Source organism: Maniola jurtina, chromosome 11, assembly GCF_905333055.1.
Source record: "Maniola jurtina chromosome 11, ilManJurt1.1, whole genome shotgun sequence".
Lineage (NCBI taxonomy): Eukaryota > Metazoa > Arthropoda > Insecta > Lepidoptera > Nymphalidae > Maniola > Maniola jurtina.
Window position 1 is genome coordinate 8,369,343 of NC_060039.1, and position 219,092 is coordinate 8,588,434.

Consider the following 219,092-nt stretch of genomic DNA (forward strand, 5'->3'; position numbering starts at 1 on the left):
ATAAGTTAGGTACCTACCATACGTGGGAGTTTCCTACTCAATAATGAAATATGTAGTGCTATTTTAGAATAGTAGTTAATATGTAGGTAATTTAAATTGCTAAATGAGTTAAACTGGCTAAAATATTTTGTCAACTTGCTCCTATGAGAATTCACTGCCTTATATTAATTTTTAGAAGTTATATTTATGCTGCACTTAACCTTCTTGAATGTTTTAGTTTTGATTTTGCTTTAGCTCCAATTCGCCCTTCAAAAAACAAGAATCTTCTTTGCTTCAGTCTGTTTCGTTTCCGGTTACGGGACTCCAAAACACCGTTATGGCAACATAACGTCAGGATTACCAACTGTCATTTGTAATTTGAGAATTGAGTTGACATGACAACACTATCGGTCAAGTGCGAGTTGAACTCGTACACGAAGGGCTCCGTACCATCGTACAGGATATTAACTTCAATTTGCATAGTGGCCATTTTAAAGTTCGCTATCTTGATTTATTATTATTTGTTGAGCGGCAATAGAAAATAGAAATACACACTCTCTATCTATTACGCTTCATGAGATACAGGCCGTTGACAGACAGACGGACGCACAGGGAAAGCTTAGTAATGTACAAAATACACCCTTCTTATTTTGTGGAACCCTAAAAATCAAAAATAAAGGTACATTTACAAGTTACAGCACTTTACAGTGACCAGAATGTGATCGTGAAGCGCTTGATAGATCAAAAAAACTAAAATCTTGAGTTCCTGACTACCAGTGGATTTTGCGTGTATCAGTCAGTCAGTCAGCGATCAGTCGTAGTCATGTAGTCAGTGTGATTATTTCATGATCATAATTAATTGATTGAGTGAACTGCGTACCTACTGTTAAAATACATAATATATTGATATTTAGGTGTCCGAACCACAAAAGTGAAGTAAATGATCAAAAATCTACTTAAATTATTCAGAATAATGGTGTTATGGTGTACTATGTGAATAGAACAGTGACAAAATGGTATTTATTTCAAACTCATCAAATGTTAGCTCGCTAATCCTACTTCGATCTTTTTAATATTAGGAGCCATTTACACATGGCGAAAAGTCACGTAGGCATTATAAATTTTTTTGGCGTGGACTAAATCGCGTGTGATTTTCTTTTGTTGTGGTGACGAATAGAAGATCTAACAAACATGGATAGCAAAAATATTCAAAAAAATGCTATGCAGAAAAGCGCTGAATTTACTTTCACTCCGCCGCCCGAAGCCCCTGTATTCGAGCCTACTCCTGAAGAATTCATGGACCCTCTGGGATATATCGCGAGAATTCGTCCCGTAGCGGAAAAGACAGGCATTTGCAAAATAAAACCACCAGCTAGCTGGCAGCCACCCTTTTCTCTCGATGTCGATAAATTAAAATTTGTTCCACGAATTCAAAAAGTTAATGAGTTGGAAGCCATAACACGCTTGAAACTGTTGTTTCTTGAAAAAATATTGAAGTTTTGGGAATTACAAGGTTCACCATTAAAGATGCCTATGATTGAAAACAAAACCCTAGATTTGTACTGCTTAAAATTTTGGGTAGATGAAGAAGGTGGGTTTGAAAATTGCAACAGTCCCAAAAAATGGCGTAAGATTGCTACCACAATGGGGTATAGCCAGAGCGCAATTACCATGAATTTTCTTAGGAGTAATTATGAAAAGATTCTTCTTCCATATGAAATATTTGAAAAAAGCAAAGCAGACATTTTAAAAACTGTGAAGAAGGCTGAAACTAAATCAGACATTAAAGATGATGGTGAAAATGCGAAGGAAATGTTTAAGGAAATATGCATAGAATCAATAAAAAATGAAAATGAAAAACCACATACAAGTATCAAAAAAATGAAAACAGGTTCTGATATTAAAGTAGACCTTGACTGCCCTAAAGTAGATTCTGAAGAAGTGAGGCGTACAAGAGAGCTGAGAAGACTTGCCTGCTATGGCCCCGGCCCAAAAATGCCTGGACTGAATGATGAAGAGTTTGATATAACAAAGTCTCGAAAGCGACCTAGATATGACTTGGATCCTTTGGCCATTTACGTTTGTGCCATCTGCCAGAAAGATCATAGAGATGATTTACTTTTGATATGTAATGGATGTTCAGATACTTACCACACATTTTGTCTGAAACCTCCGTTGAGTGTGGTTCCTGATGGAGACTGGCGTTGTCCATGTTGTATTGCTGAAGTAGTCCATAAACCCGCTGAAGCATTTGGCTTTGCTCAGGCAGAAAGGGAATATACTCTACAACAATTTGGTGATATGGCAGATAAATTTAAATCTGACTATTTCGGAATGTCTGGGCATTTAGTGCCAACAAACGTTGCAGAAAAAGAATTTTGGAGGATAATATCTTCTGTTGAAGAGGATGTAACGGTGGAATATGGGGCAGATTTGCACTCTATGGACCATGGTTCAGGATTTCCTACAAAGTCATCATTAAATTTGTACCCTGGAGATCAAGAATATGTGGATTCAGGTTGGAATTTAAATAACCTGCCAGTTTTAGAGGGATCTGTGTTAAGATTTATAAATGCAGACATATCAGGTATGACAGTACCATGGATGTATGTAGGTATGTGTTTTTCTGCATTTTGTTGGCACAATGAAGATCATTGGAGCTATTCAATCAATTACTTGCACTGGGGTGAAGCTAAAACGTGGTATGGTGTACCAGGTAGTGGTGCTGAGCTCCTAGAAACTGCTATGAAAGCAGCAGCTCCTGATCTTTTCAAAACACAACCTGATTTGTTGCATCAATTAGTAACAATAATGAACCCCAACATATTGATGGCAGCAGGAGTGCCAATATACAGAACAGACCAACATGCTGGGGAATTTGTCGTAACATTTCCTAGGGCTTATCATGCTGGCTTTAATCAGGGCTACAATTTTGCAGAAGCGGTTAACTTTGCACCTCCTGATTGGCTCAAAATCGGACGTGATTGCATAATACATTACAAAAACTTAAAAAGATTCTGTGTTTTTTCACATGATGAACTTATTTGCAAAATGGCATTAGAAGGTGATCGTCTGGATTTAGAGACTGCCTTAGAAACACAAAAGGAACTGGTTCACGCGACAGAAGAAGAAGGGCGATTGAGGGCTCTAATTGTAAGCAATGGCTTAACAAATGTTCGAAGAACAGCATTTGAGTTGCTCGGTGATGATGAACGACTCTGTGAAGTTTGTAAAACAACATGCTTTTTGTCATCTGTGTCATGTGCAGAGTGTAAGCACATGGCCTGCTTACAACACACTCACTCTGAACAGTTTTGTTCGTGTGCTTTAGCCAAGAAAACTTTATTTTATCGTTATGACATGGATGAATTGCACATTATGTTGCAGACAATTGATTTCAGAGTAAACAGTTTTGACAAATGGATGACTGAAACCAAAAATATTCTATTGCCAACTGCACCGGATATTGGCAGACTTCATAAATTAAAAATGTTAATAGATGAAGCAGAAGAACTCAAAATACCAAAGTGTACTCTATTGACTCAATTAAAGGAAGAATACACAAAAGCGTCTCTTAATGCTGAAACAATTGTAATAGAATTGGATGATGATTGAAATAATGCTTAATTCAAATGACTGAGCATTACTTAGTACAAAGTATAAATTGAATTATTTTGATATTACTTAATGTATGGATTTAAAGCACTAGGCTAGGTTAAATAAACAACAACTTATTACCCAATGCAAATGTTAATGACATGCCACACCCTTTTCTGAAAAGAATTTACAGTATTGCTAATTCAATATCATGATTTATAAATTGGGCATACAACAAATAAAACTGATATGTGTATATTTGAATTTTTTTTTTAAATGAATAATGAATGAATATTTTTTCACATGGAAAATTCTACAAACTCTTGAATGGGGTATGGCTTGTTGTAAGCATTTGCCTGGAGTTGCAATACAGTAACTGCTGTTATATATCTAAAAAGCTGTTAAATGCAAAAAACAGTTACCTATTAAGCTATGCCCTAAACCATGGGAATTTTCAAAAATTTTAAAACTAAATGCTACATATGACCAAGATTTTTAGTTTGTTTTTGTTTTTGGAAACTTCAGTTTTTCTAATATGCTATATTTTGTGGTGATAACTCTTAAAATATTTTGTGCCTTTAATACCTACCTTTTTAGATATAACAAGACAGGTGTAGTTTTTATGTCATCACAATTTCATGGCAGCTTTATTTAAGTAATAAACTATTACTGATTACTTAATATTTCATCATTTAATATATGATGTACCTACCTACCTAATAATATGTAACTAAGTATATTGAGAATATTTCAAATAAATTCTTCATACTTGTTAAATTGCTGTCTGAATTTATAGGTAGGTAATTTTTTCATCAAAAACATTCTTGAGTTGCTATATTTTAATACTAACACCTTTTTGGAAAAATATCCCACCGTTTGTTCTATGTTTTCGCCTTGTAGTTAGAAGTTATTGTTAAATTTTTTATTATGTATACTACCTAATATTATCGAAAAATATAGTGACTTATAAATCTGATCTCAAAAAACAATAATGCTTGAAGGTAAAGTTCATGAAGGTAAAGTCACTTTCAGCTATTTTAAGATACCTACCTATGTCTTAGCTGGAAATATTAATTACATAGGTGCCTATCTACAAAGTACAGATATCTAGAGATCATTGGATTTCCTGTTCTCTCTTTGAACAGATTATACCTACTTATCCAGATATACTGACTCTTGCATTACCACAATTTATTTTAGGTACGTGCGTGCTTAGAATAAGATGCACTAACGGCCGACTAGTCGCCCGGCGACTCAGTCGACGGCGACGTTATAATCTAATTTATTAACCGACTTCAAAAAAAGGAGGAGGTTCTCAGTTCGTCGGAATATTTTTTTTTTAAATGTATGTTCCCCGATTACACAAAGACCCCTGGGCCGATGTGGATTTTTTTTGTTTGAAAGGGTATACTATGCAGGTAGTCCCATATAAGTTTGGTGAAGATCTGATGAATATCTTCAGATATGGAGAACAGAACTCCTCAATGGATAAGAGCAAATTGCTCGCGATTAGTGTAATAGCCTAGTAAACTAGAGTTTTAACTGGGCATAACATATTATAGTACAGTAGGGTCACTGAAAATTGTGAAATATAAAATTTTCAAAAGAAAAATAAAACTGACTTCAAAAACCACAAGTTGAAGTCGGTTTTATTTTTCTTTTGAAAATTTTACCTATATGGAAGTAGTCGTGTGTATGCGCACCAAGTCGCCGCGACTGTGCACATAAGAACTACGACTTGTATATAAATTAACATATTATAGAATCCTTCGCTTCGCTCTGAATTCAAAATAACGTCCTCGAGGAACAAACCATCACTTTAACACACAAATAACTAACTATTCCTTTATACTGTGAAATTGTTAAAATTGAGATAGTAGCTGTACCAGTTGCCAGTTCAGTTGATATCCAAAATAGCTTGGTTAAACAATTAGGTACCTACTGAATTAAATGTGTTGTTCTATAATATAAGTACTGTAAATGACTGTAAAGCACATTTTGGTGCACTGGTCAAGTGAAAAGTATTATAATGTTGGTAAGAAACTAGAAAGTATCTTAGAATAGGAAATTCTATTGCCTAACTTGGCTCAGTTTAGTAAATAATTATAATTAAAGATTAAAAGTTAATCATTAATAATATTTAGCGAAAACAAAAAAAAATACCGAAGTATCTTAGTTATGATAATTATCTCATAGTATCTTTTGTATATATATTTTATTATATGTCTTAGTACCTAACAATACCAGTTTAGAAATCATACAGTTGGTATTATGACAGCTGCCGTCTGCGATTTATTTTTGTTGGTCGTAGGCTGCCGCCATCCACTGCATAAATATCTAAGTCTATCGTGAGAGATATTCATTAAAAATAAATATAAAATGTATGACGACTTAATTCACGTGTTTGTCGGAGATGCCTGACTGGTTCCGCATGCCTGTACTACGGCGATAATGCCTGTGACGAAGATCTGCAGGAACACCGGGAGATGATCTGGAGTCACCTCCTCTCAACCTCAACCACTCCTCATAGCGTACCTACCCTGGTTGCCGCGTCGTGGGCATAAGCCCGTTGAATAAGTATCCCGTACGGGTTCGAAACGTCGGGCATACTCCGACCAACACCTGAGTCAAGACATTGAGCTATTATTATATTTTGAGATCTATTGTAAAATAATAGGCTATTCTTGAGTTTGTATAATTTTTTATAATAGGCAAGCGACACTCAAATTAGCACCATAAGACATTTGCATATAAGTTAGTGATGTAATCGTTTTAAATCTAGGTATTGTAGAATATACTAGGCACTTGTAATTTATACAAGAAGGCTATGAGATGTATATATATTTTGGGAATATATCTGTTAGCAACTTAGCCAGTACCTATTTCTATATAATTGTGAAACATCACAACTTCTACAATAATGAAGAATTACAAATATTAGTATTCTTAAGATTACATCTACACTAAAGAACTTGATGTGAAATAGTGTAGATGTAACCTCAGAAATAATTAAGATTATAAATATGCCATTATGTGACTGATTTAGTTTGGTTGTAAGCATGTCTGTGTAGGGTTATTTGAATACTGATTTGATTTTAACAGAGGATTATTTTAGTTCCATAGTGTTTAACATAAGCACTGTAAGCTGTGATTTTTATTTTAATAATGAATATTTTTGCTTTTATTTAATTGAAAAATTGATTAACATCACATTATTTTACCCTGCACATTGAAAGTTAAAATTAATTGTTTTACTTATAAAAATCACGTAGATGGAAAATTAAGCACTTTTAGGCATTTATAGATTAGACACTACATTGTAGTAAAATAATTTGTGTTCATGTTGTGTATGAGTGACAGGTGTAATGAGTTTTTGTGTGAACACGTTTGATGAAAAATTTAATGTTAAAATTCTTAATAAATAATGATCCAATAGAATGGAACTTTGTTTTATTTAGGCACCATTCATTACAGCATCTGACTGAAACGTCGGTAGATAAGAAAAAGACCGGCCAAGTGCGAGTCAGACTCGCACTGAGGGTTCCGTACGCGAGTATTTTTTCCAACATTTTGCACGATAAGTCAGAAACTATTATACATAAAAATAAATAAAAACCTGTTTTAGGATGTACAGGTAAAGCCCTTTCATATGATACCCCACTTGGTACAGTCAACTTATTTTGAAAATTGAAACACATTTTAATTTTTTTTTAAATAGTGTAACCTCAATTCGCGATTTTTAGATTTGTTCCTGTACTTGTGCTATAAGACCTAACTACCTACCTTTCATGATTCTAGGTCAACGGGAAGTACCCTATATAGGTTTCTTGACAGACAGACAACAAAGTGATCCTATAAGGGTTCCGTTTTTCCTTTTGAGGTACGGAACCCTAAAAAGCTTCGTGAGCGAGTTCCGTACCATCGTACCTACAAGAAATATTTTCAAGGTGGCCACTTTGAAATTTTTACTATTTGTTAAGCTGCAATACAAATAATTTTAACTCTGCATTACGGTTCACGAGATATGGGCTTATATAAAATCTTAATCTATGTGGACAAATTCGCAGGCATCTAGTTCTAAATAAATAAAAAACCAAGTAAAAAGCTGTGCATTTTTATTAAAAAAAAGTGTATATTCTTACATAATATAAATGTGCAATAAACTAGCACGTTCTTGTAAAATATAATATTTGGTATTAAGTTCTTACAATGTGACAAAATAATATAAAATTACAATAAATACTTACCTATCTATATAATATTATTATAAACAGCTTATTTAATAGGTACATTAATAGCTACAGAATGGACGCAATAGAGAGATTGCCATGTCATTGATTTATTAATTTTTATTTATTTAATAAATTATGTAGGTAACCAAAGAGTAAAATGCTTATAGGTATGTTTTGTATTCGAGAAGTCAAATATTATTAAGGCTGCAGACACATCCCTTGGTCGAGGGGTGCTGTTAGCGGCAATCGGTCGTTTCTGTAATAAGTATATGAAACAATCATAAATACATACATTTTTTTCTATGAAAAAACGAGAACTAATTGCTTTTATCATAGCAGAAATAAAACGTTTTCAAATATATTATCATTACATTACGCCTAACAGTAGTATAGTCCGCGACAGGTCGAGATGGCAATCGGGATATGAGGCGGGTGTTTGGGGCGTCCCCACCCTGATTGTTATCTTGACCTATCGCGTACTATATACCTACTAGTATGTCTAGTACAAAACCCGAATTTCGAAAGAAAAACCGAATATGTACATAAAATATAATTTGATCAAAATCGTACCAGTAGACCCGAAGTTAGTAGAATAAATAACGTATAAGTAAAAAGGTCAGTAAAAACAAAAAAATCTCAACCTATCAGCGATTAAGTACAATTTTATCACAACCTACGAATTTAAGCTATTAATACTGATAAAAATATTAATTATCAATTTATCAGGTAAGAGATTCGCTTAACGTATCAATCAATTCAATAGATTAGCTCACTTTAACAACAATATAAAAAATAAAAGCTGAAGTATAAAAATACCTACTAACTAAAATAGCTTAACATAAGTACTTATTAGGTATGTTCGTATAATAATAAAATTGAGTATTGCATTTTAATTAGATATGGTTTAGTAATTATTTCCAATTTCGATATGGGTAAATACTTATAAGGATAATTGGAATTGTCTAGATTACCCTCAAGCAGTTGTTTGATAATAACTTAAACATTCTTTACAAAAAACCGACTTCCAAAGCCATCTAGACAGTTCCAAAATTATTACGTAAAGGCATTAAAGCTTATTTCGCTTGCGTAAAATATGTAGTCATGTTATAAATGCGAAGCGTGTTTTTCAAACCTATAGTTTGCCTCAGATTAACAAATCGAGGTGATTTGCAAATGGTTACAGTTTACAAGATCTGGATAGTGTCATGGGTTAATTTTTATCCCGGAAAGTCAAAGAGTTGCCACAGGATTTTAAAAACCTAAATCCACACGGACGAAGTCGCGGGCAACAGCTAGTTATTTTTATAATCCAGTAGCTGTAACCGTTTCCTTCATCTCTCTGCCTTTGGTTTCTATCGGCAAGGCGACGCATGCGGCCGCTGCTATCAAAGCGGCCACAGAGTATACAGCTGTCGCTATCGTTATAGAGTTTTTTAGCAGCACCTGGAATCAGAGAATGCAATGCTCGGTCAGTGTTTACCTATCTGGCAGTATGGTCGATGGTATTTCGGGCACACAGCTACATCTTAGGAACCGTCTGACTTTTCAAAAAGCTTAAGATCTTAACGTGGCACAGAACAGTGGTAATGGGTTAATGATGATGAAGTCGCAGGCAATAGCTAGTCATAAATAAATATCAACTCACTTGAGCTACATAAGGCGTTATCATGGCGCCAAGTCTCGCGACTCCACTGCACGCGCCGACCGCGGTTGACCTTAAAGCTGTAGGATATACCTACAACAAGAAACACATGTAGACTTTGAAAAATTATTTGGGTTTGAAAAATTTATAGAGCATTTCAGGTAAGCGATCGCCACACTTTATTTACAATCGCGCGATAGTTAGACTAAGATCTTAAGAGCGCACTTTGAATTTGCTCTGACTGTTAAAACGAGACAGCGCTATACTGCTGTCATAAATCTGTCTAGTTTTAACTGGAGCTTAAGTCTTGAAGCCCACACAGCGGTATTTGTCCCCGCGATTTTTCGCCGCACGCAATCAGGAAAAAAAAACGCGCAAACGGTTTCATACAATTTCTGTGGCACACAATTTTACGGGAAAATTCGCATGGTGAAATATCGCAGTGGGGGCTTACCCTAACCATAAGAAACAAATTGTCGGACTTATGGGTATCTGGATATTAAAATGTATATAACACTGCAAACCATCGGACGTAAGAAGTGGACGCAACCTTGGGCTATCCTTGAGCGTTCGGACGTCTGATAAAATTCTAGTCCGCTGAACGTTTGTGGGGTCAGCAAGCCGCCTCCTAAAGGTCTGTGCACACCTGTCTGTCGCGGCTGTCAGCTGCGGCTTACGGACACGTCCGATAGTGTTTAGTGTCGCTATCACGTACCGCTCAATCTACCTTAGGATATCATAATTAATTACCTCTGGTGTATAAACATAAGCTGCTTGGAATAGTCCGGCGATGATACCACGCGCCAAAAACAAAATGCAGGTTAGGAATGTACGACTGAAAGAAACGAAGTTTTTAATAAATATCTATCAATAATACAAGATATCGCCAAAATTACGTGTTTTATTTTTCTTTTAGAATTCTGCTTTCCGCGCGATTTGGATATTTTCTTGGATAAAAAGTTTGATCCCACGCACGCACTTCATGCCTGAGTTTTCAGGCAAGGTTCAGAGAAGGTTTCAGACTTGGGCAGCGTGGTGGATTGTGCCCAAACCCCTTTACATTCTAAAAGGAGAGCTTCTGCTCAGTGATGGGCCAGCAATAGGTTGAAATGATGATGATTAACCTAGTCCTAATGCATGCATTTACTGTATGAATATTGATTTGGAAATCTTAAAACTTTACTTAAAACGAGCAATTACGATTTGGATGATAGATCATCCCTGAGAAAATTCGTTTATACTCAAATAAAACTCGAAAGATGCCGAGCAAAGGTCACCCTGTACTCTGAAGGCCGCAATTACACCTGTAAGTTTTACTCACGTAAGTAGCTTATATTATTTTACGATTTACTGATGTAAACACTCTTATGAGTGTCATTTATCTCAGTAAATTTGTTTTCAATTACTTACGTTAGCTACTTACTTACGTGAGTAAAACTTACAGGTGGGGCATTTCACGTCAAGCGGACAACCAAAAAAAAGTGAGGTCGTGAATTTTGTTTATACTCTGGTCAGTTATACTTCTAGTAGACGTGGATATATACACACAATGTTTTTTTCGTATGATGCTTTATTGCTGAGTTATGAGCTTTTAAAAATTTACTAAGAATGAAGTCCGTTATTTTTGGATGCTTATTATTTGTAACAATTCATTTGTAAATAAAACTAAAAAGCATTGTTTATTATAGTTAAAAAGTTGAAATTTTTATTTTTTTATCGAATTCTAAATTTAAATTTTTTAACGTATAGTAAACCGGAAGTGAACATTTCAAATCGATATTTGAGTAACTTGGCCAAAATAAAAATAATTTTTTTTTACCGTGAATTAAAGCTTACATGTACTTATTCTTCACCAAAAAAAATTGTAACGTGATGTCTAATAGTTTAGGACTTAGTAGCCCAGTAATTTGGTCGTCAAAAAGGGACTTATCTGGAAAGTTTTCAGAAAGTTATGCAAATTGGTGGTTTTATAGATTTCGATCTGCTCTTTCCGAATTTTTATTTTGCCACCTCGTACCTTTGCCGCTCGCGCCGCCATCTTGGAAAAATGGCGCGCAAAAACAGTTTTTTCGCGATAACTTCTTTCCCATTCATTTTACTACAAAAATTGCTATGTAACAATTAAACTAGAGACAATTTCCTACAATTTGAGTAGTCACCTTTTTTTGTAGACTCAATAGTTTCAGTGTACGAGCGCCACAAAGCCCACTCCAACACTCGTTTTGGCTAAATAACTCATTTCCACACCACCATGTGGTAGAGTGAGTGGCGTGATTTTTTTTACGGTATCTCCAGGAGACGGTAGTCACCTTCAATTTAAGACATCACTTCGTTCAGAGAATACTAACATTCTTCAGAATTCCGCTCGAGATAAGAGTAAATATACTGCATCGCAGTTTCGATCTCATGTGAATATGGACCTTTTTTTGGGTTTCGAACCCAAAGGATGCCAACGGGACCTTATTACTAAGTCTCCGCTGTTATCCGTCCGTTTGTCTGTCAGCGGGCTGTATCTCGTGAACCGTAATAGATAGAGAGTTGAAATTTTCACAAAATGTGTATTTCTATTGCCGTTATAACAACAAATAATAAAAACTTCAAAATGGCTGACATGAAAAAAAACAAAAAAGTAATGTTATTTCTTGTTTGATGGTACGGAACTCTTCGTGTGCGAGTTGGGCTTGCACTTGACCCATTTTTTTATTTTTTTAGTTTGTAGTGCGAGGTAAAATTTTTAATGCACGAATTGCGATATTGTGTATTGACTGCGACCACATTATAAACATGCTCGAGATGCCAAAAAATCGGTCAAGTGCGAGTCCAACTCACATAGGAAGGGCTCCGTACCATAATACAAGAAATGATGCTCTTTTTTATTTCTTTTTCATGACGGCCATTTTGAAATTTTTATTATTTGTTATTATAACGGCAATAAAAATACACATTCTGTGAAAATTTCAACTTTCTACCTATTACGGTTCATGAGATACAGCACGCTGACAGACAGACGGACAGACGGATAGGCAAACGGATGACAGCGGAGGCTTAGTAATAAGGTCCCATGGGCATCTTTTGGGTTTAAAACCCAAAATAAAGGCTCATATGCACGTGAGATCGAAACTGCGATGCAGTATATTTACTCTTATCTCGAGCAGAATTCTGAAGAATGTTAGTATTCTCTGGTCGAACTGATAGCTTAAATTGAAGGTGACTACCGGCTCCTGGAGATACCATAAAAAAAATCACGTCACTCACTCTACCACATGGTGGGGTGGAAATGAGTTATTTAGCCAAAACGAGTGTTGGAGTGGGCTTTGTGGCGCTCGTACGCTGAAACTATTGAGTCTACAAAAAAAGGTGACTACACAAATTATAGGAAATTGTCTCTAGTTTAATTGTTACATAGCCATTTTTATCGTAAAATGAGTGGGAAAGAAGTTATCGTGAAAAAACTGTTTTTGGGCGCCATTTTTCCAAGATGGCGGCGCGAGCGGCAAAGGTACGAGGTGGCAAAATAAAAATTCGGAAAGAGCACATCGAAATCTATAAAACCACCAATTTGCATAACTTTCTGAAAACTTTCCAGATAAGCCCCTTTTTGACGACCAAATTACTGGGCTACTAAGTCCTAAACTATTAGACATCACGTTACAAATTTTTTTGGTGAAGAATAAGTACATGTAAGCTTTAATTCACGGTAAAAAAAAATTATTTTTATTTTGGCCAAGTTACTCAAATATCGATTTGAAATGTTCACTTCCGGTTTACTATACGTTAAAAAATTTAAATTTAGAATTCGATAAAAAAAATAAAAATTTCAACTTTTTAACTATAATAAACAATGCTTTTTAGTTTTATTTACAAATGAATTGTTACAAATAATAAGCATCCAAAAATAACGGACTTCATTCGTAGTAAATTTTTAAAAGCTCATAACTCAGCAATAAAGCATCATACGAAAAAAACATTGTGTGTATATATCCACGTCTACTAGAAGTATAACTGACCAGAGTATAAACAAAATTCACGACCTCACTTTTTTTTGGTTGTCCGCTTGACGTGAAATGCCCCAGGTGCAATCACAGCCTAATAGGACAAGTAACTAAAACTCTAGTATGATATAGAAATATGGTACATAAATAAAATAACGTTAACACTTACTTCGTATTGTAAATTAAAGCGCATACACAGATAGCAAAAATGACGAACTGAGATGCCATCGTTTTCTTACGTCCAAATTTCTCTATTATAAATATGGTGGCGAAAATACCTGAAAAAACAATGGAGCTTGAAAAATGACGACTGGTATACACACGGAATTCCGCTCGTATATGTTGTGTGGAAATGTTAGGTGAGTGCCATATCTGCGGGGACAAGACACTCACTTGTCTTAGAATAGAAACGGACATAGAATAGGAAAGGAATTTCCGCTCAGATATTTAAATACAGATAACATTGATAAACAATTTACAGCTCAGTATGGCTAAGACTGAAATAACTAAAACCCAGAGCGGTAATTTAAAGCCAGGTCGAACTGTACTATAATTTGACGGCCTACCTGGCATAGTGGTAAGCGCTGTTGTCTTATTAGTGGGAGATCACGGGTTTGATTCCCAGCAGGGTTTGGAATTTTATGATTTGTAAATTTCTGGTCTGGTCTGGCGGGAGCCTTCGGCCGTGGCTAGTTACCATCCTACTGCCAGAGCCGTACCGCCAAGCGATTTAGCGTTCCGGTACGATGCCATGTAGAAACCGAAGGAGTATGGGTTTAATGAAAATTGCTATACCCCTTCCAGATTAGCCCGCTTCCATCTTAGACTTATCATCACTTACCATCAGGTGAGATTGCAGTCAAGGGCTAACTTGTTTTTAAAAAAAAATGGGAAAAAATTGTATTAAAAGTAAAGATACCAGGAAATTCGGCGAGCGTAGTCCACAATAAGTCCATGTAGTCGGTAGTTTGCAGCGGGCGGCAGTCGGCCGCGCACGCCTCGCCGCCGCCCGCGTCCGTCTCGAACAGCTCCGTCGTCATCAGCACCAGCCCGTAGTAACAGAACGCGCAGGACATCCTGCATCATAGTGTCTGATTGAGCTTCGCGACCGCCACGGCGGCGACAGAGACACGCGACCACGACGACAGACATGCGCAACCGCCACGGCAGCGACAGAGACACGCAACCGCGACGGCGGCGACCGAGACACGCGACCGCGACGACAGACATGCGCGACCGGGACGGCAGCGACAGAGACACGCAACCGCGACGGCGGCGACCGAGACACGCGACAGCGACGGCGACAGACGCACGATCGTGACCTTCAATTGACTTATGGCTCAAAAACCTTTCTTTTCAGTCACCAAAGGTTGCCTGGTGGAGATTGCTTTAAATAATAATGCCGCCTTTGCGTACAATTGTTTTTAGTTTATATTTTCTGTTTTTTTTTTTTGTATGCAATAAAGTTTTTTATCTATCTATCCTTTGTGTGGTCTTGTATCCGCTTTTATAACATAAAGTTTATGCTCTACAGTCTATACCTTCAATATTATTTTGCCATCAACAGTTCCTCAACTCCTATCGTTTAGGGGTTTCTGTACCCTGCATCATCAGGGTTAATGACTTGGGACTTGGATTTCAATCATGAAGTCGTTCTTGGTACCTATAATTTATTATCTGGTTTCATAATCGGTGGTAGGGCACATATCATAAGCGACAGAAGTTGTCTCACATGAAATAAATACATATTTCATTTCATTGACTACTGTATCCCGACGCTAACGTCGTAACAATTCGTAACAGATTGTTCAATGTATCTACGCACCATATAACCCAGAGAAGAAGGCTAGTGTTCCTCAGCTGCGGTATGAGGAGATGTTTCAGGCGTCCGCGCTGACCGATGCCGACTGAGTCGTCGCACACCAAGCGACCCAGCAACATTGGCCGACCGTTGTCTTGCGCTATCTTGAACATTGGTAAACAAATCCATACTAATTCTTTACTAATGTTATAAATACGAAAGTAGGTCTATTTGTTAACTTTTCTCAATCCATGTGTTAACCAATTTTTGAAGAATTTTGGTACAGAGATAGCTTGCATCCCGGAAATATTGTAGATATTGGCTACATATCAAAAATCATATCAATTGACTACATATCAAAGAATTTCCACGAAATTTTCAAAGAGCCATCTGTAAAACCGATTCTGGTGTTTGGTACAGTGATTTATTGCATCCTGGGGACAGACATTGGTTATTTTTTATCCTGAAAAGTCAGAGATTTTTAATAGACCTAAATCCGGGTGGACTAAGCAGCAGGCAACATGTCAGGTAACGTCAAAAGTTATGGTTAGTCTCTTTTTTTTTTTTATAAAGCAGAAGATCAAGTAAAAATTGGTTGGCATAATATCAATTATAGGTATCTTAAGTCATAAATTAACAAGTGAATTAAAATTTAGATTCTTCTAAAATTTCACTTTACAATCTCAATGTTTTCTGGCAGCAGTATTAATGTTAAGCAATAAAATAAAACATGAACAATGCAAATACCTTCTCAAGCGTTTCTAAGGCTTTATCTGGCTGTCCGCTTGCAACATGGAATCTGGCTGACTCTGGTAACCACTAAAAGAATAGTAAAATTTCACTTTTTTTTAAATGCATTACAAGTTGGTCCGACTGCAATCTCAATTATATAATAACTGATTGCAGTCTTAGGTGGAAATGGGCTTACTTACTTGCAAAGGGTATGGCAGATTTTATTAAACCCATAACCCCAGTTTCTATACGGCATCGTTCCAGAACGCTAATTTGACGGCGCGGCGCGGCTTTGCTTTGGATTGCACTATGAGCATCTTTTGTATGGAAGAAAAACTGATGCTGAGATTTTTTTTTACACTCTCTATCTTCTTGTCTGCGTTTCATCTTCTAATATGTTTCATTCTCTCTGTGGTCTTATAAGTGGGAGAATCGGGTTCGATCGCTGGTCTGGCCTGGTGGGAGGCTTCTGCTGTGGCTAGTTACCATCCTACCGGCAAAGCTGTCTCACCAAACGATTTAGCGCTCCAGTACCTTGCCGCGTAGAAACCGATGAGGGGTAAGAATGAATAAAACTGCCATATCCCTTCCAAGTCATCCTGCTTCCATCTTAGGCTGCATCATAATTTACTACCAGGTGAAAAGGGCTACCATTTAATGGAATAAAAATCTATGGCTGCATATTGTCAATAAATACTTAATTCAGTAACAGGCGTTAAGGTTAACATACCTTAACGAAATCCATATGCATGGCTGTTAAACATTTAAATGGATGAAAGTACATACATTTTTCAACATAAACTTAAAAGTACATAATATAATAAAGAATGAAGATCATTATAACACAGTTCAATCATGCGTTGTTTATCGTAAAATTATTTTAGTAGTTCAATCCCGGACACAAACTTCAAACTTTTCGGAATTATGTGTGTTTTAACCAATTAAATATTACTTGCTTTAACGGTGATCGAAAACATCGTGAAGAAACCTTTATGCCTTGCCTATGTTCCACATAATATTCTCAAAGGTGGCTGACGTCTGAGAATGTGCACTTGACCAGTGTGGTTGACTATGGCCAAACCTTTCTCATTCTGAGAGGAGGTCCGTGCTTAGTAGTAAGCCGGCGAAGGCTAGATGATGATGATGACGATGATCCATAGTCAACGCTTCTGGCAAAAAATTCTCATTATCTTTCATTTAACCATGGGACTAATCGATACATGGTATCATGAACTGGGATTTTGCTGTTCTGGTTGACATAACTTGTAACAATGAATACTTACAGGGCATATGATAGCAAATATCAGCAAAGGTATAGTAGACAGGGCTAACAGCCAGTGTACTCCGAGAGTCGGCATCACGACCAACGCCAACGCGACCTCTAAACAAGCACCGAGCGCCCAAAAACACTGAAAAAATATATATTATGTTAACTGTCATTAAAAATGGCTAATATTCTTTTTTAAAAAAAAACTAGATGTTGCCCGCGATTCCGTCCGCGTGGACTCTTAAAGAGCACCAACCATAAACAAAAACTTTAACAACCCAAGAAGTAGCAGACTAAAACTGATTATGCACTTGTGTTAAATCAAAATGAGAAGACAAAAGAAAAAAAAGGTCTGGTCTGATCCAAGTTCCTTTCCTGATCCAACCCCTTATGTTTCATGAATAGAGATTGAAATACTTACATCCAAAAGAACAACACATTTAGCTCTTTGTTTTGTTGGCAAAAATTCTGCATACAGCGTAACCCTGAAAAAAATGAAGTCTTTTTAATGCGGTTGAAGTCACCCTCCTTTTCTGGGGTTCCGGGGTTCAAAAATAAAATCAGTAAATTGCGAGTTTGTCAAGAAAACCTATAGGATACTTCCCATTGACCTATAATCATGAAATTTGGCAGGTAGGTAGGTCTTATAGCACAAGTAAAGGAATAAATCCGAAAACCGTAAATTTCTGGTTACATTACCAAAAAAAAACTAAAATGTGTTTAAATTTTCCAAGTAAGATAACTATACCAAGTGTGGTATCATATAAAAGAGCTTTATCTGTATATTCTAAAACAGATTTTCGTTTATTTTTATGCACAATAGTTTTTGATTTATCGTTTGTATTTTGATCGTGCAAAATGTCGGAAAAAATACCCGAGTAGGGAACCCTCAGTGCGCGAGTCTGATATCTGTCTCTAAGATGCAAACTGTCCGCCAAAATCAGTTAAGCAGATAAGTGAAAAGTTACTTCTTAAAGTTACAGATAAGGACTTCGGCGGGGAGGGGCAACGCACGCACAACAGACGGAAACGTTTAAGTGCGGAAACCAGCCCAGAGAGAAGAAGAAGAAGTGAAAAGTTAGTAGACATACACACTTTCGCATGTATAATAGTAGAACGGACTAGTATGTAGTATAGTATGGACTTACTAGTAGGAAATTTTAAACTTACGATTGTGGCACACATCCTATTGCAAATCCAACAAGTCCTCTCAAAAATAGCAGCCAAAGGAAGTTGGGAGCAATGGCGCTTAGTAACCCATAGTAAAATAGTAACACTCCACACATGCTCAGAGCCTGAAAGTTTTGTAAAATATTAAAATGTATATGCTGTTTTAGAATTATGAGGGACTGACAAACATAAATCCTATAGTGTTCAAGTGCTCACACTCACTTTATATTATACTGCGCTCACTTGGTCACGTGACCCGAGATATAGTTAAAAACGGTGCATGCTGCCGGGTGGCGCTCCATCCCCTTTGATCTCATAAGACAGAAAGAAAGAGAGAGAGATATATAACAGTTATAAGAGTTTACTCAATAGAAAGAGAGGTGTTAGTTGTGACTGTGCTGATGTACAAGATGAATTGCACTTTATTGCATCCTAACAAGAGTCGCTATTTATTTTAATTGTCATGCAGATTAAGTCTTCTGTACTGTTAAACTGTGCTTACTTATTATTCTGTGCTAGACTAACTCTTCTGTACTGTTAAGGTACTTATTATTCTGTGCTATTACTTACAGTTTTCCTTCCATATCTATCACTGATATTGCCCCAAAATGTAGAGCTTAACATCATTCCCATAAAAACAACTGTAGTGGTAAGGGCTTGTTGGTACCTGAAAAAAATAATAAATTCACAAAATAAAACTTTATTTACAGTTAAGTATTACTGCTCTTAAAAAGCTCATAAAAATAACATATTATGTAACAGTTGATTTGCACATAAAAGCATTCTATGTACAAGATTATGCACAGTTTTTTTTTAAATTACATGGTGTTAATTTGAATTTCTTTATTATTTGTTATACATACATACTATGAAAAATAGTTTTTAGGGTCCAATTGGCTCCATTTGGGTATTGAACCATAAAAACTACTTCAATCTGGCCTAGATCTAGTTTATCAGGTGAGAAAAGTTACATCTATTAACAACATTATGGTAGTGGTTAAAGATTCCTATCCTCAAAACACAGAACTTAGTTTTTGTAAGTTGGTTAAAGAAATTGTACTTTAGTTGGTTAATGGAAGGAAATCAGAGCAGTTATACTAACTATAAAAAAAACTTGTTAAAGCAAATATTGGTACCAACCAACTAGTATGGTTGGTATCAACAGAACAAAATTGCAAGCAACAGCTGAGAATGTCAATAATCTTACTTGCTGATATTCCATTCACAGTGTAGTGCTGGCGACAATATGCTCAGTATGGTCATTTCCATTGAGTCAGCCATCCAACACAAGCCAGTATACAGTGATAGCTTAACTTGAAACCAGCCAAAACCCAGCGCATTGACAGCTTGAGTCACAGTGAATGTATCTGAAAAAACCACCACAGTAACTATCATATTTAAAAAAATATATAATTACTGTTCATAATTTTTTGGCAACACTTAAATAAACAGTTTTTTTCTTTATTTTGTACTAATGACCCACCCCAGCATTGCAAGGGAGAGGAACTATTGCACTATACATGGTTTTTGTGCAACTTATATTATTTACAGTACCTATAATAATATATAATAATATTAATGTTTTAAGAGCTGTGATAGATAGCCTTATGGTTAAAAATGGTTGATTGATGAAGCATAGCTGTATGGCTAAAATGCATAAATTGCACTATAGAATGGAATTCATAAGCGAGCTACCTAATAAGAAAGTACTTAATTTTATAAACTTTCTCTAAGTTTAACACTTGTGTTCTTGTGTTGCTAAATCTTTATCACTTATAATAATATTAAGTAGGTATTTATATTACTTATGTAGATGGAGTAGGTCTACTGGAAGATTTTGGTGTAAAAGTATTGCTTTATGTATGAATGTATGATGAGTGTGAGATTAATTTCATGACATACCATCAGGGACTACGGAAACAGAGGCCATTTCGATTTCTTGCGGTAATGGCATTGGGGGTGCCGGTGGACGGGAGTCGCCTGCATTCTCGTCTAGATCCTGGTATCCTTTAGCCCTACGCATCACTAAATTTGTCCAAACTACAACCGAAACAATTTATTCTGACGTGGAACGTATTCGAGTAACGGGAATCTGAACTTAATTGCGTACTCTTGTACTTTAATACACATCAATACAAATAAGCAACGGTTATTACTTGAACTTATAAGTCATGCATTTTATATAAAAAGAACGCGTACACATTCAATTTTTTTAAACTGTTTTTATGTTTTTATTTTGAAACTTTGAAAATTGAAACTCCTGCCTACTCGCCTCGTCAACTATGTCCATACGTCCATGTCAATGTCAACTGTCAAGTGTCAATAATTGTCAAAGCAACAGTGTGATAAGGATCTTTTGGGACTTCGTCTGTGTTGGTGTTAGCTGGCGGGCGTGCTCTGTCTTTTTGGAGCCCCCCGGAACACGGAAAGAGAGGGAGTTGCAACCCTCGATTTTTTCCCCTTGTCGCATGATTTTTGTACGGCGTTGTGGAATAATGGACTAGAGGCTGTTTTGAAACAGTATGAAACTAATGCCGTACAGAATGAAATGACCAAATTCACCTTGGAAATTGTCAGAAAATCAAAAAAATTACCGACTTTGTGGCGCACCATTTTTTTACGGCACTGCGCGCATTCTTATGGATCTATCGATGGTAAAAATGCCGTATAAAAATATATGACCAAAATGTACTCACTCTACCTGCACTTTTGAATTCTCACCAGCACTCAGTTGGACAGCTTACAAGTGACGGCATAGTGCTGAATCGTATTATTTTATGCTCTTATATCGTCCTATATACGTCACCTGGTGGTTCATATGACCCATCCATTTTTGAACATGGGCCTGTAGTATAACAAAGATATGTAAAGTCTGCTACTCTACACTAGCCTAACGTGGCGGACTATGGCCAAACCCTTCTCATTCTGAGTAGAGATACGTGCTCAGTAGTGGGCTTGCGATGATAGTTACAAAAGTTTTGCATTTCTAGTCCTTTACCTCCTACTGAATTTAGATTTTTCTTTTACCTAGGCAATAAAGACAAAAAAAAACGGTCAAGTGCGTGTCTGGCCACGAAACATATATGGTTCCGTAGTTGCCCGTCACAATATGCTATGTGCTTGTAGCTATTTTACACAATTAGGTAACAGCTTCATCTAATAAAATTTTCAATGAAGATTCTAAGTTCATTTTATAAGTTACGTGTTCACTTGTAAAGCCTAACTATGACAGTTTTTCTTTTAATTTCGTTATGATAAAATTATCTAAAATAACAATATTTAGCTAGCAGCAACCATAGCTGTCCGGAGGGGACACTAATTGCTGTGATAATTTACTCTAAAAACACTAATTTCAGTTTGGTATTTCACACAAATTCACGGTTTTCGGATTTTTCCTTTACTTTGTGCTACGAGTATAAGATCTACATGATATTTATATTATTCGGATGCAAAATTAGGTAATAAGAGTCTTCAAATACTAAGAGACTGACGAACATGGCGAAACTATTAGGGTTCCTCGTTTATGGAACCCTAAAAAGGACGCTATGACGACGAGCGCGTGGGTAGTTCACTGTGTGGGTGTTCTATTACCTACATAAAGTTGCCTTTCTGCTGAAAGGTTAAAGGTAACGTAGGTGTTTGCTTTAGTTTGGCGTAATATTTTTTCGAGACTATGTATTTTCATTCAACGTAAAATAAATCCATACAGACAGTAAAGAACCTCGAACTGCGTTTGAGAATTGAACTCGAATTGAGATCAAACGCAATAAAAATATTGTGTACCTACCTACTCGAATACAAACTCCTCAACCCTGATGCTGTAAGGAATATCATCCCTAAATCCTGGTGATCCCACGGGATTTTTAAAGGATCGAATATTTTTACGAAAGGTACAGAGACACCTTCCATCCCGGGAACGGGCTATTGCGGATATGCTACTTTTGTCCTGGAAAATCAAAAGTTCCCACGGGATTTCTATTCTTCGCAAAATTCTATAATCCACAAAACCAAACAAATCTGTATGGTGCAACATGCAGCATGCGACATGCACCGCCCGCTTTCTCACTGATAAACATGCAGGAAAAGCCAGCCATACGCGCCATCACCACGCCGCACCACACAAATCCCAAAACCACTCGACGCACGTTTCGTTTCGCCCTGACACCGGAGCATCCTCAGGACTGTAGACCTTACAATGCCTAATTGCAAAGATTTGTTTGGTTTAGCGGATTATAGCAAATTAAGTTTTTGGTTCCTTGTATATCATGGACTTTCGCAAAATAACGCCTGCTTCGATACTACAACTTTGTGTCTTTTATTCTTTATTTGATAAGTTATTTTTATCTAGGCTTGTGTTTGCAACATAATTTGTGATTAATTGATGTAAGGTGGAGCATGGATGCCTAGAAAATGTCTATTCCGTTTTCAGTTTTCCTTTCGGAGCTAATATTTAGATGCGGTGGGGAAAATTGCAGACAGAAGGACTTTTTAGGTAGGTATTCTTGTAGTTAGTAACTTATATTTCCGCTGAACTTGAACTAATGAAAATATCATAATAATTTATAATACATATTAGTAGGGTTATCTACCTAATACTCATCCGACCGAGTGGTACGAAAACTGTGTAGAGAAAGTGGCCACCAAGTGCTAGCAGGTAAGTATAGGAATGAAAAACATGTATTGTAATTAATATAATATTTAATTATTTTTCGATTTTTCAGGACACTATGTCGTTACGGTCCTCTGATAGTTCAATTGTATTGATTTTGGTAGGTATGTCTTATTTTAAGTTAACTCGAAATAATAACAAAAAGGTACGCTAATACAATCTCTATAAAATATATATAGGGATAGTCGTGTATGTAAAGTGATATTTTGAGCCTACAAAAATTCCCCGCAAAAATCTTCTAAACATTAAGTAGGCCGGTATATATTACATTCACACGCGAAGTTTTGATATCCACTATCTATCTAAAGGCATTATTACCTCTATTACCGAACATAAAAAGAAAAGTAGGTATTTACACACAAACTTGTACTAACAACTAAACATCAATGCGAAAACAAAAGGGAAATTCTCACATTCAAGATAAAGAATTATTATCATGATCTAGTAATACTTTATAGGTCACATTAACATTGTATTTTATAATTTACTTAAGAACTAATTTTAGGAATTGGATCGAATTTTATCTAAACGTGGAAACTTAATTTGTTACTATTATGAACAGATATGTACTTTAGAAAGATAATTATTTTTAATTACTTTAAGGTGAATAAAAGTATTATAAAAGGACTATAATATTATTAATATAAATATGACATTATACTCAATGCGCATTAGGGAGATATGAAATGGAATACAATAAGGGAATTGGAAAGTAAGAGATTATTATAAGTAGGTATGATTTATACAATTCATAAAATAGATTTGGAATTCATACAAATTCAATTTTAACAAAGGTCTCAGAGACCTGCTGTCTTACAAACATTAGTTACGAAGCTGTAAAGCTAAAATATCACCTAATCCTCTGCTCCTCGAGAGAATCATTTCATTCTTACAGTTAACAAAGTAAGTATACTTTACTCAATAATTTTTGCTTTGCAAAAAGATTAACTGTATATTGTCTGCTTAGACCGTAGAAGAAAAATAGAAAACAAATAATAATTAATTAGCACCCGATAATAATATTACATTAGAAAATGGTGGATACAAAATTGCTTAGTTTCAGTACAGTTTAAGAAAAGTTAAGAAGATGTTCTGTATGACGGCTAGTTGTGAAAGTAATGGTCATCAATAAATTCTATCGTGCTTTAGTAATGATTTTATCATAAATGTATTATTATCTACCGATTTCATTTACCCAAACGTCTACCCTAGATCCGTATACTTATAATATAAATGCATCTTTTAATGGGGTCGTATCGAAATGGACGTGATTTTCTCTGTTCCATTTACAAAAGTAGAGTCCTTATTAGTTAAAATAGGTTCCAGTTTTGCGCAGAAAATATTAAGTCTTTGCCCAGTAAACACAAAACTATATACTTTAGCAAAAAGTACCTACTATACAAAAATTATTTTGTTTACAAAAAATAACAATTTCATGTTATATTTTCTATCTAAGTCTTAGAAGAATACATTATATATCTAATATATTATTTACAAATGCACAATCAGTGGTGCGAGACATTAGCTGCCAAATGAAGGGAACAAATCGTTCGAAGAACATATATTTTACATCTCCCTATGTTAATATACACTCAACAACCTTTTCAGAAATCGTGATTATAGTCACATTTTGTACGTTCAGACATCCGTAACTGCTACGATATTTATCAAAACTAGTAAAGAATCGAAAAGGATCCGAAATTGTTATTTATTATGTACATAGTCAATCGATTACTTTGTTGAGATATATCTGTACTGAATTTATTTCTACCGAGCGAGATAGATACCAATCGTAAATCGAGATGGATGTTTTTTACATTGCATTTGAATTGAGCGGCAAGAATATAATTCAGAAATTGTAAATAAATGTAATATGATGAATGCGGATAAAAATTTAGAAAATAACCTATCCTACTTTTTTTGGTTTTTGATTGCCTGCGCGTTCAGTTTGTCAGGTCTCTGCTTTTAGTATTTACTATTCTAAAATAATATTCAGTCTCATGTAAGTTGGCGGTAATCAAGCTGCATTCGTTTAGGTTGCGATGCGATGTTTCAATCCTCGAAGTTCGACGACAAGATCGGAGTCACCGGCGACGAAACGTTTATCGATTCTTCGTCCTTTCGAAGTTTCCTGTTGACAAAAAAATTGCTATTAATAACTGTGTGTTAATTTGGGTTCCGTTCCGATGCTTTACTAAAAAAAAAAAACATTTAAATCTATTTTAAAACTCATATCAAAACTCATTCAGTATAGTAAGTAGGTTAGTCGGAAAGGCAATTTTAGCTGCTATCGGGTCTCCGCATCCCACCCTACCGCGATTGACCCGGCCTCAGAGCGCGTGTCACCCACCACCCCCCTACCCGGGCAAGTTATTTTTAGACTTCGGGTTCCCACAATCTATATGCATAAGCACCCTTATTCTATAGAGTTGATTGCGTTTAAATATAAAAATACGTTCACACTTACATGCCCTTGTTTTTCTAGCAACTGCGTGATGGTGTTGTAAAATGGTGAGTTCTTATCTTGATTGGGTTGATGGTTTTTAAAAATGTGCGAAATCTGTGCCGGCCGTGGCATGACGACTTCTTTTTGACCATTCTTTGGTTGTTGCGTGCTGGGTTCGGGTGCTGCGGTGGTGACACTTCTTTTATTCCCGTTCCAGTTAATAAAGCTATCAGCATCGTCATCAGCATAATCGTCTTCTTCAATTCTAGGAACAGTTTTCGGAACATGGTAGAATGGCTTCCCCGCTAAAGCCTTCAGTTCTCTGACGTCTTCGTCTTCGTTGTCTTTTTCTTCATAATCCATGTTTGAAAACGCCGCTCGAGCATTTTCTCGTCGTCTTTGTGCATCTTGAGCCATTTGCGTTAGTATCAAATTATCAAGGAAAGCTGCATTGACGTCATCGATATTGTTAGACCTCCAGCGGGGTGCCGACTCGCTTTCGAACCATGTCTCTTGTCCGATCGGCAGCGCGGCTAGCCTTTCTTCTTGTCTCTTTGGCGCTTCGTTAGCAAAGTGACCATAAGGGTCATAAAAATATGTGTAAGGAACTTGACCGTAAACTTCAGGTACGTTTATGGCTGGCGCATCATAATAATATTGAACTTTTGGAGCGTAATAGTAGTCATCTTCGGGGTATTCCCGTGGTGCTTGCGAGTATACAGGCCATTCTTGTAACGGGTAAGTCTTAGCTTGTGCTAATAAATAGCAGAATAAAATCACCCACATCCTATAAAAAAAAAAATTGCTGTAGTTTATTTTAATACATTGAAACGTTAAATAGTAATTAATTATATTCAAAATATATACCTATTTTTCGAGAAAAAATAATGATACGAATTTTAAAGTTAAAACATTCAAAAATTAGTGAAATTTAAATGTTTTTGAAACAATTAATTTAATAAACAATATGACAATTTAGTACACAGTAGAAATTAAATATGCCTTACCTGAGTCCAGAAAGCATGATGCACATTTCACACAACGACTTTCGCATAGAGGGTTCAGAACACGACTATGACGGCAGGGCGGGCCGCGCTGCTTTATAAGCTAGTCGCCCACGCGCCGCCTACACGTTCTCAATGAACGTCTCCCTGCGTACACCCTTCGGGGTGGCTTCCCTCCACTCGTCCCCATCGCTCAACTCCCTCAGATATTGATCGCGTCCACAGATTATTCATCTTACTAAATCGTCCCACTATTATTTTGGATACTACTAGGCTCTAAACATATAGATAAGAGCCGGCATGATGACCTGTCTGACGCAGTGGTGACTACTTCCAAGTTAGCCCGCTTCTATCTTAGACTGCATCATCACATACCACCAGGGGAGATCAGGCGCGGATCCACCGTTGTGGGCACGATGGCCATGCTCCCAACCGTAAAAGGTTTGTGACGTCATACTTTCACGGTCGGCTTTAAAGTTGTAAAGAGTTCACCAAAATCGGTTTAGTAGTTAGGAGTCTTATGTGATGTGCAAACAAAGACACATTTACTTTTGTAATTTTTGACAGTGAAAAAAACTAACATTTTACAGGTTTAATAAAATTTTACTAGTGTTCTCTCCATGGCTTTGCCCACGAGGAACTATAACTCTGTACTAAATCTTGATCAAGGTGACATATATTTTGGAAACATCTTCTTTGTAGGAATGAACTATGTCGATCATGAGCGAGTTCCTACTCCAACTCGCATTTGGCCGATTTTCGGGTGACTGTGCCCACAATTTTTTTTGAGGTCTGGATCTACGCCTGGGTGAGATTGCAGTCAAGGGCTAGCTTACTTGTAATGGAATAAAGAAACAGACGCATAGATAGTATAGAGAGCTTAGTATTCAATTTACACCGCTAGGATATTGAAAGAAGGCAAGCGCGCTCCACCAGGCTGCATTATCACTTGCCTGCAAGTGTGATTGTATCAATACACCGACGTATAAATTAAAACAAAAGTTATCTTTGAGATCACATCAACAAAAAATAATATTGAAACAAAAACAATTAAGTAAACAATAACATGCTTGTTGATTGTTACGTAAGTTTAAAATTATAGAAGTCGAGTAACTTATTGTGACGATTGGAAATAAGTTACTTACTTAAAGATCTAAGTACTATTGAAAGTTAAGTACCTAGGTATATAAAAAAAACTAAACTAATTAAAGTGAAATTAAAAACTTATTTTATAGAGGTGATGATCGTAAAATTTAACCGAGAGAAATTTGTTAATTTCGAAATAGATAATAATCACAGAATTCAGAATAGCATAGAATAACCCTGGTAACGGGCAGCTATTTTTTGAAGCTTGTAGATGTCAAAAGCATTAACCCTGTGCCAATATCTGATGCAGTCGGTGTCGTTACGCGTATGTGTCCCACGCACGCAAGCGTACGAATTTGTCTTTATTTTTGAAATGCGATTGTATGAGCTTTGCCTTTCCGGAGTTTTATAATATCTTTGCCACACAAGTGTAAGAAAACACGAGTTTGTCACTGCTCAAATGCGCTGTGAATCATCATAAAAACAGATGTGTTTGTACGATGATATTATTGTTTAATTTACATTTTATTTTATTTTATTTACTTTACTTGGAATGCTTAAGATTAATGTTCTTTTGAATTATTAACCGACTTCCAAAAAAGGAGGAGGTTCTCAATTCGTCGGAATCTTTTTTATTTTTATTTTTTATGTATGTTCCCCGATTACTCAAAGACCCCTGGACCGATTTGGAAAATTTTTTTTTTGTTTGAAAGAGTATACTGTGCAGTTGGTCCCATATAAATTTGGTGAAGATCTGATGAATATCTTCGGAGATGGAGAACAGAACTCCTCAATAGATAGGAGCAAATTGCTCGCGATCAGTGTAATAGCTTAGTAAACAGTAGGGTTTTAACTGCGCATAGCATATTATAGTACAGTGGGCCACTAAAAATTGTGAAATAAAAAAATTTCAAAAGAAAAATAAAACCGACTTCAAAAACCACAAACACTAAAAAGTAAAAAATAACTTTTATTTAGCTACACGTGTAATGTACCTAGGTATGAAGTCGGGCGAGCTTCACTCTTGGATTTCTAATTTTGTTTTAATGTGCTCGCTCGACTTCATACCTAGGTACATTACACGTGTAGCTAAATAAAAGTTATTTTTTACTTTTTAGTGTTTGTGGTTTTTGAAGTCGGTTTTATTTTTCTTTTGAAAATTTTTTTTTTGTAAGAGTTAGTTGCTCATATTCACGTGACACGTTTTAAAAGAAAGCAAATTCTAAATAAAAAATTTGCTATTTCTATTACTTTACATTTTAAAGTTTCTGTGGTAATTACTTAGGTAGGTAATAGGTATTCACTTATTGAGCAACGTTGTTTCAAGAGCTTGTTCACTAAAAGTAAAAGCCTTGGAAAGTTTCAAGATAACTTAATAAATTACAACTGGTTTCTACCTTAAATTAAACAATAGTTAGGTAGGTACATAGGATAATTAATAAAAAACCATATTCAAATTTCTGAGAACTGAAGCCATGGTAGAAGATACCAGTGGGTGTGTGACACTGAAGTATAATGTACACACGTATGCGATTTGTAATACAAGGAACTGTACATAAAGCGACAACGACGGCTGGAGCGCGCTTTTAACGTATGGTTCGCCTCTTTTACGAGGTGTATAAATTATTCATTGAAGCGGAGCGAAGCGGAGACGTGTTCATAGACCAATCACGTTATAACATTATCACGTGATCGCGCGTTTTCTTTTTCAGGATCTAGGAGCCTCTGCGTCAAGATAACATTGAGAAAACATTGTTATACCGACATACATCGGCAATTAGAAAGTTACCACCAGTACTTACCACATTTTTTAAATCGATTTTTCTTTTATAAACTAACTAGATAATGTCTGCGACTTCAGCCGTGTGTGTACCTATAGATTTTTTAGGGATCCGCGGGAACTCTGTTCCAGGATATTTTAGGGGATTCCCTATAGGTATGTTGAATCAAAGTATAAGCTAGGTATCTCTATTCCAGTTCCAAAGTCCTAACAGCCAAATCGGCTAAGTCATTGAAGCGTTAATTTCCTCACCAATTAAGAAATATCCAAACATTCAAACTTTCATATTTACAATATTATTATTAGGATTTCGATTTATTATTTAGGATTAGTATTATGTTAATTAGCTTAGCCGCCTCGAGTTCATTTGGCAATTTTTAAATTATTTATTTGGGGGAGAGAAAAGGAAATTGGAACTACGATTGTATGAAACGAGTGACGGAGAGAGCCCTCTTCAAGAGAGAATCTGCCTACACGCAAAATGTCATGTTTCTAGATCAAGCGGTTTGAGCTGAACATTGATAATATTATGTCAGTCAGTCAGTCAGTCAGTTTCACCTTTATAGTAAGATAGATGTATACATAACTTCCTTTTTCCCAGGATTTCATCTCTGTGTTGAAATAGGCTTTTCAAAGATCCCGGAACGGTTTTTTTTTAAATTATATTCAAGCGAAAGCCGAAAAAGTAATCGGTATCTCTTGTTATCAAATCGATTATTTTGCCATATATCCCCCGTTAGATAACAACTAGGTACATAAATTAAAATGAGATATTGTCCATCACTTGATAAAACTTATCATGCTATGACGATATTACATCAACCTAAAAACAAATAAAACAGTGCAATATGTTATGGTAGATCACACTAATATTATAAAGGCGAAAGTTTGTATGTGTGTGTGTGTGTGTGTGTGTGTGTATGTTTGTTACTCCTTCACGCAAAAACTACTGGACGGATTTGGCTGAAATTCAGAATGGAGATAGATAATATCCTGGATTAGCACATAGGCTACTTTTTATCCCGGAAAACCAAAGAGTTCCCACGGGATTTCGAAAAAAACCTAAATCCACGCGGACGAAGTCGCGGGCGTCAGCTAGTACTAGATAATATAATCATTGTGATCATGATCAACAGTGATCAACCCAATGCCGGCTTATACTACGGCGCAACACTCTGCTTTCATAGTGAGCAGTTGGCTATAAGTAGTCTACCACACTAGCCAAGGGCAGATTTGCAGACTTTACACACTTTTGAGAACATTATCCATATTATTCATACTAATATTATAAATGCGAAAGTGTGTCTGTGTGTCCATCTGTCTGTCTGCACGTCTGTCTGTCTGTCTGCTACCTTTTCACGGCCCAACAGTTTAACCGATTCTGACGAAATTTGGTACAGAGTTAGCTTATATCCCGGGGACGGACATACTACTTTTTATCCCGGAAAATCAAAGAGTTCCCTCGGGAGTCCTAAAGACCCATCCGCTCAACCGATTTGTATGAAATTTGGTACCGAGGTAGCTTGCGTCCATGTTATTGACATAAACAACTTTTTATCCCGGAAAACCAAACAGTTCTTTCAGTTCAGGAAACTTTTTCAGGATAGTAGAATTGCTCCAGCGAATTCCATATCCAATTCCACACGTTCTGGACAGCCTCCTGAAAATAACAAAAAAAAAGTATGAAATAAAAAAAAAATTCGGTGGCCGTCGTTTTTACCGGTTCACCAAAATGATTAACAGCCCATTCCCACTTATCGTCTGTCGGGCCCGGATTTTAACCGGATGTTCCAATGGCAGAACATTTTGTATGAAGCTATTCACACTTGCCTGAAACCGATTTTGTGTCATAATGTTTTCATCACCCAATCGTTTAATCGATCACTACTTTTTGTCACGCAAAATCAAATAGTTTCCGCGAGATTTTCAATAACCCAACTCCATGTTTACAAAGTTGCGGGCATCATCTTATATGGATATGAAATAATAATATAGATATTATAGATTACTAGGGGATGCCGACGGCTTCGCCCGCGTCGATTTCAGATGAACTCTTTGATTTTCCGCGATAAAAAGTAGCCTATGTCCTTCCCCGGGATGTAGCCCATATCTGTACCTTTCATTAAAATCGGTTCAGCGGTTGGGCCGTGAAAACGTAGCAGACAGACAGATAGACAGACAGACACACTTTCGCATTTATAATATTAAGTATGGATAAAGATTTTTCGTATGACTAAACTACAGCTAAGAACTTTAGGAAATAATAGCGCCTCGCAGACTCAACCGCATTGGGTAGGTCGGGGAGGGTGAAATCGGTATTTCGGTGCAGTCGAATTGCATCGTCAGTTTCGGTACCTACCTAGCGGAAGTCACAAATACTAGGTCATTGACCGACTGGCGCCTCTATGTCGCCGTTTTACATTAATACTGATACCTAGAACCTTACCTATATACCTAGTATTATTGTGTTCTTCCAGTGATGCTGATAATATGATATATTATGAACAGATACCCTAACTGAAGGTAAATTGACGTGACATGTTACTACAGTAGTAAATGTTCTAAAATTCGCATATCCGAATGATCCATAAATATTTTTGTCGCGAATATAAATCTTTTTCCACGCAAACGTTTAATGTTTTCCAGATACGAAACAATGTTTTCTAAATACGAAATAATTCTTTACTCTAAGCACGACGGACAATATCTACAGAAATATTTACTGATGGTAATAGTAGTACAAAGCTGTAAAATAAAAATTCTAACGCAATTTTCATCGCAAGAATGTCCTTTGCAAGGATGCTCGATTTAAAAATAGAAAATTAACTTTGCACAATGTTATTGTTGCAGCAGATGCAAAGTAATTGCCTTTTCCAAGGGCTTTTTCTATTGCGCGTATTCGAGGCACGTCTGCCTGTTATACAAAGGCGATAGAAGCTACCAGAGGCCTTTGTTTTTCTCTCCACCGGCGGCGGGAGTCATGTATAGCCGTAGATATACTAGCTGAGCTTTCAGTAGCGTGGGTGGGAGAGCTTCTATAAATAGAAATGGCATTCAGACTCCCAATGTCGATTTTCAGAAGACCGCAATAAATTACAACTGAAAGCAACCCGTTCTCCTGAAATTTTCATTCAACAAAGGTTTTGTTCTGGATCAAAAATAAATGACCTTATATAAAACTACAAATTTAGTTATACCTACATATTTAAAATCTTTTTTGATACAAAAAGGAACTTTTAAATTTACAAAAATTCCCGGGATAGGTAACATCCCGGGAATGGACATAAGCTACTTTTACCCAAGAAAATTGAGAAGCTGACGTGGGATTTTGAAAAAACCTAAATACACGCGGACTAAGTCGCAGACACCATCTAGTAAATTAAAAAAATCGCTAATTAATAATAATCACCTGTTAATTCAACGGGAAAAAGTTGAATTAACAGATTTTATCCCCTCAAAGTATTTGAACGTAGGCGTGTACTTACGTAGGCAACTGGCAAACATACTTTATTAATTATTCTACTTGCTGTTTTGCTTTAAGGTAAATTACGTATATATTTAATTTACTAGATGGTGTCTGTGTCTTTGTCCGCATGTATTTAGGTTTTATAAAAATCCCAAGTTAGCTCCTCAATTTTCCGGGATAAAAGTAGCTTATGTCCATTCCCGGGATGTTAGCTATCCCGTGATGTAAATCCATATCCAAATTGTTTGGCACAGACCAAGCGTCAAAATCGGTTGAATGGATGGGCCGTGAAAAGCTCGCAGACAGACCAACACTCTCGCATAATATTATAGGATGGATAATATGAATATGGATTTGTCAAAATTATCTTTTCAAAAATATTTTTTCAACAAAAATCGAAAAATATATCCAAATAATATAGGTAGGTACTTATTTTTTTGTAGTGATAGAGCAAATAAAAAATACTGTCTACGGTGACAAAGATATGCTAGTCGAAATGACGTAATCCGTGATATTATGCTGTGTGGGTATGAGAAGTAAGGCAGCCAAGTTTAGGATTCTTTCCATTCATGAGTATAGGTCCTTACGTCAGCACTTCCCGCTGGGAGGCGCGGCCCCCCCTGGGCAAAGCCGCCTCGGCGCTAGTAGGGGGAGTGACGTCAAGCCGTTTAAGCAACAAGTGCTTCAATAGAAAATATAGTATATGAAAGTACTGGGTTATTTTTAACCAACCAAAAGGGGCTCGTATATATTATTCAGGCTATTTTGGTGATGGTTTCGTAAAAGCAATCAATACTTATATACTACTACTTACTCAAGTATTGGCAGAATGACTGAATAATTAATCGTCATCATCATCATCATCAACCACCGACGTCCACAGCTGGACATAAGTATCTTGTAGGGACTTCCACACACCACGGTCTTGCGCCGCCTGAATCCAGCGGCTCCCTGCGAATCGCCTGATGTCGTCCGTCCACCTAGTGGAGAGTCTTCCAAGAATATTTAATGCAACGAGATTATCCTAAAAATTCCACCACTGACTGATGTAGGTGACACGCCTCACTAATATAATAAAATGTGAAAGTTTGCAGGGTTTCCGTATCTGAAGGGTGCCAACGAGATTTTATTACTAAGCCTGCACTGTCCGTCCGTCCGTCTCCCCGTAGGTATATCTATCAGCGGGCTGTATCTCATGAACCGTAGGATAGAAAGCTCAAATTTTCTAAATTAAAAAAATTAAAAGTAGGTTGGTATAAGTTTAGTTTATGTTTTGTGTCATATTTTAGTTTGGTTATCGGCCACATTGGATTTGTCATGACACATCATATTATAGAGTACGACATAATATGAAACAGCAGAGGAAAAGTTAATCACACGAACCGCACCTTATTTATCTAAACTGAATGAGCCTAATTTTTTGTATCATAGCAGACTGCAGAACCGATGAATCGATAAAGAAAAATGCATAATGTACATAACTGTATCTATTATATTATACTAGCTAATGCCCGCGACACCGTCCGCATGGACTTCTCAAATTTCAAGCCCCTGTTTCATCCCTAGGGATTGAATCATTGAGTCTACGTCATAATAGCTACCTGCATGCCAAATTTCAGTCCGATCAGTTCAGTAGTTTGCGCTGTGTATTGATAGATCAGTCAGTCAGCTTTTGATTTCCTTCCGTTTGGATAGAATTCAAATGATTTCATAAAAAAAATATAATATTACATTACTTATAAACTTCTACCTACGTATAAAAGCTTCTAAAGCATAATGTCGTCGTATTGGTTTTGAAAATTTACATTGTTACACATAGCCATAGCGTTGTTTTTTTTTAAATTTAAGTACCATTTTTTAACTCTTTATTTTTTAGATAATTTGAGGTCATTTTGGGGCTATAATTTGAATCCAGAATGAACATTAAAAATTCACCAATTTGGATTTGTTTACCAGCGCCATCTATCAAAGGATAGCTGGATTAGGCAAAAGTTCAGGTTGGTGTTTACGAGAAGTTTTGACTTGAAAGCTGCAACGTGTCTGCAACGTCTACAAAATAATGTCCAATAAAGCTTTGCCTTAGTTGAAAAGTATCCATGACATAGATGGAGTTCAAGGACGACTTTTTCTTACTTTGGGGTTTCAGTCCTAATGGTCCTAATTATTATACTAGGTGTTGCCGGAAATGTATACCTATGTAACCCATTGTTATATTGTAGGGTTCCTAGATAGACAATGTAGAGTTAGGTGTTAATCCTAAAATCAACAAGAAATGTGGGAAATAAATTATATACTTATTAAAATTAATTATAAAATATAAATATTTCTATACTTTCCTAGGAAATGAACGTTTTCGAAACATCATCATCATCCTCATCAACAATGGATCTAGGCGTCCACAGCTGGACATAAGTTTCTTGTAGGGACTTCCACACGCCACGCTGGCCAAGTGTGGATTGGCAGAATTCACACATCTTTGAGGTATTATGGATAGCTCTCAGACTTGCAGGTTTTCTCATAATATTTTCTTTCACCGTTATAACAAATCATATTTGATCGATTCTATGCGATATCATATAGTATGTACATTACAATAATTGCATTCAATTCAATTCATTTCCGACTCTTTTATTTCTAATACATATAGACTTCCCTTGCATGGATGCAGTTCGTAGAAATCTATTTACCAAATAGCAACTACCGAAGTAGAATAGCAACTATGTATGGATGTATGACAGTGATAGGAGGTGTAGTATGACCAGATGGTGCCCGCGGCTTCGCTGGCGTGGATTTAGGGTTTTTAATATTCCATGAAACTCTTCAAATTTCTGGGATACGATCTATCTCCGTCCCCGGAATGGAAGCTATTTCTGTACCAAATTTTGTCAAAATCGGTTAAACGGATGGGCCGTGAAAAGCTAGCAGACAGATAAACAGAGAGGCACACTTTCGCATTTATAAATATTAAAGAGTATGGACGTTTGGATTAATGAAATATGCAATAATTTTGCGTTAATTTGCTTCAGTTCGAGAGATTCAGTTCCGGCTACTATACTAATAGGCGTTTCAATTCTTCTGTTCCAGATATGTATAGTGTAATTTCGTTTAGAAGCATAGTGTGTTTAAATAAATTATCACAAACTGGATAACAGCTCAAATTTTTGTTAAATATAATATTTATATATCACTATATATTTTAATACATTGTAATTTGTAATGTAACCAATAACAAATTCTAAGTCAAAATCATTTATTCAAAGTAGGTAGGCACACCTTTTGTTTGTTGGATTTGTTGAAAGATGATAATAGTGGTGATAATAATTAATTACGTAAACTTAAAACTAAAGCTACGAGGGTTTCAAACACACCCAAGTCTGAGAAGAGCCCACAACAAACTCAGCTGGGTAAAACCTAGAACCGCTATAATATTGCTGATACATACAATGAATCGATTTGCGTACAAAAGACATCAACGCGCTAAAGGTATTACCTAATAGCAAAATGAGAGTTTTTAATAATATAATTAATTTTCCAATAGTATGGTTTAACTAGGTGTTTCAATTTCTATGATAGGCTTTATTTTTTAGACGTACACCCAGCTTTAAAATTTAAAAAAAAGACAGAAGTCAAAATTTAGAATATTATTATCATTAATAGGTGTATAATAATTTATTGTTTTTGGAGTCTTAGCTATAAAACTATCTTATTACTTTGAAGATTTTGTAAAATAGCTTATATAAAAGTATATAATATGTAGAAACATTTTATTTACATGACAAAGAAAGTAATTACCATACGTGGCCTACAGTAGTTTATTTAAAAATATTTTACTGCATCAGTGATAATAATAAGTGTCCCTTGAACAATAAATAGTAGAATCCTTGGGCGGCCATTATCTCTGCATCATCATCCCGCAGCTACGGTCTGAGCTTTGAAAGCTGCGGGGAGGGCCAAGGCGCAAGGAGGGTCGCGGGGCGGCGAGAAAGCCTCCGCCCGCTGCGCCAGTACCGTGCCGAGCGCGTCGCAACCTGCATGCCCGTCCCGTTGCGTAAACTACACCACAAAGTGACAAAAACTTGACTGAATAGTGTTATTAAACTGTGATATCTTTGCTTACTCTAAGTTTTAACGTTATATGTACGAAGTGTATGGAGTTTTAGTTAAATAAACCGACATTGCGACCTGTAACTGGTGTAAATAGTGAGTGTCACGTGTGTTTACGAATGAATGTGACGGCGTAGGCGCAACGGCGGGTCGCACTTTCTGTGAGATATTCGTGCTCGCGCAGGTCGTCGCGGCCATGTTGCATACCTGAGCAGAGCGAGCGCGCGGCACTGCGCGAACGGGACACAGTAAGAGTTTCAGTTGCGGGTAAATTTCGCTGAAGGAGAGCATCTGTGCGATGTTATTGTCAGTGTCATGACAAGGATGGGGCGGTGGCACGTGGTGCTGGCCGTGCTGGCGCTGCTCTCCGGCGCGGGCGCTGGCGCCGCCGCCGAACAGATGCAGTCTCGCGCCGTGGATACCGGCGTCGACCTTCGCGTGCCAGAGGCTCAACCTATAGGAACGTTTGTTGGAAAGATACCAATCAAACCTGGTTTCACCTATCGTTTTAATGAGCCTCCGAAAGAGTTCATTCTGGATCCGGTAACCGGTGAGATAAAAACTAATGTGATTCTTGATCGTGAAAAAGTGGATCGTTATGCGTTTGTAGTTCTATCGAGTCAGCCTACTTATCCTATTGAAGTTCGGCTTCGGGTTACGGATGTCAATGACAACTTTCCCGAGTTTCCTGAACCAGTAATAGCTGTAGCATTTTCAGAAAGTGCGGCTCCAGGAACAAAGTTGTTATTAGATGCAGCCACGGATATGGATTTGGGAGAAAATGGAATAGCAAATGATTACAGGATTATAGATGGTGACAATGAAGGGAAATTTCGTTTGAATGTTACTGTAAATCCGAGCGGACAAACATCCTACCTACACTTGGAAACAACGGGCAAGTTAGATAGAGAAACAAATGATTTTTATATCTTAAATATATCAGCACGGGATGGTGGAAGTCCACCAAAGTACGGGTACTTACAAGTAAATGTTACTATTTTAGATGTAAATGATAACCCGCCAATATTTGATCAGAGTGATTTTTCTGTATCTCTCAACGAAAGTGTACCACCTGGAACTACGGTTCTAAAAGTTACTGCGACAGATAGTGATTTGGGTGATAATAGTAAAATTACCTATGAAGTTACTGATACGGAAAAACAGTTTGCAGTGGATCCAGAATCAGGTGTAATAACAACTATGAAAAAATTAAGCTGTCCAAAGTATTGCAGCAATACGACGTGTAATATGACCTGTGTTTTGACTGTTATAGCTAAGGATCACGGGGTACCGCGACAAGATGCACGAACGTATGTAACTGTAAATCTTATTGATGCAAATGACCATGACCCAGTTATTACCTTTACTTATGTACCACCGACAGCAAACTTTGCTACAGTCGATGAAAATGCCAAAAATGGATCACTTGTTGCTGCAATAACTGTAACTGATTTAGATGCAGGATTAAATGGTATTACGAGTGTTAAAATTGTATCCGGAAATGAACTGAATCATTTCCGTCTAGAAAACTCGAGTAGTGTTTATATCGTTCATGTAAATGGAATTTTAGACAGGGAAGAAATAAGTAAATACAATTTGAGTGTGGTTGCTACTGATCAGGGTGTACCTTCACGCACTACCACTGCATTCCTTGTAATTCACGTTAACGATGTAAACGACCATGAACCTGTATTTGAAAAGTCTGAGTATTCAACAGTGTTAAGTGAACTAGCGCCATCTGGTACATATGTGGCTGGTATTACAGCGTCTGATGAAGATTCAGGTGTTAATGCTGAAATTTTTTACGATTTTAATGATGGAAATCAACAACAATGGTTTTCCATTGATCATCTCACGGGTTTAGTAACAACAAGGTCAGTTTTAGATAGAGAAATTCAAGGTACTGTGGAATTAAATGTGTCAGCTAGGGATGGTGGACCTAATCCCAAATGGGCTTATACAAGACTTAAAATAACAATATTAGATGAGAATGATGAAGCGCCTACTTTTCCACAATCTCAGATCAATGCATCTCTTCCTGAAAACGTGAAACCTATTAAAGAAATTCTTATACTAACTGCATCCGATTATGATCAGGGAACAAATGGATCTGTGTCTTATTATTTATCGTCTAATATTGAAAGGAAATATCCTAATACTTTTATTTTAGATGCTATAACTGGGCAATTAAGTGCGGCTATAGAATTGGACAGAGAAAGAATTCCCTTATGTGAAATTCAAGTTGTTGCTAAGGATCAAGGATATCCTCCTCAGTCATCAACAGCTACAGTATTTCTTAAAGTTCTTGACGTTAATGACAATGACCCAGTCTTTTATCCAAAAAGATATTTTGAAAGTATAAGAGAAGACATGAATCCTGGATCAACGATCCTTCAAGTAAAAGCTATGGACTTAGATGAAGGAGAAAATGCTAAAATTATGTATAAAATTGAAAGTGGAGGGGATGGTTATTTTGATATTGATCCAAATACTGGCAAAATTATTTTACAAAAAGATTTCCGCAAAGCACCTAAAGCAATGTATTCTCTAAGAATATCATGTAAAGATAAAGGTAATAGAAGAGCTATTGAAGATGCTATTGTTGAAATAATTAAAGCTTCACAACGTAAAAACTTAGAGTTTGAGGGTTATAATGGTTATAATTTTAAAATAGTGGAAGATGAAGGAACAATGAAAACTCAGCTTGGTAGGTTTGTAGGTAAAGTGAATACTAGAACTTCAAGTGATACAATTTTATATTATTTAATAGATGGTGATAACAAACATGTATTTAAAATAGATGAAAAAAGTGGAATAATTACAACCGTATCAAATGTTGACCGCGAAGATAAAATGACATACAACCTAAAAATTATGGCTAAAAGTGGTCAAACGTTTGGATTCACAACGGTGAATATTTCTATATTAGATGTTAATGACAATTATCCGATTTTTATAGAAGGAAAAGATGAAATATTTATACCGGAAAATATGGCGGTTGGACAAGAAGTTTATTTCGCTAGAGCCACAGACCGTGATTCAGGATCAAACAGAACAGTTTCATATAGTTTAAGTTATAACGCAGATAACAGTTTTCGAATATCAGAAACAACTGGCGTTATATATTTGAACAAAGCTATCACAAGTGAGCCAGGATCAATTTTACCAATCGAAGTAACCGCTACTGATAATGGGAAACCTGTACTTGCAACTAAACATACAATATCGGCAATAGTAAAAGATGTTAATGATCACACTCCTGTGTTTGATCATACTTCTTACGAAACTTCACTATTAGAGTCAACTGTTGTGAATACAAGATTTTTTGCCATATCGGCATCAGATGCTGACTTAGGGCTTAATGGTAGAATATCCTATGAAATTATTGAAGGTAATACGGACGGAAAGTTTGGTGTGTTTCCTGATGGTTTTCTGTATGTGAGAAGTTCACTTGATAGAGAAGAGAGAGATTACTATTCCTTGACAATAATAGCATCTGATCATGGCAAGCCTCCAAGATCATCACAAGTTCCAGTTGTAATACACGTTTTAGACGAAAATGACAACAGTCCACAGTTTACCAATACAACTTTCATATTTAAAATTAAAGAAAATGAACCAGCCGATACTTTTGTGGGAAAATTAACAGCAACAGATAAAGACATAGGACGAAATGCTGAACTGACTTTCAGTTTACCTATTGTTCAAAATGATTTTAGAATCGATTCAAGAAATGGGTTCATTAGAACTCTGAAAACTTTTGACAGAGAAAGTTTATCACAAAACACTGGACAAAATTACATTACATTGACTGTTACAGTAAGTGACAACGGAAAAATAAAGTTGTCTGACTCAGTTAGAGTTACCATATATATTACCGACGTAAATGACAATGCTCCAATTTTTACTAGGACACCATATTCAGTAGAAGTTTCAGAAGGAGCTGCTGTAGGTGCTTCCATAATGAGAGTATATTCTTTAGATGCTGATGAAGGTCTTAACGGAGATATTTACTATAAGCTTATTGGAGGCGACGAGCTTGGAAAATTTATGCTTGATGAAGCGACTGGTCAACTATCTATTAATAAGCCTCTAGATCGAGAAACAGTAGATCGTTATACACTCACCATAATGGCCCATGATTCAGGACTAGCAATACGTCTTTCTTCTACAACAACAATAACGGTCAACGTATTGGACGAGAACGACAATGCACCCATTTTCACTCAAACTCAAATGAAAGTTGCAGTTTTAGAAACAGAACCAGTGAATAAAAAAATTATTCAGTTCCATGCCAATGATGCAGATTTGGGTATAAATAATGAGCTACAATTTGCTATTACATCAGGCAATAGAAAAGAAACATTTTTCATAGACAGCTATTCTGGAGAATTGTTTCTTCATAAGCATTTAGATTACGAAGATTTAACTTCCTATGTTTTGAATATAACAGCAACGGATAACGGAAGCCCGAGTCTTTCTTCAAGTATTTCATTTACAGTTAACGTAATCGATGCGAATGATAACGCACCCATTTTTACTAACACTGCTATTGTCCGACAAATAAGAGAAGGTATTCCAACGCATACTCCAATAGTTACAGTTACAGCGGAAGATCCAGATTCAGGTTTGAATGGAAAGGTTTATTACTCAATCACGCATCAAGATCCCAATGATGGCAGACGAAATTTTGCAATAAATAATGTCACAGGCGTCATTCACACTTTACTGCCTATTGATAGAGAAAGCACTGACACATTTAGGATAACTGTAGTTGCATATGACAGAGCCGAACCTGCATCTTTGAGACTTTCCGCAGAGAAACTGGTAACAGTCATTGTTGAAGATATTAATGATAACGCACCAGTTTTCGTCTCCATGAACGCCGCTGTCATAAATTCTGAAAGATTAGGACGAAGTTTAAATCGTGGAATTTTCATAATGAATGTTTTGGCTCGTGATATGGATTCTGGGACAAACGGACTTGTTACATATAAGCTAATTCATGGTGGTAATGATATTTTTGATTTGCATAGAAGCAATGGTGCATTGACATTGCGCTATCCTCCCGCTATGCCCGACGCTAGATGGAATCTTGTTATTAAAGCTACAGATGAAGCAGTGTTGAGTGAACAAAGAAGCACGGAAACATATTTGACTGTTATAATGGGTGGGACAGAGTTAGAGGGTATTACGTGGACAAACGTCGGGTCTATTTCGGTGGCTGAGAATGAACCAGCTGGAACTCCTGTGTTAAATATGACTAATAACTATAAAGGTGGCTTGGAATATTATATAGTAAATGTGACTGGTGATAACAAGCAAGTGGACAGGTTGTTTGATATAGATTCCTCTCTAGGTATCTTATCCACAGCTGTAACTCTAGACAGAGAAGCAGGTGTTGATCGATATGAAGTAGAAGTCTGTGCCGTTTCTTCGGGGACTCCACTGCAATCTACTACTACAAAGGTAATATTTCAAGATCTTATTTAAATAAATCAAATTATAAAATAAGTGTTGTAAGAGGCACCGACTGGTGTGACAGATGTCGCGATTAAAGCATATTCGAATGAATATGGGTAAGTTTTGTTTATTTTAATGCGGACAATCCAATTAACTTCGTACAATCGTCGGTAGAAGACAAAACATCGGCACCATACTGTTGTCGAAATAAAAATAAATTTAAAAACGAATGCTCGTTAGCGTACGTCGGATGGCGGAGTCTAATCGGAGACTCTAAATTAACGATAAGCCGCGTCTCGCAACGATATCTCAACGTTCGTTCTGAAACATTCGAAAGATTAAATGAAACATGAATTTTGTTTGTAATTTGTTTGCTTCATGTTACTCTGTGCAATTAATAGGACTTTTAGTGAAATTACATTAATTAGGCATTTATTTGTTTTAAACAATTTCAGTGGCATAAGATTATTTGTTATATAGGTACTATTCAATGATATTGTATCATACACATATTTATGTAAAGTACTATCACAATAATATACAAAATATGTTTGGACTTATTGAAGCTGCATAAAAACGTAATTGAAGGAAGGAATTTACGCTACAAGGTAAATGTACAATTTTAAGTTTGAAGAAATGTTATAAAAAGCAAAATCGTATAAAGAATGCTCGTAAACCTCTCGTTGGATTATGGTTACGATAATGCCTTTACTCTTTGTCACATAAAAGTTGAACTTGAGACTTTGGTCTTAAAAACATTTATTGCACTGTGGTTGAACATTTTTATAATTTCAAAACATTATTTTTCTGTAGAGGTCATGCCAGGTAGAGCTGTTACATTTATGTTTTATTTTATCACTAGATGATGCCCCTGACTTCATCCGCGTGAATGTATATTTTTAATAATCCCCTAGGAACTCCTTGATTTTCGGAACCTTATGTGTTCATTGAGGGTATAAGCTATCTCAGGTAAAATTTGACTAACAGAAGCTATTTGTGTAAATAAATAATTAATAAGCTTTTTAATGAATGAAAATAATATGCACACAGATTGGATGATAAATAATAATTAATATTTTATTAGTAGCTACTCATACCACTTAGCTTATTTTTTACAAGTTCGCTTAAGTCGCTTGTATAAAAATATTAGTAGTCGAATAGAGTAGGCATCACAGCAAATACAAAAATACTTTTGAAGCTATAAAAATAATACAAACTAGTATAGTTGTGAAAAATATTCAATTTTATTTTTAAAATCTTAAAATCAGACTTTTTTTAACGATACGATAACCCAAGAAAGGGCAAAGCATTTAATTTATAAAATATCAGAAAAATAATAAGGCGTTCAAAACTCGAGATCGAGTTCGTACGCTAATACGTTCCAAATATCTTATTTAATCGAACGAAGGCTATTGACCGTAAAGTGCTTGAGTGTCACTCTTAACACACAGTATTTGTAGGGTTCCGTACCTCAGAATGGAACATATTATATAGGACCACTAGATTGTGCCTGTGACTTAATTCGCGTACGTTTCGGTTTTTTAAAAATCCCTTCGGTACTTACTCTATAATTTTCCGAGACAAAAGCAGTCGATGTTCTTCCCGAAATGAAAGCTATCTCTGTACTAAATTTTGTCAAAACCAGTTAAACGAATGGGCCATGACAATCTAGCAGGCCGACAGATAGACAGAAACACTTTCGCATTTATAATTTTAAGTAAGTATGGATTTTGTTGCCTGTTTCTGTTCGTGAGTCAAAGCTTTTTTTTCGAAAACGGCTTTTGTTCATCAAACAGTAGGATTCTTTCTGGTGATATATAATAATTTTAAACGTAGGTCTAGTGGATAAGGAAAAAACGGGCCAAGTGCAAGTCGGACTCACGCACCGAGGGACCGTACTCGGGTATTTTTTCGACATTTTGCACTACAAATCTAAAACTATTATGCATAAAAATAAATAAAAACCTGAAAAAAAATCATTAATTTTAAATCCAATGTTGGCATAAGTAATACAATGTGTAAAACAAGTAGGTACAGAACCATCTCAGAGCACGAATCTTACTCGCACTTCTTGACAGTCTTTTTATGATATAGTGGTATTTTTTAGCACGTTGCACACAAAAGTTTTATAAGAAATCTTTATGTTTGTCGATTCTGATTTTGTGTTAGGAGGAAAAGAGTTTTTAACAATAAATTGTTCAAGGATATTACACTTTTTACCAGTTTAGAAAAAGAATATTAAATGAAACCAACTTTATCGTACAACCTTTGTAAAAAAAGGAAATGTAATAATAATGATCGGTTCAGATTTAACGGACTTTGGAGTAACATCGCCAAAATTTTAATTTCCTATCCCGAAAGAACCCTTTTCGGGATGAAAACTACCTAAACTTTTGAACCAAGTATTAGCTATAAATATGCTAAATTGCATTCAAAGCCATTCATTCAGTAGTTTTAGCAGTTTAGTGAATGTAACTATAAAATCAACATATTGCAAAGGTCTGTTAAACAATGTTTGGATTTACCAGACAGAGCGGGGGTGATTCGCTAACTCAGTGATCAACACTGGAAGATAGCCACCGACCTCATTTGACATTGGTTGGTTCTACATTGCTGCTTCACTGAAAAATATTTAAATATTTTCGTACAAAACCTTCAATGGATTAAATATAAATGTCAAATGAGCTTAGTGGTACCTATATAATGAGGGTAACCTGTTGAGCCAAAATATTTGTTTGTTTTTATGGGGTAATCTCTGGACCTATCGAACCAATTTTAATTCCAGTGATCCAAGTTGGTGAGTGGATTGGTAACCGACTTTGCAGTTCCAAATTTTCCCTTTTACTTCCTCCGTGTCTCGGCGGGCAGTTCCCGGTTATTATTACTGACATGAGATAATAAATCGTTAAACCATACCGACGGAGTCGAGTTAAATCTTTTTGATAATAACTTAAACCCAGCTGAGCATAAGATTTGCTTGCCGATCTAGAATTTTATGATATCTATGTTTTTAATACATTAATAAAAACACAATGGTAGTTACGTACTAGTACTTTACCATACTTTATACACACTAACGGGGGTTTAAAAGTGAATTTGCAATATTATTTGTGTTATGATTATATGAGAGGAGATCGATTTAAGGTAGACCGGGGAGAGGGGTGACTATCAACTGACATCGAAAGCGCATTAGGGCGCCAGCCTGCATTCTCCAGTCTGATTTATTCAACGCGCTCCCGGCGCGGGCATCGACACTCGCCTTAATGAACGTACAGGTTACGTTATACTGTGAAATAGCTTTCATTATTTCACGCCAATACTAATAGTCTTGTGTCTACGCATTGCGTATAAGAGCTTGTCCACATGTGAATGTATAATTGAGGAGATGGTTAACAAAACTTGGACTTCAGATCCAATTTTACCTGATATTTTAGACATTATTATTTTAGATTACCTGATATTTTTGATATTTTAGTCATTGGTTGCCTGTGTTGCTCTAATTTGGTATATATTATAAAGTTTACACGATCGATAAATTCATAATAATAATTAATTCCATTACCCTCAGTCAAGTATAAGCCTATAAAAACTTAAATATATTAAGTTCTTGTAATTACTATATTTAAGTTTTTAACTAAGTTTTTCAACAGCAAATTTTCCATTAAGTATACAATTTTGATTACCATTAAAAACACCTGCTCTACCTCTGTACATGCCTAAAGCTTCATTTACACCAGAACAACATACTGCGGTGCGACATTACGGCATGCCACACTTGACACAGCTGCATAGTCATCGATAAATAATTTAAAAAGTAGTAAACAATAATATTTAAAAATTAGCAAAACTCGTTTATAGGGTGCCATACCGTATTTATGCTGCATAGAGGTTTCCAACTGTAGCATGCCGCATTGTCGCATGTTGTCGCTTCGGCGTAAAACAGCCGTAATACACATTTAAGCAATAAACAAAGTCGTCGACGTTGCTGATTTAGCATTGGGATTTTTAACGTATTAGTATTTTTGGTTTTATCTACAAATTTATTGATTGGGAAGAGTGTGCTCGTTGGAAGAGAACTTTTATTTCAACCTGTTCCGTTGTCTAATGCTTTTTGAGGCACAATTGATAACGAGTTTGGGTGGCGTGTCCCCTAAAAGCCTTATCGCGAGAAAAAAGTCACTTATGTACCTTATACTTTCCGTCTCCAATGGATAAGAGCACGCATTGGTGACGGAGTTATTTTAAGGCTTGATTTGTGGACTTTATTGCCTTTAAGGTTAACGTTAGATATGTTGTCGTCATTGAACATTTGTTATCAAATGAAAAGTTGAAAAATACTTTACTAGATGATGTCCACAACTCCGTCTGTGTGGATTTAAGTTTTTTAATCAAAGAGATATTTGTTCCCCGGGTTTTTATTAACCTAACACGTGAATTAAGTCGCGAGGGTCATATATTTGATACAGAGATAGTTCCTATTCTTCAGATGGACATATTAAGGTAGGTACTTTGTATCCTGGTAAATTGAAGAGATCCCTTTGATGGGAGTGTTAAAAGACGAAATCCACTCAGATGAAGTCGCGGGCATCATCTGTACTCCTAGTATAGTAAAGTAAATATAATTTGGTCCTGATTTAGAATATAAAACAAGACTTCATTCATTATGTCACAGTTATACGATTTCTAAATTTCATGTTCTACCTAAGTACGTGTCACAAAATACTCGAAACTAAACTCAAACTCAAAATCATTTATTCAGAGAAGGTACTATTGTGCACCTTTTGATGGTCAGAATTGTTAAATTTGTAAAATAATATAGTGGTGATAATAATTAATTACGTAAACTGAAAAGTAAAGCTACGAGGGTTCCAAACGCGCCCAAATCTGAGAGAGAATCTTCATTCCTTCTTGTAGTAAAGATAGTAAGGTGAAGGTTTTCAAATTAGCTTTGTTCCTTCAGCTCAGTCGTGCGATCAAATTAGAAAATAGTCGGTCTCGCTCTCGGAGAGAGTTGATCGTCTCGATATGACTAGATACAGCGTGCTCCAATTTAGTCTTTAATCGTATTCTACAAGTAGTGAGGTCAAGGAAAGTTACAAAGCTACCCTGAATCAGTTAATTATAAGTAAATAACAGGTTTAACTGTTATCCATACTAATAGTATACAAGTGTAAATTAAATATTTATAACACCCCTGACAAGTGAAGGTTATTATAACTAGAAAAGAGCTTTCAAACTATCGACCGTCTGAACACTCTCGATCAAGCCACCTTTCAAACAAAAAAAAACTAAATTAAAATCGGTTCATTAGTTTAGGAGCTACGATGCCACAGACAGATACACAGATACACACGTCAAACTTATAACACGCCTCTTTTTGGGTCGATGGTTAAAAAAATGCTAAAGTGTCTGTCACTCTGTTACGTTTTCGCCCATTCGCCTATAACGATTTTGACGACAAAGATAGCTTTCATCCCAAAGAAGATCATAGGTTACTTTTTATCCGAAAAGTCAAAAAGTTATACCTTCTTACTTACTCATGATATTTTACTTCAATTACCTAAAAAAATATGCAAATTAGGTAAGGTACTACAAATACTTAAACCTTACTTTTAACAACCCAATCGTAGAAGGCTCATTAGTCACTTGTCTTGAGATACCTACCTAGGTTTATAATTTTCCAATATCGAAAGCAATCACAACATTTTAACAACAGATTGTTCCCTGACAGTCTACTGTGGCCGCTTTCTTATCACTCGAGAGTGGTGACCAGTTCAACGCGACCTGCCTCGCCTCCAGACGCCCTTCACCAAGTTTCGAGCGGGGACTGGTATCGCTGACTGTCACAGATCAAGTTTAATTGGACACTTGTATGTGTGCATTCATGTGGAGCTAAACCGGTTTGTAGTAAGCTTGATGCTTTCTACGTCATAGGTACATTGGTGTTATGTATGACTAGTTATGAGCGAAGAGTGCAGTTCATAAAGTTTGAACGTCTTGTAGGTACGAAGTTTATTATGATTTGTGTATCATTTGCAAAGGCGTGATGGGAGTTTAGTTGGAACGGTCTTGTACCTGTCGTTTTTATTATCTGGTTCTCGTAGATTAGAAACGGATTTGTTTAGGATATAGGCTGCAGCTTGATTAGGTAACTACCTATATGCTAACGCAAAAATATACAGTTCTGATACCTTCTCGGTGTTCTGTTTGCGTCGATATTAATGGCGTTGTTAAATAGTGCGGGCTTTAGAATTAGATTAAGGATCTATGAATTGCGTGAGAGAGGACGTCGCTGCTAGTATATCAGACCCGTTAATTTACTGAGCTTGCGATTCAAGGTAGCAGACGACAGTAGAAGTTTTATCAAGGCTTTGATAAAGCGTGCAGTTTTAAGAATAGGTAGTTTCTCGCTACCCAACATTCTAATGTTTATCTTAATTAGATATTTTCTATTAAAATTACATAATTATGAACAACTAGATGATATCTACCCGCGACTTCGTCTATGCGGGTTTCAGTTTTTAAATATTTTGTGGGAGCTTTTTGATTTTCCGGGCCAGAAAGTAGGTAGACTGTCTTTTCCCGGGGTATACGTAACGTAACGTCATGTAAGCTATGTCAAAATCGGTTAATCAGATGGTCTGTAAAAAGGTAGCAGACAGATAGATATGAACCTTCCTACATTTTCGTATTAATAATAATAATAGGCACCTACTATAGGTTATATGGATAGCAAAAAAGAAAGATTATACTTACTCGTAAACATGTGAGATTTTAATATCTTGCATAAAGAAGTTAGGGTCTAAGATGTATTAAAAAATTGTCGTGGCAGTCGTAGGGTCTGAATTTTTCTGAAGTGTAGTCATACACTTAAGTAGGTAGGTACTCTGTTGACTTGACGTAATCCGCAAGCGTGCTGTGGTCAAAAGATTGCAAACTTAATAATAATTGTACACTTGAACTTTTTTCATATACCTACCTACCTGCTTCTATCAATCAAGAAAAGCACTTATTGGCTGAATATGTGAAGTGTGAACGAACGGTCGTCGAGTAATTTATGAATAGTAGTTGTCTCGTCAACTCTAAACTGACTGTCGGTGTAGATGTTGAGCTATATCCTATCCTCATTCCTCATATATATATAACCTACCTGACTTGATCACCAAGAGATACTTAAAAGCAGAGCTTTCTGAATGTACTGATCTAATCTACTGATACTCTAGTGTAACTACGTTCACATAATCGTGAACTTACAAACTAAAGGATATGCGTTTATAATACCGGCAGCATGCGCGCGTTATTTTCGGTTGCCGATAGCTATTAAATGGACATTACTGCCACCTGTAAGTTAGGGCTCGCAAACCTTACGCCTCCGCGACGTTTCACCGCAAAATTGATTCCCTGATGCTATCTAACCTCCCGGGGGAATGGATAAATAAATACTTTACGATAATCTCAAGAGATCTGAGACAGGCCAGAATTACAGCTCGCTGGATATATTATTGCATTTTAATTCCGTGCCTGGCACTCCTCCGTCGCATTATGATTGTATGATTTACAGTACCTACCTATTATTATATCGCACGCCTTTAATATTAAAGTGACCGAATTCAAAATTAATCCTTAATTTTAAATCAATGCTTAAATAAAACACAAGCCCAGCTGAGATCTCGACTTACCCCAATATTATATGTTTATGGTTATTATAGGTATATTAATATTATTAAGCGTGCGATAAGTTAAATATGAGTAGGTAAGTATGGCTAGCATATCCGTGTCGAACGAAAGTCCTATAAAAATTTAGATGTTTAAAAATATCATCTTTAAGAGATAAATCGTTCTAAAAAAATCAGCGTGGCGATCTTCACGCCTTAAAATGCCTACTAAAATTAAATTACGGAGCAATAAAAAATGTATTAGTTATTTAGTATTTTTTTAATAACTGGCTCTATTTCCACGCTGGACAGCCAGGCTGATCCGTTGCGCAAAAAATGAGCTAGCCCAACAAAATAAATTTATTAATGGTAACATACAAAATGCCAACATCCCTAAATTTCGTAGGCACAAACTTATATATAATTATATAGAACAAACATCTTGCATTTAGGCACGATATACTAAATACTGACTAAGTACTGAATTAATTCTACTAAACTTAGCAGTTTTATGCTCGAAATCTAAATCACTACTGAACATAGGTAACCGGTAAACTGAATTCGTAGGATTATTGGCCCAAGGATATTTTATTTTAAAATGGTAGTAGTCAAGGCGTGGTATGTTGGCATTTCCTGGGAAGGCGTGCATACCATAGAATAGTAGATTGTGGCCCGGAACATATTATTATCTACTAGCTGATGCCCGCAGCTTCGCCCGCGTGGATTGGTCAGATCCCCTGCAGCATCAGGATTGAGGAGTTGGACTCCAAATTTTTTATGAAACAATGTCGCAAAGTTCCTCTATCGATTAAAAAAAATTACGCAAATCGGTTCAGAAATCTCGGAGATTTCGATGTACATAGGTAGAAAAACACAACTCCCTTTTTGAAAGTCGGTTAAAAAAGTAGCCTATGTTACTCCCTGGTCAATTCTCTACTTGTCTGTGAAAATCCCGCCAAAATCGGTTCAGCCGTTCCCAAGATTAGCTTTTTCAAACAGACAGACAGACAGACAGACAGACAAAAATTTTAAAAACGTGTGATTCAGTTATAGTATCGTTCAAATAACCATATGACCTTAATATGCGGTAGTTATTTCGAAATTACAGACAGACACTCCAATTTTATTTATTAGTATAGATTGTAACACCTATTTTGAATTGCAATCAAGAAGATCACACTAATATTATAAAGGAGAAAGTTTGTATGTGTGTGTGTGTGTGTGTGTGTGTGTGTGTGTGTGTGTGTGTATGTTTGTTACTCTTTCACGCAAAAACTACTGGACGGATTGGGCTGAAATTTAGAATGGAGATAGTGTACCCTGGATTAGCACATAGGCTACTTTTTATCCCGGAAAATCAAAGAGTTCCCACAGGAATTTAGAAAAACCTACATCCACGCGAACGAAGTCGCGGGTATCAGCTAGTATCAATATATCTAAAAAAATAAAAGGAAAAGGTGAGTGACTTGCTGACTGATTGATCTATCAACGCACAGCTAAAGTTACTGAATGAATCGGGCTGGGCATGTTATAATTGTGACGTAGACGTCCGCTAACAAAGGATTTTTGAAGATTCAACCCCGGCCTAAGGGGATAAAATAGGGGTTTAAATTTGTGTAGTCCACTCGGATGACGCTGCGGGTCTAAGCTAGTAAATATAAATATGTTCTTAAACTTTACGGGTATCTACCTTTAAAATTTAAGATATTATCCTTATTACATAGAGATTTGGCATTTTGCGTACACGTCATGATGTCTAGAAATGATTAAAGGCTTATCAAAATCTGGACATCTTTGGGTTCCTATTGTATTTGGCAATTAGAATAGACGTATTAAATGATAATTAGATATTTTGAAAAGGTAACGGCAAGTTCTATATGTGGGCGGAAGATTCTTACCATTTCACTAGTGACTAGGCCATTTGCATTTTACAACTTTTATCGATGTACGTAAACGAGATTTTGCCGGGAAAGGCGAGAATCGACTCGTCGCCATATTGCTTATACATTTTATATTTAAATTTAGGTGTTAAAACGCTAATTAGGGGACCTCTTTTAGGTAGAGTCACGGTGATGTTATAGAATGTATTTAAAATGTGTTTCTTATGACGATCATAAAATTATTTAATTTAGGTATATTGTGTATTCGTGTTGGTTGTATCTTTCTCGCATAACTTAATTATACAAAGTAGGTAGGTATTTATTTATTTAAATGCGGTTTTATTAAAAATATGTTAATTGGTAGGCACCTCAATGGTAAACAGCTCAGTAAAAAAGAAAAGCAAAATTTGATGACATACTTTAATTCCTATTCTGTATACCATACTATTCAACAAGACGCGGATGTATCAAGTCTAAGTTCTGATCACACAATGAGTGGTCATAGTAAAACCATGGTACAGGTTTTCCTTATTTTTCCCACTAAAAATTTTATCAACAAGGTACACTGTCCAAGTGATCATTAATGGCCGTAGGCCGTAGCGTCCAATACACGGGCGCTATTGCCTCTCTGGATGGCCAGGATTAGCCGCTACGCTAAATAATGCTCAGCTCTTGGGTCACTTGGCGCGTGGGTCAATTTTTGGGGCACAATATTAATAAAAAAATTAGCTAGAGTCACAATCGCTAGCGCCGCAAAAACGTAATGAGTATTTACGGCGCTTGAGTAGAATCATCAGTTGCAACCGCCTTTAGGCACGTGCCTGGTAAGTGAGATCTGCTAATGTATCCACGTAGGTTGCATTACACCCCATAGGACACCGTATTACTGTTCATGGCTATAGCCGTCCCGACCTGCCACTTGCCATCATCCCTGAACAAACTGGAGGGTTCCAGTTGTGCAGGGATGGAGGCAGTGGTCACTGGTCAACGCGCGACGGGCTATCCTATACCTATATATATACCTATTATTATTGACGACCCTATGACAATACGCAATTGATTCCAAGTATCACAAACAAAGTGAATACCTACTTTAAAAAGCGTATACTTATAGAGTTAGACGCACTACGCCAAAAACAGAAATACATATATTTATTTATGTAATAATACAATCAGTCAATGAAATAAAATAAAATGAAGTATTAATTATATCACTAAAACTTAGTTACATACTAAATTATTATATTATTTTCATACTTACCTAACTGTGAAACAGTTTCCAAAAAAGAATAGGACCAATTTATTTTTCACATCAATTCAATTTTGATTTTAGGCTTATGAAACGGTTTTATCTAAGTGGGTATAATTTCACGGGTATCAAATTTAGCCGATAAATTTTGGACCAACATTGTAATCAAAGGGTTTATACATATTTATGAGCACTTAGTCATTCATTTTGTCCCTGAATTATCGATGCGCCTTAATTCTATAAAAGTAGATATGCCAACATAACTGTAACTTATTTATAAGACAATTCTCCTGATTTTTGGGTTCTGTATCTCTAGAGAAAAAAGAACCCTTATAGGGCCATTTCGTTGTCTGTCGAGACCCGTCATGACCTAAGATCCGGTATTAGAAATATATACCTTCATCTGTTATTTAATGATGATAGAAAGCAGGTAAATATGCTTGAAATAACGCAAATAAGTTGCCTAGCTAAATAACGTGCCGATGATTTAAAAAAATAAAAATTTCAATTCAATTGTTTCGATCAATTTCCTTGAATAGTATTTATGCAAGTCGAGCAACAGCTAAGAGAAATACGCCAAGGTGTTTAAAAATAAAGGTTGCCACTTTCCCCTCTGCACAACTATGGGCTTATCAGGTATAAACAGTATACCTGGTAAACCTCATCTGATATTATTTAATCAAATTTTATATCGAATCAAAGATTTGTTATTCCCAATCCAAACATGTTAGGTTGCCTTACCAGAAAAAGAAAAATTAACATCTTAAATCTAGGCAACCAATGGATTCAAAAATTATTTGATAAGGCAATACTTAAGCCGGTTAAAATGCGCGTTATCAAAACCCAAAAAGTACAGGGTTTTAATTTTTGTGTATCTGGATTTATGCCAAAAATGGCTGAATCGATCTTGATGATACTTTTATAGGCAGGTAGAGAGAGGGCTTTGCAAGTGATGAACTAGGTTTCTTTATAATCCGAAAGCTCAATCTTACACGAAAGCAGTACACAAGTAAAACTCTGGTTATACCTCGTGAACAAAGTCGCGGGCACTAAGGATCAATTCACACGTACCACAACCACACCACAGCCACAACCACACCACAACGACGCCATGTGGTCGGGCGTATATTTTGTATTGAAAATTAATATTACAATTCACACGTACCACATTTTGCCGTTGTTATCGACCACCTGTGTAATACGACCACATCGCAACCACATCGCGACGGCAACGCTACCACCGGCGGCGGCACCGCGGCCACATCGCCACGACATGACGTCATCAACAGCGCGCGCCTAGCTGGCGCCTGCGCTCCCCCCTTTCATTCTGCGTTGTACTGTGTTGCCGCGTGGTTGTGCGAAAAATTAAAATGTCCGACTCGGAGACTTTTGACACGGATATGTTTATTGAGGAGATTCGCAATTTGCCATGCATTTGGGATCAAAGGACAGAGGAGTATTCCAATCGCATATTAAAAAACAAAGCATGGGAAACCCTTTGCATGAAGTTTTATGAAGATTTTGATAATAAGGAAACAAAAGAAAAAAACCAGTGCGGTAAGTTTATTAATTACTATTTATTAAACCGAGTATACCTAACAACACCATTCACGCTTTATTGTACTGCCACGATAATTCACCTTCAGGGCTCACAAAATAGTCGGCAAATTCATTTCTAACAGAATCTGCTCGAATCCCGTCATGACTTTGTTCAAAGGAATGCATTCGTAACAAATTTGAAGTTATCGATAAAGTGTCTTCGAATTTATAACCATCTCGCTTGCGTACTATATTATGTAATACGACACATGCTTTCACTATGTCTGTTGCAAATTCAACTGACACATTAATTGGTCTATGCAATATTCGCCATTTGTTAGTCAAAATTCCAAAGGAACATTCCACATATCTTCGTGCTCGTGATAATCTATAGTTAAAAACACGTTTTTTCATTGTTAATTGCTTGCCGCTGTATGGTCGCAGCAAATGTTTGTGTAATCCAAAGGCTTCATCGCCAATGAATACCATAGGCAAGGGCCTACCTACAGGGGTAATTGCTTGCGGTCCAGGTAGATCTAAATCATTTCTTTCCATTGCATCATATAAACTGCAGTCCCTCCAAATAGTTGAATCGGAAGTTTTACCGTAGGCTCCTACATCAACATACACGAATAAATAATCGGCGTCACATACGGCCATTAAAACAATAGAAAAGAAATGTTTATAATTAAAGAATAATGAACCACTGCGTGGTGGATGAATAATCCTAATATGTTTCCCATCTACAGCCCCTAAGCAGTTTGGAAAATTTGCTTTCTTTTTAAATTTGTTCGCAATATCAAGCCACATTGTTTTATTACATGTTGGTAAATGAATAGGCTGTAATTTATCCCAAATCAGGCGGCACACGTCGTGGACAATTTTGCTAGCAGTTGAAGTACCACATTTAAAAAAATCGGCGAGATCTTCAAACGAACACCCCGTTGCCAAATATCTATAACAAAAAAATTATATTAAAAACAAATAATACTGAAATGGAATTATACAGGGTGTTACAAAAGGTTGAAATAAATAACACTGGGGTCATTGTACTGTACTCAAGAATATGAACAACTTTTACTATGGGGACACACATACGAAATCGTAAAAAATCAGCTGTTTCATACATTTAGGTCATGTAGGTATATGTGTCCCCATAGTAAAAGTAGCTCGTGTTGAAGGGTACAACGACCCCTTAAAGTATTAGGTATTTCAACCTTTTTAACACCATTCAATAGGCTGATGACATTTTGGGAAATGATCGATCTTACATTATACTGGACTAATGTAAAATAAATCCAGTTAATTTTAATATGGTAAAATTTCAAAATATGTTAAATATTAAATACTACTTATTTATATATTACATAACGTGTAGTAGTGTAGTAGTAATACATTAAATAATTATATTAAGAAAAGCGCTTATGCCACCGGGTATAAGAAAAACTAATCATTTATCAAACTATATAAAGATGCTTGGCTGTCATAGATTTAAGAATAACTTGAAACTATTAACATGGATATTTAAATATACAGAAATTATCTTCAATACTGAGTTCATTATATGATCTGATCACTGTAATTTCGATATTGTAAAATATTATTATTATTATTTTATATGTTATTTTCAAATTTAACTACCAACTTACTTTTCTACAAATTTCAATTTAACAATTAATTTTTCAGCTGCCAACTTACAAAGAAAATGGAAAAGCTTAAGAGACTCTTTCAACAGAGACCTTAAAAAACAAAATTCACAGAGAAGCGGTTCAGCAGGTAGTTCAAAGAGATACTACTACTTTAGTCAATTATTATTTTTAAAGCCATTGTCTGAAAATCGAAATACAACATCGTCTCTACCAGTACAAAACAAAGACGATGACATCGAACAAATCGATAATGAAGACGATAATACTACTGAAACGAGTGACTCTGAAGTTTGGAAGAGACCAAAAAATATCCAAAGAAAAAAAGATGATGCAGAATATGGGTTAATAAAAAAAATAACAAGTCATTTGAGCGATCAAGTAACTGCACATACAAGTAACTACACTACACAGGAACGTGACAAGTCCTGTGACAGTGATATGCATTTTTTGCTATCTTTATACGATAGATTTAAGACCATTCGTGATGATTGGAAACTGAATGCTCAGATAGAAATATTGAATGTAATTCAAAAATATCATACACCTACAACTACACGTAATGATAATTACAGTGAATATGGACAGGGGTATACGACACAAGCGTACCAACCGTACGAACGACCATCAACGTCTAGGTATCGGCCGGATATGGAAACAGGCTCTCCACAGCTTCGCAATTTGCGTACTGCATCCACACCAAGAGATATTTCAGTACCAGAATCTCCACTCAGCGTCTCTTCTCAGGCTTCAAACTATAATGATCCGATTATAACGGATATTTTCGGAGATTAACTGATTAATTACCTACTCTGTTGATTTTTGAATGACACAATAAATCAAAATATATAAGTACGCTCTTTGTTTTCGCCTTCCTATCCTCCCTACCACAGTTGCAAAGTAACTCATTTGCAAATTAACACATCAAATAATAAAGGCCTGAGCAGACCGAATGCGTGGCGTGTGCGTAACGTACAGTCAGCGCACATCGACCTACGAAAATCTGTGAAAAAAACCACAACTGATGTTGATCTCTATGCGTTTGAAATTAGGTTGAAATTCAGTTGCAGAAATTTGACAGCTAAGGGTAGGTCGATATGGCGCTGACTGTACATGCATACTGTTGTAATAATAGGAAACTATATGAAACGTGCCCACAATCATAATCTTACTTTTTATTGTTAATGAATTAAGAGGCCGTACTGGTTTTGCTCGCAACACTAGCGCCACTTTCATTAAAATATTAATATCTTTTTATTTTAGGCATAGATAAAAAATCAGCCACTTTTCAGCAATTTGTTTTTTTGCTAAATTTAAAAATTGGCTGAGACAGATTTTTTATCTATGCCTTAAATAAAAAGATATAATTTTTTAATGAAAGTGGCGCTAGTGCCGCGAGCAAAACCAGGTAGGTACGGCCTCTTAATTTGCACCTGTATTTTATATTTTATAAATTAGCTTCATCTGCCCGGTGAGCCTGTCCCGGTAGATGGAACTAATTATATTTTCTAAGTCCTTAAAAATAATTAACTATAAAAAAAATTTACTCACCTCAATGTCATTGCCAGACGTTCAACAGATGGTATGCTTTTTCTCATGGCCGTGTCTTTTTTTTGCAACTCACTATTCAGTTCATTTAACAAGTAGTCAAATGTATGCTTGTTCATTCTAAATTTTTTATAAAATTTCTTCTTGAACCTTCGAAGTTTAGGATAATCAGTACGAAATTGGCTTTGACTTTTGTTTTCCAATAAAGGATGTACCCAATAAATTCTATTTCGACGAATACGCTGATGTCGTCGTCTTCTTCTTATTAATAAAAGCCATAACAAGGATAGCAACAACAATCTTTCCTCCATGACTACGTTCAGTCAAGCCGTGTTTTCTCTACGAAAGCCGGAGTATAACTGTACATGACCACGCGGTTACCACATTGCAACGACAGCGACAACGCGCAGCCACATCACATTTTGTCGGTACCACAACGCAACTGCAAAATGCCGCTGCGACACTATTCACACGTAACCACAGCTTGACCACATTTTGTCGCTGCGACGTGGTGTGGTTGTGGTACATGTGAATACACACTAATATTTTCGTTTTTCATAAATAAAAATAGACCTTTTCATATAAAAGAAAAATAACTTTCAAAAATTCACTAGTCATTGGAAGAATTTCTTTTGTTGTACTTTGGTAGTTTAAAATAGAAACGTGTTTCGGACAATACCCGCTCACGTTGAGATATTTTTCAAAGTGAACCATTTTTTATTTCCCTGGAAAGATTCGATTGTATTAACCTGTTAGCTGGTGCAGGTAGAAATGCCAATACAGGTAGGAGTCTTTATATTACAAATATGTTTCGCATCCGTGACGTCACTTTTTTATCGCTCTATGTAACAGGATATTTTTGTTTCTCAAACAGAGTAATTGCAGCTTACAAATGAGAGAAAGTAACCGAATCCAATTCTTACTAGCAACCGGATAGTCTGCTTGTTAAGTTCGTGACATTAGCAGAATGTGGTATTGGAACTCATAATACACGTTTAAATGTATAGATAGTAAAAGAGTTTATATGAAATTATTATAATTAACTAAAATAAAGGTACTTATCTTTCTTTCTCTATGTTTTATTCCTCACTGATGAGAGTCGTGAACCCTATCAATACTTAGGCTGAAACCTATGTATTAGCTGGAGTAGTTCCAGGTCTGGCATCCGCAATCTTGTGATATACAATGTCACACAGGGCTCACTCAAGCATAAGAGGGGTCTCTCCGTCACTCGCTCCATAGAAACGTAGTTCCAATTTCATTTGAATATTAAGCAACCAAAGTCCATAAAATTTTGCAGACATATTCTAGAAACTAATATCTATGCCTGTGGTTTTCCTGATTTTTACGCGGTCTTAAAATTTCACATACAAATATTTGAACCCCTGTAATTTTAAAGCTACAAATTTTTAGAAAAATGAAAGAAAAAAAATGAAAAAGAATGTTAATATTCAAATGAAATTGGAGCTACGATTGTATGGAGTAAGTGACGGAGAGAGCCCTGTTAAGTATCGTAAGGTTAGGTTAGGAATCTCTACACATATTATCATCCATTAATCCCACAGCTTGTTCTGTGACTAAATCCCTAGGCATCTCGTGGCAAAATTGGACGGAACTCGTAAGCAATGTAAAAGAGACGGATATAAGCAATATATAATTAAGTATACGTAAATAAACGACATAATGACGACATCACGACAGTCGATTGTCGCGAAAGTGAAAGAAATTATTAGAGATTTATATTGAATTAATATAGTTAGGATACCGGTTATTAATCTGCTGATACGAAATCTGGCTTAATTTGTACAATTAAATACCGCTGGTTGGCGGGTTACACGTAATAAATTACGAATATATTTCGAAAGAGAATTATGATGGCGGTTTATGCGACGAACTATTTTTTGTAAAATATTAAGTTGGTACCACCTACCTACCTCTCTTATTTTGTTTCTAATTGAAATGGCTTGCGAACTGTTAAGACATTCTCATTGGTGTATAATTACTTGTTATGCAGAAACAAGAGTAGGTATTTTACTTATTTTGTCTAAAGATATTTTTATACATTTCATCCTGACTGACTAATTATATTGATCAGTTTTAAGGCGGTTAAATTTTTACAGTACATTTTTTTTTGTGACGTTCTTCAGGCACTCACTAAGAAAGGATTACTCAAGGGGTTAGGCAGAGGATAAGAATTTGCACGAAAATAACACGAAAATACTTCATTTTTCAAGTTATATAAACAGAAGATTAGAATTTGTACGAAAGTACGTCATTTTTCAAGTTTAGTTTTTCAAGTAATTAGTCTACGAAAATTAGTATTTGGGATTTTGCTTATAAATGCAAAAACATGTTTTCCACAATTTTTCGAAATTCTACCCACAAGGGAGTTAAATAAAGTTTGTATGAAACCTATCATTTTTAACCCCCGACCCAAAAAGAGGGGTGTTATAAGTTTGACGTGTGTATCTGTGTATCTGTGTATCTGTCTGTGGCACTGTAGCGCCTAAACGAATGAACCGATTTTAATTTAGTTTTTTTTTTGTTTGAAAGGTGGCTTAATCGAGAGTGTTCTTAGGTATAATCCAAGAAAATCGGTTTAGCCGTTTGAAAGTTATCAGCTATTTTCTAGTTAATGTAACCTTTACTTGTCGGGGGTGTTATAAATTTTTAATTTACACTTGTTGAAGTTTTACCTATCCATGAAAATTGGTATTTAAATACCCACGTGTTTCAGGATTTTTGAAAATTCCTTTTAGGTGAATTTTCAAAAGTCCACGTGTCGTATTTGGAAAATAGCTATATTAAAGTCAAAAAAAGGGTCAAGTGCGAGTCGCACTCGCACACGAAGTACCACCCTACAAAAAATTACAATTTTATTTTAATCACAAATTCAGGGTTTTCAGATTTTCCTTCTTACTTGTGCTATAAGACCTACCTAGTACCTACGTGCCAAATATGATTCTTGGTCCACGGCAAGTTGTAACAGTATAGGTTTCTTTACAGACCCGACAGACAGGCAGACAGACTGACTACAAAGTGATCCTATATAAGGGCTCCTTTTTCCTTTTTAATTAAAAAATATTGTTGAATCGAGTCTCGTGTAAACTCTCTCTTTCATATTTGTTTTATAAATTCAAATTATATTTTTAGTGCATTTTACGATAATGGGATAGCAGCCTTAAATTAGGGTAATAAAATATAGAAGCCTCAGGATTTCGGCTGCTTTACTAGCTGCCTATATAAATCACAACGGACGTTTACGATACAACTTCATTTAGAGTTTAGACTATAAATAATTATGAGTCCAAGCACTGCTTCGACCCTAAATCAAAGCAATTTATGCAAGGAAATATCTTTGATATTACACCGGTAAAACAATACTCTTTTATTAGAATTTTAAATTACTGCTGTCAATTGTTGAGTATTATACATATGTATACTAGTACTTACTATAGGTTTGATATCTGCATCCGCCCTTTTATGTAATAAGGAGTAGAGACTAGTATATTCTATGGCTATGAAATTGTTTGGATGGCAGAATTTTTTTACTCGTCAATTTTCGTCAATCCAACGAGTATTTCAAACTCGATAGGCTGAGTTTCTGTAACCATTTTCCTGGTCCATTTTATCAGACCCTAGTTACTGTTTGTAAGCCAACTAGATAATAACTCATCGATATTTAAAAACTTGGCAAAATATCTTACTTAAAAAGTAATTAGATACTAATTAGGTATGTAGCGAGAGTAACGTTAGAAACCCTGTTTGATAATAAAATTTGCAATTTCGGGTTAAACTATTCACTTTCCCAAAGAATTATGTATCTACCTATCAGTATATGTATATTCACTTACAGTGAAAACAATAATTTTTATAATAATAATTTAAATAACGTAAATTTTATAGTTTTCAATTTAAATATATGTAGGTAGTATATCATGTTTGGCAGTTTGTTTGATATTACCGACAAATACGTAAGTAGATACTTAGGTACAAAATATCTTTCTGAATGCTCAAGGTTAAGCTTATAAAATATCCAGCTGTCTTACTAAATAATAATTTTCCATAATTAGTAAGTTTATTTCAAGCAACACAAATTACAGAAATAAGTTTACGAAACAAAACAAAATGTTTAGTACATGAATAATGTACTACTAAAAAATAATACTTATCTACAAAAAATATACATTCCAAGTAAATTAAATAGCCTAGGTAGGTGCCTACGAGTACCAACTCGTTACCAAAGTAAGTAGATTCGGACTCTGTCGAAACATTGAACAATAGAAAGGTATGACCGTAATATGTCATGATATACATAGCTGATAAATTAAATTTACCATGTACCAGTAGGTATAGAAATCAAATTCTTTAGCTGGTCGAACGAGAGTAGACCGGTTAGGAATAGTGATGTGCTTCGTCGAGGCCAACTGAGACGTGGCAATCGCCGACCATCCTTACGCACCCTGCGGCTATAAAGGTGTGCCATAAAACGGGTCTCGTTTTACGACCATTTGACTTTATATTCGTTTTCGAAGTCATTTCTTAGATGAACCGACCATTGTAGTTGTACGGACAGTTCTGTTGCGTTTACGCTGCCCATAATATAAAAATACTGCACAAAAAATGAACGAGCTTAAGCTTTTTATAAATGTGCCTGCATCGTTATTGCTAGTGCTTAACGAGAAACATGTATGCAAATACAAACGCTTTATTGTCTTTTATGTCGATGGTCGCTACCCTTTTATTGTTCATAAGATCTAATGCTATCGTCGGATAATCGGTTTGGGATAATTCGTTTCCGAATCGTGCTCATAGAAAGTAGGAGCTCAGGCTATCGGCGGGGAAATCTGCAATCTCGACAATGCTGTATCAATATTCATGCTTACGGTCGCGACCCCTACCATTTGCATAACTGCACATTGCATTCTCTCGGTTGCGGCTGTTCTATTGTTTTATGATCTAAATGACCACGCGATATAGGGATAGTCACGATAAGGATGTAAACATACATCTGAGATCCCTTCCGATTTCGTGTACGATATTCGTGGTTCGTATAGATTATGGCATCGGTGCTTCGGTTCAATTTATCATGATAATCGAGCATAGTCTCTTCAAGTTACCGATGCTCCCTTTAAATCTAAGCTCGCGGCCGCCAACGGATAGGACAGGACGGCGGTGAGTCCGTGAGATAAGATCGGCTCCTATAGTGAACTGTACGTCAAACTCTTCCTTGCTAGTTCGGTCGTTTTCAATATCAGATTAGTACAATGTTGAGTTATGCATAGGAGTCAGAATAGAGATCACGATTTTATGTGTGTAATAAATAAGAACCGGTCGAATGAGTGCTGCACTCAGATCTGCTTTAAGCAAATAACGAAAAAGCCGGCCAAGTGCGAGTCAGAGTCGTAAACCTAACTACCTACCAAGTTTCATGATTCTAGGACGGACGGACGGACGGACGGACAGACAGACAGCCAGACAACAAAGTGATCCTATAAGGGTTCCGTTTTTCCTTTTGAGGTACGGAACCCTAAAAAATCAGCTTGGGAAATACATAGCTAATAGTTTTGATGGAGTGGTCTTGAGTCCTCGAATTAGTTTAATAAACCGATCATCTATATTTTAGACTTCGCACATTTTCCAATAAGCAAAGGCTACTTGAAGAAACAAGAAACTAAATGAGTAAACTAGGATAGGTACACGCAAACAACAAATAGGAGATCGTAGAAATAACATCCATTAAGCCTATGGAGAAGGTGTATGCACATCGCAATAAATTAATCTTAATGACTACTAAAACTTAAATATATGAAAATTTACAACGCTGAATAGGAATAAAACATTGCCTCTTATTTAAATGTGTGTATTATTAATGCGGTAAAGATATGAGAACGTTGCCTTATAAATTAACCATACAATAATTTATACTAGATGATGGCCGCGACTTTGTCCGCGTGGATTTAGGTTTTTAAAAATCCCGTTGGAATTCTTCGATCTTCCGGGATAAAAAGTTGCCCATGTCAGTTTCAGGGATGTAAGCTAACTCTGCACCAAATTGTACTATGAAAAGCTAGCAGAAAGACGGACAGGCAGACAGACAGACACACTTTCGCATTTATAAGTATGAAATATAGTGTAGATACTGGATAGGTACCTTATCAAATCTAGGACTAACTATATTCAGCGTTCCGTCGAAGGGCGCCAACGGGACACTATTACTAAGTCTCCGCTGTCCGTTAGTCTGTCTGTCTGTTAGCAAGTTGTACCTCATGTAAGTCATGAACCGTAATAGGTAGTGTTGAATTTTTCACAGAGTGTGTAAATCTATTACTATAACGACAAATAATTAAAAAAATCAAAAAAAAGTCGCCACGCAAATTAAAAATTAATAAAAAGTGTTATTTTATTACGATGGTCCGGAACCTTTCGTGTGAGAGTCCAACTCACACTTGACCGGATTTTTACACATAATATTACGTTAAAATATGTAAGCTTATGCAGGTACGTATACCTATACAATTATACATATACTGTAAATACGTGAATATATGCGAAGTGTGTCTGTCGAAATCTGTCAGTTTTCTTTTCACGGCTGTCACTGAACCGATTTTGACGACACAAAGATAACTTGAATCCTGTAAAAAAGCAAGCCTTTTTCCGGAAAATTAAGGATTCCTGCAAGGACTGCAAGATTTAAAAAACTTATTCTACAAGCACGAAGTCGTGTACAAAAGTGTGTGTTGGGAAACATAAAGCAATGTTTATCAAGCTAATAAAATATTTCCCAACATTTTCAATTATTCCCAGTAGCTAATTCAAAGACGAATAAGTCTATCTCATTAAATAGGAGTGGGCAAGCTAAAGGCATTTTTGGTCAATCACGGATCTTCCCTCGTTGTAGTCTTCCGGAATGCTTGTATTATAATTACGTAAGCTGCGTTTGTTTGGTCCTTGGCACTAAGCAATCTTGGCTACGCCATTTTAGTACATCGGCACTTATGAAGCCTGACAACGATCTCCGGTACTTCGAGATGACCCGGCGACCTCTCTGGCACTCGCAATAAAGCTGTACGCTCGTTTACGACAAAGGTTATGTTAGGCGTTATGTTATTTTTTAACCCCCGACTCAAAAAGAGGGGTGTTATAAGTTTGACGTTCGTATCTGTGTATCTGTCTGTGGCAGCGTAGCTCCTAAACTAATGAATCGATTTTAATTTTGTTTTTTTGTTTGAAAGGTGGCTTGATCGAGAGTGATCTTAGCTATAATCCAAGAAAATCGGTTCAGCCGTTTGAAGATTATCAGCTTTTTTCTAGTTTTCTTACTAGACCGGGTATTACGATCCGACCAAAAGGTACATATTGGTATCCAGCCAAATTCTAATAAAGACAAATTCTAATAAGGCGTCTTAGTTACTGTAACCTTCACTTGTCGGGGGTGTTATAAATTTTTAATTTACACTTGTCATACCTCAGAGTTTTTTATTGCTCGACTACGGATTTTTTTTTGTGTAGCATTCTCTGTGTGTTTCGTTCGTTCGTCGCTTCCTAGATAATTTCCAAATTACTTATTTTAATGTATTGAATACCAACTAGCCGATTCATAGATTTTTAAATATTATACTTACATATTTATGTGTAAATTTATGTACACCACTCATTTTAAATTAGCATGAAAAAAGTTCTGCTTAGTTAAAAATTGATACCAAATTTAATTGAAATCAAGTGTTCCAAAAAAATCTAAAATTATCAAAAATAGCAATAATAATAATTAATATATATTTTCGTCAATTATGTCGTTTCGTTTGTAACGTAGGTATAGTGTGGCCACACATTTATTCGAATTTTTAAAATAACTTTAAAATCTTTGTTAAAATTAAAGTAAAAAAATTACAGTTCATTATTTTACATATACACAGAAAATTTATGTGATTGATTTATGTGGCTAAGCTTATTTATAAACCTTTCGTCCATGTAATTGAGTTTTAGATTTTGCACTTTATCTCTTTTTACTCTGAATATTTGCTATGAGCAATATAATAGATATATAACATGGGTGGCCTGGTACAGTCGGCCACAGTAAACGCTGTTGTCGGGCTATAAATTTTATGTTCTATTTATCATATGTGTTCGAATATGTACATAGAATATAGTCATGGATGTTTTAATAACATTGTCGCTGTAAATCACGGCAAGATATCGACCGTAAATATAGTTGCGATTGGTTTCATACGACTAATGAAAATATTGATAGAATTGGCTTTGATATTATATTATATCGGCTCAGCACCTAACGCCGCAACGCCTTGCTATTTTAAAATAGGTATTTCATGATAATATTTGGTTTTTGCATTTGTTTGATATGTCTTTCTATCATGTGTACCAAATTCGAACCACTAACTTCATCGGTCCAAAATATAATAATGATAAGAGATATAATAATAAGAGTTTTGTTTTTAACACCCGACCCAAAAAGAGGGGTGTTATAAGTGTGACGTGTGTATCTGTGTATCTGTCTGTGGCATCGTAGCGCCTAAACGAATGAACCGATTTTAATTTAGTTTTTTTTGTTTGAAAGGTGGTTTCATTCTGACGTACGGAATGGATACCCCAAACAATATTAAAATATAGCTTACGAAACAGAGAAAATTCAGTCAAATCGTGGATGTTATCACTAGGATAAATAAAACGACTGCAATTCATACTAGAAAAGGGTCATTCATAAAATGGGGTAGAGGTTTCGTTGTTTTTGTATTGCGTTACTGAAACCACACACATACATACATACGGTCGAGCCTTGAGGCAAAAGCTAGTAATGTAATAAAGGCATCCTATAGAGACGAGAATCCTTAATACTCATTTTAATTGATATGTTGCATGTTGAGTAATTGCATCTGATCCAGAGCCAGGCGTGTAAGATGCACCTAGGGGGATTCTATTGGGCAATTTATTTATATTGAATCTCTTACCATTTCCTATCTTTGCAGACAACGCCCGACTACTTTATGCACTGCAGTAAACGCGAAATGATATCATAAAGAAATAAAATTGAACTGACCAATATTAATATAATATCTCCTTCATTAACCTAACGTCGAGGTTTTATTATGCCTTGTTTTGATTAAGGCGTTATTATCAAAACTAAATGAGGATATCATCGGATATAGGTACATATATGTATTTTAATAAATAACGCCTCTCTTTTATGCTATGATTAAGTATTTAAATAAGTGGTCCAAGATCTTAGGAGCACCAGACGTAACTTATTTTCTCAGAAACGAAATGTGTGGGATAGAGTAAGTGTTAGTGTCTAATTTTTACGTACCCACGCATATTTATATAATAATATATATCAGTTGCTAAAACGTTAAAACATTACTCACTTTTCTGAAAGTTTGAGTGCTGATTTTTATGTTTCCTAAGTACATCATAATATCAAAATTACGACTCAGACTACAAGTAAGATTAAATATGTAATTATTTTGCGTGGTTTAAAGCGTGCGTCTGGTGGAAATTACCGCTGATGGGAACTCTATCTCACATATTTTGTTTCTCAGAAATTTAGTAATGTCTGGCGGTTCTGGGACCGTGTTCTTATTGAAATAGGCATTTTACCAGTAGCTGGATTTTAATAACTTCTAATTTGGTTGGTTATTAGGCCCGCACTGAAATTAATAATCATTCTTTCACCATGAAGTAATATAGGCTTTATATTTTGTATATTATAAGTATATCAACTTTCATCCAATCAGCTAGCATTATTTAATAATGCATTTCATTTTTTTTTAAAAGTTTGACACTTAAGAGGGGTCTCTCCGTCACTCGCTCCATACAAACGTAGTTCCAATTTTATTTGAATATTAAGCAACTAAAGTCCATGAAATTTTGCAGACAATATTCTAGAAACTAATATTCCTGTGGTTTTCCAGATTTCTGTCAAAATATTCGGTTTCAAAGTTACGCGGTCTTAAAAAGCCCCTGTAATTTCAAAACTACATATTTTTAGAAAAATCTAAAACACCTCAGGCACAGATATTAGTTTCTAGAATATTATGTCTGCAAGGACTTATTCAAATGAAATTGGGACTACGATTGTATGGAGTAGGTAAGTGACGGAGAGAGCCCTGTTAATCATTTAAAATTCACGTCGGATAATATTGATGTGTAGGAGTCGGTAAATAACCGGCGAGTACTGGCACGTTATGACCACGTTGTACTTATGACGCCGGTAAGTAAGACAATTTATTGTTTTTGTTTTTATGTTCGCGAGCCTTGAGCAGTTCCATTCCATCGTTTACGTCTAATGACGTTAAATGCCCTTTACCTATTATACACCTACGTCCTACGTGTAGCAAGTGAAATTATTATTTGAAAGCATTTATTTGTAAACTAGCGTTTGCCTGCGGCTTTGCTCGGTGAAAATAACATCATCATTGTCAATTGATGGAGGTCCACAGTGGACAAAGGTCTCTTGTAGGGCCATTCATACGCCACGATCTTGCGCCACCTGAATCCAGCGGCTCCCTGCGAATCGTTTGGCCGGGTTCCCACTATGCCGGACCGGCAGATCTGCCGGAAACCGGACACCGGACAGAGTGTTCACATTTAAAGCACCTCAGTTGAATTTGGACCTGTGCCCACAATGGACGACGAAATTGTTGTGTTGTGGTGGTGGTGGTACAGAAGGCAAAATAAAAGAAGAAAGTATTGGGTACATCCTATTTTACGGGAAAGATTTACACTAGGGACATTTGAAACATTGATGGGTGAACTTAGAAGTGACGGATCAAAGTTCTTCAATTATTTTCGAATGACAACAACCACTTTTGACGATTTACTGGGACGACTTTCACCAGGCATAAGAGTACGAAATACAAGTTTTAGAGAATGTATTTGCCCAGAACAAAGATTGGCCATTTGTTTAAGGTAAAGTGTGTGTGTGTGTTCTTTTGACAATAAATAATTATTAATTAAAAATGCAAATTAGTCACTTAAGTATTTATTTGTACTCAAATTTAAAACCCTTCAAAATCTAAATATTCTGACTCTTGGGAGTATATGGAATGAGTAGATGCTGTTGGCGAAACTGGATTCACTGGAATTTGGGAAGAAGTTGATGGTATAGGTGTTGTAGAGTATCCAGAGTGTTGATCTTGCGTAGGTGTCGCCTGTTGATTAGGATGTGTGTAGTATCCAGAGCGAGTATACTGATCTGGTCCGGTCATCTGATTATAATGACGCCAATGTCCGTAATTCTCTCTCTCATAATTCCTACTTTTAATTTTTTGCAACATTGTCAGGACGCTGGCTTGAAATTCTAAAGTCTCTTCGATAGTTAAAGTGTTCAAGACTGGTATAATGCCTTTGAAAAAAGAAAGATGATGGTTTTCTTTTTCTGGGTTCATTCTGGAATCCAAAAACTTTGACATCTTCTCATTTACTTCTTTATTATCAATTGTTCTTTTATCTTTAATTAAAGATGAACGAAAATCTGATTCCATGCCTACTTCAGTCTCGGTTCTTGCTTTTTTTGAACCCGACTCATGAGGCGGTCGAGGTTCGGAGACCTTTTTCAAAAACATTAATTGCTCGTGATATAAATAATTTCGTGTCTTTTTGGCCGAAGATCCAGATTTAGACTCATCTTTTTGTTTTTTCACCGTCTTAAGCCATGAATCTCGTATATTATTCCATTTAGTTGAAACCAGTTTTCCTGAAATAAATAAAAAAATATCAGAATTGAATTTATTTATTGGTGACATATAATGTAATATGTAGTAACAAAATATACTTTTTTCAGATATTTAGCTTCAGGATGTTCATTCAAAGAAATACATTACTCATACAGAGTAGGCGTTTCGACAATAAGTAAAATAATAAAAGAAATGAGCAACGTCATTTGGGAAAGCCTACAGACAGATTTTCTTAAGCTGCCTGATACTGAGAGAGAATGGGAGGACATCGCTTTAAGATTCGAAAGAAAAGCCAACTTTCCTCACTGTATTGGAGCAGTAGATGGCAAACATATTAGAATTTTGAAGCCAGCCAAGAGTGGTTCTATGTTCTTTAATTACAAGGAATATTATTCTTTTGTATTAATGGCAATTGTCGATTCAGAGTACCGATTTATTTTTATCAGTGTGGGCTCGTATGGCAAGGAATGCGATTCCACTATATTAAAGGATAGTATATTTTGGAAAAAAATCAATGATGGTACTTTAAATGTACCAAAGCCTCGACCACTTCATACAAACATGCACGAGGAATTACCGTTTATACTAGTTGGCGATGAAGGCTTTGCTTTAACACCTAATCTCCTACGTCCATATGACACACACACACACACACACACACACACATTTGAATAATGATAAAAAGATTTTTAACTATAGATTAAGTCGAGCACGAAGGTACGTTGAGTGCGCTTTTGGTATTCTAGCAAATAAGTGGCGAATACTCCATCGGCCTATAGATCTGAACGTAGACACAGCAATTAAAGTAATTAAAGCTTGTACAGTCTTACATAATTTTGTTAGAGAAAAAGACGGTATAAATTTTGAAAGTTACCAAAATATAGAAAATGGACAAGAACAAGAAACGAGACCCGTGGATCGAAATGGGTCGACTCGAGGTGGCCCTAATGCCAATGCTATACGGACAGCATTTACTAATTATTTTGTTTCGGATATTGGTTCCGTTCCGTGGCAGGCAGCAGCTATAAATTAAAATTTGTGAATGCATTTTTATCAATAAAAATATTTAAAAAACTCACCGTACTGTTTTCTTTCTTTTTTTTTCCAGTTCATCGAAGTTTGGTTTCAGTATTAAACATACTTCACGCCATGCTGCTAACTTTAAGTTTTTGTCTTTATAGACATCTTCGGTCTTGTCCCACAGAACAGGTCTCTCTTGGACAAGCGTAATTAAAGTTTCTATTTGTATGTCGCTCATGCTACACGTCTACTTTACTCAGAAAATGCGAGCCGAATGAAGTGCGGGGAGAACGGGCGGGGCGGGGAACACGGGCGGGGCGGGGAACGCGGGTCGAACTGGTTCACATTATTCCGGTCCGGTGATTTTGCCGGCATTTTGTAGTGACAAAACGCTCGGTAAAAATGCCGGGCTCGGCGAAAAAGCCAGACTCGGGATCATGTGAATAGCTTCATACAATTTGTACCGCCACTAGGCCTTCCGGCAATTTTACCGGACCGGGAGATCTGCCGGTCCGGCATAGTGGGAACCCGGCCTTTGATGTAGACTGTCCGGTTAGTGAGGGCACTTCCAACGCTGCATTTTTTGGTGCGAGATTGCTATTCTAGCATTTTGGGATGTCCTAAATTACCTAGACCTAGAGTAAGTATCTCCTTGGATAAAGTCTCTTTGTTGCCTATCCCGTGGGAATTTCAGAAAATCAGCATGATTGTCATTATAATGTTATATTGATAAAAATCACATTGAATGTTTATATCCATTTATATAAATTGACATGCATTTTGAATATTTTACTATATACATTATACATCCTGTGATATTCTAGAGCCGAGACTGATGCTTTGTTTAGTTATAATATAAAGTCGGTATACCTACATTATAATAATATGTTATACAGATAAAAATATTCACACAGGTTTTATTCTGAACTGAGACTCGGTAATACTCGTAAATTGAAAGTCAAGTCCAAAAACAAATAAGGAACCAATCAAGGCATGGCGTATTTTGTTGTTATTACGTTTCAATTTAAATCGCCATTGGCCATTGATTACACGGTTCATTTGTTATTGACGTGCGCGTTTATCATTACTTTCTACGACAGTATAAAGAATTTTATGTGATTATGCAAAGTTTAATTTCTTCATCGGGCTCCTTTACAAATTGTTTGCGAAAGTGTGTAGAGAAGAGTTGCATTGCATTTGTTTTGCTTTTTAAATTTTAAATCTGGAAGATAAATTCAGCGTTAAAAAAGCGTTGCGTTAAAACCTGGCGTTGCGCTGATAAAACAAAGTGCGCGTTAAAAAAGCGTTGACTTCTTAACAGATACTTGGGAATGCATTTGTTCTATTTGAACGCTTTTTTAACGGACGTTAAAAAAACGTATTTGGTCGTTAATAAGTTTCAATTTAAATTGACATTGGCCATTGATTACACAGTCCATTTGTTCCGAGGTGCGCGTCCATCATTACTTTCTACTACAGACAGTGTAAGAATTTTATGTGATTATGCAAAATTCAATTTCTTTATTATGTTAATGTATGAAATTGGCCGCGATTCGCGAAATTACATTTTAACAATGAATATTTACGAAATTAGTTTTCAGAAATTGTTAAGAAAAATTTGAAAAAAGTTTAAAACCGCAATATCTTTTTGTGTTTAGTTTGGTCTTTTTATATTACACTAGTTTTTGCGATACATAAGTATATAATTGATGGCACTTGAGGATGATAATACGTATAATTATCTCTATAGGTTTTAGACAGGCTCTATCAGTGAAATACTTTTTGGATTCGGATGAGTAAGAAGTTTCGGAGATTACCACCTAATCCAAACTTACACAACTTAATTTTTTACATATTACTAAAGATATAATCGAGTAGGTACGTACCACGATTAATATTGATGGTTGCGAATTAACGATTTATTTCGAACTAGAGGATGCCCGCGACTTCGTCCGCGTGGATTTAGATTTTTATATTATCCCGTGGAAACTGTTTGATTATCCGGGATAAAAGTTTCCTATTTCGATTACAGGGACGCAAGCTACTTCGGTACCAAACATATAAATCAGTTAAGTGGATGAGTCTTTAGGAATCGCGCGGGAACTCTTTGATATTCTGGGATAAAAAGTAACCTATGTCCTTCCCCGGGATATAACCAAACGTCAGAATCGGTTACACTGTTGGGCCGTGAAAAGGTAGCAGACAGATAGACAAACACACAGACAGAAAGCAGACAGATAGACAGACAGACACACTTTCGCATTTATAATATTAGTATGGATAACGATATTTTGACACAGTTGCATCAGTCGTCGTCACGACAGGACTGCGGTAGGTACCTACTGCGAGAGGTAAAGTTGAAACTTGAAACTCTCACGGACGGTTTTGAACTAGCCGCTTCCTTGTTCTTTTCTCGTTCTTTCTGGAGTTTGATCCAATCTTTTGTTTCTGTTTGTTGAATATGCTCCGCGCTCTCAATCTGAGGAGGAGGAGTAACTTGCCTGTACTTACTTATTCTACAAAAGTAATCTACTCCGTTAGCTTCTTGGCAACGTATAAGGATAAGAATCACTATTATGACCATTATAAACTTGTCTATATTCTTTACAGCTGGATATCGTATCGTAAAAGACATTTTTATAACTGCAAGTACGAATGCGTGCGAAGCAAGTGTTTCCATGTATTGCCGGCTGTTTTGCTAACTAGTCACGCATCAAGGACGTGGATCGGACGTATTTAGAATAATTTTGAAGTGGTCAGTGGCAGTTCTCACGCCATTGGCATTCTTAGTTACAGATAATAATGTATGCTTACATTCAATATATGAGCATCTTTTACGCTATTCAACACGATTTTAGTATAAAATATTTTTATTTTAAATCGAGAACTTCTATTTCTTCCCCTTTTTTCAGGGTTTGAATCGTCTGTAGGCACTTTCCTATAATTTTCACTGTAATACGTACTTACTAGTAGAATAAAACTATTATGTGAAGATTACAAAACATACACGCGCATACGTACTGGCAGCCGATTGGTTAAAAACTAATAGAGAATTTATCCATGACAAATTGCCCGCTTAACCGGCGCTCGGTGCACTGAATAAATTAGCTACAAGCCACGAAAAAACTTGTTCGTTCGTCTGTTGTGACAGAACGTTAAGATTAAGGTGCACGTCGTTACCAAATGAACCGTATAATCAACGTCCAATCACGACAGAAATTGAAACGTTTTATAACTGAAATAGCATTAAAATTGTTTTGATTAACAATTGATTGGAACTTCTGATTAGTAAAATTATATTAAGTTTTTCTTAAATCGGATCTTCGATCATTGATGTGCACATTAATAATAGAAGAATCAAATATGAGTGGTACAATAAACAATTAATTAAAGGCTATTTTGAACTACATAGTAGGTAAATATTGTCCTTTTATTATTATTATTAAACCAGTGACTCCTCTGTACTGATATTTATTTGTTTTCGGTAATCACAATATGATTTCATTCGCAACCTAAATAATGAAATGCAAAGAATCGAATTTAATTTTATTAGAAGCAAAGGCTGGTATACGTACCTAAGGTTAGAAAGTTTTGCTTAGATAGGAATACTCTGCTATTTGTTGTAAACACTTTCCTCCACTTTGCTATACAAATGTTTTTCTTACAAGATAGGTACCTACCCTACATACCTCCATACTCTTAAGCTACAGGTAAAATGTTGTGGTATGCCTTGTCTACCATCAGAGTGTTTTGTTAAGTTAAAGGCCTTACTAAGGTATAGGTATGCTCACAATGATTACATGTATGTTCACTTGAGACTGGCCCATTTCAACTAAGATAAATTGTTTTTATCAGGGTTCCGTAATCGAATGACGAATTCTTGGGTATAGTCTTGCCATCTGCCGGTTTTCATACTTGTCTATCTATAACTGATATCAGATGTAGGAAACTTTTATTCGGGGTGATCATAAGTAAGTATGGACAATTTAATTCACAAAAACCAGTTTAACTATCGTTACTCACTTGATGTACAACAAAGAGTATTTGCATTTGATTTAATTTATCAAACCATTAATACAAATCCCGTTTAACATAATTAAATAAAGATCGAGATACCTTTATTGAGATGTCATTATAGTATGCGCGGCAGTATCAAATATTATGCAGTTCAAAGGCTGATTCAAACCGCCGATGAGAGAAATCTACCTCTTAAGATTTGGCAAGGGCGATATAATATAGGCACATAATTAGCAGGACGGAAGCCGGGTAGTTAGTGAGGGGCGGGTTGTCGTCTTAACGATAAATCATAAGTGTGCTACACTCGCTGGGCGTACAGTGGGCGGAGCGAGTGATTTTTAAACGGTTTTTTGAGTTTCACGACGGCCAATGCCCGAATACATTCAGGCATCCTTTTCTGGTGCCCCGTCAACGTGGCGACACTTTTTCGTTAATTAGGAGAGCCATCATTAACGACAATTTTCCGGACATTCGCACTCAACTGCGATTCCATAAAACGTCACATTCTCGCATCCACATTTAACTCTGTGGCATTAAAAATGTTTTACTCTTAGAATAGTTATGTAAGCTCTGAGTTTGTGTGTGCTTTTGGGGTTGTTGTGTTCAAAAGTTGGTTGTTAGTTAATTAAAGATGAATTTTCCACGTTTTTAGACTAGGTTGTCACCCTACAATTACTAATTAATAACCCCCGGACCGAAGCACAGGTATGTTTCGGGTTTCGGCCTGTATTTGTGATTGCGTGCTTGTTTTTGTGCGGTACCTTTCTATTGTTCTCAGTCGCATCACAACATGTTGCCCTTAATTCGTTCTCACTGGCTCATGAGTTTGGAATACAGATCGCTATCAAACTTAGGGCTTAGTAGGGTTTATCTTAATTTTATGTCGGTTGTAATTTTATTGCATAATTTTTGGATTAATTACACAAGGATTCCGATGAATTAAATAGACAAGGTGAGACGTAACCTTTAGTTGTGAATGTATAAATTAATTATTATTATCAGTTTTTGCTCTGACTGTCGTATTTATTGATTTGTTACATAAGTCCATGTGAAAAAGATTTTTACGCCTAACTTGAATGTGATTATTTATTGTGTTCCATACTCAAAAGTAAAAAAAACGAGCACTGATGAAATCGTCTCGTAGTCGATTGTTCAAGCAAGGATCACCTAAGCACCTACATATAAGGTTTTAGGCGGATCGGTTATGATAATTTTGAATCATTACATCCGTTGTACCTACCTAATTTGTAACATTTTGAAGCCTCATAACAGCGAACTTAAGAAAAGTTTCCCTAGCGCGCCAACGCTCTGCATACCGACAAACGTAGTGTAAGTTCTCAATTGAATATTAACCAATCAAACTGAATAAAATTTTCTCAATAAATACTTAAATCTTACCTATGTGGTTTCGGTCTAAAGTTTAAACTACTACTTACATATTTTATAGAAATCTGGAAAACCATAAATATTACTTACTAAAAATGTGTCCGGAACGAGAAAATTCGCAGGAGAACAAAAGCGACCGACATAGCTCAAAGGATTAGCAAGCTGAAGTGGCAATGGGCAGGCCATGTCTGTCGCAGAACCGACGGCCGTTGGGGCAGACGTGTTCTGGAGTGGAGACCGCGTACCGGTAAGCGCAGTGTGGGACGACCTCCAGCCCGCTGGACCGATGACCTGAAGAAGGTGGCGGGGAGCGGGTGGATGAGGAAGGCGGAGGACCGTGTTTGGTGGCGCGCTCTTGGAAAGGCCTATGTCCAGCAGTGGACGCTTACAGGCTGATGGATGGAAAAATGTGTCTGCAAAAATTTCAATGAATTTGATAATAATAATAGAAAAATGGGGCTTACCCCATACCAACCAACCAACCATAGGTACCAACATAAGATTTTTATCTATAATATTAAAAAGCTTGTATACTAAAAGTGAGCAGTAATAAACAAATTTATGAAATTCAAGATGCAATAATTTACAAGAGTAATGAAACAAACAGACCATAACTTGATACAGATACAAAATATCTCATCTTCCGATATACGGCAACTGAGCATACTCGGGGGCGTTACTATCTACATATTATATGAGATAAAAATTCAAAACCGGTTTCTTCACACCAGCCGTTTCTAACAAGAATTTTCGACTCACACAAAAATAAATACTGTTTACGAAACATGAGAAAGGTAACGTCCAATTCTCCACATAATGAAACTTGCCAACCATAATTTGATCTGAAAATTTACTCAAATAAGGCATGTTTTCCGATAACCGCCTACCGGTAGTTAATTCTGAATCGGGATGGAAATGAAAAGCCGTATAACAGTATTTATTATGACATTCAATAGTAAAGTACAAAATTGATACTATCCAGGCTTTCGGTTGGACATAGTTTAAATTTTACAGTTTACACAGCAGCAATTATCATAATATCATGTTTGTATTACGAAAATTTAATTAATTTGTGTTCATCTTGAAGATTTTTGATTTTCAAAGTGTTTTACACGAGTCTATCTATTTAATTTAACATATGATACGACCACGTGCTATGATGGGAACTGATCAATCATACTTAACCAAACAATCGTTGCATAAAGGGTCACTTTAGTTTTTGAAAACTTAAAAGAAACTGAAAGGTAAGATTCACCGATCTCAATATTTCAAATAAAAGGTTAATCCACATTGAACTTGGGTTTACCTAATTAGCAATTGCACAATCTCTTGTTTCTCTCAAATATTTTACTAAATGTATGGATCTTAATTCCATAATGATACCTATACAATTTTTTAAGGTAGAGAAACGTACCATCAACTTATCTTGTTATCAAAACGAGATAGTTTGAATTTTATAGCTCGTAAAAATTATAATCCAGATGTGAGAACATCCCATAAAGTGGGCACTTTGTTCTCGGCTTTAAACAACCAGGCGAACGATAAGGGCGCGCTTTAGCCTGCCTGTACACTTGCCGGTCCTGTTAGACCGGGCACATCAGGAAGTCGTATGTTGGGTGTCCTGCAACTTTACAGAGCGATTAATAAACTAAACACGATCGACTAATCCAAATATGTTTTTATTATCCCTTTAATTATTTAGAGTTTGCTAAGTACACGACGATACAGAAAATTGCCCCATATTGTCGGATCAATGTAATTTTTTGCATGGATAGATTTAAACACCTGGGGCTAATTTTTATTCCGGAAAATTAATAAGTTTCCTCACGATTTCCAAAACCTAAATCTACGCAAATAAAGTTACAGGCTTATTTTTAAGTTATAGTGCTTATTCTTAATTTTAATGGTTTGCCGTTTTGGTCGGATTTTCTAACTGACCCAGTCGTAATGGCTTGGAATGTATGCACACAGGCTTATAGGTACTCGTAAATGCCTCTGAATAATCGTTCAGATAGTCGCTATCTCACTTTGTGCACTCGAGGTGATTTTTATAGCCGGCACAGGGCATTTGCAAGCGCTAGGTATCTCCGATGTAGGGGAATAAACTGCGACAGTGTATACTCAATTTAGATATCAAGAAACTTTGTCAAGGTTTATTATAATGACGCGCATTATTGTCCCTTTGTTCGCGGGGAAATATTGAAGATTTTGTTTTCTTACTTATTAAGGGATTACACAAAAAGAAAAGATTAGATTTTACAGTTTAACAATTAAAGTGTATCCACACCACAGTTACTTATTTGGTAAATGTAACATTTCCAAATGAAACACACTTCAAAAATAATAAAATTCCACAGTCAAGTTCAGACTTGCCTTTACAATGCTCCTGAAAAAAGCATATTATACAATCGTATACAAATCGTAGATTATGTAAATGACAAAAAAGCATGGATTTGACTCGCTCCAGCAATGCGCGGGGTTGCAATTACTTGTACCTACTTATCATACAAGCAATTGCAGCCATATGCCATATATATGATATGATACCATACAAGTTGTATGGTATAGTATGGCATATTATTGTAAATTGTAAATTGAACACTTGAAAAAAGCAACCGCCGAGTTTCTTGCTGGTTCTTCTCGGTAGGGACCCGAACCAGTGATAGATTATTTTGACGATTCAAAAGCACTCGTAAAAGTTTATTTGAATAAAAATCTATTCTATTCTATAATAATATATTCCTAAAGTATGGAGTTTATTTCAGTTCATAAAATTGATACATAACAAGATCCAACCAAGTCCATCTGCAGTAATGAGATCCTCATAGTTACACATCCTAATAAAATATATAAAACTAATTAAACTGGCCCTATTCAGTCAATCATGTAAAGGAAATATACCACCAATAAATCATTTAGGTCTTGCTTGTATGCTTTAACTTTGAGGCTTGGTCAAACTCTAAACTCTAGCGACACGCGAAAGCCTTCATACAGAGGCCTTAATATGACTTTTATAGCTTCTATCGTTTGCGTGGTAGGACAAAAATTGTGATTTGACATCTCCATATTGGAAGATTAACGTAACTGGCGCTACAAAGTACCAGCTTGATGCATTGGCTGTGGTGGTTTGTCGCGTTAAGACTCCTTGGTGACAAAGCGTTGGTCAATTCTAAGCTTCAAACTTTAGAACTTACGCGTAAAGTTGCCAGTCTATCGGTATTCTACAGGATATATTTCGCAGAGTGTGCCCAAGAACTTTTTGACCTGGTTACTCCCACACCTTTCAACTCTTGTACCGTAAAAGATCGCCAAGGTCTCCATCCGCATGCAATCAAAATTCCGACTAAGCAATTTGCTAACTCGTTTCTAATTCAAACAGCTCGGAACTGCTAGGACAAGAAATATTCTTCCGGCTTCAGTTTTCCCTTCCACTTTTTATATACCAACCAAAGTACCTACAAGTCAAGAGTGAATAGGCATTTTCTAGGCAATCCCGCTTTGGTCTCTATCTTAGGCTCCATCTCCTCCAAGTAGGTTTGATTGTAGCTTAATCTATAGATTCCAAAAAAAAAAAATGGATTGTAACAAATTTTAACTTGAAAACTATAATTAATTTAAGTGCTTTCTTTATCTATAATTATAGATAGAGCTATTATCTATAATTATAAATATAATTATAATAATTCTTTAAATTAAGATTTCTGGAAGCCGTCGCGCGTTCTATCTGTCTAAACCTTTAAAGTAACTTTATGTGTATATTTCGCAGAGAACTTAAATGCGGGTTACTTTATGCGTGGACAATGAGGACGCAGGCGAGCCTGAGAGGAACGAAGCGAGGGACGGAAGGGGGTGCGCGTGCGCAGAAAAAAGACTCAATAGTCCTCCACTGCCCACACGCCAACCTATGGCCACTCAATCGTTCGTATTCACCTAGCAACGCACAAAAAGATGTAGAGTCGATGATAACAATGTTGTTATCGGCTTGATCATTTTAATACTTTCGCGGAAAAGGCCAAATGAAAGAATTATATAAATTAATTGTAATTGTATATTGAACTGCATGGCGACTCCCCGTCTTACAGTTCTGTAGGTTCGTAATGGATTACCTGGGAGAGATCACTCTAGTGATAAGGTCACCCTTTGTTTAATTGTCTCATAAATTCTGTCTTTGTAATTTTGTTACAATAAAGTTGTTTAAATAAATAAAATAAATAAATAAATAATAATTACTTAAGTACCTACACATAAGAAATTGCTACAGCCTATACAAAAATAAGTATATTTGTTATTGAAAACTGCGCTTACCAATTATATTATTATAACTTTTATATTATCCCAAGAAATTCGAAATATTATAAAATAAAAAAACACTACATAATAATATGGTAAGGAGAAAAATGAACTTAAGTGTAATTCTTTTATTTGTATAATATTTTTCAAATCACTATTATGCAACAGGTATATTATAATTTAACGAGCTGATGCCCGCAACTTTGTCCGCGTGGAGTTAGGTTTTTACAAATGCCGTGCCTTTGATTTTCCGGAATAAAAATATTATTTTACAGGTCTTTAATTATATCCATGAAAAAATCACTTCAATCCGTTGCTCTTTTTCAAACCAATAAACTAACAAACAAACACACTTTCGCATTTGTAATATGGATATTTGCCGTCATACATACTTTGGTAAGCGGAGCACTGAGACAAAGCAAACGACACACCTCAATTATCAAAATCTAATTTAGTGATACTGATATCATAATCCTTCCGTAGTCGGATAAAAAACTAAAAGATGCGACTCCACAGTCATCATTGTTCCTGTGCAATGACACAGCGTTAATACTGAAGAGATACTTCAATTCTTTGGACTAACTCCAACGTCTCCAGCCCTCGCTAACGAGGAACAATTGAGTCGAGTATTTTTAGAAATATCAATCGAGATGCCACCTCAATTATGAAGTTTATTGAAATAAATTAATTGAAAGCATTAAGTGGTACGCTGTAGTACTTTCAAGCAATAAGTGTTGCTTAAATAAATTTTAGAATTAAATATGCGTTTTGGACTGTCTATGAACAAAAATTATGTGTAAACTAGACTATTAGATATGTGACAGTATAAAAACTGAAGAATCTTGTAGAGTCATCTCTTCTTTCTTTGCCTATTTTCACTCCTTACCGATTTTAAGTATTCATGATTTTAGCTTTTTTAATTAGTTTAAAAATATTAATGGATCGTTTGTTTTAATGTTTGAACTTTAATTGTGTGAGTATCCATAACAATAAAGTAACGCCCACTAGTAGCATTGTTTATATTCAATTCAAATAAAGGGCAAAGGGGTGGCAATGATTTTCGAATATGTACAAAATTGTAGCCTCATGATGACAAATATTTTTATTTTTGACTGCGTTTGAAGAAGAATGATAAAAAATGTTATATATGTAAATCTTTGAAATAATAATGTTAATTTTTGTTTTGATGCCAGTTGTGGGTATACTATTTGGGTAAATGAATTATTGTATTATTTATTTAAATACGTTTGCATATGAATATGATACGGAAAAAAGCTTACAAATTTCACCAAATGACTCCTAAGTCCTAACAGTACCTATATTACTATCGAAATCAACTCTGATTAGCTCTGGAGTGTCAACTCTATAATCATAATAATTATTATTATTGGGCTAAAATGAAATGCACAGATAGGCTTTTGATATTTTTAAAAAATAAATAACATTAGATAAACCAAGAAAATTTTGCACAGTAAACAAATCCTTATAGTAAGTATACAGAAAAGGTAACGAAAATAAATGTTGAAATCCAATATAGTGCTTTGACACCTGTACCTACTAGAAAAGCAATGTTACGGGCGCCGCAAAATTCAGAGGATTAGGTATAACGATTGCGATTGTTTCATTGTATCACAACTTCCATGCTAGTTATCTTGTGTAACTATTAGATTTAAAAAAGGCACTTTGTCAATGTAATGGAAGATATCTGTAAGTGGGTACAATCATTAGAAACCCTAAAGTATAATGTACAGATAAGGCGCGTTGACTATTCCATTTGCTATCAGAACAATACTTTGCCCACGACGACATGCGACTCAATGCTTTCAAGTCAGATTAAGTTAGAAAAGGCTTGTTATTAATAACGGCCAATAACTTAGCTACGGTTTGAAATATCGAATCTACTTTTGCTTAAGCGACAGCAATATATTATCTGACCTAAGAATGTTTTTCCGGATCGAGAGGGTTTTGTCATTGGCCCATGTGGGATTTATTTTCAAAGCGTAGGTATTTGAATGTGTGTATAAAATGCGCTTGCTTAGAGACCATGATAAATGTTTCACAAATGAATGACTTATTTGTTATTATCTAATAAATAAAGTTAGTTAGGTACTTTATTTATTACGTTTTGGTAAAGAGGAGCTAGCGAGCAAAAGTAGAGTTGTCTTCGACAAATGTTATGTTTGTTTTGGGTTATCAAGTTATACTTGTCGAGTATTACTTTGTCGTACCTACCTATCGAGCCTCAAATTTTTGCCTCAAGGCTGATTATAAAACTGAAAAAAGCTGCTTCTATATCCTTCAGCCTATCAACTACTCTTCGAGACAAATCCAACAAGCACAAACTCCGTGGAATAAATAGGCTGAGTTCCCACCTTACTACTACATCGTTAAACCCTGGTTATTGTATATCTAAGCTAATTCTAGTATGTTCTGTTACTCTACTGTACCTGTAATAAGTAAGTGGTCATACCACTCTACGCATCAGAGGTTAAAATAATTCGTGATCGGGTTAAAAATTAGTATAAGTACATTTTATTATATTTCTCAGTTTCTCACTTGTATTGAGCAACTATTCAGGATCAGGATTTTGTCCGTACAGAATTTTGTGTGTTCTTTTTTTTTAATATTTTCTGTCACATTTAGTTCAAAAATAGTTAGTTATATCCTCTTTGAAAAGATGTTTTCATAACGTTATACTTCTTTCAGATGCCTACGACTTCAACCGCGAGGTATAGATAGATAGATAGATAGAGGGATTTAAAAATCCCGTGAGAATTGGTTGATTTTCAGGGATAAAAGTCCTATCCTATGTCTGTCGTTAGGCTGAAAGCTATCTGCGTTAAATTTTGTCAAAATCGGTTCTAGACAGACAGAAACATTCCCACATCTATAATATTATTATAAGTTTGGTACAAGGTATGGATATTTTCTTACCTTAGCTGCAGCCGACGGTATAATTAATTATCATGACACGGGTCTTGGGTTTCAAATATTTTGTAAAATATCACAAAAACATGCATTCAAATTACGCGCCGTGGGTGGAAGGCATCAAGATACAGGCGAAGGAAACAGCCCTTTTTTAAACACATCAATAAATTAAATTAAACAAGACACATCGTACAAGTATTATCATAATATATTTTAGTTATTATTTATCAGGTCTCAATAGCAATTGCCCTCAACTTTAGCTGTTTGACAGGTTTTGTAGGTAAGTTTTTCCTACAGGTATTTACGATATATTTCTGTGTGGCTTCGTAAAATAAATGGTCCGATATGAGATAAGTAACTACTCAAATAGACGAAGACAACGGAGTAAGGTCAAAAAATGAACAGATAATAGAGAATGATTGCAACTAAGAGTTTAATGAAATTCAAACAAAAAATACCTAGCCAATAACCTGAACTTATTTTTCGGATTCGCTTCTATTTTGCAAGCTTTTATTTAACTTGTCCTTTAACGTCTTAGTATGTATTTACTTACATCAGTTTCCGCCAACCAATTGTGGTAAACTTCGATGACATCGATAATATGGTACCATGGAGGTGGCCAAAGGATCTCCTCGACATCTCAACGCCAACGAACTTTAACTCGTTAGATTTACATATCTTCACAAGTACCTACTATAGACCAAGATGACCACGCTCTTCGCATGGAGCTGGGAGTTGGTCATAGGAACTCGTCAAGTAGGTACCCATTATAACTTCGTCGTATAGTTATTTAGGCTCGCTAGATGTGTCTTGACATAGTTGTTTTGATACATTGCGTGAATAAAAGCTTGTTTTAAAAAGGTTATTTAATTGAGGATATTATTAGTAATCTTCTTTCCTAAATTATGAGGAAACTTGATTTAGTCCAAGCACGTGATTTATCAGTGTAACAAAGGCGAGAAACTGAACATATTTATGGCGGTAATGTCGTCATCTATGGTACCCGTTTTATCTCCACTCCGGCTTAATGCCCTGCACTGAAGAAAGCTTTTAAAAGCCCCACTTCCTAAGCCTGGCGCACATAAGTTTTTGAAGCACTGCGAAAACTTTTAGTGAAATTAACCATCACAATTCTATAGGATGCGACAGAAATGTCTATTGTAACACTTTATTTGCTTTCACGCATCCGGTGGGAAAATTGTGATTGTGAAAAGTTATTGTTGTTTTGAGTGTCTAGTTTATCACTTTTTCAATAAGGAGATCAGTTTTACAGTAATATAATAATAAGAATAAAAGGCGCGCATAATGTTTATAACTTTCATGATTAGGTAAGTCTTTGTGATCGCTTGGAAGTGCTTGTTTGAACACGACGAGGTTTTCACCTTAATAATATTAAGTTAATATGCTATCTTTAAATATCTTCTTCTTATCTAATTTAATCTTTAAATTACGATTACACAATTAACGATTTGTGCACTTTTGAGAAGAATTGATTATTGAGTATTTCAATGAAGCAATTACGCGTTTCAACACTTAGGTAGTACCTACCCATCTAGTTAAAATGTCTTTTTACTAAACTTTCCCTCATCATACTTGAAATAACCCTTCTGTAATGGGATATTTTAAGTGAAGATAAATAAATGCTTTCGCCAATAAGTGCGTTTGAAGAAGCAAGTACGTGATGGGCTTATTTTTCACACAATCCATAGGTACATATCAGAATAATATGCCTTTGGTGCATAATCACATTTTTTTTTGTATAAGTATTACATTTTGTACCTATTTGACTTTGCCCTAAGCACGAATATTTTGAATCTCAAGTGAATAGTTTGGGTAGCCAATTGCCCTAAGTTGTATGGGATTTTCAAACTCTACATGGGATGCTTGTTTTAATGTTAAGCCTATTTTAATCAGTCTGTTAGTTGGTGTGCAAGTTGGTCGTGGAATCCTATATTTTTTTTTTTATTTACATAATTCTTACAACTATTTACATTGTATTCTTAGCGCCCTGAAGTCTTGGCGACTTGTCTGGGCGCTGCACATTCCTCTAAAAATTAATTATATGAAATACGGGTGAGACTACACAGTACACTCAATACAATGTTATGTCGGTATAAGATATGGGGCACTGGAGCATTCCACTTCTACTGCGCCCCACTGTACGAGAATTGGTTCAACAAAATAGAGTTAGGTTCTAGGGTCCACGACATTCGATACGATTTCTTTACTTCAGATGCAAAAAGTTCGTGGTCACCCTACTGTCTTAAAAGTTAAAACCCGTTTAAAAAACACTCATTACCGCTCTCTAACCAGTAATGGTAACAGATACATTAAACTTTAAATTATCTTATTGCTTTTGCTTATAAAGCTAGCGAGCATCTTATTATTTTCATATAGGTAATTAAGTAGGTAGATAGGTACAACTTACGTATAAATAGAAAACTATATCAGAATCCGTTAGGCCAGCAATTATTGCCAATTTGAAGTATACCCCTACTTACTATTAAAAAACTAAAAAAATATTTCTTCAAAAATTGCAGTCAATGAAAACTGATTGTTGAGTGTCGCTGTCAGACATGTGCTGGTATGGATTTTCCAAAGATTTTTTTTAAATAAATTCTAGTATAATAGTGCACAAATCTTAAGCCAGTTTTACATCAAAAATCCTACTGCACATTTTTGATGTAAAAGATTTTCGTACTATCTGAGTAGATAGATTTTATAAAATCACGTAGGTACCTATGATTTAATTAATGCTATAGTGTGTCTTTCTCTCTTGCTAACTTTTCACGGCCCATCCGTTCAATTGATTTTGACGTTTGATACAGAGATAACTTGCATACCGGGGACGGACATATGCTACTTTTATGCCGGGAAATCAAATAGTTCCCACGGAATTTTTAAAAAAATAAATTCACGCGGATGAAGTCGGTGGCATTATTTAGTAGTTATCACATAGGTATATTTTAGATTATATTCTGCTGTAAAGAAATAAAACATGTACCTACCAAATATGGGACTTATAGAGGATTTGTTAACTATTAATTTTTCTTGGTAATAAAACGATAGGTGCATATAATGATTGAAAATTTTATGATGCTTTACGCCTCAGTGTTAGACTTAACGATTTGGCGTGGAAGGCTTTGTCGGATTTTAATGGTTGCATAAAGATTCTTTTATATTGCAAAATTCTCTGCGATTATCTTGCCATATGGCAGGTATATCATCTTAAAATTGCCTATATTCAATCTGCATATAATTAGTTGTACTTATAATATAATTACAAACGCATTTTGAGAAATGATGAAAATGAAAGTAAGTGAAGACTGATCTAGATTCTATATCGATGCTGAAATCAATTGACGAAGGCTTTGATCCTGGGGACGGATATTTGATTTTAAAAAGGCTAAATCTACATGAAAAAAGTTGCAGCCGTCATTTGTATGGTACAGACTACAAATATAGCTTGCATCCCAGGATGCACGTAGTTTACTTTTTAACCCCCGACCCAAAAAGAGGGGTTTTTTTTGTTTGAAAGGTGGCATGATCGAAAGTGTTCTTAGCTATAATCCAAGAAATACGGTTCAGCCGTTCGAAAGTTATCAGCTCTTTTCTAGTTACTGTAACCTTCACTTGTCGGGGGTGTTATAAATTTTTAATTTACACTTGTTACGCCAGTAGGAAAATCAAAGAGTTCCCACGGAATATTTAAAAAACCTAAATCTAAAATCAGCATCATCTAGTCGCTATAAAGTTTAATTTCATGAATAACATTGTTCGTTTCACTTATACTATAGATTTTGCATACGCAATAGTGATTGAACAATTTAGAAGCATCACATATTGACCGTATAAAAATGCCAGTCGAGCGGCCAAATCAATTTATACGCAAGACAAGCCGACAGCTGAAACTAGTTTTTAGAATTATGTTGCTAGTTATAAATGCGCATAATTGCTGTGTAGTTACATGGTGTAGAATATTTAGTAAATTATGTATATTTTACTGCTGTTGCTTCAAGTCTAATGAAAAGATGTTTTATCATTTTAGGGTTCCTTACCTCAAAAGGAAAAATGGGACCCTTATAAGATCACTTCGCTGTCTGTCTGTCTGCATGTCTGTCATGACTGTGTGTCTATCAAAAAACCCTTAAGGGTACTTCCCGTTGATCTAGAATCACGAAAGGCAGATGATTCTAGATTAATTAAAGAGTCACTGGATTCAGGCGGTACAAGACCGTGGCGCATGGAATTCCCTATAAGAGACCTATGCGCAGCTGTGAACTTCTATCGGTTGACGATGATCATGATATCCTTTAAGCAAATATAATACAATAGTACCTACATAATAATTCAATGATGAAATCTTATTTTTTAATAGATCCATTCCAGGTTAAGGTACGTCATTCTTATTCAAGGTTACTTAGCATGCCCCGTCACTTACCCATTCGCAGTCAAATAAAGAGCAGAATTGCCTAATACCTAGGCAGCCTACAATTCTAATTTTATTATCTTCATAGTCATAGATGAAGTGGCGCCGCGCAAAATTTGAATGGCGGTTTATGATTGGCGGGCGCCGGGTGCGCAGGCGCTGGCGTATTTAGGTCACCGTGTAGGCTGAATTTAGCAAATCTAGCTAAGCCATACCGGTCTCGGTATCGAGTTACGTGGATTTCGGAATGTATTGTAGATTTGTTAAGTAACATGTTTAGTTTAATGTCACGACACAATAAAATGGTGTCAGTTTATAGGTTATACTGCAGATATTTGCATTTTGAAGGTGTGAAGTATAATACGCTATACCTACCTAATTGCAACAAACGTGGATTTGCTTTTAGAGTTCCGTACATCCGAATGAAAAAACGGGACCCATAGAGGATCACTCGTTTTCTTTTTACCTGTCCTCCTGGCAAAGCCAATTTGCTTCAAATCTACTGGACCTGGTACTTTACTGGTGCATTTTTGTAATGTTATTAGTGTCACAACTAAAAGGAAAACGCGGAAAACTTTAATCATCAGTAATATGGAATGTAGTATCTTTGTAATGTTACATACATTTAGCTTTATAGCTTTTCAATTCTTCAACCTTTCAATCAATAACAATACACTTTAATGGTAAAGTTTTCATTTAAAATCCTAAGGAAACTCGTAAATTAGGTTGATGTGATCATAAAAAGGGTCCTTTGGTAGAAAAATGCATGCGGCTGAAATAATCATAGGAGGTCTGAGTACAATAGAGCTGGCTCGTCTCAGGTCTGAGGGCACGTATGCTCGTAAATACGACGTTCCTTATTATTAGCAGCCATTGTTCGGGATTGCACTTGTACGGTCAGCATTGACGGACGCGATGGCCGCCAATTACTAGAGTAAACGGTGATAGTAAACTATTTGATGCAGCGTTATAACTATAATTGAAAAATAATTATAGTTATAAATCAAAAATTAATAAAATTATATTAAATTAATATTTAAATTATATTTATCAAGAAAAGGTGCGTTTAATACTGTGTCAATAAATTAAGAGGGCTTTATTCGTAGTGCACTCCAAACAAGCGTAGTTTAGCCCTCTTTTGAATAACTCTAATTGAATGAAGGTAGACTAACCAGCCAAAGTCAGTAAAATTTTTTGATTCATTATGTTCTAGGAATTTATCCATGTCTGTGGATTCCCGAATTTCTGTTAAAAGTATTCAGTTTTGAAGTTACATAATCTCAAGAATTTACATACAATCTTTTAACCTAGTTACTTTTACGGAAATTTAGCAAACCACACACATGAATTATTTCTTAAACGTTCGACTGTGTTGGTTAACATTCAAATGAGAATAAAACTACCTTTGTATGGAACGAGTGACGGAGAGACTGCCCGGATTGAATATGCACAATAGCGAAAATTTTTTCTGTAGTCTATACCTACTAAGTTTAACGTCGGATATCCGATACTCTCGGTTTTAATATGCAGCCCTGGTACCTACGTCTGGGCGCACAATTCAATTCTAAATAAGCGCGATCTCGCCATAATTAGCTATGGCATTGATGAATTTACTATCCAACATTTTATACTTGTGTACATGGCTTGATTAAAAAAATTTTTTAGGGTTCCATAGTCAACAAAGAACCCGTATAGTTTCGCCATGTAAGTTTTTCCATCTATCCGTCCGTCTGCGGCTTAGCTCAGAGACTGAAAGATGTAATTTTGCATGGGCATACCTACTTATTAATCACGGCGACAAAGTGGTAAAATAAGATCGTGAAAAAAAAAGTTTCTAAGCCTACCTACCCCTACATATAAAGTGGGTCCGATATCATAGTGTGAGGTGTTGTTGGTGGTCTATAAAAAATATTGAGAGTTTGGGAAAACCATTTTTTGATTTAGGGATCCATTTGCGAAATATTAAGCTTTAAAGTGCTATTTTTTTTTTGTTAGATCCAAGTGTCCCTTCCTTGCCATGTTGCTACGAGCTAAAATAATTGTTAGTAGTATATGATAACGTAGGTTAAAGGAAGACTATAACAGCTAAGTTTAGTAGGCTTTACAGTTTAACGAGTAATAATAATCGAACAACTTATAACTAACTGTACTTGGAGTCGTATAAACAGTGAATGTAGTCCGCTTATTGTGATGAGTAACTACGGAACCCTTCACTAGCGAGGCCCAGTACGCACTTGACTGGTTTTATAAACTTTCCTTAGCGAGTTCTTTGAAACTTTACCTTGTTCATTTATAGGTATTGAATTCGAGTCTGTATTTTGTGTATTCATACAGATTTAATGTGCGGCGTAGCGGGCGGAACGCAGAAATTAAAATCATTCATCTTATAATCTGACATGTTCTATTGTGGCCTGGCCGTTGTGTAGGTTTGGTTGGGGCCTTCAGGTTTTTGTAACTCCGCTATTTGTTACCTGTTCTGATAGATACCATCTCGTGCCTCTCAATAAGAGGCAGGTATGTGCATATGCCACTACTTTTTGCTTCCATCAGGTTTCCTAGACTGTCAACTTAGAAGCTACCTACCTATTGGATTAAAATTTAAATTAGCATTTCATTAAATTAAGCGAATGATTTAGTTCTTATAATAGGTATACTAAGGTATAACGTCATATGTTATTTTTCTGTTCGCGTGATAGTTATTGCAATAAATATTCAAATCTAGATTTATCGATGTCTCAATTTATTTGACTTGGATATTATATAAAATATTTTAGACATGGAAAAAGTAAAAAGCTAAGATAGCTATACCTTCAATTATTAATACCTAATATGCAGAAAGAAATAGCTTATGATGCTCCACAGTATTAAAAAACATCTACACAAATAAAGGCACAATTTTTCAATTTATAATTTGATATTAATTTTACTTAGGTACTTATGATATTAGGTACCTACCTACTTATAAATGTGAAAGTTTGGATGTTTCTTATACCTTCACGCCATAATGGCAGAATCGATTTAGCTTGAATTATTTTGAATGGGGATAGCTTATAGCTACCCTGAATTAATGCAGAGCCTATATTTTACATCAGAACATCACAAAGTTCTCACTGTACATATTTTAAAAACTGAAATTCACGTGGATGAAATTGCCGGAATCATCCGTTTAATCGATTTATATGAAATTTGGTACAGAGGAAGCTTGTAATATCCCGGAAATTTACATAGGCAACTTTTTATTCCGGAAAATATAAGAGCTCTTACGGGATTTAAAAAAAACTTAAATCCCCGAGGACGAAATCACGGGCATGATCTAGTCTAGGATATTTTACAGTAAACACAGAAATAAGGAGAATGATTTGATACATGGCGGCGGACATAAAGGGCGATAGCTTCGGGAATGGTCAAATGGACAAGTTAAGCAATGGGAGTAACTGTATATAACATCGATCCATCAGCCGCCGGTGTAGATAACGCACGTTTGACATACTGATAAGTAAAAAGACGGACGTAATAAAACATTGTAATGACCCAGGCTTGAAACTATGCAAATCATTCAACGATCCTTTTATTTGTTTATGAGTCCACCATGCTTTCATTTGATTCGTTATAATATTAAACTGATATAGATGTTTGAAATTAGCTTAGTTACCTAAGTAAAATTGAACGTTTAAAAATACTTCATAGATAAATACATTTAGAGAAAATTAATTACTGAGCCGTGAAAGCCTAGTGGTTAAAACGTCCACCTCCTAGTCGTGAGGTCGTTCCCGGGCACTTATCTCTAACTTTTTGGTGTTACGTGCGTTTTAAGCAATTAAATATCACTTGTGAAGGAAAATATCGAGAAGAAACATGCATGCCTGAGAATGCTCCATAACGTTCTCAAAGTTATGTATAGTCTGCCAATTCCTGCTCATTTTGAGAAGATACCCGTGCTCTAATAAGTCGGTGATGGCTTGATCATGATGATGATGAAGAAAATTAAAATGAGTAGGTACCTATCGAAATACTCAGGTATTGCAAATTCAATTCTGTCGCTACGAAATAGAAGATATTCTAAAATTTACCCTCCAATTTATTCATCGAGTCACGTAGTAGGTATTCCACTGAATAACTTTATTTGCAGATCGTGACTTGCTTTTCTATAATTCAAAATAGACAATCAACTGCCAACCAGCTCTATGCTCTTTTTTAATTTTTAACAGACACGTGTATCGGTTGTCATTGCTACTTCAACCGTGTATGGTTCATGTGTTAAAATGTTTTTAGATCCGCAAAAAATGTGAAGATATAGCTAACAATATAAAAAACCCGGTCAAGTGCAACTCGGACACGAAAGGTTCCTACCATCGTAAAAAAAACGCGATTGTACTTTTAATTTTTTTTAAATTCGCATGGCAGCCATTTTGAATTTTTTTTTCTTATAGCTGCTATAGAAATACACACTCTGTGAAAATTTCAACTCTGTACTTATCACGAGACAAAGCCCGCTGACGGACCGACAGACGAACGGACAGTGGAGTTTTTGTAATAGAGTCCCGTTGGCATTTTTCGGGTACGAAACCCTGGAAATGTTTCGTTTTTAACCGACTTCCAAAAAAGGAGGAGGTTCTCAATTCGTCGGATCTTTTTTTTCAAGTGCCAGATCAATTTGTGGAGCTACTTTATTTTAAAGTTCCAAGAACGCCTGTACAAACTTTTTGTAAAAATATTACAAGACGTTTACAAAGCTTTTATGAAGAATGATAAATTTTATGCCACTAAGAAAATCAGGGACACTTTATTTTATTTTAAAACATAACTAAAACGTGCATTCTCAGATGTATATCTTAAGTGAGTCTGAGTAACGGCCACTAATATGAAAGATCTCATTAAAGGTGCAGTTTCGTAGTACAGACCAATATCTTCTATAATCACCATGCAGTAAAGTCAGATATTTTGTTGAAAATCATTTCTGAATGAGACTAGAATAGAATAGGATAGAATAGATTTTTATTCAAATAAACTTTTTACAAGTGCTTATGAATCGTCAAAATAATCTACCACTGGATTTAAAAAACGCCCGTATTTTTTTATCCCTATAAATTATTTCAGACATCGTTCGAACATAGTTACGAGGCAAATATCAATTCAATTAAAGCTATTTAAATACTGTGTATTTTAAGCAATTAAATATCACTTGCTTTAACGGTGAAGGAAAACATCGTGAGGAAACCTGCATGCCTGAGAGCTCTCCATGTTCTCAAAGGTGTGTGAAGTCTGCCAATCCGCATTGGGCCAGCGTGGCAGACTATGGCCTAAACCCTTCTCATTCTGAGAGGAGACCCGTACTCAGTAGTGGGGCGGCAATGGGTTGATCATGATGAAATACTAATAATCTTAAATCTTTTCTGAAAATTCTAATTAGTTTTTAACAAGAATCTGGCACTAACAAAGTAGGTACAAAAGTGCTGATTGAAATTTCTAATAGTCAAAAGGCAAATGGGGAAATCTGCTGCTGTTTGACTGTCTTAGAAACACGATGCTTAAACGTACCTTAATCATATGGGTAAATCAGATAAAAATGTTAAGAGTGATAAGTAGGGGCACTTACCTGTCGTAAGAGAAATAATCTGTTTGACATATTACATACATACATAAGTCTTCCACAATTATTAATAGGTATTAATTGATATTTATCCGGATTTTATTAAGGTTTGTATTTAGTTAAAAGCTCCTCATTTATAGATAAACACGATTCAAGTTTTAATCCTAAGTGCGTTAAATGTTTTATGTTTTATATGTATCCTAATCTTGAACTACGTTGTTTAACGTTTCGCTATATTTTATTCCGCAGCTTATATTTTAATCCCATATACCTACTTATGTGGCTTAAAATTTTAAAAAAATCCCGTTAGAACTCTTTTATTTTTCGGGATTAAAGATGCCTATATTCGTACGAGGGATACAAGCTATCACTGTACCAAATATATTATGCCGTGACCCTATCCAAGTGTGTGGACTATATCCAAGAGTTATGATTAAAAAAAAATCACACGGACGAAGTCACGGGCATCACGCAGTTATTTTATAGTAAGTTACTAGAGGAAGCCCGCGACTTCGTCCATGTGGATTTAGGTTTTTAAAGATCCCGTGGGAACTCTTTGATTGTCCGGGATAAAAAGTAGCCTATGTCCGTCCCCAGGATATAAGCTAACCGTGTACATTTCGTCAGAATCAGTTAAACTGTTGGGCCGTGAAAAGGTAGCAGATAGACAGACAGACAAACAGACACACTTTCACATCTATAATATTAGTATGGATTAGTATGGATAAAGTATAAGTACTATAGACAATAAGTACGAAATCAGCTTCAGCGAGTCGTATGTCGGTGCCATCGGCGTTATTGTAATATGTATCTGTGTAATGGACGTAGAGATGAACTCACATCTCTGGCAAGGAATGTATTGACTGTATTATGACTTTCATTATTGTATGTTAATCATCGATTGCTGGCATCAACCTAGTAATGCATTCACCGGTGGCCGATTTAATGCCGCGGTAGGCCTGCATTGAAATTAGGCTGTTGCTTGGTCTTTAGTATGAAATGTTATTACTAATAAATTACATAAAATGAACGGAATAAATCATCAACCCTGCATGTAAAATACTTGTTCTAATAAAATGATTACATGACTGTCCAAAAAAGGAGTATACATATATGTATAATATGTATATAATATATGTATTTATGTATATAATATGTATGGGAGCTTCTTTACATATATTCCACCATAACTTCTAAATCCCTGAATAGATTTGAATGTATCCTTTCACCATTCCGTGTGGCATTAGCTATAAATTTAAAAAAAATATGGTAGCTGGTATACACATTCAAATGTGAAATTTTTACTTTTTAATTAGTTTTTATAGGACAGTAGTTTTTGTAAATTCAGTAATTAAGACTTGTGTTTAATAAATAATTACATGAATTGTATTATTCGACATCAAACGAAGTGTAGAGTCGCTGAATTCAGAAGACGCATGATTGACGATGATGATGATCAAATGGGTATTTTTCTTGTAATTTATTATAATCATGGAAATGTCTTGTTACTGTGCACAATTTAAGCAACTTTTAAAAGTACCTATGGTAAAATCTCTATATTTTATAGAAAGTTTATAATTTTCATGCCGTACAAATCTAGGACGAATCAGCTAGTGTCTCCTATTTTGAATTCGTATGTTTTCTTTGTTCATTTTTCGTGTAGAAAAAGGCATGATCTGGCTGGTTGTTTTAGTAGTAATTACATACAGTGCACATTAAGGTTTGCTGGAGCGCGCATATAAATCGGTTGTTTCATGAAATATTGAGTCGCAGCCGTGGGCTACGCGGCACGAACGCGTCGCCGCCCTTATCTTTGCAGATACGATTTTATACGATACTCGATTTTTCTTTTTCTGACTTTTATGGATCGGTTGTTCGCGGTGTATCGATAATTCGAGATTGCTCTTCAATTTTATATTTCTAAACTCAGTTTTAAACTGACGCTTACGAACGGTTTGTAAAAATCAAAATTTTTATTGATGATTCATGCTGTGCTACCTCGTAAAGTAAATCTGGCTTAAGTTTGGGAAATTTATTTTTTCTGTTTAACGACGGATGACTTTTTCTACAAAAAGCGTTAAGCTACGAACCGGTCGCAGAGCAAGTTCTCACAGCGTATGGCTGCTTCATAACTGGCTACTTTATGCTATTGTAATGATCTAAGAGAGCTGCTACTGAGTATAAAAACGTTCGCATTGTCTCTAGCCTTGCTGCCGTTTACAGAGCCATATTTTACCACTTCGCGCGTCGACTTTGACAATTCATATAAAAAGTGAGTGCTGTCTTTTAGAAGGAAGTTTATAGCGAGGAATTTCTGGCGTGTTAAGTGCCCTCCTATGAGCCCGTTCATGGCTTAATGCCGACACACTTGCGACAGTACTGTTTTTGCTCGCGCCATGTTGTGTGGTAATGATAATAATTTGTTGTGCTTACAATAATTACAGATTGTTATATGTAATGAGAAATATCGCAAATTCCTTATAAATTGACTTAAATAGTCAATTAAAAATACAAATCATTAAAAATAAATAGGTAACTTTGCAAAAGTATTTTTATATTTTTGGCAATATATACTTACTACTTAGTTATTACCATTGTCATATTTTTGTATCATTGTTGATTAGAGAATAAATGAGCCATATCTTGATATTATGTATGAACTTCAATGTAATATTTACAATTTTTTCCTCAAAATATCTACTATAGTAATAATATCAATGTCTGCTCATTATACTAACCCGCAATTATGTATTGATTAGCTAATAACGTTTATTACCTATGCTCCAAATTCATGGAGACGAAGTCGCGAGTATCAATCAGTCCTCTAAATAAAAGAACATTTTAAAAACTTAAATACCAACTTTCCATATAATTACTGTTTAATATTTATCTATTATTATTATTCAATGGTAAATATTAAATTCAGTTTAATATATACCATTGAATAAGATCACATTCTGAAATACCTATGTCTTGTATTTCTATCAAAACTTGCACATTTCGATATTATGTATTTATATTCGATAAAAGTGTGAAACACGTACGAAATCAATGTTAAAGTTACTAAAAACCTTGAACTATATAGGTATAGTTTTTGAACGAAATCTATTACATAAAACTAGATAAGTAGATACCTATGTCTACCTTTTGAAATGAAGGGTGGCGATTTATTTAGTGCCTTTTGTTATTTATAAATCGTGATAGCCTTGCGGTTGTGACATGCGAAACCGTTCACCAAAGATTAGTTTTCACATATAAGCAAACATTACCACGTAGATAATATTGTAGACTTAAAAAAATGAATAAAGTGGGAAAGAGGGACCATTGTATGGCTTCATAAAAAATACGATATTATAGCGACTTGATATCGTCAGTGGTTTCTTCGCTTTTCACAATGATACAAAATTTTTGCTGCCTTCCCTGGTACAGGGGTGAGCACTGTGGTCTAATAAGTGGAAGATTCCGGGTTCGATTCCCAACAGGCACAATTTAGGAATTTATAATTTTCTAAATTGTCTTTGGTCTTATCTGGTTGGAGGCTTCGGCCGTAGCTAGATAAAAACTGCCATAATTACCTCATCCGAGTTAAGCCGACTCCATATTAGACGCATCATCATCACATAAACTCCAGATGAAAGGACTAACATGTAATAGAATTTAAAAAAATCAGCGATTAGACGTGTAAAGTAGATCTCCAATGTAAAAAAATGCTAGATTACTGAATTGATTCAAAAATAAAGACAACATACATAAAAACAGCATTGGCAATGTTTACTATTAACTCCTTTTCTTTGTCCAAAGAAAAGACATCAACGCGTTACCTGCATAGCGCGTTGATGTCTTTTCCTCGGTCTCGCAGTTGGACAATAAATATGAGATATTTTCTTTAGTAGGTGTAGGTTTACTAATTACTATTACTTTTGTATTTTAGTTACATGAACTGTAAAAACAGTTTCTTAATTTTTTATACTAGTTTTGGATTTCAACAAATTAGGCTGTTGTCTTTTAGATACCTATAGGTCTTTTCGATATAGGTCTTTTAGATATATGTAGTTTACGTAATTAATTATCACCACTATATCATCTTACAAATCTAACAATTCTGACTATCAAAAGGTGTATAATTAGTTTTGATTTTGAACAATTTCAATATAAGTATTACTAAGTTATCTCGCCAACAATCGTTTCAGGCTAACAGGAATAAGTAGGTAGATATCAATAATAAAGAAAGCCTTTATCACGTGTGTCGGCGTTTGTTGTCGTGTCATAACTTGTCGTGGCGAGGTTCGTTTCACCTCAGTAACGTTACACGACAAGCAATCGGACACCTCGATGCATGCGTGTGGGGGCCCACTGCTGTTTCGGGCTACGCAACAGATAAATTCACGATGGAAAAAACCGACCAAGTACGAGTCAGACTCGCGCACCGAGGGTTCCGTACTCGGGTATTTATTCCAACATCTTGCACGATAAATCATAAACGATTATGCACAAAAAAAAAGAAAAATCTGTTTTAGAATGTAGGTACAGATCTTTACCTGTACCCCTTTCATATGATATTCCATTTGGTATAGTAATCTCACTTTGAACATTGAAAATACTAATTATTATTTGTTCATGAACAACCTGACCTAACCACAAATTCACGGTTTTCGGATTATTTCCTTTACTTGTGCTATAAGATCTGCGTACCTGCCTCACGATTCTAAAAACGGAAAGGTTTTCTTGACAAACACGGCAGATGGACAGATGGACGTACGGACAGACAGGCAGACAACAAAGTAATCCTATAAGGGTTCCGTTTTTCTTTTTGAGGTACGGAACCCTAAATATGTAGGTAGGTATATCTTTATAAAGCCTGAAATTTAAAGACATTGAGTTGTAGGTCCGTTTGTTGAGACAGATTTCTTCCCTCTGTTTCCTAATTTCTGTCAGACTTCCTAAGCTAAGAAAGAAGTGTTCCTAAGAGACACTGATCTCTATTAACCCACGCTGGACCTGCGATTGCCAACCTGTTTTTGAAACAACTTGATTTTCATCATTTTGGCGCTGATAACGGTAGTGAACGTTATGTGAGCGTACTTGGGAATAAATGTTAGTATTAGTAATGATACATCTGTCCACTTGAACACCATTTGACAAAATTTTGTCAAATGGTGCAGCTCTTCGAATTAACACAAAAATAGCTGTCGTTTTAGGGTTCAAGAGATAATTCAACGTAGTAGCTAGAAGTACCAGTGGTTGTAACTCTAAGATCTAACTAAGCGTACAGTGTGTGTTTCAGAATGACCTTCAAGAATGCCAAGAAAGTTGCAAGGTTCTTTATTCTGTTTCTCTTTACTCTACGAAGGATTTTCAATGGTAACCTTATTTTGATTGCATGTAATAGGCACCTATTGATACTGGTTTCATATATGAAATGTAATAAAAATAGGGCTGGACAATATAAAGTTACACGTTTTTACGTAAACAAAACTTTAAAAAAATTAAATTACAAGCATTAATCAAACATAAATACTAAAATTACGGCGAATCATGAGCCCTTCACATAAAGTCTTTAGGCCTCGGGACAAAATATAAACGACGCATTTATAACAAAGTAGTCAACAATTTTCTCGATCTTTTATTAAAAATAACGAAGATAACAACTCATGCATTGTTAGAATATCAGTTGTCTTAATAATACAGCAGGTTTATAAAAGCGTAGAATAACAATTTTACATTATAAGTAACAAAATTGGTGGAAAGTATTTTTATAGACTTTCCTTTTTAACCATTACTGGTGTCAAAAATGTCTTAATTAATAAAGCAATACGCGTGTAGTAGCAGAAAATCATCTTCCACTATAAAAATCACATCTCAAAAGTTTAAAAATAACAAGGCATAACCGCCTAATCGTATCGCGTTGCCCCCGTTCCTAAATCCACCATGCGGCGGAATGCTGGCGAACGAGTTTTCTATCCGTCCTTCTCTTTTCTACGTTATATTTTTGCCCGTCCTTGTCACTCGCTTGTCATTTTCTATAAGTTTTTCTAACATTCTCTGGACGCACCGCCTCGCCGCTCGGTCGGATTCGACCTAACGCCTGAGACTCGAACGATAACTTTTGTTTGTTCAACAGTTAGGGCTATTGTTTGAGACACTTACGTTGTTACGCCTGGTTACGGTTGGCTGGCTGTTTATTTACTAAATTGTAATAAAGCTCCATTACCACATTTACGCATCGATCTTTATTCATTACTTAGTTTATTGTTTGTTCAGCCCAACGTTCAATACAAACTCATTTACTGAATGCTGGTTTTCTTAGATAATTTTATGCAATAAGTAATTAAAAAAAGCTATTGGTGATAAAACAGTCATTCATCAATTAAATTTTATGCTGCCGTATAATGAACGAGGCTATAAAAATTTACAATTTTGTCTAATTAAATAACGAACGTACTTTATAATATTAAAAGTCTTATAGACAGGTATATTTAGGAATAGGTAGGTACCTACATATTTTAATCCTTTTCTGCTCCACACTATTAAAATGACAAAATAAATAATTGGCTTTGTACCTACCTATAAATAACTTATTACCTACATTATATTTTGTACTTAATCACTGAAAATATTCAAACTACACATCTAAAATATACTTACCTACCACTGACTAAAGGGGATTTACATTTTAGCAGAGCGAGGCAACGGGCGGTCGCTGGTTAAAAATAATGAAAATGGTGAAATATTTTTCTTTTACGAAATTTCGGCCTTCACTTAATCAGTGTAATGTTTGTGGTCAATAAAGTAAAGACAATTTTGAAATTACTCATTGAAACTGGTAAAATCTTAATCTCAACGCTGCCAGCGCCCGTTCAATACTAACGACTTACAAATTAAAGAGACCGAGACGTGTGCCATTGGTTACTTTATGGGCTTTGCATGTCTTATATCAATAAATTATTAACTACGCGCCTTGTTTCATTTTATACTGCTGAGCGCTATTTGACAAATCAAATTGAACTTTGTCTCGTTGGTTTATAGTTTAAATTTGTTTATTTTAATTTGAGGGCTCGTTATTGAAATTTGGTCTCTAAATCTAAGGCCGAATGCTTAATTTGTATTGATGTGAGTAAACGTGAGCAGCTACAAATGGTAGCGAGCAAGTCCGTACTGAGTGTAAGTGGGGAGAGGCGAGAATCTTTAATTTTAATTAATACGCTAAATCTAGGGACTCTACTTGCTATTTTCAATTAGAGCCCGGCGCCAGTAGCGTGTTTTGAGTTATGTGATTTAATGGAATCCTGTACGCGTTTCTAGCTCAGTTAATATTGTATACAAATTTGAGTTGAACCGGGGTCAGTCCATGACAGCGGCGAATAACTTATTGCTTCCACTAATAACTTATAGGGCTTACTGTTTACGGGTATCCAATTATTTTGCATCGTTAAGACTGGCAGCCTTTTTTTTTAATTTACTGTTTAGAAAAACATAAGCTAAACAGGTACCTGCTTAATGCGTTTATTATTATAAGTAAATGGCAAATTGTTTCATCCTAATTTGCTACTTTCCTTCTAACTTAATGTGATAATCTTATGCGATAAGAAGAAAGTCCCGACTCACTCAATGACTGCCTCATCTACGCCCAGCCCAGCACATAATTAAGCTTGTCTATCACTACCTTACTACCCATATTATAAATGTGAAAGTGTGTTTATTTGTTGGTTTATTCGTTTTTTAGGTTTAGTTTGTCCTTCAATCACGCTGCAATGGAGCAATGGAACAACGTGATTTTTTGCAAGGATATGTTCAAAAATCTGGAAAATGACATGGCTACTTTTTTCTGAAAAAAAAGTTTCATCGGGATTTTTAAAAACGTTAATTCACGCGACTGAAGCCAAGAGCATTAGCTAAGTAGTACAAAACAATAGTAGGTAATTACTACAAATCATTCTATAATAATAATCTCAAAAGAAGGTATTGGATCTTTAGGCAAATGTTATGTTAGAAGTTAGATCTTGTAAAAATAGATGCCTATTATAATATTGGTATGGCATAGATACTCGAGTGTTGTGTATGGGTACATGTTATGTATTTAATATCCAAGAGATTTCCTTTAAAGAACTTGCTGCATATTTTTGCATCGACTTGAAAGTTTCAGAATAAGACGCATATAGTTATAAAGAGGCCTCATCTTACCTCGTTTTAAAATTCAACGAGTGGGCATATTATAACAAAACAAACCAAAGGAGTGTCATTCAAAGCCTGAATATTTTGTCATTTTCGACAACTGTGACATATAAACATTGATTTGTATTGATTAATTTTATTAATGGTAATCAGATGTACATATTTAGTTGAATTAAAAATTCAAACCGAAATATATGAGGTCCACGACCTCTGATCAAGTGGAAGAAAAGCAATAAACTTTTTATGGCCCAGCTAGCTTTTTCCTGTGCTTTTGGTTCGTATTATATTTTATTTTATTTTATAATCTTATTCCAATCTGGTGTCGTGGCCCTATGGGAGACATTATGATAATATTATAAATTGTAGGCAATCCCATTTGATTATTTGTGGATTTACGCAATAAGACCCACTACGGGGCGGAGTGATCTGTACTTTATGAGGTCTGTCATTAAATTCTAGGTTAACTCTATTTATGAACCTCACTAATTTGCTAAGGTCTGTTTTTAATTAGAAACTAGATGATGCTCGCAACTTCATACAGGTACAGTAGATACAGGGTTTTTTTTAAATCCCGCAGAAACTTTGATTTTCTGGGATAAAAAGGAGCCTTTTGAGTTAATTTAGAACTAGAAAGATTTTATATTTAAATTAACTTTTAAATCGTTGAATAGGTACATGTATTTAAATTCAGGGTATTTTCAATCCAAATTTCAACCAAATCGGGTCAGTTATTGTGGTATGAAGCCGTAACTAGCCTCCAAACATACTTACATCCAAGCTTTCACATTTAAGTATAATGTTAATAATTAAGATCAGGATATACACAAAGTTGTGAAACCTTATTACAAATCGAAAGAGATGGTAATGTATCTAATCATTACTACATACTACCATACTTGTATGTAAGAAGTAAATCGTTAACTCGCGATTTGGTAAAATGTAGTCCTTAGCACAGGAAAACTGGCAAATAAACATAGCTTATTAAGCAAACTAATGTAGGCTGGCTAGAGCAACGAGTACAGGCTTCCGGCGCGGAACGCTTTCACTTGACAACCTACGATAAATGTGTTTCATTGAGAAGGAACATACATTTCGACTCTTATTCTAATCCGTGCTTATGTAAAAATGCAAAATTGTATATGTCCACCTTTTCACTGCTCGACTAATCCACGCTGAACCAATCTAGACGTTTACTCCAGGGATAAATTGCGTCCTGAAGATGGGCGAAGGATAATTTTTATCCCAGAAAATCAAAAATTTCCGACGAGAATTTTTATAAGATCTTAATTTACGCGGACTAATTCACGGGCATCATTAATCACACTTAATATTATAAAGGCGAAAGTTTGTATGTGTCTGTGTGTGTATGTATGTTTGTTACTCCTTCACGCAAAAACCACTGGATGGATTTGGCTGAAATTCAGAATGGAGATAGATAATATCCTGGATTAGCACATAGGCTACTTTTTATCCCGGAAAATCAAAGAGTTCCCACGGGATTTCAAAAAACCTAACTCCACGCGGACGAAGTCGCGGGCGTCAGCTAGTTTTAGAATAAATTCTAAATCTTTCCACCACAACCAATCTTGACGAAATTTGCCACGGGGATAAGTTGCATCCTGAAGACGGACAAAGGTCAATTTTTATCCCTGAAAATTACCACGAGTTACAAAAAAAATCTAAATCGCGCGGCCGGAGTCATTGCATCATGGGCGTTTATAGCTAGTAACAATTAAAGGCTTATTTTTATTTAAAGAAAAATCAAACAGAGTATAAAAACAAAACCTGTTTCCAACGGCTCGACTAAAATATCACGTAGATATTAGGTAGATTGTGTAAAAGTTTCCTGCGGAGCCCTGTATTTATAAAACCCAAAGGTATCTGTCAGTTTAAGGTTATATTAGTATTTCACAACTAACCAAAGTTTTCTAATGACTATATTACGGTATCTAATATACATTATATTTCTTATTGTATCCTTGCGATATTCCGTACCTCATCATAGTTGTTCATCTGCTAAAACAATCTACATCAACAAGCTAAAAATGTACATATTATTATCTATATATGAGGAAAAGCTGACTGACTGACTTATCTCTCAGATCGCAGCTCAAACTACTGAATGGATCGGGCTGAAGATGCAGATAACTATTATGAAATTTGTGTAGTCCACGCGAACAAAGTTGCGAGCATAAGCATGTTAAAAATAATAATTATAAGATAAATTGTGGCTTATTCTGTTTTACACAATCTCATAACTAAATGACAGGTCTAATCAAGGGATTTTCTGGTTTAAAAATTGTATTGTTATGTGCATTTCATAAAGATCTCTGCGGTAAATGTTAGCAATAGTTTTAGACCTGTCAATTTAGTTTAGTTTAAAACAAGTGTAAATTAAAAATTTATAACACCCCCGACAAGTGAAGGTGAAGGGACTAGAAAAGAGCTGATAACTTTCAAACGGCTGAACCGATTTTCTTGGATTATAGCTAAGAACACTCTCGATCGGCCACCTTTCAAACAAAATAAAAACTAAATTAAAATTGGTTCATTAGTTTAGGAGCCACAGACAGATACACAGAAACACAGATACACACGTCAAACTTATAACACCCCTCTTTTTGGATCGGCGGTTAAAAATTGTATTATCTAAAAACTAGTTGGTGACAATGTACACGTTTATTTGCTGTGTATATAATGAACTATTTGTGAAAATTTACACCCTAATAAAAAGATGTCTAGGCAAGTTCTTATCTAGACGTTGAACGCTCTTGACATTTAAATAAAAAGGCGTTAAACAAAGATTATGTTAAATTCAATAATATGGAATCGGATACACAAAGAGCATAACGTAAAGAAAGACACTTTAAGTCGGACACCTAAATTGGTTTTATAATCAGAAGGTAGGGTCATTTCTGAAATTTATAGCCTCGTCAATACTTTAGTGTTTGTTTCCTCGATCAGGCGGCAGGTAACATATTTCTCGTGGCAGCGGGGGGTGTCTGGGGCAAAGTTAGAGATGCGCATGCTTGGTTCGGACATGCTTCGTAATCATGGTTGTTATTAGCCTGGGAGAGTAATGTTATGTCGCATTTAATTTAATGATTATTACAAATTAAGGAATTATTTGTTTTGATTAAAATCTGAGCTTCTCAGACCAGGGCGCATTTGGAACCCTCATAGTCTTAGTTTTAAGTTCATTTAATTAATTATCACCTTTATATTTCTTACAAATACCGCAACTGACAATCAAAAAGTGTAAAATGGTACCCAATTTTAATAAATAGTTTGAGTTGAGTCTGAATTCGAGTTTTGAATAATTGTGAGAGATAAACGATACTTTACAGGAAACGCGAAAGTTCATTTGCCTGTTATGTTATTTAAACACCTTGCAGATGAAGAACAAAAATAATTTTTGTTTGTACAATTTTACAAATGTATCAAAATCCTAAAAAAATGAATGATTTCTTCTTCCCTTGAATTACTAAAGAACTTATTGTAATTATTAAAAGTTAAATTAAATTATTCGATTGTCACAATACTTTTTATTGAAATTTATTATTTCCTGCGTTTTATATGACCTATAAACACTACTTATTGCTTTTGCTATCCTGTGTGAAATCCTAAATAACCAGTCAAGTATTAATATTATTTATTTATTTTGGAATATTTACAATTGTCAGCAAATTTTTGTATTTGTTGAATAAAATTAACATTAAATATGTATAATTCTGTTTGCAAAACATGATCTAAACGAGTTTTTCACCGTAGGGTACATATAGTTAATGGTCTTGTGGTAGTCATAGGGCTATGTAGCGTATTTTAAGTTTATATTTTCTGCCTGCACTCCCGATGCACCAAGTTTTTATAGAGCACCGTAAATTATGTTAAGGCCGTTACCTGTGGCCTCGCTTGAATCGATTAGTGCGTTTCAAAGATATTCGTTGAGTTCCTCCAGATGACGTCTCAAGTTTTGTCGCTTGATTGCTTTTTGATGCGCGATGAATGTGACTTATGTGGTTTTGGGTTAACGGCGTACATTTGTGTAATGATGGGTTTTGGCAATTTAGGCGGGCACCGTTTAATGTGAGAACGTTATTATTATGTTTTTTTGGCGTTCTACCGATGTACCGGTTAAGAGTTAATCCGGTCGAAAAATTTAATAATATTCCGATAAGGTTTTGCATAGTCTTTTTATTTTAAAACGGGTTTGTTTTAACAACGATCTCACGTGGTGATAAGTGACGATGTAATGTAAGATGGGCATTGGAATTTGTAGATAATAATGTAATGTACTTAATTAACTTACAGATAATAAAGTGCCACAGGGTGTGAGTATGAGTAGAGTATATGTCTTTGATATGCTTCTTCGACTGTTAATAGTAGTAATGAGTTACTAATAATATATTCTTCTTTATTTCCAGGTAAGATTTGATGCAAATACTTCTTTAGGAGTAATCATTTGCAGTATATAAAGTGAGTATTTTTATTTCCACCATAAAAGGATTATATTGGTCATAGAATATAAAGTTGGACTATTCGACATTTATGAGATAGGTTCATCGTTGAGCTAAAGTTAATTCTAAGTAGGTATAGTTTTATGTTTCGACGTTGGCGATAAGGGTCCATTATTATTGATTTATCTATAATATTTTAGCAGATGCTTGCAACATCGGTAGCATGAAACTAAGAAACAAAATTATCAGATTCTTCAAAAAGTAGTTAAGTAGGCACAATTTAAGTAAGTCATTATTATTATACCTAAGCATAAGTGTAAGACTTATGCTTAGGTATAATAATAATGACATGTAAAAAGAGCAATAATCTAACTTAAACTAAAATATTCGTGAACATTTTGAAATTTTTGCGAGTAAGTATGAATAATAACAGAAAATATTATTAACGTCAGTATTACAGCTTAATCTATAGAAAACAAACATTTTCTACCTTTTCTTATACAAATCTTAGAATCTATTTTAATATTGATGTTCAAGATAGTGTAATGTAGTATATAGATTAAAGCATAGTCTACAAATTCAAGCATGCCCATCAAATATTTATAAGAAATCAATACGTTCAGATCCAACGTATTCGTTTATACATTCCAATACAATAAAATTTTGCTTTTAAATGAAACGTCCATCGTATTTAAAGTTAGTACAGATAATCGCAAAACACTTATCAAATAAAAAGAATTTTAATTTACCGAGGGCAAAACTTCATTCCGTGGCAGGCCGGTCGAGATAGATAGCCCCAGCCTAGATCGCCCTTGGCGAAGTATTCAGCTACCAGTCAATCTTGGGCAGGCATGCGGCAGCCATCTTGGCCGCGCACGGACAGACGGATGGGAAGACGGTTTTGCTATAATTGCAACGCTATTCCCCTTTAGCTGTTTTTCTAAAAAAGACGGATCCCGCTTACACGTATTTATTCTTGAACTCGTTATTTATTCTACCGTCATTTAGAATATGTGACGTTTTTAGGGTTCCGTACCTCAAAAGGAAAAACGGAACCCTTATAGGTTTACTTTATTGTCTGTCTGTCTGTCCGTCCGTCGTGTCTGTTAAGAAAACCTATAAGGTACTTCCCGTTTACCTAGAATCATGAAATTTGGCAGGTAGGTAGGTTTTATTTTTATTTATAGTAATTTATAGGTTTAGGCACAAGTAAAGGAATAAATCCGAAAAACGCGAATTTGTGGTTACATCATTTAAAAAAAAATTAAAATGTGTTTAGATTTTCAAAGTAAGACGAAGTGGGGCTTCATATGAAAGGGCTTTACCTGTGCATTTTAAAACAGATTTTTATTTATTTTTATGCATAACAGTTTTTGATTTATCGTGCAAAAAAATTACCCGAGTACGGAACCCTCGGTGCGCGAGTTTGACTCGCACTTGGCCGGTTTTTATTGTACAATGCGTAAATTTTGAGAAAGGACTCGTCATCTTTGCATTGTGCTAAATTGTACTTTTGACATGACAGTTGACACATAGAGCAGATAATATGTCATAGAGATGCCGAGTCCTTTGTCAAAATTTACGTACTATTATGGTACTTACAAACATTGATTTTAGGGCCACGCTTATAAAATATCTAGTATCTTAGCTGTGGTCGACGCGCAATTTTTAGATTTTTTCTACCTGTATTAAACCTTGTGCTTCACTAAGTGCTCTCAAAATAACGTAAGTTAATAATTGTTTTATAATAAATTACTAGATGATTCCTCAAGTTCAGTACGAATCATTTAGGAAATCGATTTTCCAAGAATGAGTAAAATTGGGTAAACAGGTGGTCCTTTAGAAATAACTTTGGAATTCTTTTAAGTAGCTTATGCCCTTCTCGGGATACAAGGTGCCTCTGTAGCAGTCAAAATTGGATAAACGTATGTGCTGTGAAAATGTAACAAACAGACAGACACACTTTCGTGTTTATATTATTAGTATTGATTTACAAAAAAAGGTTACTATAATTCAACCTCAAAAAAAATTTAATACTAGTGTTACTTTTTTGTGTAGAATGTTAAATTAACCTACTTGTTTAACTTTAATTATTAACTTTAGTAGCACTACACAAAAAATTATACAAAGGTGAACTGAACGATATTGCGTTCTCTACAATTTCTCTACCAATTAGATTAATAATAATAATTGTTGTTTATTTTAGGTGAGTAAACTTTATAGGACAGTATTAGATAGTATCGGGCAGCTACGCCTGGCACGTAGGCTCTCCGTAGATGGTCGGTAATTGGAGGGGCATGTGACGCTTTTTGCGCCCGTGATTACTGTCACGAACATTTGACACCGCTTTTTACTATTTCCTATTGATGCATGGGTAAGTCTTTGAAAGCAGACGGGTAATTTATCAAGTTGTCAATGCGTTAAATTATGTATCATTTTTCTACTAGGTACCTACCTACACTTTTTTACTAAGCACAGCAATTTGCTAATTCTTGAACAAGATGGCTTGGGTATTGAGTCGAAGCATTTATCTAAATAAAGTAGGTACCATTAATAAAGGCAGAAAATAAAACTACTATTTCTTCTATTACTATAGGTTTGATTTTTTTAATTTTCTACGATATTAATTAACAAGAATAGCAATTAAAAATTAATTAAAAACACGACCCATATTGGTTTTTTTTTAATCAAAAAAATTGCACTGTCAGTCGGGATAATGTAAATTATCTACGATACTCCAAACCTACATCCAAATCTGTTGGGCAGGCATTTAGAAGTTATCGTAGTACAAAGAAACTCACATAGGCATGTACGAGTACATGAACCCTGTAAACTAACACTCCTTTTTTGCTCGTTATGTAAAAAGGGTTATTGTTAGCATCGTCTTTGTAAATTATGTTTTAAATAATAATAAAAAAAGAAAATAGAAAGATTTTTATTCCATTAAACATTTACTTAAATGCTTTGTATCGGCACTGAAAGTACCACTGCTGTTTCGGAATGCCCTTCCTACGGAGAGGCTGCCTAAGGCACTGGTTAGAAAAAATAATATGGCAAAAAAGCCTTTACATAAAAGGTAGCGTTCGTCGCGGCCTAACGCCTAGCTGAGACGCCTAGATTCCAATTTGAAACTAGTTTGGTATCAGATAGCCTTATTAATCAATGCTTTGCAAATATTTTGTTTTACCTAAATAGATTTACTCCGCGTTTGCGTCTTTAGTATATTAAGTAATCATGAAAAATTACGTGATAGCCTGAAGGTTAGGTAAGACGTCCGCCTTCTGTTCGGGAGCTCGGGGGACGGGGGTTCGATCTCGGGCGCGCACGTCTAACTTTTCGGTGTTAGATATGCGCGTTTCAAGCAATTAAATATCACTAGCTGCATTAAATATTACCTGAATGCTTGAGACTCCTGAAAGTTCGCATAATGTTCTCAAAGGTTTGTGAAGTCTACCAATCCGCACTTAGCCAGCGTGGCGGACTAAGTGCGGATGAGAAGACCTAAAGTCTTCTCATTCTGAGAAGAGACCTGTGCTCAGTAGTGGACCGGTGATAAGTTGATCGTGATGATTATGATTAATCAAGTAGAGTTAGCTAATGTTATAAAAATCATAACTATTTTGACTATCAACTATGAAAATACAACCCAAAACTACATTTTGAGACAAAACCACTCTAAATATTTGTAGGTAAGTAGGTAGATTTATTCTATAGTATGTATCTAGATATTTTGTATACTACAAACATTTTTCGAATGCATCAAAATGTATTGTCAACTTTTACTGGAGAGGTCATACATTTATCATGAACCTTTCAAGCGATGAAATTGGTTATTTATATGGCTCTATTCTAGCCCACACAAGACAGAGCGTTACAGTATTTATACTATCTACACTTTATATGTATGACATTCGCTTATTTTATGATCTAAACATTAAGTATCTATCACATACAATTTAACAGCAGGACAAAATGTGAGATTTTTTTTTAGGAAAATCTAAATAACGTTTATTATGTAATCACGGATGTATTTTAGTTTTTTGTAAATGCAGGGTTTAACAAAATATAAGGGAGCAAAATTTCTCAAAAATGCCTCAGGGGGTATAAATCCTCTTGACTCATGAATGTTTTATGCGTCAATTTTCAAGTTAAATGTATCCATGTAAAGTAGTATTTCAGATTTCGGTTAGAAAGTAGAAATACATATTTCAAGACTTTTGGCAATATCACCCCCACCGATTTTTAAAAATTCAGCTGGTGCAAATCCAGGGCAGGTCAGCTAGTCATTTTATATTAGACTAGAGGATGCCCGCGGCTTCGCCCGCGTGGATTTCGGTTTTTTTAATCCTGTTGGAACTCCCCCTGTCCTTCCCCGGGATGTATCCCATGTCTGCACCAAACATTAAAATCGGTTCAGCGGTTGGGCCGTGAAAACGTAGCAGACAGACACACTTTCGCATTTATAATATTCGTGTGGAATGGATTAAGGATTGGTCTCCGGTCGGAACGCAGCGGAGACCAATCTTCTACACAAGCATTTTATATTCGTAATCCAGTTCCAATCATAAAATGGTCTTGTAGCAAAACACACATTCATTTCCATTCTACGGAGAAACTGGTATGAGCTAATGAGTCAGTGTAGTTTATTTTAGACTTAAAAGAAATATTTGACGTGGTAACCTGAGACTGTTTTGTATATTTTACGTAGGGCTTGCGGGCGATAATTTCGATACGAGCCAGCCGTCCGGCGAGGCTAACGTGGCATTTATGATTTATAATCTGGCCTCCGACGGGTCCCCTCTTCTGAGAGACAGCGGACTTAAAAATAATTTTGATTTTAAATTGGAAGCAACTTATTAAGCTGGATTTTATGTTATGGGACACGGTAAATGACTGCAACTTCGAATACCTTTTTAGGGAATCTCGAGAATTTAAACTAGCTTTTTACACTCTTGTGAAATTCGCATGCTGATCAGATATATAATATAGTGAGTTGTGGTTGAATTTAAATGTAGGAAAATAAGCTGGCGCTATGAATAAAGAAGACTTGAAATACCGTTGTATGATACCTATAGTACGCGACAGGTTGAGATGGCAATCGGGGTATGAGATGTCCCGCACGCCCGCACGTTACCCGCGCTCATCCGCAGCGGCTAACACGGGGGCTGTGCGGGTGTGTGGGGCGTCCCTACCGTGGTTGCCATCTTAACCTGTCGTGCACTATACAATTACATTTGTTATTTTACGTTTTTGAAAATTGCTATAAAAAAGATAGGTATGTATGCAAATCTTTACCAATAGGTATCATCTACAAACCTCATACTTTAACCACGCTTGGTAAAAAAATAACAGATTTTTTTCCTACTAGGTAACTAGCCCTATATTTTAACGTTATTCAGTAGAAGCATAAACGCGATCATTGTTTTATATTTTAACTTTTAATTACAGTTTTCTTTTTAATTTTTGACTTAAGAACTTAGAAAATGTTAACTCTACAAAGAGAGCTCCTTTTTATCCTGGAAAATAAAAACGGGATTTTAAAAACCTCAACCAACGCAACCGATAGCACGGCCAAAAATTTTTAAATACATAATTATTTTAGATAACCGCGTGGGTTTAGATTTTTAAAGATCCCGTGGGAACTGTCTGATTTTCCGGGATAAAAAGCTACCTATTTCAATTACTGGGACACAAGCTACCTCGATGCCTTTCATACAAATCGGTTAAGCGGATGGGTCTTTAGGAATCCCGTGGGAACTTTTTGATTTGCCGGGATGAAAAGTAGCCTATGCCCGTCCCCGGGATATAAGCTAACCCTGTACCAAATTTCATCAGAATCAGTTTAACAGTTGGGCCGTGAAAAGGTAGCAGACAGACAGACAGACACACTTTCGCATTTTATAATATTAGTATGGATGATAATTTCGTAGTCAATAATTGGGAAAAGCATTATAGTACATAATTCGAAGCTTATCTATGCACTTCGATACCAAACACTTCGTCAACACGATCGCTTTCTCGCCACTTAATTACGACAGTCACGCTTCGCCTAAGAAAAACCTTTTGTACTCTTTTTCCGTTAAGAAATGTAACAAAACGGGCTGGGGATTTTTTTCTTTGAAATGACTTTATTGTCACGGCTCCGAACGTTGACGGTTTAATGAGAAAGCTTTGTGATCGCGGAGCAGTCGGCTCTGTGTCGAATTGTCGCTCCGGTGCTCTTTACAATTTTATTTAACAAGGATAACGTGAAGGGTCAAGACGTCCTGTAAATATGTATTGCTTTAATAAACTGCTGCATACTGTTAGTGTTAAGATTCATGGAAAAACTAGGTGCTGCCCGCAACTTCGTCCGCGACTTAGTTTATTTTTAAATCCCATGGTAATCCTTTAATTTTCCGGGATAAAAGTACCTTTCCCCGTCTTTGGGATGTAAGCTTTTTTATTCCAATACAAGTTAGCCCTTGACTGTAAGAGATGATGCAGTCTAAGATGGAAGCGGGCTAATTTGAAAGGGGTGTGGAAGTTTCATTAAGCTCGTAGGTATTTCTGATAAGTTTTTCCGCGATAAAAAGTAGTTTACGGACATAAACTACTTTTTATGGGGATGCGAGCTATCACTGCATTAAATAGATGATATCATAAATTCATATGTGTTTTAACTTAATCGGTCCAGCAGATTCAGAAAAAATGACTGTGAGAGACGGACAGGCAGACAGACACATGAAAGAGCCGTATTTCGGGTTTTCTTTTGGATGTAGGTACGGAACTATATAAATAATAACAATTCAAATTGAACATGGTTCATTTCGTATTTATTGATCAGTAATTATCTTAATCTATAATCAATACACGTTGTAATGATTACGAAGGTATAATATAAATAGCTCGAGACACAGTTGCGGTTCTGTATCAACTATCAGATAACCTTACTCTCCGATCTAACCTCACCTAATTACAGTTTCTTAGCAAGACAAGTATTTATGAATAACTTCAAGTGTTAATTCCCATTGAAATGCGTTCATTTCATAGAGACACCGTAAAGTAAGTAAAGTAATGGCCCATCAGCTCTATGGCGGGGCAAAGGCCTCGCCCAGCGCTTGTAGAACAATTTTATTGTGCTTAGTTATTGTGCATTTAGATTAGGGTTGCCATGTTGATATTGTAGGATACTAGGATTTCGAAGTTAACTAGTAAGACGAAGTAGAAATCCATACTAATATTATAAATGCGAAAGTGTCTCCGTCTATTTGGTTGTTCATCTCTCTATTATCTTTGCACCGCTCAAATGCTTAATCGATTTTGACGAAATTAGGTGCACAGATTTGACGAATTTATAATTTCTAATCGTCTTTGATCTGGTTTAGTGGGAGGCTACGGCCGTTGCTAGTTACCCCTCTACCAGCTAGATGCCAAGCGATTTAGAGTTCCGGTACGATGCCGTAAAAAACTGGGGGTATGGATTTAATAAAACTGCCATACCCCTTCCAAGTTAGCCCACTTCCATCTTAGACTGCATCATCTCACCACCAGGTGAGATTGCAGTCAAGGGCTAACTTGTAATGGAATAAAAAAATATCCCGGAAAGTTAAGGGATTACCAGAGGATTCAAAAATAAACTAAATCCTCGTGGTTGAAGCTGGGAGCATCATAAATTTTAACGTACCTACGATTCATGACAATCAAAATCATGTAAAGTTTACCTAACTGACTATGAAAAACTAAATTAGTGGTAAAACCACGACTTGAAGCATTGGGGGCTATTTTATAACATCACTAAATTATTTATACCATGCTAAGAATGATCCCTATTTTTTATTGACTAAGCACATACCATGCTGTGTTATTTGAACTGATTCTGGTCACCCTACGTTATATAATTATTATAAAACCAGGGCATGCACTCAGAAAACTGCACAGTTAGCAACCCTATTGTAGATAGATTTATTGTGGACTAAGTACACAGACGCACATTGTTCTTGTTCAAGAGACAATTAAAGGTTAAAGACTAACATGAAGGTAGGCTTGGGTCAAACACGGGACGCCGTGTCGTCGGATTCAATGGGATGATGAATATGGAGAAGTGTAGAAACGGCGATACTTTATATGTAAGGAAGCTATCTCCATATAATTTGTTTAACTACTGTATTCATTGACTGATAAACTGGCAAGAGCTTACTTGTAACTTAACATGTGGACATGGCTGATATATGAACACAACTGTTTTAGGAATTAGTCACTATTATCGCATAGTATGGTATTTGTAACTGTATTTCACATTTTGTACCTAATATACAATTTTCAAATGCAGTTGTCTACGAAAAAGTGATCTTTTTTTTTTTTTTTTTTATTCACTATAGGCAAGCGCTTGACCACAATCACACCTGATGGAAAGTGATGATGTGGTCTAAGATGTGACGCGTTTACCTAGAAGGTGCCTATTCACTCTTGTTTTAAAGATCATTAAAGATTTTACCATTCTAAAAGTTTTTATTATTCTATTCAATATAAATATTCCATTATTTTCAATATAACTAACTAGCTGATCTGCCTGGCTTCGCTCGGGAGAAATTTGATATATTTATCTTTATAACTTATACATAATATTATGCCTACGTTATTTCAGGTTAAAGTAGCAATACAATGGTGAAAGAATTATTAAAATCGGTTCATTAGTTTCACAATAACAAATAAAACTTTCCTCTTATAATATGAGTATACGAGTAGATTTTGTGCCATTGAGGAGATGATCGAGAAAAACAAAATTCTTAGTATATTTTACAACTTTTGTAAAACTTATTAGGTATGTTTAGAAGACCCATAATACCTCATTAAGTAGGTAAATAACTAGAACACAATTGTTGCTAATTGCAAAATGTTCTGCACCACAGAAATGTATGAAGGGTTATTATTTAAGAGCTCAGTTACGGTAAAATCCATCAAGAAATTGGCCATTGTATCGGGTGAATTCACAACTATCAGCCAGTGCTCTTTAACCCCGTTCGCTTCGTGATGTCGCCTCGACCCCTGGCGAATCTGTTCTGCCCATCATAACAGTTTCAATTTGAAGCTGTTCTATGATACATAGCAGCGCAGGGTTTCATATCGCTTAACCCGTTACTGTAGGTGCCTTGCTTGATTTATTGATTCCACTTTGTATGAATATCTCAAAGCCAAGTATCATTCTGTTATGGTCTCTATAAAACTGATTTCAGTGGCATTTGGATGCTGAGATAATATTTTGTTTATAATAATAACTGTGTTAAATAATTCTAATGGAAATTTTATGATTTCTAAAATTATTTTCTTGTTTTTTTATTAATATTACATGAGCTGATTTTAGTTTAATTGTATCAGGTCACATAGTAAATTAACAAATCCTAACTAAATACATATTTTATTTCGCTTACCTCTCTATTGAACGTATTCATACCTTCCTACGACTATTTGACTTAAAATGCACCTAGATAAAATTGGTTATCCTAAAATAATGGTGTGATAAATATTGTTATATATGTTAAATAGAATAGAATAGATTTTCATTCAAATAGACTTTTACAAGTGCTTTTGAATCGTCAAATAATTTACCACTGGTTCAATATACAACCTTTAGCACATAACAGTTTTTAGAGTAACTGTATTCTAGATAGGTAGGTACGTAGTTTCTTTGATTTGGAAGAAGCTAAGGTTTGGAATACTCTTCCGCGATCTGTGTTTCCTACCAATTACAATCCGGGTATCTTTAAAACAAGAGTGAATAGGCACCTTCTAGGCAAACGCGTCCCATCTTAGACCACATCATCACTTTCCATCGGGTGTGATTGTGGTCAAGCGCTTACCTATAGTGAATAAAAAAAAAATAAGATAATATGTAGGCACCAACCTATTTAGCCGCAATATAATCTCATATCGTTTGCCCTGATGCGGTGCATGTGCTGAATTATGGATTCTACTTTGTATAAATTACTTAACATCACGGATCTTTGTAAGACCAATTTCTGGACAGATTTCATTTTCAGATTTTTTATTTTTTAAATAATTTAAGTACTTAATCTTTAAGGAACCACCCGCCTGCTCTAGCTCTCAATTAGCATAATGGTGTTTACTTTATATTTCATTGCTGTCATCACAATAATCTTTTGAATATAATAGGTTTAAATAACCTTTATAGGTACTTAATAATATAATTATGTAGGTAATCGTAAATAAATATTCTATAGTTTTACTTACGAGTATTTACCGCTTAAACCGAAATAGGAACGGTCTATAAAATTATATTGGCAGTACTAACAAGACATAAATTACCTATTGTTTCTATAAATTAACTGTCTGAGGATTTTACATCAAGTTACTAAGTTTGACTAAGAATCCATCATTAATAGTAATTATCACGCCTTAATTTATTATCTGTTGTTATTACGTATCTGATAAATTATATTTCTTACTTACTTACTTAAGAGGGCTCTCTCCTTCACTCGTTTCATACAATCGTAGTTCCAATTTCATTTTAATATTAAGCAACCGAAGTCCATGAAATTTTGCAGACATATTCTAGAAACTAATATCTATGTCTGTGGTTTTCCAGATTTCTGTTAAAATATTCGGTTTCAAAGTTACGCGGTCTTAAAAAAATTCATACAAATTTTTGAGCCCCTGTAATTTTAAAACTACATATTTTAAAAAAATCTAAAACACCACAAACACAGATATTAGTTTCTAGAATATGTCTGCAAAATTTCATGGACTTTGGTTGCTTAATATTCAAATGAAATTGGAACTACGATTGTATGAAACGCGTGACGGAGAGAGCCCAGCTGTTAACTCATAAGATAAACTCACATCACAAGGATATTAAGTAAGTACCTACTTACTTATATCATTATTATTATTAAGTAAATAAATTCAATAAAACAAAACGCTGGTAACAGACACCAATTCAAGCGTATTAAATATAATAATAAATATAAGTTGTTTTCATATAACATACGATTGTTATACGCGTGCGTTGTTATAAATTTCCCTTCGAGATATCCCCGTACCTCCATATAAATTACATTAAATAAACTCAGAAGCATTCCAGCATACACGGGAAGTATGGAAACCTTATCAATAAGCCAACGGGGCGTCTGATGGTATCGCGGACACAGAATATCTTCGACGGAGTTACGAATAGTATCGAACATGACATTGTTAGGTTATCGTGACTTAAAATGAATCAGATTTATCCAGATTGAGATAATATTTCGAATTATCGTCTATTTAATTTCCTTGTTTATTTTTGTGCTTGTTAGTTCAGTGACTTTAATATAGGTAGCCTAATATTTTTTACCCGACTGCACCAGATGGAGGATGTTTTTCACTTTATCATTCTACTTGCATGCAGACTTGCGTCAGTTTTCCCTTCCACCTATAATATGGGTGCCTTCAAGATGCTTCAAGTCAAGAGTGAATAGGCAACTTCTAGGCAAGCGCGCTCCATCTTAGGCTGCATCATCACTTGCTAGCAGGTCTGATTGCAGCCAAGCGCTAGTCTATATAATTAAAAAAAAAAAGACCTCTAATACTCTATTTACCTACTCGTATGTGCTTACCTATTTATTATTATACTATGTTTTAAATTATATTTTATATCAATGCCATATGCTTCACCATTACTGAAGGTCTACTGACAGTTTTCTAAACTTCTCCTTGTCCATGGCTAGGCTATCCGTCTGTTTTTATTCCATTCTCTCTCTCTCTTCTCTCTGTTTGTTGTTGTCTGTTCTCTTATGTCTCATACCCTATGACTTCTTTCTTCTTTCCAGCCTCTTTTTCCTGCAATTTTGCCCATCATTCCACAGTAGGCTCTACCACTCAAGTCATAAAACATGACCTAGGTACGAGAAAGGTATCGTAAGAACGCTGCTTGGTAGTTCTTTTCAACCCGTGTTATCAAAATATGATTCTTAGAGGACAAACCGTGGGTTGCTTGATAGGCCGATGCAAAAATTATGTTAATCGGTTAAAGTGATTTCCAATTACTTATTTATGTTAGTTATTGAATTAAAACCTGTAGATTTTATGCAAAGAATGTCTTAGGTTAAATTGTACTATTTAGAAGTTTTAGATTAAGCATGTTGAGTTAGCCTGTAAGTGAGTATACATTGATAGTCCTAAGTTTATATAAGTCGTCATAATCACTTTTCTTTGTATACCGTTGGCTTCCTATTAAATAAAATAAAAATATACTTATATAGCGAATATTATTTCAAGCAAAGTCTGCAGTAAGTAACGGTAAAATCATTAACATAAACTTAGGGATATCAGATTTTCAATAAAACTTTATGAACGAAGATGTCCGGCAACGTCCGTTTTTATCACAAGTACCTATCACAACATAAACAACCTTTTATTAGAACAAACAAAGTTACTGTTACTGCAAATCTGCAATTAGCTGTCTGATTGAAAGTGGAAGTCGAAACATTTTCGGTACCAAAACCATGTAGGTATATTTATTAATTAATTATCTTGGTGGCTAAGTTAATATTTAAAAATTCAAACAAACGAATTCAATATGGTAGCCCAAGAATTTACATATAAAAATAGTCAATCAATTAGGGAAAATAGAACAAATTGCTTTATTGATAAAAAAAAAATAGAAATGAGAAATACGCAAAAATTTCACACTTATTTACCTACATCCAAAATGAATGATATAATATCTACTAGTAGGTAGAGTTAAAACATTTTCTTTTCATTAATAAATAGCCTCAAATCGGCTTTATCATTCCCTGGTCTGAATCGTGAACAAAGATGGCGGCCGGGAAATTGTTATTGGTAATGGTTGTACCCTTAGCCGTGAGCGAGTTTGTTGTTTGTTTTCTAAATTGTGATTCATCCGCACTTTATACGTAGTGCGATATTGTTAACGTCAAGCTTTCACATTCAATTTCAAACAATTGGCTCTAAATTAAATTTTTAGAATATTTTAAACTAAAGCCTTAAAAATAAGTAAGTAGGTACGTATAACAATTTTTAAATATATACGTCTTTCACCTCCAGTAATGAAACAAATGCTCAGGAAGTATACTAATTTATTGCGGGAAAAAATCGCTATTACGTGACTATTACAATACTTAGCTACAATAGAGAAACGTATTTAAAATACAATCCTTCCTTAAATAGTAGTGTTTTTATAATAAACTAGAGGATGCCCGCGACTTCGTCGGCGTGGATTTAGGTTTTGAAGATCCCGTGAGTACTGTTTGGTTTTCCGGGTTAAAAAGTTGTCTATACCAATAACATGGACGCAAGCTATTTCGGTACCAAATTTCATACAAATAGGTTAAGCGGAGGGGTCTTTAGGAATCCCATGGAAGCTCTCTGATTTTCCGGGATATAAAGTACCTAGCCTATGTCCATCCGCGGGATATAAGCTAACTCTGTACCTTTCGTCAGAATCGGTTAAACTGTTGGGCCGTGAAAAGGTAGCAGACAGACAGACAGACACACTTTCGCATTTATAATATTAGTATGGATGGATATCGCTCAAGATAGTTTAAACGCTAAAAAGTAGGTAGGTACTTAAATGTAAGAAACCAGATTAGGTCCAAAAGCTTATTTGCACAAGAACATTGCAAGTTTGCAGTACCGATATGGTCATATCAAACGTTCAACACACCGGTTATTTAATCAATACCTTGATAGTGGTTTGTTCGCTTTTATCAATCTAGTGCTTTCTAATCTGAAGCTAGACTGACTACCAACAAGTTTCGGCCGCCTGCAGGCTGACCGTAACAGGCTGTCTATACTATCAGACCTCCTGCTAAACTTGCAAATTAATCACGCTGTTTCAGCTTGGCTTCCTTTATTATTAGTTAATTTTAATATCCTGTTGAGCTTTGATGTTCTAGTAGACAAGGTATGCAATACGTCTAGCAGTTTATATAACAATGCAGATCATCTTAATCCATCTTCCGGTACACTAATGCGAAGTGGTAAAGCCCTAGTCCACCACGCTGGCCAAGTGAGGACTTCACACATCTTTGAGAACATTATGGAGAACTCCTAGGCAAGTAAGTTTCCTCACACACCACATATTTTTGAAAACATTATGCAGAATACCTAGGCATGAAGTTTTCTCTCAACGTTTAAGCATATTTAATAAGGCAGGACTTAAAACACACATAATTCTGAAAGTTAGAGGTGCGTGTCCAGTATTGAACCCCGACCCCACCTGAAGTCATAAATAATTTTTGACCAGAAATACCAAAAATTATAGTAAAATATGATTGAAATTTCCGATTCTATGATAAATTAAACCAAATGAATCTGTTATTGAATTAATTAAATTATTATCTGTTGTTGCTGGATCGTCACATTCTAACTTAGGTTGAAAATAACCAACAACATATCATAATGCAGCTGACCCACTACTTCAATCGTCAATACAGTTTCAAAAACTGCCTGTAGTAACTGGCTAAATAAGTATATCCTTTTTTGAAAACATTTTCCCAATAAAAATAATGAACTACTAAAGAAAATGTTACCATGTACAGGTCTACGCTCATAGATATGTATACGCTAGATACACATACTAACCGCAAATATTTTTTCTTTCAATACCGGCATTGCGTGTGTAATGTGTAGGTATACATGCGTTGAACGAAGCGATAAATCCCGACACGTCGTAAAAAAACACGATTAAAATAATAATTCGAGATTCCACGACAAACATCGATCAGTCTTTTAATTGACTTTTAAAACTGAGAACAGGCTGACTCGGATAGAACATTTCCTTTATTTGTAACGTTATACCGTTTTTAAAGATACTAATTAATCATTTATTAAATGACCATTTTACGCCTCTTTTTACGTTCTATATAAAACTTTGATATTTTTGAGGTATCGAATTATACACTATGGAAACAATTTATACATCCTAGGTACATGATGCCCGCGAGCGTCTTTATCCGCGCGGATAGGTATAGGTTTTTAAAAATCCTCGGGATTTCTTTTCCGGAATAAAAGTAACCTATATGTTAATTCAGGGTATAAGCTATCCCCATTCCAAATAGCCAAATCAGTTCGCTCACTGTGGCCTGAAGGAGTAAGAAACATCCAGACATCCAGACTATTAATTAATAATATTATCAGAATTATTTTGTATGACATGGTATAAACAAATAAAAATATTTTTTATTCAATTAAACTTTTACAAGTAATTTTGAATAGTCAACAAGTGTAAATTAAAAATTTATAACACCCCCGACGATCCAAAGTATCTGAATTTTCCAAAACATCATTTTCAAATAAATAATTATGTATCTAGGCAACGTCCATCTTGACAGCTTGACATTTGTCAATTGACATAATATTATGAACCTAACAGTTAGTTAACCTTCTTTTCTACAAGAAAACTAGAAAAGAGCAGATAACTTTTAAACGGCTGAACCAATTTTTTTAGATTATAGCTAAGAACACTCTCGATCAAGCTACCTTTCAAACAAAAAAAACTAAATTAAAATCGGTTCATTCGTTTAGGCGCTACGATGCCACATACAGATACACAGATGCACAGAAACACAGATACATAGATACACACGTCAAACTTATAACACCCCTCTTTTTGGGTCGGGGGTTAAAAACATCTACCACGAGTCCGGAATGCCTATTAATAGTATTAGGATCACTCATCACACTATGATATTTTTTCACTCATATCACTGAAAAAGTGTAATAGAATGGTAGCGCAAAGCGTAGTTTTCCTTTCGCCAAAGACAAGAGCTGTTATGGGAACAGTGTTTAACTTCAATTACTAACTTCGTGAGTCTGAAACGTGGCCTCATCGACCCAAACTTTATTAATTACTTACTATGTATTTAGATGTAGGGTTTAAAGTAATTTTGAACTAATAAGTACAGCTCACCCGGTTCTAATAGTACATTTCCTATATTTGTAATGGTAAACTGTTTAATGTTGGTGAAGATAAGATAACGAATAGGATAATTGACCGCTTAGATATCATGTGATTCGTGATAACATGTCTCCAATTATACGAGTACGTATACATCTTATGGGCTTGTCTGGAATACATTACACGCTGATGGGGTTACAGTGAAAATCGTGTTTTACTTGATATCATTATAAGCCTTTTACACTACTATAATCTTCATCTACATGTTTAGAATGTCTCCTACAATTTCAATGATCGTTAAAATATATCGTGTCTTCTGTGCTTACAACTGAAGCTGCTTTTAAATCAAAAATCAACTAAACATTGTATTGCTACTTGAAGTACAGAATTTGTTTGCGTGGGTGCAAGGTGTGCCTACATCAGACCTTATTAGTTGTAAAAGGTTATTATGTATAAAACGGGTACCGTTCTTAGCTAAATAAAGATAAATAATAACAGTATGCTAGGAGCATTAAAATGGATCATATTGCAAAAGTCACGATCGCGTTTGCTAACGAGGAGATTTCGGTTCGGCCGCTTTGGTAGTCTGAGGATTCGATATAGCTAAGTTTTATGAGATGACGACATTTATCTAATAATGATTAAGTTAAGTTATAACTGAGTGGTTAGTTGTTTAAACTACAGATTTGTTGAGAGAGTTGCTATAATCCTTATTATAATATTATAAATGCTAAAGTGTGCCTGTTTCCTGTCTTCTATCTGTATAATCAATTTTGATGAAAGGTACAGAAATATCTTGTATCCCGGGGAACGACATAGGCTACTTTTGATCTGGGAACAGAGAGTTCCCACAAGATTTTTAAAAATCTTAATCCACGCGGATGAAGTTGCGGGCATCATCTAGTTAAAAATATATTCTTCTATCAATAAATAAAATAGATATTTACACTTTATCGCGACACTTATTTTAATTTGCTTTCGAGAAGAATAATCTGCGGAAGTTAAGAGACAGTAAATTATGTTTCAGATTTAAATGGAATCAGTAGAACTACTTTTTTAACTTCTTTAAACAAGTAACATCCGTTCTTTAACTAGTTTGTAAACTTGAACGTTACTTGACCTGATTAGAAAGTTATGATCTATGATGTAGATTAAGATATCAGGCGACTTTTTCAACACTGCGATGAAGACAGATTTATGTGGACATTTTAATAAGTAGGCATAAAATAGGATATTTATGATAATATCAGCTGGTAACGATTGAGCAGTAAAGACGTTAAGATACTCTGAGTTATGACAGGAATTATGAAGATTTATTTGATATCTGGCACTTTTTAAAGTAGACATTCATTCTAATCTTCTCATACAAAAAGGTTGAAATGTATTAAATCGAGGTTTGAGTACCTAGTTGCAATAATTATTTTTTGTCGACTCGAATTGCAATCTTAATTTAAGGGATTTTAATTTTTTTTAGCCGCCATTGTTCATAGATATGAAAGTAGTTAAAAACTGAACAGAGACATTCTTTTAATAACTAATAATTTCTGCTAAAAACAACAGATTCATATTTTCACATTATAAATTGGTCGTAGTTACGCAAAAAGGATCCAACAAATGATGTCTATTTCATCCGCGTGGATTTGGTTTCTAAAAATCCCGTGGAAACCCTTTGATTTGCTACGATAAAAATTAACCTAAGTATGCCACTCTCCAGCTCTTTGACTATATTCATACAAAATAATCACGTGGATCCGTGGCTCCATTTTGGCGTGATTCAAGGACAAACAACAAACAAACACACTTTCGCATTCTGAATATTAGTAGGGATTTGGACCTGCTATAATATAATATTCTCTAAACATCTCCATAGGTCAAATGTTAATACAATCAGTACGCAGATGATATCTAGTCAATTTCCAGACTGAAACTGAATACAAAACGGATACACACAGGTCTGACTGCGGACTCCATATCTTTTATGTCTATCAATCTTTGACCTGATATGTAGCATGTAACGCATTGATGTTCTATTGATGTAACTACAATATATTATTATTTAAACTAAAATGTAAAATAACAACATTTTTATTATTGTTTATTGCGTATAACGTTGGTTATGTAGAATCAAACAATCAACATCTACAGAATTATCTTATTGCACACGTCACATTACTTGAAAATTCAAATACACTATGGCCTTAAGAGCTAAAATTACCTACTTACCTGTTTTCAACACTATGGAGAGTTAAATTTGACCGTTAATCATTGACCATTATTGACCATAATATTATTTGATCATTAGTTTCATTTGACCATTAATTGAATTATATTCGACCATTTGACCTATACTCGCATTCATAAATACTTAAGACCGGTATTTAGGTAAGTATTTCGCAGAATCTAAGTGAAGTTTTTTAATAAGTCTTAAAGATTTCTCTTGATTCCCCAGCGGTTAAACTATGAACGGATACAATTTGATTTGTTAATAATTATAATGAGATAGTAAATCTGATCAAAATGCATTCAATAGGTTTTTTGTTAATAATGAACTGAGTCAACCTGACAAGCAGAAAAAATCTAAACACTGTTCTGAGAACCGTCATGGCGAACACATCTCTGCGAACAATTTTATCTTATCTGGCAAACTTTTTCCTGGGGCTCTGTGTCGTAAAAAATAGTTATATTTAAAAACTAGCTGTTGTCTATGACTTCGTTGATATTTTTTTTTAATTCCTCGGGAACTGTTTGATTTTCCGGAATATAATGTATCCTATGCCCGTCTCCGGGTATCTCTTTTGTCACTTTCAATTCAGGGACTGCAATCTGTAATAGACAGGCGATAGACAAACACCTTCCCGCATTTAAAATAAATAATAATTAGTATCGATAAGCATAGACTCTAGTCAGTAAATGGATGGGTCAGACTTTGGAGATTTGGTGGATACAACGTCCCTCGGCCTGATTATTGTTACTAACATTTAAGTGACTTAAATGAGATAAATTCTCAAATGGATTTAGGTATATTTTGCCTCTCGCACTCGTCTCGGAGAGATATCTGCACTCTCTACAGTGAGTGCGAACTCTCTGTGAGAGAGTAATAACTTTTCAAAAGCCATTAAAACAAAACCTTGACTTAATATACAGAAATTCGCTATCAGCTTTTGTTTTATAAAAGCGAACCACACCGAACGGCGCTACCAAGTCATCAGTGCTGACGTATTTTCTTGACTATAGGTACATAAGTACCTACTCGCTTTACAACGGTAAAAATTGGCCTATTAAAATGGCTCTACAATAGTTGCAATATTAGTGACATCATCATTCTATGATATCTAGTCGGATACCAGAGGTTGAATGTCTAACGGATTTGTTTGGCCCTAGTGCCTGATTGCCGGACCTAGTGTCTGTTCTGTCAGTCAATCTTTCAGCCGGTTGTAGCTTATAACTGTACCACATGCTACTTACGACAAGCTTTTACCCACGACTTCTGTCTTATGTTTAACGTTGTGGCATTTTTTTAACTCCCGACCCAAAAAGAGGGGTGTTATGAGTTTGACGTGTGTACCTATCTGTGTATCTGTCTGTGGGATCGTAGCTCCTAAACTGATGACCCGATTTTAATTTAGTTTTTTTTTGTTTCAAAGGTGGCTTGATCGAGAGTGTTTTTAGCTATAATCCAAAAACATCAGTTCAGCCGTTTAAAAGTTATCAACTTTTTTCTAGTTATTACTGTAACCTTCACCTTGTCGGGGGTGTTATAAATTTCTAATTTACACTTGTTACTCATTTTTATGTATTATCTAAAAACACAATTTTATCGCCTATTTCAATAACCGTAAACTAATATTTGAAAATCAAATAATCTTGACGTAACTTTTTCTAGTCCTAATAATATTATATTGTGAAAAATTTGATGTTCGGATGTTTGTTACTCAATCATGCCACAATGTCTTAATCGATTTGGCTGCAATTCGAAATGGAGATAGCGTAACTCTGCACATAAGCTATGTACCATTTATCACGGAAAAACAGAAAGTTCCCGGAGGATTTTCAAAAATACAAATCCACGCGGATAATTAATAATTCTAGTAGGTAAGTAAAATTATTATAAACTGTATTTAGTAAGGAATCTAGGCAAGGTGACAAATTAGTGCGAAATGAACATAATTTATGGGTTGATTTAAATTTTATTCATAGTACAATACTACTTTGATCTTAATTAATAACGACTTGGCCATATACACTCGGTCTTTACTTGGATAAAAAGATTAACACGTTTTAAGTGACTCTTCGATAAGCCGTCGACTTAATATGTGTGTTAAAGCAATTTGAATATAACGAAAATAAACTGCCCTGTTAAAAATATACACAGAGATGTTCTTAGTGGATTTATGTGAAACGCTTTACCCAATAAAGTAGGCGATGTCTCATAAATTGTAGGAACACAGGGACGGATGGCAGCGTAGTTGGGCGACACCTAGAGTGGGCGCAACCACCGTTAGCTAAGCTTTGAGCACACAAGCCAAAGGCTAAGCACGTACCACGATTAATCGCGTGCGATTTTAAGTCGCTTATATGAATTAGCTCTTCTTCTTGAAATGAAACTATTATTTTATTACATATTTCATTTATATCATATTATTAGCCGTAACATATCTCCTCTCTTGGAGTTCTTGGGTGGTGTACGCCATTTAGAGAGCTAATTAGGGCTAAACTATTACTATTATTTCTGCATACCAAGTTAAAAAAACATTAATGACAATTATTTATTACTTTCGTAATATTAAACTTACTTTCGTAATTATTTATTGCTTTCGTGACCGAGCGAAAATCTAGGATGATTTTGCGCTTAATCCACCCTAACTACTTAATATTTTAATGCAAAAGTGTGTCTGTCTGTAACTTTTTCACGGTTCATCGTCTGAAGTCTGAACTGATTGTGAATTTTGCCACAAATATAGCCTGTATCCAGAAGATGGCTACAGGATATTTTCATCTCGGAAATATAAAACGTTTTATAGAAATTATAGCAATATTAGTATGCGTGGACAATGTCATGGACAAGGGTAATAGTCCTATAGTCTGCTTTAATAGGATTCAATTAAAGATACAAGTACTTACCTACGTATTTCATTAGGAGTTCTATTATTTAAGAAATGTTCCCTCAAGGTTGCGTGATTGCTTGACGCTTCCTATTATGTATGCGCTTCCTAATTTATTTTATTGGAAATAACGACGGAATGTGCATGTGTGGAAATTCCTATAATGTTAATCCTGATCAAATGATCTTTGTGAACAGTTCATTATAAATAGCCAATTCTAGAATTAAGATTATTTCTGGTCATTACGTATTCTTTTTAACCACCGAATCGAAAAAGAGGGGTGTTATAAGTTTGTCGTGTGTATCTGTATATCTGTCTGTGGCATCGTAGCTTCTTAACTAATGAACCGATTTTAATTAAGTTTAGTTCTAAGCTATAATCCAAGAAAATCGGTTCAGTCGTTTGCAAGTTATCAGCTCTTTTCTAGTCACTGTAACTTTCACTTGTCGGGGGTGTTATAAATTTTTAATTTACACTTGTTATTTAAAGTTTATGTTAAGATACTTTGTATAAGTATAACTACGGAACCCAAGTTCTTCGTGCTTGACACGATTTTGACCAGTTTTTTGCCATCGATTAAGTTTGCATTTAGTATGAAACGAACTAACTGTCTCTATGATCCATATCCGAAAATTCGGCGAAATTTTGTACAAGGATGGTTAGTATCCTGGGAAAGGACATGATAGGTACCATTTGGTCCTAGAAATTCAAGTCCTAGAAACGAGTTCCCACGTGAATTATAAACCAAAATCCACGTGGATGAAGTTGCAGGTACACTCGGTACAGAGATAAGTTGCATCCTGGAAACGGATATGGACTGATTTTTACCCCAGAAAATCAAATAATTCCAACGGGATTTTTAAAACCTAGCTAAATCAATGCGGAAGAAATCAAGAGCATCATCTAACGTAGGTAACTTAATTAATTCATATGAAATGTATTGATTTTCATATTCTCTTTCACGCGACATCGATACTCAATATTGAAAGTAGCTACGAAACATTGCAAACACCTTAGAACGGTACAAATGGGCATTGATGTCGACCCAGTAACAAGCGGTGTGGCGACCGGCGAGGCGTGTCACAGGGCGAGCGAGGTCGGGAAATTGATGCCAGTTAACGAAGTACGGTAGACGTATTAATTTTAATTAGACGACAGTGAAGACTTGTTAGTCGATCTTACCCGGATTAGCGGATTGTAGGAATGTCAGCTATTCTTGGGTAGTTATAATAAATAGTAATTTAAATAACACGAACTGATGAACTACATTTTCCTGGCTATTTAGATTGGACATTATTTGAAGTTATAAAGTTTTGAACATGTAGAAGGTCTGGTGCAGATCAACAAGAAACTAAAGTAATCTTATGTAATAAAATATTATTATTAAAATGGTCAAGTGTGAGTCGGATTCACAGACGAAGAATTCCGTACCAAACAAGTAGATAATAATGCTTTGTACTTGTTTTCTTGCATGGCGGCTTTTTTGGCTGGCTCAGCAATGAAAAATACAATACCCAGAGAACTAGTTAATTTAATGTCTTAGGTGCGTTTTTGGGCATGTAAGATACTTACACACTCTCTATTATTTCTCGTGATGAGGAAATCCAAAACTGATATACTGGATGCTGGTTCAAAGATTGAAATTGAAATATTTAAATCGGGAACAGTGTGTTATTCAATATTCTGAAACAGAAAAGATATTTTCTAAGGAAATACTAGTATATTAGGTCATGGTAGTCAATAGTAGGCGGTAGATGCAAGGAAACCAAATCCATCCCACATAAAATCTATCCAATAAATCCCCAAAAAGCTTGTTTTCCGAGCATTCCTCGTCCATTGTCCCATGTAGATATATCTTGCGTAAGGCTTGCTATTCGCGAGCTTCTACCCACGTTTCTAGATCTCGGCTACTATCAACTGCAATATATCCATTACTTGTTGTACCGGACATTTATGCGGCAGTCGTCCAATGTGGAGAGAAATGAACGAGCAGGAGCGCAAAGGTGTCGTCGCATCGATTTTCATATTGAATGCATCGACTGGTTGCCTAATGCAATACTTGACAAATCGCTCAATTGTCCCTTGCTTGGATGTTGGTTACCGACTAGCGCGTAGCGGTTTGCGGGCTGCTAAACAAACTGCCTTCGTCCGTGAAACGTCCGTTTGACGAATGCCGGAAGACGTTCGACTTTATTCTAGGTACTTTATTGAGATTGACTGAATAGAAACAACTTGATGATTTTGTCTTCGTGGAAATGGATTTCTCGCTGAAAGTAATTGAATGGAACTGTTTTACACTTTTGTTTTACAATGTTTTTCTGAAATCACAAATACATTTTTAAAATAAAAACTTAGAACTCTCTTTATTCGATTTCAATAAAGAGAAAAGGTTCTCAATTTTATCGTATTTCATATGAAAAGCTGTGGAGCAAACCGTGGCCAAAGTAATACTAACAAACATAAAATAAAGTTAATCTACTGTCGAAAATTTTTTTCGACTACACGTATGAATTTGATATTTTTAATTTATACAGAAAAGTAACGTATTTAATATTGAATATGTTTCAAGCTCATTCGACAATATATTTTAATTTAAATGTATCTAAATAAGTACGAAATAAAGCTGTTTATTTAATTTTATTAGGGTCTTTAAAATTACTTAAAGTTGATATTTCGCCGCGCTGCGCGAAGTTCAACGCACTCGTTTCAGTATAAGAGACAAGCTGAAATCCGCGACTTCGTCCGCGTAGATTTAGGTTTTTTGAAATTCCGTGGGAACTCCTTGATTTTCTGGGATAAAAGGAGCCTATTTGCTAATCCAGGATATCATCAATCTCCATTCAAAATTCCAGCTAAATCTGTCTAGTAGTTTTTGCGTAACACACGCAAACATACACATATACACGCTAAAGTGTAGATTTAGGTAAGTCTTCTAATTAAATTCGAAACGTCGAGATCGAGAAAACGATTGAGGATGGAAATCTGGCTGTTGCCTATATGTTTATCTGTATATCGGAAGTCCCTCTGATAATCTCTTATCAATACAGGTTTTTAATATTATGTTAACTATAACTTTGACTAAGATCGTCTATAACAGCAGAATAACCAGAACTAAACAATTACAATAATTACAAACGTAGGTATAAACATAGCAGAGGTTTATTTCGTGTTTTTATTCAAAGTGCTTCATCATCATCATATTAGCCTATAGAAGTCTACTTTTAACTTAGGTCACTACAGACTTCCTCATCCTATTCCGCTACTCTCTTTTTCTTATCTATCCGTTGTGCTGGAGGGCGCCCCTACTACGCTTAGGTACATACAGTACTAGTAGGTAGGTGGCCTTCACTCTAGGATTTTCCAGCTCTAACGGCCATCGCCCCTATGACAAGCATGACCTGCTTATGCCACTTTAGCTTGCTGATGGTTTGGGTTATATTACTGACCTTGATAGATAGATAGATAGAAGTCTTTATTGCACACATAAACATGTAAACGAACAACACGGAAGGAAGAAAACAGAAAAAACAATGTGCGCAAAGGCGGCCTTATTGCTTAGAGCAATCTCTACCTTGATTCTTATTGCTTAGCGCAATCTCTATTGCTTTTCCTGCGGACGTCCTCGTGCCGGATGTTCAGGGAAACACCTAACATAGCTCGCTCCATAGCTCGTTGATTCAAAGTAGGTACTTACCCTTATCATTAAAACAATTATTTTATCTTATTCGAGATTCCTTAATTTAAATCAGGTGTTTCGTATTATTAATATTGGCTAAAACAGTAGCTCGAAAAGCTCGAAATTATAATACTTATCGTGTCGGCAACTGCGCATCCCGAGCAACTCTGATACCCATTCCGAAGGCATTAAGGATATTTGCATCCCTTATCGCAACCACTAACTAAGCAGAATCTGACTGACAACCGCAAATACAGCTCATGATTTACATTTTAGCAAGTAGCATAAAACTTTTAACTTTAACAGTTTTATTTCATCAAAAAACCGGATAAGTGCGAGTCAGACTCGCGCACCGAGGGTCCCGTACTCAGGTATTTTTTTCGACATTTTGCACGAAAAAACAAAAACTAGTAGGCACAAAAATAAATAAAAATCTGTTTTAAAATGTACAAGTAAAGCCTTTTCATATGATACCTACCCCACTTGGTACAATTATCTTACTTTGAAGGATAGTAAATGCTACGTACCTAGGTATATGGTGAAACCAAACTTCTAGGCTAGGTAGTTATTAGGCGCTGGAGAAAACTAATAGGTATATAATCTTAGTCATAGATTATATTTACCTAATAAGAACTAAAACGTTTAGTGCATACTATCTTCTCACATTTAAAGGTCACATTTTAACAGGGCTATTGAAACGAGTCCAATATTTCCATACAATATTCATTGTTACGTTCCGTACTAATTTAAATAGGGGTCTAACATTTGGTCTCGAGATCTAAGCTCGTTACATGTTACTTAATTAGTAACATTGAACTCGTGTGTAGCGTAGGGTTGACAAAATCTTTAATAATACCTATTAAATAAATAAATAAAAAATTAATTTTATTTATTTATTAATATTAGTTTAAAAAAAATATTAGTTTTTTATTAATTTCTAAATTTTAACAGCGACCGGCGAGCTTCTGGTAAGCTACGATACAGTATCAGTGAACTGTGAGAATGTTGCTGAAATCTATTTATACGCATAGAGCGTACCTACCAACTTTGACTTTGCTCAGAGTTAAGACACATTAGGGACTGATTTTTCAATCGACAAATAACTTTTATCTGAGGAATAAAGACGTTTTGACAGATTTCCTTACGATAACTGTTAATGCGTCTTTATTCCTCAGATAAAAGTTATATGACGATTAAAAAAGCGGACTTAAAAGGAGACAGATTACTTATTATCTTGAATTTATCATAATTCAATTCAATTCAATTCAATTCAGTGCATATAGGTTGAATGATCTACTTAAAAATTGGTGACATAATAATTATTATTCATGATAATATGGTTATGTATTCCAATTTGAAGTATCTACATCCCTATTGAGATGGTAATAGCCAATTAAGTTCCGTAAAATTTTAATGCTAGGTCGATTTTGTATTTAATGTTTGTAAAACGTTCTAATGTCATGTTGTTTTAATTGCATTGTAGGTACGTTATGTTATTTTCGTTTTTGGTTTTATTTTATTATTGTTATTAATAAAATATTAATTATTATCATAATTATAAACATTATAATGTAAGCTTAGATAGAAAGACTCGTTTATTTGGACTATACAGGGTATCTAAGTTGACCTAGATCCATTAAAATATTCTCTGGATGTTGTTATTTTTAGGGTTCCGTATCTCCAGAAAAAAAGGAGCCCTTATAGGATCACTGCGTTGTCTGTATGTCTGTCCATCTGTCGTGTCTGTCAAGACCCGTCAAGGGAATCAAACCTATTATAGGGTAGGGTATCTACTACTATCTACCTGAAACTAGAATCATCTTTAAATAGAACAGTGTCTTTTAACACAAGTAAAGGGAAAAATCCGAAAACCGTGAATTTGTGCTTACATCACAAAAAAAGTGTTATTTTGGTACTGAACTCTTCGAGTGCGAGTCCAACTCGCACTTAGCGGTTTATTTATACTATCTACCTATTACAAGCTACAAATTAAAGTGTAAAATCACATAATACAGCCGATCTAACGATTTCATTCCTTATCAACAACAGTATTTTATTTTGGAATAACGTTTCCGCTATTATTGCTAGATGCAGATGCAATCAGTGGGTAAATATGGCCAAAGTTATTTATGATATTTGGAGTCCCGATTCTATTACTGGAACGGAATCGTGTGAAACACAAAGAAATCTAGCAATCTCAGTCCGAGTGGCCGGCACGGAGGCTATGCACCGCGAAATATTTCCCGAGATACATCTCCACGAGTGGCGATGTGCCGATATCTTCGGAGCGCAAGTTCGAATCGTCTATCGAACCTATGATCGGCTTCGACGAGAGGTCACGCGCGTTAAACGTAAATCAACATATCTCGCGACGGGAGATCTAACCAGCATGCGCCCGACAAAAGTGCTAGCCCGGGAGCCCACCACAAAAATTAACCGTTTCTTGATTCAACCAAAAAATACATAATGTGGATCATCGAAAAAAGTTAACTTTTCTTTTTTTACCCGACTGCGGCAAAGCCAAAAGGAAGGGCTATGATTTTAGCAGTCTATGTATGTATGTATGTATGTGTGTGTGTATGTTTGTATCCAGATCCTGTGTGTTCCACCGTAGCGCCTAAACTACTGGGCCATAATATAATCTATACTAATAAATAAAATTGGAGTGTCTGTCTGTAATTTCGAAATAACTACCTCATATTAAGCTCATGTGGTTATTTGAACGATACCAACACTGAATCACAGGTTTTTAAAATTTTTGTCTGTCTGTCTGTCTGTCTGTCTGTCTGTCAGTCTGTCTGTTTGAAAAGGCTAATCTTTGGAACGGCTGAACCGATTTTGACGGGATTTTCACAGACAAGTAGAGGATTGACCAGGGTGTAACATAGGCTACCTTTTTAACCGACTTTCAAAAAGGGAGTTGTGTTTTTCTACCTATGTACGCCGATATCTCCGAGATTTCTGAACCGATTTGCGTCATTTCTTTTTTAATCGATAGAGGAACTTTGCGACATTGTTTCATAAAAAATTTGGATTCCAACTCCTCAATCCTGATGCTGCAGGGGATCTGACCAATCCACGCGGGCGAAGCTGCGGGCATCAGCTAGTTATATAATATACTTGTGTCTACTTATTTATTTATTTTTACTTTTTACTTACATATTTAATGAATATTTGTTTGTAGTGTCGAGCTCTGCGCCTATAAATTTTATAGCTGTAACATTACACCTGGAAAAAAAGTATATAAATTGGACAGGCCTGTGTGAACGACCGGCTCCTGCGACCGTTCCGAGTACATAATATGTATCATTATCCCTTTTATGATTTGGTTCTTAATGTCCCATTAAAAATGTTAAAATACGGCTTATTTAGTACACGTCTACTATTTAACATTTACTTGTGACCCGCCCCGGCTTCGCATGGTGCAATGTAGATATTAATGTGGTGTTAGTGAGGTTTTTTTGTTATATTTCGAAAGTAGACATCATTTTCGATGAAAGCTCTGATTTTGGCTTGATTTCTTCCGATATCTTGAACAATTATCGTCATATTTCAAAAAATTAACACTAAACAATATTTAGTTTAGCGTAAATATACAGTTCAGCGTACTATCCTTTCTTTTGGATCACGCTATCTATTGATGCCAAACAATTGAAATTGATTGCATAGTTTAAAAAATCTAAGCGTACAGACGGGGAGAAGCGACTTTGTTTTTTAACCCCCGACCCAAAAAGAGGGTGTTATAAGTTTGACCGAAGACCGACCGATTATAATTTAGTTTTTTTTTGTTTAAAAGGTGGATTGATCGAGAGTGGTCTTAGCTATAATTCAAGAAAATCGGTTCAGCCGTTTGAAAGTTATCAGCTCTTTTCTAGTTACTGTAACCTTCACTTGTCGGGGGTGTTATAAATTTAATTTACACTTGTATACTATGCAGAGATACGTCTATTTATCATTTATGTAAACTTGAAAGTTGATAGGTACTAGGTACATGCAATAAGTGAACCAGGTGAGAAAATTATGGAAATGTACCATGTTTGCAGGACTTAGGTGCATGTTTTGTCGGTTTTAATGTAGCTCTATACTTTGTGCACGTATATCAAGTCCTGAAGTCCAAACACCAGTGCTACAGCGCTTTTTCCAGATTTTTTAATCGACAAACCGTTATAGCTTGTCTATTACCGCAATTTACACATCTAAGGGATTGAAAAATCGGCCCTAAGTCAACAATATTACGTAGTTGGGCGCGTCATTTTAGCTTAGACAAGCCATACAAAAGCTTCAAGAGAGAGATGTCTTGATTTGATTGTGCTTGGGGGCTGCCGCCCATGTGTAGACTTACGAGTAGGTGGAGCTGTGAAATTTTCTTGGGTATGATAGAATGAATATTTTTTGATTTAAAACATGTTTATCATATTAATTACTAGCTGATGCCCGCAGCTTCGCCCGCGTGGATTGGTCAGATCCCCTGCAGCATCAGGATTGAGGAGTTGGACTCCAAATTTTTTATGAAACAATGTCGCAAAGTTTCTCTATCGATTAAAAAAGAAATGACGCAAATCGGTTCAGAAATCTCGGAGATTTCGGTGTACATAGGTAGCAAAACACAACTCCCTTTTTTAAAGTCGATTAAAAAAGTAGCCTATGTTACTCCCTGGTCAATTCTCTACTTGTCTGTGAAAATCCCGTCAAAATCGGTTCAGCCGTTCCCAAGATTAGCCTTTTCAAACAGACAGACAGACAGACAGACAGACAGACAGACAGACAGACAGACAGACAGACAGACAGACAGACAGACAGACAGACAGACAGACAGACAGACAAAAATTTTAAAAACGTGTGATTCAGTTATAGTATCGTTCAAATAACCATATGACCTTAAGATGTGGTAGTTATTTCGAAATTACAGACAGACACTCCAATTTTATTTATTAGTATAGATAAAACCGGCTCGATATCAGAGAGCATTATTACATTTAGCCTTTCGTATCATTTAAATTATTATCGGTGTAAATTGATTCTTATCATAAATGCTATCGACTTGCATTCTAAAAGAATAATAATAATTATATTATTATTAGAAGTTTTCCTACTAAGATCAGAATTGAGTCTCCATTATTTTTATTGAAAAGAAAAAATAAAGACTAAAAAATCCTGATATTAATGATGTGTTTGTTATCAAAAAGATTATAAAATGCCTCAAAACAAAGTCATTAATGTGTGAATATAAAAGGTTTCTTACATTGAAAATTACCATCCGTATAATTTTACGTCTCGTTCATTAAGACCATGTTCCATTAATAGCTGGATAGAGAGGTGCCGGAATGTCGGCCAAGCGTCCCTTGGACGGACTCGATCCTTACCCTTAGTACGAGTTTGCACATCTGGACAGCAGTGTCAAAGTCAAAATTCAAAGCCAATCCAAGTTTTTTTGATTGTCAAAATATGTCAATTTTTGAATTTGTATTGAATATTGATGTAATGGTGATAATTAATTACGTAAACTTAAAATTAAAGTAACGAGCGTTCCAAACGCCTCGAAGAGAAGAACTACAACGAAAGTACATAGTAAAATGAACCTAAATTTTTAGTATAGCTCAAGTTGTTTATTCAATACTAGGTAGCGATTTTATTTCGCAATAAGTGCACTAGCCTTAGATGCATGGACATAATATAATTGGTGAATGTGAATAGCTGATGCCCGCGACTTCATCCGCGTGGATTAAGACTTTTAAAAATCCCGTAGGAACTCTTTAATTTTCCGGTATAAAAAGTAACCTTTGTCACTCTCCAGGTCTTTGACTTTACCCATGCAAAAATTACGTAAATCCTTTGCTTTATTGCGACGTGATTGACAAACCAACAAACCAATAAAATAACAAAGAAACACACTTTCGCATTTACAATATGGATAGTGATTCGAAACTCGAAATCTATCAACGTTATACAGATGTGAGACTTGTACTAATCCTACTGGTCTCGATTGCAATCTTAGCGATCGATCGTTATCGGGACAGTTTTACGCGCCGCGTCGCAATGCAAAGGGTGCATGCAACAGCGCGGGATGTGTTCATGTCTCTTCGAATTGTATTTAATTACAGCTGGTACCACATTGTTGACCTTATTGTGTGAGTATTCTGCGTACAGTGCTAACAAAAACATTGTAATCAAGTATTATGTTGTAAGGGTTCATGATACGTTTACTTATGGGCCTTTTTGTGTTAAATCCGTTGATGTTAATAGGAATAGATGAATGGATCTAACCGCGATAATAGAGGCTTCTCAGCGGTCATTGCATCACGTTTATAATATTGAAATCATAAACGGTTCTTGTGGTATTTTTTGACTTATAGGTTAGCGTTTGGCTATGATTAGGTACATTTTAGGATAAGCGTTGGTGTAGTACGCTTGCCTAGAAGATGCATATCCTCTTGATGGGTATATCTAAGTAGGATTTATGAACAGGCATTTCAGACAAACAGTCATCCCAAAACTTTGAAAAAGCTTTGGGATGGTAGCTACCATGATCCAAACTTCATAGTCGCTGATCGTTCTTCCCTGCGTTGGGGACAGTACGCAGAGAAAATCCAGCTTTTATAAAGTAGCGAAGGTCTAGTTGGCTATTAGTCCATAATAATATAGCACAACGACAGTTTAAACAAGTTAAATTAACTAGAGAAACCCTTTATTGAAACAATTAAGCGTAAATCGATTTCAACGGGATTGTTGGGCTAGTAGAGTTAATTAGTTAGCGGTTCTAGCACAGAGTTTACAAAGGTAATTGGAAATGCTATCGTACGAATACGTGTAAACCGTAACAGTTTAGAGGTGACAATTGACAACAAATCTACATGTCTATGGGCCAAAGCACACACAACACTTACTTTTAGAATCGGCTATTAGCGATAGCTAATGCGACTGCGTTGATGCTGCATCGCGCTTTGTCTACTGAAGCCTAGGTTAGATATCTACTGAGTATCGAAGAATATCGATGCCATGCAGAAACCAAAGGGCGGGTTTGGTAAAAACTGCTACACTTACCCTTTCCAGGTGAGATTGCAGTCAAGGGCTAAGTTGTATCAGAGTAAAAATAAATAAAAATAAACCGGCCAAGTGCGAGTCAGTTTCGCGCACTGAGGGTTCCGTAGTCAGGGATTTTTCCAACATTTTGCACGATAAATCAAAAACTATTATACATAAATATAAATAAAAATCTGTTTTAGAATGTACAGGTAAAGCCCTTTCATATGATACCCCATTTGGTATAGTTATCTTACTTTGAAAATTGTTATAATTTTTATGTAATAATTTTGTTAAATGATGTAACCACAAATTCGCGGTTTTCAGATTTATTCTTGAACTTGTGCTATAAGACCTACCTACCTGCCATATTTTATGATTCTAGGTCAACGGGAAGTACCCTATAGGTTTTCTTGACAGACACGACGGACGAACGGACGGACGGACTCATAGATAGACAGACAGACAGACAGACACGACGGACAGATAGACAACAAAGTGATCCTATAAGGGTTCTGTTTTTTTCTTTTGAAGTACGGAACCCTAAAAACATAATCTCCTAGTTTGTTCTATAAATAACGCTCTGGGCATAATAAACCTGCGATCCTCGTGCTTTTAAAAGTTATACATATGTACAGTAGGTAAACTATTAGTAAATAATATTATACATCAGATAATATTGTGCAATATATATAATATGTCCCATAGTTTATTATCGTTACCTAATTAATAGGTATGTATAGCTGGTGTATATTGATCTAATTAGCAATAAATAAATGACAACAAATATGTGTCAAAAACACCTAACTATGAAAGCCTCCGCTCACTGTATGGGAATGCACTATTATAGAGAGAGAACCAGCGCGTGCCAGGCCTTCGTTATTTTATAATAACTATGGTAGATGCTTTTGACGATTCAAAAGAACTTTTAAAAGTCTGATTGAACAAAAATATTTTGAATTTGAATTTGAAAACTGAAAGTTTCTCTGAGTATTGTCACCAACACAGGGAGGAACGATCAGCGAAAATGAAGTTTGGAGCCCTGCCAGACGTCCTTAAAATTTAAAAGTTTAAGGGGGTTGCCCGAGAGTTTTATACTGCTGGCATAAATCTGTTTCGTTTTAACTGAAACTTAAGTCTAAGCAAAGTCAAAGTGAGCTCAATAGATTTCAACTCAAGTGTCTAGTAATGATTTCTAATACCATTCCAAAGAAAATAAAAATAAAAATAGAATTTTTACACCTTCGTTACATGTTATCTACATGAAATAAAAGGCTTATTTAGTATTACGTATTATCTCCCAAAACCACCATGATCCAAACTTCATACATACGGGAGCAATATGCAAAGAAACTTTCAGCTTTATTAAATAACGAAGGTCTGGCACGCGCTGGCTCTTAGTCCATTACCGTAGTAGATAACTTGTTCGTCACATGCATGTCAAATTCCTTTCACACCCACAAGAAGTCGTGTTGCATAACATTGTCCAATCGAACAGTTTATGATGCATACGAGAAGATTGCTTATACTGTTACATCTACCTAACTTATTGTCCAAGCGACGAGGACAAAATCCATCATCTATTTCCTGCTAAGGTTTTTCGCCGTTCTATAAGTCCATCACGGACTCGGCGGACAAAACTCCGTTGTCTGCGTAGACTTTTACTCATTAAGTAATAGGTACTAGGACTCAGTGATAGCCTAATGGTTAAGAGTTGACCTTCTATTTGGGGGGTCTTGGATTCGATCTCGGGTACGAATTTTTAAACCCTCATGTCTGACAGTGCTCCGTGATGTTTTCAAAGGTACATGGACCCTGGGAATCTGCACTTGGCCTGTGTGGTGGATTTTGATCAAAACCCTGCTTATTGTGAGAGAATACCCGTTTAAACATCTTTAAATTTAAAAAAATTCAACATCTTTTTGAATCTGTGTTAAACAAAAACGCTTTATTTTTAAAGTGTTTCCTTTCAACCGTCGTTGTTGATGATGATGATGATTAGATATTTATCATTGATTATTGTACCAACTTCGAACTTCTTTAAAAAATCTCTGATAAACAGTCTGCGAGCATTTAATCCCCCTTGCATAATAGTCAGGTTAACACATCTGAATGGAAAACACAGGGGCTAAGAGCTCTGAGAGATAATGCTTGTAGACAATATCGCGAATCGTCTCTGATAACGCTAATGAACCCATGTTGCCGTCACACTGTTTGACCGATGGCATGGATAAGTCTAGTTTACACATTTGTCTACTGAAGGCGAGATCTATACAGCGTACCTACTCTGAATTTACTCAGACCTTACCTATAGGCACAGAAGTCTTCCTAAATCTGTGCCTAAAGGTTAAACAATACAGATTTAAGTGAGCCGTTATATTTGAGTATTATGCTAATCATCATCATCAATCCATCGCTGGCTCACTACTGAGAACGGGTGTCTTTACTGAATGAGAAGGGTTCGGCCAAAGTCTACCACGCTGGCTAAGTGCAGATTGGCATACTACACACACTTGAGAATATTACGGAGCACTCTCAGACATGCTGGTTTCCTCACGACGTTCTCATTCACTGTTAAAGTGAGCGATATAATTTCAGTAATATTTATTGCTTAAATCGCACACTTCGAAAAGTTAGAGGTCGCCCGGGATCGAACCCCCAACCTTCCGAACAGGAGGCCTATGTTTAACCATTAGGCTTTCATTGCTTGTTCTATCAGGTAAACTTTATTTCTTGTGTAATTAATTACCTGTAACTAAATAATAGAATTAAAAACAGACAAGTTAAAAAATAATAACACAAGCATAAAATTTAATACATGCAAATAAATTAGCCGTAAACATAATAGAAGCAGGCGATACTACAAGAACAGCTAATTAATAAATGAAGTTCAGGTTCTATAATAAGACACTAGACCTAACGCATGGTCAGTTTTTGTCCCACTGAAGTTGTCTCTCATACAATACCGTATCATCTTAAGTTACGTGATAATGACGCTTCATCCCCTGTCCTAAGATCTACTTTTGCTTATCTTAACATCTTTATTTTATGTAACTGAATGATGTACGGCACAGATAACTTAGATAGCTTTAAAGGGTATGTTAAAGAAGCATTGCGCACGCAACTTGTTAATTAGTCAACGTTTAATTAAATTCTACATATCGGGCATTTTACCATTTGACATAGACTTTCTTAGCTGGTCATTTTAATTAAATTTACTGCAATATTAATGAGAATTTAATTTATTGATGGATACTAGGTATAGCCAGTGAGTTAAATACGGGTATGAAGTCGCACGTGTCTACTTATGCTCATATTATTGCTTGTATAGTATATAATAGTATGGCATATTATTGTTAATTGTAAAATGAACACTTGAAAAGAGCAACCATCGAGTTTCTTGCCGGTTCTTCTCGATAGGAACGGCGTACATTCCGAACCAGTGGTAGATTACTTGGCGATACAAAAGCACTTGTAAAAGTTTATTTAAATAAAAATATATTGTATTCTATTCTATGATCATCGCCTTTAGGGTTCCGTACCTCAAAAGGAAAAACGGAACCCTTATAGGATCACTTTGTTGTCTATCTGTCTGACTGTCCATCTGCCCGACTGTCCGTTTGTCATGTCCGTCAAGAAAACCTATGGGGTACTTCTCGTTGACCTAGAATCGTGAAATTTGGCAGGTAGATAGGTCTTAAAGCACAAAAAATCCGAAAACCGTGAATTTGTGGTTACACCACAAAAAAATGGTTCAATTTTCAAAGTAAGGTGACTATACCAAGTGGGGTATTATATGAAAGGGCTTTACCTGAATATTCTAAAACAGATTTTTATTTAATTTTCTGCATACCGTTTATGATATATCGTGCAAAATGTCGAAAAAAATACCCGAGTACGGAACCCTCGGTGCGCGAGTCTGACTTGCACTTGGCCGTTTTTTCTAAAATAACGACTTGTATGATATTAAATCTTTGTCATTTCTCAGATCTTTTTGCAATTTACTTGTTGGGCTGTAAAAATGTACAAAATGTACCTAGGTAAACTATAAATAGTAAACTTTAGAGTGCCTAGGTAGGTAAGTACTTATTTTTATCACAAGAACACATCGATAAATACTCTCTTATTCAAATGGCGATAAAGTGGATACTTGAATATCATAAAATAACAAGAATAATGTAAAAATGACTGCGGTAAGGTAATAAATTCACAGTTACTGACGCATGAAGCTTTCATACTAGCTTGCTGCGTGCGAAAATTAGTATAAAAATGTATTTATTCAACCCTAAGGTAAGGACGTTCACACTCGTTTACTTTTCAGAGTTCCGTCGATCTTCAGTCTCTAACCCACTGGTTATTTTATTTTATTTCAAAGGCGAGTTAGGCCTTGTGTACGGGCTAACTTGGAACTCTTTCCAGGTTGATATGACATGCTTTATTTAACCTATAACCGGCATACTCCCAATCGGTAACATTATACGCGGTATCCATCATCACTTACCACCAGGTGAAATTCCAGTCAATTATATGATGTTTGTTACCATATACAGAACCCTACAATTTCTTTAACTGATATGCATGACTTGTTTTATTTATAAATAGATAGGTAAGTAATAATAAGATGGAGACAAGTCAATTGATTTTAGATAAGGATAATGGCACAGTTTTACGATATAATGGGCAAAGTTGTTGACGTTTTACTTACATTTTGTAGAGTAGGTATGATATATAAAAAGAAGAAATAAAATTATACACAACATTTTTAATTTAAAAATATTGCAAATATTTACTAACTGTTTTTTGCGCTGTAACAAGTTGCACACTCTTCAAACCTATTAAAAACGCTGTTTGTCAACCCAATTAGGTAACTCGCAAGTAAATCATTGATGACGGAGATGGAATGTTCCTACTGAGTTGTAATTTAAAGCAATTAAACACCAAAACTTCATTAATAATGTAGATAACACTTCAATTAAATAATTGTTTCATTGAAGGCTTATCTGACGATATTTAAAAAACGTCAATAACAATTAATGAAATAAATTTAAGTGATTATCAACAAAGGCGTATTCTTTATTGAGCCTTAATAATAAATAATAATATACAATTCATTAAATGTTATTGCATTAAATATTTCGTAAATGTGACCGCAGGCAAACACAACACTAATAATTAAGTATGCCTGATGGCGTTTATGTAACTTCAGTATAATCAAGGACATTAAGGCTATCGTTGTCAACGATCCCCCGTCGATTTCCTACGTATGATATTATTGTTCTTATCTCTATCTGCCCTGGTTCGTGCATTCTCGGTTCCTAGATCGGTACATTTGTGATAACCAATTGAAATTGCTGTGATTGGCTGAATTTACCATGTTCTTGCTGCGACAGTGAGTTTGAGCCACTAGCGGAACAATGTTAGCCGGTCAGAAATGATTGCAATTAGTCAACCTGTTTGACGTCCGTGTTCTGTTTTCGATTACAAAAAAGAAAAAATTGTTGTTGCAATCATCAATTTTAGCAAATAGTGAAAGAGAGTCGGCCAATCAGAGGTCACAACTACCGTCACACTTTCTGTCACACTATGGCAGTAGGCATACCGAGTAATGAAAACAATTTTTAAATTCTGTCTAGGAAGTAGTAGGGTTGCCACCTGCCTCTTTTTGATTTACAGGCTACCACCATCAAAAATACGGGGTTTAGATTTGAAGAAATTTGAAAATTTGAAGTATTTAAATAAATAGGCGGTGGTTCTCTCTGAAATGCATGGAAAGCCTATTTAGATATTTTAGTTTATTTGTAAGTTTTGTATTTTTTCTCCGTATGTTGCCGTGTCTTGATTGGTGAACTGTGTTTGCAATGTGGTTTTAAATAAAAGATTTATTTATTTAAATAGCTTTTAAAAACTCTTAAGTTTTGTAAAGCAAAATGTTATACATTTCATGCATACAATCTTTTCATTTTAACTTAAAATTACATTTAATTTGTAATTCCACCTTCACAGTATCAATACTATGGCCGTAGCCAGGAATCGATTGCGGGAGAGGTTTTATCAGGGCCGGAACTGAATCCTGTCATGAGGAAAAAAACATTCGCTCAACTTTATGGGCTAATTACCTGGTTAGTGGAATTTCGCCTTTCAATTTGTCAGTGAGATAAAATACAACAATAAAAAAGCGCGAGCGCAGTGAGCGTAAGTGTTTTTGGTTCAATACAGAAAAAATTAAAGTGAAAGGGAAACGAGTTTAGCCATAGCAAGATTATATTTTTAAAGCTTCCTATCCATACTAATATTACGAATACGACAGTATATCTATTTGCCTATCTACCCTTTCACGGCCCATCTTCTTTACCAAAATTTTGGTACTTACTATTCAGAGGTAACTTGCATCCCAGACATTTTTTTTAGGCGGCTTTTTAAATTGCGGAGTTTACACCAAGTAATACAAATTCAAAGCGCGAGTGAAGTGAGCGCGAAATGTTTGATATATTTCCAAAAAAAATTGGTAAGCAAATGCAAGAAATAGTGTAAGTATTATTTTAGGCTTAGGTTTTTGACGGATTCCCAGGCGCAGTCGCCATTTCTAAATTTCTGGTCTGATGGGAGGCTTCGGTCATGGCTAGTTATATGGTTACTATGGCCCTAACGGCCAAGAAATTAGACTGCATCATCACTTACCACTAGAAAAGATTAAAGTCACGGGCTAACTTGTATAAAAAAAAGCTTACATCCTCAAACCAAGCCCCGCTGCCTTGGCTACGACCATGATCAATATCGAGTGGGTTTCGGCTACGCATTGCCGCAAAAGGAAAATATTCTTTCTACTGGACATAACGTCAGTGTTTGATTTCGCCAGCCAGGTTTCTGTATCCCGAAATACGGGGTAACCAGTAAAATACGGGGCCTCTGGCAACCCTATTCGGAAAACACTGTCACATTCAAGTTAATGTCAAATATTTTGTTTTCAATTACAGAAAGCTGCATCAATCATTATTACAATATTTTCTTTGTTGTGATTGGCTGAATTTTTGAGTTTGAGCCAATAAACAGACTGTTTGCCAATTAAACGTCATAACAATATAAATGCCAGAAAGTTTAACCAAATAAAACAAACTTAATGAGAACCTAGTGAGAATGCAAACGGCACACAATTTATAATACATATTATGTTAGTCGTATATAATAGATATTATAGTAGTCGTTCACTTTGGTAATAGTCAGATTGTCATCAGTAAAATTGATATTGGTTGATGTATCGTAAATTATTGTTTCGGTGACAAATATTTTTATTATCTATTTATCTTTGAACAGAATGGAATAGAATGAAATGGAATGGAATACAATGATAAATTTTTATTCCTGTAAACTTTTAGGTAAACTTCAAAGTGTTTTTGGATGGTCAGACAAATTTACCACTGGTTCGGAATGCCGTTCCTACGTTTTCTAGGGTTTCGTACCTCAAAATGAAAAACGGAACTCTTATAGGATCACTTTGTTGTCTATCTGTCTGTCTGTCGTGTGTGTCAAGAAAACCTCTAGGGTACCCGTTGACTCAAAACCATGAAATTTGGCAGGTAACCTAACTGCGTAATTTTGGGTAGTTTTTTTAATCGATAAAGAAAGTTTGCGACATTGTTCAATAAAAAATTTGGATTCCAACTCCTCAATCCTGATGTTGCAGGGGACCTGACTACTAAAGCTAATGGGATTTAAAAAGTGTCGATTATTAATTGATATTGAAGGTATAGGATGCTGTAAGAAATTGCATTCCTAAATCCTGGTGATCCCTCGGGATTTGAAAAGGATCATCCGTTTAAATATTCTTACGTGATACAGAAACAAGTTGCATCCCGGGGACGGGCTATTACGGAGAGGCAACTTTTGTTCTGGGAAATGAAAGGATCGGGATTTTTAAAAACCTAAATCCACGCGAGCGAAGCTGTGGGCATTAGCTAGTTGTAAATATATTTAAAAGCTACTATAAGATAATAGATAAGGTACTTATTTCCTTATATTTTTATTGTATGGCAGCGCGCGGTTTTAAATTATAAATTGCACGTCCTGTCCTTTTCTGTAATACATTTTTTTTTCAATATCTACCGCTTTATCTCATAGCAAGAGTCCGTAAGACATAATACAGTGAAAATAGGTAAAATATACAATTTTTGCAGTTTCCACGTCAGTACCTGTCGAATTTTTCTAACAGTGTAAGCAGCAGAGCTGAGTTTACCATCAAGTGTTGATATGTGGGTGTTCCATAGAAGCTTTGCATCTAACATTATACCGAGAAACACGGGGTTCTCCTTTATTTTCAACATATGATTATTTATCAATGAACTTATGTCATTTAAGGTCCTGGTATTGGGCAGTGTGAATTCAACACACTTAGATTTCTTTGCATTTGGAAGTAAATTGTTAGCAATAAATCAGAGAGTGACCTGTGATATGGCATTACATATAGTATACATTGTCAAAAATTATAATATTAAAGCTGTGCGTATTGCGTGAGGAATAGGTTGCAAGAGAGTTGCAACTTGCAGGGTTTGATGCATGCGCTATTGCCAGCAAACATGAGACATATTTTTATCTACAGGCAACGTCTGAGTAGGTAACGCATACGTCTAACGCAAGTTGAAATGTACCAGTGTATTTAGTTAGACCTATCGACAAGTTTGGAGTTGGGTGCAGTCTAAATGTGGCCCGTGTGTTTAGACTGTCAGTTTCTGTCAGTTTCACGTGTCGTCCCCCGCACTTCACCACCCCGCTTGCACAAATCGAGACAGCACGAAATTTTCAAGATTTCTGGGTGTAATTTCTGGTTTTCGTAGTTCCCACACAATTATAACAATATAAAATATATAACGATAATTTTTTTACTACATAATATTCATTAAATTTTCTAGGTCTGTGGTTTTTCCAAATTTCATTAAATTGCTCCATTGTCTAGAAAAACGAGCACAAAGTTGGGCCTTTTTTTAAAGAAAAATACAAATCTTTGAGCCCCTGTAATTTTAAAACTACATATTATTAGAAAAATCTAAAACACCACAGACACAGATATTAGTTTCTAGACTATGTCTGCAAAATTTCATGGACTTTGGTTGCTTAATATTCAAATGAAATGGGAACTACGATTGTATGGAGTAAGTGACGGAGAGAGTCCTGTTAAGTACAATATATCCATACTATTATTATAAACGCAAAAGTGTCTGTCTGTCTGTTACGTTTTCACGGCCCATTCGGTACAGAAACAGTTTGAATCTTGAAGATGTACAATAAGCTACTTTTCCCCGGAAAATAATTAAAAATTCCCCATGCGACATTTAAAACACCAAATCCACACAGCCGAAGTTGCGAGCAATCATCTAGTAAATAATATATCAAAACTCTAGCTCACTAAAACTTGTTCTTGAGAATATTCAAAAGTAAACACTATTAATATGTAATTAAAACACAATTTAATCAATCAACTCTAAAGAATACCTGCTTACCTGTATAGGAAGGTAACGGTTCTCAAACAAACGCAGATCACGCTACGGATAACACGAACAAGGTTGTTTAGAAATAAATAATCAGAAGCATACTAGAACGAAAAAGACCGTCAAAAGACCTCCTACCTACCAGAAACGTGAAGGCTTATTGGTATGAATAATCATACATAGGTAGGAGCCATTTGCGTTTTGTGCACACGCACAAAGCATTGTGGAAGAAAAAATAATAAAAGGCTTGAGCAAATTCTTTACCTTCCCCTAACAAATGATTGAACGATCCTTAATGAACTGGCTTAAGCCCTTAGGTAACATAATACGCAGAATTAAGTCCTGTTCAGACTATTGGAGTAAGGTAATAAAATCTTTCAATTGTAGACTTGATTGGCCTAGTTATAAAACATAGTGCGCATAATCTTATAGTTTATATCAGTAGTTACTTATTGTTGTCATAAAGTCATTATAATTTAATATGTGGCTGATAGTATTACATTCAATCTGCTGGTGGTTAAAATAGATCACACTAATATTATAAAGGAGAAAGTTTGTATGTGTGTGTGTGTGTGTGTGTGTGTATGTTTGTTACTCCTTCACGCAAAAACTACTGGACGGATTGGGCTGAAATTTAGAATGGAGATAGATTATACCCTGGATTAGCACCTAGGCTACTTTTTATTCCGGAAAATCAAAGAGTTCCCACGGGATTTCGAAGAACCTACATCCACGCGAACGAAGTCGCGGGCATCAGCTAGTTTTTAATAAAGTATGTTACACATGATAGAAGTGGATAGACTTAATATTCACTATTTACTTTATTAATGCAAATGAACCAACATGCTTGGGATTCTATAGAGCTTTATTTTGAAGGTTGTCACGTGGCAATGTCACTATGATCGTTAGTAGTCGTTTTTAGGGTTCCGTACCAAAATTGTAAAAAAGGAACCGTTTCCGAAGGAAAGAAAGGAAGGAGGAAAAAGGGGAGAAAAATTGTAAAATAGGAAGAAAGAAGGAAGGAATTGTAAGGAAATATTTTTAAAGTGGGGATACTGGATCAAAGTGGAATATCAAATTAATTTGTGAAAAAGAGTCGAGTTATAATACCAACAACTAATTGCACATCCTAAAATAATAGGTATATTGTTTTATTTATTTTTCTGCCTCTTAGATTTGGGTTTAGATGAAAAATGTCAAACAAATACCGTTCCCTATAACCTGTGTGCGAAGCGAAAAATCTAAAATCATTAGAATGGACTAAAGTTTGTGTAAACTTTACAGAAAAACAAAGTGAAGGCTTTATCTAGCACAGTTTTATGGAAATCAGTAATATACTTTTACAAATAACCCTAGTTTTGTGGTCCCTAATAAAAGGGATTTGTTCTCAAATTATCCAAATAATTATTTATATATTATTTTACAATTACCGAACCCTAGGTTGGTGGAATTGACTTGCATTTAGCCGATATTTTTTTTAATTTCAAACCATTTAATTATTAATTTTATTTATGCTTGTGTAATTAGCCTTAACATTGGGCGCTTGAAACAAGTGTGTGAATTATTCCGGCGGTGATGTCTCATAAATTTTTACTTTTTCGATTAAGTTTAGAGCTCGGATATGTACGCTCAATTCATTAGCTGCATTGAGTGCAATTTTTCATATGATCCGCTCGTTAAATAAGATATTTCCTTTGATTGCTTTTAATTCCAATATAAAAACCGTTTTAAACCGTTTTCGGTCTGTATGTCTGTGTGTTTAAGACGTAATTTTGATAGGTAGTGTCATTTTATCTTTCATCATGATCAACCCACCGCGCGTCGTATCACTACTGAGACAGATTTCATACATTAAAAAAAGGCCCGACTTGAGTACCATCTCCTTTTTGGAAGTTGGTTAAAAAATCGGTCAATTGCAAGTTTACTATTTGTTTTATAGCGCAGTTATAGCAGCAATAGAAATACATATTCTGTGAACATTTTAAAACTTTATCTAGATATTATGGTTCACGAGATATAGCCCGCCGACAGACAAACGAGCGGACGGATAAACGCACGCTTCGGTAACGGAAACCTAAAAATCAATACCATCTTTCAATAAAGTAATTGCTAGCACTTAGTCCAAAGGGTTATGAAAGATATTTTTTTTAAATAAAACTGTTTTTAACCCCCAACCCAAAAAGAGGGGTGTTATAAGTTTGACGTGTGTATCTTTGTATCTGTGTATCCGTCTGTGGCATCATAACTCCTAAACTAAATGAATCGATTTTAATTTAGTTTTTTTGTTTGAAAGGTAGCTTGATAGAGAGTGTTCTTAGCTATAATCCAAGAAAAGCCGTTTGAAAGTTATCAGCTTTTTTCTAGTTACTGTAACCTTCACTTGTCGGGGGTGTTATAAATTTTTAATTTACATTTGTTACAAAGAAAAGAAGCTGCAGATATCGCTTTATCTATAGGTAGGTACCTATAGGTCTGTTCGTTAACCTGATTTTCGTCGAACGGGAATCGAACCCGGTGTTACAGCCATCGTGGCCCCGACAACGATCTCGCTCCCATTGTCTGCTTCACTAACGATAACATTCTACTTTGCTCGGAGAATTTTAACGAAACCATAAAAATCTCCAAAATTTGCTGTGTGTACAAAAAGTGTTAGATCGGACATATTTTGATTAATATAAGAATATGCTTAGGTACAACATAGGTAATATTTTAGTAGATAAATACTTCCTACATAGCTAGCTTTTAACCTATATGAAAATATTTGTCGCAATGATAATTTTGCTCTGCCTGACTACTTGCTTATTAGTTAGGTAAATATTACTGAGCTATTTTATGTACTTCACGTATAAGTTATAGGTAGGTATTTATTTCCAGGTTATTAACTTTACCGGCAGATATTTTTTAGAACAATGTTATAACTACTTAACATCTTAATATATTTTTATTTCAATTTGTAATTCAGATTCATTTCAATACAACGAAAAGCAATTTCATTTGGTACATTTTTATGTAAAAAACAAACTGCGAAGCACTTATATTAAAATGACAAACGAGTTAGATATAAATTGATTTAGTAAGAAATACCTATTCAATCAACTAATGGGTTTGCATTGTCGGCTGATAAGGTTTTTTATATATCTCATGTTGGTTCCATTAACAACTGTCCAGAACAACCAATATTGATAGCTTTGGTGTTTGTGAAATTTTTAAAGTATTTAATAAAATAAAAGCTGTTTGTTGCTCGTTAAATCGAAGGGGTATAAATAATATTTCACATGAAATAATACAAGATTCATAGGTAACTATTATTTTCATACATTGATATTCCTGTACCATCAAAATAAATAATTTATGAAAATATTCCTGGTACCATCTGGCTGAGACTATGAATTTACGATTAGCCGATCAAACGTTTATCTAAACAAAATTGAGAAGCGAAATTGCCACGGTGGTTTTCTACAAAAGCTGTCTGTATGCATTAATTGGGGTTAAAAAGGATTTTACTTTATCCTAAGCTCTACAGGCATCACTAATTTTTACAATAAAAATCTTAACACGTTTATGCAGTTTAAAAAAATTATAGCGGGTGTTATAAAGTATTTATTAGGTAAACACCATATACATAGTTGGTCAAAATATTGTTAATGCACGTGTGACGCGCGGCATTGCCACGTTTCATTATTCGTAGCATTATAGGGTGTCCATAGATGTATTCATACTTTCAAAACAAAATAAACTTTAATAAATTAAAGTAAAAAAAATCCGATTGTACATTTAAAACAATAAACTTTTCATTCTTAATTTCTTTATGATGTTTAATTAAAAAGTGGTGTGTATAGACTTGAGTTAAACAGATCATTAATATTAAGTCTCACTGTCTCACTACTGAGCACGGGTGTCCTCTCAATATGAGATGGGTTTGGCCACAGCCTACCACGCTGGCCAAGTGCAGATTGGCAGGTTTCACACACCTTTGATAACATTATGGAGAACTCTCAGGCATGCACGTTTTCTCACGACGTTTTTCTTCACCGTTAAAGCAAGATTAATAGCTTAAAACGCATATAACTCTGAAAAGATCGAACCCCGGCCTCCCGGAAGGAGGCTGACGTCTTAACCACTAGACTATCACGTCATAGAAAATCTTGCTTAGAAACAGACTATCTCCTTCGGACAATCGGCTTCGATTAAGGCGCCAAAAGCCTTATGTAATGGGTTTGGACTGTAGTCTTCGAGCTCTAACAAAGAGCAATAACTAAAGCTTGAATGAGTAATAACCTGAAACTAGTTAGCATTTAGATACGGCATTAATTTCAACGCTGTCACAATACTGGCCACTACGAAAAAGGTATTTATTATTCAATTTACTCGTAGATACATATCTATTACTGGACATGTATGCAACTCGTGGGAATAGGTATAGAACAGTAGCTAGAATACCGGCTAAGAAACAATTAAAAGTTTGATTCATATATAACTAGATGATATGGGATACACGCGACCACGTCCGCGTGGATATAGGTTTTCGAAAATCCCGCATGAACTTTTTGATTTTCCAGGATGAAACAGTTAGGGTATAAGCTATCTCTATTCCAAGTTACAGCCAAATCAGTTCAGTGGTTGTAGCACAAAGACGCAACATACGTCCAGACTTAAATTCAAACATTATTAGGTTTATTCTCTGTAAGAATTTTATTTTATTCTACGAATTTTATCTTATCTTCAGTTTAAGCTACTATATGATTGTATGCACTTACATCAACTCAGTATACAATATCCTACTTACTACATAGACCTGGAAGAAGAGAAAAATAAGTTAATAACTCTATCAGCGAGTTAAAAGCTCTAACTAATTCAAGTGTTTATGTTAATGGCCATGCATTGGCTTATTGATTAGTCGGTTGACGCATTACAGATTATGTATGGTTGGTAAAATAATTATTATAAACACGAAACAAGTTTAATCCAATATTATTGCTCATTAAAAAGTTGTTATGAAACGATAAATAATTAGCTGTGTAAGCATGGTATCTACTTATGTTACCGAATAGTAAGTAATAAGCAGGGAAAGGAGGAGAAAGATAGCCTAGTAAATAAAAAAATTGGCCTCTTATTCAGGAGGACTGGTGTGTTTTAAGCAATTAAATAATAATGACTTACTTGAACGGTAAAGGAAAACATTGCGAGGAAACCTGGATGCCTGAGAGTGATCCGTAATGCTTTCAAATGGGTATGAAGTACGCACACCGCCGCGATCATTCTGAGAGAAACCCCTTGCTTAGTAGTAGGCCAGCGATGGGCTGTGATGATGAAGCAATAAGGCTTTTTCTTTTATCTATGGGAAAGATGCAATGGCTTACTTTCGTTGAAAGCTACCAAGGTACCACCACCTACTCGACAATTAGACGATCTCTTACTTTGATTAAAATAATTTGTTTCACTTATCTTTTTTAATGATATGATAACTAGATAAGAGCTGCCTGGTTAAAATTTAATGCAGTCAAAAGCTTAGCTTTAGTTATAAATGGTTGAAAAATATGAAATCTCTAGCTGTAGTGGACACGATTGAAGCAACAATAGTCTCGCCTGACAAGGAAAAAGTCGTGACCGACTCGCGGTCGGGTCGGCGGGACGCTGCAGGCGTAAATAATGCTGACGTCCGATCTTAATTATCGCTCCATCGTTAGAGATGACCGACGGGCTGACCGAAATCGGCGAGCGAGTTGCGACAGTGCGCGGGGCGGGGTATCGGCCATTATCTCAACGGTTAATCGCCCACCGATAAATCGGTCGGATCTAGAATCACCTGCGTCCGATAGTGCCGTTTTGGCAGCGCACATTGTAATTCTTTTGTTGTTATTACTATTGTTTTGCTCGCGATGACTCGGGCTTTTCGTTCTATAATAATAATCGATATTCCTTGATAAGCCGATGAGAGGTACATTTATTATTATAACTCTAAACATGAGTCATCAATGGATTTTGCGTTGTGGAAGGATACTATCATTAGAGTATCGTAATTTATAACCTGAACACCTACGTACTTTATTGCTGAAACAACGAAGCTATTAGGCAGGTATTAGGTGCCTATTATAACGTTTGTTATAGGAGGCAGTTATTCTTGTAATTAATATTATGCAAATCAATTTTTATTACTAATGGGTAATGATATAAATACCTATTTAAAAATACTGTAGAGATTATAATTATTCAGTTGAAGTGCAGTTTTGACAAGCAAATATAAAACACCCCACGACTTACACACACACATACACACAAGTTCACATAAAAGTTTATGCACATTGCACATACAGGTACCGATTCGCTTTGTAAATTAAAAAAAAAAAAGTTGCAGTGATTGAATCTTAATCGATCGATCACTTGGATGCCAATTAAACCTTAAATTACCTACTATACGCGATCACCAGTTTAAAATTTCATTTATGAATCGCTTGTTATAAATCGTTCGTCTGCTGTACAAACATCTGCTAAGAACTTAAAGGTAATTATATTTTTTCACTAATCGATATCAAATAACAAACAACCTAAAACAAAAATGACATGTTCTCATTTGGTTTGTGATCGTTAATCGTGAACCGCTTTGTAGTCGCCGCAGCGCCCGCGCAGGATCGCGATGCAAAGGGCGACGTTGAAAAATTCTGTGCTCGTGATTTTCGTTCGTGTACTTCATTTATTTGCCGGGACCGTGAATATTGTTTACGGGAGATATTAGACAGCTTCCTGCTATCCACTGAACTGACATCGTTCAACAACATAACGGGTTAAATTTAAAGATGCTGCTATTACATAGTTGTTATGGTGGATAATCATCAACATACAACTCCAAATAAACCGATAAAGTCTCCAAAGGTCTCTCGTAGGGACTTCCACAAACCACGGTCGTGTGCTGCTGCTGCCTGAATCCAGTGGCTCCTTGCGACTCGTTCACCACCTAGTAGGAGGTCTTCCAACCGTGCTTTCCGGGCGTGCAGATTGCCATTCAAGCATCTTGGGAGCTTATACCGGTTCATCTATTCTATTCTTGGCGAATAATAGGTTTTTTCAGCATTTTCTAAGGCAAAAACGAATGGTGAAAGAAAACATTGTAAGTTAATATGCCGGAGAGTTCTACATAATGTTCTCAAAGGTGTGAAGAGTCCGCCGGATCGGCATGGCGGACTATGCCTGTCTTTCTCATTCTGAGAGGAGGCCCATTCTCAATAGTGGGCTGTCAATGGGCTGATGATGATGATGATTATATTTTTGTGTTGATTTATTATTATTATACACCGTTGAAGAGTTGAAGCTTACCTTCCCTAAAACATCACAAACATTTAGGGCATTCTGAAAAATATACGATGCTTGTTGTTATAGCAAAATTATACTATCGATCAAGCAGTAATACGAAGATAATGCCCCCAGGATGCGAATTTAGGAGAAATTGAGGGTGCTTGCGTGCCCACCTTCAGGGCATGATCTTTACATGCACACTGATAAACATTATTATACTCTGAATCATATACCACAAGAAGGACAGTTTTATCCACGGAAAATGTAATAAAATTACACGTATTGAGATAAATATCGTAATATGGGCTACAATTTTGATGACCGGATGAATTAAGTCTGAATACATTAGTATGATGGGAAGGGCAATTTTGCGATTTTATAAACGTTCACATATTTGTAATGCTTTAAATTTTTACTTTAGCCTTCGACTTATTCTTTACTATAACTTGGCCCCGCCATGTTTCAGGTTTCACCATATTTTTAATAAGTAAAAATAATAAATTCTTGTCCATCTATTTTTTCTAACTTTCTCTCTACATTCTACGTGCTTTTGAAAATATAAAGAAGTCAACTAATAAATAATCATATACCTATTGACAAAATTGTTAGGTCATCATCATGATCAACCCATTTTTGGCTACTGGCTACTGAGCACGAGGTTTAGCCATACAGTCCACCACACTGGCTGGCCTGCGGATAGGCTTCACACACCGTTGAGAACACTATGGAGAGCTCTATATCATACAGATTTCCTCACGATGTATTCCTCCAACGTTAAATCAATTTATATTTAATTGCTTAGAATGACATAGCTCCAAAAAGTTAGAGGTACTGCCCAGGATCGAACCTTCAACCCAAACTCCCGAATAGGAGGCGGATTTTTTAACCACTAGGTCATCACGGCTTCCCTTCGACATCGACAAGTATTAGACATGGTATTTCGAGTCATAATATTTTTAAACGTAGGTAAAACTTGTCATAATTATCAAGCAATCTGCAAAGTGCTGTCGCGTTCTCGAGTTTTTGGTAAACATAGGACCAAACGACCGATAAATGCGCTCCAGGCGATGCAAATTGCGTCGCCTCTTATCGATGCACTTTATCCGGGACTTTTGTGCATATTTTACATATATTTGTGGGGGTATCGATAGACTGTGTGGGCGGACTCCGCGCCCGCATACTAATGCATGCGAGGAGTTGCACGCGGATACGCACTTAGGTAAAATTAAAGGGTGCAGTTTTACAAAAATGCCTGTAACATAGCAGATTACTTTTTATCGAGAACGGGTTTGCACTTTACCTAAAATGTCATTATAATATTATTAAAGACAAGTGTAAATTAAAAATTTATAACACCCCCGACGATCCAAAGTATTTGAGTTTTCCAAAACATCATTTTCAAATAAATAATTATGTATTTAGGCAACGTCCATCTTGACAGCTTGACATTTGTCAATTGACATAATATTATGAACCTAACGGTTATCTAACCTTCTTTTCTACAAGAAAACTAGAAAAGAGCTGATAACTCTTAAACGGCTGAACCAATTTTTTTAGATTATAGCTAAGAACACTCTCGATCAAGCCACCTTTCAAACAAAAAAAACTAAATTAAAATCGGTTCATTCGTTTAGGCGCTACGATGCCACAGACAGATACACAGATACACAGATACACAGACACACAGATACACACGTCAAACTTATAACACCCCTCTTTTTGGGTCGGGGGTTAAAAACATATTCTGATTGCGATAATTTAGAGGAGTAACGACACCTAGTTGCTGGTAGATTGGCTAAATAAATCCGGTATCCGGTAAATTATAATTTAGCACTACCTATACATCTTGACCTGCTGGTATGCCAGTTTTCGGGAACAGATCAAAACGATCAGTCATCTATCTACTCAAAAAAGACTAGATAGATGCCCGCGACTTCGTCCGCGTGGATTTTGGGTATTTTTAACCCGTTCCGTGGGAATCGGAATCGCATAGTATAAATGCGAAAGTGTGTTTGTTTATTGGTTTGTCATTCAATCACTCCGCAGTGGAGCAATGGATTGGCGTTATTAATTTTGCATGGATATAGCAATAGATCTGGTAGAGATTGCTCTAAGCAATAAGGCCGCCTTTGCACACAATTGTTTTTTCTGTTTTCTTCTTTCTGTGTTGTGTTCCTTTACATGTGTTTTGTGTGCAATAAAGACTTCTAACTATCTATCTATCTAGATCTGGAAAATGACATAGACTACTTTTTACCCTGAAAAAATCAAACCATTCCCAAAGGATTTAAAAAAAAACTAAATCCACGTGGCTAAAGTCGCGGACATAGTTAGTTTACCATATTAGTATGGATAGTTTCAAAGTTTAAGACGACTACCGTGACCCGACACGACGGTTTAGATATGAGTCTTTAGCAATTTCATAGTAAGACAGATCTGGGAGAAATAAATGATGTGTCTGGTACGTTATAAACTTTGAGAAGGTAACATAATTGTGCTAGTCCTGAGGGTATAGCGGTTAGTCCGCGGTCACGACGCGCTCTAACCATAGAGGCCCTAAACGATGCCACCATATCTGTAGCCCGCTCTCGGCCCCGTGCCTGTCGACAGATATGTATTACCTATAGTCTGGAGCTAACCTTTACAACGATTATACCTCACAATAATACTTACCACGAATTTTTTTTTCTCCAATATTTTAATCCGTTTCGTTTACCTACTTAATATTTGAGTGAAATGAAAATATCTGCATTACACTTTTAAAAAGTAGGAACTATAGGATAGTTATTAATCCATTAAGAGAGGTATTTCTTATTATACTCGGCCACAAAGTGCACTAAATTAGTCGCGTGTGATCCAAAACCACAATCAATTTTGGCAAATGATAAATTGCTTTACGATCACCATAGTATCTAAATATATTCCCCTTTGAGAGAGGTGCAAGGTGAAATTATATAAAAATGGGGAGAGGCAATCAAGGCGTGACGTCAAAAATTTGGAGGTAAATGAGTAGAATGATTGATGTTGTGAATTTACATTGCGTTGTGCCAAAACGACAAAATTTTAAGGTCATTTTTTAACTTCAAAGCGATCGCCAGCAGCTTGATCGGTAACAAGAAATAAGCTAAAGAACTCACAATACATTGAACATCATTAATTATTATTTTTTAAAGATAGTGAGCTTTTTTAAACTTTGAAACAGAAGTCGGTCCAAAAGAAGGAGAAGAAGGTCTCTAAATATCTAAAATGGCTGTAATTTCTTGGTTTATTATGAGTCCTATGGAATCCGTACTACATAATGAGTTACACAATTTTATATCTCAAAACAATAACATCGCTTACATTTTACTGATTTTTTACTCCTAAACAAGTGTAAATTAAAAATTTATAGCACCCCCGACAAGTGAAGGTTACAATAACTAGAAAAGAGCTGATAACTTTCAAATGGCTGAACCGATTTTCTTAAATTATAGCTAAGAACACTTTCGATCAAGCCACCTTTCAAACAAAAGAAACTAAATTAAAATCAGTTCATTAGTTTAGGAGCTACGATGCCACAGATAGATACACAGATACACACGTCAAACTTATAACTCCCCTCTTTTTGGGTCGGGGGTTAAAAACTAGGTAATATCTGATAATTTCAAATCAACCTGCGTGTTGTTCTATTCAGTGTAGTTCAAAATAAAAATGAAACTGCTTTTGCTGAATGCACTTTATTTTTTGTTTTTAGACATGATACGATGTTGTATTTTACTGTAATCAATCTTTGCAATGAACATTGGCTTTATGAACGTATTTAGGTTTTTAGAATATACGAATTATATATTAAGCTTCGAATATAACGATCATTTATTTAGTCGTGAGCATACAGCAAACTTACGATATTTTGTATTGATCTGGTAGCGAACCTCTATCAATTATTATCGAAACTTGATTAATTATTGTTCTACCTAAACCAAAGTCTTGTCATTTCTCTTCCCTTAATCGATTACTTCAAACATGATCTCTAGGGGGTCCAACAGCAAAAGACGAACAACATGTGAGCTTTTTCATAATAAATCTTTTCTTTTTTACAAGCGCATTCTAGCTGTCTCTGTGTTATTCCTTTCAACCTTAGGTTCCCTCGCCCTTAACAATACACGATTCGTTAATACAATTAGTGTTACATCATTTCCGTATTCTATTACCGTTCACAAATTAATACATGCGCTGAGAATTTATACAGTAATACCAATAAAGCGCCCAATGTTTACAATCGGTCTCAAATTCTCTCAGGCTTTCTTATTTCTTGAACAATAAATTTTATTAACACATTTCAATTTATTTCCTTGACTGACACGGTCGTGCAATCAGCGTTAATTGCTTCTTCTCTTACGTAAAATACCGTAGGCGTCATAAGAGGTTTTCTGGGTGCGCTTAACACACCACCCTAGTACAATACAAAGAAAAGATTGAGTCATCATAACAAATGCGCAGCTTCTCCTCGTCGAGGGCAGAGAACTTTTGACAATCGGCCTCTTCTTATCTGTGACGGCTCCGATGATTGTGCTCCGAATTCTTCGTGCTTCAATGTTCGAATGACGAAACTATGGTGGTTTAAGTCTTGCGCTCCCCCGTCCCTTTGTTGACTTGTCGAGTTTTGTTCGGACGGCTTTTTGTAAACGTCCACCGGCTGCATTTGTAAAGCTCGCCTCTAACTTCATAAATCTTATCTAATACATCTCATCAAGAGAGAAACTGTAGGTATGCCTTCGCTTTAGGTCAACTTATTATAAATCTCAGACGTGTAAATTTGAATGATTATTATTGTTATTGTAATTTAAATTATAATATGTTTAAACATGATGTATAAAAATAATCAAAATCAGGTTTCCTTTAATCTAAACCATAAAACCCCACCTTCATAATTAAATGGGTTCAATTGAAGATAGGTAGAAAATAAAGAACTAAGTACTTACTTTTTCAAAATTGCAATTTCAATATCACGTGTATGCAAAACTTTTGTATTCTGTCGTTACTTGAACCCCCTGAGCATATTTTATCGTGGTGTCAGTCAGTAAAGACACATTTGTCGAGACAACCGCTCGCAGGCTGCATTTTTAGAATTATTAATTTTGTTCGTGTTCTTATACTTTGTTAAAGTGACCGATTTTCTGCCGATCTTATAAATAAAACATCAGCCGTCCGGCTCGAGACTGTTTTACCAAAGTCGATGTCTGCCTTAAATACGTTATTGTTGCAATAGTTACTTTTGTTTTGCCTCTGAAAACTTGTTTGACAAATCATTATATTCGTCGAAATATAAAATCTTTACTAACCAACAAAATATTGTTTGTTTTGCAGGTTGAAGTCGTGATTTTGGACAAGAACGACAGCCCGCCTGAGTTCAAGAATATTCCACCAGCTTATTTCGCATCAGAAGATTTGGCTCCAGGGCAACTCATCGCCACGATTACTGCTGAGGATCCGGACACTATAGGGACGATAACTTACAGCATAGAGACAGAAGAACCTACGCCTTTTGTGTTGAACGGACAAAGCGGTCAGTTGACATTGAAAGAGCCACTTGACCGGGAAACGATATCGGAATACCAGGTCGTAATACGTGCGAACGATGGAAGGCAATTTACAGATGTTACAATTGTTATTCAGGTCAGTTAAGTTTTTGAAATAGTTATTTATGTATTAAATTAAGACAGTAAGCCTTAAATGAGAGTATCACAATAGGGTTCCACAAACGTGCATTTTCAACCCACTAAGACACAAAGTAAGTGCATTCACCGCTAAAAATACCTCTTACAATACCTGTATGTACCTATATATTTTTTAGGATATCTGCTCAATATAACTAAATGTTTCGGGATTTCTATTAATAATAAATCTTAATAGTAGGTAGGCATATTATTGATCTATTGTAAAGCCTTAATTTAAGCAATTGTACCACAGCCGCCGATGAGGAAGCGACTAGCTATGGACTATATTTTCTCGCTCAAGAAACTATGATATATTATTAGTTGATCGCTGAGTGTGCACACCGCTAGCAAGAACTCTATTTTCACTAGTTTACCGCAGCGACGAGAGCTATCAAAGAAAAATACGCTCAGCGACTTTCTCTTGGCGGTCAAATCACTCGCATAGTTTGCACAAGGATTAATATTAATGTATGAAGGAAGATTGCTCATCCATCATATTTACACACTTGCTCATAGCCCAGCGACAAAACTATCCCAACTACACCGTGCTTCTCGTTACTCGCCAACTCGTTTCAAATTTTTAGTTCTACTCGTTTCTCGCTAATCGTCAGCGGTCGGGCAACTGTCGGTCTTCATGATTTATGACATGACGATTCTGTTTACATATTTCTATTTTTAGGTTACCGATACGAACGACAACCCACCAATCTTCAAGGAAAGTGCCTACTCCTTTGACATACCAGAGAACGCGGCAAGGGGTTCCGTAGTAGGAACCGTGGCGGCCATCGATCTCGACTCCGGCCCCAATGCCCAGCTCACCTACACCGTCATATCGGATTGGGCTAACGATGTCTTCTCACTCAACCCGCAAACTGGCATCTTCACATTGACCGCAAGACTCGACTATGAGGAGGTAAGCATAACTTAAAATAACCAAACAATAAGACAATAGATTAAGTAAATGATGATAATAAAATCAAACCGTTCTGATATGAACTTTATAAGACTGACATAAGTACCTAACCTTTGCCAATCCAATTAAAGTTTAATTTAGCTTGTATAATTTATGTAATTACTCTTACTTACTTAACGGTATTTAAATCTTAATTTATAGACTAGCACTTGGCTGCAATCAGATCTGTTGGCAAGTCATGATGCAGCCTAAGATTGAGCACACTTGAATACTTGAAGACGCATATTCCCTCTTGACTTGTTCTCATAAAGTATCCTGTAAAATAACTTGTGATGATGCGGTCCTACCAAAACGAATTTTGGATGGTAGTCAGATGACCATCCTTCTAATTCTGAGAGGAGAACCATAGTCAGCAGTAAGCAAACGATGAGTTGAGATGTTGATGATGTTGAATCATGAGAAACCTACCCGCTAAAATGATATTCTGTGATTCATTTACCTTAAACAAATATTAGAATTAAAGACTAACTATTTGAAAATAGTATTGCCAATTGCATTGTTTTTTTTTTTAAAAGAACTTAAGTACTACATTTCAAAAAAACACTTTCTGAAGCTTCAATCGGGACATAAAAATAAAGTGGTTCGCTTGTAACTTTACGATGTGCGTAGTTTATCTGTAGTTACTTACAAATAAAAACACGAGAAAAGGTTAAGTGATTAAAATCATTCGTATAAATATTCTCAGGGGTAAAATAATAGCCAATTACTGTCGCACTCTCAACGAAGTAATCTGTATAATGAGAGACTCTTTTGCTAATCGTTATGCGTGCTGATTCTAAGATTGAGGATCTTAGAAGTACTCGTACTTACTTACCGAAATTTTGACGATAAAATCCTAGAAACAAAATCATCTCATTAAAAAAAAACACTTCTTTTATAAGTTACCTACGTGACTTAGAATGGATTAAGTAACGAGTTTAATTATTACTAGCTGATGCCCGCAGCTTCGCCCGCGTGGATTGGTCAGATCCCCTGCAGCATCAGGATTGAGGAGTTGGACTCCAAATTTTTTATGAAACAATGTCGCAAAGTTCCTCTATCGATTAAAAAAGAAATGACGCAAATCGGTTCAGAAATCTCGGAGATTTCGGTGTACATAGGTAGAAAAACACAACTCCCTTTTTGAAAGTCGGTTAAAAAAGTAGCCTATGTTACTTCCTGGTCAATTCTCTACTTGTCTGTGAAAATCCCGTCAAAATCGGTTCAGCCGTTCCCAAGATTAGCCTTTTCAAACAGACAGACAGACAGACAGACAGACAGACAGACAGACAGACAGACAGACAGACAGACAGACAGACAGACAGACAGACAGACAGACAGACAAAATTTTAAAAACGTGTGATTCAGTTATAGTATCGTTCAAATAACCATATGACCTTAATATGCGGTAGTTATTTCGAAATTACAGACAGACACTCCAATTTTATTTATTAGTATAGATTATTAATCAAGTTATAGAAATTTTGATAATATGAAATGCATATTATTACTATGTACTCAAATACACACACACATTCACATTATACATGCGTTAAGCCGATTTCAAACTACGGAATATAATATAATTTATATATTATATTATATTTCCGTAGTTTGAAAGCGGCTTAATGCGTTTTTTTATTGCTTGTCTGCCAAACTGTACCTTATAGACTAAGGGAAGACACTGACTTTCAAGATACAAGCCTCAAGACTACGTGTAGCTTTTTTCTAAATAAACAGCTTAACTTAATAATATTTTTATCTGTTACTAAAAAAAAGATCTTAAAAGAAAAAAGACCCCATTTGCCACCGCTTTTCAAAAGGATAAATTGAAAGATTCAAACATGATATTCTTACTTTTATCGATTAAAAGTTACATTTCTACTTCATCATCAGACCGTGGACTAGGGTCTCTGGGAGATAAAACACCGGAATTTACATACCAAATGGCCGAGTATTGAGAATGGTGTCTGTAAACTAAGGTTTTTTGGTTTAGAGGGATAAACTAAGGAGTTTTGAACCATTTGGGGAGCGTATTTTCCAAAATCCTTTATTATTGTGCGCTTTCACCCCCCTATAAGCCCACCCTCCAAATGTTGGGTTTCTAAGTCCAGCGTTTTGGTTGTCTGCCAGTCAAGTCACTTAGGACCATAGAGATAGTATATAATCCTTCATCCAAGCTTAGGACAAAGCTTTTTATTTGAAAAAGGAACATATTATTACGATGTAAATAATACATCTCTACGTATTTTCTCAGGTACACATTACTTATAGCAATCTTATTGGTTCCACTTAGTTCGATTAATTTCTTTTACATATCGTATCTGGTACTAGTTTTTAGAGATCCGTGCCTCAAAAGGAAAAAGGAACCCTTATAAGATCAGTTTGTTGTCTGTCTGTCCGCCTGCCTGTCTCTCCATCTGCCCATTTTTCTATCGTGTCTGTCAAGAAAACCTATAAAATTGGTACCTCCCGTTCACCTAGAATCATGAAATTTGGCAGATAAAGTGATTCACAAAAAAAAATCAATATGTGTTTACGAAAAAAATAATTTACTAAGTAAATCTAAAAATTATTCGATCGATTTATTAAATTAATTAAGTCCGTCATTAACTTACAGTATGCTACATAAAAGTGATAGGTATATCATGTACGATGGTACGGAACCCTTCGCCTACGAATCCGACTCGCAATTGACCTGTTTTTTTTTTATAGAAGGCAACACTGTAATTAAACACTTCACTCAGCGAGTCGTTATCAGATCTAAAAATAGCGAAAATGTTAATTGAAACATTTAACTGTAGAGTCTTGAAAAGTGCCTTTTGTCTTTAGTACCTATTTAAAGTGGCATTGCAACGAATTGCCGATATTTAACTAGTATATAATAAACTTATACTTACCTACAAAATATTATAATATTAGAACATAATATTATGTTATATAATAAGAATAAATAAGTACCTAGTTTAAAGCAAATTAAAAACACGACTACTCTGCCACATTATTTTTTTTCAAAGAATGTATAAATTAGTGTCACTTGGGATGATGTTAAGGATTTTAACGATACCACATACTTACATCCAAATCTGTTCATCCATTTAGAAGTTGGAATAGAGTTAGTCACATACAAAAACAAAACTCGCATGAAATAGCTTAAAAACATGAAGGTCTTAATAATCATAGTCAAAGTCAAAGTCATTTATTTAAATTGAGTACTATTGTATGTACACTTTTTGATTGTCAAGCAACGATGTAGGTGATAATTAATTACGTTAACCTAAAACTAAAGCTACGAGGGTTCCTAACGCGCCCAAGTCTGAGAAAAACCCAAAACAAACTCAGCCGGGTATCTATTCTATTTTTATTATCAGCACTTCATAAAATCACTTATACTTATTAGAACTATCAAAGCTGTTTGGCAAAATATTTCCAAGCTTTCTTATCATTTAAAATTTAAATAATCCTTTACATTGTAATAGGATAGGATATTAGACTTAATAAGTATAGTTCAGCATGGAGCAATACTTAAATGCCTTATCTATCATCGTGTTTTCTTTGAACATACTTGAATGCTTGACGATCAAATCAGAATGTACCTATCCCCTTTGTTCAAGAATCTTCTCGTGCCACTTTTCGCGGAGAAACGTGCATCTAACGTTATTATGGTGTGCCTAGAGGTTATGAATTTTCCGCCACAAAATTTATGTCAGGGCATTGACCATTCCTTCTAGGTATAAATCGGTGTAGGTACTTTCTTCGTGTTAAGATTATCTAATACTAGAGGATGACCGCGACTTCGTCCGCGTGGATTTAGGTTTTTGAAGATCTCGTGGGAAGTGTTTGGTTTTCCGGGGTAAAAAGATATCTAGATGTCAATAACATGGATGCAAGCTACCTCGGTACCAAATTTCATACAAATCGGTTGAGCGGATGGGTCTCTAAGATTCCCGTGGGAACTCTTTGATTTTCCGGGATAAAAAGTCGCCTCTGTCCAAATTCAAATTCAAAATATTTTTTTTCAATTAGACTTTTACAAGTTCTTTTGAATCGTCAAAAGCATCTACCACTGGTCCGGAATGCCTTTCCTACCGAAAAGAACCAGCAAGAAACTCGGCGGTTGTTTTTTTCAAAGATTTGATATACAATATTATGCCATGTATAAAAGCAATTGAAGTCCTGCGCATTGCTGGAGCGAATTGCAGGTCAAATCCACGCTTTTTTATCATTTACATAATCTTCGATAGTATAATATGCTTTTCTCAGGAGCATATTTTTAATAGATTTTTTGAACCTGTGTAAAGGCAAGTCCAAAATTGGCTGAGGAATTTTGTTATAAAAGATTATACCCATTCCCACAAACATGTCCGTCCCCGGGATATAAGCTAACGTTGTACCAAATTTCGTCAGAATCGGTTTAACTATTCGGCCGTGAAAAGATAGCAGACCAGCGATAGCAGACAGACAGACAGTCACACTTTTGCATTTATTTTAGTATGGATAGTATGGAATTTTCAATTTTAACCAAAATTATTGCCCACGACGAAATGGAGACGATATCATATTATATTATTATGCGTTCGGCGTTATACTTAGAATGTGCAGATTTTAATGCGATTATGCATTAAGTACGAATTAAGTAGGTACACATTAAGTACTGCCTACCTAAACCTTGAGGGCTAAAGATTACCGATTGTGAATAGTTATTGTGACTGGCATAAATTTTATCACTGTGCTTCAGGTTCCAACTCCATAACCTCATGCTGCAAGGGTATTGCCTACACAGGTATCACAACAGATTCTCACAAGTATCACAACAGATTCACACAGGTATCACAACAGATTCTCACAAGTATCACAACAGATTCACATAGGTATCACAACAGATTCACACAGGTATCACAACAGATTCACACAGGTATCACAACAGATTCACACAGGTATCACAACAGATTCACACAGGTATCACAACAGATTCACACAGGTATCACAACAGATTCACACAGGTATCACAACAGATTCACACAGGTATCACAACAGATTCACACAGGTATCACAACAGATTCACACAGGTATCACAACAGATTCACACAGGTATCACAACAGATTCACACAGTGAGCACAGCACACAGCGGTTCTTCAGTTTAAAGTCATCTGCGAATATTTTCATCAGATTCCAGTTCCCATGGGGTTTTAGGGTTCCGTAGTAAATCCTTATAGTTTCGCCATGTCTGTTAATCTGCGGCTTAGCTCAGAGTCTATTAGTATTAGAAAGCTATAATTTGGCAACAAATCACGCGGACTAAGTGGTAAGATAAAGTGTTGAAATTTTTTTTTAGTTCCCGTAAAGTATAGGATTGATTTTTTTTCTTGTCTATCTTATGGCGTGGGTTGTCACTAGATAAGTTTTGCATTTATATTGCGGTTATGTGAAAACCATTTATCGATTCAGGGATCCGTTTGCTTTAAAGTGCAAATTTTTGTTTGATTATTTATTGTTGTTTATACAAAATTGTCTTGTTTTAAATGAAAGTTTGCTCTAGGTTTCAGTTATTTCATACTAAATTTCATTATTTATTATGTTTAAACTGATACTACTTTAAGATATTTTGATGTCCTGTACCTGTTATCTTAGGTAACTTTGTACCAAACATCAGAATTGGTTAAACCGTTATTGGTTGAACCGGCCGGATGGGCCGTGAAAACCATCTATATTATTTACAATTTTATTATATGTATAGATAAAGAATATAATAAATAGTATATGGACAGTAGACGAAAATATGAGTAAGTAAACCTTAGTAATCGATTGTTTATGCCCTGAATATATTATTTTCTTGAGGCAGTGTAATTAATAAGCCTGTTTAAAATTACAAGCTAATTGTTCTGTGGTGCCTTCGGAGAACCATCGGCCAGTTGACGGCAAATCGTGTGCTTGTACCCGCGGTTGATACAATTATCTTAGCATAGATCTAAAGGGGCGTTGACCGCTCAAGTGGTTCTATTGCACGACGATGTTATGTACCTAGTCGTACCTACCAAAAGTTGTTTGAATTTGAACAACTATTTGCTTTGCTTCCAATGTTTAAAATTTTTTAATAGGGAAACTTTATTTGAGAGTTGATAATAATAAATTAGTTAATCCATACCTACCAATATTACACTCGTATATAGGTAAGCGTGTCTGTCTGTTTGTCTGTACTTGCTAGCTTTTCACGGCCCATCTGTTTAAAAAAATTAAAGGGTACATAGCATTGGGAGATAGCTTATATGCTGGAGACTTGGAGAGAACTATAGGTTTTATCCAGGATAATAAATAATCGAAGATTTTTAAAATACTGAAACTCGCGTACGAAGTAGCGGGCATCATCTAGTATTATAAAAGGAAACCGTATTAGTTTCCAAAATAGAAACAGCTTAATAGCTATACTATTTCATCATGATCATTCATCACTGGCCTATTACTGAGTACGAGTCTCCTCTCAAAATATATAAACCAAAAGCTGTGTGAAGTCTGCCAATCTTCACTTGCTCAGCGTGGTGGACTAAGGCCTAAACCTTTCTGATTCTAAGAAAAGACCATATTTTATGTTATAGCATATTATACAAAGTCAACTGTAATTTGTATCAACTTAAGTAGATATAGGTGCCTACTTCTTACTGCAACAAAACGTATTATGTAAATTCACAACGATGTGAAGGACATCAAAAGCGCTCTTATAAAACATTTTGAGTCACTTACTTGAATGCCTTTTGGGCATAAAAATAAGATACGGATAAGTAAAATTTATTACGAGCCGTGTAAAATATTGCATGTTGTAGGTAAGATGTGCAATTCAGCCACCAAGGCCGATGATGCCCTTGAGCGGCTTTTTAATACAGGCCTGGTAAAATGACCGCTGCGCTAAGTTTTAAACACACACAACGTACGACGACAGCGTATCTAGAGTCTCGCGGGTTGCGGTCTGTTGTCTGTCGCATTGACATTTGACAGACAAGCGCGACTAACGCACCGCGGCTGACGCGATAGTAAGAATAACACGAGACACACGCACACCCAGCTTCCGATGGCAATGCTTATCGTGTGCGTCAATCTGTTTTTTTTTCCAGTTTGTCTGACTTCAAAATTAATTTGTGTAGCCTGCTAAGGTTAGATGATAAAAAAAAGCGTTCTGGGCATCTAGTAATTCAAATGATCACATTTTTTCGAAGAAAATTTTAAATTGTTCTGTCTGTCAGACATTTTTCGCTCCACGCGACAAACAGGTCGAGACACGGTCGCGTGTGGCGTGCGACAGACATGCATTACAATTAGTAGAGTAGGTAGAGTAAGAGTAGTATTGTCCGTGGCGCGTCCGTCCGTTGCTTCAACTGCGACCCACCCTAACGTGGCTCCTAAAATTTTTAAAACAAAGAATTGCAAGGTGTTAACACTGCAAAGTGCGCGCTTCAGCTCTCAACGTCACGCGCTGTAGTGTATCGTGCTTCATGCAATTCCTTATATTACAAAACGTAAACCCGTTCGCGCGCGTTTGGTGTGACTTCCTGCAGTGCAGTAAACGCCACGCGTTTTGTTTGTTTTTGCCTTAACAGTTTGCTTTTTATATACCAATCGATATGAAGGTCGGTTCATCTATTAAAAAGTGAAATAAAAAACTATTATAGTGTCGCTGAACTTGGTACGTCTGCTTTTGTGTTCTTTTATTGCTTGATTTGAGACAATAGGAATATTTAAGCTATTAACCGGTTATTCAATACAACACAAAACATAATTCACATCTTTGGAGAGAACAAGTGCCTTCTACAGATAGGACGTCTGATTAATTTAAATAAGCGGTGATAGCCTAGTGGTTAAGACGTCGGCCTCCTATTTGGTTTGACCTCACGTCTAACTTTTCAGAGGACTAATAAGTACCTAATAACCTAGGTTAAAAGTTTATTAGTTAAATATTCTTTTATGAAAAAAGGAGTTTAATGCATGGACAGTATTAAGTACTTGATTAATATAGAATACAATAATATGTGCCACGCTTGTATAAATTAAAAGGTGCTACGGTATCCTGTTATTAGTAGGTCTATGTGAGGTATTATTTGATCCCGCTATTCATGCAAACCTGTCTGCCCGGGACCAAGAGCGTGGCAAACTTCACTAAACGTCGTTGTTGGGAAAATACTTTCATTTCAATGTTACGACGAGTAAACCCATAAACAACGTCATGAACCGCTAAACCTGTTCTCTTTGATAATTATTTTAATTGCGCTTTTTGTATCTCTGTGTCTAAATAAATAATTATAAGATTTAATTTAATGGAACACGTCCTTAAGTTAACAAAGGACATGAAGAAAGGTGCTATGCAGCCACTTATTACTAAAACTATAACAGTAGATATGACAAGATTTTTTGTTAAAAAAATTTATCATCATCATCGTAAACCGATGTCCACTGTTAGACATGGCTGCTTGTAGTTGTGTGGTTGATATAAATATTAATTAATACTATAAAATTAATATTTTTTACATATTTTAGTATTAATGCATTAATTTAATTTAGTATTAATAAGCTATTGCTTATTTTAACGTTTTAAAAAATATTTCGAAATCCAAATCTGAAAATCCACAGAAATTCCAAAAATTTAATAATAAAATGGCCCAATGATAATGAAGTATGTTTTTTATATACATTTCTATATCTTGGTGTACAATAAAGAATATTTTACTTTTACTTTATGTAAAAATATTGGGTACCTACAACTGGACCCTAGTTCAGCTGTCATAAACGGTGTAAATTCCCGAGTATGCATGCGCCGCGCCAGTTTCTCATCAAGTCAACCGGTCCGCTAATTAGTAAAAACAACAATTCGCTGTACATTCGTTTTCTCGACCGCCCGCCATTTCCTCGTAGCCCGCTAGAGAGCTGCTAATTTCATCCCGGTACAGTTTTTTCGCGTCGCGCATCATATTCGGCATTTGCCCACTCGATCCGCCATCGAAATTAAGGCCCGAACAATGTCTGACAAAGCGACCGTCGGCAAAACATTCAGGAGCCGGATTCCGAGACCGCTGCCTGTTTTTTAAACCGCCATCTCGCTTCACGATTCGCGAACGGAGGAGCCTGTCATAGTTGGCAAGCTTTACTGACCTATTATATGGAAAATCTGAGTGCCAGCGCGATTCCTTAAATATTGCTATAGTATAATTTGCGCTCGAAAAATTTCATTATGTTACAATGTACCATATTGTTTTCGGCAACTCATAATAAAAACTACATTTAGTAATTTGTGGCTAACTCTGTTGTACACAATCTCTGAACGAAATCTACAGGTCTAAATCTAATTCTGTCCCTTTCAGAAGGGAAAATTGTAAAAGGGATAGCAATACATTTAGACCAGTCATTTTAGTTTAATTTAGTTTAGACATTGTATACAGCAGAATTAACCACGTTGATAACTTCTGATATACACTGGCAAACTGAGATAATTTATCTTCGAATCATAGAAGCGAGTAAAACTAGGCTCGTAGTTTTAAATAAAATTGATAAAGAACTTTATTTTCCGTTTCACCATGGTTCGTCGAGATACCTAAATATTATAATAGGTACCTACTGAAGAATTTACCTATGATACAATTTTGTAAATTCTAGCTAAACAGTGATAGTAAATAGTGTTTTGTGTATATTTCAGACGCAGCACTACATATTGGTTGCCCAAGCGCAAGACGGCGGGCACCCATCCTTGTCGGGAACTGTCACCGTGTACATCAACGTCATTGATCTCAACGACAACGCACCAATTTTCGACCCTATGAGTTTCTCTAACGAAATTTTAGAAGACGTTCCTATTGGATCTTCAGTTGTCACTGTTAGCGCCACTGACATGGATGCAGGTAGATATTTAGAGTGAAATTATGAGGATGGGTGTGAAAAGATAACAGACACACAGACCAACAGACACATTTTTTTATTATATAATTTATAATATTAGTAGTATTTATGTATTTTAAGTCCATCAATTTTCTTTTATTACACTGCTATTATTATAGCTTGCCACTCTAGGCCATCGTTATGAAAAAAACCGAAAACTTACTAAAACCAAGATAAACACCTACGATTCTTATTATTACAGGATTAAACGGCAAATTAACATATAGCATTACATCTGGAGATGATAACAAAGATTTCAAAATGACTGCTAATGGAACAATACTGACTGCAAAAATGTTGGACAGAGAAACACTCCCACTTTATAACCTGATCGTTACTGCTAGAGACTTGGCTAAACCACCAGAGCCACAGTTATCAGCCACCGTGCAGGTAAAAAGAAAATTTTGTTTAGACACATTTATTTCAAAGCATATTATTTTATTTGCGCAGTTTTCCTAGCGCGCTCCCCAGCGTTACCCATATTAACGTAGTTTGGTTCTCATTTAATAATTAATTATTACCAACCAATCAAACCTAATGGAATTTTGTTGATAATATCTAGAACCAAATATCTGTATCTCGATTTTTCAGATTCCTATGAAAATGTGTAGTTTTAAAGCTAAGTTAAAGATTTGTTTGTAAATTTTTGAGCTCGTGTAGATAACTTTCAGATATTAACAGATATTAATTTCTGAAACGTGTCTACGAAATTTCATTGAGTTGATTAGTTAATATTCGTATAAGAGTCAAACTACGTTTGTTTTGAGAGCTCTACGAATAAACTACTCTTAAGGAACCCTGTTCTTCAGTTTGTCGATTGCGTTTACTTTCACATACCAGTGTCATTTTTCACAACATTATAACAAGTAACGGCAAGGTATTGATTTTGGAACAGTGAGTTGTCACTTTTTGTGAAATCCTTCTCGGATTTTTCTAATGCAGTATAGGCACACGTTTGACCACAATCGCGTCTGATGGAAAGTGATGATGTGGCCTAAGATGGGACGTTTACCTAGAAGATGCCTTATTACTCTTGTTTTAAAGATACCTACCCGAATTGTGATTGGTAGGAAACAAAAATCGCGGAAGAGTATTCTAGCTTTAGCTCTGATGGATCTTCCGAAATTGATGTTGGCCGAGACGTTGAGATCTATGAGAATAACAATTATGATCAATTATATTAAACGGATACGTTACGGAAAGTAGGAGTCAAAGATGAAGGAATTACTATTTAATAAAAATTACCTATTACTATTTAATAATTTAATTAAAACATACAAATAATAAATATTCCAGGTCACAATACAATTAAAGGATGTTAACGATATGGCTCCGGAGTTTGTTTCTACAAATATGACTTCAATTTCTGAAAATATTCCTCTTAACACTGTGGTGATGACAGTGAAAGCTATTGATAAAGATGAAGGTCGAAATGGATATGTCGAATATTTTATGTCACCAAATCCAGAATCTGATGGTTACTTTACTTTGGGAAATGTTGATGGAATCTTACGAGCAACTGGAAAATTAGATAGAGAACAGAAATCTAATTTTACAATATCTGTTACTGCAAAAGATAGGGGAGATCCCCCCAATATGACAAAAACTAAAATAAATATTAAGATATTAGATGAAAATGACAACAGTCCAGTTTTCGACCCAAAACAATACAGCGCTTCTGTTCCTGAGAATGCTAGCATCGGTGCCAGCGTACTTCAAGTAAGTATGAAATAATTAATAAACTAAGGTAATGGTCCCTTATTCACCCGCCCGATCTTTTTTTAGGGTTTAATTTTAATAAAAAGATTTTTCTGTAGTTTCTGCATATGTCCGTCTGCATAGCACAACTTTATTCAGAAACGATAAACTGTTTAGTAGGTATGTTAAAGTCAATATAAAGTCTCGCAATTTTTCTCAAGGAATCGCTTAGGAAACAAAAATTTCGTGAGTTGAATCCCTTTACTCAAACCAGTATTAAAATTATATTTAGCATGAATATTAAGCACGTAGTATGGAATTATTGCAAAATGATTATTATTGTGAGAAAGATAACTGACAAAATTATAGTCGAGCAAAATGTTAGTGACGGTGATTGCTTAGAACAAAGCTTAGAATAAACTCTTTAGTGAGGAGCATTATTCGACAACGAATACAGCTTGGTTTCTCATAATTCCTAATTTATCTTCAAACTTTAAAATTACCCATTATTTGAAAGCAATAACAAATTTTATAACTTTCTTAGGTATCTGCAACAGATGTTGATGAAGGTGCCAATGGAAGAGTAAGATATTCGATAGCTTCTGGAGATGAAAATAGAGATTTTAGTATCAGCGAAGATACTGGCATTGTGAGAGTAGCAAAAAATCTTAATTTTGAAAGAAAATCTCGTTACATAATATCTGTAAGAGCGGAAGATTGTGCTAAAGATGACGTCAGATTTGATACAGCTGAATTATCGATTTCGATTCAAGATATAAATGACAATCCACCGACTTTCTTGGACTCACCGTATTTAGCATACGTAATGGAAAACGTAATTCCGCCTAATGGTGGATACATATTAACCGTTCGCGCTTATGACGCAGACTCTCCTCCATTCAATAACCAAGTTCGATATTTTATCAAAGAAGGTGATGCAGATCTTTTTAAAATCAATGCTTCGTCCGGTCAAATTTCATTGTTAAGGACATTAGATCGAGAAGCTCAGGATGAATATACGCTTTCGCTTGTCGCTATGGATACAGGTACAGTTATTTTGTTTGAATGTTTTTTTACCATTCTATTTTAACATAATATTATAGCCATCACTATCATCATCATCACGACATAGTGTAGAGTTTGTTTGCAGAGTCTGTTTGGAAACTCTTATCTCAAAACGTACTTACTTAATTCATCAAATTTTCATCGTCAAATAACTTTTATCTGGGGAATGTTGAGAGTTTGACAGTTTTTGTACAGGAAATCTGTAAATACGTCAAATTTATTCCCCAGATAAAGATATTTGACGACTCAAAAATCGGCTATCAATAAATTAATATCATCCGTTCCCACTTATATCATAAATCTGTTATACATATACTCGTATGTCTATTGAGATATACCTACTTTAAGATTTGTTTGTTGCTTCTTCATGGCCCATTCACTAAACCAATTTTGAGGAACTGTGGTAAAAAATAGCTTGCATCCCATGCGGACATATGCTTACTTTCTGTGTCAAAAAATTATAAATCACGAGATTCATAATCAATCTCAAAAGAAAAAAATATACTAAATCCACACGGAGGAAATTGCAGGCATCATATCTCGCACCGAAATTCACCATATATTTAATTTATATCTTAGTCATATCGTTTCACGTTGTTATAAAGTTGCTGGCAACAGGCATTCTAATAATTGCAATTATTGTTTTACAGGTTCTCCACCGCTTACGGGATCTGGGACGGTAAAAATTATAGTTCAGGATGTTAATGACAATAGTCCAGACTTTCAACGACAAAGTTATAAAACTATTGTAAAAGAAAACCTACCACCAGAAACATTCATATTGCACCCCAAAGCAATTGACAAAGATATTGGTAACAATGCGAAAATAAAATACAGCCTTCTTGGAGATAAAGCAGATAGATTTCAAATAGATCCTGTCACGGGTATAATTTTAACTAATGCCACTTTGGACAGAGAAGAATGGAGTGTGTATTATTTAGTTATTATGGCTCAAGATTCTTCAACTACGGATCCACGCACTGTTACTGCCAATCTAACGATTATAGTTGAAGATGAAAATGATAATACGCCGATATTTCCACAAACTGTATATGAAGTCTACATTTCCGAGCGCACTATTCCCGGCGATTTCGTTTTTGGTGTTAAAGCAACAGATAATGATGTTGGACCAAATAAGAAAATTTATTATGATTTAAAAGGCGAACATCAAAATCTTTTTACAATAAATAGGGACACCGGAGTTATAAAAGCAAAAGAAAATTTAGTAAAATACAAAGACAAGCATAATTCTATATTTAATCTAATAATATTAGCCACTGATGGTGGAACACTACCGAGGCAAAGTTCCGCTGAATTGATTCTAATCGCAAAATCAGGAAAAAACTTTCCAAGATTTACGGTGAACAATAAACTTACTTTTACTTTTTCTGAAGATACACCTGAAGGAGTTCTTGTAACTAGATTATCTGCAACGTCCCCGAAGAATGGTCCAACAGGATTATTACAATACTCAGTAGCAGGAGGTAATATTGGTGATGCGTTAAGGGTGGAACCAATGAGTGGTGAAATTTTTATAACCGGCAAAGGTCTTGATTATGAAACGATGCCTCTTTACGAAGTTTGGTTTGAAGTTAAAGACTCAGATAACCCACCTCTAAAGTCATTTATTGAAATTGAAATTAAAGTTACTGATGCAAATGACAATGCACCTGTAATCGAAAATGCTTTGTATAATGCAACCGTACCAGAAGAAGAGTCACCACCTCAAATGGTTATAAAAATTGAGGCTCACGATGATGATTCTAATGAAAATGGAAGAATTTCTTTTAGACTTACTAATGATTATGAAGAATCATTTGTAATTGATTCCGAAAGTGGAGAAATTTTCACCAATATTGCACTAGATAGAGAGTCAATTCCATTTTATGAGATTTTAGTAGAAGCTGTTGATCATGGGATACCTCAACTAATAGGAACTTCAACCGTGCTTGTTTCAGTTTTAGACAAAAATGATAACCCTCCGAGGTTTACTCGCTTATTCAGTGTTAATGTCACTGAAAATGCTGAAATTGGATCATTTGTCATAAAATTAACTAGTTCAGACTTAGATATAGGTGCTAATGCTAACGCCACATACAGTTTTGTTGACAATCCTGGTGAAAAATTTGTGATAGATCCTTTAAGTGGGAACGTTACAGTCGCCCGATCACTGGATCGAGAATTACAAGATGAATATGTTTTAAAAGTGGCAGCAATTGATGGAGCCTGGCGATCAGAAACTCCATTGACAATAACTATACAAGATCAAAACGACAACGCTCCTGAATTTGAATATTCCTATTATAGTTTTAATTTTCCTGAATTACAAAACAAAAATAGTTTTGTAGGTCAAGTAATTGCCACTGATAAAGATAAGCAAGGTCCAAATTCCTTAATTTCGTACTCTCTACAACAAACATCAGATCTCTTCACTATTGATCCTGCTACTGGAGAAATATTAAGCAAGTTTATGATGAATTATAAGAGAACGTCAGTAAATACATCACCTGAAAATACATACTCAGTTATTGTGGTAGCTACCGACAATGGTAAACCACCAATGTCATCTGAATGTTTAGTTACCATAAATGTTGTAGATGCTAATAACAACAAACCAAAGTTTAAGGATCATGAAAAATTAGTACCAGTACCACAAGATGCTATACTCGGAGAAAAAATTGTAAAACTCATAGCTGAGGATGCTTTTGATTTTGGTATTAATGCTGAGATAGAATACATGGTTTCAGGAGGTAATGGGACTACATACTTTACGATTGATAAAGTAACTGGTTGGATTATAGTAAGCAAGCAATTTTATTATACGGGACAGTACTATGAATTGAAAGTAAAAGCAGTTGATCGTGGTGTTCCACCACAAATGGATGATACAAGCATTACATTTGTGGTAACAGGAGAAAATATTTATAGTCCTAAATTTACAGCCCTGAGTTATCAAGTTATAGTACCTGAAAATGAACCAGTAGGATCATCAATACTTTCTTTGAATGCAAATGATGAAGACGAAGGGCCTAATGGTATTGTAAGATATACTATAAGTTCTGGCAACGAAGATAGAGAATTTCAAGTAGATTCTATATCTGGTACAATAAGTATATCACGTCCACTTGATTTCGATGAAATTCAAGAATACCGATTAAATATTACAGCAAAAGATCTAGGTTTTAAACCTAAAGAAGCTACTGCTACTGTGACTATTATTTTAACAGACATAAATGATAATGCTCCGCAATTTAATCAGTCAAAATATTATGCATACTTACCTGAAAACTCACCTGTTAATAGTTTTATATTTAAAGTTCAAGCTATTGATATTGACTCACCAAAGAATGCAATCATTAAGTATCATATAAAAAATGAAATGTTGTCACTATTTTACATAGACCAAAATACGGGAAAAATTTTCTCAAGAGAAATATTTGATTACGAAGAGAAGACAATTTATCGCTTAGAAATTTTGGCTGAAAATCCTGATTCAGTCATGAGAAGTACCACTGAAGTGGTTGTCCATATCACGGGAGTTAATGAATATTATCCAAAGTTTGTTCAACCTGTTTTTCATTTTGATGTTTCTGAGTCTGCTGAAGTTGGGGCTCATGTTGGCGTTTTACAGGCTACTGATCAAGATAGTGGTGACGATGGAATCATATACTACTTTTTTGTTGGATCCAGTAATGATAAGGGTTTCGGGATAAATTCACAAACCGGAGTTATAAGAGTTGCTAGATATTTGGATAGAGAGACTCAAAATAGAGTTGTTTTGACAGTATTAGCAAAAAATTCAGGTGGCATACATGGAAATGATACTGATGAAGCCCAAGTAATTATATCAATCCAAGACGGAAATGATCCACCAGAATTTTTAAGACACTACTATGAAGCAACAATATCAGAAGGAGCGAATATTGGCCAAGAAGTTATTCAAGTAAAAGCCGTGGATAAAGATGTACGGCCACAAAATAATCAGTTTAGTTTTTCAATTATAGATGGTAATACAAATCAAGATTTCAAAATTGATCCTCAAAATGGTGAAATTGAAGTAGCTCGAAGTCTAGACCGAGAAACTATATCAACATATTCATTGATAATAGGTGCTATTGACACAGGAACACCTCCACAAACGGGCACAACAACAGTTAAAATAACATTAACAGATATAAACGACAATGGTCCAGTATTTGATGTTAACAATTTTGATGGCTCTGTTTATGAAAATGAACCACCTAATACAAGCATTACTACACTGTCTGCTAAAGATCCAGATTTACCACCTAATGGAGCTCCATTTTCATATACTATTATTGGTGGTAAGCATCAAAGCTTTGTAAAGGTTCAGAAACATACAGGTGTTTTATTAACTACAAAAAAGATTGACAGAGAAGTCACGCCATACTTAGCTATTATGATTCAAATTGAAGATAGTGGTACACCGGTTATGCATTCCAACTATACAATTCAAATTAGGGTATTAGATCGCAATGACAATCCACCAAGCCCAAGGTCAGCTCATGTCCTAGTGCACGCATTCAATGATAAAATACCTCTTGGAAAAATAGCTGATGTTAAACCTAACGATCCAGATATAGTAGGGGACTATAAATGCAAAATAGTAAAAGAGTCATCATCAGAGAACTCATTGTCATTATTTACTATTAAAAAAGGATGTGACCTTTATACAAATGATGTGAGGCCAGGTCAAGGTTATTCATTTTCAGTATCAGGGAATGATGGAATTCATAAAGATGTTATATCATCTATAAGTGTCGAATATTTTTCTTTTAATAATAGTACTGTGGAACATTCCTTAACAATTAGAATTATGAATATGACTGCATCAGACTTTTTGACGCATTATTATAGAATTTTACTGGAAATAATGAAAACTGGATTGAAAAATAAGGAAATCATATATTTATATAGCATAAACGAAGAAAAAGAAAATATTGATTTAACTTTAGCAATTAAAGAACACAACTCACTTTGGAAAAAAGATAGTAGCGAGAAGCATTTGAAGACAAAGGAATCGGAACTACGAAAAGTTTTGAAGAGACAAATTATTATTCCATATTATCCCTGTTCGACACATAGATGTCAGAATGAAGGTATATGCACTGATGCTATAAATGTAATGGATGTAACAAAAATCACTGAAAGCTCCACGCTGATACTTACTTCGCCTTTGGTCCGCCATGATTACGTTTGTCATTGCACCGATAGATTTATGGGGAATAATTGTGAAAAGCGACAAGATCCTTGTTCACCCAATCCTTGCCAATTTGGAGGACAATGTCGTAAACAAGGGCATGATTTCATCTGCACTTGTCTACTGAGACGAGAAGGTAAAACATGCGAATTGGAGAGAGATGATGTTTGTAGCAGCAATCCATGTAAAAATGGTGGATCTTGTAAAGAGAGTACTGACAGAAACTCTTTCTTCTGCTTGTGTCGTCCTGGTTACCGAGGGAATCAATGTGAAGCTCTAGTAGATTCTTGCAGACCAAACCCATGTATGCATGGAGGAATTTGCATTAGTCTTAAACCTGGATATAAATGCAGCTGCACGAACGGCCGTTACGGTACTCATTGTGAAAGTTCAACGTTCGGTTTTAATGAATTATCTTACATACAGTTTCCTGCTCTGGATGCATCAACAAATGATATCACTATCATATTTGCAACCACGAAATCTGATGCCTTATTGTTATATAACTATGGTGCTCAGACTGGCGGCCGATCTGATTTTATTGCGATAGAATTATTAGGAGGCAAACCAATTTTCTCCTTTGGAGGTGCAAGGACTTCTATAACATCTGTTGCGTTATTGAACACTGACAAAAATCTAGCTGATGGAAAATGGTACAAGCTAACAGCTACAAGAAATGGCCGAGTGATATCACTAAGTATTGCAACGTGTACCGATCATGGTGATATTTGTACAGAATGTGAACCTGGCGATCATTCATGTTACGATGATGACACTGGTCAAGCGGGGTACGTAATAATGCATTAAGTAATTATATATTATTATTTGCAAGATTTAACGATATTGAATTTATAACTATTAGGCATTTACTTGGTGAGGATCTTGCGAGATTTTTAGCATCGTAGCTCGTAGCCCTTGGAAAACAAAATCAACAATAAATATTGACGAAGCTACGTGCAAAGTTGTCAGGCATAATATGATTATTGCACTGCACTGACTCCAGTCATTGAAAATGTAACAAAAGGAATTTAAATTAATTTATACTTAAAAGTTCCGCTAAATTTTTAGTTGACCGTTTGTTCCTTGCGACCGTCGAAATATTTTACACCTAAAGTGTACCAGATGTGTAGTGTAAAAGATGATACAAAATACAATAAGTACTGCAAAATAGTAATAATTGTAATTTTTTTTCTTACAGAACATTGAACTTCAATAACGAACCTCTTCTAATTGGTGGATTACATAAAGCAGATCCCGTATTAGAGCGTCCAGGACAAATTCATTCCGATGACTTCGTTGGCTGTATGCATAGTATTACCATAAATGGTCGTGTACTAAATTTAACGAACCCGTTAAAAGCACGTGGAGTCGAAGCTAACTGTAAACGGAAAGAAAAAGGAGCCTGTTATAAAGAAGATATTTGCGGAGTGGGAGAGTGCTTTGATATGTGGAAAACACATTATTGTAAATGCAGTAATAATTTTATTTCACCTGACTGCTCGAATTCTCTTCAAAGTATATCAATTGGTGAAAATGGTTTTGTTACATACATTATATCAGAGAAACACAGGAGGATGCAATTGCTTGAAACATTTTACAGTGGTAATAGTATGTGGGAGAAGAAAATTGGTAAAAGCACTGGCAAAAACAGTATAAAAGTAAATAATCCTGCGAAACATTTATCATTTTTCTTTAGAACGCACAAAAAAGATGGAGTCCTTTTTTATGCAGCTACTGAAAAATATTACACCCTTATAGAATTATTAGGGGGTAGAGTCTGTTATACTTCAAAACAAAACACTATCGTAAACATGAGCCAAACTGAACAACTCGATGTTGCGGATGGAAATTGGCACAATATTACCTTATTATCTCATGGAAGAAGTATAAGAGTAATTGTAGATAATAGAAATATTGGTGAGGAACTGGATGCTGCAGGAGTTCATGATTTTTTGGATCCCTATTTAACTACTATATCGCTGGGAGGAATGAAAGTCGAGTGGGTATCAACTTTTAATAAGTTTGAAGGTTGTTTAGCAAATTTTACAATTAATAATGAAGTTCAACCATTTACTGGAAATGGCAGCATTTTCAAAGAAGTAACCAGAACTGGTAAAATTCTAAATGGATGCCATAGCGCTTTTGGCATAGGATTGGCTCAAAACCCAGATCCCCTAAGTATAGGGTTGACACTTGTAATAGTATTTTTTATAATACTCATAGTCGCTATATTTGCATCTTTTATTGTATTTCGACTTCGGAAGCAAAAGAAAGAAAAAGGCAGTGTACCAAGCGGCAAAAGTAACGTTTTACATACCAAACAAAATGGGGGGCCTGCAATGTTGAATGCACCGAATCTTATAGCTGGAACAAATGACAGTCTTATGAACAGAAATATTCATAATAATGAAACTAGTCTGAATAGTTATATGTCTGAAAATGCAGATATTATGCGAAATGTTGGTCACATTGTGGGCCCAGAGCTATTATCAAAAAAATACAAAGATCGTGAAATAATGAATTTGGATGCTCCTAGACCACAGCGTCCTGATATAATAGAACGTGAAGTAGTTGGTAAAAGTCCTGCACTTAGAGAAGATCATCATCCTCCACCACCTCTTTCTTCAAATACTTCGCATCATACTCATGATCATCCAAGTGGGATGGATATAAATTCTGAAATTCCTGAACATTATGATCTGGAGAATGCCAGTTCAATAGCACCGTCTGATATAGATATAGTTTACCATTATAAAGGATTCCGCGAAGCCGCAGGTGTTCGAAAATACAAAGCAACACCACCACCCATTGCAGGCTATCATCACAAACATCAAACTCCACAACATAGACATTCTCCTCATCATCCTAGTGGATACCCACCCAGAGTATTGTCACAAGCTTCACAGCCACCTCCACAACCAAGACAACATCAGACAACTCCTCTTGCTCGATTGTCACCCAGTAGTGAACTAAGCCAACAACCAAGAATACTTACTCTTCATGATATATCTGGAAAACCTCTCCAAAGTGCGTTACTGGCTACAACATCAAGTTCAGGTGGAGTTGGTAAAGATGCTTTACATAGCAATAGCGAACGTAGCTTAAATAGTCCTGTGATGTCCCAACTTAGCGGACAAACTTCATCAGCTGGCAGAAAAACTCCCAGTGCCACAGCTCAAGTTCCTCAAGTTGTTTCGGTGGGCACTGGTGCAGTTGGTCTAACCGCGGAAGAAATAGAAAGAATGAATGCTAGGCAGCGAACGTCAAGTCTTGTGTCTACGCTTGATGCTGTATCCAGCTCAAGTGAAGCACCGCGTGGAGGAGGTGTCGGTCATCACATGTCACACAGACATCATTCACAACAAGTAGACAATAGAAGCTCCACTGGCTCAGATGATGAAAGTGGCAATGACAGCTTTACTTGTTCTGAAATAGAATATGATAATAATAGCATAAATGCTGATAAACCGGACGATGTAAGAAGGCCAAATGTAAATACTGGAAATAATAACAAAAAACCTATCTTACCGCCTCCATATGAAAGTTTTGATTCTTCGTTCCGAGGATCTTTGAGTACGTTGGTTGCATCAGACGATGACTTAGCTCCACACGTAGGTTCGGCTCTTTATAGACAGGTGAATGGTTCTCCAGCACCAGCCACTCTCGGCTGGGACTATCTACTGAATTGGGGACCTAATTTTGAAAGTATGATTGGTGTTTTCAAGGATATAGCTGAGTTACCTGACTCCGTAAATGGTCGAATGTCTTCTTCTTTGAGACTGCCGAATGGAACACCGAAACCGTCCGAAGAATATGTTTGATACCTTGGAATTAACTAAATACACTAAATTGTAAATAAATTTTTGATTTAATTATGTAAATTTACAATTATTGTTGTACAATATTGTTGGGATCTTGTATCAAGGTCTTATTTGTTTCATTTTTCTTGCCATATCTTGTTGAAATGTAAGTAATTAAATATTAACCCGTGTTAGATGGTTAATATCGTGAACCTCATTGTATATAATTAATGTAGAATATTTGTAGATATAAATTTTGTAAGATGTTAGAGTAAATATTTTTGTATAAATAATATTGCGTTGAGGAAGACTTATTTTTCGAGATGATTCATAATAGATTTTTAACTAAACATACATTCAATGGTTGTAAAAAACGATTAGCTCATTTTTGTAATTTTTTTTGTACTTTAATTGAATGAACTGTGTTATTAGAATGATTAAAAAATCGCACATTATTAGGGTATTGTAAGATTCAAAAGAAATATCTATTCAAAAGCTTTAAATGTAGTATTACATTTTTTTCGTAAACAGAGCTCTTCATATTTTAATATTTATAGGTGCTTAAATGCAGTTTTGTAATGAGCCATATTAATTAGTGAACAACGTGCCAAATGCGTCTTCTCATCAAACGAACTGACTGATTTACTTATACTTACTGAAACTGTTGTGAATAATAAATTCATATAAATTATTTTGTGTACTTATTTAATTGGTATCTAAGTAGGTATACACCGCTAATTTTTAATTACCACCAGATGATGCCCGCGACTCCATCCGCGTGGATTGCGGTTTTTTAAAAATCGCATGGGAACTCTTTGCTTTTCCGGGATAAAAGTTGCCAAAGTCAATTTCCGGGGCGTAAGCTACCTCCGTACCAAATTTCGTATAAATCGGTTAAACAGATAGCCCTTAAGAATCCCGTAGGAACTCTTTGATTTTCCGGGATAAAAAGTAGCCTGTCCGTCCTCGGGATATAAGCTAACTCTGTACCAAATTTCATTATTTTTCTATGACGATCAAACCGAGAGTTCCCTCACTTTTCCTCTGTGACTCTGGTACTGAATTGATATAGAATAGTAGGTATAGGAACTGTCATATAATATAATATGACAGTTCACAAACAAAATGACATCGCTTAAGTGGCCAGGTATTCTTAAAATGAGAACAAACATATTTATTCTAAAATGAAAGTTAACACACTTAGGAGCAAGTCTAACAAGGAACTTTGAAATAAAGTTAAACTATTATTTTTATTTTCCGGACCGCTTTTGAAACACTTATTACAAATCTTGTAGATTCTCATATCGCTGGACTACTGTGTCTTATTTTATACTGTGTCAGAACTAACATCTACCACGTATCTACAAAGATTTTTATTTACAGTAGGTACTTACCTACATAATTGATAAACAAGTGTTACACAGATTATAGGTTTGAAGGAAGGGCATATTTTAAAGGACACTTACGAGTACAATGCATTACAAATATTTAACTTAGTTATTAAGTATTAACTAGCTGATGCTCGCGACTTTATCTATGTGGATTTAGATTTTTTTAATCCCTTGGGAGTTCTTTGATTTTTCGGGATAGAAACTAGCTTACCTATCGCACTTTCAGATTTTTCGAAAAGCAACAACAACACATCACGTCGATGTGTTGCTCTGATGCGGCATGATTGAAGAAAAAACCAGCAAGCAAACACATATTCGCATTTATAATATGGTTAGCTATTATTTAAATACGACAGTGTGTTTGTTTGTTGATTATTGGTTTATCCTAATTACGTCGCAACGGATCAGCGTGATTCTTATTTTTTTTTGTATTGCATGTGTGGAGTTGTAAAGATTTTATTTCGGAAAATTAAAGAGTTCCCACGGAATTCCAAGTGCTCTTGGCAGGTATAATAAAGCGGTGGCCGGTGACTTCCCAAATTCTTCGGACGAAATGAAAATACCAAATTCGGACCTCCAAAGTGGGTCACCCACCCAGTTACCGACTTGAGTCAAGGGCGCTCAAAAATCACAATTGATTTCACTGCGTTGTCACACCTAGGCCACATACTACTCCGAATCACACTAATATTATAAAGGCGAAAGTGTGTGTGTGTGTGTGTGTGTGTGTGTGTGTGTGTGTGTGTGTGTGTGTGTGTGTGTGTGTGTGTGTGTGTGTGTGCGTGCGTGCGTGCGTGCGTGCGTGCGTGCGTGCGTGCGTGCGTGCGTGCGTGCGTGCGTGTGTGTGTGTGTGTGTGTGTGTGTGTGTGTGTGTGTGTGTGTGTGTGTGTATGTTTGTTACTCCTTCACGCAAAAACTACTGGACGGATTGAGCTGAAATTTGGAATAGAGATAGATAATATCCTGGATTAGCACATTGACTACTTTTTATTCCAGAAAATCAAAGAGTTCCCACGGGATTTCGAAAACCTAAATCCACGCGGGCGAAGTCGCGGGTATCGGCTAGTTGTTATAATATTACAGTCGGCAGTCCGCACCTTTTCAAACTACAAGAGTAAATTAAAAATTTATAACACCCGCGACAAGTGAAGGTTACAGTAACTAGAAAAGAGCTGATAACTTTCGAATGACTGAACAGATTTTCTTGGATTATAGCTAAGAACACTCTCGATCAAGCCACCTTTCAAACAAAAAAAAACTAAATTAAAATCAGTCCATTCGTTTAGGAGACACGATGCCACAGACAGATACACAGATATACACGTCAAACTTATAACACCTCTCTTTTTGGATCGGGGGTTAAGAACTCTAAATCGCATTCTTTATTCAAATCGGGTACCATAGCACACTTTTTGATGTCAATTATTTTGTTACGTAAACTTAAAATTTAAGCTACGAGGGTTCCAAACGCACTCTGATCTGAAACGAAGTCAGAGAGCTTTTGAGATAAGCTTCCGAATCTTTAATTAAAAAGTTGCAGTATATGTTGTGGGTATGAAGATTAGAATAGATTTTTATTAAGGAGATCCTTATTTTGATACTGTATAAAAGATTAATTTTTCCTAAAATTATAGCTTGTCGCGGGTTCTTATTCTAAGCTTGTCACATATAGGCAGATACTTTATTTACGTGTATATTTACAGAACCGTTTTGTTCGTAACAGTTAGGTTATCAATTTAAGCCCTTAATATTCTAATTATGAAGCGATAAGCACTTGGAAATACAGCGATAAGGTCGCAAAGCAATAAAGAAATGCCTGTAAAGTCTGATAAATAATTGGCTTCATTATCATGTTTTAGAACAGCGTGTCTATAGAGTATGTAAAGTAAACATAATATTAATATAATTACGCCCAAATCTTGATTATGAATTCAAAAAGAAGAACCTTATTGACACATTTGATCCATGTGCAATAATCAAAAATAATGACACAATTGTTTTTGCTACTTGGTATGAATTTTGTTTCCACCTTACTTTCTAGAGTCAGAAAACAACGAACAATTTTTGATCAATAAAAACTTACGAGAAAATATTATGTCGTTAGGTAAGTACTACTTAGGTACCTACCATGATTTTAAACCTTGGATTTTATGATACTAGGTAGTTTTGTATATTAATAAAGTAGTGTATGAAACTGCAAATACCTAGGAATGGAAACATTTCTGCGGTTCAGTTTTTGAACTCACACTCATATTTTAATATCAATAATCAACTATAAGAATTATGAGAAATGACTTCCAAAACGGAGAAAGTTTTCATTACACGCATTTTTTTTTTCGGGTTCCGTACCTCAAAAGCAAAAAGGAATCCTTATAGGATCACTTCGTTTTCTTTCTGTCTGTTTGTCTGTCAAGAAACCTATTGGGTACTTCCCGTTGACCTGGAATCATGTGGCAGATAGGTAGGTCTTATAGCACACAAGGAGAAATATCCAAAAACCGTGAGTTTGTGTTACATTACAAACAAAAAATTAAAATGTGGTCTTGACTTGTAGTATTTCAACTTTCAAAGTAAGATAACTATGCAAAATGGGAAGTTATATGAAACGGCTTTACCTGTACATTCTAAAACAGATTGTTATTTATTTTCATGCACAATGGTTTTTGATTTATCGTGTAAAATGTCAAAAAAATACGTCTGTAGTACGGAATCCTTGGTACGCGAGTCTGACTCGCACTTGGCTGTTTTTTTTTAATGAGGGAAATAGGAATGCAAATTTTAATAAAGAATCTTGAGAAGGTAAATTGGATTAGTTCTAATGCAAAGAAATCCATTTTCTACGTCACATACATAGAAAATGGTTTTCTTGATGAAAATCGATAAAAATATTTCATGGTAGGTAATTGTTATAATAATATTATGAATGTATGTGATTTTTTTTCTAAATTCGCTACTCCAGTATGCCTAGTTCTTGAAACCAGATAAGTAGCATGTCACAGTTAAAACTAACCGTATTATACGTAAAAAAATAAAAGTTGGTGTTACAAATGTTTGTGTTACGGATTCTCCATAAAAAAGTTAAGGGCAAAATTAAAACCATAGTTTAAACTAAAAATTCATTACCTATTTTTAAAATTTAGCGTTCAACAGTCCATTCACTCATTAGACTTGTTAGGTAGGTACTTGTAGGAGTGTTGAATATTAGTTATATGAAAAAGTCATAAATAATAATGGTGCATAAGATTTAAAATAATATTATTACAGATTTGGTAGCCAATTTATTGTTTATGATGATGATGAAAGTCTGGACATGGATATTCTTCTTGTTATGTATATTTTGTGAGTTATACTTACGTTTTGAGTGTAGAGCGAGTCCTATTAGTCTAGCGATAAGCATTAATAACGGAGAAATTTAATAATTGGTTTCAGCATTGGAAATTCCAACTGTTTATACGTATTGTGTGACACCACCTTTAAAATGTCCTAACGAAAATATCACTTTTTGGCTTTACACTCGGTAAGCTGGTTTTGTAATATTTTATGAATCAAAAGATATTTCATAATAAATGCGTGTTCTACAAAATCACGCGGATGCGGTGGCGGATGCGAACATGTAACTAGCATGAAACTAGCGCTTTATTGAAGTATAGTGCCGATAATTGAAGGCATGAGGCCTGGGACCATCAAAATAAATAAACAGAACGGCTATTTAGTACTAAATTTTTTTTCTATAAAGCTGTCTTACTAGTAAGACGTTAGCCATCAATTGCCGCTTGCATCTAAGAACTTTTGTGTGGAATAGCCATTGAGTATTTACTCAATTTTTTCTTATGAAACGCAGTCGGTTTCAAAGTTACGCGGTCTTAAAAAATTTCATACAAATCTTTGAGCCCCTGTAATTATAAAACTACATATTTAAAAAAAAAATCTAAAACACCACAGACACAGATATTAGTTTCTAGAATATGTCTGCAAAATTTCATGGACTTTGGTTGTTTAATATTCAAATGAAATTGGAACTACGATTGTATGAAACGAGTGACGGAGAGAGCCCTGTTAATGTAATTCATATTTGTATTACAAATGTGATAATGTAACTATCTGTCTCTTTTAAACTACTGAATAGATCTTGATAGGTATGATTTGGAATACAGATAGCTTCTTAGTGTTTCCTTTATTTAATATCCACTACGATCGTAATTACCTACCTGACATTTTATTTTACCGAACAGGACCAACCAAGAAAAACCAGTTGAATTAAAAATATATGAACCTGATTCTATAACTTCAGCCCCGTGGGTCAAACACGCTCCAATAAAAATATTAATTCACGGTTATACAGGGGACAAGGGCTATTCACCGAACACAGAAATAAGGCCAGGTAGTAACTTAATTTTGTGTTACGAAAATTGTATACTGTACCTACTTCAAATCTACATATTATGTAAAATAAATGATATGTTAATTATAACCTATAACCCTGCCACAAAAATATATAAGGTTTACAACAAATATACAGGGTGTAAAGGGCATGCTAATGAAAACTGAAACCAGGGATACAGTACGAGTAGGTACTAGCTAGGTACCTAAATGATTCTGAGTCCGTCAACATTGGAATTTTCATCGGCTTTTCGTATATTTACGATATTTCTTTGCATTTTTTAAACAAATTACAAAATGGAATCACATATGTGAAATAACCCAACTTGGTTTTAAATAAAACGACGATATTTAACATAAAACGCGATCAGCCGTTTATCAAAAGTTTAAGGAGGGTCATGCCTCGATTTTGGTATAGTCCCTTGTTCTTTATAGAACCTAAACAAATGGTAGACATCTTGGAAAAATGGATGAGTGGCGCGATCTGCCCATTTTTCCGGCGCTTTAGACCTTCTGGAGATAGGTATTGCATTCGTAGGTGCATCGTTCATGATTTCATTATCAGTTTGCGGTAATAAGGTCGTATGGGCTGCATACGCATTTCAGTGAGAAGCTACTTGTTAAGTAAACTAAGACAAACTAATGTATTACCACAGATATTACTTACAATAGCGCTTAGGTGGGGACAGTAGTCGAGCGTTGTGATCGCATTGTTCATGTTACATTGCGTGCAAAATTATAACATTACTGTTTCACCGGTAAGCCATTACTTTAGAAACAAATGGTATCTATATTTTGTGATTTCGTTATAGGCGTTAAATGCAACTCATTTACAAAGTTTTCGTGAGCATGTCCCTTAGGCGCCATCTTCACGGACGAAAGAATCGCGGCGATAGTGTTGCCGTGCCACCAGATTCCATTTCATCAGCCTTTATGATTTCACTGCTGGACATAGGCTTTTCCAAGAGCGCGCCACCAAACGCGGTCCTCCGCCTTCCTCATCTCCCCGCTCCCTGCCGCCTTCTTCAGGTCTTCGGTCCAGCAAGCTGGAGGTTGTCCCACACTGCACTTACTGGTACGCAGTCTCCACTCCAGAACTCGTCTGCTCCATCGGCCGCCGGTTCTACGACAAACATGACCTACCCATTGCCACTGCAGCTTGCTAATCCTTTAAGCTATGTCTTCTGCGAATTTCCTCGTTCCGGATTTTATCCCAACCTAGCTCGAGCGGACCTAACGGAGAGTGATACCCAACATAGCTCGCTCCATAGCGCGCTGAGCGACTTTTAGCCACCAGATTCGATACAACATATAGGCTTAATCCAAAGGCGATACTATCGCCGATGATAATAGGTCGGACTCATTGCGATCCCCTCGCCTGTGGAGATGGCACCTTAAACTCGGTATAATATTGTACTCGTTATCTTACTTTGTTTTATATTTTAGCATACATGGAATGTTGCGATTACAATATAATTAGTGTCGACTATAATCCTATAGTATTAGAACCTTGCTATTTACAAGCAGCCCAGAACACTGAATTGGCCGGGATGTGTACAGCGCAGTTGATTGACAACTTAGTGCAGAAATATGGATTCCCACTCCCAGACATTCACGTGATTGGATTTAGCCTTGGCGGACAAGTGGCTGGCTATATAAGTAACCATTTGAAGTCGGGAAAACTTAGCAGGATATCGGGTATAAGATATTCATATTTTATCTAGATTTTCAGCAACTATTCGGAAGGTCGGAGGTTAGATCCCGGTTTGACCTCTAACTTTTCGGAGTTATATGCGTATAAGCCAATATTAAATACCGATTGCTTTAACGGCTAAGCAACTTCGTGAGGAAACCTACATGCTTGAGATTTGACCATAATGTTCTCAAAGGTGTGAAAGCATGGCATCGTACCGGAACGCTTAAGTTTACTAAGTCTCCTCATTAAAGACGTAACCCTAGCCCGCTCCCCAGCGCTTTCCATTCAAATCAATCAAACGTAATTTTGATCTCAGTTGGATATTAACCAATCAAACTCAATGAGATTCACTCAATGAAAGATTTATAACTAAATCTTTGAGCCTGTGTTTACATGTTTAGTTCAACCAACTTATTTCGCTTGCTTTAACTGTGAAGGCACACATAGTGAGGAAACATACATGCCTGAGAGTTCTCCATAATATTCTCAAAGCTGTGTGAAGTCTGCCAATCCGCACATAGTCAGGTCTAAGGTCGGAATTATTCATAAGACTAACTTCTTTGTTTAAATCATTTAAGCGCTAGATCCAGCTCTACCTTTGTTCGTAACAAATAATAAAAAGAATAAAATCGATTCCGATGATGCATACTTCGTCGATGTCCTTCACACAAACGCGTTGCAGAAAGGGAAGCTAGAGGAATGTGGGCATGTGGACTTCTTTGCAAATGGGGGTCTGATTCAACCTGGATGTGTTGAAACTGAAAATAAGAGTGAGTAATATTATGTACGGTAAAACGTTTATTTATTCGTAATACTAGTAGTTAGTACTTATATTTAATTAATTGTTTATCCATACTAATATTATAAATGCGAAAGTGTGTCTGTCTGTCTGCTATTCATGCACGGACCATCCGTTTAACCGATTTTAACAAAATTTGGCATCTAGACAAAATTTGACATAGACTATTTTTGCCCCTAAAAATAAGAGTCCCGGCAGGATTTTTAAAAACCTAAATGCACGTAGATTAAGTCGCGGGCATCATTTAGTATTTATATAGAATATCACTGCTTGGCAAAAACCTCCCTCGTTTTCTTTTTCTTTTGCACTATGCGAACCATAGTTTCCCTCAAACGCTTCAATCTTGGCTTGCCACTGGGTTACCTGCGATAAATATGGCGTAGGTTAAGTATTGAAGCAAAGTAAACTCCTTACCTAATTATTAATATAATATATTATAGCTAAGTCGTCTTGTGACCATGATAGAGCTCCACAATATTTTGCTGAGTCGATCACAACCACGAAAGGCTTTTACGCGACCAAGTGCTACTCTTGGATCGCATACATGTTGGGCTGGTGTGAAACTATAGTCACAGATGAAGAAATTATAGTCGGCGAATACGTTCCAAGAAAGTAAGTGGGTAACTAAACCAACTTCTTCATTTTCTTGTCCTTATTCCAAGCTATGCGAAGTCGGCATAAATTGTCTTCTTCCACTCACTTCTATCAATCGTCAACGCTGGACTTCGTCTGTGTTGGCGTTTGCTAGCGCGCAAGCGGTGCCTTTTTGGAGTGTTTTTCATTTGTTAAAAGTGGCCGGTTTTTGTGTTTTACTCGTGTTTTTTGGTGGTGGAACTGACTGGGAAGCGCTCCAAAGATGCACCGCGCGTGTGTCGGCGAGCGCCGGCACAGACGAAGTCTATAATAGTTTCCCTAACTACAAACTTGACATTGGCTAAACTTTGTAAAGCCAGACGAGAGAGAAAAAAAATCTTCTTTTTCTTGTCCTTATTCCACGCTGTGAAGTTGGCACAAATTGTCTTCTTCCACTCACTTCTACCAATCGTCAACGCTCTATCACTCCTTACGCATTAGTCACACTGTCACACAATCCATCTATCTCTATCTCTTATTTGGTCTTTCTCTATTCCTTTCTGCTATTACTGTTTGTTGAACATGCGCTCCACATTCACTCTGAGACTCAATTTTCTGTATAACTGCAAAAAAAAATATGTTCCGGAAAGACGTGGAGATTCTGAAAAAGATAAGAAGAAATTACTGGGGGATATAAATATTGATGGATACATAATAAATTACTGGTAAATGATTTAACAATTTAATTATGTTTCAGCGCATCAGGGTCCTATTTCTTTAAAACCAACTCCAAATCTCCATATGCACTTGGCCCTACGAAGAAGAACTAGGGAATGACAATAATTGAAGTCCTTTTTTAATGACGCCAAGAAAATGAGAAAAAAAATCCGATTAATTTTATTAATTTCATTTAGTAACAATTAAACGGAATGTTCGTATTTCTTTTAGAGGTTTTTAGAAGCATACTTTACAGGCAATATCACCTTAAGCGATGTTTTTTTTTACTAATAACATTATAATTCCTACTGCTGACAAAGTAACCAAACAGGACCAAAAAAAACATGGATTTCGTTACAGTATGAATAATTACATACAACATTATTTCCGCAATTCATTTAACGTTGACCTTCGCAGAAAAAAAACTTTGTCAAATATAGACGATTGATTTATTAGTATAAAGTACAATTCTTAAAGTAAAGTAAATAATTCTTCGCCTATCTATGAAAGAGGAATCTAAAATCTAGAACTCTTTTGTTTCTAGGCGGGTACCTATTTGTAGTTTTGTACAAATTATGTAAGATGGATTTTTATTGGAGTTGAACCATGAAGTCGTTTCTCGGTATACCTACATTACCAATTTACCATCAAAAATCAAAGATCCGCGTTTGTTAACTTCAAGAGAATGAGTTCTTTAGTGTATCTAGGCTCTGACATATTATTTGACTAATATTATTTACTACCTTATTCCCGCAACTTCGTCCTCGTGCACTACACAAAAAAAAGCCTATTTTATCCGCTTGGGGGATGAATTTTCAATATACTTTCTTAGCGGATGTCTACGTCATACCTAATAGCTATTCATTGAATAGCTATTATGACGTAGACATCCGCTATATCGCTATTCAGACATGAATAATTTTCAGCCAGATCCGTCCAGTAGTTTGAGCTGTGCGTGGAAAGATCAATCAGTCAGTTAATCACCTTTTGCTTTTACATGCTTATTTAAAATTTAAATATATTAATGTAATATAATATTGGTACGAATGTTTATCACCATTCATAGAATTTTTAGACATTTTTTCACTATTATACCTATAAGAAAAAGTTTTCATGATTTTAAGAATTTATTTATGAGGTAAAGTGTATACCTATTATGGCACATATCTGGTGTCAATTAATGGCAGTGGTACAAAGTGAAATAAATTTGTACCTACCTATCAAATCCAAATGCAAATTAAAATTGGTTTCCAGTTTCCACTGAATGTTAAGTAACAAGCGGGTAAAACCCTATTACACAAAAACGGATATGACCGACAGTCACCTGTACTTTGTCAATATCCTTATAGGCATCCTCAATTTTACTGCAGTTTCAAAACCTCTTTATTAACTAATTTTGTAGAAGCCTTTGTCATAAATTGTGTAAGACGTGTTAGGTAGTGTTAAGTCGAATGAGGTAAGTTCATGGCTGGTAATAATTTTATTTATTAAGGCACTTGTCCGACCATCTGCATCGCACCGACGCGATAAGGGAGAAACGAGTTGAGCTGAAAACTAGAAAGAGGTCATAAAAGCCTCAATAGCTCAACGGTCATAGGAGCGGACTGAAATCTGAAAGGTCGGCGGTTCAAACCCCACCCGTTGCATTATTGTCGTACTCACTCCTAGCACAAGCTTTACGCTTAGTTTGAGGGGAAAGTCGTATGTTAGTCATGATTCAAATGGCTAATATTCTTTAAAAAAAAAAACGAGTTGAAGAGCAATGAGAAGCGAGTGTGTAGTTGGGATAGTTTGGTTGATGGGCCATGAGCGAATGCGCGAGTGAGTCGGGCGATTAATTTTACCGGTCTCTTGGATACTAGGCCGTGACATGTATGTATTGTATTTACTGTCTAGATCGCTAAGAGAGCGTCGCTGAGCGAGTTTTTTTTTTCTAATAGCTCTGTGACAAAATAGCGAGGAGAGAGTTCTCGCCGACAGAGTGCACAGTCAGCGATCAACTAGTAATATATTTATTTCTTTTATAGACAGAAATCATAGGTGCATCTATTTTTAATTATTGATATAGTCGATTGCTAGTCGTTTTTTCGTTGGCGGTGGGACAAGTGCCTAATGTTGGGTGTTTCTTGTGAAATTCCTGCGTCGAATGTCATTTTACAAGGATTTTTGCATCAATATAAAAATAAATTGAAAAGGGCTCTATATTCAAGGTAAAGTTACGTAGTATAGCGGATGACCTTAGGCCTTAACTCCACCTACGCTGATGTTGGTCGCATATCGATCGATTGCGATTGGTAAGCAACGTTGCCCAAGTCGGTATCTAGATGGGTGACCAGCTTTTACAGGACTATCTGAGCTTCGCAACCGGTTTTACATACACCACTCAACGCAATGTTAAACGCTTAATTCATTGCTTTTTATTCTAACACCCTATTTTTAGGGTGGGTCTACACACCTACCTTTTAGGGTTCCGTACCTCAAAAGGAAAAACGGAACCCTTTTAGGATCACTTTGTTGTCTGTCTCTCTGTCTGTCTGCCCGCTATAAATAGGGTATCTACTTCCCGTTGACCAAGAATTACGAAATTTGGTAGGTAGGTAGGTCTTATAGCACAAGTAAAGGAATAAATCCGAATACGCAGCTTAATGAAGCAAGGCTACGAAGCTGAGTGGAGCGAAGGTCGAGTAGGTGAAGCTAAATCACAGGATGACGAACAAAAAAATGCTCAAAAATGACACAACCTCCAACGTCACCCAGCGGGCGTTGGGTAAATCTAAGTAGGTAAACGAAGAATTGAAACAAATAATAGTCTGACTTCACCCAAAGATCTTGAGCTAAATGCTAACTTAAACCGTACCTACATAAACCTAAATTTCCCCATTCTTATACTTACCATTAATCGTAAGCCGTAACAGATAATTAATAAGTATATTATTATGTCGGAACCGATAGGCACCTAATTCGTGATGGTGAGCTATGAATATGTGGACTAAATAATTATGTACTTTGTTGTGGTACACTCTTTGATGTGGATATAAGTACAGGTACAGTAAGTATTTGAAGGGTAAAGAAGGGTAAAAAGTGTACGTTAGCATGTCAAATAGTTTACACAGGCTAAATGGTAAGTACCAAATATGAATATATAAAATAGAAGAATAAGCCTTAAAATGAACTACATAGGCGTTTGCCTTGACGTACGAGCTCTTGCCCGCTATTGCAATGCTTATTACGTAAAATAAACCTGCTAACTTGTAAGAGAAATAAATAAGGATTAATATTAATGCAAATAGTTTTATAAATCTTAAAAACTATTCTAATTTTCTATGTTAAATAAAGGTAGAGCTGCTAAGAATATAAACACACGTCGCACTGTATGTTTTCGAAAATTAGTTTTAGTCCCTGTCATACATAAATATTAAATAATAGATAGATAAAGTACCTATTGTTAATTATTTTAAATATCTTAAAGATCTGTCTTTATTTCTTTTAATAAAAAATTTCCACCTATCACCACTTACCTTTCATGTCATTCATAGGTCAGTAATATTAATATTTTTATGTCGCACCTAACTGAATTCATGCTTTTAAAACAAACGAACCTTCATTACATAAATTATAATAATTGATATCATAAACGTTGTATTTCATAATTACTCATAATATTATAATCTTTGTTTGGCAAAAGGAACTCTACAACAAGGTTCCTACATTTACTTTCGCTGTCTGCCAGTGACTTTACCAACAACGTACATGGTAGACGTATATGGGTTCCGTAAATTAATACATCGCACGTGCGTTTGACTCCCAATCCCTGATGAATATTTTTTTTGGTATATGCGGTATTCCAAAAATTGATAAAATCTGTGACAATTTTGTGGTGCCAGTGGTAAAAATTTAACATTGACTAAAAATTGGGAAATAGTGGAAAATAGTGCAAAACTAAAAATGGTGACCAATGCACAGTGGCTGTTAGTTTTTGGAATTACTGCCTTACAATTTTCTGGTAATTTTTACTATTATAATTAATTTAATAAAATAATTTTACCATCTCTTAAAATAAATATACCTACTAATAATACTTAATGTTAAATACTTACATAAATACTATTTTTATCAGGTATATTCAGTAGGTACTAGGTAGGTATACCTAAATTAATTTAGGCATCACTACCTACTGAATATACATAATAATAAAATAATATTTAAGCTTAAATGCAAAATATTTCATAATAAAAAATAAATATTTTATACCCTTCTCAAGACGTACCTAAGTAGGTAGTTACGATAATAGTCTGTTCCATACTGTAAAAGGTTGCATTATTTTAGTCTACTACTAGTACAAAATTAGGACGGATACATACGATAGCTGGTATGCATTCGTCTTAACTATTATTACCGTTTGCATAATACTAGTTTGATACTTGTTATTTTAAGTAAATACTCCGATATAATTAAGAAGGTAATTTGAAAGACATGCTGATTGAACTATTTAATTGTAGGTACACTAATTAATAAATAAGTTTCTGGCAAATTATTATAATTAGCCATGACAAGTTAGTGCGAGTTTCTAACATGTAAAATCAAAGTCAAATTCTCTTACTATTTGATTGTCAAATTGTTGAATTTGTTAGATGATTGATGTAATTGATGTAATGGCGACAAAATTATAATTACGTAAACTTAAAAGCTACGAGAGTTCCAAACGCGTTCTAGGCTGATAAGAAGCCAAAAAACTAACCCGGGTTCTTTTGTTATCACCATTATGTATTTAAACATTTTAAACATAACGATCATCGAAAAGACTTAGTACCTACAAAAAAAATGAACTCTTTCTTACCACAATAACAATGAATGTTATCTTCCAAAATCTATACTCTAAACTCTAAAGGCGTTTGTGCACTCATTTGTATTCGATTCGTATTCGTTTTCGTAAAAATATGACTCGTAGTCACCGCCTCAGTGTTTACTCATTTAATATATAAATATGATAGAATCATATAAGTTAAAATGAATCAAATGTGTGCACAAGTGCACATTTTGTATGGCGGCCACTTCGAATCGTTTAACTTTTACGAAAACGAATACGAATTGAAAACGAGTGAGTGCACAAGGGCCCTCACTTATAATATAATCAAGTATATAAGTATCTGACACTATTAAAGTTCGAATAACAATCAGAACTTGCATTAATAACCTTACATTATTTGTTGTTATGGTTACGTATTACAGGTTGGTTTATTTTATTAATTTTTATATGTTCGACTAATAGTTTGAGTAATTGAAGCGTAAAAAAGTAACAATCATATCTTCTATCCATACTTCCAGATTAATAATAACAATAGTATGGAAGTATCGATTTCATAAATGAAAAATATCAATATATCTAATAGTTTTTTTTATTAAATGCATAATAAAATAGTACTATATACATTTTTCGGTGAATTAATAATAGAATGCAGTTAAATAATCAATAGTTTTATAAGAAAATGAAATGAAGCATGCAGAACGCAGGCGCAATGCGCACGCGCCACTTCCGAGTAGGTTACGTTACAAAAGTGAGTCGGCATTGCTCGTTGCATAATACTTTGCTCTCACAGCGTATAAGATGGCACCGGTACTAAGTAGTGCAATTTGTGCGGTCTTCATCGCCTTCTTTGATTTATATTTAGGTTACCTACCTCGAATCGGAAAATAAGTTTTCCTGTGTCACATGCCCAAATTACTGCCCATATTAGGTATAAAGTGTGTTTGTTGTTGGTTTCTTAGTTTGTCCTCCAATTACATCGCAATGGAGCAATGGATTGATTTTTTTTGCATGAATACAGCTACCTACGAGTAAGTAGGTAAGTAGTTAAAGACGAAAGAAATGAAAAACTTAAAACCTAAAACCACGCGGATGAAGTCGCAGCATCAGCTAGTGTTTAATAAAGTTCAGTAATAAGAAAATAGCAAACGGTTAAAGTACTACTACTACTACTTGTAATCACGTGGAAAAGGAAGTAAAAAATATGTATGCCGTGATATTTTTCATGCAATAATGTGCATTAAATAAACAACCAAACAATCATTAGCTGAATCTTCTTTTGTGTAATGTTGGCTTCTTAACTTATCATTATTTAATCTACACTTACCCTACACGATAACAGCTGCATACATTATTATGCAATCCAACGCAAGATGCGTTAACACGAGAGAAAATGGCCACAAAAATAACGTGTCTTTGTAGGTTGACGGCCTCAATTGTTATGCAAGACATGTTTATCACGACTATTTTTGAAAAAATCTCTTCTTGCTAACATAATTCCCCGAAGAAGTTGTAGTAAAATGGGCCAAAAATTAACGTTCAAAGAAGTCGTAATAGTTATGGTTATTTATATTAGCATAATAATATGATAATGATTAAATATTTATGATTTACCTACATCCTGTACCTACTAATATTATAAATAGGAAAGTTTTTATGTATGTCTATCTGTCTGCTACCTTTTTCAGAGCCCATCCGTTTGACTCTGGTAATAAATAGCTTGCATCTTAGGGACGGGTATAGGCTGGTTTTGGTTCCGAAAAATGAGAGTTCCCACGGGAATGAAAAAATCGATATCTACTGGGATGAAGTCGAGGCCATCATCCATGTGGTACAAGGATAGCTTGCATCCCGGAAACTGATATAGGCTACTTTTTTATCTTGAACAATCACCATCCCACATGATTAAAAAATCTAAGTAAATATACGCGGACGAAGTCGCAGGCATTATCTTATACTCAAATGAAACTAGAACGCACCAAAGAGCACAATGCAAATTGCAGTTAGGCAATCTAGGGGACTAGGTATTTGGTACAAAATTCAACTCTACTCTGTAGGTACCTACAGGTGCGGGGTATTAAGTAATTCATTATTATTTCCCTCCTTCCGATTCTCCTTTGTTATGACCTCCTATTCTGTATGGATGAAGTATTATTATAATGTAATAAATAAATGGGTCAAATGTGTGTCGGACTCTAGAAGAAATAACACTTTAATTAAAGTAATAAAGAAAGTAAATGAAGTAACCACAAATTCACGGTTTTTAGAGATTTCCCTTTACTTGTACTATAAGACATTGCTACCCGCCAAACATGATTCTAGGTCAACAGGAAGCACCCTATGAGCACAGTATATGGTTAAACTGTCCTATAGGTTTTGATTCTATTGAGTGGTGTTGACAGACTCGACAGATAGATAGATAGACAGACTGAAAACGAAGTGATCCTATAAAGGTTACTTTTTACTTTTGAGGTACGGGACTATAAATAGTAGGTACCTTATTTTAGCATCAAATTATTTAATTTTCAAAAAAAAATGACGAATACGTATTCATAATTCTTAATTATTAAATTCAGTTTTCAATAGGCGTCAGCCATTGCATTAGTAAGGTCGACAATTCTCCTTGAAATGCAGTGAAGTAATCAAATTAACTCTTGTCATGTAGGCTAGGTATGTATCACTTCTTTTGCAATCGGGGACATTAAAAATTCCATTGATTTTCTTATTGCGACACCTTTGTATGAATATTCATTTTAGGGTTCCCTATTAAACAAAGAATGCCTAGGTATACACGTTTTTTCTCTGTCTCTCTAACTATATCTGTATGTTTCAGCCTTTTCATTCAGAAACTCCATTACAGCTGTAAAGCAGGATATCTATACAAATAAAACCTAATGTAGGTACTTTCCTCCATGTTCCTTTCGTTTTTTCGACCCTGTATATAATACTATAGTATAAAAAGCGGTGATAGCCTATAGGTCAAGATGTTGGCCTCTTATTCGACGGTCCGGAGTTCAATCCCGAACTTGCACCTCTAGCTTTTCTGAATAACAAATTATGAAGCGTTAGCAATCAAATATCACTTGATTTAACGGTATGAAATTTTGACTTAGGTAGGTGGATGGAATAAAATAAACTAAAAAAATCACAAAACTGTTGAAATGATCTAAATTCGTGGAAGTTTATAATGTGATTTCACTTTTAATGTGAATGAACAAAAGGACGATTTTTTACAGGAATCCAATTAAAACCACGATTGTCACATGGAAACGATTAAACCGAAAGTGAAAGTCTCCTGACCTGCCGCACTTTGAATTATAATCATTTAGACATCCAATAATATGAGATACTTGATGACGAGGAAAACATTCTCACAGAAAGATCGTAAAATATTGGACATCTGTGGGAAACCTGATAAGCTATTGCATAAACTTCTCATGTCGCTGTTCTCTTCATTGTAACCGTTTTTGTGATATTTTTTGCGTAATCTGCATGTATTATTGTTTATCTCGTTTTATGCCAAATCCTTGGATTTGTTTAAGTAGCAAAATCAGAACGTAATCAGAACGTACTTTTTAACAAGAGAAAAATGACACATTTTGTTATACTTAATAATATAATCTTTTACTTATTCTTTTGCACGATAGATGGCCTTAAAATTATATTATCAGTAGGTAAGTAAATAAGTCAAAATTAATTGTTTGGTCTCACGGTTCATTTGAACGTCGCTTCTGCAGTATCAAAATTAAAGAATTTATTCTCTTCACCACTGCTTCCTGTTTTCGTATTATTCTTATTTCGTTTCCTAATCTTCTTATTTCGTTTTACACGCTGCTTCGTATCCGTTCTATCTTTTTCTTGTTGGCTCTCTTCATCTGTGGATTCTTGCTTTTCTGTGTTGATACCAGGCTGTCTCATTAACACATCTTTGTATGATCTTCCGAGACTTCGATTTTCAGTTACAATTTTAGTCGCAGAAAATTTTTCTTTTTTCGAATGCTCATTATCAGTCTTTTAATTCTCGCTAAGGTATTTGAAATTTTGAAATTTCAAATAATTTGGAATCCAATATTTGATGACAATACCCAAAATATTCGACTCCCTGCTCTTCGCAAACCCGAAGCCCACATAATTTTGTGTTATTAAATTAGTAAAGATGCATGTCCAAAGTTTCATAGGAATCGGTACATGTATAAAACTGTTATAATATTGAACGTTCTACGCCTTTCATGCTTTCAACAGACGCATCAAACATAATTATTACACAGTAACATATGCAAGTATTGACCCGCTCTATTTATTATTTCAGCAATACAATGTTGCTCTGCTAAATTAAAACATTCTTGTTTTTTCCACTCAGTAGTAGTAGAGCCTGGAGTCCACCAGAAGGCGCACCGAATTTTTTCGAGTTTACCAAATGCTTGTATGCCGAAAGTTAAAATATCTATAGATAAATACAGGAAATATTATGCAGTTAATACTCATTTATTATACTATGTAAACCTTGTGGGTCAATGCTAAGTATATCTAAGGCCAGACTTAATAAATTGCACTACATCGTAAAATTGAAAACTGTAAACCATAACGATTTTCTCGAACATTATTTTTGCAAAATATTGCTAAATAGGTATATTTTGAAGCTGAAATTATGACTCTTTATATTGAAACCATAGGTATATTATATTACAAGGCTAAAGATTGTATTACAAAACTAAGATAGGCACTAGGAGGCCGAAAAGCAACGAAAAATAAAGGGAACGTACCTACTACCTAAATAGTTATGCAAATGAGAACGACCGCTTTGATTCTAATGAATAAACCAGCGTCAGTCAGTCAAATGGTCAAAAACAAGTAGGTAGCACTTTGTCGGAATGTAGTCACGAATAAAGCAATTCAGTCTTTACGGTCTGGCTGTTCAAAACATGAAACAATGCAACACGTTTACACAAATACCCTTCACTCTTGCTTCCGTCAACCGTATAACAGTACCTATGTGTTGAGTTTTTGAAATAGTTTCGCAAGTTTTAAGGTCTTCACATATTAGACAGACTTGATACCAATCCAACACCGTTTCAACTGCAACAATCGGGGCAGCATCAACGAGTCGACGACTAGGAAACTAGTCCGATAGTCACAATTCGACAATAATTATGGCGTCAATGGGTAGGTAATGCGTTGTCAACGAGTGATACATCAGGACAGGTATCAACTCAGCGTCAACAGTTAGACCTGCTGGTCGTAAGCGGAGCCGATGCGTGGGCAACGCAGATTCAACGAATGGCAAACGGGTCGGAGATGGCCATAAACGGGTCGTAGGCCACGCGTCTTACAAACTTACGTAAGAAACACTATATAAAGCTCACATTTCCATGCTTTACTGTGAGTCGAGTCGGAGTGGAGTCAGCGAATCTGTTTTTCCACTTTATCGCACACGATTCAAACATGCTTGGTAAAAGTCAGCCTCCGATTCTAAAGATTATTAAAAAAAAACTATTTATGCTATAAAGTTGATTGAATGATTCTTATTGGTTGTGGTTAATGGTTGGTTGAATGTTACTTAATTCAAGTTAAACACCTTAAAATACATTGGCATGGCACAGCCCTTCACAAGTATAACTAAGCTAAATCAAAACTATTGTTGCGCCCGCTCCATTCATTCCATTAGGCAATTCCCTAATATAAAGGCTTATCTTTTATTCAAAAACTTGACTCAATCATTAAGCAGCAATCCACCTCTTCTTTATGAGAATGAATAAGTAGGTACGCACTTGGAAAATACATACGCACTTAGCGTATAAATTCGCCTTGACTTTTTCCGAATAGCACTTACCTACCTTTTTAATTATGAAATTGTTGTTTCAATGACCTTACACATAATACAATAACTATGTATTATACAAGTTCGTTCGTTAATTATTGCATTTAAGTTATATATTTGTTTAATAACATTTTAAGTTATGATTACTCTTAATAGGTACGTTTCATATAATAGATAGGTAGGCATAGACATTTAAATATATGATTTTTTTCAGTACTAAAAACTCAAGAACAAAATGAAGTAAAAGATGAGAGGAAGAAAGCTCAATCAATAAAAGATCTATTCAAAACAGGATCATGTATTCCTCCACCGTTCACATGTCCTCACCCAAACATGCTCTATTATTTATATACAAGGTATGTTACAAGCTAGATTTATACATACATAGAATTTTTTTATTGAACTAGCTTTTAGAAGGTTGTCGTCGTAAAAAACGTTATATAGGTACCCAAATCACAGCATAAATCTAGTTATACCATACTCTACCTACACAATTTATGTGTTTCACTTACCTAACCATTCCAGCCTGATGCTATTATAATGCTATAGAATTTAAAAAAAAATTCAATAACGCATATCCCTATATCAGATATCTTTATTTAATATTTATTCACCCATGTGTAAAGGATGCAGATTCCTATTGCACCGAGTACGGGGTGTAGGAACCATGTACTTAGTAGTAGTTCACACATTTCACAACATTATGAGTCTGTATAAATTGAAATAAATTTCTATTTATTTATTTACCGTCATACTCGTACCTTTTCTACGAAGATCAATGCATTCATCTACCTGGTGAACCACAGGATAACTCTAAGTTTAAGAAATTAAATTACGTCATTCTTGAATATTACAATAATTACCTGAGTAACTACTACTATCTGCGAGATTATTGTTAAACGTTGAAGGTCACTCACATGATTGTCTGTTTTTTTCCCCAGATCGACCCAAGAGAAAGGCGAGTTGCTAAATACACTTGATAATGACTCGCTCACATATTCAAGGTTCAATACAAAACATCCTACAAAAATAGTAGTTCACGGATTCGGGGGCGGAAGAAATTTGTCCCCCAGTACGGATATGAGAGAAGCGTATTTCAAGAGAGGCAACTATAATATAATAATCGTTGATTATGGGCCTCTTGTTAAAGAACCTTGTCTCAGTCAGGTTGGTAGTTGTTATTATAGAAATAAGGGCACGTTTTTTTTGTTCAACAACTATTTAATGAATGATAGAAGAAGATAGGATAAGGGAAGGAAAAGGTAATACCTATAACAGCATGACATTATCATCCAGTTTCAAATTCATCCTTTTTGACAAAAAAAAATTGGATCGAGTTGCAGAAACTACACAGAACTATTATACAATCGAAAAAAATATAATTATTAAGAGACCATAAAACATTATTTTATTCGAACTCAATTACATCTGTGTTTCAGATAGAGTGGGCCCCGCGTTTCGCAAGCATGTGCATAGCTCAACTGGTGGAGTATCTACAGTACCACCCCGTGAAGTCGGTTCGTCCGGAGAAAATTCACACTATTGGCTACAGTGTTGGTGCACATATCCTGGGCCTCGTTGCTAACCACCTTGCTGAAGGAAAACTTGGCCGAATTACTGGTAAGTTAAAAAAAAATAAGTAGCTAGCATCTTTATTTGTTAGTCTGATGGATTGATTACTCTACCAGCGAAAGCAAGGTTTTCTTCACGGCTTTCGTTATTTTGCGGGCAGTAACCAACTAGACATGCCTACGGTCTATAACCTCCTATAGTATGCGACAGGTCGAGATGGCAATCGTGGTATGAGGCGGGGGACGTCGAATGCACACCTGCACGTCACCCGCGCCATCCCGCATCGGGTTAACGCGGGGGCTATGGGTCTGGGGCGTCTCCACCCCGATTGCCCTCTCGACTCATACTCCCAAGAATTATTTGCAATATTTTATAAATACTACACGACTAATTATATTATTTATTCGCCTTCTCAGGTAAATGACAAAATAATATAAGGATGGCGTTTAAAGTAAGGTTTTAAGTTACATTTTGTGGTGATGTTAAAATATCAATAAGTATAGTATTTTCATTGAAACTTGAGAAACGGCTGTATCATATTTTGACGACTCTATTATTTACCTCAATTGCTTGTTGCGAAGCTGCTCAAACCGCAGCACCAATAATAGTGGTAATTACAAGTTAAGTATTATGTATATTAAGCAACGCTTGTCAAGGTTTAAAGTAATATCTAAGCCCTAATTAAAATAATTATTTACCTACTTTTATAATTTATTTAAATAATTTATGCTTGCCTTAAATGAAATGAAATTACAAGCCACTTCTACACTATTCGATAAAATCGCGGGCAAAAGTTACAGTTTATTCAATACACTACATTTTACGATAGCAATGATACCTATTGTACCTATTCCATGCTATAAAGTACCTCGGTACGTGCCTTTATGTTGCTACTAGCAGCCATCTCCGACTTCATCCAGGTTGAACACCATAATATTATGATAGCCTATGTCTATATGAAATAATGTACCTTTCAAATTCAATAATGTGAAAGAATTTTTCAAATATATAATACTAGAGGATGCTCGCGACTTCGTCCGCGTGGATTTAGATATTCTGCGACAAAAAATTGTATATGTCAATAACATGGATGCAAACTACCTCGGTATTTTTCCTACAAATCTTTTAAGCGGATGGGTCTGTAGGAATCGCGTGGGAACTCTTTGATTTTTCGGGTATGCTATGTCCGTCCCCGGGTATAAGCTAACTCCGTACCTTTCGTCAGGATCGATTACACTGTTGGGCCGTGAAAAGGTAGCAGACAGACAGCACACACTTTCGCATTTATAATATTGTATTGTATAAGTATGGATATGGATTACATGCACTCATTCTATAATGTCGGTATAGATTAATACCTGGCTATGATATAATATTTTTTAATAATTATGTAATTTGTCACTCCAGGTCTAGATCCTACTATTTTCTTCTACATGGGAAACAATAGATCCCGCGACTTGGACTACACGGACGCCTTGTTCGTAGATATTCTGCACACGGGAGCTGGCATCCTCGGGCAATGGGGTCCGAACGGTCACGCCGACTTCTACGTCAACGGAGGCTCCAGTCAACCTGGATGTGCACATGATACAATTTTTCGTAAGGATTTTACATTTTATATTTAGTTTTTGCATTTGAGGACCTCGCACTATTAACGTAAAGTCTAGTTTGTTTAAAACTAAATAGGCACGCGCGTGACTGCACACCAAACAGTTGGTCTGCGTTTATCCTATTCGTATGGAAAAGCGCCATCTCTGTAGAACTACCCTCAAAAACTACTTAGTTAGACTCAACGTCGAGGTCATACTTACTCCCGATAGACTTTGCTCATCGCAGAAGGCCCCTGCAACTTTATTCAAGCAATACAAAATAGATGGCGTTAAAAAGTATTTGTGTAAAGAAATAGATGGCGTATAGAGAAAAAGCATTTCACAACTGACTGTAACTATAATTTTTTTAGGACATGTTCTACCGGCTATTGTGTCAACAACATATTATTGTGGTTGTATCATTAATTAAATATTCTTTTCTAAACCTGTGATAAACAAATCTCCACTTTATATTCCAGAGACTCTATCCTGCGACCACACAAAAGTAACTCCATACTTCATCGAGTCCATCAATAGCCGGGTTGGTTTCTGGGCGGGCCCGTGTCCTAATCTCTTCTCCTACCTCATTGGCTGGTGCGAACCCAAGGACACAGAGTACGTGCTCATGGGTGAACACGTTACACCTAAGTAAGTAAAATTCTTCACCAGAACAAGGATATTATCTTTGGTCTCGTCTAGCACTCGCAGTTACCATGCATTGAGATTAAGTGTACATACTATTAGTGGATAACATTAACAGCGAGAGGCGAGCCGGGCGCGAGGGTAGATATGTAAATGCTCTGTAACGACGAGTCAATTTTTCTTTTTATCTTTGTATTTCCAGAGCGCGAGGAGTATATTATGTCACCACTAATGCGAATCCGCCCTACGCCAGGGGTTTCCCAGGAAAAGCAAGGCGAGTGCGATCGGTGTCGTATAGTTGATGGAAGATACAATTGGAAATATTATTTAACTTAACCTCTTCCGTGTCCATTATATTGCCAATAATAATTTTAGTTCCTACCTCACGTAGATACCTAATGAAAGTGATAATGATGTTATTATAGCTATTAGATTCGTTTTTATCTTTCTATTTTTGTACAATTTGGCTTTATTTCAAAGTCTGCCTTAAAATAATAGGTATTTTGTCTGTGACGCACTATTTAATAATATAGATGTATGTGTACTATTTAGTATAGATTATTAAATATATTGTTTAAGTATTAAGGGATTAGTTAAATAAAAGAATAATGGGATATGTATGTTTAGTTAAAAAATGAAGCGGAAGTAAGCGATAATCATTATAAATATAGCATAATAATATGTATAACCGGCTGCAAATAACTTATTTGTCCGAGTCTGCCCGACAATTTCTAGCACTAGTACCTATGACTTATGAGGCTTGTAGGCCCATGAATACGGACTCTGGCATGTCCGAGAGTAGTCGGACAGACTCTGACAAATTGGTGTTTTGTAACAGGTCAAAGTTACCTTAGATATATTATAGATTATTTTCTTGGATGAATTAAACACATTCATCCAAGATTATTTGTAATGGAATATTAGGTAAATATAAGTAAACCAATAAGCGGTGGAAGTGTCTGACTTTGAAAGGTAAATGCTATGCATATCTTTTGATAAATTTATATAAGTAAACATTTAATAGTTAGGTCCTACATATTACATATTTTAATTGGTAAGTATTTATAAAACGATGATTGAATTCATAGGGAAATTATTGTGCTTGTACAGGGTAACCCACAATTCATTCGATTCCTTGAAAAGTAAGCCACTAGAATAGATGAAGCCCGCGATTTCGTCCGCGTGGATAGGTATGTGTTTAAAAAATCCCGTGTGAACCATAGATTTAACGGGATAAAAAGTAGCCTATGTGTTAATGCAAGGTATAATCTATCTTCATTTCGAATTTCCAACAAATCAGTCTAAAAGTTTTTGCGTGAAAAAGTAACAAACATACACACACAAACATAAACTTTGGCCTTTATAATATCAGAGTCTGATCAAGGGTTATTTGGTTAACCAAAGTCAACCAAGGGTCGAAAACTATGAATTCCAAGCAGTAGATAATTGCAAACTACTGTTCTATTCCAACTGCTCTACTCTGTGTATCAATAACACTTTTGTCCTATTAAAAAAAATTACGTTAATACAAGCCCCTAAAACACCTACCTTATTTCAAGGAATGGGTTGAATTATGGGTCATTTTATAATTTCTTTCATGGATTTCATTTTTAGATCACATTTTTTATATCTTCTACTATTTCTTTAAATAATTTCTTTTTGATAAAATGATGCTGTAAACAACAACCTTACTGCCAATAAATTTACAGCTGCTGTATGTAATAGTTTAATTTTATATTTATAATTGACAAAACTAGCGCTTATAACTTTAAAATTAATTATTTTAAATCAAAGGTGTGATTTATTTATTTATTTATTAAATAAATGAAGAGGTTAAATAATTAAAAAAACTGCTTCTTACTGTTCCTATTTTATTATTAGAAATATCAGTTAAGTCACTCATGAAAAGAGTGACGAAAAGGAAAAACAACAATAAAACAAGTTTAAAATTTTCAAACATATATTGGGGAAGATAATGTGCCCATTGAATAATTCATATTTACAACATTAAGTCAAGTGTCCACTATCAAACTTGCAGATGTTTGCTCTGGCAAGTTACTTGCACTGTGCAAACATTCGTAAAAAGTCAATTTCTGAAAGTTTTCCTATTGGAAAATAATTACCGCGGTGTGAACAGAGTGCAGGTGACTTACCAGACCTGACTTCTGCAAGTTTAATTGCTAGTGTACACTTGGCTTTAAAATAAACAATTTTTATAGCTTACCTATAGGTTAAGAGTTAGGTCTCTTCAAATTATAATGTCAGGTACACAGTAGGTACTATGAACATGTTATCATAAAGTATAATGAAAATTTCACTTTCCAATCAAAATATAATAATAATATATTATATAATATTAATAACGGAATAAACGGAGCGAAGTCAGCAGGCCAAATGCAAAAAGTTTTTTGAAACAATCTCATGCAGTTTAGGTACTTAATATTAATAATAATAATACAAGAAGAAAATACTCCATGGGCCATTTCTTTCTTCTCTTAATTCTATTTGGGTACAAACAGAGAACTTTTGAAAATGGGAACAAATATTAAATTATCCAATTTGAATTCAACTTACAACTTTGAATACAAAAATTATGTTCTCTACATCTAATTATAATGGCAAATCATCAAATTATAGTACCTACTTAATTATAAGATGTTATAATTACTTCTACTAAAATATAGCCTTTCAGGTCCGACTCAAGAACAATCGCAGTAATTTCGCTTACAACTCATCAAACATATTTCTTCTAACAGCTGACAAATGAAATGTATTTTAATACTAATTAATAGACTACAAAAAGTGATGTGACTGTTTTTGATGTTTATTTGGTGGTATTGGCAACATTTTAAAATCATAGAAGACTAAAGATGCTTTAAAGCATTATATATAAGAGACAATTATATCGTTATGATGTCTGAAATATAGCAATAACAATGAAAGCTATATTCTAATTTATATTTTACATTACAACAATAATTTGTAGGCCTGTTCGAAACTAGACATTGCTAAATAGTATGGCAACGTTTGAAACAATGATAAAAATATCATTAGCAAAAAACAATACTTTTACAGTAAATAATGTATGTCTATGTACCTATGTTATAATGAAATTGATGAAGCACTGAGTTTTGGAAACACATTGACATCCGATTATATAGACATTGCACGAGTGCAAAGCCGGGGCGGGTCGCTAGTAATTTATATATTCATCATGGATAAAATTTATTATACCTATATTTTACTAAGCTCAAACATAGTCATCATGTTTCAAATTTCAAAAAGCATAATTTTAATAAAATCTTTTTTATGATGGAATATATTTTATCTTCTTATTATTTACATTTTATGTCAACTATTACTACCTATGCATATCGAGCGGCTTTATACTATAGTATGCTTACTGTACCTACATAGAAATAATATACGACACATAAGTACTAAATTAGCAATGATAATCAAAATAATATTAATGATCTGATAAATACAATTAAACTTTGGAGGAAATTACAATTTTTTTTAATTCGATTAAATCTTATTGTCGTAATTGTAAATTAGTTCACAGAAATATTAATAATGGTGTAATTCAATTGCAAAATAAACAAATGAATAAATTATGCCTACAGATTTCTAATACACAAGTTGAAATGAACAAAACGTCATTCTTCAGTTAAACAAAGGAAATTTTATTTAGCAAGTAAAAAATCTGCCCTAAAATGACAGAGCAGATTAACTATGGTGGAAATTTTCGAATATTGCGTAAATAAAAAGGCAATTAAATTATAAAACTAATCGTTTACTTAAACTACGAAAAGAGCTATTTTGCAGCTTTAAAAATAAAGAAGCAACAAATTTTATTTACAGTGAGACTTTCAAAGCAAATTCCTAAATATGAATCTAATCAGTAATTGACCAGTCAGTGCTTTCTTGCAAGAATACTTATATAGATATAAGTATTATTTAAGTTATATCTATCTAAAGTAAGTATTTACATTTCAATCACACACAGTTTACTGCTAGCTAGGTATATAGGTAATATTTTTAAAATTATTATTGTTAGCTTATTGCTAGTTTTCATTAAACACTATCAGAAATCAACTTTGGATGACGGGTAAAATTTAACCATACTATTCTCTAAAAAACTATATATTAAACTTTTTATTTTGTCGAAGATAAAACTACTTCAGTTAAATATCATAATAGATATAAATGATTAAACAGATTTAATACAGAAGTAATGAGTATGTAAATGTATTTTAATGATTTCACATAAAAATTTTGAAGATAGCTGAATGTAATTTATGTCTAGCTGATCGACACTACAGAAAAAAAAAATATTTTGAGTTTTGTATTAAATTTAAAATATTGTAAAAAATATTTCTATTTTATACTTAGTGGAAACGATTGAGAAACCTAATATAATGTTTTTAAATACAAAATATATTTAGAATGTGTATTAAATATAATAATTAAATAATTTATACCTAGTAAAAATACCTGAGCGCAGATGAGATTTGCTTGGCGTCTTTCAAGTTGTTTCCGCGCGAACTCAGGTGTAAGTGTGTGTGTGTGTGTGTGTGTGTGTGTGTGTGTGTGTGTGTGTGTGTGTGTGTGTGTGTGTGTGTGTGTGCGCGCGTGTGTGTGTGTGTGTGTGCGTGTGTGTGTGTGTGCGTGTGTGTGTGTGTGTGGGGGGGGGGGGTGTGTGTGTGTGTGGTAAAGTTGAAAACTACAGTATTATCTAAATATATAATGTAATCCAAATCATTTGAAACGTTTCCAGGAAGCTATTTACACATAAATAAAATATATACAAAAACTGCTCGTTTAAAGTATAGACTTACGAGTTTATATACAAAGAACTTCTTCACAAAACTACTTATCTTATCCGCGACTACTTATATTATCTTAGGTATATCCTAAAGTTACACACTACGGTCGCTCCGTACAGAAGCTTTATTGTCAACACAGCCTTATAGAGTGAGATCACCCCGTATAAGTAAATTATTGTCTTATATTTATGGCTATTATTTTACAACAATATGTTTTCTTACTTAAGTACCTACTTCCGAACAAAAAACAAAGAGTAAATTTTTTCTTTGTTTTGTTCTACGAATTTTTTTATAAAAAATGTAAGGGGAATTATTAAAAAAAAAACATCACGAATTTTATTTGTCGACATGACCAACCATCTAAATTTATTAGTGAGCAACGGGAATACTACAATATAAAACGTTTTTATTAAACTAATTCATGTTCAGCATTTTTTTTTAAATAAATAGCAATAAGTCAGCATTTGAATTAATGAGCCACAAAATTACTAAATTAGCGACTAATACAACTTATAAGAATGTTGTGGTCGTCTAATTATTCGAATTTTGTTGGCAGAACCGATTCAGAGCTCTCCAATTCCACGCAGCCATCCTCATCCGTGTCCCATAAAGTTGCTAGTGTTATTGTAAAGCGCGAAGCCACCGCGAACAGCTGTGTAGCGTAACAAAAGTCGAGTAGGTGAAGCTGAATGAAGGGCCGACGAAGCGAAGCGTAGTTTAAAGTTCAGTGGCTAAAATTGGGCTAAAATAAAAATAATAATGCTGAGGCATACTGCCTGCTGTTTGTTTTAACAATATTTAGTTTGTTTTAAGAATGTTTAGAAGCTCGTGGCTAGTCGCCAACATAGTAATTTTGAGGACCATTTAGTTTAAAGCACTAAAATCTTATTTCGCAGAAGATTGATAAAAATAATTTGGGTTTTAAAACTATTAATGTGATTTCTTTTAGATGGTTTTTATCTACTATTAGGGGAAATTCTCTTTGGAGATAATTTGAGGCCTAGCTAGGATCTAGGTACGACCAGAACTAAAAGCAAAATTACATCAGAAATACTGTTAAACGTAAAAAGTACTTTTCATATTTGATGGCATAAGCTGTTAGCCCTTGACTGCTAAGTTATCTGGTGGTAAGTTATGATACATTCTAACATGCAACCGGGCTAGCTTGTAAAGGGTATTTAAGTTTTACGAAACCCATGATATAATATTATGCCTATCTCTACCTGTTCTAAGCAATATCGCAACGGGGTGCTAAACTGCTTGGCGGCACGGTTTTGCCGGTACGGAGGTAACTGGCCATGCCTGAAGCCTCCCACTGCACCGGTCTAGCCCAGAGACAATTTAGACATTACAAATTTCCAATTGCTCCTGCCAGCAATCGAATAATTTATGAGACCATAGCATACTACTCTATCATTTTTCTTAAATGTTATTTATCTGAAACCTATGGTATATTAAATCGTATATGGTATTATATTTTAAAGTAATATATTAATTAGTAGGGGTAAACGCTATACACAGTTTAACGAATTAATAGCACCTATTCTATTTTTTGTAAGTATTTTTTGTATTTTTCAATATTTTTACTATCATATTACTTATACTATAATAATATGTATTATAAAATATGCGAAACGGTGCACATACAACAAGTGCTCGGGGGATCTTTATATACCCTTTCCGCCATAGTTTTGGACATCGTGAAAATTATCAATGTAACTCTACTTATTAAAAATTAAATTAACTCTATGGTGCACAAATCCCGACCCTTGAAAAGGAAATCAGCGTGATTAAAAAAACGCTAGATTACATTTCAGTTGAACTGGTTAAAAGCTAAAGTTAAGGGCCAATCTGGTCCAAAATTGATTTATAAAAACTAATGCGGTACGTGGCCTCGTATTTTTAATAGCCTAGATAAATATAGCGATAGGAGGATCCAATGTAATGAAGGCATTAAGAAGAATATATCCAGCTCTACATATTTTTGGTAAATCAATACAGTAAATACTTAAAGCAACAGGCAAGTATAAGATTTAGTAAATAAGTAACAACAATCGTTAATGTTAAACAATAAATAAATTAAAAATCCGATTTTTATGTGTAATTATTTAAAGAACATAGCTAAAAACAAAATTTTCAATTTGAGGATAGTAATAGTATTATTATTCTTTCCCTTATAGAAAATAAATTCCTTTTCCTTTGTCTTTTCTGTAATAATACAGAAGTCCAAAGGTTTAAGTGAATTTTGTTTAGACAAGTAAAATACTATGTCAGATTTCTTTGGTCATTGGACTAGTACTATTTTCTCCTACCTTGTGTTAACCTATAATAATATTATAACAATACATTAGTATAATTATTATGAAAATGAGAATTAATCAAATGAATATTATGAAAATTGCTTCTAATGATAGATAAACTTACATATTCAAGTAATATTTTTATGAAATTTAATTCAATTATTTTTTACAACACAGAATTGACGGCGTAGAGATTCATTAAAATAACATTTTACTTTATTATTTATTCTAATAATCTAAAGATTTTTAGTATTTAACCGAAATTTTAATAGGTAGGTTTATATTACATGTATGAAATATAGAATCAGTGATGAAATTTAATTTTATGAAAGTATTTCAACATTTTGACTTTATTGGATATTAATAAATTTACTCAATAGGATGCGTTTTGAAATTTAAATAAATAAGGATGTGGATGATCATAATCACGATAATTCTCACCTATGTCCAAATAACGCCTTTAAATTTACTCACGAATAGCCCTTCGTAACATTAAGTAGGTATATATTGTTTTATTTTATACGTAAGCCTATTATCATCACCTTAACCGATTTTTTTATTGTCATGACTTTCAGAGCAACAGATGGTTACAAGATAAAAGCTAAGTACAAAAAAATAACTACATATATATTTTAGAGGGTGGAAGGTTGACCATGAACGGTATGGCATGTTTCGTTTTGGCAGCAATGCGCGTGGCTGCAATTGCTTGTGTAGTATGGAATATTATTGTAAATTGAAGAATTAAAAAGAGCAACTGCCGACTTTCTTCTTTTCTTTCTCTTCTTCCTTTCTTTCCTATTCCTATTCTTCTCGGTAGGAACGGCATCCCGAACCTGTGGTAAATTACTTTAACGATTCAAAAGCACTTGTAAAAGTTTATTTGAATAAAAATCTATTCTATTCTATTCTTAGACCTTTACATGCCTCAGAGAGCTTGCTAAGCTGTAGATCCCGGTTCTCAGAACTAACACCCTGGTAGTTGGTAGTATTTAAAAACTGGTTTTTGTATTAACTGGTTTATATTAATAAGCAGAACAACATGATCAAAGTTCTGGAAACATGCTAAGATGAAAAAGACGTACCTAATTGTTTTTACTATCGCATTGTAACTAAATGTCTATATTCTAAACTTGTAGTAATTTAGTGAAGCCCTTTTTGACATTCACGTAGGACGTGCTTTAGACTAATGGTTTAATCTATGTTAGCACATAAAAAAACATGTCTAGAATGTTAATTACAACGTGCAAAGTTGAGCAACAGGTCTAAATAAGTATATTAGTACGCTTTCAATTTGCTTTAGAAGCATATGCTAACTACCCAAACGTAAGCAGATACGCCTATGTGCATGCCTCATATTCCCTGGAAACATGCATCAACCCCTGTGGTGCACGTTAGATACAGTGTGATACAAGGAACACACGCACTTTCTTACATCCTCTCCTTCGTTTGTGATGCACACGCAACACGCGCAACTTTAATATAAATAAATAATTAGTACTATGCATAGATGCATGCGCTATTGTATGCATTGCTTCGGCAATTGAGACGCATAATAATATGTCTACGCAAGTTGAAGGCGTACGCACCGGTGTAGTTAGACCAATTGGGTTATTTCTAACCATATCAATATCGTCAAAAGTAAGGACCGTTTCTGAATCAATACTATCCTTTATTGGTATCACTTTTAGACGCATTCAATCTGTATTTTACTATATTATTAGGTATTATGTCTGTATTTTTTATTTTTAACTACCTATTTGAGTACTTAAGGTAATTTTTATAACAGTATAATTTATTATGAAAAAATAATAATACAATGAAAGAGAATGAATTTAGTAGAATAAAACGTGTTACCATTTTACGTAAGTAGGTACGCAGAGTACGTTTTCAATTGTTAGCTTTCCATTTTACACTTTAATTAATAGAATAAATTAATAATACTAGTCCACACTTTTTATTTTACCCAAGTCCTTATAATATCTATTTATATTTATTCGTACCCTTTATTTAATTTTACTATATAAGTATGTATTCCTAATACAGAATCTATAGTTAAGTCTATTATAAAAAGCGATATAAAAATTAAATAAGAATAATAACACAATATAATTTTAAGTTCTCTTATATTGTAAGTGTTCTTCATAACGAGTGAGTTTGGTCTCGACTTTAGTCACGTTATTATTGTCATGTCACGCCAGCCAACAATGAACCAAGAGTGGTTGGAGCAGCAAGTTGTCACTAGATACAGCAGGAGTGATGAGAGAATTATTAAGTCTGAGTTAATTATTCTTTACGATGATTGAAGATTTTTAAAGAGTGTATTAAATAAATACTTAATATATCTGACACTCCACTTGAGTTGAGATAGTTATCATGTTGTATCCTTAAGGGGCCCGGGCTGCCCAGGGTTCCCCTACACCTGGAATCTGGTTGAGTTTTGAGCATTATGAATAACACTGTATTTAATCAAAGTAGTTTTGAACGTCTGACCGCCTGAATACACTTTAGTTCGCCTTAGCAGGGTCCAGTAAAATCAATAGGTAATAATATTATAAATCTTCTTCAGGTGCCTCTCCGACTAGTGAAAGTTAACTATTATTTTATAACCTGCTGAATCAACACTCCTCCTAGCCACTCCTTGATGTTGGGCAACCAAGACTTTCTACTGCAGTCAATGTGCCTCTTTTCAGCTACTTTGACATCAATTATTTATTAGTTGCATGAGCCCGTATCTATTTTGCCTATGCACATGCTGAAGATTTGCAAGTTTTGTCAGTCAATTCCAAAGATCACGGTCACTTCCAACCGCCGCCAAAACTTCATCGTTTGTCAGCTTTTGTAGTTAGAACGTCACTAAAAAAAACTGTATTTTATATTTAACGGGTGATCTAAGTTTATTTATTTATTGTCAAATCGTGTTCGAATTTATTCAAATAATTATACTGAATAATTTCAACACTTATCATGATATTTTTACAATCAATATTATTGTCTACTTATCACTGTTTAGCAGATAAGTACCCACCTCCCAGTTACCAGGTATATCATCAGTTTAATTTTTTTTAAACATTGCACATATTTATCACACAAATAGTCATTTATATATTATTAACTATTAACTATATTATGTACATTTTACTCGTTTATTTTACGGTTTACAGTTATATGTACCTACCGCATTTACAAGCAATGCAATGAGTACCTATAGATTCATAGGTTCTTATTTAGAGCAAGTAATACTTGTAATAAGATTCCCAGATTTGTGTGATTTATATCTTTAATTCCCGTATTTAATCAAGTATGTAGCTAAATCTTTAAGACATAAAAAATAGTAATGTGCAACGTAAAAAGTACGTAAGAATGAGGATATCCTATTCATAAAATTACGCTTGAATAGTGTATCACTATAAAATAGTGTAAGTATATTTATGTTGAATTTCGTAGTACGTAATGTCAAACCATATACAAAGATATACTAAATCGTATAGATTTATTTAATTAATTCTAATATACCTTTACCTATCTATACAACAATATTTTATCATACATCTACACAAATCATATTAGGATTATTATTTTGCTAAACAATAGAAATCTAAGTATTTGAGGACATACATAAATCAACTTTATTAACACCAACTAGAGAAAGAAAGAAATGGCCAATGTTAAAGTTGAAATTTTAAATTAAAACAATAAAATACCTAAAAACAAGAGGAAATTTTGTGTACATATTTATGAACTTATAGGTGTATGCGCTAAATAATATACATAATGTGTTTTACACTAATAATAAACTTTAATGAATTCAAAAAAGTGTAGTTTTCTCAAAACAGTTCTACTTTAACTTAAAGTAAAATTAAAAAATTACATGAACACATTACTTCCCTTTAATAAGTAACATTTTATGTTAAAGTCCTACACCTATACATATACAGTAAGTATTCAATTTGAAGTACAATCCTAGGTCGTTTAAATTATAAATATATTAATATAAACATTTTACAACAACAAGAGATAGTAACAAGGACGAGCGAATGTCTGTTCTAAAAAGAGTAAAAAACTGCGACATAATTACGTTAACGTATGCTGAGATCTCATAGTTTTCCATTTTATATGTTTCTTAAACAGCAAACTGACTTTTATGATCTTATAACAAAGACTAGCTACATCAGCATACGGACAAACGATCCAATAAACTTCAAAACAACGCGTAAAATATAATATTAACGTAAATAAATCCAAACAATAAGTAATTTTATTGATATGCCAATGTAAATATAATATAATATATACAACAATCTGTACAAATATATTATTGAGCAAATTAAAAACGTTACATACCTATTACAATCGAAGCTTATAATAAAACATTTGTATCGATTAATAACAATTAAAATAGAAATAACGAACGCATAGAATTTGTAAAGTATAAACAATACATTATTATGTAGTTTTATGATAGAGACGCTATGAACGATGTTATTTTACGCTAACCACCGAGAGCAATTATTATAATCAATTTGCTATAATTTTATGTGAAAACATCAGTAAGAATTATACCGACGAGCGTAGAGGTAGGTATACAATATTAATCTTCTGTCAAACTGATACATTTTGCGTGGGATTCGAAAATCAAAATAGCGGGAATCTCGCACGTGTGTTTGTAATTTGTATGCGACTACCCGCGTCCAGTTAACAGAGGACTCTCCGCCACTCGCTCCATACAAACGTAATTTGGTTCTTATTTGTATATTAATTATTAACCCATCATCATTGTCATTTTGTGGATACGATCTATAAACTTATATCTATGTTTGCGATTTGCCAATTTTCCGTAAAAATAACTAGTTTTAGAAGTAAATGGGTTTAAAGATTTGATCTGACTTCGAAAGTAATTATTTTAACGGAAATCTGATAAACCACAGACATAAACATTAGTTCCCAGAGCTATCTACATTTCATTTGTTTCCGTGTCCCGCGCGTATTCTTCGCCTCGGTTTGTATGACCGAAGGTTTACAGTTACATAAAATTGCTTCTCGGCAAACTGTTTACAGATCAGGAGTCTATAATACAGAAATCTAAACGAAACGAGTCAGTACAAGATTTTAAGTCAATAATTTTATTTGATCAATACAATTTTGATCTTTCAACATAAAAATGAACTAACGCCAATAAAGAGTTATATAAGTAAGTAATCCACACAGTGACTGCACAAAAATAAACTTTTCAGACTTCCATTATATAC

At 35.2% G+C, this 219,092-nt stretch overlaps 8 protein-coding genes and 1 long non-coding RNA gene across 9 annotated transcripts; 5 read left to right on the top strand and 4 right to left on the bottom strand.

Annotated features, from left to right (window-relative positions):
- The first annotated feature begins 565 nt into the window (after positions 1 to 565).
- LOC123869936 (lysine-specific demethylase lid-like) lies at positions 566 to 3,982 on the top strand. The gene has a single exon (XM_045913043.1). It carries the CDS (start codon positions 1,171 to 1,173, stop codon positions 3,592 to 3,594), a length of 2,424 nt encoding a protein of 807 aa, XP_045768999.1. The 5' UTR covers positions 566 to 1,170; the 3' UTR covers positions 3,595 to 3,982.
- A 5,073-nt stretch (positions 3,983 to 9,055) lies between these two features.
- LOC123869937 (synaptic vesicle 2-related protein) lies at positions 9,056 to 20,696 on the bottom strand. Its single transcript, XM_045913044.1, has 13 exons — positions 20,315 to 20,696; positions 19,620 to 19,779; positions 18,983 to 19,079; positions 18,413 to 18,537; positions 17,664 to 17,727; positions 17,259 to 17,384; positions 15,991 to 16,062; positions 15,268 to 15,407; positions 14,362 to 14,519; positions 13,612 to 13,720; positions 10,201 to 10,285; positions 9,454 to 9,543; positions 9,056 to 9,251 (listed from the first exon to the last, which is right to left on the bottom strand). The coding sequence occupies exons 1-13, from the start codon at positions 20,433 to 20,435 to the stop codon at positions 9,111 to 9,113; spliced, it is 1,488 nt and encodes a 495-aa protein (XP_045769000.1). The 5' UTR covers positions 20,436 to 20,696; the 3' UTR covers positions 9,056 to 9,110.
- A 2,396-nt stretch (positions 20,697 to 23,092) lies between these two features.
- On the bottom strand, positions 23,093 to 26,592 carry LOC123869940. Its single transcript, XM_045913049.1, has 3 exons — positions 26,535 to 26,592; positions 25,549 to 26,314; positions 23,093 to 25,212 (listed from the first exon to the last, which is right to left on the bottom strand). Exons 1-3 carry the CDS (start codon positions 26,579 to 26,581, stop codon positions 25,114 to 25,116), a joined length of 912 nt encoding a protein of 303 aa, XP_045769005.1. The 5' UTR covers positions 26,582 to 26,592; the 3' UTR covers positions 23,093 to 25,113.
- Positions 26,593 to 37,282: 10,690 nt separating this feature from the next.
- On the top strand, positions 37,283 to 192,731 carry LOC123869329 (cadherin-related tumor suppressor). The gene is made up of 17 exons (XM_045912199.1): positions 37,283 to 39,458; positions 40,392 to 42,436; positions 159,735 to 160,043; positions 160,764 to 160,997; positions 170,714 to 170,915; positions 171,155 to 171,342; positions 172,249 to 172,671; positions 173,195 to 173,696; positions 174,366 to 179,724; positions 180,135 to 180,924; positions 181,128 to 181,152; positions 187,584 to 187,644; positions 188,360 to 188,508; positions 189,954 to 190,205; positions 190,782 to 190,973; positions 191,443 to 191,614; positions 192,333 to 192,731. Exons 1-17 carry the CDS (start codon positions 37,283 to 37,285, stop codon positions 192,403 to 192,405), a joined length of 13,152 nt encoding a protein of 4,383 aa, XP_045768155.1. The 3' UTR covers positions 192,406 to 192,731.
- On the top strand, positions 54,267 to 57,402 carry LOC123869327. Its single transcript, XM_045912196.1, has 2 exons — positions 54,267 to 54,771; positions 56,440 to 57,402. The coding sequence occupies exons 1-2, from the start codon at positions 54,585 to 54,587 to the stop codon at positions 57,192 to 57,194; spliced, it is 942 nt and encodes a 313-aa protein (XP_045768152.1). The 5' UTR covers positions 54,267 to 54,584; the 3' UTR covers positions 57,195 to 57,402.
- On the bottom strand, positions 54,773 to 58,487 carry LOC123869325 (protein ALP1-like). Its single transcript, XM_045912194.1, has 2 exons — positions 57,951 to 58,487; positions 54,773 to 55,708 (listed from the first exon to the last, which is right to left on the bottom strand). The coding sequence occupies exons 1-2, from the start codon at positions 58,256 to 58,258 to the stop codon at positions 54,823 to 54,825; spliced, it is 1,194 nt and encodes a 397-aa protein (XP_045768150.1). The 5' UTR covers positions 58,259 to 58,487; the 3' UTR covers positions 54,773 to 54,822.
- LOC123869328 lies at positions 68,483 to 70,267 on the bottom strand. The gene has a single exon (XM_045912198.1). It carries the CDS (start codon positions 69,704 to 69,706, stop codon positions 68,960 to 68,962), a length of 747 nt encoding a protein of 248 aa, XP_045768154.1. The 5' UTR covers positions 69,707 to 70,267; the 3' UTR covers positions 68,483 to 68,959.
- Positions 140,024 to 151,123, top strand: LOC123869330. The gene is made up of 2 exons (XR_006796865.1): positions 140,024 to 140,058; positions 150,989 to 151,123. It is a non-coding gene; the product is annotated as an uncharacterized LOC123869330 (long non-coding RNA).
- A 3,306-nt stretch (positions 192,732 to 196,037) lies between the features above and the next one.
- LOC123869326 (pancreatic lipase-related protein 2) lies at positions 196,038 to 207,226 on the top strand. Its single transcript, XM_045912195.1, has 7 exons — positions 196,038 to 196,295; positions 203,129 to 203,270; positions 203,856 to 204,081; positions 204,354 to 204,534; positions 205,894 to 206,085; positions 206,555 to 206,723; positions 206,920 to 207,226. The coding sequence occupies exons 1-7, from the start codon at positions 196,238 to 196,240 to the stop codon at positions 207,017 to 207,019; spliced, it is 1,068 nt and encodes a 355-aa protein (XP_045768151.1). The 5' UTR covers positions 196,038 to 196,237; the 3' UTR covers positions 207,020 to 207,226.
- Positions 207,227 to 219,092: the final 11,866 nt, after the last annotated feature.

Excerpts from the sequence above, each read along its gene's own strand:
- LOC123869940 (XM_045913049.1), bottom strand. The coding sequence starts at position 26,581 with ATGCGAAAGTCGTTGTGTGAAATGTGCATCATGCTTTCTGGACTCAG. Across the intron at positions 26,315-26,534 it reads ATCATGCTTTCTGGACTCAG|GATGTGGGTGATTTTATTCT; the intron begins GTAAGGCATATT and ends TTTTTTTTATAG. Across the intron at positions 25,213-25,548 it reads TGCTAGAAAAACAAGGGCAT|GAAACTTCGAAAGGACGAAG; the intron begins GTAAGTGTGAAC and ends TTTTGTCAACAG.
- LOC123869325 (XM_045912194.1), bottom strand. The coding sequence starts at position 58,258 with ATGGAGGAAAGATTGTTGTTGCTATCCTTGTTATGGCTTTTATTAATA. Across the intron at positions 55,709-57,950 it reads CGTCTGGCAATGACATTGAG|ATATTTGGCAACGGGGTGTT; the intron begins GTGAGTAAATTT and ends TTTTTGTTATAG.
- LOC123869937 (XM_045913044.1), bottom strand. The coding sequence starts at position 20,435 with ATGCGTAGGGCTAAAGGATACCAGGATCTAGACGAGAATGCAGGCGAC. Across the intron at positions 19,780-20,314 it reads TGTTTCCGTAGTCCCTGATG|ATACATTCACTGTGACTCAA; the intron begins GTATGTCATGAA and ends TGGTTTTTTCAG. Across the intron at positions 14,520-15,267 it reads CTTCTTCTCTGGGTTATATG|GATGTCCTGCGCGTTCTGTT; the intron begins GTGCGTAGATAC and ends ACTATGATGCAG.
- LOC123869327 (XM_045912196.1), top strand. The coding sequence starts at position 54,585 with ATGTCCGACTCGGAGACTTTTGACACGGATATGTTTATTGAGGAGATT. Across the intron at positions 54,772-56,439 it reads AAAAGAAAAAAACCAGTGCG|CTGCCAACTTACAAAGAAAA; the intron begins GTAAGTTTATTA and ends TTAATTTTTCAG.
- LOC123869326 (XM_045912195.1), top strand. The coding sequence starts at position 196,238 with ATGGTGACCAATGCACAGTGGCTGTTAGTTTTTGGAATTACTGCCTTA. Across the intron at positions 204,082-204,353 it reads AAGAACCTTGTCTCAGTCAG|ATAGAGTGGGCCCCGCGTTT; the intron begins GTTGGTAGTTGT and ends TCTGTGTTTCAG. Across the intron at positions 204,535-205,893 it reads AAAACTTGGCCGAATTACTG|GTCTAGATCCTACTATTTTC; the intron begins GTAAGTTAAAAA and ends TTGTCACTCCAG.
- LOC123869936 (XM_045913043.1), top strand. The coding sequence starts at position 1,171 with ATGGATAGCAAAAATATTCAAAAAAATGCTATGCAGAAAAGCGCTGAA.
- LOC123869329 (XM_045912199.1), top strand. The coding sequence starts at position 37,283 with ATGACAAGGATGGGGCGGTGGCACGTGGTGCTGGCCGTGCTGGCGCTG. Across the intron at positions 190,206-190,781 it reads AAAACTTAGCAGGATATCGG|CGCTAGATCCAGCTCTACCT; the intron begins GTATAAGATATT and ends AAATCATTTAAG. Across the intron at positions 191,615-192,332 it reads GGCGAATACGTTCCAAGAAA|CGCATCAGGGTCCTATTTCT; the intron begins GTAAGTGGGTAA and ends ATTATGTTTCAG.
- LOC123869328 (XM_045912198.1), bottom strand. The coding sequence starts at position 69,706 with ATGTCACCAATAAATAAATTCAATTCTGATATTTTTTTATTTATTTCA.